Source organism: Gopherus evgoodei, chromosome 7 (genome assembly GCF_007399415.2).
Source record: "Gopherus evgoodei ecotype Sinaloan lineage chromosome 7, rGopEvg1_v1.p, whole genome shotgun sequence".
Classification (NCBI taxonomy): domain Eukaryota; kingdom Metazoa; phylum Chordata; order Testudines; family Testudinidae; genus Gopherus; species Gopherus evgoodei.
The window spans coordinates 121735860-122024217 of record NC_044328.1 but is presented as its reverse complement, the minus strand read 5'-3'; the positions used below and the strand labels follow the sequence as shown (position 1 = coordinate 122024217).

Genomic DNA, 288358 nt, shown 5'->3' with positions numbered 1-288358 from the left:
AGGTTGGTCTGGGAATATAGGAAGGCAGTTTTAGAGATGTACCTCTTGAGCACAAGTATTCAATACCTAGCACGATGGAAGAAACACGTAAGGAGGATTTCAATTAGTAGATTTAAATGTATAAAGCAAATGAATAAACTCTAATCTGGTAGTAGCTTTCCACAGCCAAGAAAACAGAAGGCAACACATCCACAAGGACATTGCAATCACAACTCAGAGGAACACCATGAGGAGAGGAAGACGTACTTCTCACTCACGGTGATAGCTTCTAGTATAATTTAGCAAGGACACTGATCTATATATTTTTCCCTCCATCACCATTATTTTTGGTACAATTATTCTACCATGCAAAGCTTCCAATAAAGAGATAAAGCAGCATCAAAAGAATTTGTAAACTAGCCCGGGATGAACAGACTTCACAGGAAATACATGCAAGGCTTTCCACCCAGTCTCCCCAGTACAATTGATTATAGGATTTGCAGTAATTTTTACAATATTCCTTTTATTGCTCTTTTGAAGTAACAAAAATGATTATATTTTCATATTTTAACATACACCTAAGAACAACAGGTGATGAAGCAGCAAAAAAAAGAAAAAGAAATGGGTCTGAACTAAAATCCACATGTCAAGGAGTTCTGAATTTTGAGGAAGTTCAGATGTGGAGCCACATCTGATCTTAGCAGCCGGCCCCTATTTCTATGAAGGACCAAACCCAAACCCAGGATCTAAGCATCTCTGAAGTTTGGCTCTGAATTCAGATGGAAAAATGTGTGGCTCTGACCCATCTCTGTTAATGACAGCCCCCAACATTCACATCGTTTTCATGTAAAACCATAAATGGGCTAACTTTCAAGTTTGATCCGAACCTCCAAAGCATGATAGTTTGGAATGGTTTCAGATTGGACTACCTAGCTCTGGTGAAGTTTATCCTTCTGTAACCAGGCTACGGTTCCTGAAAAAAAAAAGTAGCATGAATCTTTAAGGGGTTAACACGACTTGGCATTTAAAGCCTGATTTTCAGAACTGTGGTCATGCAAACGTGTGTCCCCAAATGCACACTTGACATATACAATTACCATAACTGCATAAGCAAATCTAGTATTTGCATGCAGCCAGACACATTCCTGGATACACGTATGGGCAAATTCAGGGATTTGCAAATGCAACCATGTAGTTCTGCATACAAATTAGGCATGCAATTGCACATGTAAATGTGTAATCCACTGCTGAGTGTGCATATTACATGTCCCCAGCTAGGAAAACACGATACAACTGCAACCAGCAAGGGTATGTTCTTCCTTTAGCTCAAGCAGCAGACAATATTTTTAGCGCAGGTGGTCTGGGGTTCAGTTCTGGTTGATGACCTATGATGGAGGTCTTTATATATGCAAGTGTATCTGTATGCGCACACTTGAAAGCCTGGGCGGTAAAATCTGTCATTTCAGACAGTTTATTTTGCCTTCCATATACAGTGGGACTATTTGAGTGTAACAAGTGATTTTGGTTCTTCATTTCTCCGCCCACACATCCTAAGAAATAATACGACTACAGAGATTACAACGTAAATACTTGCATGTAGATTGAACATCAAAGGGGGAATACCACCTTCTTTTCCTCCTCTGCAATCTGCATTCAGAAGGAGCAGCACCGATAATAAAAACTTTCTGTGTCTCTGCCTTCAGAGTCACAAAGCTACATCAGAATAAGGGAACTGCCATTCTGCCTATGGTCACGTAACAGCATTACCAACTAAAGTACTGGGGACAACAGCATTAACATCTGCTAGTGAAAGCAAGTCATTGCTTCTCTGCCACAATTCTTTCCCCTCAGGGCGATTAGAGTTAAGGATCATTTGCTGCCCCTCCTATGGGCACCTTTCCTCCAGGATTTATAAAGCCACTGGTTTAATTAGCAGCAAGCAGAAGAGTGCCACACAAGGGGTGAGCTCAAACACAATGTACTTTTAAAATCATGCCTGTTATCAGCTGAATCTGCTCTCAGAGGAAGAGCTGTCACAAAACGAGTGGGGGAGAGGAGCCTTTTTGGGTGTGGGGGGGTGTGTGAGAAAGAAAAAGTCTATTGATTAGCTAAAGCCAATTATATTTTCTTCTTTAAATGAATTTTAACAGGTATTTCTGCTTTACCAGGTACTGACGCATCTATATTTGTTTTTTAAATTACCATACAGTAATTTAAAGCTGATCCCACCAAATTACAAATATTTGACAGCCTGAGGTGCCTCCATTTCAATGACATTCCCAGAATTACAGCTTTTCCAATAGCAGTCTGCAAAACCCTTGCGGAGCCGAATTTACTGGAGTGACATCCTGAACATGCTCTCTCTTATCCCTACTGTATAGACAGAAGAGCTCTTCCTACTCAGTTGCCCCAACTGACATTTCCACCGTGTAAACATACATTGTTCACCTAGGGTGACCAGATGTCCCCATTTTATAGGGACAGTCCCAATTTCAGGGACTTTTTCCCTTATATAGGCACCTATTACCCTGCACCCCGTTTCCTGATTTTTTACACTTGCTATCTGGTCACTCTATGTTCACCATCATTGGACAACAGTTACCACATCATCATCTGCAATATACTGGTTTTCTTCTATACCAGTGGTTCCAAAACTTGTTCTGCCACTTGTACAGGGAAAGCCCTTGGCGGCCCAGGCTGGTTTGTTTACCTGTCACGTCCGCAGGTCCGGCCGATCGTGGCTCCCACTGGCCATGGTTCGCTGCTGCAGGCCAATAGGAGCTGCTGGAAGCAACGGCCAGTACATCCCTCGGCCGGCGCCGCTTGCAGCAGCTCCCATTGGCCTGCAGCAGTGAACTGCGGCCACTGGGAGCCATGACTGGCTGAACCTGCAGACGCGGCAGGTAAACAAACTGGCCCGACCTGCCAGGGGCTTTCCCTGCACAAGCAGCGACCCCAGTTTGGGAAGCACTGTCCTATGCCATACACAGAATACAAACTAGCTGTGGTAATATGAGTGGTATGCAGCAGCAAATGGTGACCACTGGATACATTTTCATGAACACTGCAGAATAGTTTAGAAAAGTGATTCCCAAACTTTTTACTAGGGGTGACCCACCAACAAACTGCATTTTGGGGATTTTTCTGCAACTCACCAAAGTCCAAATCCATTGGGGGGGGAAGAGGGCAAAAATCACAGGCCAGTATTCTCTTCCTGCTTACCACCTCCTCATCCTGACCACCCTATGCCCTGGCACACCAGCCCAAGGTGAAGGGGCAGGGGATGAAAAGGAAGCCTGCCCTGCCCTCAGCAGGGCTGATGGGCCAGCTTTGAGTGAGTGGCACTACCACGCTGTGCAGCAGCTGGGATCCACTGCTTGAAACAATACTGGTCTGGAAAGGGAAGGAGGTTTGTGACTAAAGCATAAGATTGGGAGCCTACAGAACAGGATCTGTACACAGCACATCCAAAGATGTCCCGTGTGATGTGGGCAAGTCATTTCAGGGGTCCCATGACTTAGCTTAATCATCTCTGAAATGGAATCAAGACTTCTCTTACAGCAGCTTTGCCCAGGGATGGGTGGTGACGACACAAAGCATTTGAATGATGGCTGATCAGAAAGAAAGTCATTTACAACAACGTTTCTTATCATTATCAGTCGTTTGAAGCCAGGCATCTGTGTGTGGCCTACCAACCTCAAACCAAATCCAGGAGCTTTCATGCCCCTGGCGCACTCACAAAAGGCCAGAGTAAGAACAAGGATTAAAGTAAAGGCAAGAGTTTTAGAAGGTATCTAAACCCTCACACTTCTGGGGCAGGAGTCAGCTTCTCACTAATGGAGATTAGAAAGGAACTTTCCCTGGGGGTAAATGAAATCCTAATGCAGGATTGCTTGAGCCTTTTTCCAAAGCAGCCTTTAGTAGTTATTGTTGTTAGCGTTGTTGCAGCTGTGCTGGTCCCAAAATATTAGCAAGACAAGGTGAGGAAGTGATGATACCTTTTATTGGGCCATCTTCTGCTGGTGAGAGAGAAATGCTTGTGATTATACACAGAGCTCTGCTTCAGGCTATCGTCAGTGACAGATTACTAAGCTAAATGGACTACTGATCTGATCAAGCATGGCAAATCCTACAATATTCACTGGACTTTAGCTTTGCAGATCGTTTGATCACATACCCTGTCAAGCCAAATGGGTTTTATTTAATATTTAAGGCATACTGAAATATTTCAAGGTACTGAATAAAACCCGTAAGGTTTGCCTGTTCATTAAGGCTCCCATGCACTACATACACAGGTAATATACTTGCTGCCATACATTTTAATGATCCCCTGCAATTTTTATTAACTAGGAAATAGGATTACATTGCTTTTGGATAATCATTTCTTCAGAAACTCTCTCAGTAGTTCTATCCCAGTGGTATAATCACGTCAATCTTCCCACTACAGGTCTCTCTCCCTTTTACAGCCTCACCACTGCCTAGGAATATCCAGGTACTATGTTTTAAAATATCAAGTCCAGGGCCACCCAGAGGATTCAGGGAGCCTGGGGTCTTCAGCGGCGGGTCCCAGGGTGGAAGGAGCCCCCGCTGCCGAATTGCTGCTGAAGACCCAGAGCAGAAGCAGCTCTGGGGGCCCAGGCCCCGCGAGAGTTTTCCGGGGCCCCCAGAGCAAGTGAAGGGCCCCGCTCCACAGGCCCCAAAAAACTCTCGTGGGGGCCCCTGCGGGACCTGGGGCAAATTGCCCCACTTGTCTCCCCTCCCCTCCAGCTCCGGGCAGCCCTGATCAAGTCTCCTGTCCCTTTTTCATATCTGAGCATTAGGATCATAATAATGAACACCAACATGCTACACTGGCATTGAATTTATACTGCCTTGATGTGGCAACCTTACTCAGTTCTCCATAACCGACTGATTACTTCCATCCTGTACAGAGAACATGCTGTCATTTATTTTTTTCCTTTAACTCTGATTGTTTGAGAAGACTAAAGAGAGATGAAGCTAAACCAATGCTTGATCCCCAGGTGAAGCACAATGCAATCTCTATTACTCCACCAACTCTTAGGATGGTCGGAAGAGACCATTCTTTTTGGAAGCAAAGTTAAAAACTGGGGTCAGTACTACCAGCCATTTCTTAACACTCTATCTCCTGCCTCTATTTCTTAATAAGGACTCTTAAGATATCTTAAATTGCAAGTCTAGTTTACCAACACTTTGGCCAAGCACTATTTCCAGAAGAAATATGGTCATGCTGCAAGAGATTAGGAAGAAAACTTTCTGCACTGTATCCACAATGCCATATAAATAAGATTATGAGCTTAGCACGCTGCTTCCTTCAACTGTTCTTTGAAAGCCAGAACCTAAAAAGCCATGTATTTAGGAAAGCCTATTTCTGTTTACTAGGGCTGTGGCTACACTCCCACTTTACAGCGCTGCAACTGGGGTGTGGAAAAAACACCCCCCTGAGCGCTGCAAGATACAGCGCTGTAAAGCGTCAGTGTAATCAGGGCAGCAGCGCTGGGAGCGCAGCTCCCAGCACTGCACGCTACACCCGTAAGGGATGTGGTTTACATGCAGCGCTGGGAGAGCTCTCTCCCAGCGCTGCCGCTCTGACTACACTCACACTTCAAAGCACTGCCGCGGCAGCGCTTTGAAATTCCAAATGTAGCCATACCCTAGGTGTTCTCATACAGATGAAATGAACATACAAAGCCATAAGGAACGTAGTGGTATGAGGAAGAAGGCATTACTTAGGCCCAGTTCTGGTCTCGGATACACCAGCATAAACGCAGAAATCAATACTAAGGCAGTACTGAAGTCATGAAATAAAACGTGGCTAAGTTAAAAGTTTCGATGGCGCTGATCCTGCAATGGTATCTGCCAACATGGAGTTCACTGCAGGATTGGGACCTAATATAGCAACTCAGCTGTCTTGATATATGGGTGAAATCCTGGCTCATTGAATTTCACCCGAAGCATTTTCTACTGATGTTTTCTTTGTTGAGGGTGAACTTTAAGATAGGGCTCTAAGTATATATCCACTGACTTAAATGAGAGCAAATTGGGCTCCAGCTTTTTGGAAGTGGTAAACGAAGAGCATCAATGCTTCACATTTGTGCCATAATATTTTCCCCTCCACTAATGCCAATAAGTCCAGATTTATTTTCTATACTAATATAGAAAATACTGACGGAATAACTGGCCTGGAACATTTAGTTGAATTTCATTAGTACACAGGATAGTCGCACATACATTACACACATACGGTAGGGATGGTGTGAGGATTTTATAGTAGTTTCAACTACTACAAACATGGTAGAAAAATGAGACACTGCATCTGAATCACACACACACACACACACACACACACACACACACACACACGAAATGCACCAACATTTATTTTCTTGTTATTGGTTTGTTTGATTTGCTTTTGGCTTAGAAAATAAAACTCCTCTGTGTATTTTTTTTCCCTCCATAAAAAAAGGTTGAGACAACATAATCAATGAAATATTCATACACCTGCCGTCATAAAAAAATCCCATCAAACAGGCCTGCCTGCTGGCACCACTGATTTCAGTAACTACTTCTCTCTTCTAGCCCTAGTATACAAATCCTCCCTCCATCTCCAGACACATGTTGAAATGTGATATTTACTTCAAACTTGTTGGACTGGAATGGGATGGGAGCCACAGCATGCATAAGGCCAAGATTTGAATGAATAAAAGCAGAACCAATTGCTGCTCTTCCTAACATTTTCAGACTATTCATGGCCATAAAGCTTCTCAGAGTCTCCAGAACTTCACACAAAGTTTACTTCGTATGCAAGGTTTTCTAATTGAATGTTGCATATGAATTTCTCCAAAATTCAGGCAAATACTAAAACTTGTATGATCCAAGCAGGAGCGTAATTAGGATTCTACTCCTACAAATTGAGTTACATGAAAGCTAGCTGACCCTATTGCTCAGTAGCCTCCTATTCATTTCTGCACCAATCCCAAAACTGGCTCTTTTTTATAGAGCCAACTTCTGTGGGTGAGGAAGACAAGTTCTTGAGCTTCCACAGAGCTCCTGACATGAAGAGGTGGTCTGGATAAGCTTGTCTCTCTCATCCAATAGAAGATATTACCTCACCCATCTTGTTTCTCCAATATCCTGGGACCAATGCAGTTACAACAACATGGCATATCTTAGGCTGTCTACATTAGAAAGTTGTGCCCCTTTTAACTATACCAGTACATACAGAAGGGGGGGTGGGAGGCATAGCTCAGGGTTCTGAGCATTGGCCTGCTAAACCCAAGGTTGTGAGTTCAATGCTTGGGGGGGTCCATCTGGGGATTGGTCCTGCTTTGAGCAGGGAGTTGGACTACCTGACCTCCTGAGGTCCCTTCCAACCCTGGTATTCTATGATTCTACAGTTCAAGTGATACAACTCCCTTAGCATGGGCTTTATATTGGTATAAAGCAACTTTATGCTGGTATAGCTTCGTCCTGTATCAGAAGGGGGAAAAGCTATACTTCATTTCTTAAGTTCTGAGCATTCGATTCCAAAACCTTAATGCTCTGATGGCAGTTCTTCTGCATAGAATTCATGATACCACATAATGTCATAGCTATATATTTATAACACACAGTCAAAAATGTGCTTCTAATATCCTTCCATATAATCTTGCTATCTCAAGACTATAATGTACAATAACCCATGAGCGTGAAGCAGGAGGGAAACATTAGGTGATGTGACGAAGAGGTCATTGCATGAAACAGTCTGTCCTTTCCCTCCAAAACGCTCTGTTCAATACTACATCCTCTCTCACACCACATGCTAACATGACTTCCTTTAGGACATCCCACCAGTTCATCTTGGCTGGCCTGTCATTTTCTTTCAGTCATGATCTGTAGAACTCTTTTACCCAGGTCTGTGCCAGAGGTGACCAAACCATCTCTCATTTACAGATGTTACCCTGAGCATGTTTCTAATCTAAAAACACACACATTCCTCACGTGGTCTTTTATGTTTACATCACTCACTCATATCAAGTCACATTTATGTGGGACAAATCATTTGCTCATGTTTCTTCTTTGTTGTCCACTCAATGTCATACATTATAAATGGACGGACCACCATTTTACAGGCTCTCTCTTTTGATCTTACTATGTTCCCGTCATATTACACACCATTGCTCTCTCTCCATTTGAACCAGACATTCACCGTCCTAGCTCTAATTCTGTCCTGCATTTCCCCAGATTCTGGAACCCAAATATGTGAAACTTTGCATTTTCAGTACGTGTGCCCATCTAGTTTCAAGGATCATCCTTCAGTGTTCACTCTACTGAAATGGCATATCTTATCCAGCGGTTCTCAAACTGTGGGTCAGGATCCCAGTGGGTCGTGCCCCCCCTTTTGAATAGGGTCACCAGGGCTGGCTTAGACTTGCTGGGGCACAGGGCTAAAGCCTGCACCCCACTGTCCAGGGCCGAAGCCAAAGCCCGAGAAGGCAGGGCTCAGGTTTCAGGCCCCCTGCCTGGGGCTGGAGCCCTTGAGCTTCAGCTTTGGTGCCCCCTGTCCAGAGCAGTGAGGCTTAAGCTTTGCCCTCCTGGGCAGAAGGGCTTGGGCTGTCTCAGGCTTCGGTCCCCCCTCCTAGGTTGAGAAGTAATTTTTGTTGTTAGAAGGGGGGTGTGTTGCAATGAAGTTTGAGATCCCCTGCCTTACACTCTGTTTTTCCTCTGCTTATTTTGAGCCGGTCTCTCCAAATCTCTCCCCATTTATCAAGATCCTCTCCTAGCCCTGGCCTCAGACCAGGAACCTATCATTGAAAGGCTCTGTATCCCCTTACAAACCCCACAGTCAATTCAGTCCCCCCAGGATTTCAGGATTTATCATCCACCCAGTGCACAAGACTGCCTTGCAGCGTCCTGCTGATTCAACTGCTCATTTAAACAGGTTTCCGCTATTTTCCTTCTAATCTGGCATCCTCAGAGTATTATTCAATGCTCCCTCCACCGGTGTCTAGCGATTCTTACAAGAGAATTCTAAGTCATGTTCATTGTAAGATGATGGGAGTGCAGAACTCTGAAACCATGAAACACACACAGAAAATTACATGTTTACTGACAGCAATAGAAGAAATGCCAAGTGAAGCAAGACACCTAGCCCAATACTAGAATGTAGTTAGATAAAAAGAAAAATACTAGGTGTCAAAATTAAACCTAACAAAAAGGCCCTATTCGCTTGTCACTCAAAATGCCACACAACTCTATTTAAGGCACTACTCAAGCAAATAAATACCCGTAAGTGTGCCTGGTACAAAACATGCCTCATCTGAAAGTTCTTGTGCAGCGAAGGCTCCATTTGAGTTATACTGGGGTATGTGAAAAGCAAGTAACGGGATTTCTTTCACTGGCATGGGCAAACAGGTGTAACTTGTCTGAATGGGCACTGTGACAAGGTGTAACTCCTGGGAGATGAGGAGTTAACACCTTGCTAAAGATGGACTTTGCCTACGTGAAGAAGAGGTGGAGGGGATTAGGTTAAGGATACAGAGATTCAGGCTGAGGGCCTCTGCTTTAAACAACTCTATTAAAAAGCCAGTCCCTAATCTATGAAGGGGTGGGAATGAGGTTAGAGAAGTGAAATTGGTAATTAAGAGCTCCGATGAGGCTGGACTCCACAACAGGATTAAAGCCTGGTTTTATTTTAGCCTGAATGAGCTACTTTGATTCAGGCTTTTATAAAACCCTTTGGTCTCGAATCCCATTTACTTAAAAAAAAATGTTGATGTGCCAAATTGTTCTACAGACCGTGGCAGGATAATTTTTTAAGTGAAGAGATGCTGTTCTTCTCTTCAAAACCAGTTACTTCGGCCTCACTTCACTCTCATCCTGCCCCTTTGCCAATGAGGTGAGCAGTTCAGTAGATCTCCTCTCTCCCTATTTATTAATAGATCTGTCAACCGGTGTTGATATACTTCATGACAACCCCTCCTAGTTGCAGTTACGGAATGAGGGCACTTTGAACGTTTGGAGGCCAAAAGAGCACTTAGTTTACACTAAACTCTGGTAAACACTTACCACATACTACAGTTGCCAGAGATTTGAGTGGCTCAGGGAATTGGGACCCATTTACCACCTGAGAAGTCTCTGGTTCAAACCTACCTTAAGTTAGTGACTGAAAATTGCTACTAGACAATGACTTGTTTCAATCAGTTTCTAGGAGAAAGGGATACCCACAACAACCCCAATTGGCTGTCTCTGTAGAGAAAGCAAGGACTAATAGATATGGTAAGTGAATTATCCTTGTACCCAAAGAAGTGGTCTCACATGGTTAGCGTTAAGGCATATTGACAGGCGACTGTAGTTTAATCCATGCTCTGTTGACAAACAAGACTTCATTTTCCAAGGCTGTCAAAAACACAATTGCATTATAGCTTCAGAATACGGTCTTGATGCAATAATCATCAGGAAAGCTAACATGGACCAAACATTCCTTGGCAAAGGCAGCTTTCCCCTGCTTGATAACTTAGCACAGGAGCGGCCAATCTGTGGCTCTGGAGCAAAATGTGGCTCTTGAGAGGTTAATATGCAGCTCCTTGCATAGATGCTGATTCTGGGGCTAGAACTATGAGGTGTGGGCGGGGGGGGGGCGTTGCTCACTGCTCAAGCCCTGGCTCTGCCCCAGGCCCTGCCCCACTCCACTCCTTCCCCGAACATGCTGTGCCCTCCCTGCCTACCCTCCCCAGAGCATCCTGAGCATGCAAAACAGCTGATCATCGGAGGCATGGGGGGAGGCGCTGGGGCTGGATGTAGGAGAGCTGATGGGGGGCTGCTGACATATTACTGTGGCTCTTCGGCAATGTACATTGATACATTCTGGCTCCTTCTCAGGCTCAGATTGGCCACTGCTGACTTAGCACTTCATCATGCTGGACAGAAATACATCCTACTTTCCAGAAGTATGTGGCAATAGACAAGCTAGGGAAGTTTCCATTAGTTATCTGGCTCAATTTTTTTTGTTTGTTTTTTTTTTTGCAGCAGAAGGAGGGGGAAATTTGAGTCTATGCTTTCTAAAAGTTCTCTCACATTTGCTGTGTTAAAAGCCTCTCTTTTCAGTAAGTTGCCTCTAATAGCGAAGATAAAACCATTTTAAAGAACTTGCCTCAGAAAAGGAAATGTGGTGGAAAATTGACTCTAAAGTACTTTGATTGTCAAAACCTGAGGTTTTATTTTACTTTATTTATATACTTGATTATAAATAATCTACACAAGCTAGTGATGCAGCACTTCCATTTGAAGCTCCAATTTTCATACCTCTGCTCAATGTGAAACGTATATGCAGTAAATTGGTTTTACTGAAAAGTGTCGTTAAACTTTTAGTTAAGTTAAATTTGCTTTGGAACCTGAATCTGTTTAGGTCTTGATCCTGAAAATAATTATATATGTGCTTAATATCACGCACAGGAATATAGCCATGGAAGTCAATGGGATTGTTCAGGTGTGTAGCATTAAGTCTTTTTAGGATTGGGTCCTCATACTGCTGTGTAATCAGAGTCCCAGTTTGCATCCGCTTCACTAGTAAACTGAAGTAACTGCTTCCCTGCTTGGGGTTCTTCTTGGGACAATGCACAAGTGGAATGTTAACAGACTGGGAAACACAATCCTCTGATGAATTTTTTTAAATTAAGACAAATTTACATTAAACAAAAACATTTTCAAGTGACCTCCTTCCTTTGGGGTCCCCAGTGAGGCATGTCTTGCCTGTATCTGTCTTGAAGTTTATAAATTCTTTGGGGCACGGTCCATTTTCATTTTTGTCTTGTGCAGCTCCAGTCATATTGCTGTATTGCACAAGCACCAATGATCATGATTGTGGCAGGCCTGTCAACACAGCGCCCCCTTCTGGCAGGGGTAGGATGGGGTGTCCACGCCTCATCATTCTCCCATTCTTGTAGCCGCCCCTCTGCCTCTCGGCCTCCTTCTCTACTGTCTCCCTGCCTGGAGCAGTAGCACGGCCTGGCAGCCAGAGTCCATACAAACCCCCTTACAAGCAGGATAGCACGGCCTAGCGGCCACGGTTCATATAAACCCCCTTTTTCGAGCAGGGTAGTGTGACCTAGCGACCAGAGTCCATATAAACCCTCATGGTTTGGGGGTGAGGGGGTAGGGGGACTTGAGCCCGCCCTCTCCACTGAGCCCCGACGCAGGGCCTTGGTAGCGGCAAGCTTTCCTTGCCACTCGCTCGGCGGGGACCCGCCCGCAACATGCCGAGCATCAATATAGCTTTAACATCGTTTATCTCTATAGTTCCCCTGGGTCACTTCCTACCGTGAATACTAGTTCCTCTGTGGCAGGGGGTCCTCCGGTCTGTTCCTCCCCTGTGACGCTCTCCGTCAGGGTCTCAGGTCGTGCCTTGGCTTGGCTGCCTCCCGGATCCTGGTTCGCATGCGTCCTTCTCCTCCAGCGGTCATCCCAGACTGAGCTGATCTGCAGGCCTTTATAGCTGATCTCCAGTTGGAGCATGCCCAGCAGAGCTTCTGGGCGTGGCTTCCTCTGCCAGGAGAGTAGGATTAACCCCTGCTGTACCGGTGCGGGGCCACTCTGCACTGTCACAATGATGCAGGTTTGGAAAACATTTTCAGCTCTGTCCAGCCTGTTCTGATCTAGTCACACTTCATCTTCTGCAATGGTCACAGCAGAGAGAAACCCTTGCTATACAGTCAGATCTAGCTGAGTAGTTTCATCTGGCAATGCTCAATTGGATTGTTTCTTTGCCAGCTGAAGACAAGAGCAAGGGGGAACATGGGAAAAAAAGTAGTAGTAGAGAGATGTCAGGATGTTTTGGAGTAGGAAGAAAATCCAGGTCCAGACTAACTCATTATTTAAACAATAGTTGGAAGAGCCAGGGAATACAGGAGAAGGAAAGCAGTGGTAGGACTCCAGTTTTGCCATCAGAAACCAATGATAATTAAGATGCACTTGAAATGACATCATTAAAGCTCCCATGCCATAAGTAGTCAAGCCACAGCATGAGAATCATAGCACAATGGTGCCCTTGTACACTTCTGACATAATAGCTGCAGAGGGCATTACAACATCAACTAAGGTTAGCATATGCTAGAAAGCAGTCTTCTGAATTTCCAGATATATCTGCGAAAGGTTAGTCCCCAGCTCAGAGAAATATCCAGGGTCGCATAAAGTATTTTAAATTCTCCCTCCAATACTGCTTGCATATGTCAACAGTAATCCATTTCATCCTCACTATCACTAGTAAAATATTACTGTATTATTAATATATCACTTATTTTAATAAAACCAATACAATTAATAAAGTAAAGTAAAATAAATGTACAGTGAAATCTTGGCTGTAAAGTCAAATGGCAAGACTTCCATTAAATTTCAGTGGAACCAGGATTTCACCCTTGATCTTGCATCTTTTTGTCAATGGCTTGGCAATAAAATGTAATTTCAGGACATTAAATCCTAGCGGGGGAAGGAGACCCACCAAAAAAAAAAAAAAAATCTACACTTAGGTTAAGATATTGATTTGGTGGGGAAAGGGAGAGAATCACCTAAATATCTTTTATTTTGCTGCTTTTCAACAACAAACAAAAAACTGACTGCAGAGTGCTAGCCTAGAAGTTAACATGCAGCTTTTTTTTGGTTAAGAACGCCACACAATTGTTAAACGCAGACAGTAAACAATCGCTGCTACATACTGAACTAAAAAGGGAATGGATTCATTATATAGGAGAGATTTATAATGTGGAAGATTAATTCAGCCTGTGGAACTCTGTCTCAAAGAAATTGAGCGCAGTTTAAAATTAGTTCAGACAAAACTCTAGGGCTGAATAGTCAAAAGAATCGCAAAGGATTTAGGTACCTAAATTTCCTTGTAAGCGCTAATTAGCTCCTTTGAAAATCCCAGTCTAGAACTGGACTGTACAATATGGATCGTTCTTGCATTGGTAGGGAGATGGAAGATGATGATTTAAAATGTCAATCATCTCAACATTTTATGCTTCTAGGATAGTGCTGTGTACATTTTTAGACCCAACAGTTTGCACAGTGGCCCTTGAATTATTTTATCACCATAGGCGCCATCGTCATGGATCAGGACCCCACTTCTAAGACAACAAATCATATGTTTCTTATCTATTTCCAGCAGTTGGCTATAGTTAGAGCTGGTAAAAGATAAAATTCAAAATTTGTTTCCTTTCTTTGCATTCAAGTTTTGACAGTAAATCAAGACCTGGAAAATTTTTAGCAGTCCTAGATATCATCCACCCATCAAAGAACAGGATGCAGTCTACCAGCAGAGGCTCTCTCACAATAAAATTAACACATATACGTGACCCTATTCTGAAAAATCAAGATGGGATGACTAAGCTATAAATTAAAATCACACGAAAGGCTAATTGAAGCAGGAGTGTGTAAACATTCAATGTCCATTACGCGTTCTCCAGAAATTCCTGTAACTTCAAGGTAGTTCATTTGACAGCGTTGAAAGCTTTTTTCATCTGCTCTTCATAACTCATCCCATTTAACCATAGCATTGTTAACGGTTGCTGAAAGCATTGATGCAACGTGTTTGGAGAGGAGGCTGCAGAAGGTTAATCTTGGATCCAGCCAATTCAAAACAATAAGAGCCTCTCTGTAGCACTTAAGCAAAGTGTTGACCCCATTTAAAAAAAAAAAAAAAAAAACCACACACACAACCAACCACCCCCCAGCTGCATATATTCTAAGCTGTCTAGAACACTGCTATTGTAGATAAGCAATGTCTTTATGAAATGTTGATGTGTTTTTGGAATGTTACAAAGAGACATTCACAGAGCTCATCTAATACCCGCTGACCTAGTTACCATACAGTATGCTTGATTTAATCATATGTCTGGTTATCCAAAAGGTTTCAAGTGTTGACCAGTCTTGCACCATATGGCTTGCACTGGTTCATCTGAACCATTACAAAACCAACGTGTTCAATCTCCACCTCTCTTCGATCAGCCCATTCTCTAGTGACCTGGCTATCTACATCTTGAGCAGTCATGCGACTATGGATGTTCTACAGTTGTCCCTAGCTGATCAGGATCCCAAATCCTTAAGCAAAATGTAGGTGTTTAATTAAAATTTGCTGTGCAACATGCAAATCTTTACATTCAAGACTGTAATAGGAATTTCTATACAAAGAAGCCCATTTTACTGTGACATTGCAATAAAATACTAACATTACCTACTCCAGAAATAAATTCCCACGCATATGCATATATATAGATATAGCCAGCAACCGTTTAGATTAATTGAAAGCACACTCAGACACAGTGATGGACACAGCACTATTCCACAGAGATTTGAAATCTGGCAAGCAAGGTTTTCATTTTGCAAGCTTCAGCTCTCAGAACTCTTCCATCCACACATATCTGGTTCACTCAGATTCTTTGCACTGACCGAGTTTATCTGATTGGTTCAGTCAGGTGCAACAAAGAGACAGCAGCTGATATTACTAGTCAACCCTTGTCTGGTCCCGTGCTGAAGCCGTCAGTAGAAATCAGCATGGAGCAGAAGAAGCAATGAAAGACAGTGGCATTTTCAGTGAATAGTTTGAGTTGGAAGGGCTCTCTGGTAAGTCATCTCATCCTTCCCTTGCATTGCAGTGTCTGGCATCATTATTTCTAATGAATTCCCAATAGGCAAGGCTAAACTAGACACGCCTATCTCCAATTATGGACATTCCACTGCCTCTCATGCACAGCTGGATGCTAGGGTCAAATATATCTATAATCCTTTCAAAGAATGCCATTTAGAACAAGGTGGAATTCTTTAGCTAAGAGGTACAGTACAAAGAATGTGTGGCTTTATTATCTTCTCACTGATAGTGCTGTACATCAGGTGTAACTCATTTAAATCAACGACGTCATGTCAGTGTACATCAGGGCAATACAAGTTAAACCTCCTCTCACTTAAATTTAACCATTTAAAAGTTAAAACCTATATGACATCTTTACAAATGATACCACACCACTTTGAGGGTCCGTAAACTTTGCTACTTGATATCAAAATGGAAATGTTAGTATTTCTTCAGTTATTGGCCTTCCTACCTAGCATACACCACATCCTATCTCCACAGAGTTTCAATTAACGTGCATTGCCTACCACTTTGAATGGACAGTGGAATATGACCCTAAATGCTAGTCATTACACATAGCTGCGTTTTGTAACTCACTAATGGGCTATACATAGTTGTGATCCAGAAGGCTTAGAGGACAAAGGGCCCCATTTCTGATCTCACCTACCCTGACAAATCAAGCATCACCTCACCCTAAGAGCCAAGATCACAACTTTTCTAAGCCACGTGCACCCAACACCACACGCTAACAAACTGTGATTATAAATGGAGTGGAACTACCACTCCACTATAAGATGGGCCCAAGTTTTCTGAAGCGGAAGCCAGCCTCTGACTCGTTTTTTTTCCAGGTTCTGAGTACAGCTGAAATATCAACATCCAGAGAAAAATTAACCTAATTGTTTGCCATAAAAATACAGCTGTAAACTTGGAAGTTTTGTAAACTTAAAACACACCTTTGATTCTCCCATCCTCACACCTTTTGATGGAGGATTTTGATCTTGTAAGCACTCCGATGAGACTCTGTTCATCTTCGATTTACAGCATCAGTGACACATGGCTGATAGAAAGGGTCTGAAAATGGTAAGACAGTGTAACTTGTCCCACCCTCTAATTCATTTATACGCCACTTGAACTGACACCACCATTTAGTGGATTTGCCCAATTCATCTAGGGGAGTTGCATCTGTGTACACATGGATGAATTTGGCCCTGGAAGTCTTATCTAAAGATATTGCAGGATTCTCTATATCAGCCCACCCCTTGTTCCCTCCCCTATTCATGTCTCAGTCCACCCATCCACTGTCCCTCAAAGGACCATCTTTTGAGACAGATGTGTGCACAGTGTACAGGAACTGGGTGGCATCCCCTTAAATAGTTTGTGAGCCAGCTAGTAGAGGATGGGGAGACATACTGCAGAAGCCACCTTAACTCAATCCAGCAGCAGTGTATAGGTGTAATTATTCCTTATGCTTGTATGTTTGTATATAGTTAACAAACACAGTTGTTTGGCACCCAATGAGGTCTGGGTGGTTTTTGTCCACAAACTATTTAAAGGGATATTACCAAACTCCTATACACTGCAGAGGTGGACAAAGCAATTCATTCTCCATGCCTCCTTCCCAGTCCATAGTTTCTTTGTTAAGACTCCTAGAAAGGCTGATAATGATGGTGCTGATGTTTACCTGTATGACTTGCATTAGCAAAGTTCACAACTGACAAATCTAGTAACTCTTAAGCATCTACAGAACAAAACAAAAAAAGCCCAACATTTTTTTTTCAAAGAAGCTTTAAAAGTTTTTTTTTTTTTAATTCTAGCAAAAAACTGTATAACATCCCTGACTTCCACTGCTAATACACGTTCTAGGGAATCAGTAGTTTCTAGGGAATCTGTGGCCATAAAACATTCCAGCTTTCATGAAAGTAAAAGGAGCCTACTCGCAGAAAGCCACAGAAAAAGAGACACCTGCAAGTTAAACCTCAGGAATTCATTTGCTCCACTAATGTTTCCAAATTAAAGGAGTTGGGGGTTGTTTAAGGAAAGGAAAATATCTGGACATTGTTGCCTTTTGATTAAGATAACCTATATTTTCAATTAACTGAATTGTACAATCTTAGTGACATTCACTTTTGGAGCTTTAAGTATATCAAAATTAAACTGAAGATTAAAGACCAATCTGGCATCAGCTGCATCCACAGAAGCCCAATGAAACCGGCAAAGTGAATATCTATATAGCATAGACGAAACCTTGAAAATCCACTCACCTCAAAGGAATACAGATCATTCTGAGGCATGTATTGCTGACTTCTACAGAATGAGCTCACTTTAAGAAAAAGCAACAAACCAAAAAAAAACCCCAAGCTTTAAGTAGGTCAGAAAATAAAATAATTTTTTTTTTTTTTTGCAAAGAACTTCAACCATTCTCTTTCTCCATTTTGAGATTTTCCAAGTTTTCTGGCTAGCTCTGGATTCTTGACCTTCTGGGTGTGAAAAATCCTAGCCATACAGATCAAGGATAAAACCACACTATTACAGACTTCCTAAGTCTGCAGATAAAGCAGGTGCTCAGAGCTTTCCCAAGCCACCTCTGAGACAAGACCAATTAAAGACCTAACAGGTTTTCACTGCTGTTATTAGGAACTCAGCAACCAGCAGTAAAATAGACAAAACTCAGGTCGACTTTTCTCAGCTTCCTCCTGTAAGAGCTCTGAGTAGAGCCTGGATTCGAGAAAAAACACCCAAAGGCAGAGCCCACCACCCCTCATACAGCAGTTCTTGATTGAAGGAAAAACAGTGGGGGAAGGGGCAAGAAAGAGAATCAGAGAGAAAGCTCCTGCTCCAATCCAGCAGGACAAGAGGAGCTTCAAGTTGATCATATTCCTACTGGTGAGAAAATATAAAAAATGGAAACATTGAGCAAATCACAGGAACAATATTCTAGTAGGGATCCCAGCAGATGGGGCTTGGGTTTGTATTGGGACCTATCATTTTACTTAAATCCTCTGGCTACAAAGACCCAGCTCCACAAAGGTATAAAGGCTCCTAACTTCCACTGATATCTGAGCCCAGGTGTCTAATAACTCTGTCCTCAGGTGTTGCAAATTGCATAGCTTTACTGAATTGAATGAAGATATGTTGATTTACAGCAGCTGAAGAGCTGGTACCTTGTATATAAAGAAGTGGGTGAGCCTAGAGGAAAAACTGACTATTTATTTTACATACTGTACAGACAAAACAGGTATATGTCCTACCAAGTTTATAATTTAGATGAGGCTTTGTAGCTGCATTGGTTTAAACTTAAATATTGTTTTGAAACGGATGTAATAAAATGGTTGAAAGCTTTGGTGTAGATATTCTTTTCTGGTTTAAGGGTAGCTTATTTTGCTTTAGTTTAAGCCTATTCCTAATTTAATTAACCTACCCTGAAATATCAGTGTCCATGTAGCCTTGAGCAGTTTGACTCAACTGGTTTAAAATCACATTTTTAGCTAAACTGGGGCAACTTTCTTGCACAAGGAAGCCTGAAGTTAGAAAAGAAGTGGGGGAGGATAGGAGAGAGAGAGAGAATGACTAGTGTTGGCAGAACTGGGAGAAAGAAAACATGTGGTGAAGAACACAATCTAGGGGAAAAAACTGAAGCGATATAATGGGTGGAGAGAAAGAAAAGGACAAGAGGAAACAAACACTGAAAACAATACTGGGAAAGAAGCTATTCTAGGAAAGTAAAGAGGAAGTAGGATGAGGCCAGCAAGGAAAAGCAAGTGTAACAAAAGCAAGGGAAATCTATATACATTAAGTTACACTTCCCTGATCCTACAAACATGTACTAGTGTGTGCAAAGATAAGGGTAGGTATGCATATGTATAAGTGTTTGTAGGGATGTGTACAGACAGCAGATGGTTTATTCTGCAAATGAATAAAATGATTTCTTTAAAATGAAGGGAAATGTGGCCTTAAGGTAGTGTGGTGACAGCACTGGGTATATCTCACACTGGTTAGCATAGCAGATTTACTCTTTAGGTTGTGTCTGATAATTTTTTGGGGCTCTTGGACTTTCTATGTATAGGAAATGAACATTTATTATTGACAACAACGTAAAATGAAAGTAATGTAAAACATTCATCCTGCTAGAGGTAAGATTTAAACAACTCTGTCCTTTCAGGTTTTACATGATTTTCCAACATACCCAGATAAAAATGCTATGCTGCAAATAATACTGAACTTAAACAAATAGATAAATACATACAGACAAATATAAGTAATAAGCTTCTTCTGACCAGGGAATTCAAAACACTGCTTGAATTCTTTTGTAACCCCTAGTAAGACTTAAGTATTATATTTTGTATAAATGGTACAACTGTATTTTTAAGTACCATTTGCTCACTGCATTGTTCCCCTCCATGTGGAAGCACTCTGTCCTAGCTGACATTAATCCCCTGTGGAAAGAGGGTTGTAGATTATAGATTATTCTATTGCCTTGAGTATTACTAAGAAAAGTAACCGGTGAGGGATAACACCATCAGCTTCCTCTCAGTATTGATACCACCAACAGCTGTCTGGGCAGTTTCCACTGATGGAAAACTTCAGTGCACCTGATAAGGTGATTCTTCATCTATAGTGAGAGGACCTATAGAGCTGAAAAACGATTTTCCCCTACAAGTGCTAACAGATCCGAGGAATGTTTGGCATCACCCCACCCAGGAATAAATCTGACACCCGGGCTGGCGCAAGACAAAAGAGATCTCCTAGTATTCCGCTCCTGCAGCCTGAGGAGGGGTCTGGGGACACAACCAGACAGAACGGGTCGTATTAAAGCAGCACCATTGTCAGAACGCTGAGCCCCCACCTCTTTAAGTGCCTGTCCAGCCAAACCTTAGGGGCCCGATTCTCTTGCACTGTAACTTCCTTCCTTCCCTCCGTGCTCCTTACGCGTCCCCTTGCAAATGCACCAGCTCCTTCCACACGCACACACCCCTGACAACAAAGCACATGGTCCCTGGCTGTGCATGGCAGGCAGGCAAACAAAAAAAAACCACCCCAGCCTCACACAACGCCTTGCAACCCGCAAAACTTCCCGTGCCGGACCCAGGGGCGCCCGCGCCCTGCCATTGTTCCTGGCAACACCCAGGCGGGGGAGGGCGGATTTCCACCCGGTGCCTGCCGCCCCCGGGGGCGGCTGGGGCTGGGCGCGAGCCGAGGGGACGCCTGGCTGCTGGGGAAGCTGACAATAGCTCACTGCGGGGGGCTCCCCGCTTCCCCTCAGACAACAATGCGGCCACCTACCTTCTCCTTCTGCCTCGGCTGGGCTCTGCCCAGGGCCAGCCAGCTCGGGGCTCCCCGCCACAGCTCCGGCAGCTGCTTCTCCGCCCCCCACACCGCCTCCTCCTCCTCCTCCTCCCCCCGGAGATCTGCCGGTGCAGCGCAGTGTCAGGCAGCCCCTCTGCACAGCCCGGGCTCAGCTGGCATCACGCCTCTGGCGGCAGCTGCTGCTCTCCAGGCTCGGTCCTTTCATCCATTAGTGCCCACCCCTCCCGGGCAGCTGCCATGCACGGGTCCCGTCCCCCACCCCCCGGTCTGGGCATTACACGGAAAGCCCGAGCGCCCAGCGAGCAGCATCCCCCTCCCTTGCACTGCGCTGCATGCAGCCAGAGCTGTTCGGCTCCAGGGAGCCTGTGCAACCCCTGAGTGCAAGGATAACGGAGTTCAACCAGCCCGGCTTGCAGCTGCACTGGAGGCTGGGGGGCAGCAGGCTGCGGCGTGGCAGGCCAGCCCCATCAGCGCAGGATCCTGCTGGAGAAGGGGGATTTTTCCGCAGCGGGTCGACACGCTTAGTTAGATCGTGAATGATTTGCTCTGGAGACACCTAGCACCGAAGCTGTGCCTCGAGCCTGCCAGCTGGCTACAGGACAAGGGAATCCCTCTCCCGCTGCAGTCAATGCAGTGAAGGGGAGCTCTGCCCTCCCCATTGTCTGGCTGACTCCTTTCCGGAGATCTGCTGTGTGCAATTCGACAAATCTGTGCCACGAAGAATGTGAGTAACTAACTCCTCAGGTTCAGCGTGCCCACAGCAATTTAGTACCGTGTCCCTCCTCTTGGGAGTTACTGTCACCCTGACTTGTAAGGGTATGGCTACACTTACATTTGTGCAGCGCTGGGAGTTACAGCTGTGTTCGTACAGCTGTGTAGGGACAGCACTGCAGTGTGGCCACACTGACAGCTACCAGCGCTGCAGTGTGGCCACATTTGCAGCGCTGTTGGGAGTGGTGCATTGTGGGCAGCCATACCACAGAGCACCTCGTCTCATTTTGGCGCCGTGAGTTGTGGGAAGGGGACGGAAGGGTGCCAGACCTTCCGCTTCCTGTCCTAACGCCCCGTGGTGCATCGCTAGACATCCCAGCAGTTTGGCGCCTGCAGCGCGATTTCTGTTAGAAATGGAGCCCGAGCTGCTGAGGACCTTGCTGATGAATGTTGCCAGCACATCACGTTTGGCAGTTGAGCTATTCCTTCAGCTCCGAAGTGACAGTGAAGAGTCAGACGGTATTGATTCACCTGACGCGCAAGTCACTAAATTGCATGTGGCAGTAACGGACGTGCTCAGCACTGTGGAACGCCGCCTTTGGGCTCGGGAAACAAGCACTGAGTGGTGGGATCACGTCGTCCTGCAAGTCTGGGATGACGAGCAGTGGCTGCAGAACTTTTGGATGAGAAATGCCACTTTCATGGGACTGTGTGAGGAGCTCGCCCCCACCCTGCGGTGCAAGGACACTAGATTGAGAGCTGCCCTGCCGGTGGAGAAGCGGGTGGCTATTGCAGTCTGGAAGCTGGCAACTCCAGACAGCTACCGATCGGTCGCGAACCAGTTTGGAGTGGGAAAGTCGACCGTTGGAATAGTGTTGATGCAAGTTTGCAGGGCCATTAATCGCACCCTGCTAAGAAGAACCGTGACTCTGGGGACCGTGCAGGACATTATAATGGCTTTGCACAAATGGGTTTCCCTAACTGTGGAGGGGTGATAGATGGGACACATATTCCTATTCTGGCACCACCCCACCTGGCATCCGAGTACATTAATCGCAAGGGGTATTTCTCAGTGGTTCTCCAAGCGCTTGTGGATCACCATGGGCGTTTCACTGACATTTACTCAGGATGGCCTGGAAAGGTGCATGATGCACGCATCTTTTGGAACACTGGCCTTTTCAGGAAGCTTCAGGCCGGGACTCTTTTCCCAGACTGCAAGATCACAGTAGGGGACGTTGAAATGCCCATTGTGATCCTTGGAGACCCCGCTTACGCCTTAATGCCATGGCTCATGAAACCGTATACAGGGAAGCTTGACAGGAGCAAGGACCGGTTCAACTACAGGCTGAGCTGGTGCAGAATGACTGTGGAGGGTGCTTTCGGCCGTTCAAAAGGACGCTGGAGGTGTCTTTATGGGAAGCTAGACTTGGGGGAAAGCAGCATCCCCGCTGTTATATCCGCGTGCTGTACCCTCCATAATATTTGTGAAGGGAAGGGTGAAACATTCAGTGATGAATGGACCTCTGAGGTTTGACGCCTAGAGGCTGAATTTGCACAGCCAGAGAGCAGGGCTACTAGAGAGGCCCAGCACAGGGCTTCAAGGATTAGGGATGCCTTAAGGGAGCAATTTGAGGCCGAAAGCCTACAGTAATGTTTGGTGCCTTGCACGGGTGTGAAGTGCGGTGGTTACAATGATTTGCTGTGCCTGTTTTTCCCTTGGGGTACAGTATTTCTCACTTTCTGCAATAATAAAAAATGTTTTAAAAGCCAAGAAATCCTTTATTCAAAATACAGTACATAAAAGGGCAGGGGGGTAGAGTGCTGAACTGTACATTCAGAGGTTTGAATATGTCCTGCCTGGATTGCTGTGCAATGCCTGCTGCTCTTCAGGATTCATATGCTGCATGGTGATGGGGGTTGAGTGCATAGGGTAAGTGTCGTAGTTCTCAGGGCTGGTAGGTGAACGTACAGGTGTTGGGGGCAGCTGGTGGTGGTAAGAACCAGGCTGCTGGAGAAAGGTGTTTTGAGCAAACACTGAGGCACAAGGGAGAGAGCTTGGGGGGGCGGGGGTTAGCACGGTACTTATCTGCCTGCATGGCTACGAGTGACAGCATACAGTCCGTCTGGCGCGCCAGGAGGCTTATCAGCTGCTTTGTGCTTTTCTTGGTAGCCAATTCCTTTCTCCTGCTTTGTGTTTCCCTCCACTCATGCATTTTCTCTCTCCAGTCCTGCAGCCTCTTACTCTCTCTGGCATACTGATTCATAACTGCTTTCACCAAATCATCTTTGCTTTTCCTTGGTTTACGCCTCAAGTTCTGTAATTTTTCAGCAGGCTGTGATAAGGCTGGAGGATTTAAGGACACTTAAAAAAAACAGAAATAGAAACATTTAAAACAGAGGCTGCATTGTTTATTATCACAGTGAAGGAGTTTGTAGACTATTTGTAGCATCATATACACATAGCAAACAGCACAGAGAGGCCACAGCAGCGAAGACATGGTGAGTAATGGGGTGAGTGTTTCTGCCGTGACTCACCTGGGAAGGGGAGCTGCTTGAGTCAGGGCTCACTGGGGTTTCTGTGCATTGGGGAAAGCAGAGAGCAGCTGGAGGGGACCTGCACTGAACAGTATCCCTACATTTTCAACAGGATTTTCTACTGCCAGATATATCACTGCTGCGTGTTACCTGGGAAGAGCGGGAGGGTCTTCTACAGCAATGTGGATTCCACCCTGGTCCCTATGCAGCTTGCCTGTGTGCAGCCATGGTCCCCCCACCCCTCGCTGCACAGTGGATCAGACGAGTTAGCCTGACCAGGACAAGGACAACGATGGCTCTCCCTATAAACTTGTGCATTGCCCATGCTCTGGCTGAAACTTTTGAAGAGATTACTGAGGCCGATTATCGAGACGTGATAGACAAAATCAATGGGCTATTCCGCATCTAGCCATGCATGCAGCCATAACTCCCCCCTCCTCTCCCAAAACATTTCCATCCTTAAAATAAAAGCTGCTTACCAGGAACCCGCTCCTCTGCTTCTTCTTCACCAACAAGTTCCAGCTGCTGCGACTGGCTAAGCTTCCTCCTGGCTTGAGAAGAGCTCCTGGCTGCATGCCTCCTGGGATTCCGGGGTGTCTCCCTCCACCCCAGTAGCCTCACTCTCGGCTTCCTCTACACCCTCCCCCACTTTTCCCTGCTCTGAACTCTCCATCGTGCTCCTCGGATTGGCAGGGGGGTCACACCCAACTATGGCATCCAGCTCCTTGTAAAAACGGCAGGTCGTGGGGGCAGCTCCTGAGCAGCAGTTTCCCTCATGGGCTTTGCAATAGGCGCTCCGCAGCTCCTTTACTTTTACCCTGCACTGCAACGTGTCCTGTTCATGGCCCCTTTGCAGCAAGGACTTTGATATCTGCCCATAGGTATCATAATTTCTACGGCTGGAGCGCAGCTGTGACTGCACAGCTTCCCCACCCCAAACACTGATGAGGTCCTGCAGCTCGCAAGTGTTCCATGCTGGGGCTCGTTTGGGGCGTGGAGGCATGGTCAGTGATTGATTGCACTCCACACCTGGCTGAGCAAACAGGAAGGGGATTTTTAAAATTCCTGGGGCATTTAAAGGGCGGGTCACCTGAGCCCAGGGCAGTGGAGTGCGAAACGATGAGCACAGTGGCTGAAAAGGTATGCTGGGATACCTCCTAATACACTGGAGGCCAATAAAAGCGCTTTTGGTGGCCACACTTGCTGACCAGCGCTGGAATCGTTACACCCCAAGCAGACCAGGTGTACAGCCAGCGCTGCAGCCAGGGAGTTGCAGCGCTGGCTGTGCTTTGCAAGTGTGGACACAGAGTGAGATGCAGCACTGTAACCCCATCACCAGCGCTGCAACTCTCCAGTGTAGCCAAGCCCTAACATAGCCAGTTTCTGTCTTCTTTCATTGCATTACGGTGGAGCTGTATATTGGACAACAGGTTTTATTCACAAAGATCTTTAGTATATAAAGGCTGAATTTTGTACTGTGATGTGAAACGCCAGAGCCATAAGACATGCACAAGAATACACATGTACTGTTGTGTTATGGATACAGACTTCTCACTTTCTTTCATAGGGTAATACGTTGTCTAATGGACAGTAATGAATAGACAACATAGGCTTTGGCAATGGTTTTGTGGTTGTCAGACCAACTATAGGCTGGTGCAGATGATCTTGGAAATCTGACTTCATTTCCACTAAGCAGCAAAATGGTAAGTCCTGTACATTCTCAGAACAAGGATTGTGGGTAAGCAGACCGTGTGGAAAGTCATAGTGACATTCAGTTGTGAAAGAATTAAGAATATGTCTCCATTTCTCCAGAAATTTAGTATATCCTGTCGATATAGCTAAAAAAAAAACCCCATGTACCATCCTGATTAATTATTGGGTTTTTCTGTAAAATACTGTCTTTTTTAGAGATAATAGCTACTAGCCCCACAATTGCTAAGTCTGTCTCCATATTCCCTATGGCTGTAGGTTACAATACAGATATACTACCTTATATTGTATATAACCTATGTAGTGCTTTTCCTTTAGGCAAAAGTACAAATATAGCCAGACCTGCCTATGCATTCTGTGCAGGCTTGCCCCCAGCCAAATTGCAGTTTCCATCTTGCCAATGATTCGGTGTATTAAAGTTCCCTTAATGCTCATTGCACAACCGGCCATGGCTACACTGGCGCTTTACAGCGCTGCAACTTTTGCGCTCAGGGGTGTGAAAAAACACCCGCCTGAGCGCTGCAAAATACAGCGCTGTAAAGCGTCAGTGTAATCAGGGCAGCAGTGCTGGGAGCGCGGCTCCCATGGCTGCAAGCTACACCCGTAAGGGATGTGGTTTACATGCAGCGCTGGGAGAGCTCTCTCCCAGCGCTGCCGCTCTGACTGCACTCACACTTCAAAGCGCTGCTGCGGCAGCACTTTGAAATTTCAAGTGTAGCCATACCCTCAGCTAATGCTCTTCATACAACCCCCATTCTCTCGTCTCTCCATCCACAGTGACCCCACACGCCTCAGGGCTCTCTTGCCTTATTTTACTGTCTTCAGAGTGACTTGGTTTTTTCCCCCTCCCTCTTGCTATTCTTCTAGGGCTCCAGCTTTGGGATTTGGGGGTGCCCCTAAAATGCCCAGCAGGTTCTAGTGCAATATGGTGATGTTTCCATATTCATATCAAGCTGCCACAAGTCCCAGGATGATGCAATGTCACAATACTATGTCACCGACCTCTGCTCACTATCTGACTCCTCCCAAATCTCTCTCCTGTCCCTAAAGGACCTCACTTGTGTCTCACCCCAACCCACACTTCGTTGCCAGTCCCTATGGATGCAGCGCTGCAGATTATGAACAGCGCTAGCATGATTATCCATAGAAATGTTCATCTGATACACCCAGCAACTTCAAACACGGCTTATCATCTGCTCTGCAAAAACACACCTTGTGCACTGTCTTAGTTCCATTGCTTCATTAGGGGAAATTACATTGACAAGTATTTTGATTTAATAGATCAGGGGTTGGCAACCTTTCAGAAGTGGTGTGCCGAGTCTTCATTTATTTACTCTAATTTAAGGTTTCACGTGCCAGTTTTGCCTTTTGCAAATCATCTTAAATCAAAGTCTAGAGGCAGAGAAGAGACTAAATTCTAAAGGTCAGTTAAACTGTACAGCAGTTGAGATAAATGCTCTTTATCTATTTTATAACTGTAGCATTATCAAATCAAAGAGATTATGGGGGAAAATGTGTCATTACTCCAGTACTGAAAAAGCAGTATATGGAACTTAAACGTGATTGCAGGGTTGTGCCTCGTAGAAGGCACTTTTTACAAGATACACAGAACCAAATCCTACTCCCAAGTAGTCTTATGAGCCAGGTCCTCAAAGGTATTTAGGAGCCTAATTTCCATTGATTTCAAAGGGAGTTAGGCACTTCCTTTGCGGCTCTAGACCATTGGCTTCACATGAGCAAAGTGACTATGATTTAATCCATAGAGAAAGCATATACGCAATGAGACACAATTATTTCTGTGACAATAGTGCCTACCGGCCCAACCATGAGCAGAGCTTCATTGTGTTAGGTGCTGTACAAACAGGTTCTGCCCTGAAGAATTTACAGGCCAAAGAGACAAACTAGACAGAGGGTTGGAGGGGAAACAGGGCCCCAGAAAAGTGACTTGCCCAATGTCCCACAGCAAGCCAATGACAAAGCCAGGAGTAAGAAGCCAGATCTCCTTACTTCCAGTCCAGTGCCCTATCCACTGAGCCATGTTGCCTCCATGCTGAATTACAAAATAATCGATATAAACAAACTAAACTAAATTAGAGACAGGTCTGAGTCATAGCCTTTGGATCTGCTAGAACATTTCAGTGGTGTTCTGAACCATGGAAATGGGTTCAGATCCTTCTCTAAATCACAATGGCCTGAAGAGCTCCATCAGCATTCAAATCTTTGGGCGTCGTATTTTATGTGGCCTAAGACTCAGCTTCTCTGCCAAGCTTATCCTTCCCTTCTGTACCGTCTGGCCCAAAGCAGCCTCTTTGAGAGGCACCATTTCAGAACCTTGTTTGGTTCACGGCACAATATCTACCGTAACCATCCGTTAGTAGTTCCTCTTCCTCGTGCTTGATGTACCACTGAGGAGACAAGAAATCAGCTAGCTGTCTGGACGGTGTTTGTGATCACTCAGGCACTATAGACAGCCTTTCCATGTCGAGTCCCTGCTAGCTGCTACCTACCTAAACTTGTTCCCTGTGCTGATTAGTCAGTGTCATTCAGCTCTACTAGAATTTCTTCTTTACTGCATGGTCGCTCCATTTCTATTTGATTATTTCCAGTGCTGCAATATCACCCCTAGAAGCAGCATCTTCTGGTTACAGACGGTGCGGTTGGATCATGATGGTTTGTCTTCCTCGTGGAAATATTTCAATTATCTGCCTAATCTGTGACATATCTTAATTTGACCATAGCCTTTATCAATACAGTATAGCTCTCGATTTTTCTCTTTTTTGCTCAACAAGCTCTTGGTTAACTAAAATGAGTCACAGTTCCTAAGAATAGTGAACACAAAGCACTGTGCCCACACTGAACAGAAACTCCCTTTTCCCGAAAGTGTGGAGACACCTGAAACGCTGCTGAAAGACCAGGCCATCTGTTCTATAATAAGTTTGTTTGTATTTTTTAATTCATTGTTTTTAGCTAAGTAAAGGAACCGAAGACCACAGACATTCAAGTGGGATGGAGATAATAATCTCTTGGGATCCATTGTTTTAATTAGCTCTGCTTTCCCCATAATGAAAGTTGGATTCTAATGCTGATCAAATAACTATGCAATCTTCCTTCATTGCAAAAGAGGAAGAGTAACTCAAACGACGTAGCTTAGATCGACTTTTCCCTGTAGTTTAGACCTTCCGTAAGGCACTAATTCAACAAACATATTCACACCTGCTTAACTTTACTCATGTGAGAAGTCCCATTGGCTTCAGGGGGAATACTCAGGCAGCGTTGAGACATCAATGAGCTCCTGATGTGTAGAATGCCTTTGTCATACTGTTATACAGTGCTGAAGTCACTTCTCTTTGTTTTGCCACCTCTGTATTACAAATTTGTTATATTTTGTATTCCAGTTTTTGGAATTTCCAACATAATCAACTATGATTTCCTCTCTCATTAGCTCATTTCAGCCTGGCTAAAGAGGATAGTAAATTTCAAGCGAAAAGAATGGATGTGAAATGAACTCAATAGTTTTGGTTTCATGTAACAGAAAAACAGAAATCTTCTAATATCAGCACTGCTTCTCTTAGTGTCCTTTGGAAAGTATTGTTTTCTCTTCCATCTTCTTACCAGATGACATAAGACCGATGAGACATGAAAATTCTCCAGTGTGGTTGGTTGGTTGTTTTTTTGAGGTGTCAAGCTGTTTTGCCAGTCAGTTATATTCTTTTTTGCAGCAATGCAACTCTTTGTTCCTCTCATTATCTTCAGTAATCCATGCTGTTATTGCTTTTGGCCAGAAGATATGCCTAAGCAATATTTAGAAGATTAAAAACATTACATGAAAAGTCTACTGCCATGGCAAGACATGGCATACCTAGACTTTGGAAGCTAGCTTGCTGGTACTTGTGCTTTAGCAATGATCTCATGGACTGAAAATGTAGATTTATTTTTTTTAAGGCAAAACAGCTTTGCTTCAAAAAAAAAAAAAATTTAGCTCCAGTGATACCATTCCACTGCATGAAGCTAATTGGTAAATAAGTTCAATGTCACTCTAATATGGAGAAAAATAGCCTCACTAATTTTATCTCATCAAAAATAATCTCTTAGGTAACATTGCTGAACAATGTTCTTTTTTCCCCATTTAAATGTGGCCTTGTCAATTGCTAGAATATTAATGCTAATGGAGTTAATAATGATTGTAAACTCCATTAGTGTTGATAATCTTTCCTTTTCCCCCACCTATAGATGGGTGAATTTAATGCTTATGAAAGGTGCCAGATTGTCAGTTCTGGACACTGAGGTCCTCTGTTTAGTCACAGAACAGCAGCAGTGGCAGAACAAGCGGTACTGAAAAGTCCCATTCCAGATCAGGGACCCACCATGTTAGGCTCTACACACACACATAAGAGATATCCTAGTCCTCAGGAGACTTTTGATTAAGGCAAAAGACTGGGTTCCGTTTCCACTCTGTTATAGATTCCCTGAGTGACGTCTATCTGTGCCTCGCCATGACCATAGTTTCTGAGCGCCTCACAATCTTTAATGTATTTATTGTCACAAGAGCCCCAGAGGCAGAGAAATGGCATTATCTCCAGTTTATAGATGGGGACCTGAGGTACAGCAAGATGAAGTAATGTGCCCAAGGTAGTACAGAAAGCATGTGGCAAACAGGAGACTGAATCTGGGTCTCCTGAGTCCCACGCAAATGCCCCAGCCACTGAGCCATCTTTCCCTTCTACGCTATCAATTAAGTTGCTCAGTCCCTCACTTTCCAAATCTGTAAAATGGAGCTAACAATCCTTCCTTTCCCCCATTTAGATTTTAAGTGCTGCCAGGCACAGGACTATCTCTTACTATGTGTACAGACAGTGCCTAGTGCAATAGGCCCCAACCTTAGATATAAATAATAATAGTCACCACCTACTAACTGCAACAGCTTGGGCAAACAGGTGGGAGAGCTGAGTGACCCCGGGGGCCAAACTGAGCAGGAGCTGAAGAAAGGATCAGGAGGACCTAACTAAGGGCCCAATCCTGCATTCCTAGTACACCCTAAAATCAGCGAGAGTTTTATAGGATAATTAATAGGAATGCAAGAAATGCAGTTCCAGGCCTTAAATGCATCCTCGGAGAATGTTCCCCTTGTAGATGTCCACCAATAACAACAGGGAACCAGCTGAAGGTACAGACTTTATTTCTTGAGACTTTAAACTCTCTGAAGTCTCCTGGAAATGGAGGCTATTCAGAGGGTTGATAGTACAATATACTGTGCTTCATTGTAGTTAATGTTCTTGTTCAATGTGCTCTCATTCCCATAGGCTTAAAACCAATGAAAAATCATAGATTCACAGAAATGTAAGTTCAGAATGGGCCATTATGATAATCTAGACTGATCTCAAGTATATACAGGCCAAAGAATTTCATCCTGTGATCACTGCTTCAAGAGTAACTTCTTGTTCAGCAAGACCCATCTTCTAGAAAGACCCCTAGTCTTAAAATAGTCTTTCCTGTTGAGATTTGGAGGGAACCCCACTTTTCCTAATATGTATTTACAGGCTTTGAAAAGTGGAATTTTTCAAGGGTTATTTTAGTTAGCTTGTGTTGCCTTGAAAGTTTAGCTTGTGCATCACAGGAATTATTTGAAACATTCACATCTTTTGCAGTTAGAAAACAACCATTTAATCCATTACCCCTGTTTGTTTCCGAAGGCCTGTTTGTCCCTAGTGATTCAAGGGAGATGTTTGCATGGCGTTTTTCACAGTTTCTCCTTCTTGCCTTCCAAAGCTGTTAGGGCCTTACCATATTGTAATAATAGCACCTACAACTTTTCACCTGTAGATCTCAAAGAGCATTACAACGGAGGTCAGTATCATTTGTTTTTACTGGTGGAGAAATGGAGGTACAGAGAGATGAAGTGACTTACCTACGGTGGCCCAGTGGGCCAGTAACAGGTCTAGAACTAAAACCCCAGTCTTCGTCCACTAGGCCACACTCATGCTCATTGAGCATTATATATATTGCCAACATTCTGGGGATAGGCAAGTTTATATAAAATAGAATTTTAAACAACTTCTTATTTCTGAAAAAGATGTTGCTAAAACACATCCACTCACAAACATCAACCACAAGCGATATCACTATGAATTGCCCTGGGGCATGAAACGTACAAATTTGGAAGCATAGAGAAGCCTTGTGTTATCTCTGGCTGAAATGCTTCCAGTAGCATGAGAGCTGTAAATGGTCCTCAGGAGCAGGGGAAGGTAGCTGCCGAGGAACAGTGGGACTCAACCCATTCTGCACACCGGGGCTCTGCTCCGGCTATGCATAGCCCAACATGAGGTAGGGACGTAGACCAGATAAGGGGCAGGGAAAATGTATGCATGATTTCATGGGACCAGTGACCATAAATTCAGGGGATGGGGTCACAGGGAGGCATAGAAAGTATAGCTCCTGTTACAAGCTGCACACTGCCAGCTATTTGGGCCCTGATGCTTCCAAACAAGTCAACAGAAATGTTGCCATTTACTCAACTGGAGAATGATCAAGTGCTTGCAGCAAACAAGAACCTATCAATCCTAGAAAACGTGTATGCTACTTTTTGTTGAGTGCCATCTACTGGCCCCTTATCTATTAACAATCCCCGCATATCCAGACATCTCTTTTGCAGAGTACTCTCCTAACTCTGTGCCTCAGATTGAAATACAGCCATGCAGGGGGCTGTAGGGCTGTCCTGAACCCTTGTCTGGGTACTGGGAGTGAGTCTGTCCCCCAGCCTGCATATAGTTCACTGCAAAGTTCTTGAGCAAGGGCTGTGAAATTACCCTCTACTTACAGCAAGGAACAGGCAGCTTTACCATTGCACCTATTTTTACCCTCTCTTCCCCGGCCATAGCCAAAGCTTGAGGATGCTTCGCTACCATCTCCATGAACTTCTGACAGCGGTGAAATAGAGGTACAGCTATCCCTGCTAACTGTCAGACATATCTCAGTGCCTGCAACTGGGTTAGCACTGTGAGGGCTTTTGTTTAGCCTTGCCTGAGGCCAGGCTATGGAAACACATTAAAAAAGGTGAGACATTTAGCTGGTTAAGCATACTAAAAGAGGGTCAACAAGCTTATTTTTGATACATGGCTCCTGTTTGTTGAATCATAAGAGCTGAAGTTACTGGAATGGCCAAATTCTGATTTTGCCACACTGGTGTAAATCAGGAGTAATCTCATTTACTTTCACCAGAATTACTCTGTATCTTTACTGATGTGGCCCTGAAAGGTCTAAGATGAACTTGTTGAATCAACATTAGTGCTCTCAGCCTTCAGAATACTCCTGGTGTGTAATGTATTCTGGTGATTGAGTGAACTATACAATTACATTTATGGAGAGCCTTAGCCTGTGTATCAGGAAGCAGAACCTACAAGAGCATCCATAGTCATAGTCATCTGTGGTTCAAAGAACAAGGTCATTTATACACATGAAGTCTTATATGATAATGCTTTCATAAACCCAGTGAAAATGTACAATACAGGTTTCATCTTTTAAACTGCATTTCAGTTCTGTCCTATAATTCTGAGCCTGTGTGCATAATACCTAAATAGCCCCCTAAATAAAAATACATGAGTGCAAAACTCATTAAAGCTATCAACCTCCATTCACAAGCCTCCACATTCAAATATCATGCTCAGCACCAAACTAAACCATGTTCAAATTCCTTATTTCCATAATATAACACCAATCAGAATGGACATATCAAATTCCTCTGCATTACAGGCAGATGTACATCTTCCAGCTCTGACCATGGCTGGATTAAGATCAATCCTCTGTGGCTTAGTGTGTGTAGTATAAAATGTATAAATGGATGTGCGCACAAAAAGCAGAGGCTAATATTCAGGCTGTTGCATGTGGATGCTAAGTAGAGTGATATAGGCAGCAGGAAAATAAATCAAATATGGCTAATTTTAAAACACCTCCTCTGCCAAACTTTATAAATATCTGATCAACGAGATTGGTGCCAACAGGCAAAGGGTTCACTTTTCTTCACTAGCAATTCCTGTCTCAGGCCTATCAAACTCACGACACTGAATACTTACATAGTCTTACACTTACATAGTAGTCACCCACAAAGGGTAGCATGTGAGTTCTCTGCTGCAATATTGATAATCATTGTGTAATGCATGTATGGGTAGTATTTAAGGAATAACGCAACTATATTGAAAATTATGCCTTATGTTTGTGGGGTAAAAGTTAGTCACAAGGAATCATATGTCTCAGTGATGGGCCACTGCAGTGGGAGGGAGTTGTCACTGCTCCCTGGTCAGCCAGTGATGTAATGTAAAGTTCAATTGTCTGCCCTTGTTCCATCCCAAAACAGTCTGGAAAACCAAAGACAACTGCAAACAGTCAAAACCACTTTGAGAGGCAAAAAAGAAACACATTATAGCAAACCGGGGATTTCCCTGCCTGTGGAGAAAGACAAAAGACTGATTCAGTATATCACAGGGTGGAGAAACACACCCTGCATCAATCCACTGGGAAAACATCCTGTGGTGTTTCATGAAAGCTTGGCTCCTGGTCCTCGTGAAGCCAGCCAGCTCTGCAAACTGACTGAACTGTGGGGAAAACCAATTTTATTAGATAAGAAAGGTAACTAATAATAAGTGTGGGCCCTAGTTTGCATTTTATGATTTTGTTTTATATTGTAACCATCTGTTTCTCTCTCTCGTGTTTCTAATGGAACCTCCACTCCCTCCCAAATAAAATGTTGTTTGTTTTGTTATAAGTGCTCATCAATGCTGTGCTTTATACAGGAGTGGTGAACTAAGGTAAAACTGGTAAACAGGGGCACGCTGCTCCTTCGGGGACAGAGGAGCTGGGTTTCTGTGAGTAGCCAGTGTCAGTCAGGGACTTGATATCACAGGGGAAGGCTTCAAGGGATTAAGGAACAGGGGCACATCTCTTGTTAACCCACAAGACAAAGCCAGGGCTAGCATAGTCCACAGGGGAGTACTTGAGTGTCTGGAAAGCTGGTAATGTGAAGGTGTTAGCACTCATCCGCCATTGGCAAGACTTTCTCTCACTAGAGGCAGGGGTGATAAAATGACTCTCAGTTCTGGGTGTCCTGAGAACTGTCACAGAGATATTATGGAAAACTCAGTTGGCCCATGAAAAGCAAGTATGTTAAAACTAGAATGCTTTAATTTAAATAGAGCTGATTCTCCACTTTCTCACACTATTGTAAATCAGGTGTAATTCCACCAAAGCCAATAGTTACAGTATTGTAAAAACAGGCTAAGTGAGAGGCTATTCAGGCCCATCATAGTACATAAGAAAATAAGAACAGCTATACTGGGTCAGACCAAAGGTGCATCTAGCCCAGTATCCTGTCTTCCAATAGTGGCCAATGCCAGATGCCCAAGAGGGAATGAACAGAACAGGTAATCATCAAGTGATCCATTCCCTGTCGCCCATTCCCAGCTTCTGGCAAACAGAGGCTAGGGACACCATCCCTGCCCATCCTGGCTAATACCTATTGATGGACCTACCCTCCATGAACTTATCTAGCTCTTTTTTGAACCCTGTTATGGGCTTGGGCTTTACCACATCCACTGGCAAGGAGTTCCACAGGTTGACTGTGCGTTGTGTGAAGAAATACTTCCTTTTATTTGCTGCTGCCTATTAATTTCATTTGGTGACCACCTAATAGTTCTTGTGTTATGAGAAGGAGTAAAAAACACTTCCTCATCTACTTTCTCCACACTATCCATGATTTTATGGACCTCTATCATATCCCCCCTTAGTTGTCTCTTTTCCAAACTGAAAAGTCCCAATCTTATTAATCTCTCCTCATACGGAAGCTGTTCCATATCACTAATCTTTTTTTCTCCCCCTTTCTGAATCTTTTCCAAAACAACTCTTTTGAGATGGGGCGACCACATCGGCACGCAGTATTCAAGATCTAGGCATTTTATATAGAGGCAATATGATATTTTCTGTCTTAATGATTCCCAACATTCTGTTAGCTTTTTTGTCTGCCATTGAACACTGAGTGGATGTTTTCAGAGAACTATCCACAATGACTCCAGGATCTATTTCTTGAATGGTAACAGCTAATTTAGACTCCATGATTGTATATGTATAGTAGGGATTATGTTTTCCAATGTGCATTACTTTGCATTAATCAACATTGAATTCCATCTGCCATTTTGTTTCCCAGTCACCCAGAGCAGAGGGACTTGCAGTCTGGACCCCTGAGTTCTATTCCCAGCTTGGGGAAACATGTTGACTATAACTGTTTATACTAAGTGCATAAACAAGTTTTGCAGAATCCTGATTAAACAAAGGGTAGGATATTCAAAGAGGCCCATGGAAAGTCAAGGGAGTTTGTGCTTCTAAATCATCTAGGTGCTTTTGAAAATCCCACCCAAATCATATACTAAGGACAATCATTCTCCACTCTTCATTGAGGCCTGATCCTGCAAAAGCACTGAGGGTTCACAGTCCTTCACAGGATCAGGTCTCATGTTTCCATGTGGCAGCAAATTATCCAAATGTCATTAGATAATGAGCTTTTATGTCTCTGACTCTCTACATATAACCCTCATAAGCTCATTATCAGGCTGTTAGAGGAAAAGTGGGATAATTAATTGCCCTCCGTCATGCTTTCTTGCTACAGAAATTTACTTATTTTACCTATCAGATTATTAGTATTCAGTTTAATAAAGGTATTAACTCCATCCATCTGAGCAGATAATCCAAAAACGTCTGTGCAAGGGTATGTGTTAATGTCTCTGTCACTCTACACAGCAATGATTATGTGTGGAAGTGTCATCCACTGGTGTAACTGGATGGATGCAGAATGCCCATATTTTCACATTAGTCTATGTGCTGCATGAACATAGGAGAGGCCAAAAAAAATGGCCTGCCAGAAGATTAGTTAGAGTATGAATGTTTAGTAGTTGGGATCCTATTTAAATAAACAGAATCTCTCTTTCTTTATGTAGTCAGACATTAAACAAATAGGAAGTGACTAAACTTTGTGATAGATTTGTTCCTGTGATGCATGATATGTCATACTCTAACAATGAGTAGTGAATTCCTTTAGTCAATGTATTCAGACAGACCAAGCTATGAACCAACATGATATTACAGAAGGCAAGTCCACTACTTTTCCGCAGTTTTGATGGTTCTTTTGCACTAAGCTAAGAGGACAAAGGTGTAAGTAAAAAAGAGAAGTTTAAAAATGACATGAAGGGGTTTGGCTTTCAGAATCTATGAATAATTCCATAGGAGAGAGGATCACGTCCTTTGGCTCTTTATGGGAAAGGCGAGTACTGCAAACCTCACCCCAACTGGGTCTCATTCACCATTTTTCATCACTGGGAAACCATTCTCTTGCAGAACCTGCAATTTCACCTCCTTCTGCTTCCATGATGGCTAGCAGAGCTCCATGCACAAAACTGTGAGAGCATTCCAGCTGCATCATATTTTATGTGGTTGATTTATCTATTCATTCTCACAGACTTATTGAACTTAAATTGGCTTGCATGGTTGTGATTCCCCCAGCCACATACTAGATTCTCCAGCAGGTAATTTTTCACCTTGCGGTCTCTTGTCACACAAACATAGTTCTCCACTTGCATTTTTCTGGCTTAACTCCTTGAGTTCCATTGGATGCCCAGTCATCACTCAGCAAAGTACTGCTCATACAAACCGCCTCTATGCACTGTTCCTAAAATATATCCCCCCTTAAAGGCATAGATTTGGGTCATGCAGTTGCCAAGGCTTTAACATATGCCATATAAATTCTTGTTTTTTTTCCTCTGGAACTAAGACGCACTGACCCCATGGTATAAATCTTGTAAAGGTTATGCCCTTTGTTGTGACTGGTTCATGGAGCAGGATTTTATCATTTCACAAGAGACCCTTGATTTTTGTTGCTGTTTGTAACTGAGGGCTGGAGAGCTGGGCAGCCATGTGGTTGGAGTGCTTGACTTCCAGCCCTCTGTTTGGTCGAGGTGCCTCAGTTTTTAAGGCAGCGGGCAGGGGAGAAACCCAGACCCTCTCACTCCACTGGGTCACAGCCTGCAGCTTGTGTAAGTCAACCCCTGAGTAGGGGACCTCCCAGCATAGAGTCTACTGCTCTGGGCTACTTCCTATCGCTGTCCCTCCAGTTTGGGGCATGGCCCTTATCGTCCAAGTCACTGGAGTGGCTTGTCTCTAGGAACACCCCCTCGTGAACCTTGGTCCAGAGGCACTGGAACAGGGGAGGGCAGAGGTCCATGGCTCCCCTCCCACTTTTGACTGTCCATGAGGGTGAGCGATGGGGGGAGGGGCAGAAAGGAGTGAGCAGGGGGCAGGGCCTCAGGAGAAGGGGCAGTGCGGGGGTAGTGTGGACAGGGCCATGGTTTGGGCTTTGTCCACTTTTAGGGTGCTTCCCACACTCCTGCTTTGGGCAGCATCCTGCTGCAATCCCAGGTTCCTCTGGGCAGGGCGGCCATACGTTTGGTGGGATCAGAACTCCACAAGGTCTCCGTGCTTCAGTCACCTCGTTATCTCTTAGGGCAGGTGCTCCTAACTCTCTTCGTCAGTCTCCTTTAGCCAGGAGATGGTCCTTATTTCCTGGTGGCCACCTTGGCTAGCAGGCTAGTGACGCTTCCCCTCAGGTACAGAGGCAGCTAGCTCCTGCCTCTTCACCAGTCAGCACTGAACTGAGCCGGGTTCTTTTCTCCTTTTCTCCTCTACTCCAGGCCTGGCATTGGCTGCAGGTAGCACAGTGTGGGGCTAGCTGGGCCCAAAGACTCTCTTTAACCCCTTCTGTGCCAGGGGGTGGTTTCTCTGCTTCATCACACTGTTGCCGACTTTAATGGCAGTTTTATTTGCAACAGCAAATCATAGGCGCTGATTCTGTAGGTGCTCCAGCCCTGGAGCACCCACAGAAAAAAATTAGTGGGTGCTTAGCACCCACGAGCTGCCAGCTCCCCTCTGCCCCTCCAGTGCCTCTTACCTGCTGGCCACCCTGCCAATCAACCCCTTCCCATCCCTTTCAGCATCTCCCGCCAGCCGTGGATCAGCTGTTCCACGATGTGCAGGAGGCCCCAGGGTGGAGGAACAGGACATTGTCGGGGGAAGGGGCAGAACTGGCAGGAAAGAGGCATGTCAGGGGTGGAGTGGGGGTTGGAAGAGGCAGGGGACGGTGAGGAGCTTGGAGGAAAGGGTTGGGTGGGGCTAGGGGCTGGGATGGAGCTGGGGGGTTGAGGACCTCCGGGGCCCAGAGGAAGCCAGGGCCAGTGGCTACACTGTCTGAGTAAGATACTTCTCTGTTGACCATGGCTAATGGTCCAAAAAGGCAATAAAGATCTTAAGTATGGAAGACAACTCAATAAAACCCACTGCAAGACTCCTAAATGGTTTGCTAATCACTGAGACTGAACAGGATTTCTAAAACTTTTCAGGGAATATTAGTTCAAACCACTACCTGCTGCAAACAGAGGCCTTTCCTTTCACTGTTTTTCCTCTTGAATTATATCAACAGTGATAACTAGATGCACTGAAAACACCCTAGCTTGTTCTGTGCCAGAAAATCTATGCCACAATTCAGTGATCCTTCATTGGGAAGGGTTTTCCAAGAACTGGGGGCAGTTCATTACTTTCATGCCACTCTAATAAATACTTTGCTGGGATAAACATATCCGCCATGGAATCCGTCCACTACTAACCATCCCTCTAACACCACTTAGCCCCAAAGGCTTTAGCGACAATGGGCCAGATCCTCAACTGGTGTAAAGTGGAAGAGTCAATGGAGCGACACTGATTTACAACAGCAGAGAATCTGGCCTGGGATGTATGCACTGGCTGTCTGTGTTATCTAGTATCTGCTTAGTAAAATATCCCTCTAGGAATTCATGATAGAGCTCTAGCTGTCACGCCTGCTTTCCTCTCATTCATCCATACAGTACTTTTTTCAAGGTGATTTAGGAGCTCTGTTATCTCCTTTGCTTTAGCTTTCTTATTCATTCTTATCTGCCCTAGCACCAGCTGTCTCACTTCCCTCACTGTCCCTCAAGCTTTTGTTAATATAATTTAAACACTCCTCCACCCCAGTCTGTTTTCTTTCTTCAATTGCTGCCTTCCATCTTATCTCCAAAGCCTTTCAATCCCATCCTTATTTCCTTGCTCTCTGCTTCTATAATTCATTTAGCTCAAAGCCTCGGTGTGACTGCTATTCTCAGTTCGTTCCATAAACAGTACCAATATTTTTATTCCTGCACATGTAGTGCCAGGCAATAGCTATTCTTCCTCACTGCCCAACTTTATCCAGGACTTGTCATCATGTCCTATTTGATACCTTCTTTATTTCTCTTTCCCCTCCCCCTCACAACCACCTTTTCTCTGGTAAATGCAGTTGAATGACTTCACGAAGGCACAGAACACTCCAGTTTCTTTCCAAGCAAAAATCTTTGTTGTGATTTGCAGCACTTTCCAGATTAAGTGCTTGGATCAAAAGTGGCCTGAATGCCTTTTACCAGTGAAACTCAAACACTTGAGTGTGTAAACATGCAGCTACAAAGTTTCATCCCCTTCTGGGTGTTGCTGCTAAAAATACTGCAGTTGGTTCTAGGCTTTAGGGACTAGCAAACAGAATTCCAAGAATGAGTCAAAAAAGATACAAAGGAGGAATTAGTATGCCCAACAGCAAATTACACAATTCAAACCAGGTTTGTTTAATGTATGGATCTGAGGCAACGTATAAGTCTGATGCTGTACCCCGATTTCCTACAGAACTCTGATTGGCACTTCCCATTATTTTACAGATTAAAGTGTCTTTACAAGGACACAGACTATAGCCACACGTCAAACATTAGGGGGTTTTCATTCAAAACAAAGTTCAAAATCTTCCTTTGTAACTGTCATTTTACATTTTTCCCCCTCCAAATTTAATTCCCTAGCTACAAAGAACACTCTGATGTAGGGCTAGGGGGCTCCGTGGAGGTAGGACATAGAGCTGAAGTAATTCTGATGGAAGTTCTGTATAATGCCAATCTGCTTTCCTTTTCAATAATGCATTAACAACAACTGTTTGCTAGTTTGTTAGGCAAAAGGATCGGAACATCTGGTGGTGGGATGATGAATGCTTAAATAGCAATGTGTTACGCTCACTGGCTTTTTGAAAACTGTGTATATGACAGGAGAGCTTGGTGAATACTGCGAGAGATACAGCCGTGAATAAAGAACAGGAGTACTCGTGGCACCTTAGAGACTAACAAATTTATTTCAGCATAAACTTTCGTGGGCTACAGTAGCTTATGTAGCTTACAGTAGCCACAAAAGCTTATGCTGAAATAAATTTGTCCGTCTCTAAGGTGCCACAAGTACTCCTGTTCTTTTTGCAGATACAGACTAACACGGCTGCTACTCTGAAGCCGTGAATAGTCATTTGAATTTTTAAAACAATTTTTCTTCGATTGTGTTTGCATCCCTTTTGGGTTTGCTTTTGAGTGAATGCTCTAGTAAATGAGTTTCCTGGCAGGAATGTTTTCTTTAACAGTGAATATTATTGCAGAATATTGAGAGAAAGTGAACTTCAGGTTCATAACTGTGAACATTTGCACCAGAAACCAAATTCTAAGAGTTATGCTCATCCAATTTGGAAACAAGAACATAACATGATCTCTGTCCAGTGAAAATAGCACATAATTTTGTTAGGTAATAAAGCAAGTCCTCACTCACCTCTCCAACACCCAAGTTCGTGTGGAGTTGGTATTTGGGCACACAATTCTGTCAGAGACCAGACACCAATGCGTTGATCAACGGGCTCACACTAACCCAAAAGCTTTAGAATAAGTGTGGCCCCTTTATTAGGGGTGAGCATCAATATTTATACACAGAAGTAAACAAAGTGATTAATAAAAGATAATGGTCATGTATAATCAATCAAGATTTTACAGGAAAAGCAAGTTTAACAAGTAAATGCATAGAGATAAAGGCTAATGGCTACTTAATAAAGGGGGTGTCATGAGTAGTTTGCAGGTCAGTGCTTTGTTCGATAAAGGGTTCAGAAAGGATTATGCAGAGACGGCCAGTCTGGGTGTGTTTTGGCTCCAAAGTTCACCAAAAGTTTAGACCCAACAATTTGAATGTCAAATAGGATGACCAGACAGCAAATGTGAAAAATTGGGACTGGGGAGGAGGGTAATAAGAGCTTGTATAAGAAAAAGACCCCAAAATTGGGACTGTCCACATAAAATCGGGACATCTGATCACCCTAATATCAAATATCAAATACTTGCAACTGTTCAGAAGAAATCCAGAGACAAGAAATATTTGCACGTATATTTTGGCATGAATGGTCATTAAATTTGAGATCGGAAGAAAAGCTCTGTATAAACTTGAAAGCTTGTCTCTCTCACCAACAGAAGTTGGCCCAATAAAAGATATTATCTCCCACACCTTGTCTCTAATATCCTGGAGCAACACAGCTACAACAACACTGCAAACAGTAAATTTGAGTAAAAAAATCAATCTATTCCTGGGCAATATGCAAATGGAAAGATAAAATGTGAATAAATTACTCGTGAATTCAAAGAGGTATCCTTGTGGCACCTTAGAGACTAACAAATTTATTTGGGCATAAGCTTTCGTAGGCTATAATCCACTTCATCAGATGCATAGAGTAGAAAATACAGTAGAGAGGTATAAATACACAGCCTATGAAAAGATGGGAATTGCCTTACCAAGTGGGGGGTCAGTGGTAACGAGCCAATTCAATTAAGGTGGAAGTGGGTATTCATAACAAGTGACAAGAAGGGAGGAAAAATCACTTTTGTAGTGCTAATGAGTTCAGTGAATTAAGGTGGCCAATTTCAAACTGTTGACAAGAAGGTGTGAGTATCAGCAGGGGGAAAATTAGTTTTTGTTGTGACCTATCCACTCCCAGTCTTTATTCAGGCCTAATTTGATGGTGTCCAGTTTGCAAATTAATTCCAGTTCTGCAGTTTCTCTTTGGGGTCTGTTTTTGAAGTTTTTTTGTTGAAAAAAAAAAGTCTGTTATTGAGTGTCCAGGGAGGTTAAAGTGTTCTCCTACCAGTTTTTGAATGTTATAATTCTTGATGTCAGATTTTTGTCCATTTATTCTTTTGCGTAGAGATTGTCCAGTTTGGCCAATGTATGTGGCGGAGGGGCATTGTTGGCACATGATGGCATATATCACATTAGAATTATTTCTTTGGCCCTAGCAGATAGCTATTTAGGGCTAGTCTACATTGGCAACGCTGATTAAGAAATTTGCAGCACTGTAAATTGCCAGTGTAGACAAGCCCTTAGCTGAATTCTTAAACCCTTTATTTTTAACATCCTACACACGCACAAAAACCCCTGAGTCAGCATTGATGTAACTCCGATATATGCTATATGATCTGCCCTTTTACTGAAAAGAGTGTGACTTGCCTTCAGTGCATGGTTTTAGACATGCTGAGCAGTGCTGCTTACAAACTAAAACTACTGCACCCCCCTATAGACATAAACAGCGGTTTCCTAATTATAAGAAGCTTGAGAAAGAATTTGGCTTGAATGGTTTATTTGTGAAGTTAGCAAATTGGTGATTGGTTTTCTTATCTGCACCAAACCCTTTCCTTCCATAAAACGCCAGTTATTTAGAAGGTCTTGAAGGCAGCAATTGTTTAATACAGTAACAAAGAGCAGAACGCCAATGACTGAAGTAGTGGACATTTCCATCAAAGGGAAGAACTAGTCAGGATTTCATGGACACCACAGAAGACGGTAACATGAGGATGTGATTTGTGGCCAGCTGAATAAATTCACAAAGAGGCATCACTAAAGCTTTTAGCTTGCATGCTCCTGCAGCTGAAACTCCCTCTGTACATTGTAAGTGTTTAATTTTAAAGGTCCTCAAGGGGTCTGGCCTCTGGCAGCATGACTAAAATGAAATGTTCTGGTTCAGGATTAAACAGAACAGAGAGGGGAAGGGACAATAAACAAAGCACCTTAAAATTCCCTTAGGGGAGATCCACCCCATCTTTCTGACACTATTCCAGCCTGAATAACTCAGGCAACTAATTAAGAGTCAACTCAAATAATTAACAACTGTGAAAACACACAGCTTTGCCGTAGGACCATTGAGACACAGATTCAAAGCTGAATGGTACAGTTTATAAGCTCTTGACAAATGCTCATTATCAAATGATTAAGATCAGTTATTACACATGCGGGTATTTATTTCATCTTTGGATGCCAGTATGATTTTTTTTTTAATATTGTCATCAGATAAAATCTGGGGAGTTATACAGAGGATGCTAATAAGTATTTTGGACCACTAATCAATTATAGAAAGAAATGAACATTACTCCACATTGGTTTCTGCTGTCTAAACAGAACTGGATTCTGATGATCGTGTGGAAAAACAACATGCAGCAGGAGTGACCCGCAGAAAGCAAGCAAACATTGTACATAAATATTTATGTAGGAAGGTTATATAAAAGACTCCTCACTGGAGCACCTGGGACTTCACAGTGATTAATCAACAGTAATCAATATGACCCTCTTCAGAATCCAGGAGACCCACTGCTGCATTGGATGAATGCCTGAACCCACATGCTCAATATCCTGGCCGGCTCTTTTTGGACCCAATCCTGAACTCGGACAAAACTCACTCTGGGACTAGGCCTTTCATTAAGAAAAGCCTGAAAAGAAACATACATAGCTTACGCTGTGCCAGAAGTTTGTCAAAAATGGACTTTAGTGAATGCAGGGATAGATGGTATTTAACTCTCTTTAGTCAACCTTGCCAAGTTACAGTGACGAGAGCCCACATACTATGCTGATGGGTGATTTAGATGTGCATCTCAATCAGAATTGGGAGTTAGATCATTTCCTCTCATAGTAAAATCCCTGGAAGGGGACGAAGCAGAAAGGAAGTCCCAGGAGTCCTCCCACCATTCTGAATCATTCTGTCAGGGGTGAAGTTTGTCTCTCCACAAAATGAGTCCATCCCATTCCCAAACCTTGCAGATCATGAGGACTGTGCGGCTGATGGCCTAGTAACTCCATGACAATCCTGAGACCCCAGTGCCGCCTTTCACTTCCTGGCACTGTGACTCCACTGCAGGGGTGGTTCCAGGCACCAGCGCAGCAAGCATGTGCCTGGGGCGGCAAGCCGGGGGAGGGGGGGGCGCCTGGCCAGTCGCTCTGAGGGCGGCAGTCGGGCAGCCTTTGATGGCTTTTGTGCGGGAGGTCCGCTGGTCCCGCGGTTTCAGCAGCAATTCGGAGGCAAGTACGCCAAAGGCGCAGGACCGGCAGATCACCTGCAGAACCGCCGGCCGAATCTGTGTTCCCAGCAGACCTCCCGCAAAACACATCTGAAGGCTCCCTGACTGCCATGCTTGGGGCAGCAAAAAACATGAAGCTGCCCCTGTCCACTGGAGGTGTGGCCCTGGTGATCTTCACAATTCCCCACTTGAAGAGGCTGAGGGGCACCACGGAAATGGTTAGCTTTCCTGGGAACACCCCGTGGGGTGGTGGGAAGGTGAGGTGCACCCCCCTCCCACACAAAGCACGGCTATGCTCCCTTCCCCCCTCTGCTGCACAGATCCCAAGCATGACAAGAGCACAAGGGATGTGCACGTGGGCTTGAAACAGCGCCACAGAGCCAGCAGCCTCCTTGCTCGAAAGGTGGAATGCACACCTCAAGGGCCACACAGGGATCTCAGAGGCATGATCTCAGCCTGGGTGTCCAAAGACAGGCAGCTAAACGAGTGGCTTGTTTTTCAGTGAGTCTGAGCACCTGTAACTCACAATGACTTGAGTGGGACTTGGACCTACTTAGCACTTCTGGAGATTAGGCCATTTATTTAGGTGCCTAAATTAGGCTTTAAGCGGAAGGAGAGTCTTGAGGCTGAGACACTGGAAGGGATTCTGGAGCGATCTGGGTTCGATTCCTCGTTCTCTTAGGCAACTCACTTAGTCTCTCTGGGTATGCCCACACAGCATGGGACAGCTCCTGCTCTACAGCTCTGCGGGCGGATGGGCTTCAGAGCCCAAACTGCAACGTCAAAGTGCTGTCTATTTCACTCTTTGTAGAGCACTAGCACAAGCCCTGCCAGCTCAAGTCTGTCATCCCAGGTGGAGAGGCTTGCTCCTTCTAGATCCAAAATATCTCACAACCATACCCTCTGTGCCTCAGTGTCACCATCTGTAGAACAGTGATAATTCTCTCTCAACTTACCAGAGTTTGGAAAGGATACATTGATTCATCTTTTTGAGGTGCTTTGACACTATGGTGGCTGCTAGGCACCTTAGAGAGCCAGGTGTAGCAAGGTCTCTCCTAACCAAGTGTCAGATCCTGCCTCTGCCTTGGTTTTCCCTTAGAATTAGCCACTCACTGGCTCCCAGCTCTGTTACCTCACTGCAGTGACCTGGTCCTTCTGCTAAGTCCAAAACTCCAGCCATTCTGGGATTTAAATCAAAGTCCATCGCAAGCCTTCTGCCCCAGACTCTTCCAGTGAATGCAGCCCTCCTTCTGAAGGTCTATCTTTTTTCACATTGTCATCAGCCCTTCCTCTGGGGCTCATCTCCTTTCTGGGCTATAATGAGCCCCTTCTTCAGTTTGTCTACAGTAGTCACTGCATCTCCTTGCAGGGTGGCAGTATGGGGAGAACCCACAACCACTCCCTAATGAGGGTTCCCAGCCCTTCTGTTCCCAGGGCCTCTTTATACACCCCCAGTTTGGCCTCCTCATTGTCTCTTTCCTGGCTAGGCCTCCTGCTCTTAATAGAACATGATCTCCTCGGTCTGGGCTCCCTGGAGTCTCCCTTTGACCACAGCAGACCTGAGTTTTTAATCACATGCTCTCCATCATGTGATCCTTGCACTCATTCTCTCCTTCTGCAGAGCTGGGCAAACCCTGGAGCAGGATGCCACTGAGCCCCAACCCCCTGAAAGGTGTCACCTTGTAACACCAGGTCATTAATATAGACTCAGAGACTTTAAGGCCAGAAGAGATCATCTAATCTGACCTCCTGCACATACCAGGCCAGAGAATCTCACCCCCTGCTCCTATCTAACTTCAAAACATCCAGCTTTGAAAAGCAGGGCCATAATGTTTGTATGGCATTAGAACAATAGAAAAGACTATGAGTACTAGAGTCACAATTCAGACATAGTGGAGAGGGCTCCCTGATTGTAGGACATCAGACCCTGGGGCACGTTAGAGCAGAAGGACCTTTATACTAGTGGAGGACTGGACGTAGCTTCATTATGTTCTATCTCATCATGATACATTCCCAGTCCACTCTGACACATCCCTTCTCACTGGCATGAGGGGTTCTGGCTAGAGAAATAAGTGATTACTGTACCTCTGCCAGTTCTACATTAATAGAGGTTTCCCCTCCACCTGGAAGATTCTCCACTGAGAATTTCCAGGTGGTTTAAGTCACTGTGTGCAGAGTAGTGGAATGGAAAATCTAGCCTAAGTGTTAATGTTGCTAAAATACATGGCAGTCTACAGCCAACTGGGAATGTCAGTTCTAATGTTCTGAAGTGTTAAGGTTACATTCTGGGCTCAGTAGAAAGATAGCCCGGTGGATTTTGCTCAAGTTGACTAGTAACCGAGAGTACATCTATGATTGCTTTCACAGTACTATGCAAGGGTTAATGGCGGCAATTTCAGCAGGTTGTTGACCTTTCCCTTCTACACACCTGAATGACTTGGCATATGGGACCTCAAGTGTTAATGGTTTAATGCTTCATTGGCAAATTTAAATGAAATTATAGCCTGGTAAAAGAGAGCGTTTAGACGGGTTGTCAGATCACGTGGAGTTATACCATTAAGGCTTTATTAATCAACACGGATACACAGCCTTCCATGCCGTAGCAGACCTGAAAGGTCAGAGATGTGGATTTAGCACTCTGCCAATCTGTTCATCACTGTAAACACAGGGCCTCCTCCCGGGCACTGTCTTGTGGTCTCAGGGCAACCCTACAGTTGGTCCTTTTTCTCAGTTTCCTTCTTCAGATCAACTCAGGACAGCCTTTGGAGAATATAAATAGTCCTTTTTATGGGGTTAATTTATTACCAAGAGTCCCACTACCATGAACCAGAATCCCCCCAGCACAGTCCAAAAAGTACATTTGTCCCAACAGTCCAACACCAAGTACAGTTCTGGCATCTCTCACCATGCCTCACCCCAGCTGCCAGGTAAGGCTCCCACATCTCTCACCATGCCTCACTCCAGCCCCTCTAGCTAGGGTGTTTTTCCACCCTGTTTCCTTCCCAGGTAATGTTCCAGCTCTTGCCTGGAAACATCAGCGGGCTCAGCCCTCCATCATTCCCTAGATTTCAGCCCTCTGTGGTTTTCCAGCTCCAGCTGGGCTATTGTCAGCCATCTTTGGCTCTCTGGCCAGGGGAAATTTGCAGGTGACCGCCTGACTGCCTTCTGCTTTCTCTTTCTTTTCTTAATTCTGGGTTCTAAAGCTCTCTCTCTAAGTGCTCTCTTAATTTTTCTGGATTCTGAATTCTCCTCTCAGGCTTCTGAACTCATTTATAACTCTTAGGACAGCCCCACCCTCCTCAGTACACCAAACTAGGGTACACCTGGACACGAAACTAGGGCATACCTGGACTGGAACAGCAGAATTGAGCTCCATTTCTTTTCAGAAGCCAGTTAACCTCTTACAAGCACCAAATTGTCTGGGGTGTGGGTTGTTTTTTTGGTTGGTTTTTTTTTGGCTCTCACTCTTCACTGCGGTAGACAAGCCAACGCCACTATTCTACTGTTTATTTAGGCTCTGAGGAAACTCCCACTGAAGTCAATAAGAGTCTTCCTGTTGACTTCAATGAGAACTGGATTGGACTCAGAGAGAACTCAGTTCTTCAATCTGCAAATAGATTGGGGAACATCAGAGAACTTTACATTACCTTTTGATTTTCAGATCTCCTCCTATTCCAGAAGGTGCTCAAGAATGTAAGCAACTAAAATTCTTGTGTTCAGTCCTCCTGCCTGAAGCTATACATCCCTTCTGCAACTTACTGAGTCTTTGTTTAGCCTTGACAGAGAGGCTAGCAATGATATTTTTTTGCTGAATGATACGGTTTTTAACATATCAAATAATCCACTGTAAGTAAGTTTAGCAATACTTCTAGCATGTGATGTACATGTAAGATCCAGGTTTGATAGAACGTACTATATTGGCCTCATTGTCTGCTTTGATATAGAATGTATGTCAGGATGCTACATCTCCTAGAATAAGCTGACATTACTATAATATTATAAAATCTTATGTGAAAACTACATAGCTCCAGTGTTTCTTCTGTTTGTATGTTGGTGTTATTTTACTTTTGACAGGAAACTGCTGTCAAAAGTAAAATATTCCTTACCTTATCAAGTGAACACAGATCTGTGTAGCATAGAGGGAGTACATTAAGCTATTGCCTTAGGGTCTTTGCTGCAAATGAATATCATTCATGCAGCATCATATGGCACCGAGACTGCATTTATAGTGAAGAAAAAGCATATAGTGTTTTGGTCTGAAAAAATTTGTCTCAGAATGTTTTGAGGAAGTTCAAAGGCAGAACTCAAAGCTAGGGCTGGTCAAATATTTGCCATCAAAACTACTGTTCAATAAAAGAATTGAGTTTTCAACTAAACAGTTGGGGGAAGGGGGAAGTGTCTCCTTTTTGCAGAGAATTTAAATTTTTCTTTGAAAAGAGGAACACCCAAAACCCTAAACATTTCAACTGAAAACCAAACTATTTTGATTCTGAAATGCACCTGCAGTGCCTTGTGGGTTGTAGTTTGGGGATGCCTTATGCTCCCATTTTCCTCTGCAGGCCAGGCTCCCCCACCAGACTTCCCCACAGCTGCATTTCAGAATCAAAATATTTCTGGTTTGGGCTAAAATATTTCAGTTTTCAATTTTTGGCTCAACGTTTTCCATTGGCAGGGTTAGGTGGGGAGGAATTTTTTCCATCTGGTTCTGCAGAAAACCTCTGAACGTCTCACCATCCACAAAAAGTTGCCCTTCACAGTGGGATGCCATTGTTACACTTATTAATATGTTACATCATTATCTTGCTTCAGCTTCCTTTAGAACTACATTTTACATTCTGCTATGCAAGGTCTGCTCCCATTGGCCTCACAGGTAGCAGCTCGTACATAGCAGGTTGCACAATTTGATTCATAAAGCCCTGCAAAATGCAGGAATGGACCAGGTCAAAATGCCTTGATAAAGGATGTGCTGGCAGCTCTGTATCAACAAAAGAAATCTGGTTGTGAATCTTGCATCCGGCATAGCTTTTCACTGAATTGAAATTGTCAGCTTGTTGTGTTCCCTTGAGAAACAGACAGTGGTTCAAATGTGTTAATCAGTAAACTCAGCAATTGTAATTTAAGCCAGTGGCACCACACAACATCCACTAAAATCAATGTTGTAACTGATGGGTAGTGAAAGGCCTTTTTGGTTGACAACATTATTTTAAATCCTGTCAAATGGAGCCAATGAAATGTAAAGGATTGTGGAGATGTGTCATAAGGCTGAGATTTGCAACCTATCCCATTGTATATGACCTATCCATTTTGGTTATATATTATTCATTACTTCTAGATTATTCTAGCTTGGGCAAATTGTATATTTAAACCGTTGGTGCAGGAGGGTGTATTTTACCCTTGTACTTTGTAAGCTTTGACGTATGAAGAGAAAATTGTATCATTTTAAGGGCTCTTGCATAATGAGACAACCAAGATGAAAAATGAGCAAGCTTGTCACGACATAGTCAGCGCATTTGTTTTTGCTATGAAAACCAATTGAGCAGCTAATTTTAAAGTAAATTGCCCTTGCTTCTGAAGAGATGTTTTGACATTTACACTGGCAGTTACCTACTTAGATGGGACTATTTTGGTGGTATTGGAGGGTAATTTCAATGGGCTTCTAAATCTAATTTCTACTAATATGGTAGATGCCCTTTGGGCATCGAACCAGAGGTAACTCATTATTTTTGATGTCGAGTAAGCTTCCAATACAAACATGAGCTTGTGGAGTTGCCAGAGGCAGAATGTAATGTGCATCATAAAAAAATTAGGTACCATAAGCAAAAGGGTTTTCTGCGTTGACTATAATCTTTTTTTTGTTATTGACAAAAGCAGATCCTTAAACACTTCAAAAGCTCATCACTGACATAAATCTGCTCCCACTGAGGTCAGTGGGGGCTTTGCCCTTGACTTAACTGAGAGCACAGTTAGTGCTTTAGATATTCCAATCCTTCTGCTTTTATATGGCAACCCATGGTATTGGGTGGAGACCTGAGTTCAAATGAGCTTTGACTTCTAAGTATAGAAGCTAGCATGCAGACTGACAAATAATCAAATAAAACCTTGGTGATGGCAATCGGAATGTCATCTTCTTAGACCAAGACTGAATTTGTCCCTTAAATTGTAAGATTCATAGTGTAACTCTGCACTCAAGAGATAGATAACTGGTTATATTAGAGGAAGGAGGGGTCTTCAGATTTTGCACTTGATTCTGCCTCATTGTCCTCTGAGGCTGTTGCTTCTGTTTTTAAAAAAGAAGTTCTTAGGTTTGTGTGGGAAATGTGTGCACACAAACACCATTAACAAATGCGGTCTCCTGTGAAAGTACTGTGAAAATGTATCTCGGGATATTATCTTATAACTTAGCCTGGCATCTCATTCTCTGTGAGTATGGTCTCACTTTTTGACTCTGAAATTTAACAATGGAGGGAATGTTAAAGATGTTTACGTGAGCTACAACTGCCAGAAAAAATCTGGTTAATATTAGATTTCTACTTCAAACAACAAGATATGTATGCTAGACTCAATGAAAGTAAAATTAATAGCATTCTTCACTATCATGAGGGAGGCTATTGGTCCACTATTGTCTTGAAGGTGATATTCAAGGCACGTTGATCACTGGAGGTCTGTGTCATGCTTGGTACACGTTTGTGGGATCAGGTGTGAGGCAAATCCGAAGCCGGACCAGGTCTACTCACCAGGGCCGGCTCTAGCCATTTCGCTGTCCCACGCACGGCGGCATGCCGCGGGGGGGGGGGGCGCTCTGCCGCTCACTGGTCCCGGGGCTCTGGTGGCTCTCCCGCAGACATGGCTGCGGATGCTCCACCAGAGCCTTGGGACCAGCGGACCCTCTGCAGGCACGCCTGCGGGAGGTCCATCAGAGCCGCCTGCCGCCCTCCCAGCAACTGGCAGAGTGCACCCCGTGGCATGCCGCCCCAAGCACGCGCTTGGCGTGCTGGGGCCTGGAGCCGGTCCTGTACTCACTCAGATACAATGACCCACTCTTCAAGCAGAGCCTGCAGTAACTCATCCCTCAGGCATGCTGCAGCAGCCTATCTCTGTGCAGGACCCAGGTCAGGTGACCCTAGACACAGGTATTTCACTCTCAGCACCAGAGCCAAGAGTTAGTCTGTGCAACAGTACCACTTGGCTAGGAACCTTCCTGCAGCCTAGCGGTGTTACAGACTCCCGAGACTTCCTGCCCTTGATCCTGTTCCTGCACCAGTGTTTCCTGAACCTTGTTCCAGTCCAGTTCAGCCTTGTCTATACCCTATTCTGACCTCACTCCAGCCCTATTCCTTACACACTCCAGCCTTGAACTCACCTCCTGACTTCAGACCCTTCAGCCTGCACCTAGGCTCCAGTTATGATGCTGATTTGGCTTGGCTACAGACTTTGATCCTGGTTCTGATTTACAACCCTTACCCCAGTTTCAGCACTGCCCTTGACCCAGTCGCTCAGCTATGTCCAGCTTCGACCCTTTGTACCTATTCTTGACCACTGCTCCGACCACCAGGCCTGATCGCCTAGGTCCCAGAGCCTAACATCAAAGCCTTAGTATGCAGGACCTTTCATACTGTCCAGCTGTTAACTACTGTACAGTCCATGTACATTGGCCAAACCAGACAGTCTCTACACAAAAGAATAAATGGACACAAATTAGACATCAAGAATTATAACATTAAAAAACCAGTCGGAGAACACTTCAACCTCCCTGGTCACTCAATTACAGACCTAAAAGTCACAATTCTCCAACAAAAAAACTTCAGAAACAGACTCCAACGAGAGACTCCTGAATTGGAATTAATTTGCAATCTGGACACCATTAAATTAGGCTTGAATAAAGACTGGGAGTGAATGGGTCATTTCACAAAGTAAAAGCTATTTCCCCATGCTAATTTTTTCCCTACTGTTACTCACACCTTCTTGTCAACTGTTGGAAATGGGCCATCCTGATTATCACTACAAAAGTTTTTTTCTCCTGCTGATAATAGCCCACCTTAATTGATGTCTCATTACAGTTAGTATGGACACACCCATTTTTTCATGTTCTCTGTCTAGATATATCTTCCTACTCTATTTTCCATTGCATGCATCTGATGAAGTGGATTTTAACCCACAAAAGCTTATGCTCAAATAAATTTGTTAGTCTCTAAGGTGCCACAAGGACGCCTCGTTCTTTTTGCTGATACAGACTAACACGGCTATCACTCTGAAACCATTCATAAAACTGTTTGTGAACAAGTTGCCAAACAAGAAATATTTTTTTGAAGAAATTCATACGTCAGATAATATATTATTAGTATTATTTGTATTATGATAGCACCTGGCAGCCCCATTGTGCAAATAGATGAGAGTGTCTGCTCCAGAGCTTGCATTCTAAATAGAAATGGCTGATAAAGATGGGAGAAAGGAAACGCCGGCCTTTTTTACAGCTAGGGGACCTAGTCACAGAGAGATCAAGAGCTTTGCCCATGGAAGAGAACTGAACCCAGGAGTCCTGAGTCCTGCTCCAGTGCCTTAACCACAACATCCATCACCTCACTAAGGTTTGCAATCCCTTCGTGAATAATTCACAAACAAAGCCAAAATTCCTCAAGTGACGGTGATTCACTTGCCATGCTCTACTATAGGAGTTTTCAATATTGTCTCCTTTCTGTGCTTTTTGGTTTGTCAAGGACACCTTTCTTATGAGAGCTGCATAGGGAGCTTGACCTTCCAGAGACAGATTTGGGCTGAAAGTATCTCCTGATGCAGATATGAGCACTTTGTTTCTAATTTAGTGAAGACTCATTACAACTTTGGATGAAACACATCATGTTTTCCCTTTGGCTTCATCTGCTAGCATTAATTAGGCAACAGTTAAAGGCTTGCTGCTGTGTCCATTGGGAATATGTGGTAACGTAAAGACTCAATTTCCCTGTTGAACTGATGCATTGTGGATGCTGTGAGTCTGTCCTGGTCAGTTAAACTATTAACATTAAATCTGTGAAATACTGGAGTGGAAGGGAAAGTAGCACAAAATACAGAGCTTTAGATTAAGATGTTTTCTGCTGCTCTGTTTTGCTGGAGAACTGCTCCCATCAATTAGGGCCAAATTCTCTCACCCCTGCGTAAAGGCTGAGTAAACAGGCTTAGCACGGAAGAGCTACAATCTACACAGAAGCTGGTAGAGATGAAATTGCCTGTCCCAGTCTGGAGATATGGTGCACAGCAGCCTTTGGGCTGTAGTGGCCATGGTATGCGGCACCACTGGCACTGCAGTTTGGCCAGTGGAGCCATATCGTTTATGGACCTCTGCCTCGCTGTGATAGAAAGCTATCCCAGAGCAGTGCTGTGTGGTATGCAGAGATATGGAACACACACACATTAGTCCTACCCTGAATTGCCTGTCTTTGCTCTCTCAGTGAAAATGCAACAGAAATGCATCTAAGTGTAGATGAAAGCACAGGCCTGGGAGTCAGGCTTTTTGAGTTCTATTGCTTGCTCTACCACTAACTTCCTGGGTAACTTTAGGCAAGATGTCTCTCTGTGCACCTGTTTCCTGTTCTGTAAAATTGGGGCATTAACGCTTCCCTATCTCAGGGAGGACTTGATTGGTGTTACCAGGGTTTCTGATTCTGCCCTGCATATTTTTACCTGCTTTTGGAAATTTCCATTACATGCATCTGACAGAGTAGGTATTCACCCATGAAAGCTTAATGCTCCAATACATCTGTTAGTCTATAAGGTGCCACAGGACTCTGTTGCTTTTTTGAGATCCTTGAGTGGAAGGTGCTATACAAATGCAAGTACCTGAAGAAGAGCTTTCTGCGAGCTCAAAAGCTTGTCTCTCTCACCAACAGAAGTTGGTCCAATAAAAGATATTAACTCACCACCTTGTCTCATACAACTATGAGACATTTTTGTGGAGGAGGAAGGGAAGGAGCATGTATATATGTGCAAGGGGAGGCAAAACTTGTGCCTTAATTTTAAATTCCCTTTATACACCCTGATCACTCTTTTACCTCCTGAAGAATTTGCGGAGAAAGCCCAAAGACTGTTAAATTATACACTGTTGGATGGCAAGCATGGCACTGAACATTGTGAGGCTTTCACCCCGACCATTTGGTTAAAATTTTACTGATATTAAATCTACAATACTGTGAGCCTTTCACATTCAGGTATTAATTTTAAACACTTTTCTATAAACAAGAGACATTCCTGGATGGACTTGGTGTCCGCCCATCTCTCTAGTCACTTCTTGGAGCTTTTCCAAATTGCTTTTTGACATTAATGTCACCCAGAGTAAGTAGCATCACCCACAGAAGTATAAAGGGAAGGGTGAACAAATGATTCATGGTTTAAAACAGGAGAGAGAAGTTTTGCTTTTCCGTGACATGTTAAAACAGTCAGATCCTTTAAGGATTCTATCAGTCCACCTGTCTTAATCAAAAACCTCTTTGTATATATAATGAAAGTCCTTGTAACCCCAAAGAGCTGAGATGGTTTTATACATAAGGAACTAAGATCCAGATCCTTAAGGATTTTATGTGCCTAGCTCCCACTGAGTTTTGCAGATGAACAGTGCTGTATAACAACAAGGTACTAGTGTGAGTAATGGTTGCTCAGTCTGACCCCTAAACTTTGGGCCCAAATTGGCTTAACAAGGTACCTTCACCAGAGTGATAATTGGGAGGTGACGTACAAAGATTCAGTCACAGTTGTGCTAGAGGAGGCAAAGGTGTACGGAAACTCTAGGAGGGGCCAGATCTATTCTAGCTGAAGAGGACAGAGTCAGGCACCAGGCCTCCAGGGGCCTGTGTCAGGAGAGCCTGAGGGAGAAACCCCTAGATGGGCCAAGAGGAAACACTGACCAATCAGGAGCCCGCAGGTTGGTTAAAAAGGCTTGCCTGCTTCTTCTTAGTGGCAGAGCTGGGGAAGACTGGGATAGACCAGGACCTCCAGCTCAAGTGCCTCAGAGCTAGGCCAGAACCTGGTGAGGGCCTTGCCTTCAAGCTGCCTTTGTAGTTTTGTTCTGTTTTTATTTTATGGTGCAGACAGCCAAGTTCTGAGTTTGTTATTTTGTGAGCTCTCTGGTTAGAGACTGACTCTGAGCTTACAGCTCAGCCCACCCTATTTCAAGCAGGCAGCCCCAAACCTACAGACTAAGGCAGGGAATGCCTGCAGTGCCAAGCTCAGTCCGAAGGGGTCACTACAGAGCAGACCCACCTGCCCCATGAGATCGAAAGGTGTGTTGCCAGAGTAAGAGACATACGATCAGATCAGTCCTGGCAAGTAACTTAACGTGCCAAAACTTGTCCATTTTGAAATTTTAAATCAGCTACTAAGCTACTACAACAGGCAAGAATGGAAAAGCAGGAAGAGAAAGAAAAGGGGAGAAATTTACTACAAAACACCAAGTGACCAAATGGCTGACAAAATTATACTGTAAACAGCAACATCTGGCAAAGGCAAATTAATAGCTTTAGATATTGTTTTCATTTCTATAGAAGCCTTCCTTGATTTATCTTACTGGATCAAATATTTTCCAAGCTATTCTGTCTTATCAATGCTGCCCAAGGTAATCAGAATTCTTCTGGCAGAAGTACAGTGTCATGAAATGGCAAATATTGCATTACGAACCCCTGTAATGGAAGTAAACATCTTTCTCTTGTGCAAGCAGAAAGCAATATAGCACAGAATTTCCCCCTGGGAATAGCTCACCCTCTTGCAATGCAAAGTGTTTTGAAAGCATTCAGTTGATCTCAAGGGTTTTTTTGTTGCACAATATATATAAATCAGACACTTAGCCGAGTTTGTATATCTGTTTAATACTGGTTATTTTAATTCATTCATAATTAAGAAAAAATGATTCTCACCATTTTGAAGAATAAACCTTATTGTGTTTTTGAAAAGTAAACAGATTTGCAGCACGTTCACAAAATACATAATATGGCATCTGATCCAGCTCCCCTTGAATTTGGTGGAAAACGTTGAATTCACTTCAATTGGAGATGGATTAGGGTAATTTTTTTGGAAGACTTTAATTGCCTAAATCACTTTTGAAAAGGGGATTTAGGGTCCTTTTGAAAACTATACTGGGTCCTTTAGTTTCATGATTACCATTGGCTGCCATATGGTCAAGGGAGCTTTTTTCTGTAGCCACATGTGAAATCTTTGTACCAGTCAATTAATCATCATTTTGCCTTTGGAGGTAGGTGACATTGATTTAGTTGGGGATTGGTCCTGCTTTGAGCAGGGGCTTGGACTAGATGACCCCCTAAGGTCTCTTCCAACTCTGATATTCTATGATTCTATGAACATAGCAGGGATATTCCCAGTGTTACCTACACTTAGTATAGGGGATCCCATCAGCACCACTGTAACATTTATCCCTTGTCACAACTTTACTGATGACCATTGTACAGAATTACCGGGACAATCTGCCCATAAGGGGGGGTCACATAGGCATGTTACAAACACTTACAGTAATAACTATTTCAGGCAACATCACCATGAAGTTTAATGTAAAAGTGGATGGATGGAGTCCTCATGGTTACAAAACTGAGGAAATGGCATTTTTATATGTCATATTCCAATGCTACTGTCCTTAGGAGAAATGTAAATAAAATGCAATGTGACAACGCATGTCAGATAAAAAGGGTCTCTTCTGCACAAAATCTTTGCTAAACTCATGTGCATTTCTTTGTTTATCACTTACTTATGTTGCTATCTAACATTAATATTAATAAAACTAGTATTTAAAAAAGGAGGTCAGAACTTTTGCAATATGCTACGCCAATCATATTTTAATTATTTTTGTGGTCACTAATGCCCTATGCTATTGGTTGCCCCATTCTCATAACGATAAAGGAAATCATCTAGCTATTAGTTACATTTAGGGCCTGGATGCTCAGTGTCCTGAGCACATCTGTGGCCCAGTGCACCTGTTCCTACTGGAGCCCTTTACAGAAATTGCTGTGAAGTGAAGGAAACAGGAGTCATTTAACCAGCCAAAGTATATAAGTAGAGCAAGTAGCTCAGTTAAGAGAGAGACTCTGAGCGAGTGTGAGGTTTGCCCTAGTTTCCATGTACACGGTCTGGGGAAGGAGATGAGCAGGAGCTCCTGCTGAGACCCTGGATAGAGGGTTTATCTACTGGGGAAGCTGGAGGAAGGCTTGTAGAGCAGTGGTCTCCAACCTTTTTAAGCACAAGATCACTTTTTGATTTTAAGATCAGCCCAGGATCTACCCCGCCCCTTCCCCAAGGCCCCGCCCCGCTCACTCCATTCCCCCCTCCCTCCTTCACTCACTCTCCCCCACCTGCACTCACTTTCACTGGGCTGGGGCAGGGGGTTGCGATGTGGGAGGGAGTGTAGGCTCTAGGCTGGGGCCGAGGGGTTCAGCGTGTGGGAGGGGGCTCCAGCCTGAGCCTGGGGCAGGGGATTGGGGTGCAGGAGTGAGGGGTGCAAGCTCTGGGAGGGAGTTTGGGTGCAGGGGTCATATGGTCACACTGCACCTAATCTCACAGAATCCACTGGACAGTTCACGAGTTTTACTTTTTATTAGTGTCATTTGTGGTTTATAGATCCAAAATCCTTCAGGGATTGTCACAAATCAGTGTCACATTCTCAACTGTGGGGTGTGCATTGGCTGAGCTTGGGGCAGGGGATTGGGGTGCAGGAGTGAAGGGTGCAAGCTCTGGGAGGGAGTTTTGGTGCAGGAGGGGGCTCCAGGCTGGGGCAGAGTGCTGGGGTGCAGGAGAGGGTAAGGCATGGGGGCTCTGGGAGAGAGTTTGGGTACAGAAGGGGGCTCCAGGCTGGGGAAGAGTGCTTGGGGATAGGAGAGAGTGAGGTGTGAGGGTTCTGGGAGTGAGTTTGGGTACAGGAGGGGGATCTGGACTAGGGAAGGGGGTTGGGGTGCAGGAGGGGTGCGAGGTGCAGGTTCAGGTCGGGAGCTGGTTACCACAGGCAGCTCCTGGTCTACGGCACAGCTGGGCTCAGACAGGCTGCCTGCCTGCCCTGGCCCCATGCTGCTCCTGGAAGCAGCTGGCTGCTGGCATGTCTCTGCAGCCCCTGGGTGGGAGGCAGGCAGCAGCTTTTTGTGCACTGCCCACCCCACAAGTGCCACCCCCGCAGTTCCCATTGGCTGGTTCCCGGCCAATGGAAGCTGTGGGGAAGGTGCTGGGGATGAGGGCACCGCATGGAGCCGCTCCCCCTCCATCTCCCATTAGGGGCCGAAGAAACATGCCAGCAGCCAGCCGCTTCCGGGAGCGGCGCGGGGCTACAGTAGACAGGCTCCAGGATCAACCAGTCAATCACAATTGATGGATTGATGACCACTGTTGGTTCCTCTTTTTTTGCTCCCATGTGGGAATTAGAACAGCTGTCCTGTTGACTAGGGGATGTGGAGGGTGACTGGAGCCCAGGAGGCTGGGAGGCTGAGCCCACTGGAAGGGAAGAAGGTGCTGTGGAAGAGCCTAAAGTGAAAGATGATTTACTTGTATCTTTTGATCTATGCACAACACTTGTGTTACCATTATTGTTATTATTTTTTACTCCTGAAGAACTGGTCTCTGTGGGCTAGCTGGAGAGCTAAGTCACTTCAGTGATGTAGCATGCTGCAGGCTCCTGCCTAGGCGCACCAGGGGCCTATCAGCCTGGAATCAAAAGGGAAACTGAGGCAACAATAGGTTTGCTACCCGTTGAGGTAAGTCCCAGCTGCACTCCACATGATCGGCAGAAAATCTTCTTATGCTGTCTCCACTGGGAATTCACTGTTTCCATGTTTGTAACTATAAAGCATATTAATAAATGATGATGTAGCTGAGTGATCACATTTTTAAATGCTGCTCTTGCAGCTACTGTGCTGGCACTCACCAGGCCTGGGGTTGGTTCCTGGCTCGGTCAGACTCCCTTTGTGATCTTAGGATTTTCAAAGGAGTCTAAGGGAGTTTTGCTGGCAGCTCCCACTGAATTTCAATGGGAGTTGGGTCCTAACTCCCTTTAAAGTCCCTGCTTTAATCTTTCTGGTCCCAACTCAAGAAAGCAGATAAGCATGTATTTAAACCAATCCCTGTTCAACACAGCACATGAGCACATGTCTCACTTTCATGGAATATGAGCATGTGCTTAAATGCTGACCTGGATAGTGACATGCCCCTGAATCAGAGCCTAAGCACCTCAATTTCTAATATGTAAAATCGGGATGATAGTAATTTCCTACTTCACTGCGGAATCGTGAAGATATAGTCATACATGATTTTGTGAGATGCTCAGATCTGGCAGAACTGGGGACCCTTGCAAGTACCTAGGATAACCCAGTTTTCTTCCTGAGGACTGATCATAGATCAGACATCTGTAGAACACTTAGAACTGGAGATCTGCCTGAATAGAAAAAGCAGAATCAGGACACTAATGTTTTGCTTTTTCCTTTACGGGCATGATTGTTGAGAGGGATATTTCATAACAAACGGTGGAGTGGTGATCACCTGTATCAGATCACAATATGCCAGGCATGGGAAGTCATAGAGGTTATGAATGATTACTGACAAGACTCCTGAACTCACGTGAGGCTTTTCAAAAACTCACAAAGACCTACCAGTTTGAAGACATCATCTCCTTGCCAAAATACCCACTGACTAAGGGGACGGCAATAAGAGCAAGTAAGACAATGACTAATCTCCTAAAGACAGCACAACGTGATAAATATTAATATCCAGACCTATTGGATATTAGAAATATACTAACAGAAGAATTGCTAATGGACCGACAGACATGAACTTTCTTTCCCAACACCTTAGAAACTCTAACCTAAGCAAATACTAGACTTAAACATCACTGGAAGAAAGGCAAAATCATAATAATATTACTAAGACAGACATAAAACTACCACCCACACTTATAGTGTGGTAGCTAGAATCCCAGAGACTAGACACCCAGCTGGAAGCCAGCAAGAGTTGTTACCACTCTAGCAGAGCCTGGATTTAGAGTATGGAAATAGTCAGAGATACCAGAGAAATGACTGAGATTTAATTGAACACTTGATTCCTTTTGCTACAGGTGCGAGAGGTGAAAACTCCATTAATGAAGAAGCAGACGGGGGAACAAAAGCCTTGGGATCAGTGCCAGCAGAATCATCACAGGTAATGGTGATGACCAGCACTCACGATGTGCATAGATGGACAGAACTAATAAAACTCAGGTTGCCCAAATGCAAGCCACAACACAATCACTGTCTTGGGTGGGATGGACAGACATAAGGATCTAGCATCTAATTTCCAGTGGAGATAGTGCTTCCTTTGAGTAGAGAAACTGGGACCTGAGGACAAAATATCTTTGGGGTCCAAAAAGGTCTGCACTACCTGCAAAGCTAGTTATTGTGTCTGTGATGTTAATTCTCAGACAGCACATGCTTATAACCCAGAAATAAAGAAGCTACAGAGGGAAATTGCAAGGATAGGGCTCCTGTTGCTAGTTGTGCATGACTTTGCTAATGCATGTTTTGTGCCTCTGAGTGTCTTCATTATGAACAAGAGATCTAACTTGTTGCATCCCAGCCCAGAATCCCCATAATATCAAGCACTCCACCTCTCATACGCTCTATTCTGGGTCCTGCACTGGGAGGCAGTATAGGGCTGTTTATGCAGCTCCATGCTGTGTCTGCACAGGAGAAGTTCTCTTCTGGCCAGGGGTGGTGTACTAATGGCTCCTATAAGCTGCTGGAGCAAGTGCCATAATCTATCCATCAGTGATTTGGAAGCCTGGAGAGACTTCTATCTGGCTGAGTGATCATATGGTTAATTAGAAAGTGCCATGCCTTCTCTCCTGATAAAACTGATGTCCAGTTGCTTATTAAATTTCCCAGAGAGAAGCAAGGCAGACAGTCAGCAGGCTGCATAGCAATATGTAAAATGTTTTAGGCTAAGACCCAGAGCACAGAGCAGATTTTCTTAAATTACAGCAAAACTGCATGGAACTCACTAATGGAAGGATGAAGTGAATACGAAAGATGAGCCGAGTAGATCCAGCTGGCATTCTAATCCATGTTTCCAGGGAGGAGAAGTGTCTCAAACACAGCACTCATGCTTCTGAGCCAGCCCTTGAGGTAGTAGCATGACTACATTAATAGTGTTGACTTAACTGTAAAAAGGAGATTGTGAACAATATGGTTAAGATTCTAGTTCTTTAACTCTTTGGGCCCTGGCCATCGTATGAGCCTTACAAATGTTACCAGGAGGCAAAGGACACTTTACCAAATCATAACCATGATTTAAAATATTACAGCTTCCTCAATTCTGAGAAATCCTAACCCAGGAACCTTGCTATCTGGCATCGTCAAACATGAGGTGTGACATGAGGATAATTTTCTTGTCCTATTGTTAACCGTTTATTTCTCAATCCCCTTCTCCTGGGGTCAAAGCCTGTTCAAATCAATGAGAACCTGTCCACTGACTCCGAAGGGCTTTGGATCAGGTCTTTAGTCTATGATATGCTTGAGTCACGAATTGTGCCATCTACTCTTCAGAGAGAGTCCATCTCACTGTGGATGTTTCTGGAAATAATTAGTAACCTACACAGCATACATCAGTGCCACACTTTCTCAGTGTAGTGCTAGATAGTGTAGTGCTGTGTAGTGTAGTGCTGCCTTTGTAAATTTTAACATGGCATTTCCAAATAAATACCATCAGGATCACATATTTAACAATCAAAAATGTCTGCCACATTTTTGTCAGGTAGCTTTAGAAACTCCACAACATTCACATCTTCCCTCAGAGCACCATCCTTGTCTCCATGGATGTCACCTTCCCTTACATCAACATCCCTCACCATGACAGCATCACTGCCTGCCTCAAATACCTACAAGATAATGAACCATGCTTGGAAATCTATCCTAAACTCATCCATTTTCTTCTCACTCAAAACAGCTTCACAAGTAACAACAAACACTTTGGCCAAACCATGGGAATAGCCAGGGGCACTAGGATGGCTCCCTAATATGCAGACCTCTTCCTGGCCACCTCAAGGAAGAATTTCTGGCAGAATGTGGCACAAAACCAAGGATATACCTGAGATACATCAATGATATTTTATTCCTTTGGACAGATGAGCTAAACTTCCTCATAGATTTCCACCACAACTTCATCCCCATTCATCAAACTCTCTCTAGAACACTCCCACAGAACCATCAACTTCTTGGACATCACAATTAGCTTCAACAATGCAACCCTACAGATGACTATATACAAGAAATCCACAAATCATCTGTGATGGGGTTCCTGTCCCACACTGGATTCTCAGGTGTTTATTGAGCCCTAGGGAGGCTACGCAGGAGGCAGCCAATCACAGAAGGGCTTAGGGAGCAGCCAATCAGGGCCAGACAGGCCCATATAAGAAGAGCTGTAGTACAGAGCAGGGGAAATCACTCTCTGGAACTTGAGGAGGGAAGAAGACTGACTGCCTTGCAGCAAGCATCCTGGACAGAGCAGTGCTGCAGGCAGAGACCCAGGGAGCTAAAGGCAGCTACTGGTGTGCTACAGGAATCTGCAGGCTGAGGCCCTGAGGCAAGGGCAAAGAGGGTTCTGGGCTACGGGGAACTGGCCCAGGGAGGTCTACAGAGGAGTCAGAGAGGACACAGTAAGTGGCAGCCATCTACAGGATCCCTGGACCAGGACCCAAAGTAGTGGGTGGGCCTGGGTCTCTCCTGCCCCAACTCGCTACTGAGGAAATGGCTGGACTGAGGGGCTGCGATACTATGTCATGAAGGGGACGCCGCGGTCATGGGAGTGACAGGGGTCCCTGGAGCAGAAGTGATGGTGGTTAGACATAACCAGAAAAGGGCACACTAGCACACAGAGCTAATCCCCAGGACAGCCGGCAAAAGGCACTGCAGTGGTGAGTCAAACCTCATCACATTGCCATACTGACCTCCACAGATCCAGAAACTACCCAGATGCACCAAGAAGTCTGTTACCTACAGCTAGGAACTCAGATATCACAGAATTTACTCTGAAGAGAAGGTCTGGGATACACACATAAACACTCTTAAAACCACCTTCACTAAACAAGGACACTCCACCAGAAAAGTAGGATCAGTTGAGCATTGGCCTGCTAAACCCAGGGTTATGAGTTCAATCCTTGAAGGGGCCACTTAGGGATCTGGGTCAAAAATCAGTACTTGGTCCTGCTAGTGAAGGCAGGGGGCTGGACTAAATGACCTTTCAAGGTCCCTTCCAGTTCTAGGAGATGGGTATATCTTCAATTATTATTATCACTTAATAGAATGGTCACTCAAATAATCTGAGAGAACCGTCTTCAATACAGAAAAAAATCCACTGACTGCACACACGCCCAGTTGTCACCTCCTGTCCCACACTAGGACCCCTATGAGGTATCATCAAATAATTATAACCCATATTTGATGGGGGAGTGCATCCTGAAAGAAACCTTCCGGCCCTCTTCTGGCCTTCAAACAACCCCCTAACCTCACCCAGCTCATCAATAGAAGCAAGCTCCACACAGACCAGGACATACCAACTCAAAGCAGCATCCAGCCCTGTCAGAACAAGAGATGCAAATCCTGAAGACATATCTCTACTGTCATGACAATTAACACCTCCCAACAACAAACCCTCAAAATCCCTGGGTCCTATACATGCCTGTTACAACATGTGATATACCTCATCCAGTGCATCAAGTGTCCCAACAACAACTCTGTAAATTAAACTAGACAGTCACTATGCTCTTGAATGAACTCACACAGAAAAATGACAAAAGGCAACCTATCACCCGTGGGCAAACACTTTTCACAAAGTGATCACACCATATCTGACCTCTCATCCTCAAAGGAAACCTGTACAATGCTTTCAAAAGATGATCCTGGAAACTTAAATCCACAACTCTACTTGATACTGAAAACAATGAACTTTACAGAGACACTGGTTTATGGTTCATTACAACAATTTGTAACACACCCTACTGTATGCTAACCCTTAATTGCCCACTTCATTTTAACTGGGCTCCTCCAGCATATGTCTTCTTCTTATCGTTAACCATCTGTTCCACCTTGTATTTAGCTTGGACACTCTGGTACCTTCTCCAGAACTGAGAAAAACCTCTGTAAAACTCAAATGCTTGTCCCTTCCACCAACAGAAGTTTGTTCTGTAAAATATATTTCTTTACCTACCTTGTCTCTCTCATATGTGTCAGTTTATTTCAGTAACACTGCCTAAGATAATTGCAGATGTCTGCATGTGTACTATGTCTTATCTTTCTTGGCAATAATCACTGTCTTCTGGTTATTTAATATTTTCCAGGATGAATGGCAGGAAGTTAGGACTCTAGAAGTGGCATCCATAGTGGTATTGTAAACATTAATAGGTTTGTACTATGCTCGTCACAGCTGACTGCCAGAGGGTTTCATCTTGCCGAGTGCTGAGCCCCTTATCTTCCATCATACTCAGGGAATTCTCCCATTGATCTAAGTGAACTGTGGGCAATAAAGCTCTGTGGATGATCTCTTCTCCCTGACAAAGCAGAAATCCTTCCTCCGTCATAAGTACTGAAGGCATCTTTGTTAAATATAAGATGTAACATTAACACTGTCTACTGCTTTTCGTAATATAGTTCAGTACGATTTTACAAACAATAGTTTTGCAGACTTAAACTTGGTGTCAACATCACAAAACTAATCAATTATATACACACACACAGCCAGACATCTTGATATTATTGGGACCATGACCGTCCCAATATTAGGGGCTTTATCTTATATACGACTCTATTCTTTCCCACCCCTACCCCTACTCCCAATTTTTCACACTTGCTATCTGGTCCCCCTAACACACCCCTACCTCCTGCAACTCGGAATGGAATAACGCATACCAGCTGTATTTAGAATCTATGTGGATTTAGACTATTAAGATATAAGCCAAACTCAGGAAATTACCTTGCTAACAGCTCATTGACTATTTCCATATATGGTATTTATCACTGTTGCTACAAACGAATTCATGGGAAATTTAATTAATTTCTCAAGAAGAAACAAATGGCTTTTTATCTATTAAGCACATTGGCCAAGTTTATTTCTGGAATATTTCCTTGTCTCATAAAGGTTTTCGGTACATTATTTGCCCCTGAGTAATCCTGTTACTAAATTAAGCCTGAGGTCTACATTAGCTCATTGTGTACCATAGAAAATGTTGATAACTTCAATGCACTGCACCTGCAACACGCGATGCTTTAAATATTTAAAAGTCCTGGTTCTCAAATAACACTTGCGGAGAAATATTTATTTATTTATTTCCCTCCTATGGATCTTCTACATCCTGAAACAGATGTATCCAATGAGCATTGGCCTGCCAAAACCAGGGTTGTGAGTTCAATCCTTGAGGGGGCCACTTAGGAATCTGGGTCAAAAATCAGTACTTGGTCCCGCTAGTGAAGGCAGGGGGCTGGACTCAATGACCTTTCAAGGTCCCTTCCAGTTCTAGGAGATTGGTATATCTCCTATTATTATATTATTATCTGGGCAGCTTCTCCTGCCCAGGATGTATACAAACATTCTTGAAAAGAAATTTCTGAAATAAAGAATGGAACAAATAATAATAACTACCAATAAGACAGGGCAAGATGAGACAATCAGTTGGCAGTAGAATGCACATTTTCCCCTTATCCAACACAGTGTTGTGTCAAAAGGCATCATACAAGATGCAGGATAGGATGGACCTATTTTGACAAAATATTGGCTTCTCTCTGTTGCTTGTTTAGGCAGGGAGAGAATACAGCTATGGATCTAGAAGAGTTTATTTCTATGGGAAAGACAAGCAATAGTGATATCTAATGCATTTTAATATATCTTTATGCATATGCATACACTATATAATCTGACTGGAACAGATAAGAGGTAAATTTAGTTTAGTAATATATATCGAGATGGCACTGAATGCACAGGAAATATTACTGCCCAGGGCCAGCAACTTCCTGTTCCTTTGATTATACAAACTAAGCCCTAATATTGCCAGCTGTTCCACATGGGGAAAGGGCCTCTACTGATTTCACTGGAGTTCCACCTGGGCCATAGGTTTCAGAGTGGTAGCCGTGTTAGTCTGTATCAGCAAAAACAACGAGGAGTCCTTGTGGCACCTTAGAAACTAACACATTTATTTGGGCATAAGCTTTCGTGGGTGAAAACCCACTTCATCAGATGCATGGAGTGGAAAATACAGTAGGAAGACATATATACATAGTACATGAAAAGATGGTGGTTCCCTTACCAATTCTAATGAGACAATTCAATGAAAGTGGGCTATTGCTAACAGGAGGAAAAATCATTTTTGTAGTGGTAATCAGAGTGGCCCTTTTCAAACAGTTGACAAGAAGGTGTGAGTAACAGTAGGGTGAAAAATTAGCATGGGGAAATAGTTTTTAGTTTGTGTAATGACACATCCACTCCCAGCCTTTATTCAGGCCTAATTTGACGTCCAGTTTGCAAATTAATTCCAGTTCTGCAGTTTCTCATTGGAATCTGTTTTTGAAGTTTTTTTGTTGAAGAATGGCCACTTTTAAGTCTGTAATTGAGTGTTCAGGGAGACTGAAGTGCTCTCCAGCTGGTTTTTTAATGTTATAATTCTTGACATCTGATTTGTGTCCATTTATTCTTTTGTGTAGAGACTGTCCAGTCTGGCCAATATACATGGGAGAGGGGCATTGCTGGCACATGATGGCAGATATCATATTGGTAGATGTGCAGGTGAACGAGCCCCTGATGCTGTGACTGATGTTACTAGTTCCTATGATGATGTCCCTTGAATAGATATGTGGACAGAGTTGGCAATGGGCTTTGTTCCAAGGATAGGTGTACACTGCAACTGACACCTTTGGAACTACCCAGAAACTGAAGACATGATGACTGGACAGAGTCAGATACCTGTCCCTCACAGGCATTCTTCCCTGTAACATGAAAATAGCAGCCTGCTTGGTAAGTGGAGTACCTTGCTGTGAGTATATTACACCAGCGTCCTGTGACCTGTATTGGTTGCTGCTGAGTTTCCAAGTGCAGTTTAAGGTGCTAGATTTGACTGATAAAGCCCTAAATGACTTAGGTCCTTACTACCTGAGACCCTGTGTGAAACTGCCAGAGCTGAGACTGGCAGAAGTGCTTGAGTTGAAGCCCTATTACTAGTAATAGAGGAGTTACTGGGTGGTATTTTTTTATTGTTATTTTTAGAGCCTTGCTGAATTGGAATTCAGTCCCTACTCTGCACCCTTTTTGTCTAAAATAGCCCGAATCTGATGACCTTTCAGAGACTTTGCATATCTCATCCTTCTCCCCAGGCAGTTCAAAATGAGAGATGAAGGGGATGTGCTGCTGGACAAATGCACCAGGTCACATCATAATGTGATTATGTGTCAGGGGTCTTAAAATATATTTCCAAACACCTAATGTTCTGCAAGTCCCTTACTGAATTTTGGACAGCCCTATTAGATTGAGAACTATCCTATAGAATCTGAGACATGTTGTTTACTGAAAGCTAAGATTCCTTTTACAAATTCAGTAGCTCTTGTTAATTCCCGGTAGATGTTCAATTGTTTTACTTCCTTGGTCTTCCTAACACAGATATGTGTTTCTGACCAATCTATTATTCATAATGAAACTGTTGCTTGGTGTGGTGAGGACTTCATGCTGAAGGATATTGACTTGGCGTAAATTTCATGGACATTTTAATTATTTCAGTTTGAGCTTGGCTAAATGAGCCAAAAATCAGCTGTACAGCCTGTACTACAGTAGCTGCTTCATTCAGAACAAGGCCTTAAAATGAAGATAATGACACAACCAAAAAGATCAGGGCATAAAAAGGTTAATCCCTTGCAGAGAGGGAGCCCCTCTCATATTTCTGGACCATTTAAGTCCTTGCTTTTTTAGGGCAAAATAATCACCGATTTAAATGAGAAAGCGAACACATGGTAAAATCTCAGATTGTATCCTATGATTTGGAAAGTGCCATCCAACCCTGATTGTTAGGATAGCTCCCAGAATATTCAGTCATATGGAAGAAAATCCAACTTTGTGCTGCCCACGATCTGTCATACTTAATTACATTTATAATTACTTAGTCTGAAAATATTTCATTTGATGCGCCCTTCTAATCATCACACTCTCCTGGTTATTTTACAGTTTGGTCGATATTTGCAAAACCATTTATTTTGAGCTGGAAAATCTTTTGGAAAGTGATTTAAATGTCAGGCTTTTTTGTTTGTTTATTTGCTTGCTTGGTTTATTTTTCTGTTTTTTTAACATGAAACCACTTTTAGATAGATTTTTTTGAGCTATATCGGGGTCGGCAACCTTTCAGGAGTGGTGCGCCGAGTCTTCATTTATTCACTCTGATTTAAGGTTTCGCGTGCCCGTAACACATTTTAAAATTTTTAGAAGATCTCTTTCTATGAATAAATCATATATAACTAAACGATTGTTGTATGTAAAGTAAATAAGGTTTTTAAAATGTTTAAGAAGCGTCATTTAAAATTAAATTAAAATGCAGAGCCCCCCAGATCGCTGGCCAGGACCTGGGCAGTGTGAATGCCACTGAAAATCAGCTCACGTCCTGCCTTCGGCACGCGTGCCATAGGTTGCCTACTCCTGAGCTATATCCTAAACTGCCAGGGTAGCCAACTGAACTAATCTTTAGTCTGTACTGCCCTCTGCTGCTAAGATCACCAAATAGCAATTATTTCCATGTACGTCATCTAGGAGATGAACTGTTTCTCACCTTTATATTTAGAACAGTGGTTCCTAAACTGTGGGGTGCAGCACACTTGCTGGCTGGCTATGTTGTGATGGCTATTTCTCCTTTTTTGCATTAAAAGACAGCTAAAACTATATTAAATACTTTCCCACTATCTGTTCCCAAGTAAACAAAGGCTGTAGCTGACATATGGATGTCATTCAGTGACCCAAGTAGTCCAAGCAATCACAAATGAGAGGAAGGAGAGGTGTCTGCAGGACAACCACTCTCTTAAGTGACTGAACTATGAAAAGCTTGGAAGCCCTGGCATGGAACATATGTGGTGTTAGAAGTTAGGGGATCAGTCTTCTCTAATTTAAGGCAGTTGAAAGCTAGAGTCAAAGGCCAAATCTGGCCTTTCCCATTCTGAACTGCCAGGGAGGGAGTCTGGACTAACTAAGGACTGCAGGATTTGGATCCTGACATGCAAACTAAGTCCCAAATCCTGCAAACATTTAGGGTACGTCTACACAGCACATGAAACCCCCGCGGCTGTGAGTCTCAGCGATTGGGTCAACTGAGTCAGGCTTGTGGGGCTTGCGCTATGAGGCTAAAAATAGCCATGTAGCAGTTTTGGCTTGGACTGGAACTCATGCTCTGAAACCTGGTGAGGGGGGAAGATCTCAGAACCCTGGATCCAGCCCCAGCGGGAACATCTTCATGACTATTTTTAGCCTTGTAGTGTAAGTCCTGAATACAAATCAGTTGGCCTGGGCTCTGAGACTCAATCACTGTATAGATGTAGCCTTAGACAAACTGAGCTAAGTTGAACTACTTGCCTGCTTAAAGATGAGCTTCGTTGAATGGAAATAGGCTTATTTGCATGCTCAAAGCGTATGTGCACTTGGTGTATCTTGTAGAATTGAGGCTTATCTCCCTCTGTATACTCTCTATGGCACTTTTAGGGTGTGGATGGGGTGGGATTGGGTCTGGGGGGTAATGGCATCTGCTACATCTAAAGCGAGAACTCAAAATCTCAGCATTGAGCATCCTAGAAAGTAGTGAAGTTCAGACATGAACCTCTGTATTTGTTAAGCAGCGGGCCTACTACAACTGAAGCCTCTAATGGCTCTGGAAATCCTTCTAAATTAGAAGAATGGCATTTTTGTATTTGAGTTGAAAGTCATTTTGAAGCCTCTTCACAACCCTGCTCTGTCCCATAACTGGCTGTTTTCATCCAGAAGAATAGAAAATTGAGCATTTCAATGAGGGCCAGACCCAAAGCCTATTGACTTCAAAAGCCTGATTTGACATCACTAGGCTTCAGCTCAGACCCTGTCCAGAGTAATCTGCACTTGAATGACTGTACCCAAACCCGTCTTTCAGTAAACATAACGGGATGCCACAGGAGTGAGATACCAATCATCCTACTATACACAGGAAATTTGGGAATGGATCCTGCGTCTAATACCAACAAAAGCAAATGTGATGTGGAGATGTTGCTTTGGGAAAGAAATAGGGCCATTTACATGAATGAGAGCTTCAAGAGCATCGCAAATCTTAAAAACTGCAGAGAGCTTTCCCGCTAAAGACCGTAAGGAGGAGAAATGTTAAAAAGGGGATGGGACGTGACAGAGATCCAAGTCCCACCTCTCCAAGAATAAACAGCAATAAATATCTGATGATGAATTGGACATGAATAGAGAGATGCTTTCTGTAAGGTTGCCAAGATTCTCCTGCTCTCTTGCACACATTCTCTTTGATATGGATAACTCAGCTATTTTCTATGGGAGCAGAGTGAGCGCTGTGTTTGGGTTACTCTGCTGCTACCGAACAGAGGAAGTGCTTGTAGTAAACCATCTCCCCCACTCCTGAATTGACAGGTTGGCAGCCCCAAAGCTGAAGGCACTCAAATGCATTTGGCCCAAATCCATCTTGCACGTTGCCTGACATTGATAGTGGAGCAGATGAACATGAGTAAAGTCTCCACAAAACCCAGTTGTTTCAAGTGTTTTCCCCCAAAGTTTGCTCGGCAAATACACCTGTCAGCCTGGTTATTGTTCGGTGTTGCTCTTCCCCTTGGAATGTCCAGGAACAGTCTTTCCACTGAGTCTCCTCCATGAGATGAGGGGCTAGTCTGAAAAGTCAGCCATATTAGGGGCTTGTTTCCTCATCTCTCTGCAATAACTCTCATTCTAGGATTTTCTTCAGAAGCCACTATTAGGCAGAAATGTTAGGTATATAGAGAATATTGGGAAGTTACGATATCATGGGGCATGATTTCATCAGATTCTAGAAGACAGGGTAGGTAAAGTCTACTAAGTACCAGAAGAGGAAAGTTTGGGGCTCCCTCTCACCAGCACCCTAAGGAAAACAAGAAAGGAGTCTTTAAATGAGCTGTTCTTTTAACATTTAGAAAGATGTAGGAAATGAATGGCTGTGATAAAAGGATATGAGATTAAGTGTAGAATTCTGCCCAAACTTACCCTTCATGCAACCTCACTGATTTCAGGGCACAATTGTAACCCATCATGTCCCCACACCACCTCCTTCTTGATCAGTCCCAGCAGGTCGGCTAGACACTCTAGCATGGGTACTCTGCCTTTCATATTTGGAAAGCTCCTAGCACTTTGGGGGTGCTATCAAAAAACTCCTAATGTACACAATCCTAATGTTTACATGCATCTGAGGAAGTGGGTATTCACCCACGAAAGCTCATGCTCCAAAACGTCTGTTAGTCTATAAGGTGCCACAGGATTCTTTGCTGCTTTTACAGATCTAGACTAACACGGCTACCCTCTGATACTTGAATCCTAATGTTTAGTTTTGTGGGCACTATAAGGAAGAGGAGCTAGTATGCTGACCTACTGTTACATCATCTTATTTAGTTTCAGCACCCAAAGCATGTGATTATTAGTAATCTGGTGAAAAAATGTAACAAAGTTTGCTTAAAAATTAAAAAGGAAGTTACAATAAATAAACTGCCTGGGAAGAAGGCAATAAAATTTCTCTGGTTGAAATCAGGGCTCAGTTTGAAAACAAGTGGGTCTAAACCAGGAGATATTTAATGTTTTCCTTAATAGGTTGTGCCATTAAAGTTTCACCAGTTGGAGGAAAGCAAAATGATCCCAATAAAAGAGCACATCATAAGACAAGACGTCTCGACGCGTAGTGTCACCTCACTGCTTCTGCCCACACAACTTCCCTTTCTCAAGTCACAATGTTAAGAGAGATTTTTTTTCCTTTGACTTTCTCAATAGGACATGGTGAGCTCATAAACAGGAGATTTTGCTCTGACTGATTTTGAAAGTTTGAACACAATCAAGACTTGGTTTCCATCTTCATTTGTGCTTTCTTCAACGTATTCCATTAAGTGAACCCCTTTGCTAAGCTAATCATTACTAGCTTTCACATCTACTTACTGGAAAAGTTGTTACGCTGGGGGGCTGATCATGAAAAACACTGACCCCAAGAGTAATCCTTACTCATACAAGTAATCACACTGGCTTCACTGAATCCAAGGGAGATCAGCAGCTCACAGGATCAGGCTGAAAATTCTGAAATATTTTGTTTTGTATCGAAAATTGTGTGAAATAAGAGAAGATAATGCTAACAGCCCAGAAGGATGTTTATAGCAACAACCATATCTATACCTGCCTAGAATCTCCTCCATTCAAATAGAATAGCCTAAGCAGAACTTTCTACATCCAGTGAAAAAATGTGAGTCAGAGACTCTATGAAGTCCACTACGAACATTGCAATGGCTGATCTATTACTGGGAGGAAGCCCAGAGGCAGTTAAGTACAAACCCCTAAGAAAGAATTTGACAATGACAGATTATTTTAGGACAAAAATTCAAATAATTCCCCATAGAGCATGCATCACACCTAATTATTCTGACATTCTTGCACCAATAGCAACCAAGTTCTTATGAAAACAAGCCACAGTTTCATAATCTATAATATCCTACACATGCTGACTCTGCACTATGGATTGATGTGATAAACAATGGTGCCTCCGTACCAGAGGGAGGGGGCACATTAGAAATGGCAGGATGGATAGGATATGAGTAAGGCTATGATTATGTCATGGAGGTCATGGAAGTCACAGAATCTGTGACATTCTTTGCTTCAGTCCCAGGTGACAGACTCCTAAGGGGGCCCTCCTCAGGGTTCCAGCAACGGGCGACAGCCTTGCGGGGGGCAGGAGGGGGGCGGGGAGAGGAGATGCCTCGGGTGGGCAGCTGGGAGTGTCCCATTTTCTCTTTGGGAAATATGGTCACCCTGCAGCTCCCAGCTGCTGTGGCTGGAGGGGGGCCTGTCATAACCTTAGTCCCAGATTTGGACCTTAGCGTCCAAAATATGGGGGTTAGCATGAAAACCTCCAAGCTTAGCTACCAGCTTGGACCTGGTACTTGCTGCCACCACCCAAAAAATTAGAGTGTTTTGGGGCACTCTGGTCCCCCTGAAAAACCTTCCCTGGGGACCCCAAGACCCAAATCCCTTGAGTCTCACAACAAAGGGAAATAATCCTTTTTCCCTTCCCCCCCCTCCAGGTGCTCCTGGAGAGATACACAGACACAAGCTCTGTGAAACTACACAGAGTGACTCCCCCTCTCTGTTCCCAATCCTGGAAACAAAAAGAACTTTCCTATTCCCCCAGAGGGAATGCAAAATCAGGCTAGCAAATCCAACACACACACAGATCTCCCCGATCTCTTCCTCCCACCAATTCCCTGGTGAGTACAGATTCAATTTCCCTGAAGTAAAGAAAAACTCCAACAGGTCTTAAAAGAAAGCTTTATATAAAAAGAAAGAAAAATACATACAAATGGTCTCTCTGTATTAAGATGACACAACACAGGGCAATTGCTTAAAAGAATATTGAATAAACAGCCTTATTCAAAAAGAATACAAATCAAAGCACTCCAGCACTTATATTCATGCAAATACCAAAGAAAAGAAACCATATAACTTACTATCTGATCTCTTTGTCCTTACACTTAGAAACAGAAGATTAGAAAACAGAACTACTTCTCCAAAGCTCAGAGAAAGCAGGCAGGCAGAAAACAAAGACCTCAGACACAAAATTCCCTCCACCCAAAGTTGAAAAAATCCGGTTTCCTGATTGGTCCTCTGCTCAGGTGCTTCAGGTGAAAGAGACATTAACCCTTAGCTATCTGTTTATGACAGGGCCCCCTTGCAGCTTCCAGGTGCCAAGGCAGGGGGGAACCTCACAGCTCCCAGGCACCACTGTGGCAGGGAAAACCCAGAGCCGCAGCAGCAAAAGTCACAGACAGGTCATGGTTTCTTAGGGTGACCAGATGTCCCGATTTTATAGAGACAGTCCCAATTTTTGGGTCTCTTTCTTATATAGGCTCCTATTACTATCCCCCACCCCCACCCCGTTCTGATTTTTCACACTTGCTGTCTGGTCACCCTACGGTTTCTGAAAATGTTTGTGTATTGCCCATGATCTGTCTGTGACTTTTACTAAAAAGAACTATGATAAAATCTTAGCCTTAGATATGAAGTATCACATCACTGATGTCTCAAAGTGAAAAATGAGGGTACTTCAGTCCAAAATATGACTACAGAGGGGGCCAGAATAAACTTGACTCTGAAAAGAAATTCCCTAAAAGAATCTCAAAAACACTGGAAAAAAAACAGAAATATAGAACTTCAACACAAATCAGAACACTAAAATCAGGACAATAAAACTGAACTAAGACTACCCTAAAAGAAAATGTATATTAAATGGAAGAAAATGAAAGTCAAATTAGCTAAACCACTAAGAAAGCCAACACACAACTCATAAAACCAGAAAAAACTAACAGAGAAATATCCAAATAAAACAAGTTTCACCACCTTCGGGCTCATTCCAACGTGTACATTCATGGCTTCCCAACCCACACACAATGGTAGAAGGTTCTGAATACTAGCTTCATGATAGGCTGACCCCATTCAATAGAAAAGTCTGCTTGCCACAGAAGACAAAGAGCTGTTTTTTTCAAAAGCTCCAGTGGGGAGATGTAGGGTTGCCAAAAGACAGATATTTATTGAATGGAGTGCCCCTGCAAGTCTTGATTCTTGGCTTCTCCATATATGGCCGCACCCACCCTCCTGACGCCATGCAGTCTCTAGGTATTACACCAGCTGTACAGCTGTGGGGAGAGGGTGGACTAAATGCTCTGAAACTAATATTAAAAGCCCTTACGGAGCTTGAGAGCTCAGAAACAAGGTGGAAATTTGGGAAAAGGAAAACTTAAGCTGTGATGGTAGGAAATCTTGTTCTCTATCCGTCGTCCAGCAGCATCTGGAGGTGGGGAAGGTTGTGCCCTGCATTATTGTGGTGTTCTTGGAGGTTGCCAATCCCACATTACTCATGTTTGGAGGTTCTCCAGTGTTAAAATCCATAGGGACATCTCTCCACCCTCAATGCCCTTATTTTGGTGAGGTAAGTAACCTTTCAGAAACATGGTGTTCTAATTCCCTCTGCCTGGTCTTGAAATAGCGCTATGAGCCGTACCTTTAGTTTGGGGCCCATTTAAAAATTCTTCCCAGGTTCACTGATTGTTCATCCTGCCCTTGGTGGAAGCTTCTATAGTGAGCCCCGAGAAATCACACTTGGGAGCCCCACTGCTGCAGGTATACAGAGATTGGTTATGACTCCACCCCTGGGAAGTCCATTGATGCTAAAGGGAAACATCTCCCCCACCCTCTAAGAATATAAAGCAGTCTCATGCAAGCCTTTAGGGACCAGAAGCTACGAGCATGATAGAATCATAGAAATGTAGGATTGGAAGGGACTTTGAAAAGTCATCAAATCCAGCCCTCTGTGCTGTGGCAGGAATAAGTAAACCTAGACCATCCCTGACAGGTGTGTGTCCAACTTGTTTTTAGAAGCTGTCAATGATGGGGACACCATGACCACCCTGGGAAGCCTATTCCAGAGCTTAACTAACCTTATAGTTAGAAAGTTTTTCCCAGGGTCGGTGCAACCATTTAGGCGACCTAGGCAGTCGCCTAGGATGCTGGGATTTGGGGGGCGCCATTTTCTCCGGCAGCTACTGCGGTGGCCTGATCTTTGGCCGCCCCAGTCGCCGCCGGCATTTAGGCGGAGGGAGTTGGGGCAGGGGAGCGCAGGCAGGGCTGCCTGCAGAAAGTAAGGGGGAACGGCACGCAGGGGAACTCCCCACCCCAGCTCACCCCTGCCCCGCTTCCTCCCTGAGCATGCCGTGGCTGCTTTACTTCTCCTGCATGGCAGGCTTGTGGCACCTAAGCTGATTGGCACCGCAAGCCTGGGAGGTGGGAGAAGTGAAGCAGCCACGGCGTGCTCGGGGAGGAGGCGTGGCAGGAGTCAGCTGCTTCACTTCTCCTGCCTCCCAGGCTTGCGGCACCAATCAGTTTAGGCGCTGCAAGCCTGGGAGGTGGGAGAAGTGCAGCAGCGACGGTGTACTCAGGGTGCTCGTGCTTGTGCGCAGAGCAGGGGTGAGCTGGGGTGGGCGCGGGGAGTGGGAAGCTGCCAGCTTGTGCTCGTGCAAGGCGGAGGGGGGGAGCTGCCACAGAGGGAGTGTGTGGGGGAGCACAAGGTGGAAGTTTCACCTAGGGCACGAAACATCCTTGCACCAGCCCTGGATTTTCCTAATGTCTAATCTAAATCGCCCTTACAGCAAATTAAGCCCATCACTTCTTGTCCTGCCTTTAGTGGTCATGAAGAACAACTGATCATAGGTTTCTTTATAACAGCCCTTAACATACTGGAAGGCTATCAGGTCACCCCTCAGTCTTCTTTTCTCAAACTTAAACATGCTCAGTTTTTTCAACCTTTCCTCACAGGTCAGGTTTTCTAAACCTTTGATCATTTTTGTTGCTCTTCTTGGGACTCTTTCCAATTTGTCCACATCCTTCCTAAATTGTGGTGCCCCGAATTGGACACAGTGTTCCAGCTGGGACCTCACCAGTGCTGACTAGAGTGGGACAGTTATCTCCTGTGTCTTACATACAACACTCCTGTGTCTTAAATTTCACCCTCCCTTTTCCAGTTGAGGTGAATTGGCCTCATCTCCCTGCCTGACCTCGGAATGCACTCAGATCTTCAATGAGGCATCGCGAACAGCTGTTGGTGGGCCAGCAGGCTTGGCCCATTTACAGCGTACGTCAGAATGTTCTTTAGCTTCACTAGTGAAAATTCCTATTGACCCTCTCAGAATTCTTCACTTGGTCTGTTCTATGTTGCATTAGAAGTGGAGAGACAGTTGGCTTCAGAAACAGTAGCCCCAGGAACTGGTAGATTGATAGACCCATCCTAAAACTTAGTAGCCAACTGGATCCAATTGGAAACACTTGTTGGAATATTTTTCAAGTGGAATTTTAAGTTATCTTTGTTATTTATGTAAAGTAAAGGACAGGAAGAAAGCAAACAGCAATATCTTCATAGTCTTCAGGACTCTATAATATGGACAAGACATTACAGGTTCAACCTAACATAACATGCTCCCCTTCTCTCCCCATGCTTTGTCCAGAGACGTCTTTGAATAGCATGTGATCTTACATACCATATAGGCTGCAATCCCAGCAAATAAAATTGACTGTGAATTTCCTTGCTTCTGTGTTCTTGTACCACAGCTATATGGGGATTTGAGGAAGTCAATGCACAGTGAAATGGGTACAGTATTCTATTGTCTATGGAAGAGACTAATGTGTCTTAAATGACTGCATGTAGGATAGGCTGTAAATAACACATCCAAGCACTTACATTTAACCTATGTTTGTTTACTATTATAATGCAATTGCATATAAAAATCCACTTCAGATTTTAAATGAAGAAAATTGTAGTTGTCTTTTTTCAACTGTTTGGTTATTACTAAGAAGCACTTTAATTTATCCAAATAATGCCATAGCAAGAATGATGCATCAATGTAAGGGATACGTGGTGGAGGTGGTGAGGTGATATCTACAGTGATCTGATACTTCTGCTGAAACAGTTTAATGTTTGGTAATTTAAAGTGCTCTGCAAGGGATGAGACATTTAAAATAAAGCTGAAATAATGTCTCTAAAGTTCAAGTTCTAGGGCAGAGGTAGTCAATTATTTTTTGTCAAGCTCCAAATTTCTTGGTCATGGTCCAGTCAAGGTCCAGACTACAGAGAAAAACATTAAAAAATTAACAATAAAATAATAATAGTAATAATAATTAGTAAGGAAATAAAACAATTTCTGGGTCCATTCAAAAGCATCTGGTGGTCTGGATTTGACCTGTGGTCCACCTATTGACTACCCTTGGTCGAGGGGGTGTATTTGATCCTATACAATTTGCTCTGATTAACTGCAGATGGAAGCATTCCAGTTCACCTTCCTACAGAGTGACATTGCAGAACAAGCTGCTGGCGTCACATGAATTATATTTAAACAGGGTAATATCTGGCAATGAAGACTGCAAGCCTCCTGATCTAAAATTCAGCATAAAGAGGAAATGCAGTGGTTTTGTTGTGTCCCGACTGTCTTTTAAAAAAACCCAGAGACTAAGACTCAAGAACAAACTATTTCTTTAATAAGAGCTGCACAAGCTTTCCAGGGTTCGCACTTTGCAATGATCTCAGAAAGAATCTCCCCTGGGTTCTTTAGTGGGGTTTAAAGTGAATTTATAGTTAACATAGGACTATAAGCTTAATTCTGGCAAAAACCTCACTGACTTAAAAGGGAGCAGGACTGGCCCTATGGTTCCCATTCAGTAAAGCATTTAAACAAGTGTTTAACTGTAAAGTTCATTGAAACCACTGAAACCATATGCTTAATGTTTGGCTGAATAGGGATGGGCTGCTCATTTGAGGCCGATAAGATTAATATTGTGGGCTTCCATGATTGTTTTCATTTAGTGATTTCCATGTCACATGTATTGAGAGATTTATTTTTTTCTGTCAGCTTCACTAAGGTGTCCTAGGAACTGAAGTCCACCAATGCAGTGCCACGTTATGCCATGGTTATTAATGGAAAATTGGTAATCAGCTTTGTTGATGATTTTTGTTGCCAACACTTTTCCTCTGTGAACGGCCCATGGAGGAATAGAGTGAAAAGTTCTGATTATTTGCTGCATGTCTTCTGATGAATTTTTGCTACAAGTCAATGAAAATATTGAGAACACAGATGTGATACCCACATTGTTTTCTGAATACTAAGAAGTGCTAGCTACAGCAGATTTTCCTAAGTATGGATCATGCATAGAATTTATTTTATTTTCTACTTGTCTAAAGTTTGACATAATCTCTCCAGGGCCTCTTCAACAGCCTCATAAAGGAGTAACCACTAAGCCTGTTACATACAGTGTGCACACTGGGGGAAGCCTAGACAATGAATCTGCAGTCCTGTTTCACACTGTAAGTAGCTGGTAAAAGGAAAACACGAGGGTGGGAAGAGGGAGAGAAAAGGTTGCACCTGGATGCAATGTCTTATTATGGAAATGGCTTTTGTATATGTTCTATGGTCTCCAGCACTCATACACAGGGTACTCTTTTATCTTCTCCTGCCATGTTAATGGTGCTAACATCTTGGAGAGCAAACAGCATAAATTCCAACACTTTCTTCACTCCTGTAGCTCCTCAAAGAGGAAGATAATTCATGTTATCCAACATACCCAAACAAGCTCCCAAATCAAACAATCCAGGCCATTCCAGGCCTTTTGACTGTCTCATTTTCACATGCTGTCACATCAAAAGGGGTGTGGAATGTTAAGTCATATCTGCACTTATTTATTTTATTCATTCAGCGGTTTAAAATCTTGTCTGTGCTGAGCTATCCTTTAGCATGCAAAAAGAAGCCTTCATATCAGGGCTTATTATAATACTGCCAAAGAAAATCTGATAGTCTAAGCAAGCAGTACTGTAGATAGTTGCTGACCTGAGAATAATTGGTCATCAGGCCACCTGTTACACTTCAAGTTCATATTGACAATCGTCAAAGGTTTGTAGAGACCTTACATAATAGCGGTTGGTACGATAACAGGATAGAAAGCAGTAGCCTCATTCTCAGTACACTCAAGGGCTCTGTAGCAAAGACTGTGAAAATTAGGGTTCAACCACAAAATTCAAACTCAGAGTTTATACATCGCAAAGCTCAGAGGGTTCAGACCAGGGAATTGGGTTCAGAGAATTGTAAGGATAGACAGGCCATTTATTAAATTTGGACCCAGGGTTGGATTTTGAATACAGCTCCAGCATTCAGGTCTGTTGAAGTCCAGGCTTTAGGTTCAGTCCAACATCTAACTAAGATACAACTGAGCACTGTTATTATTTTTTATTTATTATTTGTTTTGCAGTAGCCAAGTCATGGTCCAAGACCCTGTTGTGCTAGGCACTGTACAAATACAGAGCATAAAGACTGTAAGCTCCTCAGGGCAGGGACTATCCAAGTATAAGACACAAGACAGAAAATGAATACAGACAGACAGGGGAGTTCAAGGAAACAATGGGATAATACCAGTGATAGGCTGTGGTCCAGGTGCAAGAGCTGCCTGGCTCTTGGCAGGTGTTTGGTAGGCACATTTTTATACTGAACATTCAAACTCCATCACTGGTGTTTACATTGGGAAAAGGAGTGTTCATTATTCATGGCAGTGTGAATTCTCCCCCTTGTATTCCAACTGACCTAACCAGGACTGCACAACTGGATCTTAAAATGTATCCCTGGTTTGTAAAACTGGTGGCCTCCTTCACAAATCGCTGTGAGGCTGACACAAACCCACCTCTGGTATTTCAAGTAGCCTATAAGACTCTCATTGGTTTTGTTTTGTTTTTTTTCTTCCTGTCAAATCCGCTTGTCTCAAAAACAAAACTCTTGTAAATATTTCATTCCAGGTAGATAGAGGGAATTGCCACAGGCTTCACTCACCTCTTGTCAGATCAAACAGCAGCCTGCTGCGAGAAGAGTAAAAATGTGTTAAAAGTGGAAATTTTCCTGACCTAGAAATGTATTCTGAGTAAAACCACTCCCTGACCCCTTGTGAAGAATTTTGAAAATAATTCTTTGTATAGACAATTCCACTTAGAAATCTTGGGCCTGTTGTAGCTTAGGATTTCTGTGGCCCTGGCTGCTTCTCTCTCATCTCAAGGCAAACTCCCTGGGTTGTGACATCACAATGAGTTGCTGTGGAGATGCTGAAAAGGGAACAATAAACAGGATTATGATTTCAGGTGGGCAATGAGGATCTTGATCCTTAAAGCTATTTGGGCACCTAACTCCCATTGATTTCACCTTTGAGGATCTGAGCCTTAGACTTTTGGGAAGGGTCCATCTTCAATCTGTGCATGTAAAAGACATTGCACAATGCTCAGTGGGTCCCTGATCCCTGGCTGAGCACTGTAGGGCTGCAATCCAAATAATATAGTTTATTATTTTGAACTTTTAAATAAACAAAGATGCTGGTTTTCTATGACTATCACCAGTAATGAAACACAAGGGATGGCGCACAAGACATACAATCGATCCAAAGAACTGCTCCTAAGTAGAAGTCTTTTTAAAGATTTCACTGAAAACATCTTTGGTTCTTCATCCAAAACTGTTCTGGAGCAGGTCTCACCTCACTCAAACAGATTTTCAGGTACAGATTTAGACCTAAGTGTTGTTGGTGTTAAAATGACACGGTTTATCATGAAAGCTAAGAATAAATCATTTGAGAAAAGAACTCCATAGGGTGATTGGGATAAACCTGATTCAGCTGGCTTCTGTTGGCATGTGGCTATCAGGCAGCAGACCAGCCAGCTCTGTCATTGGAAACACTGAATCAAGTCTTCATTCCTCTGTGCACATTGCTCCTTGAGCTTGTTACTTGGAGTTCTTGCAGCTTATGAAGGTCTCTCACCTATTCTACTTGTACCAGTTTAACAAAATGAATTAAAAATGGGCAAGATTGTGGCTATCTACATAAACTGGTGCAAACACAGTGTAGACACACTTAACTCTGTTTATCCCTTGCTTAACTTGGTCTAGGTGGCACTTCAATTTACCAATTTAAGCTAAACCAATTTAACGGTTAAACCAGTTTTAGTGGGTCTATGCTAGACATTTGCACCAGTTGAATTAGACTGGTTTGAAATCAAGTGATAGCAATGAATAGGATAAAAATTGTGATGGCAGAGTTGTATGGCTATCTGTGTTTTATAGCCTGCAGAAGTCTCTTCTCCTCGGATAATGGCCTACAGGCAGGGGCTCTCAATATTTTCCATATCAGGATCCTCTTTTTATACTGGGAACCCTGTCCCCAAAACCCTCACCAAGATCTGGCTGGGATCCTCTTCCTTTAGTCTAATGGGAAGGGCAGGGAAACAAACTTAAAGCTTCTCTCTCTTTTCTGTTGTTGTTATAGTCAGAATATAGCGGTTTGTATTACTCTGGTTCTTACAGTAGAACCTCAGAGCTACAAACCCCAGAATTATGAACTGATAGTCAACTACACACCTCATTTGGAACCGGAAGTAGGTAATCATCATCAGCAGAGACAAATCAAAAAAGCAGACATAGTACAATACACTGCTAATGTAAACTACTAAAAAAAAGGGAAAGTTTACATTTTTTTTGACAAGGTAAAGAAACTATTTCTGTGCTTGTTTCATTTAAATTAAAATGGTTAAAAGCAGCATTTTTCTTCTGCGTAATAAAGTTTCAAAGTTCTTATGAGGACAATATTGAGTTGTAAACGTTTGAAACCATAATGTTTTGTTCAGCGTTACAAACATTTCAGAGTTAACAAACAACCTCCATTCCTGAGGTGTTCATAACTCGGAGGTTCTACTGTACTTGTTTTAAATCAATAGTGCATGAGGCAAAGCAAACAATTGGCTCACTCATGTCCATGAATCTGCTCAGGGAGATATATGAATAAATAAATAAAGAAAGAAATAAATAAAGAATTAATCCTGGCTTCAGCTAGCCTGTAGCCTTTCTGTGCAACATGGCTGCAGGAGCAGCTGCAAAGATCTATATTTTCACATATGACATTCCCTGTATATTATGCAGGATTAATATAATTCCTACAAAATACTGGACAACGGTATGTTGATACCAATATCTATCATGCTGAGCAATGTTGTCTCATCATTTCTTTGTGCTTCCCAATCAAACTGTCTCTTTCCACTTCCCTCTTGTCTAATTGATTAGTAAGATTGTTGGGGCAGAGACTTTCTTTTTGTTTGTACGACACCTAGCACAATGGGTCCTCATCCATGAATTGGGGTCTTAGGCACTGCTGCATTTCAGATAATACCCTAATGCTATAACGGCCTCAAAGATGCTTATATTTATTCATGCAGCAGTTGGTCCCACCTTCCCTGGACCACTGGAGAATGACATGGTCTAGTGGGTTGACCATTGAACTAGAGCCAAGAATGCCACAGTTCTTTATGCTGCCTCTGACACTGACTCTTTTTAATGGCTTTTGCCAATTCAATGCACTTCTGTCTCAGTTTCCCTATCAGGAAACTGCTTCACAGATCATTGTGATAATTAATCTTTGTAATATACTTTAGCCCTGTAACCGTGCAGACTCACTCCTGCGGCACCTCCTGCTGGTACTGTCTGGGAATTAGCTCTCCAGCCATCGGAGCATCCTCTGCAGGCCAGTGTCCTGCTTTTTCTGGCCCCTCAAGTCCCTCCCAGACCCAGTGCCCCTTGCATACCAGGGTACTGCCCCCTGGCCATACACCCCTCAGTCTCAGGGTTTCCCCTCTCCAGGCAACCCCCACCCACTATTGCCACCTCGCCTCAGTCTTTGGCTACTGCCCAGTCTCCATCTAGCCCTGGTTCACTGGGGCAGACTGCAGTATAAGCCACTCATCACAGGCAAGGGGGTTTGGACCTGCTGTCTCTGCCTACCCCTTTTGGGCTGCCCCTGCAACCCCAGTACCTATTTGGCCTTCCACCAGGCTGCAGTCTGGGGGTTTTCAGGCCGGAGCTCCCCAGCTCCCTGGGCCTTCCCCCAGCCCTACTCCAGCTCAGGTACCTTGGTACACTCCCAGCAGCCAGGTCCCACTCTCTCAACAGGCGAAAGAGAGAGAGTCTGTCTGTGCTCCTGGCCCACTGCCCTCTTATAAGGGCTAGCTGAGCCCTGACGGGGGTGTGGCCACAGCTGAGCTTACTTCCCCACTCAGTCTGGGAACTGCTTGCTCTCAGCCACCGCCCTCTTCTGGGCTGTTTTAAGCCCTTTAAGGCCAGAGTGGTGACCACCCCGCTACAAGCCCAAACCTGCAAACAGTTAAGCATGTTAGTCATGTGGAAGCATGCCCATTGGCTTCATGTCATTAAAATGGCACACACGTTTACAGGATCAGGCCCATAGTGCAAACTCTGCATTAAGCATCAAGAAATCAGTGTTTTATTCCCAGCTCTGTCTCTGATTTACTGCTTGACCTTGGGCAAATCAAGTATACCCCTTGTTCGTCTATCTGTCCAGTGGGGGGCAATAATTCTTAGTTATCTTCCTAAAACATTTTGAGATCTATGGCTGATAAGCACTAAGCATTAGATTGCTATAAATAAATCCAAATAATATGTCGATAGAGAATTTTTTGCATCTGTATTGCCACCTACTATTGTTAAAAATAATTCTTTGTATTTTATGGTGATCTAACTGCAGTGTTTTCATAGTATAACTCACCTCCGGGAATCTTGTTTGTTCAGTGGTATGCTCAAGTGTAATTATGCTGCTCGGACACAGTAGAAGTATTGTGCCTTCCCCCTGAAAAGCTAACTACCAGGGAACTATAAAACAAATAACATCTGCTATACAAAGGGAACACGACTCAGCAAAACAGCCCACAGATTCCTGATTATCAAGGTGCAATGAAAAATTGCCACGCATTTGAAGGTAAAATCGAAACCATGTATTATAAGTGGCAGAGGAGAACACCCTGTTTGTGCATCTGAAAATACAAGTATACGCTTCCTCTGGCAGTGATCGGCAGAAAATTTGCCCTGATGCTTGCTCTAGAGGAACACAGAGAAACAACGACCAACAATTTCAACACTGTAATGAATGAGGCAGCAATGGACATCCTTTGGAAACCCCCTAAGAAGACAAAACCTTGGGTCACAAATGAAATACTACAAATGTGTGACATTAGAAGAGAACTCAAGAGAGACAAAAACAGCACTGAGGGACTGATAAATACAGAGTGACTGGCAGAAAGGTCAAGAAAGGAATGAAGGTGGCCAAGGAGATATGGATCAAAAACCAATGCTCTAAAATTGAAGTGTATCAATAATAAAAATAGCAAACAAGCCTCCCGGATTGTAAAAGATCTGATGAAGGAAAGACGGACCAAACCTAAGGCAATTCAAGACAAAGAAGGGAGCTGTCTTACAGAAGAAAGGGACATCATCAACAGGTGGACAAACTACTGCTCTGATTTATACAATCACCAGACAAATCGAGGTCCTAGACAGTGTCTAGTGTCCTAGACAGCCTAGATTCAACAAAAGAGTATGACTTTCCAATACTGCGTGAAAAAGTGGAGACTGCGGTGAAATCACTCAAGAACGAAAAGGCTACAGGTATTGACAACATTGCGGCCGAACTGATGAAATTCAGAGGAGAAACAGTAATAGATGTACTCACCAAGATCTGCAACAAGATCTGGCAAACTAGTGAGTGGCCCTGCACGTGGACACGGTCATTAATCATCACTTTGCCAAAGAAAGGCAACCTGCAATTGTGTTAAAATTAGCGGACCATAAGCTTAAATAGCCATTCCAGCAAAGTGATGTTGAACGTCATATTGAACAGATTGAAGCCACAAGTGAAAAATATCATTGCTGAAGGACTGGCTGGCTTTCGTGCTGGAAGAAGTACCGCAGAACAGATTTTCAGCCTTCGTGTTCTATGTGAGAAGTACTTACAACACCAGCAACACGTCTTTGTTGACCTCAAGAAGGTGTTTGACAGAGTATGACACGAAGCTCTCTGGGAAACCATGAAGAAGTACAATGTTGGTCGTAAGTTTATTCTTACAATTAAACAACCATATGCCAAGGCCAGCAGTGCAGTTCTCGTCAATGTCACAATAGGTGAGTGGTTTCACACTACTGTTGGCAGTCCGGCATGGCTGCCTTCTTTCGCCCACACTGTTCACCATCTACTTGGGGCGCATAATGACTGATGCCCTAGAAGATCATACATGCACAGTCAGCATTAGGGGGCGAACAATCTTAAATCTTCGGTTCATTGATGACATTGATAGCCTGCCAGGCAGTGAAGATGAACTTGCCAACCTTATGAAATGACTGGATGAAACCTCTGCAAAATATGGCAAGGAAATCAGTGCAGAGAAAACCAGGCTGATGACAAATAAACATGATGGGATCAGCTCACATATCGCTTCAGTGGACAAGGGCTGGAGACAGTGAAACAGTTCAAGTATTTGGGGGCAATCATCATTGATGAAGGATCAAAGGCAGAAAGTCTGGCAAGAACTGTGTAAACAACAGCAACAGTGGCAAAGCTAAAGCCAATTTGGAGGAAGAAGAACATCTCCCTGGAATCCAAATGGAAATTGCTGCACGTACCGGTCATCTCCATTTTTCTATATGCGTGCAAGACATGGATCTTTATGGCAGAACTTGAATGGAAAATACAGGTAGTAGAGATGAGATGCTTCTGTAAAATCCTGGGCATCTCCTACTTTGACCACATCACTAAAGAAGAGGTCCACAACTTCATCACCCAATGCAAACGGTCATACGAAGACCTGCTGATGACCATGAAGAAGCGCACACTGAAGTGATATGGCCTATCCAAGATCATCCTCCAAGGGACAGTACAGGGGAAGAGAAGATGAAGGTGACAGAAGAAGAGATGGATTGACCACATAAAAGAGTGGAAGGAATAGACTTCACGGAGACTCAAGCACTGACACACAGTCATCGGGGTGGAGACATTTGGTTAACTGCTCATCAGTGATGATGCCCCAATGACCAATGCGGTTATGGGAGTGATGATGATGATGATGTATAGAATGCCTTCTATTCCAGGAACTCAAAATACTGTCCAAAAATTAAAGAGTTAAGCTTTACAACACGCTGTGAAGTAGGTAAGTGCCATAAGCCCTTTGTTATATAGGAGGAAAACATGAAGAACAGAGAAGTGAGGTTACTTATCCACCCAAGGTTTCACAGTGAACCCAGATCCTGACTACATCTTGTGCTTTAACTACTCAGCCATGCTTCCCAGAGATCTGAATCAGCCTTAATCTTCACCCAGGTGTCAAATTGAACCTGACCCACTTGTGAGATTAGGAAAAAGTTATGTATACCCTAAAATTCATTTCACTTCCCTCCCTCTTCAGAAACAGACCCGCTAAGCTCGGTGATAGGAAGTTTTTATTGGGCCTTGCTACTTCAGCATATTTCGGTCTCAGCAGAAGCACTCCCAAGTAGCTTCAGAGTGCTGCTATGATTGATGAAAGAGTTGCAGTAGCAGGGTCTGCTGGAAATGAGACAAGTTTTCCCCATCCAGAGAGAGGAGTGAATTTTGTGGCCTTACCTTACCTCTCCAGATAGAACCTGCCACCAGAAGTGAGTGAATCTCTCAGCCTCCCCAAAAAAGACCTACTACTGTGGGATGGGAGAATGCAGATCACGGGGATCTTCTGCTGGAGTGATGGATCATTAATGGTTGGAAGAGCCAGGGATTGTGGGAAGGAGAAAATCCTAATGTTTATTATTATTATTAGTTATTTTATTATTATTGTATTTACTGTAGTGTGTAGGAGTCCAGCTTGTGGACCAGGACCCCAATTGCACTAGGCCCTATACAGACATAGAACAAAAAGACCTTGCCCCAGAGAGCTTACAATCTAATGGCCATGGGTAGGTACCACTTTGATAGTCAGTGAGTTAGCTGGCATTTTAATGGAAGCACCTTGTGGAGTTAACTCTGTGAGGTAGTAAAAATCCAGGTGCCTATAGCATGGTTATAAGGAGAAAGACCCCTACACTGGTAAAGGGAAGCCAGGTTAGAACCTTGAGAGCAACAGATTGTGGCCAGACAATTTTAGCCAGGGTGTGGTAAGACCTTTAGTAAATAATTTCCCCTCTCTACCAATTTGTGTGACTTTGGAAAATTGTGTACCCTGCCGTTTCCAATCCTCCAGGAGCCAACCTGCTGCATTCTCAGCACTGATCTGTGTGTGAGCCATTACTGATTACATCAACAGGAAGCTCTGAGACTACCTCTACGCAGCACTTCTATGATCTTGCGGGGGGTCTCAGAGAAGGCATTCTGTTAAACATGCTTCAGAATAAGATAGAGAAAGGGAACCCAATCCTCTTTATTTTTAGCCGCAGGATGATTTAAAAACAAAATTAAAAGAGATATTTGGAAGATGACCCCCACAATGGCAGCACGATTTGAAGGTGGCTCAAATGTGAGTCTCCTCAAAGTTCTTTTTCTGGCCAGCTTTCCACTCCTAAACACGCTCTCCTCCTCTTATTTTAAATTCACACATTTTAAGGTCAGAATGACCACTATGATCAACCAGTCTGACCTCCTGCATAGCAGGTTCTAGAGTTACTTCAAGTGGTTCATACAGCAAGCCCATCACTTTTGACTGAGCTAAAGCATATCTTTCAGAAAGACATCACATCTTGATTTAAAGACTTCAAGTGATGGAGAATCCATCACATCCTTAGGTAAGTTTTCCCAATGGTTAATTACATTCACTGTAAAAAAAATTGCTCCTTAATTTCTAGTCTATTTAGATTGTAAACTCTTTGGGTCAGTGACCTTGTCTATAGCATGGCCACCACCAATAGTGTTATATAAAACAAATCAATCATTATGCTGGGTCTCAATAGGTTGACAGTGTAACAATACGTGGCATGAAAAAATCCACTATAAATAATTAAAACCTAGTAGTTTCCTAAATGCTTATGTAATTTTATAGCACTGCTTTTAAAACAATGGCAAGCTTTGGTTTAAATCTGAACATATGTGATATGTAATACTGGTTTTTATGAGGAATCTCTTAACTCTTTAAACTCTACCAGAGGTGCCAGCTTCCTCCGGGCCCTGGAGGGGGGAGCTCAACACCTTCCCACCGCTCCACCCTAGGCCCTGCCTCCACCCCTGCCCTGCCTCTTCCCACCCAGTTCTGTCCCCTCCCAAGTGTGCCCTGTCTCTGCTCCTCCCCCTCTTTCCCAGCACCTCCTGCATGCTGCAGAACAGCTGATCGGTGGTGGATGGGAGGCACTGGGAGGGAGGGGGAGGAGTTGATTGACAGAGCTGCTGGTGGATGGGAGATGCTGTGGGGGAGCAGGGCAGCTGGCTGCTGGTGGGTGCTAAGCACCCACTCATTTTTTTCTGTGGGTGCATGAGCCCTGGAGCACCCACGGAGTCAGTGCCTATGAATTCTACTGTTGAGGCCTATCCTGCCAATCACACACATGCTGGGAAGGGATCCCCTACACCTTGTTCTCAACCAGGGGTCTGGAGAACCCTGTGGGGCCACAAGCAGATTTCAGGGGATCCACCAAAATAAAGCAGAGAGCAGGGCCAGAGTTAGACTCACTGAGGCCCAGGGCAGAAAGCTGAAGTCTGGGCTGACAGCCAAATCCTCGGCAAATTAGCTTCCTGGGGTCCTGTGGTGTGGGGCCCTGGGAAACTGCCCTGCTTCCTACCTCCTAATGGAGGCTCTGCAGAAAAACAGTTGTTGTGGCACAGGTGGGCTGTGGAATATTTATAGCATGAGAACCACAAAAGAGCCTTCAAACTACCTTTGCCCCCGGTCTCCATTTCTTCCCTGAATGCACTTCAGTCGGAGGGCAGAACCATGCAGCTAGCCATCACATGCTGGAATGGCCTTTTTTCCTTCGTCATTTACAATTGTTGACACTTGTGCTAGGGTGGCATTGCATGTAATGAAAGCCACTGGAAGAACTTTTGTGAGCCTAAATAAGCATTTCATTTCATTTAGCTTAACTGAACATTAACCACGTTGTACTGCAATACAATGCTTTATTTGGGGTCAAGAACCCTTGCTAAACTATCTAACTAGGTATGCACCTGACAGGGATTTTGCCTTTATTCATTATCTCAGTGCGATCTGCTGTACTTCCTTGCCTAAAAATCCAGATAAAATATTTGAAAAAACACTAATGAGTTTAAAAGCCAAGAAGTTTGCAAATTAGCCTGGCTGTAGCACACAGGGCCTGGAAGCCAGAATTAACGATGGCACTTGAGAAAGGTTTTAACTACACTTTTTTCCAAGATGACATAGGTAACCTCATTTGTGGTTTCACTCCTCATGACTAAAGGAGGACCCCTGAAATTCACAAGGATGTGACCTTTACGCAACGCCAGAAGGTGCAGTCAACGGGCTGGATGCCGGCCCCACAACACTGGCCACTTGAAACTCAAGTTGCATCCTCATCATCATGGTTTGGCTCTGCTGCATCCTCGCGTCCTGCGTCACAAAATCGTTGCCTGGTGGTGTGATGAGAACCCCCGCTGGCTCTTTTGTGGGGGGGCCCTGAAAGTAGGGTGACCAGATGTCCCGATTTTATAGGGACAGTCCTGATTTTTGGGTCTTTTTCTTATATAGGCTCCTATTTCCCCCCACCCCCATCCTGATTTTTCACACTTGCTGTCTGGTCACCCTACCCGAAAGCAACTGGGGGGACCCCCAAACCAAACGCAGGCAACCCCCAGGGTTCTGGAACAGGTGAATCTGGGGCCTGATGAGAGAACTTGGGGGCCCAGCCCATCGTGTTGTCTGGGGCCCTCCCATTGCAGCGGATTTACACAGCCCTCACCGGCGTTTTGGGGCGCTCCGGGGGTGGGGCCGGTACAATTGTCCCCCCCGCCCCTGCCGGGGGTGGGATCCCGGCGGGGTGGCTGGCACACTGCAGCCGGGGTTGGGGCGCGGCTCGGCGCTGGCCAGCAGCTCCCCGCGCCCGGCCCAACACGTGCAGGGCTCCCGGGGGCGGGCTGCTGCAGGGGGCAGCCCCAGGGCAGGGGCTCCGCTGCGGGCAGACCTGGCGCTCTGGCTCCGCACCCCGGCAGCCGCCCGCCGCTTCCTCCTGCCGGGCCTGGCGGGAGTTGTAGTGCGCAGGGCCCCGAGCCGGCCGGGCGGAGGCGGCAGCCCGGCCCCCTGGCGGACTACAAGTCCCAGGCAGGGCGGGTGGGCGTGTGCCGGGGGAGGCGGCGGCAGGGGCAGGCCGCGCACTGGCACACGCCGCCGGGCAGCGCCGGGGGAACGCTGCCCTCTCCCTCCCTCGCTCGCTCGCTGCCGGAGCCGGGGACGATGCAGGCGGAGTCGGGGATCGTGGCGGACTTCGAGGTCGGTGAGGAGTTTCACGAGGAGCCCAAGACCTACTATGAGCTGAAGAGCCAGCCCCTGAAAAGCAGGTGGGTGAGGGCGGCGGGCACTGCCAGGGCAGCGCGGTGCCGCTTCCTCTGCCCGTGTGCACCGCCTGCCCCCTTTCTGTTCCTCCTCTGCCCCCTTCCATTCCCCCTTCTCTGACCCCTGTCCGTGTTCACCGCCTGCCCCCTTTCCATTCCTCCTCTGCCCCCTTCCATTCCCCCTTCCTCTGCCCCCTGTCCGTGTTCACCGCCTGCCCCCTTTCTATTCCTCCTCTGCCCCCTTCCATTCCCCCTTCTCTGACCCCTGTCCGTGTTCACCGCCTGCCCCCTTTCCATTCCTCCTCTGCCCCCTTCCATTCCCCCTTCTCTGCCCCCTGCCTGTGTTCACCGCCTGCCCCCTTTCTATTCCTCCTCTGCCCCCTTCCATTCCCCCTGTCCGTGTTCACCGCCTGCCCCCTTTCTATTCCTCCTCTGCCCCCTTCCATTCCCCCTGTCCGTGTTCACTGCCTGCCCCCTTTCCTTTCGTTCTCTCTCTGCCCCCTGCCCGTGTGCACCGCCTGCCCCCTTTCTATTCCTCCTCTGCCCCCTTCCATTCCCCCTTCCTCTGCCCCATGTCCGTGTTCACCGCCTGCCCCCTTTCCATTTCCCCTCTGCCCCCCTTCCATTCCCCCTGCCCGTGTTCACTCTCTGCCCCCTTTCCTTTCGTTCTCTCTCTGCCCCCTGCCCGTGTTCACCACCTGCCCCCTTTCCATTCCTCCTCTGCCCCCTTTCCATTCCCGCTCCATCTGCCCCATGTCCCTGTTCACCGCCTGTCCCCTTTCCTTTCGTCCTCTGCCCCCTTTCCATTCCCCCTCTCTCTGCCTCCTGCCCATGTTCACTGCCTGTCCTCTTTCCATTCCACCCCTGCCCCCTTTCCATTCCCCCTCTCTCTGCCCCATGTCTGTGTTCCATCCCCCTGTCCCATTTCCATTCCTCCCCTGCCCGTGTTCATCCCCCCGCCCCATTCCCCCCTCTGCTCATTGCCTGTGTTCATCCCTCTGCCCCCTTTCCATTCCTCCTCTGCCCCCTTTCCATTCCTCCTCTCTCTGCCCCATGTCCGTGTTCATCCCCCTCTCCCCCCTTTCCATTCCCCCTCTCCCCCCTTTCCATTCCCCCTTCCTCTGCCCTCTGCCTGTGTTCACCGCCTGCCCCCTTTCCATTCCTCCTTTGCCCCCTGCCCGTGTTGATCCCCCTGCCCCCTTTGCATTCCCCTTTCCATTTCTCCCTTACCCCCTTTCCATTTCCCCTCTCTTTGCCCTAGCCCGTGTTCATCCCCTTGCCCCCTTTCTATTCCTCCTCTGCCCCCTTTCCATTCCCCCTTCCACTGCCCCCTCTCAACCTGCCCCATTCCCTCTCTCTGCCCCCTTTCCATTCCCCCTTTCCCTCTGTCCTTTCTCTGCCCCTTCTCTTCTACCTTTTCGTCCGCCCTCTTATTCTTCCTCCTCCTTAATCTGCCCTTTTCTCTCCCTCTTTCTGTCTCCTATATCTCTAGGAGATATTCCCCCCCCCGCCCCCTTGGCCCAGATAGGAATGGGGAAAGGCTGCCCCTCCCCTGGCAGTGGCACTGTGGTGCTGCTTGTGCCCTGAAGCTGCAGGGCCTGTCCGTGTTTGGGCACACTGGAGCTGGGTGCATGAATGCATAGGCTGTCACTGACACACAGCGTGGGACACTGTCAAAGCAGTTGCAAACAGCAGCCTGCTAATTTAGAGGCGAGGCAGGTTAGTGAAGCCAGGGGTGTCACAATCTGAGAAGGCTGTTTGTTAGGGGATGATGATGATGGTGGTTTGCTGGTGTTTAAACCATGTCCCTGATTGAAAAATGTTACCGAGGGAGTACTCTGGCTGCCATGTGTCTGCTGTTTGTATTCTGTGCTGCTGAATCAGCCCATTTGTAAACGTTAAACAAAATATATTGAAAGGAAACATCCTATGCTGCTGGGACCATAAAAGCAGCTATTTAGTTCATGTTTCCTGTAATAATAGCAGTTTTGTTTGTCGTGTGTTTGGGGGAGAGGGAGGGCCTAAGTTCTGGTGTGCTTTTATGTAAAGGGTATTATTGTTGGACATTATCCAGCTTTGGTCAAAGGATATCACTGTCATTCTTGGAGAGGCCCAGACTGTCACTAAAGCTTGACTGTACATAAAGGGTATAGAAGACAAAAAGCGAGAGAGAAATCGGCACCTTTTCTCTCAGGGCGTGCAGTGCTCTAAACAAGGGAATACGTTGGATTGTTTGAGTGTTCTGATGAGATCATCTACGTAACATTGCATTAGTTTGTGGAAGAGTGAGGGGAAAACTCCATCAGGTAAAATACATGCTCACGTACAGCACTGAGGGAGAATAGCTGTTTGTGCTGTTTCAGAACCTGCAACATCTATTTCTATGCCATCATGCTAGCTTGATAAATGCTAGCTAGTCAGAACAAACTGGATATGCGGGAATACACTGTTTCACACTTTTACACTAGAAATAGGTGCAGGACAGAATTTGGGATCCAGTCAATGCTAAATTAAAACAGGTGTTGCAAGGCTTGCAGTTTTTTGTTTGTTTGTTTGTTTTGGAGCAGGCCCATGCTACTTGAAATCAGTGAATGACATATTTAATTATTTAATTCAAGTTCTTGCAATGGTGTTTACCACAGTTATTGTCATCTCAATCTGTTGTGTTATTTAGACAGGGGCTCCTGCTTATTCAGCATATTTCTACTCCTCTTACACTGTATTGGAGCATTTGCTCCTTCTAGGGAACTGCTGGAAAAAGAAAACAAATGCATCTAGCACTTCAAGTCATCTGTGCCTTGTGGGCCCTGCATGTTTTACTCTGTCAGCAATGTCTTTTTTTTTTTTTTTCTCTTCTTCTCTGGACTGTCTTCCAAAGTGCTTTGTCAACAACAAACTTTCCATCCTCATCACAATGCTTGCTGAAACATAGATGGCAAAAACAGTTTATCTAATTTATAGCCAAGCTTGTTGATAGCATATCTTGTTCTAATTATTTTCAGTTTTGAAGTATGCTCCCTATGCACTGTCTCTGAGCACATGTATGTAGTTAAAATAGTGCATGGTGCATGCGGCAAATATTGAATAGTCATCCCATCTTTAGTAAGTCTATAAATAAGATCCTCAGCTCTCAAACAAAAGTCTTAAGTATATAGATAGCTATTGTACTGTGCCCTGCCGGCTTAAGAAAAATTCAAGCTATTTTGGGCCTGTGAAGGCCCTGTAAAAACCCCTGGCACTAACACCCAGGCTTTCAAATCTGGGGATGCTTGGGGCTTCTCTTCATTGCAGTTAACTTGAATTATAACTCAAGTGTTTCCCTGTCCACATGCAAAACCACTTAGCTCAGTGTGGTGATGCTTTTAACTCAAGTTATCTTTCCCTCAGAAGTACATGCTAAAGCTGGCATTAGCCTAACACCCTCAGCTGCCAATTCGGCCACTGTGTGCAGCTGTTATTTTCCAGCATGGCTGCTTTTGCAGAGCTAAGCTAACTTGTGAAGAGTTAGGGTGACCAGATGTCCTGATTTGATAGGGACAGTCCTGATTTTTGGATTGCAACTGCTTTGGAGGACAGGGTCAAAATTCAAAATGATCTGGACAAATTGGAAAAATGGTTTGAGGTAAACAGGATGAAGTTCAATAAAGACAAATGCAAAGTGCTCCACTTAGGAAGGAACAATCAGTTTCACACATACAGAATGGGAAGAGACTGTCTAGGAAGGAGTATGGCAGAAAGAGATCTAGGGGTCATAGTGGACCACAAGCTTAATATGAGTCAACAGTGTGATACTGTTGCAAAAAAAGCAAACGTGATTCTGGGATGCATTAACAGGTGTGTTGTAAACAAGACACGAGAAGTCATTCTTCCGCTTTACTCTGCGCTGGTTAGGCCTCAACTGGAGTATTGTGTCCAGTTCTGGGCACTGCATTTCAAGAAAGATGTGGAGAAATTGGAGAGGGTCCAGAGAAGAGCAACAAGAATGATTGAAGGTCTTGAGAACATGACCTATGAAGGAAGGCTGAAGGAATTGGGTTTGTTTAGTTTGGAAAAGAGAAGACTGAGAGGGGACATGATAGCAGTTTTCAGGTATCTAAAAGGGTGTCATCAGGAGGAGGGAGAAAACTTGTTCAGCTTAGCCTCCAATGATAGAACAAGAAGCAATGGGCTTAAACTGCAGCAAGGGAAATTTAGGTTGGACATTAGGAAAAAGTTCCTAACTGTCAGGGTAGTTAAACACTGGAATAGATTGCCTAGGGAAGTTGTGGAATCTCCATCTCTGGAGATATTTAAGAGTAGGTTAGATAAATGTCTATTAGGGATGGTCTAGACAGTATTTGGTCCTGCCATGAGGGCAGGGGACTGGACTTGATGACCTCTTGAGGTCCCTTCCTGTCCTAGAGTCTATGTGTCTGAGTCTTTTTCTTATATAGGCTCCTATTACCCCCTCCACCCTCACCCCAATTTTTCACACTTGTCTGGTCACCCTACGAAGTGTTCACTGTGCAGTAAAGTCAGACCTGTAGTGCGAGCACTTCTAGACCGACTGCAATGGTGGCACCTGGGGAGAGAAGTGTTTCTCATGTAGCTAGGACCCAAACAATATAGGGCTTCAAAGTTCAGTGTCCACACCTTAAATTGCACCTGGAAGCTAGTGCAACCTAGAGGGTACTGGTGTTTCTTATGATTAGGGCTCTGTGTCTGTCATGGATGTCTTGGAAATCATGGATTGCATGACTTTCTGCAACCTCTGTGATGTCTGCAGCGTCCGGTGTGACTGACCCCAGGGTTTCCCGAGCAGTGGCCGATGCAGCTGGCCCTGGGGACCACCTGAGCACTGATCCCGGGGTGGCGAGAGCAGTGGCACGTGGGTGGCCCTGGGGTGGCCGGTGCTGCTGGCTGGCCTTGGTGGGCCCCCCAGGGCAGTGCCCCACCCTTCCCCAGAGCAGCACTCTCCTTGGCCCCCAGCTACAATTTAGTCATGAGTATTTTCAGTAAAAGTCATAGACTGAATTTTTGTGTATTGCTCATGACTTTTACTGAAAATACCCATGATTAAAATCATAGCCTTACTTATGATCAGTCTCCTTGAGCAATTATGTGGCCAGTAATCCAGTCTGTTAGGCCATCAGAGCAAGGAACTCCTAAATCAAGCTCCTAAATCAAGATGAATGGTTATCACCACCCCGTTTTGCTCCCCCAGGCACAGATAAACAAAGTGTTTTAGGCCTCTGGGATCTAGATGCATCCTATATTGTGAACTTCTGTGGGGGTTAAGTGGGCAAACCCACTCAGGAATGATGACCATATACTCAGTGGCTTCCTGAAACCAACCAGGATTATTTCCAGTGCACCTGGATTTAGCCTCAGTTTGCTGTCACATGAGCACAGGTACTTACCTCATCTGAGCCGCACACCTGGAATGCAAACACTGGGCCCTGTCTGTGTTCAAAGAAACAGAGATCGAGTCATTAAATCATAATGGTGGTTCTGCAGTCAGGACCACATTGCCGTGTTCCCCAGCAGCCTCACGTACACATTGAGCAGCAAGGGTGGCAGAATAGAAACTTGTTGGAGGGATGTAGGGTGTGTGAGAGACACGACAAGAGAGTGCTGTCAGGTGCACTAATAATTATCTAAACTGCAGTGACATGGGGAGAGTGGACATTGTTGACATTGACACAACTAGCCCAGCTTGTGCACACCATTGTATCACCAGTGTGCAGCCCTGGACTCTTGCAGCGCTCAGAGCAGGCTGGGCTGAGGCAGGGAGCCCAGTCTCTGGTGGGCTTCAAGTCCATCCCAGCTAGGGTCCACAGCCAGGTTAATAAAACATGGTGGATGATAGCAACAAAGGATGCTGCTAGAACTAGTTAACCTGACCTGTTTCCATCAATAGGGGAAGATCAGCCAGTGAGACCCTCTGCTGTTTCTCTGCTCTGCCCATGCCTGAAGCCTGATTGGTGACTGTCAAGGACAGCTGAGAACATCAAGAGTCTGATTCTCTTTTCTTGGTCATATTAGTGTAAATCAGGAGTAACTGCCCTGAAGTTCATGGAATTACATTCTCTTCTCAACAGCCTTACCCCAAAAGTCACTTAAGGAATCGAGTGATAGTGAGATGATAATGAACATCAGCGGATGGTTTGTTGAACAAGAGCCTATATGGCCACTTGGTTGAGCAGTGCCAGCACTCTGCCTTTCCTTGCTAATCCCCATTAACAGGACTCAATTTCTTCTTGTGTTTTTTACTAGCTATGAGGGGCACAGAATACTTTCAACTTGTAAGCAATCGGAAGCTCCCCTTGCACACCTAGAGCCTCAGTCAGGGGTACATGGCATTTGTGCCCTCCAGCTCCAGACATAAATGCAATAATAATACAGTGCTTTTCATCGGTAGATTTCAAAGCTCCTTCCAAAGAGGTTATCATTATGCCCATCTTACAGATGGGGAAAGCAAGGCACAGAGGAAGAGGATGTCATTTGCTCACTCTCACCCAGCAGGCCAGGAGCAGAACCCAGGTCTCTGGAGTCCCACTCTGGTGCTCTGTCCACTAAGCAATACTGCCTGTCTTTATTCACATAGACAAAATCAATCCCGCCCAAAGATGGGGAAATCCTCTGTGGAACCAACCAGTAGGCCTCTCATTTCTGCCCAAAAGGGGAAATACTTCTTCTCTATAGTCTCATTGGAGTGATGAAGCAGAACCTCCATTATTGACCCTCACCTCACATGGGAAATCCACCCAGCATGATATATATATTAAAAAAAAAAATCCAGCTGCCTCCTACCCCAAAAGGCTCACCCATAACTTCATTTCCGAATTTAACTCAGCACTTGCAGTATTGATCTCTCTCCTTCAAATTCTGTTATACTGCATCTTCCACCCAATTCACCAGTCTCCGATTTTCTTCTATGCACACTCCTGTTGGATAATTCAAGATTTCAATCCAAAGCTGCAGGGGATCCTCTAATAAAATCTCTTTGCTCTAAATGCTGTCCTAGGCCATGCCACAACAGAATGCTAGAGGCCAGTGAAAAATGTAAGTCCAGCAAAAAGGCCCAGTAACAAGAACTGAAAATACTATGCTGGGCTAAGATACAGTGATTCCTAAGGGACCTATGAGAATTTAGCCTTTCTGACTGGGAAGTGGTAGACATGTTTAAGGGTTCTCTGGAATTTGTTGTGGTTGAGCTTAAGCCTTTGGAAACTAAACAGTTCTTACGTGCACCCTCGTTTCTGCATAGTCATTTTTAGATGTGAGAGAGAACTGGGATATGTGAATAAATCAATATGACAAGGATTTTTAATACCTTTATTTTATTTATTACTAGACTGCAGAATGTAAGATGAAATCTTGCCCTCCCTAGCTCATATGCAAACCCTTTAAGTGAGCATTACATATGCAATACTGAAGGCGTATTTGACCCTTTGCTGTCACTGGGAGGCTCTGCATTTAAGTTAGCTAACTTTGTGTGATGGTCTAAGCTTACTGTTAATACAGATGTGCTAAGAACAGTGAAAACTGGTTGGTTTGGTTTATTTGCTTCTCCTTTTTCCTCCCAGTAATATAAACTCATTTGGGTTATATGCTTGATATAGTGAAGGCCTACAGAATGTCAATTTATTGTAGCTGACAGTTTCAATTTTACAGAATCTGCATTTCACCAAGAATTACAAGCTAATTATTTTACTATTTCTGCCACTGCACTGCTGATCTTTTTCAGCTTAAATTTAATATCCTAAGAATGATCCTGCTATGAAATTTGTATTTTAAGTGGAAAAAGTTGAGAGAAACTCTGTTTGCATGGTAATTTTTTAAAAAGAAGCTTATGCATATTTTATCAGTAATAACTTTGAGATTTAATTTATTGAATTACTGAAGTTTATATCAAATTATCATAACTCTAGATATTCAGATATATTCAACTACAGATATGTATCAGCTACATGTATTTCACTAAAGTAAATCATACCTCAGATCTAGCCAGCATGCAGGTCTTCACTTATTTTATGCCATCTTGTGCTGCTCTCAGAGCTGGAGATTGACTGACTGGTTAAATTAATTTTCCTTCTCTTAGGCCACGTCTACACTACAGCATAAAATCGAAATTATTAAAACCGGTTTTATAAAACTGGTTTTATAAAATCGATTTTACGCGTCCACACTAGGGCACATTAATTCGGTGGTGTGCGTCCATGGTCCTAGGCTACCATCGATTTCCGGAGCTGGGTAGCTCAGTAAAAGAATGAGACCAATTACTTCGATTTCCATCCACACTAACCCTAAATCGATATAGTAATATCGATTTTAAGGTTACTCCTCTCATTGGGGAGGAGTACAGAAATCGATTTTAAGAGCCCTTAAAATCGATTTAAAGTGCCTTGTAGTGTGGACGGGTACAGCGTTAAATCGATTTAACGCTGTAGTGTGGACCAGGCCTTAGAAGACTGTATATTAGCAAGGGTAGTATCTAAGGGGGGTGGGGGGGACGGGGGGGGACCCTCGGTGCACATATTTTTGCAGAGAATCCTAACTCTGAAACTAAACCGGCCTGTTCTAAAGTTCTTTACTACGCATATGATCAAATCTAATTTTGTAGATTAATTTTGCAGTGTGATTTTAGATTTTAAACTCGATTATGTTAGGATTTTCAATCTTGTGTGTGTTCTTTTTTCAGATTACTGCTATTTATGGATCTTATTCAAGGGTTTTATATTCTCGTTGAGTTCTGCAGTGCAGTTTGTTCAGACTGTTTATATCTGTTCCAGTTGTGCAAGAAGTGGAAAATATCCTTTATTTAGAACAGGTCACATGTGCTTACATCAAGGAACAGAGTCTCAATGTTTTAAAAAAATGTATCTTAGAGGAGCAAATTTAAAACAGTTTCTGAAAGGTTTTTCCCTCCCTAGATCAACATTAGCATATTTTTTAAGTAACAACAAGAAAGTATAGCAATGGAGTGTAAGTAAAGTAAAACATGTAGGGTGAAATTTTCAAAAACACTCAGCACTGGAGTGTGGTCTCATTGATTTCAATGGGAGAAGAGTTAGGCCAGTGCAGTGTATCTTTGAAGATACCTCCCTTAACATTTTTGTGAGGGAATAAATTACCTGATGTTTATTCTACACCTCAAATTCACATTACTACAGAGAGAAACCTAGCCACAGATGATTACAGTACCTGAAATATCACTTTATTATTATTATTTTATTTTTGGAAACACAACAGAAATGTACCCATATAATATAGTAACTAGCTTTATACAGTGCTTTTCATCAGTAGATCTCAAAATGATTTACAAAGGTGAGTGATTGTAACTGGGATGATTCTTATATGAAAATGTGGGGAAAGCTAAACCATCCAAAATATTTCTTATACAGGGAGCTGGTGGTGACACTTCTATTTAGGTAACATTTTCCATTGTAAAAGATTATTGTGCCCTTCTCTCTGCGAAGCTCTGATACCTCCATTGTTTGCTGCAGCCCTTTGATAATTGGCATGGGGGACAACCTTGGGATACAGAAATGCCTTTTCTTTGTCCCATGATTTTCAGCTAAGCTTTTAGTGCGAAGTAACTCTTAAAGATCACCATTTCATTTCTCTCGTCTGCATTTCTCAAGCAGCCTGCCAAATTAATGACAAAACATTCTCAGACCAAGCTGACACCCCTGCCACACCTGAGAGCCGCCAGAGGAGCTAGTGGGGAAGAGCAACAGGCAGGGTGTATGTATTACGTAAGACATAGTCTTTAATTAATGCTTACATACTGTTTTTCTGCAGATCCTTGCATCACTTAGTGTCCAAGATCAATGCACAAGTGGGCAGAATTAAGGTAGCGGAGACAGCTGTAAACCTGACATTTCCTAATTTTTAAGTGTCTGACTATGCAACCTAAATAACATAGGTTGCTAACAACTTGTACAGAATCTAAGTTTTCATTTAAAAAAAAACAACAAAAACAGTTCCCTTTGGGTTGTGAACATAGCCTTCTAAATGTGACTGACAATAAACTCATGTGCTGTGCAGTATGCAGACAGACCACTCTAGTGCTGCTGCTTTGCTTAAAGCTTCCTCAGCAGGGTTAGAGGTACATTGAGGAATCCCTGAGCAGAAGCCCTGTTGGGTGCTGTGAAACTGGCAAAAATCTAGTCAATTTCATGTTGTTGCTGGGTGATTGGAATCCAAATAGAGGCTGGGAAGGTGAAGAGTAATAGAGACTTTCAGGTATGTTGTTTGACATATAAATATCGCTTCTTATCATACACTCCTGTAATGAAAACTTTAATAGGAAAAGTTAGAGATTTGCAGAGCACTTTTGTTCAAAATATACTTGCTTTCTGGTTATGAATAATATAGAGAGAAACCTATAGGTTTTGAATAGGACAGTTTGAATATAAATTTGTTTGGAAAATGTTATATTTGTCCCTGCATTTCAAAGCAAATCCCCCTTTGCATTTAAAACAAACAAAAAAAATGAGCCAGTAAGTTTCAGGTTTTTTGTTTTAATTCCAAAACAGTGACTTTGCATGTTGACTCAGGACAATCTTTAATTACCATTTTGACATTTCAATGCTAGCAGGAAAATTAGGGAGCTGCGGACAAGTTCTATCAACACTTTGTCCATAGGTGGTGGTTTTCCTATTTTAGATTCTCAGATGTTTTAATGTGCAATGTAATGGCCTGATTCTATTATCTTTGTTTACCAAAACTCATGCTGACTGAAGTAGTTTTGCCAGAATAAGGCTGCATGATTACATGCTGTAACAGTGTTAATTTTACATGGAAATCTGTCACCTTGCATTATATTATTGTTATACTTGATTCATGACTTTTCTTACTGGTCCATGCAGTAAAACTGGAACAGTTACAGGGTAATGAATAGCATGCATATTGTTACGGCTTCCATTTTATATTTGCAGTATAGGAGCAATGTAAGTAAACTGAAAACAGTTTGTTCTGCATTAATATGTATTAGTAGCATACTCTTGCTTGGTTTGCATATATCCAGAGAAGGTCATGGGTTACTGATATAAGGATTTGGTTTGAAATATGTAGACTCCCTGGAATCAAAGACAGGGATCCTGGCAGGGTCAGCTCAGCCTGTCATCCTTTGAGGTAGATAAAATGAGTTCTATGCAGACAACTCCCTAGAGTCCAATGGCCTGTTTGCTCTGTGAAGGCATTAAAGATTCCAAGGTGTCTTTGGAAGAGCAGGGCTTTGTCTACATGTCCATGGCCAGAATTTCACCTTTTGACCCACCCCAGTGTTGTGACGTGATCTCTACCCAGAAATGTCTTCATTCAGTGGTAAAGTGATTTCTTTTAGGTGTGTGGACCCCAACCCTGCAAAGGGGTCCCAACGACAACCTATTGGTGTCCCTGGGACTCCATGAGAGAGTCAGATTCTGAGCTTATAAATCACTCTTGTTTGCAGAATACTTCAGAATCTTTCAGGATGACAGGCACTATATCTTCTAAGGAGATATATGTATCATCAATATGAACCTTGTTCCTTTCAGTGTAATACAGTGGTCGGCAACCTCTGGTATGCGGCTCGACAGCGTAAGCACCTTGGCGAGCCGGGCCAGTTTGTTTACCTGCCGCGTTCACAGGTTCGGCCGACTGCAGCTCCTACTGGCTGTGGTTCGCCGTCCCAGGCCAATGGGAGTGGCGGGAAGTGGCACGGGCGAGGGATGTGCTGGCTGCAGCTTAGCGCCACCCTCATTGGCCTGGGATGGCGAACGGTGGCCAGTGAGAGCCACGGTTGGCCAAACCTGCTGACGTGGCAGGTAAACAAACTGGCCCGACCTGCCAATGTGTTTACCCTGGCGAGCCGTGTGCCAGAGGTTGCTAACCTCTGCTGTACTGCTAGGTGTAGGAACTAATAGAACATTCTCATGTTTATTGCTAGATGCCCACAGGAGTTCAACTGCCCTTTAATATTATCACTAACTGTCTTTAATAGCTTAAGTGTTACCTCTAGTTCATATTTTATTGAACAAATGACACCTATACTGTAACTTGTTCTATCGTATTTGCATCTTTCTAACCATCTTTCTGCCAAAGAGTCAACCCAAAGTCCAGTAATTTGTATCTGTCTTCATTGATTATACAGAAATCCTCTATAAGATTCGCCCTCCCCCCACATCACTAGCAGCCACTCTATAGATTGAGCTGGCAGGATAAGGGAGAAATGTGTTGCTGCCATATAGACTTACTACTTCAAACACGAACCAACAGAAATTTGTGAGGTGATAACTGTTATATTTAATGCTGTGTAAAGGAGAATAGAAGTTTATCATAGGAGTTCACGTTAGTATTTTAATACTGCAATTAACAGCCTTTAACAGTAAGAATTTTTTTTTTAAATTCAATCCCTATGAAGATTTTGCCTGTACAGTATAACTAGACAATAGAGGACAAAGACGAGTTCATGTAAGTGCATTCTGTAATACATTATGCTGGGAAAATAACACTGAGAAAAAACAAACAACTCTTTCAGGGGGGGAAAAAAGAGTATCAAAGACAGTGTGGTACTATAAGATACAATTTAAAGGGTTGAGCCTGCAAAACATATTCCACGTAAATAGTCCTTGCTCACACGAGCAGTCACATTCAAGTCAATGAGGCTGCTCCTTGAGTAGGGATTGCAGGATCTCGTCCCGGTTTTGTAAAGCCTATCATAATATCCATAGGCCAAGTTTACCAGTATGCTCTGGTGACACAAAGCAACTGCAAATCTGGCTTAACCAGCTGTTTAGGTTGTCTTTATGGCTCCTTTGCACAGCTCTGATAATGCACATCAGCCAGAGCATGCTTGGGAATTTGGCCCTGTATCCCCAATTAGTCCACAGAATTAGAATTAATTGCAGGGTTAATAAGTAGAACTGGAAGAGAGAAATGGAGATCTATGGGTCAGGAAGAAGGATCGCATTGGGCCAAACGTTCAAAGGCACCTGTAGCATCTCTTAACTGGTATGTATTGCAAAGGTGTATGTACATTTTTGGTTTTGTTTTTGTTTTTGGCACACACTCACTTTCACACACAAATGATAGTTTATACACACACAAACCCTATTTGTGCAGATTTAGAGAAACGGGCTTTATATGTTTGCAAATGCAGGATTTTTGTGTGCAGGAAAACCTTGCTGACAAAACACTGTCAGGCTTCTGTTTGGCTTGATGTCATTCAAGGACAGGTCTGTTTTAGGCTTTACTCGCTAGGTGCCATTCATATCTCTAGGGATTAGTCAAAAATTCCTGTTTTGTTCAGGTATCAGTCGATCAAAGCTCGCCGATGAGACTTGGGATGCTGAGGCAGCTTTTATCTGGTAGCGCCTATAACAATACACATTGCTGTACAAGTAGTTGAAATCCAGTGAATAGAATAGGGTTCTGGCAGGGACAGTGGGGAGTTCTGGATCTGAGAGGGTAGGCAGAAATGAGAGCCACTCGAGTGGAGAAATACAGCTGGAATAAAGAAATTGGACCCATTGGAGTGTTCTGGATTAAGGAGGCAATAGAGTAGGAAAGGAATTATTATTTACTGCTTGATATATTATAGTAGGAGCTAAAGGACTACCCAAGACCTGGGACCCTGTTGTGCTTGCTATTGTAAAATCATATAGGAATTGGAACTGTTGATTCCCTCTTGGGGGGGGGTGGGGAAGCACCCAGTGGGAGTTGAGGTGGAACCAAAGTAAGCAGGGAGTTGTTTCGGGGCAGGAAGATTGAGGTAGGAGCTGAGACCATTCAGGTTCATGGGGTCAGGAGGATAGGAAAAGGGGGCATAGGAATTGCTGGTGTTTCCAGCTAGGGAGGGAAAGCAATAGTGCTAGTCAGGAGATTGAGGTGTCTTAAATGGGAAGGCAATGGCTGAAGCAGCAGAGCCTGGCTAAACCTGTCTTGTGTATCTTTTATGTATTTTATTGTCTTGACTTTCCTTTCAAGACTTTTTTTTAAGTGAGGGAGGAGCATTTTTACAAGGAAAATTTCCAAAGCAAATAACCTTGAAGCGTAGTTTAATGCAATATACAGTAGAAATTCAGAACAGAAAACAATACCACCCCCACTCGTCTGTTTGAAAAGTTCAGCCTGCCCTAATCACACAGAGATATAACCTGTGAGAGAAGCAGGATGATGCTGAGATGTGGAATTCCAGCAAGAGTGAGAAGAGTAAAAAAGCTTTCTTGTTGGGCTGCTCATTTGCAGCCTTCAACTCACAGGAGATCAGTGAGAACACAGTAGCCCAGTAATGTGATTCCCTGGAGATGTCACAGTTTTTTATTTGGATTTCTGCTCACTCTAGAGGGCATACTTGCATTCTTTATTCATTCAGACTAGAGGATTTGTCTTTCCCAAAACCTCAGCCATACTGGGGGCATGCCCCTTCTGTCAGTTTATCTGATGAAGACATTGACATTGTTAGGAACAGTTGCTCAGTGTTTTTTTGTTTGTGAAGTGGAGGCTGCTGTTTGATTTTTATTGCAGCTCTGAAAAAGACAAGGTATTCATCCACTAAGCTGCTGCCTCTGTTTGTTAAACTTGTGCACAGTGGCTTTGGAATTCAGGCTAAGCAGTGTGGTGTGTAACTGTTCATTTTGTTCCCTCATCTTCCCACCTGTCCGTTTTATTCAGCTGTCCAACACCTAGACTGTAAGCAAGGAGAGTCGTCTTTGTTGTTTATCTGTACAGCTAGCTCATGGCACAAAAAGGCCCTGATCCTAGGTGCTACCAGAATGCATGTAAATAATACCAAGAAAAAATATTGTAATTGTCACTGAGACCTCTTATACACAATAAGAGTTTTTTAAGAATGAAGCAGTGCTTCCATCTCTGAATTAACCGATGAGTCAAAAGGATATTACTTCCCAATAAGATCCCTTTGCAGTACAGTTTTTCCCCAGTTCAGACTGGCTGGGACCTTGGGATTTTTTCACCTTCTGTATAGCATGGAGTGCTGGTCACCTGCCAGAATTACCTGAGTATATCACACGTAATCTATTGCCTTGGGCGTTGATGCACCTTGTCCCTCCTGTTCTCTGCCTGTGGCACGTAATAGTTTAGTCTCCAGTGAGCTATAATATTTTGGTTGTTGGGTTTAGTGGGCTGGGTTGGCAGTGGTCAGACTAGATAATCTGGGGTCTCTTCTGATCTTAAACTCTGACTGTCCGTTACAAAAAGAAAATTGTCCAAAACTTTGAGGATGCCATCTAGAAGGTGCTGTGAATTCTGGGTTCCCTCTTCAAATAAGAATTCAAATATTTGAGTGTCAAGTTTGCCCAAGAATATGAGAGCCAAGATGCCTGAATTGCTACAGAGAGGGAAAGTAAGTTGCTTTAGAGGAGGTGTGGTTTTGATATACCCAATATTGGGCAATCAAAGGGTCTTTCTAGCATAGTGCACATAAATTCAGGAAGCCATCAAGAGAGGCAAGAAGATCTAGAAGCTGGTGAAGGGTGTGAATCTCTTCTTTGAGAGGACTTCATTTTAAGTGATGTGGAATGCCAGAGAGTTTGATAGAATCAGAGAGGCCGAGAATGCCCATATGTGAGTGGATTATTTCTGCTGAGTTGCAGCCATTACATTACAAAGATGGGGTTGAAGCACAGGAAGGTCTTAAAATAAGATTTCTATAATTTATACAAGTTCATGCTTGATGTGTGGGTGTAAAGAGCACTGGTTGCTATAGAACATCACGTTGAAATTTGTATAATGATTCGTTTGATTCTGGTTGTTGAACAAGTTACAATTTCAATTCAATTGTAAAGCAATTCTGCCAGTGATAAGCTGGTGTCTGGATAGTGTGGTGGAACCTAGATAGTGTGGCAGTGAATGCATTAGCTTTGTATATAGAGCCTGATCTGTAGATCATTGCAGTCGATGAAAGGGCTCCCATTGACTTTAGTGGGCTTTGGGTCATGGCTATAGAGAGGCAGTTTATTTTACATTAGAAGCTGTACTGTCAGAGCCCTCCATTCTGAATGACTAAAGATACATAGTGTACGCTGCTGGCACAGAGCAATTACCGCCATTTTTCATGTACATCAAACAATATGGAGGTGATGAAACAAATCTACCTGTTGCAAAGATCTTGGGTGTGCTGAAGTGAGGCTAGTAAGGACGCTATTGTAGCTAGGCTTTTGTTATTAATAAGCTTTAACAATCTAAAGTTTGGATTCTGTTCACTAATCATAATGGATGCAAGTCACTCCACTGCAGAGGGCCAACATAATATTGGCCCCATGCTCCACTTAAGTCCCATGTTAAAAACAAGATTGTCATTTGTGCGTAGGTCTGTATTTGAAAGCATAGGGGAAAACTGCTCTTTGCCACCCCTTGTGTACCTATGCAAGAGTCAGGCACAGTGAAACAAGGAGGCAACCTACCCTGTATATGACTGTAGCTATTCATGTTCCCCACTTTCTGGTAGAGTTCCCTGTCATTCTAAGGAGTCAGCAATTACCACTTGCTAAAGGAGACCTGTCTTGTGGAGGATCCTTTTAATTATCACAGTGTCTACTATTTACCTTCCGCTTATGAAAGTTGTTCTAGAGCAGCAGTGATCTTTCAGTCCCTTCGACAGAAATGCTTTTTCCGAGATGTTTCAGTCTGGCTTTGCCGCAAGCCACATCAACTCTGCATGGGTGGTGTGACCTCCTCTGTTGCACTGAGTCTGGCATGGTGTATGTTCTAATCTCCAGTGACTTGGGTTTGATACTGGTGATCAAATGATCTTTAGCCTCACTTGAACCTTCCAGGTGCGGTGTTAACTGAGTCTATCAATAGACCAACCAAGAAACAGATCCAGCCATCTTGTGTTTCTAAACGTTGTTGTGGTCGGCTCAACCTTGGAGATTGGTTTTGTGCCCCATTCACTTCAGCACCTTCAGCTTCAGAAACTCTCACACTTTGTTTTGGAAACTGTTTGGTAGATCTGGGTCAAAAACAAGGCTGTTTTGAAATCCAGATTTGTATTTTGTCCTTCCTTCCATTTTGTGCCATTTTACTTAACAAGATACTTTGTTTTGCTGTTTCCCGTGTGTGGCATTGTAGACTAGTCTCAATGAAGGGAGGTTGGTGCAAGAAGATAGCTCTTGCATTGTGCCCTAACTCTGGAAGACTGTGGTCCGAGAGGCTTCCACTGAAGAATGCCTGCCATGTGTCTTCTCCCCCCTCCTGCAAGAGTTGCACCCTTGCATACCTGTTGCATTGCCATTGTCATGGTGAAGTGTGGAGCAAGAGTCATTCTTCAAGATCCTATGTTTGATTCCTGCTGGCAGTACCACATAAATTTATGGTCTTCTATGAGATAATCTGCGTGACATAGCCTTGGCTCTGTCCCTCTGGCTAGCTGAAATGCAAAGTTAAATCTGAAGCTGAAATGAACATAACTGCCTCCGTGACTTCCTAAATTCTCCTCTCTGTTTACGAACTGTTTTGATAATCAGTTTCTCTTCTGTTACCACTAAGATGGTAAGCTTTATGCCTGGGGAGGGGGAGAGAGGTGTGCCGGTTTAGACTGAAGGTACTAATACTATTGTTCTTTCCCTTTTCTAATTGGGTTTTTGGGTATCTGTCAATGGGAATTGAATGCTCTGCTGATGTACATGCATTTAGGTCATTATCTGATCAGTACTCCCCGGTAAGGCTCTTCATGAAGGCTCATACTTCCTTGGCTTTCTGTTGAGGAATAAGATGTTTATGAAATAGCTCAGTTTATACAATTGCACTGCCTTTCTTTGTTCTCCTTTTCTCAATGGCTTTATTTTCTCACTGTGTACCTTTTTTTAGCTCTTTTGAAATCCCAGTTCTGTAGTCTGTACTTGATCAAGGAGAATTTTGTTTTTACATAGAAGCTTTGCTTGAGTAAAGGTTATCAAACCCACAGCCTGATCCTGTAAGTACTGGGTTTACAAACTCATCTGAAGTCCATAGAATATTTATTTCCCATGCTGTATGGTTTTGCTTGATGCAGTAAGACATGCTTGGACTTTTGGGACTTTGAAATGGAAAATTAATTGGTAGTTGCTCTCTCTCTAATTTTTTTAAAGTGATCCTTTTAGGAACTGTGTGCGCTTCAGCATTCAGTGGGACTCAGAACTGCAGAGCGCCCTGAGTGGTAGAAGGAAGGTACTAAGAAATAAAATCAATACAGTCTTGCATTGCAATTCTGTTGGAACAAAAATATAATGTGCTCAGCATTTACACTTGTGTATTGTTTTCTCCTTTATTTTGCATGTTTACAAAATGCCATGCTCTCCAAACCGCTGACTCTGTATTTTCTGTGGAATGAAAACCATCTGGACAACTTGACTGAATTTTATCTAAGTTCGTAGTAACAGGCTCTGTTTTGTTTTCTGGTTAGATAAGGACAAGAATTTCAACTTAAATGTATGGAGATGACTACAAATTAAACATTGCCCAGTCTCTGGAGTTTTAATAGCAACTTGAATGTTTGAGGGTGTGGTTTTTTTTTTCCCAAATAGACATTAAAATAGCAATATTGATTTTTCCCCATAAGCATTTGTCTTTTGGATAGCATTTATAATTTGCTATTCTAATAAAATTGGTCTGAATTGCCCCAGGTCAGCAAAGTATTTAACACATGCTTAAGTCTCATTGAAATTAATGGGATTTTAACACCTGCTTAAAATTAAGCAAACACTTAAAGCCTTTTCTGGGTCAGACCCCACAGATGGATTAGATTCCGGTTCATCAAAAAACTTAAACGTGCTTAACTTTAAGTGCGTGAGTAGTACATTGCCTTAGCGAGAATACTCACAGGTTTAAAGTTACATTTGTGCTTACATATTTTGCTGGATCATGGCCTTAGGGCCAGATTCTGCAATGTGCTGAGCAGTCTTTCCCTGATCCAGCAAAGTACTTAAGCATATCCGAAACTCTTAAGCACATGAGATGTCTTCCTCGTGTGCTTAAAGTTAAGCATGTGCTGCAGTGCTTTGCTAATTTGGGACAGGTGTGTTCAGCACTTCGCACAACAGCACAAGAAGAACTCCACATGGACTCCTCTTGAAGGTCGAAATGACAGTCTGGACCTCTACATTGAATGCTTCCGCCGACGTGCACAGGCAGAAATTGTGGAAAAACAACATCGCTTGCCTCACAACCTAAGTCGTGCAGAACGCAATGCCATCCACAGTCTCGGAAACCACCCAGACATTATCATCAAAGAGGCTGATAAAGGAGGTGCTGTTGTCATCATGAACAGGTCTGACTACCAAAAGGAGGCTGCCAGACAACTCTCTAACACCAAATTCTACAGGCCACTTCCCTCAGATCCCACTGAGGAATACACTAAGAAACTGCAACATCTACTCAGGACACTCCCTACACTAACACCGGAACAAATCAACATACCCTTAGAGCCCCGACCAGGGTTATTCTGTCTACTACCCAAGATCCACAAACCTGGAAATTCTGGACGCCCCATCATCTCGGGCATTGGCACTCTCACTGAAGGACTGTCTGGATATGTGGACTCTCTACTCAGACCCTATGCCACCAGCATCTATCTCCGTGACACCATTGATTTCCTGAGGAAACTACAATGCATCGGTGACCTTCCAGAAAACACCATCCTAGCCACCATGGATGTAGAGGCTCTCTACATGAACATCCCACACACAGATGGAATACAAGCTGTCAGGAACAGTATCCCTGATGATGCCACAGCACAAGTGGCAGCTGAGCTCTATGCCTTTATCCTCACACACAACGATTTCAAATTTGATGACAATATATATCTCCAGATCAATGGCACCGCTATGGGCACCCGCATGGCCCCACAATATGCCAATATCTTTATGACCGACCTGGAACAACGCTTCCTCAGCTCTCGTCCACTCGCGCCCCTTCTCTACCTACGCTACATTGATGACATCTTCATCATCTGGACCCATGGGAAGGAGACTCTGGAAAAATTCCACCACAACTTCAACAGCTTCCACCCCACCATCAGCCTCAGCCTGGACCAATCTACACGGGAGGTCCACTTCCTAGACACCACGGTGCAAATAAGTGATGGTCACATTACCACCACCCTATACCGAAAACCTACCGACCGCTATGCCTACCTTCATGCCTCCAGCTTCCATCCTGGGCACATCACACGATCCATTGTCTACAGCCAAGCACTGAGGTACAACCGCATCTGCTCTAACCCCTGAGACAGAGACCAACACCTACAAAATCTCCACCAAGCATTCTCAAAACTACAATACCCGCACGAGGAAATAAGGAAACAAGTCAGCAGAGCCAGACGTGTACCCAGAAGCCCCCTACTGCAAGACAAACCCAAGAAAGAAACCAACAGGACTCCACTGGCCATCACATACAGCCCCCAGCTAAAACCTCTCCAACACGTCATCAGGGATCTACAACCCATCCTGGACAATGATCCCACACTTTCACAGGTCTTGGGTGGCATGGCAGTCCTCGCCCACAGGCAACCTGCCAACCTGAAACATATTCTCACCAGTAACTGCACACTGCACCATAGAAACTCTAGCTCAGGAACCAATCCATGCAACAAACCTCGATGCCAACTCTGCCCACATATCTACACCAGCGACACCATCACAGGACCTAACCAGATCAGCCACACCATCACCGGTTCATTCACCTGCACGTCCACCAATGTAATATATGCCATCATATGCCAGCAATGCCCCTCTGCTATGTACATCGGCCAAACTGGACAGGCGCTATGGAAAAGGATAAACGGACACAAATCAGATATTAGAAATGACAATATACAAAAACCTGTAGGAGAACACTTCAACCTCCCTGGCCACACTATAGCAGACCTTAAGGTGGCCATCCTGCAGCAAAAAAACTTCAGGACCAGACTTCAAAGAGCAACTGCTGAGCTTCAGTTCATCTGCAAATTTAACACCATCGGCTCAGGATTAAACAAAGACTGTAAATGGCTTGCCAATTACAATTTCTCCTCCCTTGGTTTTCACACCTCAACTGCTAGAAGAGGGCCTCATCCTCCCTGATTGAACTACCTCATTATCTCTAGCTTGCCTGCATATATATACCTACCCCTGGAAATTTCCACTACATGCATCTGACAAAGTGGGTATTCACCCACGAAAACTCTTGCTCCAAAACGTCTGTTAGTCTATAAGGTGCCACAGGATTCTTTGCTGCTTTTACAGATCCAGACTAACACTGCTACCCCTCTGATACTTGGCAGGATAGCGCCCTCGGTGAAGAATGCTTTAGAAGTTGATATTTCCGACCTTAGAACATTTCATTTTCAGTGATGAATTCTAATTAAAAACAATACTATTTTTGAAAAACTATGAGATTAAAAAAAAAAAAATCCTTCCAAAACCCACAAGGTGTGATCTGTTTCTAACACGGGATACAAATATAGCAGAATTTCAGTACGGACTGTTTTAAGACAGCAAGTGTGCTATAAACCAACTGTTCAGAAGCACCTTTTTGAGCTTCAGTAGTCTTGAATGAGGAAAGTATCTTCTGCTTTGATGTAGGGGGACGGGAGGAGAGAAAGTGGTTGAGAAAGTGCCTTCTCAATATTGGAAAGTTTCCTATGTTCTGGAGAAGTGTAATTAGATTTGTGCATGCTTAAATTGGTAAATAATGATTCTCTGACATGTTAATGTGTGTATAAAATGGACAGTGAATTCATTCTCTATAGCCTTATGCTGAGAGGAGAGGCTATTCATCACACACAACTTCTAACTGAAAAAAAAACCATGTTCTTTTCAAAGTCAGAAGCTACATTATTGATAGAACATTAGGCTTGATGTTATAACTGCACAAAGATCAGGAAAATTCAATATCAGGTTTCGTGACTCTGTCCCACTTTGAATATGTATTGCTATAATCTCATACAATAGAAGATTTTATAACACAGAATGATTCAGGACATGCTATTTGGCTATAGAAGTACAACAGAACAGAAAGGTGTTGCTCAGTTTTCATTATTGCTATTCCAACAAGACTACATAAATAAGTTGAGCTTTGTACTGTTTCTTGTCAAAACTGCTGTCGTTGGTCAAAAAAATTTGATTTTAGCAAGATATTACTCTGGCTGTTATAGGGCTGGGTTTGGGTCTTGATTTACAGACCTAGCCATAAGTTAGGCAGGAGATTTTGCTCCAAGTCTGTGTTGTCTTTTCTTTCTGCGTGCAGAGATTCCCTTATATTCTCTTGGGTTTTGACGTTTACATATGGCTTCAAATCTCTCTGCTCCAGATGGTAGTTCAGGACTTGCCAAACTGATTAGTTGGTTGCTATAGTGTCTCCCATTGTGATAAAAAGTGTGACACCGTATATGCTATACGACACTTTTACCACATTATGGAGGACATGCCCAGTGCAGAAAAGCTGTTTTTAATTAGCAGTGCTTCAGGGCTTTGTTCAACCTCTTTGCCAAACCTCATTTTCATGATGTTATCTTACTGCTTCGTATGTATAATAACTCAACGTTGTTGATTAAAATATTCCAGTTCTCTGATGCACCAGTGCTAACTTGTCTTGTTTACATCCATACAGGAAAGCAAAAATTACTTTTAAAATGGCAAACATGAACTTTGGCCATTTGTGTGCTACTGTTGTAGAACAGTGATACTCGGACCTCAGTGGTTCAGGAGCCAAATTAGCGATAAACATTACCCAAAAGATCCACAGTGTTGTCAGTTCATTGTTTCATTTACTATTTTTATATTTTTCTCATAGAAAAATGACTGACCAGGTATTATTATTTTATCAACTGCAATTGGTTATTAACATAGTAAAGGCATCCTGATTTGGTTAATAACTTAGATTGGTTAATAATTAGATCACTCGAGCTACAGGAGATGCATTAAAGAGCTACTTGCGGCTCGTGAGTCTCAGTCCGAGGATCATTGGTCTAGACTCAATTGCAGTGTACTGTCACCAGGACATGCCTCTTTGTAACCTGGGCAACAATTTCTAAGTCAAATGGGACAGTGTTTGACAAAGCTCCTTCAAGTTAAGCAAAATCCATTACCATCGTGCTGCAGTAGGACTGATCTTATGCGTTCTTTTCCAGGTGCAGGCTTCTACAGGACTTCACGGTGACTTTCTTCAGACTGAGGGTAAATTTCTAGTTTTCAGCTGTCTCAATGGGTTATGGACTAGAGCCTGTCCAGCCTGTATTCAAAAAGAGACCACTAAAGAAGTTTGCTCAGTTCCTTCTGGGGAGGCTTTCAGTCTTTCCAGATAAAATAACTTGCCAGATGTTAGAAATTCAGTACAGATTTCTGGTGGTTCCTCAGTTATCACCTCAAAGAAAAGTCCAGAGAGATTCCATGCCAAAGCACAATCTTGTTTGATTCCATTTGATGTTAGAAATGGATATGTAAGTGGTGCCTCCAGAGGCTCTGCCTGGCATTCTATTATACAACTCATTGATGAGCATGAACTTCTCTATATCCTCAAGTTCTGACATGTTTTTGGTAGTCCTGGTCAGCTGACCGCGTCAGAATGTCTGGTATGGGAAACAAATGTCGTGTTCAGATCAAAGGTTTTGTTCCCTACAGTTTGCCAGTAACTGTTGAGAAACAAACAGAAAGCTAACCATATTTATTTTCTTCTCTAAAGCAGTATTGTTTTGGAGAAGGACTTGACTAGCTGTCGAAGCTCCCAGCAAGAATTGAGGACAGGGAAATTCTACAGTCTCTCTTCACTTCTTGTTTTTAGATGGTATCAGTTTTGGCATCCTTGAGCTCCTGCTGACTGTTTTTCTCCTTCTGTATGGTTTCTAAGCAGGAGCATAGCTGTGGATGGTAAGCATGAAGCCACAATATCTTACTGCCTATTCACAGGGGTGCTGAGCCTTAGTTGTAAGGTGCTTTGGAGATGTAAAGTACTGCTATAGAAATGCTAAATATTAGTAACACAGTGCACTAATTGATGGCCACAGGGCTTCTCTTGTATCCTTCCTGCACATGATTAGATTTAACGAGGATCTTGTTTCCCCTGAGCCATGCTCACAGTCTCTCTCTATCTTTAGCCCATGGCTCAGCAATATGTATAAAGGAGATCGTGGATAAATGTTAAAATACTCTGCAAGGCCCTCAGTGGGTACCACCCAGGAGCACTTCACCATAAACAAACGGTTTTGGGACTCAGGAATTCATGGGACTGTCTGGACTCAAATGTTCTCCTCTATCTAAAAGAAGTCATGAATCTGTGCCATAACTGGAGGTCTGAGGGAACATCCATCCACGTAATGTAGAGGCTCTGCATTGCGTGTGTATCTCGGGTCCAGTGTTCCTCTGAGATTCCCTACACTTTACCCTAATCCTTTGAGAGATCTTGCTCACTTTGCAAGCCATGACTGGGCACTATCGGCACCTCCCTGACCACTGAAAAAGGCTGCAGGCCAAACTGGAAGCAGCCAATCTTTCTGTTGGGGGATTATGAGCACCTGGATGGTAATCACTGGGCTAACGATGTAATTGGGAGGCTATAAGAAGAAGCAGGAAGCAAGGGGACCTCAGAAGGAGAGCCCAGGGGTGAGTTTGGGCTGGGGAGTGAAGACCACAGGGAAGCCTCCCCTTGCTGTAAGCCTGCATTGCAAGGAAAGAATAAATACACGCTTTGGTGAAAGATGATAACCTGGTGTGTGTGACTGAGGCCACACGAACTGGTAAGGTGCCCTGTGACATTAACCTTAAAGCTGTCGTGGGCACTTTAACTCTGCAGTGCTTGACTTGTGGAATTAAGATCTTAACCTTTGCATTGCTGTAGGCTTCTAATAGAGTTTTGCACTCACTTAAAAATCTGATGTAGTAATTAATCTCTCTTTTATTCTGGAGTTCATAAAGTGCTAGTTTGGAGCAGCAAATCTAATGCCATGAGAATTAAAACATGAAAGAGATGTTCAGTAATGGGTGATATTGAAATAGGATAGTGCAGGAATTAGATTATGTGTAATGAACATTGCACAGTGCCTGGATAAGGAATGTTCTGAATTAGAATGGGAATTAATAATACAGATGAGATTGTCACTTAGGAAATTGGCTTGTCATTGCATTTCGGTTTAGTACAAATGTGTTTATGGCAGCTGGAGGTTTAGATGTGTGTGTGGGGGGGGTGTTGTTCATAATGACCCAAAGATGAAGGAATCTGTCTGATAAATCTGTATGATATCTACCATGAATTGAGACGCCTGGATTTAATTTAGGGCCACATGTGACTCCAGCCCAAGCAACTGAGCTGAGTGCTGGGGAGATGTACTGAAGTTTTGGGTGGGGGAAAAAGAATGTTCCTTGTGGGCTGTGCAGCTACTCCGTGGAGGCTGAAGTAGCTGGTCCAGGACACGTATTGACCCTTCTTACTGAGCGTATGGGAGATCCATGCAGAGGTGGAGCTGCTGCTCTTCTCTGATTGCACCATTACTTAACTTTCTAGCTCTAAGAGCTCCATGCTGCATAAGGCTACAGATCTCTTGAACAGCCTGCCTCTCATCCAGTCTTCCTCTTTGTGGATTAACCACACCATTCCCATTGCTCAGGGGTTCTAGGTGAGCGTGGAGATGGGTTTGCACCTTCCTGTGGACATTGCCCATGAATCACACAGGAGATACAAAGGAGATCCCTGCCTTTACATATGCATTAGTCACTCAAACAGAGGAACCAGATCTAGTAACAGGAACGTAAACTTGACAGAACAAGGAGTAATGGTCTCAAGTTGCAGTGGGGGAGGTTTAGGTTGGATATTAGGAAAAACTTTTCCACTAGAAGGGTGGTGAAGCACTGGAATGGGTTACCGTGAGGTGGTGGAATCTCCTTCCTTGGAGGTTTTTAAGGTCAGGCTTGACAAAGCCATGGCTGGGATGATTTAGTTGGTGTTGGTCCTGCTTTGAGCAGGGGGTTGGACTAGATGACCTCCTGAGGTCCCTTCCAACCATGATATTCTATGAACTCAAAGGCATTTACAGAAACTCGTTACCTGGTATGTTATAGAACAGGGACACAAGCTGTCTGGTTAAAATGCTCCCTTGCTAATGGTGTTGCATTCTATTAGACTTCACAGAGGACAAGGGTGCATTTTTGTTAGTCCACTACAGCAGATATGGCTCCGTTTCACCAGTCACTGGATGTACAGCAATACGTGTGCAGAACCAGCCCTTCTGACTTTATAGTCATTTGATTTATTTTAGAATAATTTGCACTTTACTTTGTGCCTTAAAAACTTAAGATATTTTCATTCTTAGGCCGTAATGCAGGGTGAAAATCTGCCTTGTGCAGAAGGCCAGCATAAAGCCTATATGTAATTCCGTGAAATAAGGCTGAACTGGGACTTAAATTGTGCACGAGCCTTGTGCTGGCCCTCAGTATGTGGGTGAATTTCATTCACAGTATAGAAACAAAGAACATATTCGTAGACAGTTGGAGTCCGAGTTAGCAGCCTTTACATCTATCGAGCTTACATTCAAAGATGACTTTTTCAGGGAGTTAGATTTGTAAAGGAAATTCTAGACAATTCTTCTTTTCTTTTTTTTTTAACACCGGACCTTTTTGTAATTAATGAGCAGTAGCTAAGCAGTCAAATAGGAATCCCTTTTGCTAGCTAGTTTCTCTATATCAACCACTTCCCAAACTTTTTAAATCCGGCGGTTCTCTGATCTAATAATCTAACTAATGGTTCCAAGTATAAATGGCAGCATATTGGTCTCCAGCAGCTACTGTGTTTAAGTCTTCCAATTTATCAGTCCGTTCTCCAAGCAAGATATGAAATGTAGGAGACGGGTCAAACAGGATTAAATTCCTTGAGCATGTAGCCATGGCTGATAATGGCCAGCTGTTGTGTCAGAGTTCTTTTTTGCATTCAGTACTTTTAGAAAGCATTTATGAAACTGTTATGCAGTTACTTACCCACTCCAGGATCTCCACATCAATTAGGAGAGGCTGCTTATTCATGCTTTTCTGAGGGTGTGCCAGAATAGCTGGTATATTATATCAGAGCCCATAGTCTCATCCAGAACAGTTCATCTGAATGTAAAACTTATTTCTTTCCAGTGGTTTTGTATTTGCGCCATGGTTCTCGGTATTAGGTAGTTGGAAGTTGTGCTGGTTCAGGAAGACTCCTGCATGTTTGCAGGGGAATCCTCATGAAACAGGAGGTTTTTTCCCCCAACACGTATCAAACAACAAAGTGCTTTCATTCTGCATGCTAAAGTGCTGCTCTAAAAAAGCTTGATATACTCTCCTGTCTGATCTAAATTAAATGAGCAAAGTGTCTTTATACAGTATAGTCTATTCAGTTCTTCAGCTACTGCTGCCCTGAGCATATCCTTACATCCTCATCCTTTCTCTGGCTTCCTCAGGTTGTCTGTGATGAAGTCACTGTCCAACTTATTCTTTGGATTCTTCTTAAGCCTACTTATCTAGCACCTCTCTTTCTCTTTCTCTCACTCTCTGCTTCACGTCCTCTCACCTGCACCATGCTGCCCTTTGTGCTTGGATAGCCTCTCAATCCATTTGAGTTAAGCACCCTCCCTCTCCTTCAAACTCCTCTGTTTGTGATCTCTGTCAGTGTGGCTATCTGTGCAGAAGGCCTGATGTGGTGTGACAAACTGGGAAACGAGTAAGGTGTATGCCTTGCCTCTGCGTGCTTTCTATGGCTTTGGATCAAAAGGGGCTGTTAAAGGAACCGAGCAGGAGAGGTAAAACAAGGACACAAATAAGCAATGAGGAACCTGTTTCTTGGTGCATACCCTCTACCTGGCACCAGGCAGGCTGGGATCCATTGACTCTTCCCAAGGCCTAGGATGTGTCTGCAATAGCTGGCAGGGAGACACACCAGAGACAGAGGGAACATGCTGTGAGCAGGGCAGTCTGCTTCTCCTAGTCACAGATGGGGGTTAGCCAGGCTAGATGAAATGTACCTAAGCTTGCAAGGAAAGGTGTGTGTGTTTTTTTTTTTTTTTTTTTTTTCCTTTTCAGTTTCCAAATGGCATTTTATCAGATTTTGTTTGAACATTGTAGGTAAGGGGGTATATGCATGTAGACACTTTTTTTTTTTTTTTTAAAAACTCTTTGCTGTACCTGCTTTGTACCTGGGGGGAGTGAATCAATATTGCTTTGTTTGGAAGGTGGTGGATTTGAGTTGCTATAAGCAGTGTGCTGCTCGCTGGCCCACAGAGCAAAAGGGCGGACAGGTGTCTAATAAAGTTGGGCCTATTGTGTTAACAGCATGGGGAGCTAGAGGGGCTGCAGCCCAGAAATCTAGTCTAAGAGGGTTGGACCATGAGGTTCCACCCAGACTGACTTGCAGGAAGCCAAGCCTATTATCTGAGAGACTAAAACGGGTCTGAAGTGCAGTTCACCCTGTACCTGTGACACAGCAACTTGTGCTAGCACATTTGTGTGGTGTTTTCCTGTAGCTGGCTGTAAGCTTTTTAGTTTTTCTTTCCCCTGTTTGTATAATAGTTCATAGATAGAGGTCTGCAAATTTGACTAGTGCTTTACAGACCAATTAAAGACCTTGGGTGAAATCCTGGCTCCACTGGAGGGAATTCTGCCATTGATTCTGACTTCAACTTCCAAGGATTTCACTCCATATCCTAAGAGCTTTAATTTTCCTGATCCTACAACATGGCAGGCCAATGACAGTGCATGTAGGTATAGAGATCCATGCTAGCAGATCCTAATGCAGGAATGGGGCCTACATTAAGATGCAACATGACAAGAGATTAGTGTCCTTCGTGGTAGAGAAGAGACAAGAGTCTATTGTAATGAAGATAAAGGAGAATTTTTATGGAAACTGCTGGACATAGACAGGGCCTTTGAGCTTTCTCTGGCTCCCAAGCTATGTAAACACAACTGTCTAGTGTTGCCTCACAGGGTCTCCCTGAGTCCAAAGAGAGCACAAGGCTTACAGAAATATGATCACGTTGTTTGCTCTCATTAGCGATGCACATGATTGAGGATTTTATAGTGGGTGGGGGGAGATACTGTTACTATGATAGGAAGACTAAGGTTGATGGTTTGTTTTACATGTTTTGTTCTTGCATCAGATGTTACATGATTTTTCCTCCATCATGATAAAACAAAAAGTGATGAAAATAAAATCATTTGTTCAAACCATTCTATATGTTAAGAGTTGGATTTTCAAGCACTGACCTCCATTTGAGTGTGTCTGTGGTCCAAATGCTTGCCCATGATGGAATCCGATTTTTCCATCTGTAGTCCATTTGGGATGGACAGAAAGCTGGATGAAGTCAATGAGAGCTGCAGGTGTTCATCAGCTCTCAGGATCAGATCCCAAGAGTATAATTGAGAGAGAGGAACTATATAGAAAGTCAGTTCTCGTACCCACACATCAGATATCATATGACACCAGCACAACAAATTTTATGAACTTTCCCCACCCACTTATTCTTTCCCAACTAGGAAATTCACAGCAATAGCATGGCGAGAAATTTTTTTTTTGAGGGTGGGGCAGGGAGGGAGAATCCAACAGAAAACAGCAAGGAAAATAGAAAACACATTGGATTTGTTAAATACAAAAAAGAGAGATAAATGATGGCAAGATTTTTAGTAATTAAAAAATTAGGCTAGGATTGGACGTATGTTAAAATATACAAAAACCCCTATAACTGACAAGATACCTGGTTTTAAAATCTACTGATGAAAATCACTATATAAGGGGTAGGTATTATCATCATTTTCTTGTCAACTCAGTTATTTTGTATTCTCCCAAGGTCTTTTCTATATATAAAGTGTGTATGAAGATTGGGGCAAGGTACTTAGACAGTCCATCTCTTTGTATGGTACCTAGCACAAAGGAGCTTCTTGTTAAAAGGGGCATTTTGGTGCTAGCTTAATACAAATAACAAGGAAGATGGGGCAGATTTGACACCTCATTCTCATTATGCTTGTTTCAAAGCCAGATCTTAAATAGCTTTTATTAGACCTTTGAACAGCTCCTCAAGGCTGGGGTAACGAATCATAGCAAACGCTCAGTGTGTTGGCAGCAACAGGCCAACCTGTTTCACATTCTGTTTTGCCATAAATTTACAAAACGATTGGAACAGTGCCTGCAAAATCTTTCCAGATTTTGGGAACTGATATAGAACCATGCCTCCATTTACTTTGTATTAGGCTATTTGGATGGTCCTATCTACTCATTGTAGCTGCAAAGCAGGTTATCTTTGGGAAATCCAAGACTCCATGCACTTATGCTGGTTGGGTAAATGCGCCATGTAATGCAAAGCTGATGGAAAAACTGACATTAGCTGGGACTTCTCGTTCAAAGAAATATAACTCTATTTTGAGGTCATATGAAAACTACATGATGTCTTGCTTTAGATCTGGCATTAGTTATCTTCTCTGTCATAACTGCTGGCTTTGATTTGGCATTTATTTAGGTGTGTCTCATGCCAAAATTGCCATTAATATTGGCAACAGGAGGTGTATTATTATTTAATACTTTGTGTGTTGAGTTGTTTTAATTTTAATTTTTTTTAAAGCCAATTTGTATCTTCATCCAAGATTCATTCTTTTTATTTATTTGGCTCCTGAAGGTGTTTTGTTTTTGGATTAGATGTGTTGTGTTTTTTTTTTTTTTTTTTTGACCCATATAGTAACAGAACATTTATAAAGTGTTTTTTATTCCTTTTGGGCAGGAGGAGGGGGGAATGCTGTGCTTTACAAGCACTGTTTGATCTTCTGAGTGCTCCTCTGTGGCAGAGAATGGGAGATGATATTGCTGTTTTATGGGGGGAAAATGAGGCAGTCAGGATAGGTGACTTGGTTGATTCCACGAAGGGAATCAGTGTCGGAGCTGTGATTACAACTGTGTAGTTCCTGGCTCCCAGTATTGGCACAGATGACTAGAACATGTCTTTCTCTAGCCTTCAGTAAAAATTTGTTAATCTGATGTCTGGATTAAATCAAAGGAAAGTTAGAGAATAAACAGAACACTTCTTAAGACATTCTGAAAATGTTCCTTTGTGTCCACAATAATGTAAAAACATTCTGTGAAACAGAACATGAGGATACATTCAGCACAGATACATAAATGCTGTTCTGATTCTTTCTGTGAATACAGTACTCCTTTGCCTTTTTATGCAGCAGTATTACCCAAGACTCTCAGCCCTTTACTAACATAACCAAGTTAAAGCTCCCAGCCATGTGACCTTGGTATGTAACTGCATTTACACGGAGTAAAGCACAGAACAGCGTGATTTAGCACAGAATCCTAAAGCAAGACCTTCGTCTCGGTACCAGGATGCACTCCCATCTTCCAAGAACATAACCTTTTCCATTGTTTCATTTTTGACAGGCTCCCTGATGGTCTGTGGTAATACTGCTTTTTTTAGTTTGTGCTGTGTCAGAAAGAAAAAGGTAAATTTGTAATCCAAATAACACTCTAAATTTAGAAGTGTTAAGTTTCAAATGTGAAAGATTTCTGATAGCTCTAAAGTTGGTTTTGTAATCAAAGGAAATGTATATGAGATTGCCAGGATTTGCAGTCCCGCCAGAGGCTTGTGAAATAACTGTTATACCAAACATTCTGGGCTGAAATGAAGCTTGCTGACACATGCGGGTTACTGAAGGGTATTTTTCACTGTTGTCATGAGGACGGGTTAGCAGGAAAAAATATTTTCTGTTTCCCCTAATATAGAAGGATATTGGTGCCATCAGCTTTTAAACAGAACTGGTTGTAGTGGGGATTATGTTTAAAAACTGATGCTGTGGTATGGCTCACAAGATGCAGAGAAGGATATTAACATTTTCTGTTATATAAACTAATATTGCAATAGACTGTTTAATTGACTGGAAAAGTGTTTCCTCAGTTCCCTGTGACATGCAGGCTGCTATAAGGTCGGGGGTGGGGGGAGATCCCCTGCGTCCAAATGAGTAGGAGCTGGCCAGTTATGAGGGCCTGATCCAAAAGTCAATGAGAATCATTAAAGCCAGGGACAGGTTTCTCATCACACTGGTGATTCTCCTCCAAACCACTCCATTTTAAAGAATTAATTACAGTGTTAGGGCAAGTTTTAAAACATTAATTGGTGACGGTGAAAGATGCTGGGTTGCCAGAACAGTAAGTTCTGCCTCTGTTCACAGAACTCCTGTAGCTTGGAGGCAGTAGCAGTGTCTCAGGCTTGAGCTGGAGGAACCACCTGTAGGGATGAGAGTAGTTAACACTCAGTGCCCACCCACTCCTTGACCTCTCTGATGCTGTGACTGCCAGGAACAGTTCCAGTGCCAGGTGTGCTGATGGCTTTCTGATGTGGATACCTGTCTGCTAGGAATTAGATTGTTTAGTCGGTGTAATCTAGGTTTGAACCAGTGATCTAAATGTGACAGTCTCCTTCTTCGCTACCGTGAGCTAGTTTTCATTAGGATCTTATAATGCATTGCAGATTGCCGTGTGCTGCAGGCAGTGTTCTTATTCAGTTTGGCACGACTGCTTGTACTAAATAGTTATATTATGGTAGTACTCAAAGGTCGCAGTCAGGATTGGGGGCCCAGTGTGCTTAGTGCTGTACAAACATAGCCCTGAAGAGTTTATAATCTAAAGAATGTGCTTTTCCTATGATGGCTGAGTCTCTAGTCCAGCCAGTGCTGCTTTATGTCACTGAAGATGCACCAGAGTGTCCTGAAGCACCCTTGGAGCACACAGCTGATAGCAGAAAAAAATTCATGCGTTTTTCCTTCTTTTTTCTTTCAAAACATCTTATTCTTCTTTCTTTCCACTCTTTTTTCTATTTGGGGTCAGAGACTTCTTTCAAAACTCATGACTCTACACCTGGCTGTCATGCAAATTGATCTCTCTCTAAGGCCCGCTAATGTCTGATTTATGTACCGAGTCTTTGGCCTCCCATGTGGTTATCTTCCATCCATAATCCTTGCAAGGGTCATCCTACCAATGTAGCTCTCGGGTCTCCGCTGGGCATGTCCATACCAGTGTAGCCTTATCTTCCTCATCTTGTCTTCAGTTGGGGCAACCTACATTAGGCCCCTTTCAACTTCATTTCACTTCCTATCATGGCGTGTCCAACCGTTTGACCATCACAACATCTTGATTTCTGTAGTGGAGAGCTTACTGATTTATGTTCCTGTGACAGGTCTAGTTTGTGTTCCATGCATTATGATGGGTCAAATTACAATTTTATATACTCTATCTTTAACTTGATTGGCATCTTTTTATCACAGAGAACTGGGGTCAGTGTCCTCCATTTGCACTAGCAGCTTTGGTATGATCGCTCGGGAGGGCAGCATTGTTAGCAACCACTGATTCTAGATATTTAAATTCTTTCACTCTTCTAATCTCTCTGCCTATAATATCCTTGATTGTAAGTACTCCTCCCTCATCTTTCAAAGCCTCAAACTTACCGATGTTCACTCTAAGTCCTGCCTGCTCAAAATTGAGTTGCCACTGTTCAAAGTTGGTTGGCAGGGTCTCAGTGTCTTCCATACCTATCACTAAGTCGTCAGTGCTCAGCAATCCAAGGCAGCTCCCTTCGTATGTCGTGTCCATGAGGACCACAAACACAAAAGGGCTCACTGCTGACCAATCATTCAGGCCAAAGTTTAGTGGAAATTCTCTGCTGTAGCCCCGTAAGGTGGGCACTCCCTTATTCATATCTTGGTTAAGACCAGGGGTGGGCAAACTTTTCGGCCCGAGGGCCACACCTGGGTGAAACTTTTCGGCCCGAGGGCCACACCTGGGTGGTGAAATTGCATGCAGGGCCATGAATGTAGGGCTGTGGCTGGGGTTGGGGTGTGGGAGGGAGTGTAGGATGTGAGAGGGGATCTGGTGTGCAGGAAGGGGATAGGGGCACAAGGTTGGGATGCAGGAGGAATAACTCAGTGTTTTGAGCATTGGCCTGCTAAACCCAGGGTTGTGAGCTCAATACTTGAGTGGACCACTTAGGGATCTGGAGCAAAAATCAGTACTTGGTCCTGCTAGTGAAGACAGGGGTCTGGACTTGAAGATCTTTTGGCGTTCCTTCCAGTTCTATGAGATAGGTATATCTCCATATATTATTTTTAGGAGGGAGTGTGGGAGGGGCTTAGGGCAGGGGGTGCAGAGTGTGTGGGGGCTCAGGGCAGGGAGTTGGGGTACAGGAGGGGTGTGGGGTGCAGGGTGCAGAAGGGATTCAGGGTGCGGGCTGTGGCCAAGCGTTGCTTGGCTTGAGCATCTCTGGGGTGGCAGCGGCGCAGCAGGGCTAAGACAGGCTCCCTGCCCTGGCCCTGTGCTGCTCCCGAAAATGGCTGGTACCATGTCCCTGCAGCCCCTGGGGTAGTGTGCTGCCCTCGCCTGCGGGTACCTCCCCTGAAGCTCCCATTGGCTGCGGTTCCCTGTTCCCGGCCAGTGGGAGCTGTTGGGGGCGGTGCCTGCAGGCGAGGGCAGTGCACAGAGCTCTCTGCCTCCCCCTCCTTCAGAGGTTATAGGGAGGTGGTGCTGGCTGCTTCCAGGAGTGGCGCATAGTCATGGCCTGGGCAGGCAGGGAGCCTATCTTAGCCCTGCTGTACTAGGGCGCTGGCAATACTGTGGGCTGGATCCAGTGCGCAGGCCGTAGTTTGCCCACCCCTGATTAAGATGGATATATCCTTCTGACATACCTGACTGTCACAAGTGCCACAAACTAATTATCTTGTTACATCATTGTATGCCTTCTTCAGGTCCTCAAAGACCATACAAGTTGTCATCTCTTTCTCTGACCTTTTCTTTGAGGATCCATAGAGCAAATATGGTATCAGTTGTACTTCTTCCCAGCATAAATCCATACTGACCCTTCCAAATTTCAGCAGTCCCATGCAGATACTCTTCAGTAATCGTCTGTCATCTGCTTTGTTGGGCCATAATTAGCACACAGTGTAATCTCCTTTATGTTTAAAAATGGGCACCACAAAGCTTTTACACCAATAAAATTCCTGAAAAATTTCCTTTCAAAAACTGCCTTCCTCAAAATATTTTATACAACAGTTGAAAGAAACTACAGCAATGAAGCATTAACAGCATGCATTAAAATTACTTTACATCTAGAATGACTGAACTCAGGCAGCCGCTCCGCTGTTTCACTCCATTGTGTCGAAGGAAACTTCTTATCTTGTACACCAAAACATACTTAGACACAGCTGTGCTGTGTGCTATACTTTTCAGCTAAAGATGGCTAAGTAGTTTCCTGTTCTTTAATGAGTTTCACGTTGCCTATATTGAAGTAGTAGTATTATGCACATTTACACATGGAGAAATGGAGACACAGTGCAGTTGTGTGTCTCACCCAAAGGTATTCAGGTTCCAGTTTGGTAAAGCACTCGAGCACAATCTTAACTTTAACCAAATCTTAAATTCCCATGAAACCTAATCCCTGAAATTTTAAGCATGTGCATAAGTGCTTTGCTGACTAGAGATATAACCCTGAATCAGGGTCTCAGTGATTTAGTAACGCAGCCAGCAAAGAAATTGTTGACCCCTGATTCTCACTTCTGTGCCCTAACCCCTCTAGACCATGTTCCTTTCCTGCTATTGGAATGGAAAGCTGTCTAAACTCAGAATTTCCTTGGTTTGGCTGTCAGTTTTCCTCTTGAATTGTATTGTTGTTTTAATCTGAAAGAAAACCAAAAGGTATAAATCTTGAGAGAAATGCTTTGGTGATGTAAAACACGACTCAAAATAGTATTCTTTCACAGCCTTTAAAGCACATATGAGTTAAGGTACGTTTTAAGTGCAGTGCCAGGGGAGTTAAACAACCAGAAACTGTTGCTAAGAGTAGTTTTTGTGCCGTTATCTCCCCACATAAATTTTCTCCACAAGCATTTGCTGTATGCTTATCTACCCTGCAAAAGATCACATGTCTCTTCAGTTCTTCAGGAAACAATATACAACCCTTGTGTGTTCAAGACATTTATCAAAAAACACTTAAAAAAGCTACACAGTGAGTTTAAATGGATGAACCAAACTGTTCTTCTGGAGGAGAGGCCTGAAGATATGGAACAGAGCAGTGAAACTGAACAGTGTTCCTTTTATTCTTCTTCGTTTTTAGCTATTCCACTGGTAAACAGCAACCCTTGCTGGCAAGAATGAGAACAACAGAATATCCATTTATTCTCTGTATTAGCTATTGTTGAACTCTAATGATGCTTTTTTGACAACTCTTTCCTTTTATGGTTAACTGCTTTCCAGCGTTGCATTGTTTGGGGGGAAAACAGTTGACATTTTCAGCTGGAACCTTGGAGCCGAGCATAAAAGAGAGAACTCCTCAGGAGCAAGCTTCCCTGGCATGGTGAGCATTGAGCTACAGAAAAATTTAGCGCCAGAGCTTGTTTGCTTTAACCGAGTTGTCTTGTTCGATTGAAGCCCCAGAGTGTAGTGTTAACATGAGTGAAGGAAGCAGGATTTGGGCATCAGTAATACCTCTAAAGTGCTTACAGAGCTTTTAAAAAACAACAAATTGACTGAATGGAGCATTTGAAAGTCACTGCCTATTCCATACATGTTCGGGAGCAGTAGTTCTACAATCAGTTAAATACTATTAAATATACCGTATATACTTGTTCATTAGCCACTTCATATAACTCCCATTGGTTGGGAACGGTGAACCGTGGCCACAGGAAGTTGAGGGGCTCCATGCCTGCAGACGCTCCAGGTAAACAAAACGACAATGTATTAGATATTCAATTGAGTGATTCCAGAGAGTTTTTAAAATCATCAAATTTTGGTGTAGAGCTGTTTATAAGCTGACCTCCTGCTCTTTGATGTGTTACGTTTTTACCAAAAATATTTGGCTTATGAACGAGTACATATGGTACTTTAATAATAGTTGTCTCATTGCTTCGTTACCCTACACACTTATTGCTCTGTTTACCATCCCTTATTTGGGCAAAACGCCCATTGACTCTCTAATGGTGGGAATTCTGCCTGAGTAAAGAATGATGAACAGAGCTCTGAGTATTGTTAATCAAATAATAAAATATGAACTAAAAAAAGTACTATATGAACAGCGTGCTAAAAAGTGTCTTAAGGTGAACAGTGACAGAGGATGGATGAGTCACTTGAACAAGCCAAGGAAATTCAAAGGCGGGGTGCTCACCAGGACAACGAGTGTTTTGGTTTGCTATACTGAGCTGGGAAGAAGAGTCTCACTGAAAAGCGGAAATAAGGGTGAGAAACAGCCACAATAAAATATTTTTTTTTTAAGGCACGTTCAGAACTTTTGTGGATCTAGACTCTGGCTTGCTTTGACCCATCCCTGAGTTAATGCTAGTTTCCTAGCACTCGTGATAGACCCACCACTTCCAGATGCAAACAGAAGCTAGAACACAGGTGTGGCCTTCACACTTTCTTACTCTGTCAATCTCAATAAAAGAATATGGGAGGGACTCTCACCACACTTAGGTAGATCTTAGTTTTAGCAGTAGTAGTTACAGCACAGTCTGAATCACCTGCTTTCAGTTAGGCCCTGGGAATTTCTTCAGAGGAAGTTCTGCTTCTGGTAAGTACAAGACACATTATTTAGACCTGTATGTAATACAAAAAGATCTTTGGCTACCTATTTTTAAGTAGCTAAGTCTTAAACCCTAAGGTTAAAGCTCAGGAGATCCTCCATGTAACAGTCAGCCTAAAGTACCCCTTAGTTACGAAGGGCTGGAAAAATTCTACTGATTGAGGGGTGGGATTGCCATATTCTCCAGTGAGCCCATATTTCCACAGACCACAGCCTCCTTTCAGATGTCTGAAGATCTCCCACAGATAGGATGCACAAGATATTCTAGTATGATGGCCTTTAGCAGGCAAAGTGCTCTGTATGTTATGCTTGAAAAGTGCTCCTGTTCTTCACGTTGCAAATGCTGCTTAGAACAGCAGTGATTTGCTCTGTGGTATGTGTACTTTGTGGAAGTGTAATGTATGAATCCGTAGTTTTAAGAAGCACGTGGATAAACAACATGCGTTGTGGCTCCAAAGACAGCAAAAAGCTAGAACTCTGGATGGTGCACTTCAGTGCAGTTCAGTCTGGCTGGTAGCTATCACACATGCTGAATGACCGTGCAACATATAAATACCACAGAACATCTGAGCATTTGGGGTTTTGGTCATTGCTTTTTGGCCAGCTCTGCTGTGGTTTTCAATCATGTGGATGATCAATGGATGTTATGGCATATCTCTCTGTGTTGTGGATTGCATTTTTGTCCCTCGGCAGTTTTGTTTCTTCCATGCTATTATACAGAAGAGGATGTTGTAGCCCCATAAACCCAATTAGTCAAAGTGTATAAAATGTCTAAATACAGAAATATGAGTTAGTTTTTGGAGGCCACACTTCCCAGCCTTCATAGCTGTTTATCTTTTGCTTAAATGACTTCAGCATCTAGTAATTTTCCTATTAGTGTCTATGTTATAAGGATCATTCTGGGCATGTATGTATGGTTTTTGATGACTCTGATGTACACAGAAGTTCAATTTAATTGCTCAGATGAGATTCTCCCCAAAAGATCTTCAAAATACTGCAGGAATACGGAATGTTGTCTGCTGTAAGACAACTTTGAGGCAGAGACTGTCTGTTACATATATATCTGATGCTTGAGGCAATGGGGCCCTGATCCTTGCTATGCAAATAATTCATAATAAATGTGTGCTTGTACTTCTGGAATCTGGATTTTATTTAATTTAATTTTTTAAATTTATTTATTTTTAGGGCAGCAAATTAAACAACGTACATGCATTTCTTGTAATTGAAGAGAAGATCTGTTGCTTAGGCAACAGAATGCTACAAAAACTTCTAATGTCACAAACTTTCAGTTTGAGTGGGTTGTTTTGAGTGCAAAAATACTTATTTGTATTCTTTTCTAAACAGATCGTGATTTAGAAAGATGAATAAGAGAGACCATAATAAGATGTGCATAAAATAGTGAATGTTGCTTCTCTTGTCCTTTGTATTAGAACAAAACATAAAATAGGACACTGCATGATATTTAAAGGCAAATTTAAAATTGATTAATCATGCCATATGTGAAAGTATTTTTTTTTTGATGTGTGGAACTCACTGCTATTAGATATTGTGACCAAGAGACTAATAGGATTACACATTTAAATAATGACAATGCCCACAGCTTCATGAGCTAAAATAGAATATCTGTTGTAGAAAGTATGCAAACCTCACACTTGAGATACCAGTCTAACCCATATGCAATTGTGGTGCAGGGAAGGCTTCCCCTATAATAGTTTACCCTATAATAGTTTATAGTACTATCGCGTTTCTGGAAATTTTTTTTTTTTTTTTTTTTTTTGAAGCGTTTGGTACTGGCTGCTGTCAGAGAGAGGATACTCTGTTGCTGTAGCAATTCCTATGTTCCTGTTCTAGATGTTCCATTTCCTTGGTATCAAGAAGTGCGACCGGGTTTATTCATAATGGTATTTCTAGAGATCATATTTACGAATTGATTTAAACTTTAAAAAAAAAAAAGTATAATTGCAAAGACCTCAAACAGCACTTTGGGTGCCTTCCTGGCCCCAGTGAAGTCAGTGACAATTTTACTACTGACTTCCCTGAAACCAGAATTTTACCCTTTATCTTGTATTCCTGACCCCGCAATCACTTGGAATCCCCTTAGACTGTGGATCCTCCCCTTAGGCTGGGGGGAAGGTCCTTTAGCAGTGAGTGGGCTTCTGCTCACCTACTTCCTGGATCCCAACAGGATCTTGCATTCCTGACAGTTCTTTATATTCAAATGAGAGACCCTTTTCTGCCCAACTATTGTTCCATGCCATGAAATCATTTGCAGTACAGTTAAAATGTCAGATAACATACGATTTTAAAAAGGAGTCTTCATTCTAGTTACTCAAAACTAACCATAGCATGTTCAGGGGTGGGAGAGACTCCCAAAAATTGGGACCCAAATTCAATCCAGCGCTGAACATTTCCCCCAAATACGGAGTGTCAAATATTTAGATCTGCTCTTCTAGTTCATGTCCATCTCTTAATAGATTTCACAAAGTGGTGTTTAGGAAAGTACTACTGGCTAAAGGGATAAAATCTCAACTAATGTCCCCTCATAGACTTACATCAGTAGATTTAAATAGAATTTCACATGTGTAACTGGGAGCAAAATTTGTCCCTAAAATTCTGTGGGATCTCCCCATTTGAAAGGCTGGAAGATATTGAGAGACATAGAAAAGCCCAAGATTTTCTATGTTTTTGTGCCTAATTTAAACCTCCAATTCAGAAAGGCTAGATCAGAGAAGTTGTGTGAGACAAGGTTGATGAGGTAATATCTTTTAGAGTTTAGTGTCAGTCTACTGATTGAATTACAATATAGGCATTTTCTTTTCTTGTGCCAAATATTTTTTAGAAGTAAAGAGATGGGAGGGCATAACGCTGCACTCTTGGAAATCTGCAAACAATCTTACTTATTTTATAAACTCCTGTAATTCTTAGGACTGCTTGCAAGACTGTATGAATGCCTTTAATTGTGCACTATATGGATTATAAGTATGGAGAGTACAGAAACAATAGTTTGCCAATAACTGCATTATAGTTTAAGGTTAGCTTCTCTTTTTATAACACAGTGCTTGGATGGCATCCAGCTCTCTAAGTAACTTGATATTTTCTATCTCCAACAGAAGGCTGTTTATCTGTTTTGTTCTGTCAGTAACTGTGGTGACATATAGTGATATTGATCTTTTGGCCTGCATGCTGTAGGTCCAAGATAATTGTTTAAAATCTTAACATTATTTCTGAAAAATGACACAAATTTAATAATTTATGAAGAGCAGTCGTAGATTAGCAATTCCTTGGTGAGTCATAAATTCCTCTTGCAGCTTTTTTTTTTTTTTAACGTGTCATAAATATTGAGAGAGCTCATTCCTACCATGTAGTTTGATTTCATGGATATGGTACATAGGGAAGCAATTTATGAAGTGGAAACAGAAAAGGCAGCTTCGTGGAACGCCTGCTGCTCTGCTCTTATCGAAAGCCTAGGGCGTGGGAGGAGGAGGGAGAAAAGTCTGTTCTGCCATAGATTCTGGCTGAAAGAGTCTTTGAAAATTATAAATTTATTTGCGTACAACATGCATTAGTTACACGTGGCCAAAAGAGCTAGGAATGGCAGTTCTGTTGTCTGGGTAGAAAGAAGATCCAGAGGCTGAAGGACACAGGGATGTGAGGTGTCCAGTGGGAGGTTTGTTGGCACAGGTGAGCTCCTGGTGCTGCTTCATGCTAGAACTGGAGGAGGGGAGGGGTTGGCTTTGCAGAAGTGGAGGCTAGGCAAATAATAATGTTGTCTATGGCAGGAGAGGAGTGGGAGGTGATTGAGAAGCAACATGAAGGAGAGTTGTCCCTTCCTTCCCTTCTTTCTTTTGTTTCCTTCCATCAGCAACCCCCTCCCCCCCCGCCTCATAGACTCCTTTTTCTGGGATCACTCCTTTGGTCCCTGTACTCCAGGGATAGATAAATGGTATGAGAGACCCTCTCTCTCTCTTTGGCTAAAAGTCAGAGGTCATGGCATGAGCTTCCCCTATTGTCCTAACTGTTAACCACTGCCTGTTTTTCTGTCTGGAAACAAACCTCGTTACTTTCAGCCTTGAGCACCTGCCTTGCCCTCTCCATTTCCCTCCACAGTACCCTCTCTTCCTTCTTTCTCTTCGGAATCTAGCACTCTCCTCAGTTCACAATCCTCTCCATCTGTCTCGTTGTCTGTCCTTCCTTCAGCAGTACCTTCCTTTATTTGTTCTCGCCTTCAGTAAAGCTCGTCTCACTATCACGACTTCCCTCTTTCCCACCCTTTTAGGCCACTCCTAGGACACCGATTCAGATCTTTATGGTTGCTGTTATGACAACCCCCCCTCTTTTCCCATCTAAAGCTGTTACAGGGTGCCTGTCTGCATCTTGTTCATATCAAATAAAGAACCATTTCAGGAGAAAAGGTCTCCTTTCATAAGAACATAAGGGCTTTATTCATGCTCTGCTTGACAAATCAGGGAATCAGTTGGGAATCTGAGGCCAGATCTTCAACCCCTAGTCTGGCCTTTTTGTGCTATTCCAGTGGCACAAAGGAGTGGGAATGCTGCCCGACGTGGGCACCTGGCAATTCTCCTTGTGCAGAGGAGTTCCTGTTGGTGCTCAACCAGCTCTGTGCTGTCTTCCTCATGTGGGAGCAGATGGGGGCTGGCATCTCGCACCCTTGCAATCCAGGGTTGGTGGAACAGTCTTTAGGAGCGTGGTGGTGGAGTGTCATTGCAGCCTACATAATTCAGAGCAGTCCTGAGGCTCTTCTAACTTACACCAGCAGCCATACTGTTCTCTTACTGCTCCCAGGATTGAGGGTGGAGGAGGGAAATATAGTGCCAAGCCACCTTTATTCCTTCACCAAAGACATACTCCCCTCAGGTCCTGTGCTGAGCATAGGTCTCAGCCAGACCAAATGACCTGGCCATTAGACTTCATTACCTTAACTGAGCATTTTGTACTAGTCTCTCGCTTCTTCTGTTTACCATTTCACGCTCTATTGCCTGTTTTCCTTCGCTGTTGTTTCTTCACTCTTCATTTGTCGTTGTCTTCATCATTTTTAACTTTCTGTGCCCTCTTCTATGAATATTTGTCTCTTTCCATCACTCCCCTCGTATCCCATTCATTCTCTCCATCTACCTTCATGTCTCCTCTATTTCTTCTACAAAGTTCATATTTCCAGCAGATGAATTGGATGACAATGATCTCAATCAAGATAGTATTTCACAATGTAGCTTGTTCTTCGGTCAGCGTTACCTATCGATTGCCTCAAGGCGAAAGTCCTTCTGAGGAAGAGAACTTGTCTCAGTGTAACTTGTCCTTTTAGATGCAAACACTTTTTTTCTATGAAAGCCCCAGATGAATGTGTCCCGTAGTCTTTATCATGAGAAACAAGAGGCAGCTGACTGCACAGTTATTTAATAACTCCTGCCTTTTGAAGGTTGAAAGCTCCAAATTTCAAAATTAGTCAGTGGTAAATTTGCTATCTGCAATCTGGTATTTCTCATGACAGCGCGCTTCACCAAGGGAAGGCGACGGACATAATAGCAATAGCAGGCCACTTGGGCTTTTGTCTACGTTACCACTTTTGTTGGCAGAATTTTTGTCAGTCAGCGGTGTGGAAAAAACACTCTCCTGCTGACTTAGCTAACACTGCTTGTTGGAGGTGGTTTAATTATGCCGGCAGGAGAACTGACTCCTGCCAGCAAAGAGCAGCGACACGAGAGATCTTACAGTGACACAACTGTAGCAGTATAGCTGTGCCGCTGAAAGGTTCATACTGTAAGCATAGCCTTAGTTTGTTGAATAAAAATATTAGTAACACAATATTAGTAATACTACTACTACCTAGCACAAACTAGCATCTTAAACAGGCCACTTAATTTGTGCATATATGCTATGTAAGCAACAATGCCACATACAACTTTTTAAGTAATTATGATCTCTCCTGATATACAACAAAATGTTGTGGTCCATTGACATGCCCTGTCGATTGATTGATGGTTACGTTTTTTGTTCTTTGACAATCAAAATATTTTTAAAATGATTTTTCTTTTCAGAGTGCTTTACCAACAATAAACTTCACAGCATCCATCTGGGTCAAGTACATATTGTAATCCATATGGTACAGCTGGGAAGAAACAAGATAAGGGGATGTTAAATGACTTGCCAAGGACACTATGGGAACAAGTATCCATGCAAGGAAAGGAAGTTGAGAAGTTTTCAGCTTTCAGTCCCAGGATCTGACTACTAGATCATGCCTCCTTTTGGGCAGCTTTGTCTTGTGGAGCAAGAAATAAGGCATGTATAAATACTGACTGGCTCCAAAGCTGCCAACAGCTTATGTAATACTTATGTAAACAAAGCTATACAGAAGTGTGTGCTTGCTTCTGCATTTGTGCAAGTGTAACATATATGGCCAGACCGATCCACTCTACAACCAATTGTCGTTCTACTATATACACTACAGGAATATATGCTACTGGTGCTGAAAGAGAAAGCAATCTGTATGTATTGGGCAAAATACGCACCGATGTAAGAGAATCTAAAATAAGTTCACTTCTTTCAGCAGAACTACTCCAATTTCTCTCTGGTGTAATTGAGAGCAGAATCTTTCTTGTATTTAACTTTAAGTGCACTTATGCATATACGATATTTAGTTACTTGCTTCAGCATTGTTTTATTACTGTGTCCATTTTAAAAAGGGTATAAAAGGTCTGAGCTGCATACAAGCTGGCAGTGGTATGTGACTTTATCACATATAAATAATCTATTTTCAGTTTAGTGTTGTTTTTGAGCAGGAACATTATAGTAGAGATTATCTGTCAGTGACAGGTAGCAAAATACTAATGGATACTTGAATGTACTTCATCAGTCCTAGTTTGCTGGCATCAATTTTAAAAACCAAAAGCAACTGGTAATCACATATTTCTTAAACTTTTCTCACTTTCAACACCACAAGATGGTTGTCATCACACATTTAAACACTCACATGCACTTCTCTCCCATATCTGTAATAAATGGTTTGGTTTTTTTTTACTTTTTGTTGACAAAGCCTAAAAGCAAAATTTAGTAAAATATACTCCAGCAATAAGACCCAAATCATGGCTTCCACCATGTTACTTAGCTGTTGCATCTCTGTGGGGGGAAAAAATGTATAACTTCACTTTACACCATAAATAGGAGCAGCTATGTCAGGAAAACATATAAAGTTTCCTTGGTGGTTTTCTAATAACATCTCAACTGCCTCAGCATGTTTCTAACTGAAGCTACTTAGTGATTGATGAGAAAAATGAAGGTACTACAATCCATGTTTATTTTTATCATAGGTGAGTAATTGTTAGAAAGGGTGAGTGTAGTTTTCTTGGGAAGTACCTCATTAGAAACTCTGTATCGTTAAGGGTGAACTGTTTTGACGTAACTAATTTCCGTTTGAATCTGGACGAGCAATAGAAGAAATGCTGCAAAGACAAATAGAACTTGCACTATAAATAAGGAGGCAAATGTCTCAGCATCTTAGACAGAGGTTTTTTTTATAATGGTCTGTCACTAGTGGTCTGAAATGTAAACCTCAACTAATAATGATTAACTCTTCACTCTGCAAGCCATGAATTGCATGGCAATTTTTGTGTTCCAAACAGCGCAAAGCAAAAACTATTTCTTCGCTTCCGTATTTTCCAATCTGTTAATGCCATTGGAGTGTATAGCGGTCTTTGCTCCAGTCCACTTCAGATGTTGGGTGAAATTTTCTATTGGTGTAGCTCCATTGTGGTAAATCAATCAATGCCAGCTTACACCATGTGAAAACTTGTCTTCTTATTTTAGACTGAAAGCTCTACGTCATACGGATCATCTTTGTCTGTAGAGCACTGACCACAGTGCAGCCCTGAACCATCACTAGGTTTCCTAGGTGATATAGCTGTACAAATATATAATGATGATAGTGGGAAAATGTTGACATGTAAAGTAGAACTTCAGATTTTAAGGTCATTGAAAACAGAAATCCTGTCCCCCAACATTAATTCTACCAGGTACAGAGAATATTTAGCCAGTGGGCAAATTAAATGTCTAGGTAATAATTGGAGATATACCAATCTCCTAGAACTGGAAGGGACCTTGAAAGGTCATTGAGTCCAGCCCCCTGCCTTCACTAGCAGGACCAATTTTTGCCCCAGATCCCTAAGTGGCCCCCCAAGGATTGAGCTCACAACCCTGGGTTTAGCAGGCCAATGCTCAAACCACTGAGCCATCCCTCCACCCAATACTAGTAGATACTAGTCTATACTAATACTAGTAAATATACCCCAAAGCTGTAGGGCTCCAAATGTCATTGCCAACTCTCAGGTGAGCATGTGCACGTGTCTTAATGGCTAAAGATCCAGATCCGGTGTTGTGGGGGCAGGAGGAGAGAGGCAACAAAAACAAACAACCCCCAAAGAGAGGGACTCCTTCTGCAGTGCACTGGAATGGGAGTCTCATCTCTTCCCTCCACAGTCCCATCTGCTGAACCTGAGAGAAAAAAACTCAAGCTCATTTTTTTTAATGCAATCCCTATGCAAGCAACAAAGCACAGTGTTTACTTTGCACCCAGGCGAGCATCAGGAGTGGGCCTGGCTCCTGTACTGGTTGCTGTTCCTCAGCCCCAAGTGGGGGTGTGATCTTTTAGCAAGCAGGCAATGGGTATGGTGAAGCCTCAAGCCAGCTAATGCATGCACTGCACTTAGCAGCACACCCTAAGCAAAGGTGGGCCCCACTGTATTTACCTTGAGCCCATCTGGAATCATTCAGTTGGTGACTTGCCCCAAATGTGCAGCCAACCCCACTATACACCTTTGCTTTTGCTGCTACCCACTGTGTGCCTCCATCAGGGGAGGGGAAGGACTCCAACCATACTGACTCGCTTTAACCATGTTGCCATGATACAATAAAGGAAAATTTGCCAACCGAATTAGAAGCGGCAGCTTAACTACATGGAATTTTTCTTTCTTGTTAATAAAGGCTTCATTATTTTCCCTCTGAAGCAATAAGCATAACTAAGCAGAGTCTGTGTGGCTTCTAAGAGCTGAACCTTTGTAATATGTACCGAAAAACAGACTATTAATGTTTCCATGGTTAAAATAACTGTTTAGATGAAAGCTTAATTGCTCTATAACAGGAAGGAGTTTCTTGATTATACAGCCAGTGTAAAAATCTTATCCCTTGCACTGCTGACACTGCCTCATCTCTTGATGTGCTACTGGAGCATGCATTTGAACGTTACTCTAGATGTGGCCTACAGAAAAACTATTGCCAGTGCCACATTGGCTCTCTTTATGGTACTTACTTTTTAATTTAATTAAAAGAAAACATCAAGCTTAGTAGGCCTAGAATGTGACCTGACTGTATTTTATGTCTTTGTAAAGCTCGTAATTGTTGAGTGCCGTGTGTGTGTGTGTGTGTGTGTGTCTGTGTCTCTCTCTCTCTCTCTCTCTCTCTAAGCCAAACAGTAAAGCAACAAGCCACCGTACACGTGGAAATGGAAAGAAATGTCAGGAAGGAAAAAGATTGCACTTTAGAGCTTTCAAAGGATAAATAAGTGATAAGGTTGCTAGGGGAAATGATCCAATGTATGGGGAAAATACCTTGCCACCATGCCCTGTTAAAGCTGAAGAGTAGTGAGTGTGGATGTACAGTGGTCATGAAATCGGTTACTGCGACAGTAGAAATAGGAAAATCTAATAAGGTAGCATTAGTCTGTAACTTAAACTCAGGTTGGTAGCATCTGATATACTGAAGAAGCTGCTGAACTGCAGTAATGCTTAATGCAAGAGTAACAATTCTGACCTTGAGTTGAATGGTTTTTGTTCTAGCGTTTTCCATGTTTGTGACACCCTTAGCTGGTGCTTTGTGAATGCATGCTGCAATCTTTTGTTCTGTTCTCACCTTGCTGGTGAGAAGTATGTCTGTCTGTAGGCTAGACCTACGCTGTACATGTCTACAGCGGGGTGATGATGCTTTGAGGTTGGCTGAGGTTTTCTTCCCCTTGTGGCACCCTCTGCCTATGCAGGCATACGAGACTCTTTCCTGTAACCCATATTCATTGACGTAATAACTTGACACCGTGAATCGTGTCGGATTTGCTCTACAAAGTTTGTAATGTATTAACATGGTACAATTAGAAGAAACACAAATTAGGTCACTTGGAGTTATCATTAGCAAAATAGTCAGCCATTATTCCTGTTGTACTTTAAACATGCTGCACTTCAACAACTTTTTTTATTTTAATGCTCATGAATGTCACAGACAATCGCTCTTGCAATCCCTTATTTAGCAGTTGTTGGAGGCACCTACAGTGCGCTACTTGGCTCCATATGAACAGAATTTCTTTTGGCCATGTCTGCATTACAAGCTTTGTTCAACACAAGTGGCATTGGTGGGTATATGCCTGCCAAAGTTTGTATATCACTCAACAGTGTGTATGGTTGGCTGCTTGCATTGGTGCTGCATGTATTCACCAGGAGTGCTTGTGTTGATGTAAAGTGTGGTGCACCAGTGTGCCAAACATCCTCATCTGGAGCCTGCAGAACTCTGCACTGCTCTCATGAACATTGCAAATATAAGATGCACGATTTTCCTGTATCTGCAGATGCAGATCAAGTAACCCTCTAGTGCTGCTTACCAGTAAAGAGACTGGTTAAGAAATTACTTTGCTAAGCCTGTGTTTCCAACTTTCCTGCCATGTTGTCCCTGAAGGGATTAGATTAAAATTGTTAGATGTAGATCTCTGGAGGAGTGTATGTGTAAGCAGTTGGGGAGGTCTGAGGTTGTGGTTCCAGGGGCTGGGTGGCTGGATTGCAGAGTCCCACATTCCAAGGAAGGGCTCAGAGAGAAGGTTGTAACCTGGAAGTGTGCCTTACATACCAGCTCTGAGAATGGTGCTCAGACTCTCCCCAGACCCAGTTGACTTGGAAGCATGTGGATCCACTTGCAACAGACTTGAGACCCTCCAGGTAGGGACTGGGCCTAGTTGTGACAGAGACCGCTAAGAAATTCGAGTCTCTGTAATTCTGTTGCGGTCTCTAGTGATGGACCTATTAAAAGTCCACCATTATGTGGTATCTAAAGAAGGTAGTTCATACTTGAAGTCTCTCTCTCTTGTGTTTGAATTTATGGGATCTTCCAGAGAGACAAAAGAAAATGGAGTGGTTATTGTGCTGGGTATAGAATGGGTGGAGTGAGGGTGTAGCGGGACTTGATGGCTGCTGTCTGTAACTTTTTTTGCTTGCTGATCTCTTCATTAACAAGTACAGCGAGAAATATCCAGTAGCAATTTTATGTGGCTCATATTATGAATGGAACTTTTCTCAAATTCCTGAATGTCAATTTTATTCTAGCAAGAGTGAAACTCATTCTTCAAAGACAGTTTCCTGAGCCATTAGCTAGGCTCATTTTAAGAATGCTTTGAAATGTCACTCAGAATTTGATTATTTACGCTCTAAAAGACTGTGGTACCTCCCTTTTAGTATTTCTTATTGATGGAAAGGACCATGCAACCAGCCAGGCTATTTTATTATTATCTTTCTGATGATGTGCTTATATTTTCTGGTAAGACTTAAAAATTAATCAAAATAATTGAACATTGTGTCATCACCTGCTAACCAGGTTTTGGTGCATCAGAGTGACTAAAAAAAATTGAACGCTGCTGCAGTCACTCATAACTTGTATACAACTTGTAAATTTAGGGGCAGAAATTTTCAGTGCTTGGTCTCTGCTTGAAGATGAGTTCTTTTGGAACGGCTGAGCCATTTGAATGAAAGGACCATGTTTTGAACAGTTTTACAGGCAAAACTGCTTCATCTTGAAAGGTGTCTTTTGGCATGGAAATAGTCATCCTCAAGGAGCAATCCTTTCCTCTTTCTGGAGGGAATTTACCATATATACTTGATTATAAGTCAGCCCGCTCCAAGATGGAAATGGAAAATTTTTGTAACCCATTCATAAGCCAACCCTATAATTCTGGGGTCAGCGAACTTTGGCTCCCAGGCCATCAGGATAAGTTGCTGGTGGGCTGAGATGGTTTGTTTACCTCGAGTGTCCGCAGGCATGGAGGTAAACCTCAGTAAACAAAGCGTGCCAGCTGCTTACTCTGATAGGCCGGAACAGCAACTAGTACGGAAATTTTGTGGGGGGGAGAAGCTGGGAGTCAGGGGAGCAACCTCTGTGACCACCCCCCACATGACCCCACCCCTAGCCTGGGGCCCTCATACTCTCCCCATCCCATCCCTTCCCACCTTATCTGGGGAGGGCCAGGGGACGATGTCTCTGGCCTGGCTGGAGCTGCTCGGGCAGGCTGGACAAAGCAGCTGCAGCCTGCTCCAGCAGGCCTAGGGTGACTAGATGTCCTGATTTTATAGGGACAGTCCTGATATTTGGGGCTTTGTCTTATATAGGGACCTATAACCCCCACCCCCATCTCGATTTTTCACACTTGCTGTCTGGTCACCCTAGGTGGGACAGACCGGGTGGCATGGCAGCATGTTCCAGCAGGCTGGACCAGGTGGCACGGCCGCAGTGTGCTCCGGCGGGCCGGGTGGCGTGGCCTCAGCCTGCTCTGGGGGGTGGCGCCAAGCAGCATGCCTGCAGCCTGCCAGCCCTGGAGCTGCAGCTGCTTTGGAGACTGGGGGGAGAGCAGCGTGGCCAGAAGCGGAGAGACTCTGGCCCCATGTCTTCCCTTCTGGCTGTGCTGCCTGTCCTTGCTCCCTCTGTTTGAGGGAGGGGCTGTGTCCCACCTTTCCCTCTCTATACCTGTTCATAAGCCGACCCCCGCCTCTGGTGTTTCCGTTTTTTACTGAAAAAATTCGCCTTTTGAACAAGTATATACGGATAGCTTTGTTTGGCCTGAGATCTGAACCTTTAAAGATGGTGCAGTGAGCATGTAGAAGAATTACAATGGCCTGTGCAGTCTTCAATTACATGATTACATACTATTTTTTCCACAGGCCCTCTGCCTCATTCAGTGTTAAGGATTGTCCTGCCTTGGGGTGAATTAGGGTTGTGCAGTGAAGGAAACTTTTGTCTGTAAGGATCCCTGCCTCATTTGTTGCAGCAGTTGAAAGGGGCATAGTGAGAAAGGCAGGGGATTGCAGGAAGAGAGGATGGTTTCATGGTTATGTTAGCTGAATGAAATGGATTCCCTCCCCGCCTCTGCCACAGAGTTCCTTTGTGATGCTAGCCAAGTCACTCAAGGCAGACTTTTCACACTGGGTGGTGGTCACTAATTGAGTGTTCCTCACTTTCTAGGGGCCTGATTTGGTTCTCTAGGGTCTAATTTGCAGCAGTGCTGAGTGTTAGCAATTGTAGCTGAAATTGGTGGGAACTGTGTTCTTTGAACATATAATGTGCTATAAACTACGTACTCTGAAAAATCGTAGACTCATAGAATTTAAGGTCAGAAGGAACCATTAGAATCATCTAGTCTGACCTCCTGCATGTTGCAGGCCACAGAATCTCATGCAACCACTCCTGTAACAAACCTGTGTCTGAGCCATTGGAGTCCTCAAATCATGGTTTAAAGACTTCAAGGCGCAGAGAATCTTCCAGCAGGTGACCCCGTACCCTGTGCTGCAGAGGAAGGCGAAAAAATCCCCAGGGCCTCTGCCATCTGCCCTGGAGGAAAATTCCTTCCCGACCCCAAATATGGCGATCAGCTAAACCCTGAGCATATGGGCAAGACACACCAGCGAGACACCCAGGAAAGAATTCTCTGTAGTATGTCAGATCCCACCCCATCTAACATCCCATCACAAGCCGTTGGGCATATTTACCGCTAGTAGTCAAAGACGAATTAATTGCCAACTCAGGTCGTAGATGGCTCAAAATCGTCACCCAAAATTAGTGAATACTTTTGACTTTAATTTTTCTTTTGCCTAAAATCCCATCTGTAAGATGGAGATACTACCACTCACTCATCTCACAGGAGTATTGTGAGACTAGGCTCATTAATGTTTGTAAAGCACTCAGATACCATAGAGATGAGCACTATAGAAAATTCTGTGAGGAAATTAATAATTCTGTCTTCAGAGCCCGGTTTGAATAGAGTGCAGTAAGTGAGGCCTGGGGTAACTCACTGAGCAGTGAGAAGACAAAAATACTAAATAGATGTTAATTCAGTGAGTGGTGTCCATTCTGTGCACATAATGAGACAGGCGCCCTGTGGGAAAAAATATATGATCATTTAATTAAAGATTGTATTATACTACATATGTGCAGTGGGGATAAATTGTCATTTTTGCATTTCATAATGTTTGCAAGCTTAAGTTTGCAACTGTAATTTTCATTTAATGTACTTTTTTGAGTAATTTCCTAACTTTTTAAAAAAAACACCCTGTCATAAACAGATAGCTAAGGGTTAATGTTCTTTTATCTGTAAAGGGTTAACACAGGGAACCAAACACCTGACCAGAGGACCAATCAGGAAACAAGACTTTTTCAAATCTGGGTGGAGGGAAGTTTTGGGTGTGAGTTCTTTGTTTTTGTCTTGGGTCTGACCCTCTCGGCTCTGAGAGTGATTTTTCTGTCTCCAGGCTTTCTAATCTTCTGTTTCCAAGTTGTAAGTACAAGGATAGTAAGACAATAGGTTTATATTGTTTTTTGTATTTACATGTGTGTAGTTGCTGGAATGTTTTAAATTGTATTCTTTTTGAATAAGGCTGTTTATTCATTTTTTTTCTTAAGCAATTGACCCTGTATATTGTCACCTTGATACAGAGACTATTTTTATGTCCTTTTTTCATTCTTTTTATATATAGCTTTCTTTTAAAGACCTGTTGGAGTTTTTCTTTAGTGGGGACTCCAGAGAATTGAGTCTGCAGCTCACCAGGGAATTGGTGGGAGGAAGAAGTCAGGGGGAAAATCTTTTTGTGTTAGATTTACTAAGCCTGACTTTGCATACCCTCTGGGTGAGGGGGGAGAGAGGTTAGCTCTCTCGGTGCTTGTGTTTCAAGGAATTGAAACAGGGAGGGTGGAATCCCTCTGTTTAGATTCACGGAGCTTGCTTCTGTATATCTCTCCAGGAACCCAGGGAGGGAACACCTGGAGGGGAGGAGGGGGAAGGGAAATGGTTTATTCCCCTTTGTTGTGAGACTCAAGGAATCTGAGTCTTGGGGTCCCCCAGGGAAGGTTTTGGGGAGACCAAAGTGAGCTAGGCACTGTATAATTCCTGGCTGGTGGCAGCAATTACCAGGTCCAAGCTGGTAACTAAGCTTGGAGGTTTTCATGCTAATACCCATATTTTGGACGCTAAGGTCCAGATCTGGGAAGAAATGTTATGACACACCCTGAAAAAACAGATAACATCATCTGGCATCTTATGACATCCTTAGTAGGCTGGACCCTGTAGATCCAAAACTGAGACTTCTGCTGCTTGAGCTAATGAAGTAACTGATAGAGGATGACAAGCTACTATTGCTATGTGGACTAGCACTAGAGGGGAATGAGATACTTTGCCTGTGCTCTGATAGGCACAGATTCTTCTGTCACAAGTCTGTGCTCTACTGCACCACAGTCTCCTTGTCCCAGTCCCATTGTCTTCACCTAATTAATCTCAGTCTCTACTCATCAGTCTACTTGTCCAGTGAGTCCTGATCTCATCCCACCAGGTTCCCAGTCTCCCTCCCTCACTCTACTCTGTCCTGTGGCCTCTTATCTCCAGTCTACTTGCCCAGCCAGTCTCAGTCCTCTCCTCAATTCTTTGTCTCTCTTTCCCCCACCCTCACCTGTGTTCCTTGTTACCATTGGCTCGGTCCTAGTCTCCTTCCCTGGGCTTCTCATCCCATCTTGATGACCTCATCTCCCCCAGTTCCTTGTCTTCAGTCTCTTTTCCCAGCCAGCTTCAGTTCTACATCACACTCGAGTTCTTTGCCAGATGTTTCCTCTCTTCCACACTTCCTTTCCCCTGCTCCTCTGGTTCACAGTCCCTCTATTCACCTCCCTGCCAGCTGCCAGTCTCTGACTCTGTGACACCCCCTCCCCCACCCTACCTTGTTCCATTCCAATCCCCTAATCCTCCTCTGCAATGCTGTAGGTCTAGCTCTTGTCCCCTCTGCATCTGAATCAGGCTGCCGCCTCCTCCATGCAACCTGTTTGCCAGCAAGAAGGACACTGAAAGCACAGGAGAGGTGGACTCTCTGCTCTCAGTTCCAGCGCCGGGCCTGGAGCAGCCATTAGAGAAAGTCCAGCTTTACCCTGGAGCTCTGGGCTAGAGGGGACATGCTCAGTTTTTCTATGGAGATGGCACATGCACCGTTTGGTCAATCTCAGGAGCTGTACGAGGCTCAGGCATGGTTAGTGAGGATGGAATCTTGGGAGATTTTAGTTGTTAAGATCTAGCAAGTCTCTACTGAGCAAGTGCAAACTGCACATTTTTCATAGGCTTATAACTTGCGTGGATTTTCACAGGGATGCCAAAAGGCACAGCCCTGACACAAAGGCCACCTCTGCCCATTTGCCAGTCCCTCCTCCACAGCATAGGGGTGCTAAAGGCTTCCAAAGAAAAGGTGACTAGAGAATGGAAAGAGACGTTGTTTTTCACTAATCTTGTTCTCAGAAATGGCTGAAATGTTTAGACTGAAATTTTCCAAAAAAAATTCAGCCAGAGGCAGATCCACGGCATGGAAGAAATTCAGCTCACCTGGTTAACATCTGGCAGAAGTATAAGCAACTGAAAGCAGGGTCTTACAGTGGAAAGCGTTAGCCAGGCCTGGTAAGGCTGCCCATCTAAAGGATAACTGAAGACTGTAGCATACAAGCAGTCAAAGTGAATGTTGCCAAGGGTTAAACATGTATTTCCAAACTTTGGAAAGCTTAACTGTGCAATGTCTAGTCAATTAATTTTGTTAATGGGTCTCTAGGTTGCTGTTGTATACATGCAATAACGCTAAAACAGCAGGAGATCAATAGTTATCTTTTTCTTTGGCTCACGCTTTATTTGACGTGGTGAGCAGTGTCCAATGAGATGGTGAGTGCTCTTTTCAGATGTGTTGTAGAGACTTGCTGTCAAGATGGATGTATTGTAGTAGTTGATCTTTTGAGTGACATTGCCACATGGACTGTACACTCAAGTGACTGTGACTACTGGCTGGGTAATCGCATAACTAAAGACTGAGTCACCTTTGGGTTTAAGTGTGTGTGGTTGGGAGTTCATTTTTTCTTCTTTTTAGTTTCCAGATAAGACCCACTGAACTACTATTAAAATATTGCTTGTTCTTTTAATGGAATAAAACAGTTCAATGACGCTTGTCAGATGAAAACATATTGAGACATGCTCACCTTGTGTTGTCCTCAGATTGTTTATTCATTCTTCTGCTGGCACATACTAATCAAGCCTCCTCTTCAACCTACATATGTAATTTAATACACACATTAAAGGAGCATGCTGGAGAGTGAAATGGTTTGTTTTTTTGTTTCAGAATGCTAAAGGATACACAAGGCAAGAATATCCAAGTTAAAGTCATCAACAAAAATAAACGTGACATGACATTAGACATGCTTGCAGTTCTGACTCTTGTGCCTCAGATCTTGTAAGCCTAATGATTGAAGCATAGACTTGCTAAGGGTATCAATAGATCACTTTAATGTTACTAAGGAAGTTGAAGACCTCAGCTTTATGCTGCTTCACTAGTTAAGTCTAGTCTTATTCATAGCCCAGTCATTTCTCTTTGCTGCAGACCTTTGCATCTTTTCTTCTCCACCCCTAAAGCTTCCACAGAACAGGAAGACACTCCAGTGCTTATGTTCGTGTGTGTATTTGGTTTTCCACATGTGATCTGTTAGCACAAGTACACTCAGTTAGCACCCTAAGTAGCAATATCAGAATTGTGGGGGGAGCAGGTAGTGACACTTGTAGTTAGGTCACCTAACAGTTTCCACTGTAAAAGATTTTTTGAGAAGTCCTAGCGCCTCCACTGTCTGCAGCAGGCCTTTGAAATGCAGCAGGGTCAAAGCCCTGGGGCTAGAGATGCCTTTAATTGGTCCCAGGAAATTCCAATCAGGTTTTGCTGAGTTATAAACTGTTGAAAATAGCCATTTCCCTTCTCCTGCTTGCATTCTTCAGGAAAGTGCTGGCAACTTGCCAAAACATTAACTGTCCAGAGGCAATGTGGAGAGTGGGGGGCACGTAGGGTCACATGCTGCTGGTCAGAGTTGCTGCTTGGCTTCTAGTGAGCATGCTCACATGAACAGCTTGCTGTCCTAGTAGGGTTGCCAACCCTCCAGAATTGTCCTGGCGTCTCCAGGAATTCAAGATTCATATTCAATTAAATATTGTGTCATGTGATGAAACCTCTAGGAATACATCCAGCCAAAATAGGGAACCCTATTCCTAGTACAGTCTGGTTGTTACTGGAGCAGCTATGTCAGAGATTGGTGAGTGAGGGGAGGAGCAGGTAAATCTAGGCTGCTGGACTGGAGCCCCCAGAAAAGGAAAATGTAAAAACCCACGTTTTATGATGTGCAACAGTCACTTATACAGGTTTTCTGTGTATGGACATAAACTACATAGAAAGAACGTTTAGGCTGGAAAGTTAAATACTTGGAAAAAAAATTAGGAAATTCCCAATTTAAGGTTACCCATGAAACCTTAATTCTGACTCCTTGTACATTATAATACAGGCTTTAATTACGTGATGACATTCTCTCTTCCTCCCCCGCCCTCCCGGCACTCTTGCCTCATTTATTGCACTGTGTGGATGCAGGAGGGGTCAGACTTAAGGTTATATAGGCACCTGTGTATCTGGCATATCCTAACTGGAGTTCTTGACTTTGCAAACTAAATAATGTGCTTTTAACAGATTTTTGTGTGTATTAGGAAAAAATCTTATTACATACAAACTTCTAAAAAGAATTTTGTATACATAGGATCTGTCTTGGATGGGAGACTTGTTCCTGGACCTACGCCTACTAGGATGCTTCAATTTATTTTTATTTTACTGAAATAAACGGTTCAGATTTATTGGTGAGCATGATCTTCCTTTCTAAAACTGGGCATTCTTTTTCTACTTTCTTGAGAATAGGCCCAAGTTTGGATCTGTATTTTGCTGCAAGTACCTGTTGTTGTGAAATAAATATCTTCACAAGTTATCAGAGGCTGAAAATGACATAGTAGGCGTGCATGGTATTTAATTTAATTCTAACTTCTGCATTTGAATATGTACTGAATATATATCTCTAGATATACTGAAACATGGAGCCAGATGTGCAAATTTGCATCTCTATTTCTAGTTTGTGATCAGTTTCTAGAAGAAACGTTTGAGAATGTACTTGAGGAAATATGAGGATTGATCGCATTCTCTCTAGTCCCACGTTTCTTAACTAAGAAAAGTAACTTTATACAAGTCCGTCTCCTGAATTGCTTCTGGGATTTGTTTTGCAGAAATGGCTATTGCTAGCCATCTCTCTTTCATGTTTACTCCTAACTATATATGAAGAAACATCTGGCATATCTGGTCATGTGTCTAGAGGAGTTCTGGAAAAGCCTCTGCAGCACTCGGAGCATATTCTTAGATTACTGAAAATACTCATCCAGTATCACATTTTTGTTTCCTTATTTCTTTCTGCACACAGGATAGCAAGCAACTGTGGATAGTCATGAAAGGTGGCAGACTGATAATTGAGAAGACCATACCCCCCCCCCCTTTGACCCTAGAATAGGTACAGAATGGATAGCAACAATATAAGACTATCTTGAATACCCTGCCGGTGCTGATGGGATGCTATTTCCAGGGAAACCTTGTAATAACTAGCTGCGAGGCAGATGGGGATGGAAAAGTCATTAATGTTGTTCTTGGGACGAAGTAAGTAAGAATACACGTCACCAGCTTTTCTTTGTTCTTCAGTTGACTTCAGTGCACTTGCATATAGGTAATTCATAATAAAAGGAACGGGACCATCTCCTTACCTGATATGGCTGTGTGATACCTCTTCATCAGGAAGCTCTGTCACCTCATGTGTACGTTCCAAACCTCATTGCTAGTTGGTGGGGTAGAGGTGAGGAAACTAAGAGTCCTAACTGAACTATTGAGCCTTGGGTGCTGTTTTAGGAAGTGGGCATATCTTAATGGATTACAGTTATTGTACTGTAGGAGCAAGATGGGTGAAGTCAGGTGTAGTTTGCTGAGGCTCTTCAGAAAAAAAATCCTGCAACAAGCGATTATTTGAGGGATGAATGGTCTTTGAGAGCTTCTGTGCTAAGGAAAAAACTTCCAGCAAGGACCTCAGGAACGTGCAGAGTTTGGGGGGGGGGCGGTTTCTGATGATGGCCACTCTGGTCGTGGCTTTACCTTCCCAGATTGCAGGCCACCCCATCTCTGGTGGAAGATCTGCTTTACGTTTGCTAGGTTTCTGTAGGTTTTCTGGATCCTCAAATGCACTCTTGAGGAAACGAAAGATGCCCCTTGTCAAATGAGGCCTACCTGAGTAATTCAACATGGGAGAGGCCTAATTTCTTATAAAATGGGATTAGGGAGGTAACTAGATCTGCGGGCTGAAAACGGAATGTCTGTGCTAAGAGAAGTAATTGGGTCAGTAAGTTAAAGACAGACTGTCTGAGCTAGCGAAGATAAGAGGGGAAACACCCAAACACCATTTACTAAGAACAAAATAACAGTGGACAAGAGAAGTCGGAAGTGTAAACATGAGGTAAAGTGTAAAGTCAGACACGGAGAGTGCATGGACAGAGCGTGCTGTACAGGGACTGGTTCCTGCAAAATAACGAAGCCAATCCCCAAACATGTAATCCAATATATAGTGAACGTAACATATGTAGGTTTATATAAAGGAAGGGGATTTCTCTGTAACTTTGATCTGTGATGTACACTGCATCCACCTCATATGTTTGAGTCTGATGAACTCAGCATAGCGTTACTGTATGCCAAGTAAAGATCTCTGAGCGACAGTCTGGAGTTGAACTGAGTTCTTGGGAAGCCGAGTGGAAAGAGGTCTTGAAGGGAATGCTGACACACCTGACAGAAGGTGTACAGAACTCCGGATGTACACCTTAGTTTCTGTGAGGCAGGTCTTCAGTTACCTGTGGTTGCAGACTGTGCTATGGGGGTTTTTGTTTGTTGTATGAAAGAGAAATTAACTCCTCTTTGTTAGCGATGCAGACTTGCACAAAGAAGTTCGGAACCAATATATTTTAGTAGCGAAGAATCCTGTGGCACCTTATAGACTGACGAGGTCAGTTCAATCAGGGAGGATGAGGCCCTGTTCTAGCAGTTGAGGTGTGAAAACCAAGAGAGGAGAAACTGGTTCTGTAGTTGGCAAGCCATTCACAGTCTTTGTTCAATCCTGAGCTGATGGTGTCAAATTTGCAGATGAACTGAAGGTCAGCAGTTTCTCTTTGAAGTCTGGTCCTGAAGTTTTTTTGCTGCAGGTAGAGAAGGGGCATGAGTGGACGAGAGCTGAGGAAGCGTTGTTCCAGGTTGGCCATAAAGATATTGGCATATTGTGGGGCATGCGGGTGCCCATAGCAGTGCCACTGATCTGGAGATATATATTGTCATCAAATTCTCTACCTACGCTACATTGATGACATCTTCATCATCTGGACCCATGGGAAGGAGACTCTCTGGAAAAATTCCACCACGATTTCAACAGCTACCACCCCACCATCAACCTCAACCTGGACCAGTCTACACGGGAGATCCACTTTCTTGACACCACGGTGCAAATAAGTGATGGTCACATTAACACCACCCTATATCGAAAACCTACCGACCGCTATGCCTACCTTCATGCCTCCAGCTTCCATCCCGGACACATCACACGATCCATTGTCTACAGCCAAGCACTGAGGTACAACCGCATCTGCTCTAACCCCTCAGACAGAGACCAACACCTACAAAATCTCCAAGCATTCTCAAAACTACAATACCCGCACGAGGAAATAAGGAAACAGATCAACAGAGCCAGACGTGTACCCAGAAGCCTCCTACTGCAAGACAAACCCGAGAAAGAAACCAACAGGACTCCACTGGCCATCACATACAGCCCCCAGCTAAAACCCCTCCAACGCATCATCAAGGATCTACAACTCATCCTGGACAATGATCCCACACTTTCACAGGCCTTGGGTGGCAGGCCAGTCCTTGCCCACAGACAACCTGCCAACCTGAAACATATTCTCACCAGTAACTGCATACCGCACCATAATAACTCTAGCTCAGGAACCAATCCATGCAACAAACCTCGATGCCAACTCTGCCCACATATCTACACCAGCGACACCATCACAGGACCTAACCAGATCAGCCACACCATCACTGGTTCATTCACCTGCACATCCACCAATGTAATATACGCCATCATATGCCAGCAATGCCCCTCTGCTATGTACATCGGCCAAACTGGACAGTCTTTACGGAAAAGGATAAATGGACACAAATCAGACATTAGGAATGGCAATATACAAAAACCTGTAGGAGAGCACTTCAACCTCCCTGACCACACTATAGCAGACCTTAAGGTGGCCATCCTGCAGCAAAAAAACTTCAGGACCAGACTTCAAAGAGAAACTGCTGACCTTCAGTTCATCTGCAAATTTGACACCATCAGCTCAGGATTGAACAAAGACTGTGAATGGCTTGCCAACTACAGAACCAGTTTCTCCTCTCTTGGTTTTCACACCTCAACTGCTAGAACAGGGCCTCATCCTCCCTGATTGAACTGACCTCGTTATCTCTAGCTTGCTTGCTAGCATATATATACCTGCCCCTGGAAATTTCCATTACATGCATCTGAGGAAGTGGGTATTCACCCATGAAAGCTCATGCTCCAATACGTCTGTTAGTCTATAAGGTGCCACAGGATTCTTTGCAGCTTTTACAGATCCAGACTAACACGGCTACCCCTCTGATACTTGAATATATTTTAGTGTTTTGTTTAATGATAAATAACCACAAATATGCTGTGCAATGCAGGGTGTTCTTAAATTGGAATTACTTGTCACCAGCAGAATCTTCTTGCAAAAGAGGTGTCCCACTCTGCTTTTTCCACCTACTTCATTTCTTTGAAACTAATAAATAATTTTGTGGTTGAGCACTGTTCCAACATATCAGGTGGACACAATTCCCTCTTTTAATTAGTATGCTACATAACTAGTGTATTTGAGAAGGAAAGGCTGGATTCCTGTCCAAGTGCTTTGGAAACTCACTTTTGCTTAAAAGAACTTTTCAGTTACTTACCAGACCGCTAGAGCTAGGTTGGGTTTGATAATTTGTGTATAAAATGTTTATAATGAAAGTTTCTCTCTTGAGCAGCGTTCTGCACTAGGTATGCTTGGGACTTGGACAAAATGTGCCTATAGGCCAACCATTTTTTTCTGGCTGCCTTGACAAAATACAGGTTTTGATTGTTTTTTAGGTGCATAGAGATTTGTTAAAAGGCTTTAACGTAGTTGACTGAGTTCCGCTAATAGGTTTTGAGTGATGGTAAAGAAGGCCAGACCCATGAGTCTAAAAATGATTAATACTTCTACAGACAAGCTTAATTACTGAGAGTAAATAAGAATATTTAGCATGATGCCTGAAGGTTGGGCCATGTGAGTGACTGACTGTCATGTGCATATAAAATTTGGTATCTGTGTGGCTCTAAGTACACATACTCTCATTGCTCATCTCTTTTATGAGTAACTGAAACCTTTTACATTTGGATTTATGAAATTTTCCTCTCCTGTGGTTTAGGTAAATGTATAAATAATTCAACTCAATACAGAATCATATAAATTAGACTGAGCAGACAGCCCAAACCAAACTTTCTCCAGTAGCCTGACCCATTGTACCCAAAGACTTCCCCTCTTACCCCATTCTCATCTTTGCAAAAACATCCAGTGAAGTGGGCGGTAGCCCACGAAAGCTTATGCCCAAATAAATTTGTTAGTTTGTAAGGCAGAGGTGGGCAAACTTTTTGGGCCGAGGGCCACATCTGGGTGGGGAAATTGTATGCGGGGTGGGGGTTGGGGCGCATGAGTGAGTGCGGTGTGTGGGGGCGGGTGCAGTGTGCAGGAAGGGGCTCAGGGCAAGGGATTGGGGCAGAGAAGGGTGCAGGGTGTATGAGGGGGCTCAGGGAAGGGGGTTGGGGTGCAGGAGGGGTGTGGGATGCATAAGGGGGCTCAGGGCAGGGATGCTGGAAGGGTGCGGACTGCGGGAGGAGGCTCAGGGCAGGGAGTTGAGGCGTGGGAGCAGTGTGGGTGTGGCAGGGGGCTCGGTGAGGAGGTTGGGGTGCACGAGGGTGCAGGGTGCAGCAGGAGGATCAGGGCAAGGGGTTGGGGTGCAGGGTGTATGAGGGGACTCAGGGCAGGGAGTTGGGGTACAGGAGGGGTGTGAGGTTCGGGCAGGGAGTTGGTGGGGCGGGTGCAGGAGAGGTTCAGGCTCTGGCCTGGCACCGCTTACCTCAAGGCCCGAGGGGCCGGATCTGGCCCGCGGGCCATAGTTTGCACACCCCTGCTCTAAGGTGCCACAAGGACTCCTTGTTGTTATTGCTGATACAGACTAACACGGCTACCACTCTGGAACATGAGAGGACTATGTAGTCCTTGCAGTATGGCCTGACGATCAACAATCTTTTGGGATCTGACAGGCAAAGTGGAGAATCAAGATCCAGAGCAGAGGACCATTAGTTTCTGATTTTATCAGAGCACTTTTCTAGTTTCCCCAGGTGGTATTCTTATAACTAGGGAAAACTTGGTTGCAATCTCAGCAAATTTGATAAATCTTGGCACAGAAGAAAAATTATTTTGGCTTGTTCCCAGGAGCTGAGTTTAGGTAATATGGTTATGCTTGAGAGTCATTAGTAATCAATCACTGCAGTGTGTTTGCTTCACTTCCAAGCTCTAGTGTATTGTCTGGTAACTCTGGATGAGGTGAAAAATGGGGCCACTGCTGTATAGCCTGGAAAATAGAGGGCACGTGCAACCGAGACCATACTTGGCTATGTACATGTGCAGTAGGGTTGTGTAGATTGTGTCCTTTTTAACAACTTACATGCTATGCAGTTTTCCACATTCTTGCTTCTGGAGTTTTGTCACTGAATATTTTCCAAGAACAATTTTTTCCAGTAATACTTTTGGTTGAAAACATTTCGTGTTTTTTTTTTTTAATTGAAGCGGAGTCAAAAATAGGAGCAGTTTATTCTCTAAAGAGGAAACAGATTTCCACAAGCTATGAAAATTGAAAATTAGTTTTTCAACCCCACAGGTAGCACTTAAAGGCCTAATAAACCACACTTACGTATTTGTTTGTTTAATACAGTGGATGTCCTAGCTATATGCTGTATTTGGATTTTGGATGCATCACAATAAACTAGCTATAAATAATGGTGACAGTGTTGGAATTTTCTTTAGATCTTGGAAACACTGCAGTGTGTTTTTTGTCAGGCTTGAATCATAAAGTCTGAAGAAGAGCTAATGAGATTTTTTTCTTAACCTTAAAATCAAATTGGGGGAATCAGTGTACTACAGATTGCAGATCACAGTCTGAGCCTTTGCAAAGAAGACTACAAACTCTGCAACTAACTCATTTTGTAATATCTCTTTGTTGGGTCTTTTCCCGTGACGTTTTCTGCATTGGTTGAAGTTAATTACTTTAAAAATTAAATGCTCCAAACTGTGTAGCTGTAACAGTTGTTGGCATAATCTTTCCTTTTTTTTTTTTTTTTTTCCAAACTGCAAAAAGTTTTTCCAGTGTGTAAATATTATCCACCAATGCATGGTTCTTGGTTATTTCATCTAAATATCTGTTTGTGGCTGACTGTTTAATGGAGGAGTGTGTTTGTGGATAAGCAGATAGCTATTGCAATAAAACCTACTTGTTCAGTATTACCCTCCACTGGATGAAATTTTGGTTCCAATGAGGTCAGATATAAAACTCCCATTGATTTCACTGGGGCTAAGATTTCACACTGGTTTTGAAAAAGCTCCATGGAGTTGCTGCTCCTAAACTCCTCTCTGACCTTCTGCCACCTACTCACCCTTATAGACACTTCCTCCCAGTTTGTCTCCTGTCCATTTACTCTGTATGGGCTGCTCTTGTACTTATGCTGCTCCATCTATGAAATTACCTCTGAGTCACTACATTTCTTTAAAAATCTTGCTCTGTCATCCGCCTACAGCTGAATCTGGAGACCAATCCCTTGATTGTAACTAGTCTCTGAGCATATTTACCAGCCTTTTGACTCTTGAATATGTTTCAGGTTTCTCTTTTTAATTCACTTTTTATCTTCATCTGTTGTGTTTTTTTTAATTTTTTTTTCCGTTCTGCCTCCAACAGTCTCTATAGTCAGCCTTGTAAAGGTTCCCTCTCTGCTTTACATTGCCACTTTGTAAAATGTTTTCAGTAGAGCGGGTCAAAAAAATGTTCAACAGAACGGTCTCAATGCGGGTTAGTAAATATCCACAATGTTTCATGGGAGCATGTTGATTTTGACTGCTTTTGACTGAAAAGGCAAAATATTTTGGTTAGATTTTATATAAAACTGTTTGTAATATATTTAGTATAAAAGCCCATTTCAAATCAATTTGAAACAAAACATTGTTAGTCCTGAATGAAAACATTTTGGAATTTTCACTTTGCAGGAAATTTCTACATTTCAGCTTTTCGTTCTGATTGGCAAAACAAAAACGGGAAATGTTGGAATTTCCTTCCAGTTCCTGACCAGTTCTAACTTTCACAAGCTTTATATGGAAGGCTGCAGCTTGCTTTCTTTCTCTCTCCCTCTCCTGCCCCCCGCCCCAATTTTCAGTGAGGAAGCATATAGACAAAAGAAGACTCTGAATGTCAATTCAGATCTCCTGATGTCTTGTTTTTCTAAAGCATTGCACAAAACATTGAGGAAATACTGAAAGGCAGTAGATACCTTAAGAGAATGACGGAATGCGGAAACCATCACCTATGGACCAAGATGTTCACATTTAGCCTAGTGATCAACAGCCGTTACAATCAGACAGGTGTCTAGCCTTTGTGGAATGAGTTCAGTACATAGTGAGCAAACTGACTTGTTGAATCTCTGAGAACAACATCCTTAGGAAAAGGAATGTGTGTAATTTTATTCTGAATACTGTCATTATTCTTTGTGGTGCTTTCTGTCCATTATTGTGTTCATTTAACAAGTTTTTAGATTAAGTCTGACTGGTCGATGGCAGTATGTTCCTCTTTCCTTTTTTACATTTTATGTTGAGTTGTGATGAGTCTGTTCCCTTTTTTTTCATTTGCAGATGTAAATCTTTCCCAGACTAGTTCTGTTTCCAGAGTGAATAATGTAAGCGTCTCTCTTGTTAGTGATTCACGTTTAGATTCTTGCACTGTCATAGCTCTGTTTTTGTTGATCTTATTTTGGTCACTATTATTAAACATAACACCTAAATCAGATTTTTCACAGCAGGGAGAGTTATGTGCTAGCCAATTTTTAAAAAAAAATATTGTAATTACTACACTGCTGGTGCTCCTGCATTTTCCATCTATTGTCAGCAGTCCATTCACAACTAATAGTACACCTTCTTCGGTTTTCTATAATTACTCCCATTCTGTGCTGCTTTTTACACTTGCACAGATTCCCTCTGAAACTGGAATCAAGATCAAAATGTTGGTAAAATTAGTTTTTACAGTAACTACACTTTGATTGTATACCCAATATATGCTTTAAGAATCTCAGCTCAGGATCTAGGTATGATATTTTGCCACTTCTGCACTCCAGTTACAAGTATCAGATAATTTGGGTCCATTTTGGAACGGATTTCCCTTTTAATACTCTTATCAGGTTTTAAAAATCAGTTCAGAGCTTTCTCACTGGTTTTAAGCTCTTCGTGCAGTAATTTTTTGGCCTGCATGTTTGGTTTTTTGTACATTGCAAAGCATAATGGGTCTCATGTTTGGTGCTATGTATGTTAATAAACAGTGAGCTAAATCATCCCTTATGGAACTCATTCGGTTCCAGTGGAGTTACATAGGAATGAATTTGGCCCAATAATTCAGCTTCCTATTGTGCAACAGTGTTGCTATATTATTGCATTGTACTGTTAAACAATAAAAAGTACATTTACAAATGAATAAAGAACCTTTTAATCAGGACTTTGGAGCAGAGCCCAGAGCTGGAGCGCAGAGCCGCTCCGGAGCAGTGGAGCTGCAGGTTTTTGCCTGGAGCTGGAGCTCCAAAGCCCTTCTATTTATGCCTCAGCAGAAGTTATCTTCTATAAAGACATGTATTTGAGCAAAATGTCATGGAGTAGAAAATGGAAATATCAATACACTAGTGTGATGAACTGGAGCTGTACCTGCACAGCTTATGCATTCTGATTGATATTGTGATGTATTGTGGAAAAAAGCTACTGTATCCTCTGTGCCTACAGGTATGTGGATATCCCATTGCTAACAGGCCCTGTAGCAGATACATACCAGGGCAGGGACAATGGGATATGCTTAATATTATTAATAATGGTACTTAAACGTCATGAAAGGTTATGTTAAAACAGCTGCATCCTTAGATTTTTTTTTTGGCTGTTTCCTCTGAAGGGAGGGTGTAGGTAAGAGCAGTGGAAAGTTACCAGGAGGAGAACAAAAGAGGCCAGGTGACCAGGAGAGATTTAAATGAAAAGCCATACAGGAGCTGAAGAGACCAGACATGAAGAGGAAGCATGGGGTGAGGGAGAGCAAAGTCACAGAAGCTGAGGAAGGTGACTCCAGGAGGGAGAGGCCACATAGCAAGTAGCAGCCGCATGGGGAAGGGAGACCTGCCCGCTTTTCTGAGTTCAGATGGGAACCAAAAGATGGCAACCTCAGCCCAGAGAATGCCCTGGAGTGGTAAGATTGAGGCAGGGACATGTGGTTTTAGTGTTTATTCTTCGGTATGATTTGTACTCTCCTGTGCTTGCTTTACATGATTAAGTGTAAAAGGGCATAAAGGTGTTAGTGCAAATCATTGCTCTGTATTTAACTGCTTGACAACTACTGCTTTCCCTTGTCAGTTAAATTGTAAACCAGAAGCTTTGCACCTTTCAGGTGAAGTTCTGGAAGAGGGGTAGGTGTAAGTAAGTTGGGGTATCTTGGGTGTTAGCATTGAGAAGCCTCATTTCTGAGAGTCAGTGCCCAAGGAATGTGCCAGAGAAGCTAAGGGAGGAACCCAGAGGATCCAGAAAACAGGCTTGGATTCTATTTACAGCAGTCCTAGAGGGAGGCTAGGAGAGGGTGCTTGCTAGCATCTACGACAACTAGTGAAAACTTAATTAACCTGTTATGAAAGATAAAGGCCAGGATGATCAATAATGTCACATGAGTTTGAGTGCCTCCATTTTCAGGTGCCCAGTTTGAGACACTTTAAAGTGGCCTGATTTTTCAGAAAGTAGTGAGCCATGGGTCCTCTCAAAATCAGTCCCTTTGTAAAGTGTCACTTTGAGTACCCAAAATGAGTAGTTGCTCTTAATTCATCTTGCCAAGGGACCTGAGGCAAAGCCCACTGGTGTCAGTGGAAGTCTTTCTGCTGACTTCAGGGAGCTTAGAACTGGGCCCTAAAACCTTATTGCAGTTTTATTTAAATACAGGGCTGTACTAAAAGTAGGAACTTTATGAATAAAGTTTGATGATTGGTTAGCATGACTTGGCTGCTCAGGAAATAGCTATGCATCCATTCCAATTCAAGAGAAATGAGTTGTGTACAGACCTGGAGGCATCTAAGTATACCCAAAGCTTTATCTGAGTAGGTAGCCACACACCATGTTCTGTCTTTGTTTGAAAATATAGTGCAATATGTATGAAAATATCTTTAATATGGACGTCTATGTCATTAATTGCATCCTAGTAAGAAAGAATTGTTGTTCATTTTTAACTCCACTATTAAAGAACTGAATAGCAGAACACAGCAGTTCCAAGTGTGCCGTGTGAGGCGCTCCCAATTCTATAAAGGGTTTACAGTAACATGCTAGAAAGACCACTTGAACTTACTAAACTGGGAAGATCTCCAAAACCTGGATGAATCAGCTAGGTCAGTCAGGATGCAGACCTGTCAGGAAAAAGGATCACTTTTTAAGGCACATCTCTTTATTGTGGCCAGGCGTTCCTGTAACTACTTGGGGATAATCTGTATGGGTTTAACGAAAGGTTTGTTACAATTGATGAATCATACCCATGTTTGTGCAAGAGAGACTTTTGACATGGTTTTCCCCAGTATCATCTCACAGCTTCTCTTCTCCCTTTCCACCCCCGCGTTCCCTCCCTCACCCCCTGACAGCTTGCTTGCTCACACAGGGTAATGGTTGGAGGGTGGGTTTAGTCACTTCAGTCTCCATTATTGTATAGTTGGACAAGGTGGATGAAGTAACATCTTTCATTGGACCAACTGATATATTCTGGGGTGCAATCCAGACTGGTAAAAAGTTGTCCCCTCTTATAACCCTTAAGTGCCTTAAAGCTTTGTTACTGTAGTGCTCTGCCTGAAATGCTCCCATAAGTAACAAGCATGCACTTTATGTATTGGGCAGCCCTGGTCCAACTCTTTAGATCTCAGGAGCCTGCCTGTAATGCCACCTACTTCCATTGGTCTTCACTAGCATTAGTTAACGTCTGGTAAGGTGATATTAGCTCACCCACCTCGTCTGATGTTTTGGGACCAACACAGTTACAAAAATGCTGCATAATTTGGTTAGCTGGAGAGTAAAGTATGAGTAGACTGGTTGAGTCACTTACAGTAATGCCTCTACTTTCCTTTTAAAATTCATTATTACCATTTGTTTGTATTATCCAAGCACCTACGAGTCCCAGACATGGTCCAGGATCCCATTGCGGTAGGCGCTATATAATCTTTTTGGGATTCCAAATACCAGAGGTGCCTGAGCTGGAAAGCTGAGATCTGGGTTTGGATTCAGACTTTTCCTCCCACAAAGTTCAGGGATCACTAATGGATGAAACAGAGGTTAGGCACAGTCTTTTTTTCTCATGTTGTCCCTTTATGTGAGGAGCAACTCCTAGTCAGTGATCCAATGAATATATGAAGTTAAGCATACACATAACTGTTCGATGGGTCAGGGCCTAGTATGGTACAGGAAAACATTACTGGCTCTGTGCAAGCAAATGTGTTTCATGCAGCATTTCAACCTCTAAACATTCTGAGTAGCAAAAGGAACAGAGCTATTATTAGTGATGATGAGTGTGGGACTTTCATAAAGCAGCAATTGTTACTCATCTATTTTCATTTGCAGAAGTTTTCTAACAAAAGGCAGGCACAAATGTAATAGCAGAGGCTAGGAGATGGATAGTAGGAGGGAAAAAGTGCTATCAGTTTCTGAAAGCTAGTGCTTAGTAAGACCTTTCTGTGTAGTTCTGGTTTTATGGCCATCAGAAACACAGTTGACTGGGATCTTTTGCCTCGCTGGATCAAAAAGTAAAAAATGAATTCAGAGGGTAAGTTTTGGGTTTTTTTGTTTTTGTTTGTTTGTTTAAAATGTGGTGCTTTGTATCAAACAGCTTCTGTTTTGGGGGAAGCCATTCCAGCATGGGATGTTGTTCACATGTTCCTAACTCCTTGCAGTTGGTTTGCATGAAGTGCATTAAGTACCAGAGACTGGCTTGTACTGTGTATGGAGTTCAGCTAAGGAAGTTGGTATATGAACTTACTCAAAAGTGGTCTCTGAATGGATAAGGGTAATAAAACTCTTGGAGGTACTTACTGAATTGCTGGCTATCTCTTAAGGAGTTTTATTAAATTGTAAATCTTTCCTCCCTCACCCTTTTCTAAAATGGAAAAGTCCAACAAGTTTGCACAAGACCTTTATGTGATCTTTAATGATCAGCTGTTTCACTTCCATGTTTGACTAAATGTCCATTATTACTGCCTTCACTATTTAACTGTGCATATTTGGAGTGATGCTGTCATGAGTTCATTTCAGGGTAGACTTTCCATTGTATTAACTGAAAATTTGCATGCTGTGCTTTTCAATGTTTTTGTGTGCAGTGAAGAGCACTGGTCCACGTTAAGAAAAAGAAGAAATACTCCCATTGACTTCAGTGTATCTGGGCTTGAATCTTGAGTTATTTAGGTTTATTGCTGCTCAACATACTGAAAGTTAGTCTTCAACTTTCCATGGAGTTTCCAGTATACCTTGTGCAAACCCAATAAAATCAAGGAACAACATTTTCTCTTTTCCCAGTTGTAAGATTAAGATTTACCTTGCAAATTAGATTAATCCATAGGGTTATTATGCTTCTCTTAGTAAGAAATTTACTCACTTTTCATGGGCAACTTCAGTTGGGCGAACTACTCCTTACATATTGCTTATTGCTAGTGTAAATATTGTTTATATTCAAAATATCTGTTTAAATTTTTACAGTGTGGTAGGGAAACGAGCAGAGAAGTCTTAAATTAGAAAAAAAACAAATGGAACAGAAAAACTCTAATAGAAGAAACTAAGAACAATTGAACAGCCTAACAGGTTGCAGTTACTAAGCTTAAAGTCTGCGTTGATGCCAGAAGAGCATTTTTTTTTTTCTGATAAAGGATGAGACAGAAGAAGACACATCAACATGTAAATCAGTGGGACCATGCACATGAATTAGGAAGTCAGAATTTGGTCCATAATTGTTGTACTAAGGCCTCTTCCTGCTCCTATTGAAATCAGTAACAAAACTTCTCTTGACTTTTTAATGGTGCTGGTTAAAATGCTAACTAGTTACATTTCACTTTATTGCCACTTTCTTACATTTCTAAATCTTAAATTTGCTTTGTTTTAAATAAATACATATCTAAAACTCAAGTAAACCAGAAACTTTCTCTTTAATAGCAAGCTCTTAGCATTTCAGAGTCTTGCTGTCTCCCTGCTTGCAAAGCTGCAGGGAGGAGAATGACTGAGTGGTACAAACGTAACACTTTGTGATTTGTCTACATACATTTGTATTTAACAACTAAAATAACCATTTTTTTTCTGTATTCACAGCATTGGCTTTATTGCACATAAAGATTTTAGTAAGTCCAGGTCAGCATAAAAAGTTCAAAATGACCTGGCACCAGAATGAACAAACAAATCTCCACCCTCTGGAAACAGGAGTCTACAGTGGAGAATTTTAATTTGCTTGTTTTTCTCTATGGCAAACATTTAATTTCTTTAGTGTTAACTCAGATAGCTTGTGTGGCAGGATATCAAATGAGGAGGGAGGGAGATTCCCAAGTAATATACCGTCAATTCAGTATTCCTTGGCATCACTTAAGTTTCAGGGCAACAGTGTTAATCTATTTTTCTAGATGAATTCTTCTAATTGTGGTGGTAAATAGTTAAAATTCAACTTTCTAATGGTTTGGACTGAGAAGATTTGACTAATACTGTATCTGACATAGGAATGGTGGCTGTTAAAATTTGAAGAATTCAGCTGATACTTTGAGTATATTGTTTCTTTATTACTACATGCATAAAAATATTCGTGTGCCTCCACGTTTGCAGGATCGAGCCCTTATTTTCTATCTTGCATTTACATTTTTGATTCATTAGTCTCAATGAAATAAATGGCATTTAGGATTTTTTTCTGACTTTTTTCAATTTAACTCAGTTTCTTTGCTTTTAATCCTTCATTCCCAAATGCTTTCAATGTGCAAAAGTTTACTGCCAATACTAATTTCCGCTCTGCTGTTAGGTAGAAAAAAGCATTACAGTATTACAGAAGAGCTCTCCAAGCCACAACTCCTTCACAGGGGAGTGTGTTTTGACTGGTATGCTATTGATCAGAGGATTCATTATTACAGTATTAATGAAGAACCCAAAACCAAAAGATATTTGAGAAAAGTCATGATGTTTTAAAAAAAAAAAAACACAAAAAATCCCTATTTTTTTATTATTTAAAGGTGCCTTCTGGGCTTTTAGTCTTTAGGGGATGCACTTGGTTGTGGGGAGAAAACTTGAAAATGTGACTCCTGATGACTAGAAACTTTTTTTAGTCAAAACTGAGAATTCTTGCGTATCACTTGTCTCCAGGAGCTGATGATTTAAGTAAACCCAGATATCACAAGTTGGTAACATTGCTAATATCTGCCCGTGTGTTTCAAATGCATTCCCGGAACAGCTTTTTAATTTTTTTTTTTTCTGTGCACATTACTCGTTCAGGCTAAGTGTATGCTTAGCTTTAAGGAAATGGGGCCTGATTTTACTCCCATTTAACTTTCTAGAAAGGCTCCCATTGACTACAGTAGTAGTTGAATCAGACACAATGAGTAGTATCTCTGAACTCTGGGGGCTTGTCTACATCAGAAAGTTGCAGCGCTGGTGAGGGAGTTACAGCGCTGCAACTTTGAAGGTGTACACATCTGCAGGGCATCACCAGCGCTGCAACTCCCTGTTTGCAGCGCTGGCCGTACTCCCGTTTTGTCTCGGGTGTAGAGGATCCAGCGCTGGTGATCCAGCGCTGGTAATCCAATGTAAACACTTACCAGCGCTTTTCTTGACCTCCGTGGAAGGAGGAAGCCTCTGGTAATCAAGCTGCTCTCCTTCCCCAGCTTGCTCTCGCGTTCCCGGAACCCCGAGCAAGCAGGTCTCCTTCCCTGCGGTTTGCAGGGGGTTCGGGAACGCGAGAGCAAACCGCGGCGAAGCTGGTCTCCTTTCCCGGTTTGCTCTCTCGTTCCCAGAACCCCGAACAAGCAGGTCTCCTTCCCTGCGGTTTGCAGAGGGGTTCGGGAACGCGAGAGCAAACCGCGGCGAAGCTGATCTCCTTCCCCGGTTTGCTCTCGCGTTCCCCGAACCCCGAGCAAGCAGGTCTCCTTCCCTGCGGTTTACAGAGGGGTTCGGGGAATGCGAGAGCAAACCGCGGCGAAGCTGGTCTCCTTTCCCGGTTTGCTCTCGCGTTCCCCGAACCCCGAGCAAGCAGGTCTCCTTCCCTGCGGTTTGCAGGGGGGTTCGGGAATGCGAGAGCAAACCGCGGTGAAGCTGGTCTCCTTTCCCGGTTTGCTCTCTCGTTCCCCGAACCCCGAGCAAGCTGGTCTCCTTCCCTGCGGTTTGCAGAGGGGTTCGGGGAACGCGAGAGCAAACCGCGGCGAAGCTGGTCTCCTTTCCCGGTTTGCTCTCGCGTTCCCCGAACCCCCCCTTGAAGCCGCCCAACAGCGCTGCAGTGTGGCCACATCTAACACCACTTGCAGCGCTGGTTGGTGTAAGTGTGGCCACTCTGCAGCGCTGGCCCTATACAGCTGTACTAATACAGCTGTAACAACCAGCGCTGCAAAATTTTAGATGTAGACATGGCCTGGGAGTCTGCTCACATACATAAAGGTGTGTGCCAAAGTGCTTTCTGGCCCCAAAAGATTACATGTTCCTTATTGTAGAATGACCTTTTGTCACTTCTGTTTTACTTCTTCTGTTTCACTTAGCGTATAGGTGGAGAAGAATATAAATTTCCTAACAAATTAAGATAAGATTAATGAGATGTAATCTTATTTCTAATATCAAAGATTTTTAAAGAACTGCCGTGCAATTCATAGTGCTATCATAGTTTTGTATGTCTCTGTTGCTAGTACTTGCTAATGCTTCCCATGAAATTCTTTTCAAGGCCATTACCTCACCATAGACTTTGGCCCATAAAAAACGCTTTGGTATGTGAACTGTATTTTTCTGGCTGCTGCTGATGTTGCAATATCTATTTACATAGAGCTGCTGTTGCTGCCGTTTTACCTAGAGCTTTTTGCTCTTTTCTTTGTTCTGGGGAAAATTTTGCTTTCGCTCTTTCAGCCTTTCCAGACATTTTGCATTCAGTACACAGGTTATAGCTGTAGGAAATATTTTCAGTTTTGTGTTTTTTAACCATCTACACATTTATGGTTTTGAGTAAACATTCGGTATGCAAAATAAGGAACTAGAACATAGTTCCTGTAAGCAATTGGTTTACTTTATTTTATATTTTAAAAGCTTACGATCCATACTAGTGGATATTGTGATTGCTCTAAGTGTAGTATTCTCATTAAATTCCTTTTTAAAAGGTGAATGTTATTTTTTCATGTGAAAATGATTTCAATAGAATAATCAAAATGTCTTTACGAAGCTCTGACTCCAGTAGGCAGGATTTTACAGTACGTTTTGAGAGGGGGGGAAAAATGCAGGTTCCGGTTTTACACTGTAGATGCGTGTTCATTCAATAACTTTTAAGCCCTCACCTAAAGGTGCTGGAGACTAAATCCCTGTCTGTGGATTGGGTATTGCATGGGCAACGAAGGCTTCCCCTTTCTGCCCTACCAGTGTGTCAAAATGTGCTTTGGAGGAGCTGAAAGGTGAGAGGAGAGAAGAGCTCTGTGACTGCTCAGGATAGAAGGGTGCGGATCTCGTCAATTGTTGTAGTGGTGTGACGGGCTGGAAGGTCTCTTCCGCTGACCCACCCTGTTAACAGGTGTTGATGGCTTCACCCACTGTTCCAAAGTTCTGCTGTGTCTTTTTGCAAGTGTGCTCTGTTAACTCCACCTGTGATAGCAAAAGAAATGTGGGTTTGCTTCATGGCTACAGAGGAAGGATGACCTTGTAGTTAAGGCCCAGGGCTGGCACTTGGAAGTTGGGTTAAATTCTTGTCTCTACCACACATTCCATCTGACCTGAGCCAAGTCACTTGGAGGACACTTTCAAAAGCACAAACAAGAGAGCTGGCTTGATGGAGGAGCATAGGACAAAAAACATATGGCAGCAGTAATTGAGGTGGAAAGCAAGGCTATTTTGACAAGGGTTTTGGTGATGACATAGTGAAAAGGGTTAGCTGCTTTCTTTATTTTCCAAAAAGCAGGACTTGGAGGCGTGGAGAGAAAGATGCATGGAAACTAATCCAAAGATGCAAATTACAGTGACAGAATGGGTAGTGTTGATGCCAGCTACCGGGAAGCATTTTTAGAGCATCAAATCCAGTGTCTTACTGCCAAAAATATTATTGTATATGGAAATATTCAGGCATTGAACAGACCTAGAAAGTGTTGTTTGGTTATTTCTAGGAGAAATTACAGAAAATATAAGAAGTTTAAAGGTGCATTTAAAAAACGTAATTATCTCATTGTCTAATGCTGCTCTATAGACTCTCCTTGCAGTGATAAGACCCCTAGGTCACTTAATGGAACTTGGGAAGCTTGGTGCAATGGATAATCTTTGTGATTTGTTTCATTCAGTGTTCATTATTTTGCAACTTGTGTAAATGTTTAACACTTCTAGATGTTTGATTTTGAACTAATATATGCACAGATAGAGCACCCTAAAGACTAACAGACCCACCATCATCAAATATTATTAGAGCAAATAAATATTGGTATGGTTAAAAGTGAATGATAAACATTGTACATGGACTCATCATATGATGTATACTTAATAAGCTGTCATCAATATATATTGACCTTTACACACTTAACTGTGTTATCTGATGTTGGACATATGCATGCATTGGTGAGAAAATGTGATGCTTCCTTATGTTCCTGTTGAGCTGACCTTACATGATTGAAATTTTGCTTCAGTATCAATTTTCCAGTAAAATTAAGTTGCTCAATGTGAATAAGATTATCTGACCAATTTAACCTCTCATGCCTCAGTAGTAATCCGGAATAGATCACAGCTTCAGAATGCCTGTGTTGAGATTATTTGCCGTTTTTTAAAAAACTTGATCTGCGGATATCCCCAGAGGATTGTCGGTGAGCGATCCACAGTTATGCGGCTTGGTTGGAGAAGTCACATGGTATTGCTTCTGTTCCCTGATTGGAACAGGATGGAAGCATTTCTACTGTGAATACTTGTGACAGAACTTAAAATTTGGCTTCTGCAAATATTCACCAAGGTGATTGACATTTGCTTTCCAGTAAAACTGAGTAACATGAGAGTTTGTGGAAAGGAAATAAAAGGAAGGAATTATTTAGTAAGTAAATATTTTAAAATGTGTGTGAACATTAGCCTTGAAATATTTTTCTAACTCTGTTTTTCTGTCCATTCGTATTCTGGCATGTCCAATGTCAACCATAAATCACTTTAATCATATGAAACTCCCATTAAATATACTCTCAAAAATGCCAAATAGAGCCCGTGTTTTAGTTCTTTGTATGGAAAACAGTGTCAGTGCTCTTGTGTGGTTTAGTTGCAGATTTAATTTTTCTAGTCTTCTGACTTTATTACTCACAGTCTGAGTTTGCAGCTGCGTAATACTAAAGAGACATGGAGTCTCTTGACCTAGGCAAATTTGAACACTCTAGAAAGAACAAAAAGGTCCCACTGATAATGAGAGTGGGGAGGAGGTGAAATCTAAAAATCTTAATCTGAGTGGTTTATATGAACTGAACAAGAGACAGCAATGGAATTGTGGACATCTTTAGGCATGGAAAACACAGGAAGATAAAGCAACATGTGTGCATTGCCCCCATGTGCACTAGCTTGATTTTTTGTGTGCCTAAATGAGAGCTGAACGCTCTTGAAAATCTTACCCCAAATAGTTGTCAGCAAGAAATGATCTCTCTGAAACGCTGTTGCCAATGAATACAGTGACTGTTCTCGTCTAGATTTTTTCCCCCGCCCCAAACCCACATACTCAGTTCTGCATATTGTTCTCAGTATAAACTCCAGAAATCTTTAGGTGTACTCTTGACACAGTAAGTCAAAGAAAAGGCAGAATCGGCCAAAACCCAATAATTATTTATGAAGCAATAACTAATGGATTTACAGAAATCTAGGCACTCAAGTTATTTATAAAATGGGAAAGAACAAGAGGTCAGATTGGATGTATTTTCGTCTTTGCTGTTTCAGTTCAATGCTTTTGAACTTTGGTTCACTCAGCTGGACTAATACACAGAAGTACACAGGGCAAGAAGAAAGTTGCCACAGAAAGAGAGTTCCAAGAAATTGCAATACAGTACATGTTGACATTTATTTTCCCGGCAATGTAGTGTACCAAATTCTATATAAAATGTGTTTTCTTAGAATCTTTTGATATTAATATTTCTACAAGTAAATCCACATTTTATTGTGCAGGAGCTTAGAGCAAAAGGCTATTCAAGTGTTTCTCAGTTTTGCTCACTTTCCAACGGGTGGAGTTTCACTGTAGTAACTCCTCACTTAACGTTGTAGTTATGTTCCTGAAAAATGCAACTTTAAGTGAAATGCTGTTAAACTAATCCAGTTTTCCCATAAGATTTAATGTAAATGCGGAGGGTTAGGTTCCAAGGACCTTTTTTGGGGTTAGGCATTATATACTGTACAGTACTGTACAGTACTGCGGTTGGAAAGTGCCCCTGGCTTACTCCACGCAGGCACAGCCCGCTGCAGGCAAGGACGCTAGGAAGCACCTTTGCAGCAGCAGCGGCAGCTTTCCTGAAGAAGAACAGGCACTGACTTTCCCGGGGGATGCTCCAGGCCCGCCTCTTCCCGTTCCCGCTCCACTCCAGGCCCACCTCTTCCCACCCCCACTTCACCTCCTCTCCGGGGCACACCACGTCCCCACTCCTCCTTCCCTCCCAAAGTCCTAAGCAGGGGGAGGGCTGGGAGGGAGAGGGAGGAGGTGGAGAAGAGGAACTTGTGCAATTCTCCCTTGTAAAGTTTCTGCTCTTCCACAGAATCTTACAAGCAGTGGCCAGAGCAGGCAGCCAAACGACATTATAAGGAAGCATGGCACAACTTTAAATGAGCATGTTCTCTAATTGAGCACTGACATAACTTTGAAACAATGTTAAGCGGGAGGATGTTAAGTGAGGAGTTGCTGCATTGATAGAGTTAATAGATTCTAGTTTCATGTGATTTTCTATGTTAAAGTGTTGTGTTTTCTGAGGGCCTAATCCAAAGCTCACTCAAATCAATGGAAATCCTTTAAAATTTCAGATAACTTTTCCTGTACCTGAATGAGAGAATATGGACCGAGTACATCATTAAATTGGAATGGGATTTTTTTACACACTGAATTTTCATGTGCAGCTTGGAGGTAGCATTTTGCCTGTGGTATCAGTTGGTGACTTCAAATGACTTTGAGCCCTCAAAGGGTAACAACCTGTCTGTCTGACTTAGGGTACATCTGCATTCCAGCTGAACTGTGAATTGGGCTTATGTAGATGTACCCATGCTCTCTGTCTAAAAATACAAAGTGAGGATGCCGCAGTGCAAGCTTCAGCTCAGGCTGCACAGCGAGAATGCATTCGCAGGGATCTGATGGGATTGTGCAGCTTGCACTGATGTGCCCTGCAGTGTGCTCCCATCTATTTTCAGCAAGCAAGCTAGACTGCAGCTAGCACAGGTGTGTCTACACAAGCTGCATATCATAACCCACACTGCAACATGAATGTACCCTTAAAGTTTTGAGTAGGTTGCTAGAAAGATCTCATTAACAAAGAAATTAACCCTTGGTGAATAATCTGCCTCAGTACCGTAACTTCTTGAGGCATCATCCAGATTTCATGAGCCAATGTTTTCAAGTGTTGCCAGCTCTCGAACTGTTCTCAAATGTTTAATTTGTGAAACAAATCAGCTTGCTCCTTTTAGGCAGTCTTCTCCTCTGCTGTGCTTATTTCGCCTTATCGCCACACCCACTCACAGGCAGAGTATCCTGCTGCACACTGAAAAATCCTAGTGGGAGAGTGCCAACTTGCCAGAAGTTAGGTTGGCTTTGTTCTGTCACCTTGCCATTAAAATTGAGACTCTCTCTAGTTTGCATAGAGTGAACTGTTTGTTTTGAACATAGCACATTTTTTTCCCCCTCCAAACATGACTAAGGGAAGATTGATGAGATATTGTTTTCTCGGTCAAATTCTTCATTCTTCACTTGAGCAAAATTCCCACTGACTTCAACCATAGCATTTGGCCTAGGGGCAGATCTAGACATTTTGCCGCCCCAAGCACGGCAGCATGCCACGGGGGGCGCTCTGCCAGTCGCCGGTCCCGTGGCTCCGGTGGACCTCCTGCAGGTGTGCCTGCGGTCTGCTGGTCCCATGGCTCCACTGAAGCTGCGGGATCAGCGGACCCTCCGCAGGCATGCCACCCAAGGCTGCCTGCCTGCTGTCCTCCCAGCGACCGGCAGAGCACCCCGCAGCATGCCGCTCCAAGCACGCGCTTGGCGTGCTAGGGCCTGGAGCCGCCCCTGATTTGGCCATAAATTATTTGGCTCTAGGTATGTAAATCAGCAGAGTCAAAAGAATCTCAAGTGACAAACTGAAGTATCATCAATCTATTCATGATGATTCTTTTTAATTGACTAGACAAGAGCAGAGGTAGCCGTGTTTGAAGGAAACCTTGGTATTAGCACTATTGAAAAACGAGACCCAGGAAATTACTAAGCAATTTAACTTATTATTGAATGGAAGATTAGAGAAAAAGTAGAAGAATTAAGATTTCTAATGTACTTAAACAAATAGAAGAGATGCAAACATAAATTAATAAAACACAAGCTAACTGTAGTTCTCCAATATGTATTCAAACTATGATGGATTGTACGTGCAGTAAAGGCTAGATGAATAGGCTTCAGTGTGGTCTGGAGATCTTAGAGCACTCAGTAACTTTAAATGGGATCTGATGTTTGATGCTATAAAGCCTACAGAACAATGTTTCATTAAAAGTAATTTTCTGAGTAATTTTAAAAAAAATTGCAATGTGTGTGTGTTTTTTTAAAAAAAAAAAAAAAAGACCCACCCCAGTTGAAATCCTGGCCCTGACCGTGTCTATTGGCGTTTACCCAAACAACTGTCTTCATTGGGGCCAGGATTTTACCCTTCACCGCCAGCGTGGTCGAGGGCGAAGTTGGGTACACTGCGTTTACCCACTTCTCATTTGGAGAATACAGAGTTTAGGTTAAGAGTTTACCCACTCTTTTTTTTTTTTTTCTTTTAACCACTACACCAATGCCCCTCACCTCTTTTACCCTTGAAATCTAATTCCTTGTGCAAAGGAAGCTGAGAATAGCTAAATGAAGTTTGACAGGCTAAGTGAAATAAGACACAAGGCTTCATCTAGTGAATGAGAGTATGCAGTTAGACTTTGTTTTTAGTTCTTTTAGCAAAGTACAGAAAAATTCAAAACTGGCAGGGCCGCCTCTGTTTGTCAAACAGGATTAACTCTGGACATCTGTATGAAGCATCAGCAAGTATGTGCACAAGCATATATTAACAGAGTGGCTTTGGCTCGTGGTGCTTGCTCAATAAGCATGATTTGTATACCATAGCACATTTCATGTTCATTTTACATCAGTTCCACCTGTAAATAGTTCATAATAGCTTCCTTAATAAAACAAGCAAGCTCTAGTAAGAGAGTTGGCACCAGGGTACCAAAGATACTAACTATGGGAACAAATAGAAAGCGGAATGAAGAATAGCAAAGTCTGAACAGTAGGCAGAGTAAAGTCTAAAAAATGTAGACATATAGACCTTTTTCTGAAGGGTGTGTATGTGTAATCTACACTAGAGTAAAATATGGTGGAATGGGATTCCTCCATTTTACTTGCATCAATGTCATGGTGTGTGTTTTTTATATTTTGCTATGGTAGGGGATGCTTGGTATTCAGGAGGAAGGTATACAAGGGTTGGGGAAGGGGTATACAAGGGGAGGAAATTGTGGATGGTACACATACCAGAATGAGAGAGAAACAGCCATCTCTCACTGTAAATGCGTTCTCGGGCAGCCAGGTGCATACATTATAAGCACCTCCTTGAGTAGTTATAATCAATAACACCAGCTGATGACGACTGTGGTGGAAGTATAGGAGCAGTTTCTCTATAAAGATGAACAATTTCTCTGATGTATTAGGCACGGACAGGCTGTTGCACTTCAGGCATACGTGAATTTTTGTGCCAACTCACATTTCTTTTTTTCTTGAACAAATATTCATAAATTGTAAGGCCAAAAGGTACCACTGCTGCTATGATCTCTCCTGGCCTCCAGCATTTTTGTAGACAATTCAAGGAAATGTAATCTAATTAGGTTTAAATTCTTTGTCCCACCCACAGTATCCCATCCCAGTCATATAATACAGGATACTGTTATGCAAACATGACTTTTCAGAAGCTCAGTGCCAAAGAGCAACTGGTGGTATTTGGTGACTGACATTCTCCAGGGTACAATCTGTGCTGTTGAACAGCTGTCCTCTCAATTCTCCAACCTGGGGTACCTTGTACTCTGCTTCACTGTGACAGCAACCACTGCTGGTCTGCTCACAGACAACCTTCAGCATGTAAATTATTGCGAGCTATACTGTGTGAGTGCTATGGCCAGCCATTCATGAATTACACCGCAGAGCAGAACCAGCAAATTTCCCGTCCCAGACTTTCACCAAGAAACATACATACCGTACTGCCCAGCCTTCTCCTGGACAACACAAGCGCATACAAAGTCTGTCATTTTATTAATGGAAAATGATATGTGCCAATCCAGTTATCTCAAATGAAGTTTCCCAAACACTTCAATCCAAGCATGCCGTTTAGATAAAACAACTTGAATTACAGAAAGATTTTTTTAAGCGATTCCAAGTAATGAGGCATAAATGTCAGAACTGGTTACAAAAGAATCCAAAGGTAAAATGCAACTAATACCTAACTTAACAAGCGAAGTGCATTCAAAGCAAAAGTCTCACATGCTTCAGCAGTCTGGCTGAACTCCTTTCAGACAGGATCCCTCCCTCAGTCCAAAGCTGTTTCTTTGCTCACCACGTGTTGTGGCTGCTGTGGTAGAAAGAACAGGAGGAATAATTTGGGGCATCTGTTCCCCATTCTTTTATACTTTTTTCCTCTTCTTTGAGAGTCCTCTCCAACTGAAGTTCAGGAGACAAAGTCTGTGGGGACTTTTCCAAGATGTAAACTTCTCGTTCATACCCTTTTTCCTGCCAAAGAATGGCCACTCAACCAAGTGATGGTCCAAGATTTCATTGACACCTGGCTGTGGCATCGGTTTGCCTTTTGTTTCTGGTTTGCAGCTGGCTGCTTTTCTAAACTTGGAACATGTCTCAGTAATGTCACACATTAGAATGTTATAACTTTACATACAGCGTTACCACACACCTTTAACCAGGACAATAATAATCAGCAAATTGTAAGTTTTCAGATGATATCTCAAGGCATAGTTTGTACAAAATGATAGCCTTGAGAAAAGGATAGACATAGGGCTACAGACTGTCACAGTGACTATTTGCAGCATTAGTCCCATATTTATGTTCACTGAGAGAAGATGAGGGGATCCCAATTCTATCCCTTCCAGCTCTTCTTTGTAAAGAATAAGGGATGAGTGAAGATGAGATCAGGGTCTTGGATACCACAGTGATGGGCACAGGTGACGTTCATCTTTCCTCTCAGAAGGAGAGGAGGTGATGGAGAAGCCATGAGGCCTTTCTGATCTCTTCATGGTAAAACTGGTGCCTGTGTTTGCACAGAAATGGAGGTGTTCCAAACCCCAGTTTGAGAGCCCCTGCAGTTGTGTGACTGCTTCTGCAGGTAATGTGCCATAGTCCTGAGTGCTAAATAAACAAGATCTAAATATTTTAACCCAGTTAATCCTGATCTCTCACACCAAGGTTTTGTGATCAAATCCTTGCAGGATTTATAGGTTATAAACTAAATCCCTGCCTCTGCCTTTTGTCACAGTAACTAAAGCAGATGTGAACTTCAGCGTCCAATGAAATCTTTTCTGGCTTTCATTTCTGTTTATATGATTCAGGAGTTGGCAATCTTTCCTCAGCAAATATACCCGTAACTCTGAATAGAAATAGTCCTTCAAGGGTGATACTGTCAGCAACCAGAAAGGATTAAGTGTCTAGTAAATGCTTTTGGTTAATTTGGCTGCTTTTTAAAAATGTCAGTAGGTGCATGCACTTTGAAGAAGGTTAAGGAGAGATGTTCCTGCTCCATATCTGCTTCACCCTGTCTAGGCCTGAGCAGGATGTTAAGAAAAGACTGAAATCTGAGGTCTTTACATTTTGCTAAAACTCGATGAAACTGAATCAGTACTATGACAAAACTGTTAAGCGCAGTATTTTTTTGCTTGAAATCAAGCCAGTTTTTGAGCTGAAACAGGAATATTTTTAAAATGTATTTTTTGTAATGATCAGTTTTTGCTCTTCACTGTGTTCTAAAGATCAGGCGTTCTAATATGTAAACTCACATTTCGCACATTCTCTGAAACTGATCCGTTTGTTTTGTTCTGCAGGAGTCCCAGAATGAAACCGGGCAATTATTTACATGCAACCTTATTTCTGCTGTATCGATGAGTGAGTGAGTGTTGATTGTATTGACTCCAGGGTATCAATTCATAAACCATTTATCTTTTGGTGTTTACTAGAAACATAATGCAGAAACCTTGCTTTCATACATTTATTTAAAATGTGATGTGGCTTAATTAATTAAATGAAATATCTGGCTTAAAAGATAATTTAGAACATAAGAATGGCCACGCTGGGTTGGACCAAAGGTTAATCTAGCCCAGTATCCTTTCTTCTGACAGTGGCCAATGCCAGCTGCTTAAGAGGGAATGAACAGAACAAGTAATCAGGTGATCCATCCCATGTTGCCCATTCCTAGCATCTGGCAAGTAGAGGCTAGGGACACCATCCTTGTCAAACCTGGCTAATAGTCCTTGATGCACCTTATCCTCCATGAACTTACCTAGTTCTTTTTTTGAACCCTGTGGTACTGGTAGTCTTGGCCTTAATAACATCCTCTGGCATTTTTTTTAATTGGATGTAGTAGTCTGCAGAGTTAATTTAATACCTTTTTTTTTCCTTATGTGCATGTGGCTAGACAAATTCAGATGAAGTAAAGAGCAGAGTTTTAAATTAGGATAATTAAATATCTAGGGTTGTGGTGGGTTCTCTGTTACTAGTAGCCTTTAAATCAAGACAAGATGGCTTTCTAAAATATATGCCATAGTTCAAACAAACTATGGACTTGATGCAGAAATTATTGGGTGAGGGTTTTTTGAGTTGTATTTATGCAAGAAGTCATCTCATCATCAGGGTAGATAATCATAATGGTCCCTTCTGGCCTTGAGAGAGATGATTTATATGTTAGCATGGTGTTAGGCAACATGGCTACTTGTATACTTTTACATGTATTTCTCTAAATGCACAGAGTCTTCTGCTAACACAAGAGATCCAATCAAACTTCCACTGAAGTATATGCGAGCCTCTCCACTGATCTCAATGGTTAAAGCTAATTTTCAAAATCTGCTTGTTTTTGCTTGCTGTCTGCCAATGCCCGCTGCTCTAGGGCAGTTTCCTCCTTTTTCACTTCCTTATTGCCTCCGTAGAAGAAGAATCAGAATTTCCAATTTCAGACTTCTTAGGTTTATTGCTTAAGTTGTCTTCCTTTCATTGCTCTTTTCCCCTATAAAGCACCATGTAAGTTTATGGCATGGTCTAAATAAATAATAGGCATTAAAATGATGTTTCCGGCCCTATGCCTGCCCCCAAGACCCCTTAGCTAACTTTTGGGGTTTTACAATCACATTTCTGAATTTTTTTAAAAATGTGTTTTCTCTTCCTTGTTGCTGCGTGAAAGACGTGCACACATGGGATACAAATTGACTGTAGGAGAAACAGTAAAGCTGATTAAACAAATTGCTGCTAAATACTTAAAGCAAGTGAAAAGCGTCATGAAGGTGTTCCTTCATTCTCCTCCAGTTTATAGCAATCTAACCTGCAGGAAAAATAAGTTAAAGGGAAAAAATTGCACCCTCAAGTTACATTTAAGTTGATAGTGTCCTTTTTACTGACACCTGGAGACGAGTAGACACTCCAGAGACCTTGACGTAATTGTGTGTTACCACTGGGATCTCTTTTTTTTTTTTTTTTCTTTTTCTAATCTCATAAAGTAATGGCTAAAGGAAGGAGATCTCCCCAAAGAAGTACTCCCCAGCTGGCATAGAGCTGGCCGAACAATATACTCAACACTCTCATGGTCCCCTTACAACCTTGACCTGTTGTACAAGGGGAAGGAGGGGGTGTGTGGCCAGCTACCATTTCATGGCTGCCCACAGGTGCAAGCAGACTATCGGCAGTCCAAGGTAAATTAGAGTAGTGTGTAGCTGCTGTAATCTCCATGGGGCGCTGACGTATGCCCACAACGGCATCATGGCTAACCACGTTTGCTGCGCATTCCCCTCCGCTGCACTCTTTGCAATGGGCATAGGAATGGAAGGACTCAGATACAGGGCTTCAGAATTAGCTGAATGGCCAACCCCAAGCGTTCAGAAGCAATGAGTCAGGCCCCCAGAATCATGAGTGGCTTAAAAATATTTAAAAAAAATAATCTGAGGTTACTTTTGTTTGCTTTCTGATTTTAGGTTTTAATCTTGTTATTAAGCTTTTCTTGGCAGCCAAGAGGGCTAGAAACTTCTTGTTCTTCCCTCCCCACCCGCTTTTTTCTTCGTGACCTGTTTGCATAATCGCTTGCCTGCAGGAAGTGGGACTTTAAGATACATACCAAATATCATAGCTAGATTTGGCAATGCTAAATTTGTATGTTGTATAATAAGGATCACTTTGATCTTAGAATTGTCTCTACAACATGCAAGGGCTTGTTTTCTCCATGTGTGTAACATGTACTACTGTTAATAAGGTGCACACATTGATGGGAAAGTAGATCTAAAAGTACCGGAGCACAGAATTTGCATTGTGATTTTTCATTATTGTGGTTGTTTGTGGTTCTTTAATCAAGTTTTACATAAGTATTTCCTTTTCTAACTTTTAAAAGTCCTGTTTGTTCAACACAACTGAACCAGGATGTCATGTGTGTAAAGAGATGATGAGATTTAGGGAACCTTTGAATTCTTTAGAAATTATCAAACACAGTTTTAACAAGTTAAGTCAGTAAACACAGAATCCAGGATGAACAGAGGAATTTAGTTCCTGAATTACTACACCACTGTAACAGGTTTCAGAGTGGCAGCCGTGTTTAGTCTGTATCCGCAAAAAGAACAGGTGTACTTGTGGCACCTTTAGAGACTAATAAATTTATTTGAGCATAAACTTTCGTGGGCTACAGTCCACTTCTTCGGATGCATGGAATGGGACATATATTGAGGAGATGTATATACGCGTACAGAGAGCATGAAAAGGTAGGAGTTGTCTTACCAACTCTGACAGGCCAATTAAGTAGGGGAAAAAAACTTTTGAAGTGATAATCACACTTCTTATCAAACTGTCTGTACAGTTTGATAAGAAGTGTGATTATCACTTCAAAAGTTTTTTCTTTACTTAACTGACCTCTCAGAGTTGGTAAGACAACTCCCACCTTTTCATGCTCTCTGTACGCGTATATACATCTCCTCAATATATGTCCCATTCCATGCATCCGAAGAAGTGGGCTGTAGCCCACGAAAGCTTATGCTCAAATAAATTTGTTCGTCTCTAAGACCTTGGCTACACTGGAGAGTTGCAGTGTTGTAAACCCACCACCAGCGCTGCAACTCACTCACCGTCCACACTTGCAGGGCACATACAGCGCTGCATCTCCCTGATTGCAGCGCTGGCTGTACTCCTGCTCTGCTTGTGGTATAAGGATTCCAGCGCTGGTGATGCAGCACTGCTCCGCAAGTGTGGCCACCAAAAGTGCTGTAATTGGCCTCCAGGGTATTAGGAGGTATCCCAGAATGCCTGTTCAGCCACTCTGCTCATCAGTTCGCACTCTACTGCCCTGGGCTTAGGTGACCCACCCTTTAAATGCCCCGGGAATTTTAAAAATCCCCTTTCTGTTTGCTCAGCCAGGTGTGGAGTGCAATCAATCAGTGAATCTTTCCAGGTGACCATGCCTCCACGCGGTAAAGGAGCCCCAGCATGGAGCAATGTTGAGTTGCTGGACCTCATCAGTGTTTTTGGTGAGGATGCTGTGCAGTCACAGCTGTGCTCCAGCAGTAGGAATTATACCTATGGGCAGATCTCAAGGGCCATGCTGGAAAGGGGCCATGGCCGGGACACGGTGCAGTGCAGGGTTAAAGTAAAGGAGCTGCGGAGTGCCTATTGCAAAGCTCGCGAGGGAAACCGCCACTCAGATGCTGCCCCCACGACCTGCCGTTTTTACAAGGAGCTGGACGCGATACTTGGGGATAACCCCACTGCCAATCCGACGACCATGATGGACACTTCAGAGCGGGGGGGGGCGGCAGGGGGGTTGGAGGGGTAAGGAGAGGAGGAGGGGTTAGGGGAGGGGGTTGAGGAAACGGAGAGTGAGGGTACTGGGGTGGGGGGAGACACCCCGGAGTCCCAGGAGGCATGCAGCCAGGAGCTCTTCTCAAGCCAGGAGGAAGGTAGCCAGTCGCAGCAGCTGGAACTAGTTGGAGAAGGACAAGCAGAGGAGCGGGTTCCCGGTAAGCAGCTTTTAGTTTCAGGATGGAAATGTTTCGGGAGAGAAGGGGGGGTTATGGCTGCATGCATGCCTAGATGTGGAATAGCCCATGGATGTGATCTATCACGTTGCGGTAATCGGCCTCGGTAATCTCTTCAAAAGTTTCTGCCAGAGCGTGGGCAATGCACTTGCGCAAGTTTATAGGGAGAGCCACTGCGGTCCTTGTCGCAGTCAGGCTAACGCGTCCATGCCACTGTGCCGCGAGGGGTGGAGGGACCATTGCTACACACAGGCAAGCTGCATAGAGGTCAGGGCAGAATCTGCATTGCTGTAGAAGACCCTCCCACTCTTCCCAGGTTACCCGCAGCAGTGAGATCTTCCAGGATTAACACCTGTGGAAAATGGTTGGAGAGTGTTCAGTGTAGGTGCCCCCTGCAGCATTTTGCTCTCCCCAACGCACAGAAACCCCTGCACATCCCAGAAGCAATCATTCCCCCTTCCCAGGTTACCCGCAGCAGTGAGATCTTCCAGGATTAATTCCTGTGGAAAGTGTTGGGAGAGTGTTCAGTGTAGGTGCCCCCTGCAGCATTTTGCTCTCCCCAAGGCACAGAAACCCCTGCACATCCCTGAAGCTATCATTACTCACCATTTCCTGCCTCCTGTGGGTTAGGTGCGCTCTGTTTGGTATGGGAAAAGTATGCTAAAGTGAAGACTGTTAACTCCTTCACTGTGTGGGAATAACTGTCTGGGTGAGATTATAAACAATGCAGCCTGTGTCCTGTTTTAACTGTTCCCATTTTTGTCTTTTGAACAGTGTCCCTGACTACTGGACTGCCCATATCATCCACTGGGCAGAGGCTACAAAACCTCGGGAAAAAGCTGCAAAAAATCAAAGAGGACATGCTTAAAGCAGTTATGGATCACTCTGCCAGAGAGAGTAAAAAACTGCAGGGCTGGAGACAAAGGGAAAGCATGCTCCACCAGAGAAACGCAGCAGCTAAGAAGAAAAGCAAAAAGCAGCTGATAAGCATCCTGGCATGCCAAACGGACTGTATCCAGTCACTCGTAGCCATGCAGGCAGAGCACTACCGTGCCGACCCCCCTCTCACCCCCCCATCCCAGAGCTCTTTCCCTTGTGCCCCAATGACAGCTCCAAACCCCCTTTCCCAGCATCCAGGTTCTTACCACCACCAGCTGCCCCCAACACCTGTACGTTCACCAACCAGCCCTGAGAACTACGACCCTTACCCTCTGCACTCAACCCCCATCGCCATGCAGTATTTTCATCCTGAAGTGCAGCAGTCATTGCACAGGACTCCGGACAGGACATATTCAAACCTGTGACTGTACAGTTCACCACCCTACCCCCCTACCCTTTTAGGTTCCCAAAATGTTGTGTGTCTCTAAGAAAGTTATTTTCTTTTCAATAAATGAATTCTTGTCTTTGAAAGCAGTCTTTATTATTGCAGAAAGTGAAAGATACCATAGCCCAGGAAAGAAGCATGCACTGCAAATCATTTTAGGAAAAACAGATTCCTACTATTGTAACCACTGCACTTCACTCCCGTGCAAGGCACCAAACATTATTGTTGGTTTTCAGCCTCAAATTCCTCCCTCAAGGCTTCGCTAATCCTTGTAACCCTGTGCTGGGCCTCTCTAGTAGCCCTGCTCTCTGGCTGTGCAAATTCAGCCTCCAGGCGTTGAACCTCAGAGGTCCATGCCTGACTGAATGTTTCACCCTTCCCTTCACAAATATTATGGAAGGTGCAGCACGTGGATATAACCGCAGGGATGCTGCTTTCCCCCAAGTCTAGCTTCCCGTACAGAGATCGCCAGCGCCCTTTTAAACAGCCAAAAGCCCACTCCACAGTCATTCGGCACCGGCTCAGCCTGTAGTTGAACTGGTCCTTGCTCCTGTCAAGCTTCCCTGTATACGGTTTCATGAGCCAAGGCGTTAACGAGTAAGCGGGGTCTCCAAGGATCACAATGGGCATTTCGACGTCCCCTACTGTGATCTTGCGGTCTGGGAAAAAAGTCCCGGTCTGCAACTTCCTGAACAGGCCACTGTTCCGAAAGATGCGTGCATCATGCACCTTTCCAGGCCAGCCTGTGTTAATGTCAATGAAATGCCCGCGGTGATCCACAAGCGCCTGGAGAACCATAGAGAAATACCCCTTGCGATTAATGTACTCGGATGCCAGGTGGGGTGGTGCCAGAAAAGGAATATGTGTCCCATCTATCGCGCCTCCACAGTTAGGGAAACTCATTTGTGCAAAGCCATGCAGAATGTCCTGCACATTCCCCAGAGTCATGGTTTTTCTTAGCAGGATGCGATTAATGGCCCTGCAAACTTGCATCAACACGATTACAACGGTCGACTTTCCCACTCCAAACTGGTTCCTGACCGATCGGTAGCTGTCTGGAGTTGCCAGCTTCCAGATTGCAATAGCCACCCACTTCTCCACTAGCAGGGCAGCTCTCAATCTCGTGTCCTTGCGCCGTAGGGTGGGGGCGAGCTCAGCACACAGTCCTATGAAAGTGGCTTTTCTCAGCCAAAAGTTCTGCAGCCACTGCTCGTCATCCCAGACTTGCAGGACGATGTGATCCCACCACTCAGTGCTTGTTTCCCAAGCCCAAAAGAGGTGTTCCATGGCGCTGAGCATTTCCGTGAATGCCACAAGCAATTTAGTGTCACACGCATCAGGCGACTCGATATCATCGTCTGACTCCTCACTGTCACTTTGGAGCTGAAGGAATAGCTCAACTGCCAAACGTGATGTGCTGGCGACAGTCATCAGCAAAGTCTTCAGCAGCTTGGGCTCCATTTCCCACAGAAATCGCGCTGCACAGAGACTCACGATGGCGCCAAATGTGGACGGAAAAACTGTCACTGCTGGGATGTGAAGTGATGCACCACGGGGTGTTGGGACAGGAAGCGGAATGACCCACACCCTTCCGTCCCCTTCCCATAACCCATGGCGCCAAAATGGGACGAGGTGCTATGTGGGATAGCTGTCCACAATGCACCACTCCCAACAGCGCTGCAAATGCTGCAAATGTGGCCACACTGCAGCGCTTTACCTACATAGCTGTACGAAGACAGCTATAACTCCCAGTGCTGTACAGCTGTAAGTGTAGCCATGGCCTAAGGTGCCACAAGTACTCCTGTTCTTTTTACACCACTGTGAACTTCTTTCCCCCTTGGAGAGGTTCTGATAAATGACAATTAAGTGCAGAAACTGAGAACACTCAACTTGAGTTATTCCTGTTTTTTGTTCAGTGGGGCTGCTCACAGGAGTGAGTTTACAGGTCCCAAGAGTCAAGTGATAATTAACATAACTCATTTATTCTTTTAACTAAATGACATGAGGTCAGATTTTTAAGGCCAACCAGTTGTAAAGCTGTAGTGTAGTGAAATTAACAAACGTTTTGTCTACCTCATTGGCGACAGGATTATCTTTCTATTTGTTTACCTAGATAAAGAAGGTAAATTTTACATTACAAAGCTCCTAAACTGTAGAGATTATCAGGGCAGTGTTATCTGCTGGCTGCTCCATTTTACCACCTTTGGCTTTTATTGTAGCGTGTAGTCTGTTTATTGCAAACATGTTTTTTATCAGTACCTACTGATAACAGGAAAGTAGTGTCTGAATTGCTTGGAAAAGTCTTTAACAAGGTGACTAATAAGACTTTCAAGTGAAAGGCAAATCTTTAAAGCTAACTTATAGCAGATACCTGTGAAAGAAAAGCGTAAGTTTGTTCTCATGGTGCATGGCTTTGAAAGTTTATTGGAGAATATCAACTAAAGTCAGCTACATTTTTAAAATTATTTTTTGACACCTTGCAATTGCTGGAAAGCTGGAAGTCAACCTTACCTAACAGTTTTTCTCTATTCTGTTTTGGGGATTCTGCCTCTGTGGGCTTGTCTACATCAGAAAGTTGCAGCGCTGGTGAGGGAGTTACAGCGCTGCAACTTTGAAGGTGTACACATCTGCAGGGCACCACCAGCGCTGCAACTCCCTGTTTGCAGCGCTGGCCGTACTCCCGTTTTGTCTCGGGTGTAGAGGATCCAGCGCTGGTGATCCAGCGCTGGTAATCCAATGTAGACACTTACCAGCGCTTTTCTTGACCTCCGTGGAAGGAGGAAGCCTCTGGTAATCAAGCTGGTCTCCTTTCCCGGTTTTCTCTCTCGTTCCCGGAACCCCGAGCAAGCAGGTCTCCTTCCCTGCGGTTTGCAGGGTGACTCCGGGAACGCGAGAGCAAACCGCGGCGAAGCTGGTCTCCTTTCCCGGTTTGCTCTCGCGTTCCCGGAACCCCGAGCAAGCAGGTCTCCTTCCCTGCGGTTTGCTGGGTGGCTCCGGGAACGCGAGAGCAAACTGCGCCGAAGCTGGTCTCCTTTCCCGGTTTGCTCTCGCGTTCCCGGAACCCCGAGCAAGCAGGTCTCCTTCCCTGTGGTTTGCTGGGTGGCTCCGGGAACGCGAGAGCAAACCGCGGCGAAGCTGGTCTCCTTTCCCGGTTTGCTCTCGCGTTCCCGGAACCCCGAGCAAGCAGGTCTCCTTCCCTGCGGTTTGCTGGGTGGCTCCGGGAACGCGAGAGCAAACCGCGGCGAAGCTGGTCTCCTTTCCCGGTTTGCTCTCGCGTTCCCGGAACCCCCCTTGAAGCCGCCCAACAGCGCTGCAGTGTGGCCACATCTAACACCACTTGCAGCGCTGGTTGCTGTAAGTGTGGCCACTCTGCAGCGCTGGCCCTATACAGCTGTACTAATACAGCTGTAACAACCAGCGCTGCAAAATTTTAGATGTAGACATGGCCTGTGTCTTTCAAACACAGCTAAAATAGGTTCTGTAACAGTACTAATGGAGTCAACTAATGACATCCGTATAGCTTTGACTACAGTGTTTGTTACAGCTAATATCCTTATCACCTGGTTTCCTTTTCTTAAACTTGGAAGGTGGAAATGGTTTACACTTTAAAGAAAATATATATTTAAAGGCCATGTCTTCCCACACACAGGCTGCATTTGCCTAAGGAGCAGTAAATTCCAAGCTTTCACACACAATGTTTCAATAAGTTGTTCTAACGGATAACAGAGTTTATCCCATGGTGGAAGCAAGAAGGGGTTCATCTCCCAGAAGCCAGCAGAAATAGAGATCACTTACCGTTGCTGTCCCGCCTGGGCCTATCTGCTTCTCCGGGCCCCTTTGGTCTCCTGAGGAGCTCAATTCCTATGAAAGTCCTGGTTGCTAGGGGATCCTTTGCCAGCTGGTGCTCTCCAACTGCAGAGTGAGTGAGCATTAGTGCTTGTGTGGCCAGGCCATTAATTTGTGAAAGGGATAGCTGCTTTCGGTACCATCTCTTATCTCTCTCTCCCCTCCTCCCCCCAATATCTGGCTAAAGTTTCATTAAGTCAGTGGACCTACGAGCAGTATAGTGACTTTTGTGTATAGGTGTTTGTGGGATTGGACCCTAATGCTACAAACCAAGCTTTATTTCTTCAAATCATGGCACAGCATGTGTATCTACTGTTCTGGGATGATCTGATCAAATACTTCGTGTGCAGTAGTTTAACATGTTGTTGGTAAGAAATAAGTATATCACACCTTGTGGAACCCTGATTCTGAATTTCTTCCCATTCACTTTTAAATGAGGCTTTTCATTTTACTGTGACAAGCAGCTCTTTCCCCCAGGTAGGTGCTGGATTAAACAGGTCTGTTGATGCACACAGACGCTAGGGCACCATTCTGGCACAGAACTCTGCTTGGATTGGAGTTGCCAGGGTCTTATCTGGAGCCACCCCTAGTGACATATCCACTGCCAGAACTTAGTTTGACTTTCACTCTTCTCCAAGGGCTTGCAGAACACCTTAAAGAGGTGGAGAGGGGGGGAAGATGGATGCTCTTAGAGTTCAGATGTTCATGCCATGCTCCTTTGAAAGCTTCTATCTGTAAGTGAGACTTTATTTCAGAAACAGCACTCTGAACAACTGTCTGATTGATTGTGATGGAGGTTTTGTTCTGAGAGTTAAAAATACTGTGCTTGTTAACATGTCCTTGTCACCTCGCTTGAAGCTACAACAGCTGTGTCTGACTGGCTAAGACAGCGTTGGCAGCTTTCGGTAGGGGGAACCTAGAAATGCTTTAATTTGTTTTTAATGACTTTTGAAATTGTTAAACAAAACTTGGTGGTTGGGCTAAAGCAGGGTTCGATATAGGATATAAATGTAATATGTGGGTTGGGATAACATGATTAATTGTGTTTCTGATTTATTATACTGATTTTATTATACTAACACTCATTTCTTAATGCATCTGAACAGAGATATACATGTATGGCAAATCTTCCTTTCCTGAAAATCTTGGTTGTTTTTTTTGTTTTGTTTTGTTTACTGACATCTCCTGGTTAAACTGAAGTATATAACAGATATCAATATTACATGATTTTATAGTGATTATTTTTACCCAGTATATTTGAAAGTCTCTTTTATGTATTTTGAACTTATAATTATCCTCTGAGCTTTTAACATACAAACTGAAAAATCCTTTATTACTGTGACCTTTGCAACTTCTAGATATTGCCTCTTTACATTTACCCTGCTTAGAGATATGGTGATAAAGCTTTCTAAACAATACTGAAAGCTGTGTCCCCAAGTGAATAGGCATTCAAGCAAATCAACTTATGGCATTTTATTAAGTCAAGACTCATGCAAAAGCTACTGCCAAAGCTTAATAATTATTTACTGAATGCTCTCAGGTCATGAGAGAGGTTTTCATTAAGATGGAAACGCATTATGTTCAGCAGCTTGTGAAGGTGTGTTTTAAAGACTGGCAGAAAAAAATGGAAAAATACTTAGTACACAACTATTTACTAGAATTTTTAATTAAAAAAATCAATACTTTACTGGATAAGTCCATCTGTTGTTTCAACAGTTAATTGCTTATTTGTGAGACTCTTTTTTTGTCTCTTTATAAAAACTCATTTTGATTCACCTGCAGATTTTTTTTCCCCTCCCCAAACTGGCTTTTTGAAAGATTCTTTAATCCTGCACCTGCTGACAAAACACCCAGGTGCATCCACTGTAGAACACACCAGTTTTGCTGCATACTGTACTGAGAGTACGTCCAACTGTTTGATGGACTTTAAATGGTGTAGTTGGAGGAGAGCAGCTCAGAGCAAATGTAGTTTAAGATGAACACAGAAAACATTGGGGGGGGGGGCAAAGGGGAGGGAGGAGGATGTGTTCCTATCAGCAGCGAAGCAAGGGCAATAGCAGGCAGCCTATCTCATGAACATGTCATTTTCAAATGTGGAAAATGTCGGTTTCCTGCATCAAAGCAGCAGGAAATGTATGGTGTGGGGACCTATATCAGCCATTATAAGAGTAATTTTATCAGTTTTACTGCCCTGTCCTTGGCAGGAAAGGACATAGCAGCGTGCCAAGACTCCCCCCCCCCCATTGGTACTTTAAGCCATGGCAGCCAATAGAATTGCGGAGTGAAGTGTCACTATAACCCACAATCAATTATTAAGTTTTAGGAATGAAGTACAAAGTGCTACAGGGAACCCTGTAGTAATTTGTTATGTACAAAATCACTCTCCTAACAATCTTTTCTCCCTTATTATAACTTTTATAATGTGCTTCGTTATCTTTTTTCCATGGGATAGCCTTCAGCCTTCAAAATCCACTGGCATTTAAGATGCAATCAGAAGCTTCACTGTTATCAATCGAGTAGGGAAGTGTGTGTGTGTGTGTGTGTGTGTGTGTGTGAGAGAGAGAGAGGGCGTTGATGTGAGTATAGGTTATGTCATGCAAAGTCAGTCTGAAATCTTCATTCTGGATTTTTTTTCCTCTGTATAGAGAGACTGAAACCTGAATCAATACAAATTAATTTGTGGTGCTGAAGTTTTTAATTAATCAAAAACAGAATATCAGAGCCACATGAATGGGAAAGGTTTTATCAGTTCTCTTCTGATAACACCTCTGGCTCAAACAAAATAAAACAAAAATTTCCAGTTTAAAATGAATGTTTTAAATTGAGATCAAGGTAGAAATAACAATGTGAATATCCACTTGTGTTCCTAGTCAGTACAGAACATAAGGCACTCTCTGTATAAGGCTATGGCTACACTTGAAATTTCAAAGCACTGCCGCGGCAGTGCTTTGAAGTGTGAGTGTAGTCAGAGCGGCAGCGCTGGGAGAGAGCTCTCCCAGCGCTGCATGTAAACCACATCCCTTACGGGTGTAGCTTGCAGCCATGGGAGCCGCGCTCCCAGCGCTGCGGCACTGATTACACTGATGCTTTACAGCGCTGTATCTTGCAGCGCTCGGGGGGTGTTTTTCACACCCCTGAGTGCAAAAGTTGCAGCACTGTAAAGTGCTAGTGTAGCCATGGCCTAAGTCAGTGTGGACCGGCTAAATGGAAGACCTTAAATGCAAGTTTTTCTAACTGTGCATTCTCTCTTACCTCTCGGCCTCATAAGGACACAGATCTCAGTAGATTTCTTGGAATGTTTAATCTTTGTGCTTAACCATCTCTGTTGCTTCTGTTGGCTTGATATTTTTGTACACTAAAAGTTTTGGCTAGGCTAATTTCTTACCTAAACCTTTAAGGCTGGACTGCTTTTAAGTCATCACAGGAGCATAGGGTGGCAAGTGGCCTCGCTTTTTTGTGTGTGCTCTCACTCCAACTTAAATAGTTGAGCTTTAGTAAGATTTTTCTCAGATACTTGGGGCTCTTGAAAGCCCTATCATCGTTGTTCAGGGTTATAAAGGAGTAACAACTTCCTGGTAAGCAAGTTTTATCGGATCTTTGTCCCCGAATGGCCTAATGGTAAGTCTAGTAACCTATGCTTATTTTCTGAACTTTTGCCCTCTGCAGTCGTCTTCTCCTTTGGTAGAGTAATGTGGCAGGGCTCACGTTTTAGCATTTTTAATACCTTCATTGAAAGTTCTACCCCTTCTTTTACCCAGAAGAGTGTGGAGTAACATTTCAGGATGGAAATATACTAATCTGCTCATTTTGTGGCCTTGTCATTGCCTCTTTTCTACTAGATCTCTTAAGGTTCATATGTCTTTGTTTCTATCAATCAGTTGCTTATTTGAAGTACTGTGGACTTCTGGAAGCTCAAGAGCTAGCCCCAAATTAGCTAGCCAGTCTGGAGCTATTTACAAAACAGAGTATTGTGCAGAACAATGATTTTATTATCTGCATTTCAAACACATCCATTTCTTGGACCCTATAGCAAGAATAAGTTGTTTTCTAATTCCTTGGCTTAAAACATCTTAAGCCATGTTGGTCTGAACTTTAAATAGGAAGGGATATTGTAAATTTAATCCTTGCAGGGACTAGGGGGAGCCCTTCCAATACTTATTCACTCTAGCTCTTTTGACACAAAACCCTCTGCTTGCCTGGCTTTGAGTTCAATTACAAACTCAAAACTCTATACCTGTTTGCCTAGTGCAGGAGTCGGCAACCTTTCAGAAGTGGTGTGCCGAGTCTTCATTTATTCGCTCTAATTTAAGGTTTCACGTGCCAGTAATACATTTTAACGTTTTTAGGTCTCTTTCTATAAGTCTATATTATATAACTAAACTACTGTTGCTTGTAAAGTAAATAAGGTTTTTAAAATGTTTAAGAAGCTTCATTTAAAATTTAAATTAAATTAAAATGCAGAGCCCCCTGGACCAGTGGCCAGGACCCACTGAAAATCAGCTTGGGTGCGGCCTTCGGCACGTGTGCCATAGATTGCCTACCCCTGGCCTAGCGGTTCAAGAAAACTAGTGGACCTGTTTTTGAACTCTGAACCGTCCTAGATTGATATTGTGTGGGTGAGTTCCACCCAAACAACCTACCATTTCAACCTGGAAAAGGGGAAGAACTTGGTGCTGTGTAGGGGGAGGGCAAATCCAGAGCTAAATATAAGTATTAGTGTGTGAAACAAGTATGAAGGGACAAATTACAGCGTTCCTGTGAATTTAAACCACTGCGTTTCATACAGCTCTGCTTCAGATAGTTCAAAGGCTCAGCAAAACAAATGAAAAAAGGAACAGTGAAGAAAGGGTTTGGGCGTGTCACTTTTCTCACTACTCAAAAATTGTGGGACAAACTGGAAAACAAAGGCGTGTTACCTTAATTTATCACTTTTACCACATTCACTGGATAAAAATAAAGATTGTTTAGGGACTTTAGTTGATTGCTCCCATTTTCCACAAGTCATCCAGAGGTGATGGCTGCAGCTTGGATTTCCTATACTGTCAAAATTGTTGAATGGCTGTTACATCTGTGAAGGACGTCCTTACGTTTCTTGACTGTGTCTTGGGGAGTTATATTAAATGTTTGGATTGCCATGTAGATGCTTTGGGTTATCGGTTGTGTGCCACTCTAGGCAAAAGACATACGAGGTTTTATTTCCCATAAACACGGAATACTGACTGAAAATGAGGACCTTTATTTTTCAAGAGCTTAGATTGAGTTGTTTGTTTATATTTCTGTAGCGCTGAGGATGCCTAGTCATGGACCAGGACCCTATTGTGCTAAGTGCTGTACAAATGCAAAACAATAAGAATGTCAATCCATATTTCTTTGAAACATTATTACTGTGTGTCTTCTTCAGAAAAAGCTTTTAGATAGAGACATGGTTGAGTAAAACTTAGCCCATAATTTAGGTTTGTAACAATAGTTTTTTAAATCTAAGGTCGACAGGAATATTTCATAACTCTTTATTAGAAATTTCTTTGGAAATGTTTTAAACAAAAGAATCCAACCTAAATTAGTCTTTGCAACCAAGACCGTTCAAAATTCTGTTGACACTTAAGAAGCTGCAAGCCAAATTGACTGACTAGAAACTGTCTAGTCTATTTTTTGTTTGTTTGTTTGAGCTGAGACACATATAAAGACCTAAACCAACTGCATAAATAGTGAAAGGTAAATTAGGTTCTGAAAATGTTTGGTTTTAATAATCTGATGTTAGTAACATAGTAAAGGAATTTGGGTTTTTAGAATAATGTAATTTAAAAAAAAAAAAGTCAGTGTCCTTTTTTTATATAATATTGACCATCTACATTATGGGTAACATGTATAGTCATTCAGATCTTCCAGCCATCCATAGAGACAGAAAACACAATTTGGACTGTATTCATTAAACTGTAATCAGTAATTTCTCTGGGGCTCAAAATAGCAAATAAGAGTCAGGCAGTTTATGGTTCATCAAAGTAGCTTGTGGTGATCATAAATGTATTTGTTGTACAAACCCAACTACTTGTGTTCCATGCTGAAGTACACTTGTTAGAATATTGATAACCAATTTAATGATTTGTCAGTTTAAAAGATGGGTCTGTTGGTCAGTTTCAGTAGGTGGAATTTAATAACATCACCTCCTGCATTTGTAGAAAGATCCTGAATCTTATGGTTTATCAAAATAGCATTTACTTTGGGTACGTCTACACTACGGGATTATTCCGATTTTACATAAACCAGTTTTGTAAAACAGATTGTATAAAGTCGAGTGCATGCAGCCACACTAGGCACATTAATTAGGCGGTGTGCGTCCATGGTCCGAGGCTAGCGTCGATTTTCTGGAGCGTTGCAATGTGGGTAGCTATCCCGTAGCTATCCCATAGTTCCCACAGTCTCCCCCACCCCTTGGAATTCTGGGTTGAGATCCCAGTGCCTGATGGGGCAAAAATCATTGTCGCGGGTGATTCTAGGTACAGCCTCACCCCTCCCTCCGTGAAAGCAGCAGACAACTGTTTCGCACCTTTTTTCCTGGGTGAACTGTGCAGACACCATAGCACGGCAAGCATGGACCCTGCTCAGATCAATACTGCAATCGTGGACATTGTAAATACCTCGCGCATTCTCGTGCAGTCTATGCTGAACCGGGACCTGCAAAGCCAGGCGAGCAGGAGGAGGCGGCTACAGCAGCACGGCAACGAGAGTGATGAGGACATGGACACAGAATTCTCTCAAACCGTGGGCCCCTGCGCTTTGGAGATCCTGGTGGTAATGGGGTAGATTCTAGCCATTGAACGCCGATTTGGGGCCCGGGAAACAACCACAAACTGGTGGGACCGCATAGTTTTGCAGGTGTGGGATGATTCGCCGTGGCTGCGAAACTTTCGCATATGTAAGAGCACTTTCATGGAACTTTGTGACTTGCTTTCCCCTGCCCTGAAACGCCAGAATACCAAGATGAGAGCAGCCCTCACAGTGGAGAAGTGAGTGACAATAGCCCTCTGGAAGCTTGCAACGCCAGACAGCTACCAGTCAGTCAGGAATCAATTTGGAGTGGGCAAATCTACTGTGGGGGCTGCTATGATGCAAGTAGCCAAAGCAATCATTAAGCTGCTGCTGATGCGAAAGGTTGTGACTCTGGGAAGCCTGCAGGTCACAGTGGATGGCTTTGCTGCAATGGGATTCCCTAAGTGTGGGGGGGCGATAGATGGAACCCATATCCCTATCTTGGCACCGGAGCACCAGGGCACCCAGTACGTAAACCGCAAGGGGTACTTTTCAATGGTGCTGCAAGCACTAGTGGATCACAAGGGATATTTCACCAACATCCACGTGGAATGGCCAGGAAGGGTTCATGACACTCGCGTCTTCAGGAACACAACTCTATTTAAACGGCTGCAGCAAGGGAATTACTTCCCAGACCAGAAAATAACAGTTGGGGATGTTGAAATGCCTGTAGTTATCCTGGGTGACCTAGCCTACCCCTTGATGCCATGGCTCATGAAGCCATACACAGGCAGCCTGGACAGTAGTCAGGAGCTGTTCAACTACAGGCTGAGCAAGTGCAGAATGGTGGTAGAATGTGCATTTGGCCGTTTAAAGGCGCGTTGGCGCACATTACTGACTTGCTCAGACTTCAGCCAAACCAATGTCCCCTTCGTTATTGCTGCTTGCTGTGTGCTCCACAATCTCTGTGAGAGTAAGGGGGAGACCTTTATGGCGGGGTGGGAGGCTGAGGCAAATCACCTGGCCGCTGATTATGCGCAGCCAGACACCAGGGCGATTAAAAGAGCACACCAGGAAGTGGTGCGCATCAGAGAAGCTTTGAAAACGAGTTTCATCATGGGCCAGGGTACGGTGTAACTGTTTTGTGTTTTTTTTTCCCCTTCATGAACCCCCCCTTGATTGACTCATTCCCTGTAAACAATCCACCTTCCCCCTTCAATTACAGCTTGCTTAAGGAAATAAAGTCACTATCGTTTAAAAATCATGTATTCTTTATTAAAAAGTCATTATAAAAAGAGGGAGAGAACTGACAAGTTATCCCAGGGGTGGTTTGGGAGGAGGATAGGAGGGAAGGAAAAGGCCACTAAAAACATTTCAATGTAATGACAGCCTTTTGGTTGGGCTATCCACGGGGGTGGAGTGGGCAGGTGCACGAAGCCTTCCCCCACGTGTTCTTACACGTCTGGGCGAGGAAGACATGGAACATGGTGAGTGGTAAGGGTGGTTACACAGGGGCTGCAGCAGCACTCTGTGATCCCGCTGCTCTTCCTGAAGCTCCACCAGACGTCGGAGGATATCAATTTGATCACGCAGCAGCCCCAGCGTTGCATCCCGCCACCGCTGACCTTCCTGCCTACACCTCTGATCTTCCTGCCGCCACCTCTCATCTCAAGCTTCTCTCCTATCCTCACGTTGGTCCCTCCTATCCTCACGTTCATTGACATCTTTCCTGTAATTTGATACCACGTCCTTCCACTCATTCAGATGAGCTCTTTCATTGCGGGTCACTTCCATGATTTCTGAGAACATTTCGTCTCGCGTCTTCTTTTTCCTCTGCCTTATTTGAGATAGCCTTTGGGATGAAGTAGGGAGGCTTGAAAAATTTGCAGCTGCATGAAGGAGGGAAAAAAGAGAGAGAAGTATTTAAAAAGATACATTTACAGAACAGTGGTTATACTCTTTCACAGTGAACAACACTATTCACCTTACATAGCACGTGTGATTTCACTACAAGGTCGCATTTTGCATCTTAATATTGAGTGCTCGCAGCTCTGGTGTTAGAGATCTCACAGACGCAGGCCCGGGCATCAGAATTCAGCTTGCATACAGCCATGGTAAGCCATTGTCTTTCGGCTTCTGCAGCCTTCATATACACAGTGCCCTCCTTTCCCAAATACCAAGAAATCCCGTTCAGTGATGCTTCTTTCCTGTTAACATGCAGCAGCAGAAGCCACCCCCCCTCCAATTCTGTGGGATGATCGCTTTACCCCTCCCCCACCGCATGGCTGGTATCATGGAAGATCACTGCTAATCACCCCCCTTCCTCTCCCCCACCGCGTGGCTGGTAGCAGGGAAGATCCCTGATAGCCAAACGCAAAAAACTCAGCGCTATTCCCCTCCCCTCCCCCCGCTTGGCTACGTGCAAGGAAGGATTTCTTTTAAGCAACAGGTAAACAGCCCACTAGGAATGGCCATCTCTGTCCCCTTACTTAAATTCCTAAATTTCAACCAGGTTACCATGAACGATATCGCTCTCCTGAGGATGACACAGCGAGATAAAGAACGGATGTTTCTTGAATGCCAGAAATCACTGGGACCATACGCAGCTATGCTTTGTCATGCAATGATACTCGATTACTTGCTACATGCATGGCGTGGTCAAGTGTCCTACCGTGGTGGACGGAATAAGGCTGCCTTGCCCAGAAACCTTCTGCAAAGGATCTTGGAGTACCTCCAGGAGCACTTCATGGAGATGTCCCTGGAGGATTTCCGCTCCATCCCCAGACATGTTAACAAACTTTTCCAATAACTGTACTGGCTGCGAATGCATCCCAAGTCCTCAGGGCAAATCAATCATTAAAAAACACTTGCTTTTAAACCATGTTTTATATTTACAAAGGTACACTCACCAGAGGTCGCTTCCATGGCTTCACTGTCTGGGCTAGTGGCTTGGGAGGGCTGGGAGGGTAATTCCGCCTGGGTGAGAAAAAGCTCCTGGCTGTTGGGGCTGACGGAGTGCTGTGTGCTCTCCGAAAGCTTTTCCTCCTCGTCATCTTCCCCATCCACAGAATCCTCAGCGATGGCTGAGATTACAACCCCCGCCTCCAAATCCATGGACAGGGGTGGGGTACTGGTGGCGCACTCCCCTAGAATTGCATGCAGCTCAGCGTAGAAGCGGCATGTTTCCGGCCCTGCCCCGGACCTTCCATTTGCTTCTTTGGTTTTCTGGTAGGGCTTGTCTGAGCTCCTTAACTTTCACTCTGCACTGCACTGAGTCCCTGCTGTGGCCTTTCTCCGTCATAGCCTTGGAAATTTTTTCAAATGTTTTTTCATTTCGTCTTTTGGAACGGAGTTCTGTTAGCACTGAATCCTCTTCTTATATAGCGATCAGATCCAGTACCTCCCGTGCGGTCCATGCTGGAGCTCTTTTTCAATTCTCAGGAGACTGCATTGTTACCTGTGCTGATCGTGGTCACCTGTGCTGATGAGAGCTCCACGCTGGCCAAACAGGAAATGCAATTCAAAAGTTCGCGGGGCTTTTCCTGTATACCTGGCCAGTGCATCTGAGTTCAGATTGCTTTCCAGAGCGGTCACAGTGGTGCACTGTGGGATACTGCCTGGAGGCCAATACCGTCGATTTGCGGACACACTAACCCTAATCCGATATGGTAATACCGATTTTAGTGCTACTCCTCTCGTTGGGGAGGAGTACAGAAACCAATTTAAAGAGCCCTTTATATCGATATAAAGGGCCTCGTGTGGATGGGTACAGCGTTAAATCGGTTTAACGCTGCTAAAATCGGTTTAAACGCGTAGTGTAGACTAGGCCTTTGTTACAGAGCTTTCCTGCTACAGAGTTAAACAATTCATTAGTTACACAGGAGTGTACAAGGGGTTAGTCCTCACGCTGTTGGATGGGCAGCATAGAGGCCACTAAATGCATTATGCACCTCCTGGATGTTCTGTCCTGATCCAAATCTGGTATACTACTGGGAAGGATGTCTGTGAGGGACCGGTGTCTGATGACATCCACTTATTATGTCTTGGTGTGTGTGTGTGTGTGTGTGTGTGTAAGGGGGCGGGGCAGGGGGTGTTGGGGTCTGGGTTGTTGTCCATCCTGCTTTTACTGAGTCAGAGTCAAAGATGATTCTCATAAGAAGCTGGTGGGCATTCAGAGCAGGTGACCATACCACCTATTATAATAATTAAATTGTGAGCTCAGTTGTATAAAAAAATGTGTGACAGTTCATAAAATCTTCTAATAACCTATAATTACAAATATTAGTTGGGAAAAGGTAGACCACTTGAATTAGTGTGAATCATGCCTGGGCATGGTGTTAGGGGCTCTGCTGTCAGAAATGCAGTCTGGGTGAGATTTAAAACTGAGATTCCAAACCTTGTGTGGTTAACAATCGCATTTCCCCTCCGCCCCCCCAAATGAGGAGTCCTTGTGGCACCTTAGAGACTAACAAATTTATTTGGGCATAAGCTAGTCTGTAAGGCCTGGGCTACACTAATGGGGGGCGGTTTCAAACTAAGATACACAACCTCAGCTATGCTATTCACTGTTCGCGTAGCTGAAGTTGAAGTATCTTAGTTCGACTTACCTGGCCGTCCTCACACGGCGGCAAGTCGACTGCTGCAGTTCCCCTGTTGACTCCACTTACTCCTCCTGCGGAGGTGGAGTCCAGGCATCAATTTGCGGATCAGTTTATCGCATCCAGATGAGATGCGATAAATCGATCCCCAATACATCGAATGCTGCCTGCCGATCCGGCAGGTAGTGTAGATGTACCCTAAGGTGCCACAGGGACTCCTTATTTTTTGGTTAAAACAGACTAACATGGCTGCCACTGAAACCCATCTCATTACACACACTCTTCACAAAATAAGGGGGTTTCCCCAGTGTCTTGGCTAGCTGACCTTCTGGGGTAGACCCAGTTGCAGGGGTGGCAGAGTGGCAGATAATCACAATTGGAAGTGGCAGTTGTGGCTCATTGTGGTGAAGTGTATCAAGAAGAGAAGGTTGGAATGTTTCTGGTCAGTGGCAGTGGCCATTCCTGCCACCTGAGATTTCCAAAGAGGCCCTCGATTGTGAATTTCCTTGAGGGGGGATTATCAAGTTTCCGTCTCCATTCTGAACTCTAGGATACAGATATGAGGACCCACATGAAAGTCCCTCAGCTTATTTCTACCATCTTAGGTTAAAATCTGGCACTCTGCCACCACCAAGTGCTTTAAAAAGCAACAGGGAAAGGACCACTTGGAGTTCCTTTTCCCCCAAAATATCCCTCCAATCCCTTACACCCCTTTTCCTGGGTAGGCTTGAGAAATATCGCCCCAAGCCCCTATATCTCTTTCCTTGGGAAGGCTTCGTAATCCCCTCACCAATTAGTCCTGGTGAACACAGATCCAAAACCCTTGGTTCTTAAAAGAAGAATTTTATTAAAAGAGAAGGTAAACTTCATCTCTGTAAAATCAGAATGGAAAATAACTTTACAGGGTAATCAGATTCAGAGAGCCCAGAGGAACCCCCCAAGCCTTAGGTTCAAAATTACAGCGAACAGAGGTAAACCTCTAGCAAAAGGAATATTCACAAGTTGAGAAAAACAAGATAAAACTAACCCGCCTTGCCTGGCTGTTATTCACAAGTTTCAAATAGGAGAGACTTGTGCAGAAAGATTTGGAGAACATGGGTTGATGTCCGGTCCCTCTTATTCCCAAGAGCGAACACCCTGGAAACAGAGCACACAAACAAAAGGCCCTCCCCACCCCCCCAAGTTTTGAAAGTATCTTGTCCCCTTATTGGTTCTTTGGGTCAGGTGTCAGCCAGGTTACCTAAGCTTCTCAATCCTTTATTGGTAAAAGGATGTTGGTGCCTCTGGCCAGGAGGGATTTTATAGTATTGTCTACAGGAAGGTTGTTACCCTTCCCTTTCTAGTTATGACACAAGGATGCTGACCCTTTGGCAGGGAACGTACAACCTTTGAATTCGGTCCACATTGAGTTTCACTCAATCCAGTCTTGTCCAGGTCTCTAGTTTGGGCAGCTGGGTCTGATGGAAGAAGACCTAGGACTGGACAGTCCATCCCACAGAAGGCACAGCAGCCCAGACGATCTTGTAACGGCCATGGGTGGCCTCATGCATCATATTGTACAAAAAAAAGTGACTGAACCTAACCCACTAAGGGAAGGGTTAGCAGGAGGATCCAATGCATCTATTAAAAATCATTTGCCACTTGCCTGACAGCCTTCCCACTCATGTAGGGGAACTCCCTATTGGAGAAGGAGCAGCAGCACTTTAGGAAAGAGCCAACTTTGCCTCTTTGTGCTGATTAAGAAAAGGGGGCAAATGAGAGTGTCAACTGTCGCTTTTTTAAAAGCACCTCTTCCCCTCCTTCCTTGCACATGACCAGCTAGAGGTGCCAAGGTCACCCCTGTGCCATAAAGACAAGAGGCAGCTGTGCTTAGTGTCTGGACAGATGGAGCAGTCCCTACCAGCTGTGTCTATCACTGACCCCTCCTCCTTGCAGAAGATATAGTCTTTTCCCTTCACGGGCTCCACATCACCGATATGATAGCAGAAAATCAATTAAGTTCTTCTTGACCCCGGAGCCCTGAAGGCTGAGGAGGTAATTGTAATGCAAGTACTTTGCTCTTTTGCAGGACAGAGGCTGCTGTCTGAAGACTCTAGGGTTGACCAGTTTTAGTACCTTTATGTGAGCATGTAGGTGTCAGTAGAACAAGTGTGAGGAGGGTAAGTTTGTGCACTGCCCCTCCACCCCCAAAGTGTAACTTGTTTTACTAAAGAAGGTAGTAGATGCAATATGGAATATTGCACCCATATAAGTTTCATTTGGGCCAAGTTACTCAACTGGAAAAGGGGTCAGAGCAGAAAGTTCCTCAACTTCAGAGCTTCCATTCCAGTGTGAGCGCTATGGTGTGTGCCACTAACAGAATCCTGTCAGTTTTAGGAATAACTGAACTATATTGGCTACTTCCCTTATGTAACCAGTTTGTGCATGAATAAAAACTGAGCTACACATCTGCTTAGCTCACTAAATTCTTTTGCTGCTAAATAATTTGTTTCTAGCTTCTTCTGAGTATTAAAGATGAACAGAACATTCTGTAATCTCAGGAGCTTGTTCTTCTCCTCTCATCTGGCCCCCCCCGGATCTGATGTTTTGGATGTGAAAAAGATCAGGCTCCTTTTGTCTTGCCTTTATGGCGTTTGTGTTAGGAGTATACTCTCAGATCTTCTATTGCCAAGTCAGTCACACCCAAAACAATGTCTTTCCAGTAGCCCAAAACTTTGAAGAGACCTATAAGATCAATAGACTTAAAGTCAGAGATCAGATGAGTTTGTTGCCAGGTTATCTAAGTCATTTCTGAAGGACTGACCTTTTTTTTTTTTTTAAGAACTTAAAATCGTAGGATCATAAATCGTAGGATTTGAAGGGACCGCCAGAGGTCATCTAGTCCAGTCTTCTGCACTCATGGCAGGAGAATGTTGAAGAGTTTTATAAGATGAATTTCCATTAAAGACAGTGGGCCTGCTCCTGTACCCATAGAAATAAATGACAAAACCGAGACAGTCTCTCGCCTCATGGCATGCTGCCATAGCTGAGAGCAGCAGAGGTCCTTGAGCTGTGGCCTCATCGGTGTAAGTGAGGCGGGGTTGCTGGCAGGCCGTTCTTTGAAAAAGCCCTACAGCTTCGAAATTCACTTCCCCCTTGTTTGGTTCAAAATAGCTCTGATTTGAACTTCAAGGTGCCTTGCAAGGCTCATCTATCCCCCTGCCCCATTTTCAACTGTCATGAGGGTGGGGGGAAGAATGGAGGGGTAAATTGTTTTGAGGAGGGACTGGAGTGGGATATCTATTAGCTAAATTTGTCATGTATTTGTAATCTCTGCCAACGACGCCTAGAGCATGTGGATGGGCACCCTCTTCAGCATGTCTATAAACCTAAATAAAATATCCATTGACTTGAATAGGAGTGGGATTGATCCTTGTTATTTTGCAGCTGAAATGGTATTTCAGCTCTAACCTGTAGCTATTTTAGTAAGCAGCTATTTAAATAGAACCTCTCCGCAGTTTGGAAATGTGTGAATGTCTTTTTAAAAGCTCTTCCAAACTTGAACAAAGATAAAGAAAACTGTGATGGGTTTAGGATGTGAGAATACTTTTTGTATTCTCTTTGTATTCACAGGCTCTTTTTGTGAGTATCACAGTCAATGACTTGTCTTGAGCAGCTAATTAGTACGATTATTCCACAGCTGCATTAGTTTCACCACAAAGGTTTTCTCTTGTTTTATCAAAAGGATCAGTCTCTCTGGGAATGTTTCAACCTGACAGGCCTTAAATAGCAGCACAGCCTCTTCTCTTCCCCCCCCGCCTCTTTTTTTTTTTTTTTAAAGGAAAATTAGATTGTGCGCTCTGGAAAATCTGGATTTAATGTTATTTAAACAAAATAACCCATTTCCCTTTTTAATCCTAATGTGAACAATTTAATTTTAACATACTGGTTCTAAACATCGCTTGCCAGATTTGCTGGGGAGCTCAGCTCCCACTGAGAGCAATGGGAACTATTGGGTGTTGAGCACCTGAGGATCAGATTTCTCAATGGGAGGTGCTGGGTGCTGAGCACTTCTGAAAATCTGGCCCTTTACTTATGCAATGGTGTCACTTGACTGGAATGGCTGCACTTTAACATGTTAATGTCGTTTCTGTCATTTGAAAGCCTCATACATTTTAAATGTAATGGGCCTAATACAGGGAAGCCCTGCAATAACGCAGATTTGGCTATAACGTGATTGTAAGGTGGCTCTGACAGCCCCAGGCCAAAAAACAAAAAGTATCTGGAATGTCGCCAAAGCGCAAAAAAGGAAAAAAGAGGCTGGAGCGCCCCTGAAGGAAAAAAAAAAAATGGAATGTGCCTTCCCCACTGCCTCTTCCTGCCTACGCCCACTTACCGTTTTGGTGAGAAGAGCTGTTCTCCTCCCCAGGTGCTCCTCGCTCTTCCTCTGCCCCTTGCACGTCTCCCCTACTCTCCCCAAGTGTTTCCCTCTCCTGCTGCATGGCTGAGAGCCCCCACTACTGGAGCTGCACCCTTTCAGTTACTGTTATGGGCAGTTCGCAAATGAAAGTAGTTTTCTGCCCAAGAGAAATCGACTGGCTTGAAACTGACAAGCTTGAAATGGTAAATCCTGCTATACCGTGACCCCGCATTTAGCGCGATCAAATTTTTTGGACCCCAATCATCGTGTTATAGCAGGGTTTCACTGTACCATTTAATTTTTGTGTGATTAATGCTGTTAAATTAACATTTAATCTAATCAGAAAAAGTGTTTTGCAGCTGAGATTTCTTTTGGGAGGTGTTGGGATCTGGATCTTAATAAGTCAGACATAGCAGGTGTTAGTGCTCTTTGTTTCTGACTTCAATAGATGTTAACGGCTTTTGAAAATCCCAGTCCTACTGTATGAACTTGGCATATGCTGTGGGTTTGATCCTACAGGTTCAAGCAACAAATTCATGTCTGTACTTGGGCGGGAGGGGTGTATACATACCTAAAAGAGACTTTTGTGTGGATGCGTTATTTCTGTAATATTATCTGTTCTTAACTGCTGAGTAGCTTTAACCATCTAAAATGCACTTGCCTACCTTCCATAGATGTGCTGCTCAGTGGTTTTAAATTATTTTGGGTTCTTCTTGGATGAAAGACACCATAGAAATAATGGTTATTTTTTATTAAGATTCCATTTTTAAAGGGGTTTAATGAGTGATTAATTGGCTATTGTAGATTGCTATAGCATGCGAGAGGTAAATCGGTGGCTTATAATCACTTAAAATACCTTCTACTGATGTACTTGTAATCATCTATATACCACATACTACTTTATATACCACTGTAAAACACAAAATCTGTTACTCATTTATTAACTCTTTGTAAACTACTTGTAAATAGAATCTCAATATGAAGTGACTGTAATAATTATAGCAAATCTAAATATAATACATGCCATTATACAGCATAGTAATTGGAAAAAATCAGCTCAAATAAAAATATTTTACAATATGGGGTGGGTGTGTGTGTGTGTGTGTGTGTGTGTGTGTGTGTGTTTTAAAAAGTGGCATATGTGAAATGGATCAGAATGGGAATGAACCAGAAACTTTCCTAACCTCCCAAAGTTGCCCTTGGTCAAGTATTTGTTTGATTACAGCAGTCCCTGGTAGATGGGATATAAAATGAACAGGTTGAATAATGTGAACCGGCACGGAGTCTTCCTTTTACGCTTCAGATTGTGTCACGTGTTCAGGAAAAAACAAATATCGTGTCCTCTTCAAATATCTTGTCTTCAACCTTTCCCGTTTCTTTTATTCTCTTTCTCTGTCTGCTTTTCCTGTGTCGTTTTTATATATGTAAAATATGGGACTTGTATTGATCATTGTGTTGTGAACAAAGTACGGGCCAGATCATTCCATCTGTGGAAAAACCACATTGCAAAGGGCCTCTTTCAGCTACTCCCATATGCCCTTCATACCCTTCACTTCCCCTCCTAGCATGGATCCATTACGAGCTATTGCTTTGGTTTCCCTACCTACGCCCACATTCCACTCCTCACTTCAGGCCTACTAGTGCCCTCAAAGTGAGTTGATACTGTCACAAGTGGTGGTCGCCCCTGAAGAGAGTGCTACTAGCAAATCTACTAGAACTCCAATGTAGTGCAAGGAGCTGCTGCCCCAACCCACCCTTGAACACCAAGTTAGTATGGAGGGGTTTCCAGATGCTCTCAAGGAGGCAGGAACACGTGGTGGAACTTTCGCCCCAGGCCTCAGTAATTCTGGGAATTCTCCCCTACCCCTAGTGCCTACGTAAAGGGTTGCATAAAGTCCTCTTAAACTTAAGATGCTAAATACAGTCTTTTGATTTTTAATTAATAAAAATATTGCCACTATAAATGGGAGTATGAAAGAATTATAGTCATGCTACAACAGGACTCAACGGGATGCTGTATTTCTATTAGATGTTAATGAGCATTAGACTTCTAAAACTTAAGTTTCATCTTTGCTGCTAGAGATCGACACTTGAAAATAATGGTTAGACGTAATCAGGTTAATTTAGCTTAATTTGGCTTCTAAGGACCTAAAATAGATCAGCTCCAAATTCCAATTTACCGTGAGCAGCGTATTATTACTCATTCTCGTATGTGTGAGAGCCACTTTGTTTCACACTTAACGTAACTGTGCAATCACAAAAAATAATTATTCTAGATGGGGAAACTGAGATGTCTGTGGCTTTGGTCTTCCCACAGCAGTTCCGAGCATCCTGGAGCTTCCAAGCCTCCCTTAAGCTCCTCCACTATGACATCAAGGATTTTGTTACGACAGCAGCTCATGCGTGAGCAGATGCAGGAGCAAGAGCGTCGAGAGCAGCAACAGAAGCAGCAAGCAGCCCAGTTCATGCAGCAGAGAGTACCACTCAGTCAGACACCAGCCATCAACGTCAGCGTCCCCTCTAACCTGCCCCCTCCAACCCAGGTGCCAATGGAAGTCCTCAAGGTAAGTGAGCGTGACTTTTGTTCAGTTCACTGGCTCTCATACTTGTCTAAACATAGTCTATGTAATAGTGACATGGTTACTGATGTTCATGGCAACTAAACTTCACAAATAGGCTGTAGGGTCTGGTTTCATTTTTAGTTTTAACTCAGTGTCCCAGTACCAGAGAAGAATGAGAAGTTTTTAACTTGATCTCAGATGCAATGCTAGTTGCAAAACTAACACACTTTTTGTTTGAAAATGTCTGTCTTTCACATATTTAAAGATTCCCTCTTAAAATAATTGATATTTCAAACCAGCCTTCCATTTAAAACAAATTAATTTCTGATCAATAATTGTTTTAAATACTGAATCAAAACCCATTACAAAAGATCTTCTCAGAAAGACTTAATCTGGAATACGGGTGAGTTTCCAGCCTTTTGCAACTAGCCATTGTAATCCTTTTTGCTCAAATGTTTTGACTGCTATTGGTAGCTTTGAGTTCCTTGTTAGACTAGAAACTGTAGGAGCTTGTTAGTATCTTGCTGCCGGAGACTATGTAGTTTGCTAATTACTGAGGAAAAACTGTAACAAGAACAGACTTCCTTTCACACATGTTGGGGAAGTTGAGATAGAGTAGTGTAGCGTGAAATGCCTTGTTAAAAGAACATATAAAATGATAGAAAAGATAAATGAAATAATGCGACATCAAAGTAAAGCGCGGGAAGTATGCAAATACTGAATTTTATCTACCACGTGCAACTCCTTCTTTGTTTACTTTTTATTACAATATGAAGGTTTAGTAACTCTTTCTGGCCAGTAAGCAAACTGTAAACCAGTAAATCCAATTGAAGTTGGTTACAATAGAATATTTTCAGAGTATGGTGTAGTGCTGGCATTTCTGTGTGTCAACTCCATTTTAAGATTCGTTTTAAGAATAGTGTGGTAGATTTAAAATAAATGTATCTTAAAGCAAACTATGTACACTTGCGTTATCCCACAAGTTTTGTACAGGTATTTTTAGTTATCGTTAATACATTATCACTTATAGCGGAGTTAGTATTGTCATATTAAATAAAAAGAATGGTAAAAGTGCCGTTATTGGAGTTCTGCAAAAAATAAATAGGATCAGATTTGAGTACAGCATTTATATGTGTTGGCCATGAGGAGGAAGGACATTAAAGAAGGTATCTGAATTTTGATTCGGGCTCTAATTTTCTGACTCTTCCCTCTAATACAGAAGCTATTAAAATGAACAAAGAATGTTTGACTGGAAAATAAATTATTTGTGCTGAAGAAATGTACTGAGTTTCTTGCGTAAATGCTGTCGTGTAGTTTGAATGCACACCTAGCTGGTAGGTGTAGCCTGTTATGTGAAATAGTCTCCTATTCAGAATACACTTGAATTAACAAGGGAGCGATGATGCATTCAGAGTCTCAGTGAAAGAGCTTTATTTCCGAATCTCCCACTGGGTATGTGGAATGTTTTATGCCGCCTTTTGGCATTTAATTATAGCAACGTTTTTGGCTTGTTTCTGCTAAATTTGATCTCTACTGGAAATATTTAATGTCCTGTTTGTTATGTGACTGCCAGAATCACAGCAGTAGTATTAGTAAGATGCTATAGATTTATTATTTTGTAGCCGCCTTTTTACATGAGAGAAGGGGCACTCTCTTATTTTTCGATGGTGCCTGAAGTAATAGCAGAGGCTCCAATAGAAAGAAGCTGGCAGGAGGTACCTGAGGGTCAGTTATTTAATAACATAAAATTTTAAGGGGTCAGAGTCTGCTTGGCCCCACACACGCGCAATTGCGAGAGGCATGAAGTTTGCTAGGCATGATGCCTGGGGATCAGGAAGAAGTGAGATCCTTGTGCTCAGAAAAGCCACCTCACTACTTCCCTAGGGAAGACCGTGCCCCAGAATTGGTGGGAGAAGGGGGCTCCACCCTATAAAGGGGAATAGTAGTAAGTGTGCCCCCAGTGTGCAGAAGGAGGTATTTTGCCTCCCACTGCTTCCTGTTTTTCCACGTGATGCAGGGCATTCTGTAGCTCCCTTACTCTGGGCTGTGCCTTGAAAGCACAGTCTACCCCCAAATCCATGTAGGCAATGCAGGAGGAAAACTATCTACCAGAGACACTGATCGCAGGTATCTTATGTGCCACTCCATGATGACTTACTGATTTATATCTTAGAGTAAAATAAATATCTGTGCTAGCACCATCTGCATCAGCAAGTGCAACCATTATGCAAACCCATGTACTCTGAGCACCATAGTTAGTGAAATGTCTGACACTCCGTGGAAGGGGAGAATCCATAAAACTTTTTATTTTTCATTTATTTCTGGAAGTTGCTAGAATTTGATCATTTTCTGTTACTTTTAATGTGGATGAGGTTCTATATAAAAATCATAACACACAAAAATTCCAGGCATGACATTGATTCTACAGAAGTCTATGGCAAAATTCCCAAGGATAACAGTGTGACAAGAACTTCACCACAGAAGTACACGTATGTTTTAGAGAAGCAGTCAGATTTAATTGTGGAATTGATACCAGGGTATCTTTATATAAGAGAAACTGACAGCCAGCTGTATATTGAGGAACTCTTCATTTGCTGCATATCAGTTCATCAGAGTTGATATTTTATACGTCATCTGTTTTGAACTATGGACCAGCTTCCATAAAGTCTGGACGTAAGCTTTAATTATGAGTAGGTCATTATGATAGAAGGTTTATTATCCTGATAGTCTGGGTTTAATGACTGAACAAAATGCTAGACTAAACTAGGACTTCTGTGCTTTCATAAACGTTAATGTGCCAAGTGACTTTTTAAAAGCAGAGTTGCTGAAGGTTATAGTGTAAACAAATGGGATTTTGGATAGAAACTTACTTTTCAAAAATCAGATTTTTGGAAAAGAAATTGGGTATCACAAAATACATAAAAACGTGAAAATTGGCCTAGGAACATGTGTTAAATAAATTATTTACCTTTCTGTTTTACAGTGAAGTGTTTCATTGTCCAACTCATTTAACTCCTGTGCCACATTCACCCAGTGTAAATGGATAGTGATATTTATTAGCTGTGTGCTAATAAAACAGTAATTAATACAAACATACACTGTCTGTTATGAAGGTACTTAATACAGCAAAAGAAGAGTAACTCATGTTAGCCCATTTTATATAACTATAGCACTCTCAAAATTGCATAATAAAATGTAATATGTTTTTTATGGCTCCCATGAATGAATATGATTTAATGTGCCTAACTATGGGCTCCTAATTGAAGGTTTCATCTCTGAAGTGGGGTAACTTAGTGTAGTAAGAAAACACCTGTCAGAATGAAAATTTCTATTGCTTGGTGAAGGGTAATTAATTGATCTTCTCTGGGAGAAGGTCTCATGCAGCTGCAGCAATATCTGTTAGGATCCTGTGTTGTAATAGGATTTGTTGTGGCATTCCATTATGCTCCTGCAAAGCTGAAACTGGCTGTACAGAATAGATGCAGGCTGCTTTAAATTTTCATGAGGAATGCATCCGATTAACCACATCCTGTTATCGATTTCCCATTGGCCTGAATTAACACTGAGAGCTAAACTGCAGAGACGTCACAGAGTGACTTGAGACTGATGCAAACTGACTTAGACGTACTGTGCATCAAAAATAGGGCAAAATAATTTAAAATGTGTTAATTAAATACCTTGTTTACTGGAGGATTTCCAAGGCCCTGAATTCCATACTATGTTAATGTCAGATCTGAATCCATTTTTAAAGTGTGAAACACAAACTATTTTTATCTATATGGAGGAATTTAGCATTTTTGTAAGTAAGTCTAACTTCTTAAAATGGTTCCACGTATTTTGGCTAAGTGATATGGACTTTTTTTAATTTTTAAACGCAGTAACTTCTTTCATCCCAGTGTTCTTTAGTTTTATATACTTTTTGAAAACAAATTTTTTTGGTGGGACGGAAGGGTTGTTTAATGTTTTGTCCAACCTGAATGTTTGTTTGGTCCTTGAGTTGTTCTCCAGAGGACAAAGTTCTGAACTGGGGAACATGTGAGTTTAAGGCTTTCATTTGTATGGAATATATTTTTATTAATTGGTACCGGCACAGTTCTGTCCTGAGGCCCTTTCACTGAAGAAATTGCATCAGTTGTGCTTCACAAGGGTTCTCTTGAAAGTGTTTTTCTCTATTTATGTTCTATATGTAGTGAGAGTGTGCAGACTCCTGGGTACCTTACAAACCAGTTAGAGAAGTAAATCTTTAAATTGTGTTGGATACTAGATACTAACCTGGGTAAAGTGTCACCTTTTTTCTATTGCCTTGTCTTGAAGACTACTTGCTGCAGTCTTCCATAAAGCAAATCCAATTATATCTCAACTCTTTGTGTATCTTTGATTCCAGTCAATTTGGATTTAGGCCTTTACATGGTATAGAAACTACTTTGGTTGTGTTGGTGGCTGATCTCCTCCTAGTCGTGAAGGAAGGAAGATCTGAAAGACTGCCTCTGAGCTGCCTTTGATGTGGCTCAACTTCTTGGTGAGAAATCCAGGAAGGTGGTACTGGAGAGTCTACACAGCATTCCACATGGTACAATTCATTTTGTGTTCAAGTCCAAGTATTTGAGACTGCTAAGGGATTAGCAAAGAGGTTTGGAGTATAGCGTCTTCAGTGTGCTGATGACACACGGACATTTGTTTCCATCTCTTCCAGCCATACTGGTGGACAGACTTACGTGGGAGACTTGGGAAGAATCATGGCTTGGATGAGATTTAGAACCTAGATTGTATTAAGACTGAGATTACGCTGATTGGGAAAACCACTGGCAGAAATCACTCTGGTTATAGCGATTGTTTGCTTCTAACTTCCAAGGTTCACAATTTAGGTTGCTGCTTGATTCCCCAGCTGCTTCTGTGTGCTCAGATACCAGCAACTGCCAAGAATGTATCTTACGATCTGTGCTTGGCAAGATTTCAGTTTTTTCTTTAGGATGCAAACACATGTGGGTCCTTCAGGTTGGATTTACCATATTGTGAGTGTGACATGGGGCTGCATCTTCACACTGTTCAGAAATTGCAGCAGCTGTAGAACGAGGCTGTTTGATTGTTAAATGGTGCTTCACCGAATGAAATCTCACCTGTGTTCTATGGTCTGAACTGGCTATCTGACTTCTGGGCAAAATTTAAGGTATTCATTTTGACTTAAGAACAGCCAGACTGAGTCAGATCAGTGGTTTATCTAGCCCAGTATCCTGTCTTCTGGCATTGGCCACTGTCAGAACTTCAAAGGCAATGAACTGAACAGGGCAATTATCAAGTGATCCATCCCCTGTTGCCCAGTTCCAGCTTCTGCCTATAACATCTTAAATGGCGTGTGATCTGAGTGGCTGTCTCTCTTTCCCCAGTGACATCACAGAGATTGATTGAGTTACTCAAGCTAATGTGGCGAGCTGGCCCTTGCCCTGGGTGTTCTCAATTAGGAATCACTGGCTTCAGACCTTGCTTCCTTCCTTCCTTACCTCACAAGCATCTGAATCTGGGCTCTTTGAGGTCTCCTCTGGTTGTTGTAGGATTTTCTTTGATTGGTGGGTGTTATTGGGATGATAGAGAGCAGTAGGATGGAGGCCAAGCAGATGGCTGCAAGTGTGTGTGAAATGAAGATTGTGTACTTATGGCCTGAGATGGGTCAGAAATGACAATGTGAGGCAAGTGAATATAATTGTATAACATTTGTGAACAGTATTTATTTATCAGGTGAAGCATATGGGGGAGATACTTGGGCCTTGGCTACACTGGCGCTTTACAGCGCTGCAACTTTCTCGCTTGGGGGGTGAAAAAAACACCCCTCTGAGCACTGCAAGATACAGCGCTGCAAAGTGCCAGTGTAAACAGCACTGCAAGCTAATCCCCGCGAGGAAGTGGAGTACGTGCAGCACTGGGAGAGCTCTCTCCCAGTGCTGGCGCTGCGACCACACTCAAAACTTCAAAGCACTGCCATGGCAGCACTCCCGCAGCAGCGCTTTGAAGTTTTGAGTGTAACCAAGCCCTTACTTTAACTTCAAACACATTATCCTAGTTTTTATTTGTAATTCACACATTGCATGTCCAGCAGACTATGGTTTGAACAAGGACACTAGATGCCAAAGCAGAGCACAGACTTCCTGGCAGATAAAATACTGAGGATATCATCTCATCTTCCTCCTCCTCTCACTTAAACTAATTTTACCCTGATGTAAATTCCATTTAATGAATTAAATTCCATTGCTTTACATGAGTTGGATCCTTTAACTCTCCTTTGCTGTGAGTCCTCTAAACAAACAAACAAACAAACAAAAAACCAACAAACAAACTTGACATTGGTTAGGCTGCTGCTGTACTCAAACCACTGCCTATTGTGTTGACCAATATTGTTCCCCATTTGTCCAGCTATATCCATCTCTTGTCTCTTGCTTATACTTAGATTATAAGCCCTTCAGAGTAGGGGCTGTCTTTCTGTTCTGTGTTTGTACAGCATCTAGCAGAATGGGATCCTGGTCCATGACTTAGGCTCTTAGGCACTATGGTAACACAAACTATTGCTAATAATAATATCTGGCAGAAATACTCTGGACCAAATTCAGGCCTAGTATCAGAGAGTACAATTCTCAATTCAGTCAGTGAGAACTGCTACTGCTTATGTTGGGGCCAAATTTTGTTTTTGTGCTGACCTCACTGTCTAACTCCCTGGCAGTCTTAATGCATCAATTCTAGTTACGTTACCCAGATACTGATCAAAACCAGCCCCTAAAGTGAATCCAGTGGGTCTTCTGTGTCAGGTGGAGCAGTGTAGTAGCTGTTCCCTGAATTACTCACTTAGACAACTGCTAATGCTACTGCTGTGGCTGGCACCAGCTGTTGCTCCTTTCCAATGCAAGATTTCTGTTCAGTTTCATCTGTAGCATAGCAGTAAATCTGTGGTCTTCCTACTGCATGTTTGTCTCAATATTTATGCTCGCTGTCAGAGAGTTGAGAAGGAAGCTTCCCCACTGTACAGCTGCATATATGTCTCCTGGGCATCACTGGATTCAAACTCCACATCCCAAGAAACTGGGTCCCATGCAGTTTTGACGGTTAATGGACTTTCTTTGCTACTTGAAGTCTCTCTGCCAAGAGTTCCAATGTTTGTTATTGATTTGTTTATACAAGGGCGACCAGATCGGCACACTAAAATATTGGGATACATTGGGGTGCCATCAGCCCTGCCCACAGTCCACTGCCGCTCCTCCCGGGCTCCACCCCCACTCTTCCCCAGTTTCCACCACCTTCCCGCTTGGCCCTCCCACCGCGCCCTTCCTCATCCCCCAGCCAGCCACTGGCTTGCTGCATCCCTCCTCAGTCCCCTACTCGCTGACCATCCACTCGCTCACTCGCCGCTCACCTCTTCATCACCCCGCTCGCCACTCACCCCTACGGTGTCGACTTCCCCTCTGCTAGGTGGGTGCTCGCCCGCCCCCTGCCTCTTCCTGCCCCTGCACCGCCCCACTTGCTTTCCACCCCTTTTCCCCCAAGTCCCCACCCCTTCCCTGCCTCTTCTCCACCTCCTCCCCTGAGTGCACCGCATCCCTGCTTCTCCCCCCTCCCTCCTGGAAAGTGCTAAGCGCCACCAAACAGCTGTTAGGCAGTGGGAAGCGCTGGAGGGGAGGAGGAGCGAGGTGTGGGGTAGGGGGGTGGAAGAGAAGGAGGCGAGGAGCGGGGAGCTTGGCTGCAATTTTTCTCCGTCGGTGCTCCAGCCCCAGAGCCCCCATGGGTTCAGCACTTCCCGCCCGCTTGCCTCCTTACCTGAATATTGGGAGAAATGGCATCCCGATCATACATTGATTGGGACGCGGGACAAAGGGATAAATATCAGGACAGTCCTGATTTTATCGAGACATCTGGTCACCCTAGTTTTTACGGTGGCCTAGATCGATTTCAGGGCATTGCACAAACAGAATCCTGGTAACAAAACATAAACCTCTCCAACATCTCCTTCATTCAGGTTGTTAAAATTGCCCTTTGTCCTTTTTCTGCCTGTTCCTAGAGAATATGAACAAACCATTCCTTTCGTTTTAGAGCATATCAACAAAGCAGTTCGGCAACGTGCAAAATAAAATCACTCTCTTTATGGCAGGTTGGAGAATATCCACTCCTGCTTTGTGCTTCAGGATAGCACATGCTCTTCCTCCCCAAAGATAGCTACCCTCGAAGTGCCCCATCATTCATACCTGCCACTAAGAGTATGTAAGGGCTAGCCTATGCTGCTGCAGCTTCACCGGTATTGTCACTCAAGCTAGCTGTATCTGAGCTAGCTTGGCTACATTGGCTGCAGTCGCACCTTCAGTTTCAGCATGGAGGTATCCTGAATGAACCTCACTTGAAGGGCCCTCCCTTTTATGCTTGTTGGTTTAAGCAATTACTCCAAGGTAAGGCAGTAGCTTTTTTCTCTTTATGGTTCCAGTCCCTGCAGCATTAAATGTGAAAGGAAACTCCTTCATGCAAGGGGGGAGGGATAGCTCAGTGGTTTGAGCATTGGCCTGCCAAGCCCAGGCTTGTGAGGCTTGTGTGTTCAGTCCTTGAAGGGGCCATTTAGGGATTTGGGGCAAAAATCAGTACTTGGTCCTGCTAGTGAAGGCAGGGGGCTGGACTCAATAACCTTTCTAGGTCCCTTCCAGTTCTAGGAGATAGGTATATCTCCAGTTATAAAAGCTATTAGATGAAGAGTGTGTACCTCACATCCACCTTGTATGATGTCCTTTTCCTTTTAGAAAGGGACCTAAATCAACACTTCCAGATTCCTAACACATTGAAATTTGTGCTCTTCAGAGCCCAGAGCCAAAATTTGTGGCTTGGGGCTCCTTCCCCAGCCCCTTTTTGCCGGCCTTGGAAGCATTCACTGTTGGTCTCTGCTGATGCTGCAATAGATTAATCTGTTGCCGATCCAAGTAGAACACATGCTGTGTCCTAATACGAACAGTTGAACAGAAAATCTCAAATAGCTGTGAAGGCTCACTGAATGCCCAACTGCTCAGTTAATCTCATTCCTGATGCACTGCCTACAATAAATTATTACGTATCTTATAGATTTATTTTCTCTGTTTTAGTTACTTAGTAATTATCGGATCCCAGCAGGACCGGTGCTAGGGTTTTGAGCGCCCTAGGCGCACAGCAATTTCGCCGCCCTGCGCGCCGGTCCCGCTGCTCCGGTGGAGCTGCCGCAGTGGTGCCTGCAGGCAGTCCGGTGCTCCGTTGCTCCTGTGGAGCTGCCGCAGTGGTGTCTGCGGGAGGTCCACCGGAGCCGCGCGAACAGCCGACCGTCTGCCCGCAGGCACGACTGCGGCAGCTCCACTCAAGCCTCGGAGCACCGGACCTCCCGCAGGTACCATTGCGGCAGCTCCATGGGAGCTGCCTGCCGCCCCCTCCGGCGGCGCCCTGACCCGGGGGACACCCTGGGCTGCCGGCTGCCGCGGCGGCGCCCTGACCCGGGGGACACCCTGGGCTGCCGGCTGCCGCCGCGGCGCCCTGACCCGGGGGACACCTTGGGCTGCTGGCTGCCGCCGGCAGCTCAGACTCCCTCTCTATCCCAGCAGCAGCGGCTGCTCAACCATTTTAAAAAAAAATTGGGGGGCGCTTTTTGCCGCCCTCAAATCTCGGCGCCCTAGGCAACTGCCTAGTCCGCCTAAATGGCTGCACACGCACTGAATCCCAGGTCACATAGTCAAATAGTTGTCCTTCCTTCTCATCTCTCAGCTGCCCTGGTGTCTGCATGCTGATGCATTGTGTTGCATTTAAAAAAAAAATTGGACCAGACACCATGTCTGTATTTGCTATCTGTAAAATGCCAGAAGGCCTTTTGGGTGGTACGAATTAACTGCTATATGCAGCTGTCCAGAAATAGTCTGGTTCTCTTACTGCTCCTGCAATAATATGCCCTGTTCCCAAGAAATACTGTGTGCTCTTTACTTACAGCAGAACTTTGTGTCTCCAGCTGGAAACAGAATTGAAACTACATGATCTGTTTCCTTATGGGAGATGTATTTCCCTGCTACCAAGAAATACTGTGTGCGTAGAACTTTGTGTCTCCAGCTGGAAACAGAATTGAAACTACATGATCTGTTTCCTTAAGGGAGATGTATTTTGCAGCCCAGAAGAACAGGAACAGTGAAATTTTAGCACCTACCACAGTACTGGTGCACTTGATTTGTGTTTCATGACTTTCTTTTCTTATTGCAGGTTGATTTAAAAGGTGTATGATAGCAAGTTGATTTTGCGTGTTTGAGCTCCAGTTTTTAGTAGGTTAGTTAAGCAGTTGGGGGCAGTAAACATAATGGACAATCTTGACATGAAAGTGATATTTTTGGAGGTGGGGGGTCAGACCAGTTAGTACTGAGAGACCAGTTTCTCTTCATACTCTTCGTGAATTCTAGGAAGCTTCATTACAGTAGGTTTGGGGGGATGGCGGGAGGTAGTCTTCCTGAAGATTTCTGAGATAAACATAAACATCTGTGCATAAAGAGTCTGCTGCAGGAACTCTAAGTTTTTATTTAAATAAAAGTACCTGTCTGACTAACTGTGGCCTGATATACTTGGGTTCTTGTGTCTTGGGTCAGAGGTCATTTAAAAATGTTCACCCAAGATTTAGAATCAGAACCTGAGGATAATCTGTAGCTTTGCTTTGGAGACTGCTTGTACTGGGAGTCCTCGGTCAAGTGGCAGAGAGAAAATATAGAAATTCAGTGTGGCAAAGTGGTCGCTAGTGATCAAAAATACATACTACAGTACTTGAACTTAAAGGTAAAATAATACATACAAGTTGCTCATTGCTCAAGCCCTAACAGTTTATATAATACGCTTGACCTGGGTCTTGTCACTAATTCCATGGATGCTAACAGTAGGTGATAGCCGAACCATCTGCAATAAAGACTCTTTGATTAGCTGCAGTTTTAAGAAAAAGCTGGTGCTTACCCAAGACTTAATCTCCCCATTCCAGAGTGTCAGTAGGAATTACTTGGCAGGAAAACTTCACTTTTGAGGGATACTAAAGGAAGGAGAAAGGAGTGGGGGGAAATCGTTGGCAGGCTGTTTAGTGGCTGCTTGCTTCTGCTGAAGGGGTTAGTGTGTTAGAATAAACCTGAGGAGAAATGGTTTAGTGGGCAGAGAGCAGATGAGAAGATTTAAAGGTGATCTGATGCTAAATGTTAGCATGTCCATGCTGAGGATTAGCTGGATCTTTGCAGTACAACCTTGCAGTTCCAAATTTACCTGTGATCCCGCAATAACATCCAGCAGTGAAAAGAGAGATTTCATGTTCTCACAAAGAATTTCAGTCATCTAGAAGGCAAGAGCTCATGCTGCTCAAATGCCACCATTCCAAAATTCTTGGGTTGTGCAGCCACATGGGTTAGTGATCACTCAGCCTGTTGCAGGTAATCCAATTCTAAGCGTGATCTCAGTCAGTCCAATCACCTGTTAAATCCTTCAGGGAGAGACCAATAATTTTGGCTAACCAGTTCTTTAAACGGTTTCTCTGGCTGTGTGAACCTCTGAGCGTGCTCCATGGAGTCTGAAGCATTAGACCTTGTGGAAGGGGTGTTGCAGTTTGTCTCTGTAGCTGTGGATCTTAGAAGCATTGCAGAGCTTCCATGGCCCACCAGCTAAAGACATTAACTATGGCTGCAACAAGCCCTTCCTCCAGTCAGCATTGATGCATAAACAGCCCACTGCAGTGCCCTGACTGAGCAGAGAATGGATGCCGTGTGTTAATGTGCATCATGGCTAATGCATTGATTTGCTTGCATCAAACATGCACTTCCAGAAGAATCTGATCACAGCAGAATGCATGGATGAGGTCGCAGGAGCAACAGGAGAAGGAGCACTAAGAAGAGTGGTGTTATGTGAGCAGGAGGGACCAGAGGAGGGAAGAGAATGTGAGGAGAATATGAAGGTGCTGGAATCTTCAAAGTAATAGAAAATGCCTATGGAACAAGCAGAAGAGCAGCAGGGAGGGTGTCACTGAAATGCATTGAAGCAGAGCAAAACTACAAGAAAGGGTTTTTAGGTTTAAACAGTGGGGAAAATACAATGCCATCCAATGAAAACAAACGTAGGCTTGAGCCATGCATCCTGCAAGTGTGTCTTTGCAAATTAATCTAACTTGCTAGACCCTACGAACACCTCAATGTCCCCTTGAATTGTACATTCTCAGGCTTAGTCCATTGATAAACTCCAGTAAGTGTTGCTCATTGCTTTAGAAAGGCCTTATTAGATAGTTGGATTAAATGTTCCATGGGCTGGAACCAATTCATTTGTATTCGTGCTCAGTAAAATGAGAATGATCTTAACAGAGCAGTGTCTACAAATAGTTTCAAGCCACAGCTTGGCAAAGTAGAGCATTTTGGGAGCAGAGCTCAATGCCAGAGTTTGAACTGAAAAAAGGAAAGATTAAAATTGTAGGCTGGACTGGCAGTGACTGGTGCATATAAATACAGTCGGCATTATCTATGTGCACATAATATTAAAAAAACTGTATTCTATAGAAAAATAGGCTAACCAGCTGAATTTTACATGCTTCTATGTTTTAAGACTAAAGTGACTGAGCTGGTGATCATTTAGTTGGTAGAATTTTCTGTGCAGTGATACTGAACAGTGTGTATTCATGGCTTTGCCGTAGACCACCTCCTTGTGTCCTAGGGCAAAATCCTGCCTTGTTTTATGCTGGTGAAGTGTGCGAAATGGAGTATAAGGAGCCTTTCCGCTCTGCTCCTGCCACCCATGCAGTAGCCAAGGAAGTATTAGGCTGGAATCTTGCTTAAGCACTAGTATAGAGAAGCAGCTAAGCAGCCTGAAGTGATGGCTGGACATTTGGTTGGGCCTGCCGGTTCCTTGCTCCTTCACGGAGCAGTGATCAGACGGTCAACACAGCACTTTCCGCTAGCCATTTTACTGTATATTCATTGTTGCCCACAGCTGGCAGCATGGTGTAACCACTACCCTAGTGCCAGCACTGTTCCTCTCTGGTGTGAGTTAGACCCACGAGCAAGATTTTGCCCGAGGTCTGCTGCTTATGATGAATGATGTCTTTTAAATCACTACTTGATTTTTTTTAACCTTCTGTATTTAAATAAATCAACTCTCAAATTTTGGTGCTTAAAATAGGCACCTAAATATAGATTTGGGTACCTGAAAGAAAATGGGTACCTAACTTTCAGAAACTCTGAGCACTGACAAATGCAGTCAGTCAGTGGATGTGGCTGCTCAGCACCTCTGAAAAATCTGGCCCAAAATGAGAAGCTACTTGGTAAAATTAGGTCCCAGACTCTTCACTACCCGCCTTTTCCTTTTCTTGTTCTTGTTGACAAACATCAGTACCTTGACTCATCGCAAATGAAGATGAAATGCACATCTGTGGCGTGCTCCATTGTGCACTGTGCCAGGTTTTGGAACCAAACTTTGCCCCGGGATCTGCTCGTGAGACTATTGCTTACTTCAGAGTTCAATCTGGAGACTAGTGTTTGTCATCAGTTAACTGCTGCAAATGGAGACAAAGAGCATGGAAAAATAGAGCTTGGCTCACTTTTTAATTCCTTGGCAATGAGGCAGTAGCTTTTAAAAGGTAACAACTTTACCATAAGATATATTTTAAAATGTGAAAGTTAGGCCTTACTTAAGTACCTTTAGGACTTATGCAGCCTCACAAATGTGATTCTTTGCTTCAGTTACATAGCTGGTTTGGAAGCATTAATTTCTTAAACCTGACCCTGTAGAGTGAATAAATTGAAACTGACAAGCTGAAGACATTCCTGCCATTCAAGAGAGGCTTAGAGAATTTCTTACTGGCTAAATTTCAAATATGTAGCTTTTTGCCCAGCACTGCATGGCAATTTCAACCTGCCTGACCGTGACAAGATTAGTTCTTTTCTTCCCCCTTCCTAGCAGTAGTATTAAAAAAATTAGATTAAGAAGTACCAGGCAGAGATGCAAAAGCCTAAAAGTAAAAACAAAAAACCCAAAAAACAGTCTTACCTTGAATAATTCTATCTGTCATTTGATTGGTGCCTTAATTAGCCTCATGTCCTTTAACCTCTTGAGAAATAAGTAAGGGATAAATTTGGGGATAAAGACAGACGCACAGAGATTTACCACACACCACTAGGTAATTCATCAAGGAATGTTGTTAATTAGCCCTGCCTCTTTCATTTCTGGCTCATTTATTAAAACTGGTTGATTTAAAATAATGCCTGCTGGTTCATTATCAACGAGTTTCAAGTCCATAACTTGGCTCTTAAACAAAAACAATATTGTGTGGTGTCTGTAACGGGGCCTGCTGTTTTGATTGTGCTTTTTCCATTTCTGAAGAACAGTTTCCAGTTTTGTCTTTAGTGGCTAATTATTGCATTTTAATTTTATTTTATGTGGTTTTTTTTTTTTATGATCATCTGGCTCTTTTTTTTTTTTTTTTTTTTTAATTTTTTTTTTTTTTTTTTTTAATTTCTGTTTTCTTGTGCCTCCCACTAAAGAGGGTAAGGGACAGAGGAGAGAAAAAACAAAACTGTTCGACTTACTTGTAGAGTACCTGTCAGGTTTTATTAATTAAGCATGGTTTGACGGAATTTAATTGACTACTTCAGTGTAGTAATAGGCAGGTTGAGGTAATGTTTAGTCTCTTTTCTTTTAACCCTTTATTATTTGGAAATTGGGTAGCAGCTACATGTGTGACTTGCAATTGTAATCTCTCACTCTGTAATGATATGGTATATGCTGTTCTTCAAGTGATTGCTCATATTGATTCCAATTAGGTCTGTGCGTGCAGTGCACAGTCGTCGGAAAGTTTTCTCCCAGCGGCACCTGTCGGGTCAGCTGTGGAGCCCCCCTGGAGTGGCACCTTCATGGCGCTCAATATATAACCCCGCCTACCTGACGCCTCTTCAGTTCCTTCTTATCACCAGTGACGGTCGTTGCAACTGTTGTCTTGCTTTGCAAGCTCTGTGTTTCCCTAGCGTCTATTCAGACTGTTTATATTTTGTGGTTGTTTAGTTCTTTCTTACTTATTGTAGTTACTTAGTTAGCTGTTGGGCTGGGAGGTTTACCCTTCACCCTGGCTGCGTTCTCTTTGGGGGACTTACATGCCTCCCAGGCTTTGGCCATGTCTACATCTACAATTTTGCAGCGCTGGTTGTTACAGCTGTATTAGTACAGCTGTATAGGGCCAGCGCTGCAGAGTGGCCACACTTACAGCAACCAGCGCTGCAAGTGGTGTTAGATGTGGCCACACTGCAGCGCTGTTGGCGCTGCTTCAAGGGGGGTTCGGGGAACGAGAGAGCAAACCGGGAAAGGAGACCAGCTTCGCCGCGGTTTGCTCTCGCGTTCCCCGAACCCCCCTGCAAAGCGCAGGGAAGGAGACCTGCTTGCTCGGGGGTTCGGGGAACGAGAGAGCAAACCGGGAAAGGAGACCAGCTTCGCTGCGGTTTGCTCTCGCGTTCCCGGAACCACCCAGCAAACCTCAGGGAAGGAGACCTGCTTGCTCGGGGTTCGGGGAACGAGAGAGCAAACCGGGAAAGGAGACCAGCTTCGCCGCAGTTTGCTCCCGCGTTCCCCGAACCCCCCTGCAAACCGCAGGGAAGGAGACCTGCTTGCTCGGGGTTCGGGGAACGAGAGAGCAAACCGGGAAAGGAGACCAGCTTCGCCGCGGTTTGCTCTCGCGTTCCCCGAACCCCCCTGCAAAACGCAGGGAAGGAGACCTGCTTGCTCGGGGGTTCGGGGAACGAGAGAGCAAACCGGGAAAGGAGACCAGCTTCGCTGCGGTTTGCTCTCGCGTTCCCGGAACCACCCAGCAAACCGCAGGGAAGGAGACCTGCTTGCTCGGGGGTTCGGGGAACGAGAGAGCAAACCGGGAAAGGAGACCAGCTTCGCCGCGGTTTGCTCTCGCGTTCCCCGAACCACCCTGCAAACCTCAGGGAAGGAGACCTGCTTGCTCGGGGTTCGGGGAACGCGAGAGCAAGCCGGGGAAGGAGACCAGCTTGATTACCAGAGGCTTCCTCAGGTATGCTGGGATACCTGCTTATTCCACAGAGGTCAAGAAAAGCGCTGGTAAGTGTCTATACTTGATTACCAGCGCTGGATCCTCTACACCCGAGACAAAACGGGAGTACGGCCAGCGCTGCAAACAGAGAGTTGCAGCGCTGGTGGTGCCCTGCAGATGTGTACACCTCCTAAGTTGCAGCGCTGTAACTCCCTCACCAGCGCTGCAACTTTCTGATGTAGACAAGCAGGTTCTGTCACACTTCCACACTAGTCAGGACATTTTCCTGCCGGATTTTTATCCTAAGCCTCATGCAAGTAGCCGTGAGCAGAAGCTGCATTTCCTGGATGTTCGGTGAGCACTCGGTTTTTATATCGAGCATACTGAGCCATTCAGGAAGTCAGTCCAGTTGTTCAAAGCCATGGCAGACCAGATGAAAGGACTCCCAGTCCCCTCTCAAAGAATATCTTCCTGGATCACGTCCTACATCCGCACATGCTATGAGCTGGCCGAAATACCAGCCCCGGCTCTTACAGCATACTCCATGAGGCCTCAGGCCTCAGCAGCGTTCCTGGCCCATGTCCCGATATAAGAAATCTGCAGGGCAGCATCTTGGTCCTTGGTACATACATTCACCTCTCATTACACCATCGTCCGGTATGCCAGAGATGCTGCTGCTTTCAGCAGAGGGATGCTCCAATCTGCGATTCCATAACTCTGACCGCACTGCCTAGGTAAGGCTTGGGAGTCACCTAATTGAAATCGATATGAGCAATCCCTCGAAGAAGAATAAATGGTTACTCACCTTCTCATCAGTGTTGTTCTTAAAGATGTGTTGCTCGTATCCCTTTTAAACTCACCTGCCCTCCCCTCTGTCGGAGTAACTGGCAAGAAGGAAATGAGGAGGTGCCAGGTTGGCAGGGTTGTCTATTGAGCGCCATGAAGGCACTACTCCAGAGGGCTCCACAGCCGACCCAATGGGTGCTGCTAGGAGAAAAAATTTCTGATGACTATGCACGCAGTGCGCACACCTAATTGGTATGGATATGAGCAACACAGTTATGAGAAGGTGAGTAACTGTATTTTACTGAGTCATCTGAGTCACTTAATGGAAGTTATGCTCATGCAGTCAAGAAGGAATACTCCATTTCATGTTCTGATAATACCTTGCATTCACATAGCACTCTTCATCTGAAGATCTCATCGTTCTTCTTGGAGATGGGCAAGTTTCCCCATCTTTATCTTGCAGATGGATAAACTGAAACTCAGCTGTTAAATAATTAGGTCAAGGTCAGGGGCAGAGTTGGGATTAGAACCCAGGTGTTCTGATTCCCACTCCCCCTCCACTTTTGGGGTGGGGTGAGGGTCTGTGTAGTGGAGCATCAGGCCCCAAGTAGCTATGTGTAATTGTACTGCTACAGTGAGTGTAATTACTGCTCCATTTTGGGATTGCTAGAGATCTGTTAGAACCACTCCTTTCAGAGGTATGTAACACTTTGAAAAATTCTCCCGTTTGTGATGGCTCTTTTTTTGATGGGTCTTAGCCCAGTTAGGGGCTCTGCAGCATTGCTTGTAGCTCTGCTGCTTGAGATATCTGCATTGTAGATCATGGCTAACTCCTTGCTCAGTTACTGAGGGACAGTCTACACTCATTCCTATATTTGCTCTCTACAACCAACTCTCTGTATAACTTTCCATGAGTGATGTACCCAAGTATTTGGATTCTAATGTCTAAACTGTATCTTAAGATTTATTATTCTAAATGTGGGTTATTGCAAATTATGTATTACATGAATTTTAAACAAACTTTTGTACTTTTGGATAATCTAAGCACTATACTCAGATGTACAGACACTCTTTCCTTAACCTGTGTATTATATAATTTTAACATTAGCTTTTAATAAAATTAATTAGAATGCACATGCTAAGTGGGGCTGGACAGCAGTTGTTTTTGGATGAGTGACCTTCAAGGAATCCCCATCCCTGGAAGAACTTGTGGTCTGGTTCACTTGTTTAGCATCTACCTCTCTGAATCAGTCCTGAACTTCAGTGTTGAGGAAGACACAAATGCAGCAGGTTAATCTATCAGATGAGATGTAAAAACTGAAGTTGTGTAATGAATGTAACAACTTGTGGTTATTTGGAATTTAGCCAGGAAGAGATTTGTCTTGGGTGATTAAGTACTTTCTATCTACCTAAATTTCCCACACTGTTTTAATTGATACTTTGTATGTCTAGGCTTGTCATAGTGTTGTGTAGTATTACTCTATATGGTTACTCTGTGCTTCACCACAGACATAACTACTTTTCAATAATACATCATAACAATTGAGTGTGAAGCGCTCCCTGTGTACAAGGTTGTGTACCATTTTGTGAAGTGCTTTGGAATCCTTTAGCCTGAAAGGCAAATTTTATTTATTTTTAAGGCCAGATGAGACCATCATGTTCATCTTATTTGGCTTCCTGTAGAGCACAGACCATAGAATGTCACTAAGTGATTCCAGCAATCACACCCATAATTTCTGATTGACCTGGAACACGTCTTTTAGAAAGACATTTAATATTGACTTGAAGACTTCAAGTGATGAAGAATTCACCACTTCTTGAGCAATCTTCTTCCAGTGGTTAATTACCCTCACAGTTAAAAACTTGCTCCTTATTTTTAGTCTGTTTGTCATAACTTCAGCGTCCAGCCATTGGATCTTGTGACCTGGTTATCTGCTAGATTTAAGAATCCTCTTTATCAAAAATCTTTCTTCCTAAGTAGGTTTTATAGATCACATCGCTCCTTAACCTTCTGTTAGATAAAAACAAAATCTCTTCTTTAGTCTGGGTCTCTCTCTCTCACTGTAAGGCAGATTTTTTTTCCAGTCCCTTAAATTGTTCTTTGCTCATTTTCTGAATCATTTCCAGTTTGTCAACATCCTTTTGAAGTGTGCATGGCAGAACTGGAGGTAGTGTTCCAGTAATGGTCTGTCTAATGCTGCATACATTAGTAATAGCACCTCTTTACCTCTACTTGATATTTCCCTGCTTAAATATCAAAGAAACACATTTATTCTTAATCACTGCATCACATTGGGAGCTCATGTCCGGTTGGTTATCCACCATGACCCTTCAAATTCTTTTACGTCATTACTTTCAAAATAGTTGGCCACAACTGTTATCTACGTTCTTGGTTCCTACATGACCTTGGGTTTTATTTGTATTAGAATGCATGTAGTACAAGTGAAGTCTGATAGTCAGTAGAATAGACCAGTTCTTTATATTTATCACTTTACCAATTTGTGTCATTTACAAACTTTTTCCAGATCATTGATTAAAGATATTGACTAGCATATGGCCAAGAATTGATCGATTTGGGACCCTGCTAGAAATGTCCCCCTCGGATGATGGTTCCCTATTTGCTATTTCTTTAAAACTAAAGCTACAATTAACTAGTAGCTTATAATTTAATACGTGCCACATGGATTTTTATTTTTATATCACTCAACATTTTTAACTGGATTGTTGTGGAGTACAGTGTCAGGTGTCTTATAGAAATCTAAATATATTATTGTCAACACAGCTGCCTTTGCCAGCCAAACTTGTAATATCAAAATGATATCAAGTTTGACAACACCTATTTTCCTTAAAACCAGATTGGTTTGCATTAATTATACTAATATCCCTTAATTCATTACTGATTGCATCCCATGCCAGCCTTTACATGAATTTGCCCAAAATTGATGTCAACTTAACTGGACTGTAGTTACCCAGGTCATCCCATTTACCTTATTAAATATTGACACACACTTATCTTTTTCCAGTTCTCTGGGACTTTCAGCACTGCAAGAAATTGTTTAATATCAACATCAATGGCTGTGAGTTGCTAAGCCAATTTTTCTTAAACTCTTAGGTGAAAGTTATTTGGACCTGCAGATTTTAAAACTTCCAAATAAAGCATTTAAAAACAGGCTGATGTTAATTCAACACTTCTGTTAAATCATGCAATATATTCTTGTTGCATGTGGGATGAATACATCAGAACACATATTGATGCAAATATAGCATTGTATTTTCCTAAGATGTCACCAGATGGCACTAGAGTTTCCAAAAGTTCTAATATATCTGCTTAATCAAGCCTTCATTTGTTGGTGCAAAGGGTATTGGGGGCTCTTCCTTTCTCCTTCACACACAGAAATTAGAATAGTGTACCATAAGTGTTGAATGGCAATTTAGAAACTGCAGTATAAGTGTATCTCAATCAACTAAGGTCCCAAAGACATTAATGCTGCTTGTTGCATGCTTGATACCAGTGAAATCAGCAGTTACTCTTGTAAACACCAATTACATTAAGAAAGCTGTGAAAGGCAGGTATACAGAAACACACACAACATGCAAAGGTTCTGGAGCTTGGTTTGGTGTGTGTGTTTTCCTCACCCTCCCACATTTTTGAGTGGGAGGCATACGAAAGAAATGGCAGTGACTTTGAGTCTAGAGTCTGGGCATCTTCAGACAGAGGGAAGCCAGAAGGGACTGGTGCATGGAAGCATGAAGAAGCAGTAGCCATCTTGCTGTGTCTGTGGCTCCCTGTGTGGTGTAGTTCCGACTTGGACATGGCGTCTGAGTGAATGAATGGTTACTACAGCTGGGTGGTGGTTTCCAGGGTTCTGTACTAGGGAACAGTTTCTGAATAAACAAGTTCTGCAGTCCTTCCTGCACATAATGGTCTGAGTGTGGTGTGTCACTGAACAAGCTGTAGCTCAATCAGAAGTGATAGGTTTGATTTCAGGAATGCCTGGGTGAAATTCTCTGGCCTGTCTTATCCAAGAGGTTGGACTAGATGATCATAATAGCCCCTTCTGCCCTTAAAATCTGACATGGGAATAAAGAGATTAAGGGTCCCTAAAATTCCTCAGGGCTAATGCCATGTAACAGTGTTATGGCTCACTGGATTCATGATCTGGCAAACTTGTTGTACAGAGAATGACTGAAGAAGTGAATCTACATAGTTTTTATCCAATAGAAGGTTAAGAGGTGATGGATCTTGCTGTAGAAGTAGCTGTATGGAGAGAAGATGTATAGTAATTGAGGGCTCTTTAGTCTAGCAAACAAAGGCATAACAAGAGCTAATGTCTGGAAGCTGAAGCTATGACAAATTGAGACTAATAATACGGTGTAGATGTTTACTGTGAGTGTAGTTAACCGTGGGAATAAGTTGCTTAGAGGGATGGAGAATTCTTCATCACTTGAAGTCTCCAAATCAATATTGGATGTTGTGACACATAGCCAGAAATGGTTAAGCATCCTGCAGGATGAATGACTTAAATTCAACCCTTAAAGACACATGGGGAGATAATGTTTGTGTATTTACATATTTATGGGTAGTGGTCAACAATGTAATCAGTGGTCCCTGTCTATGCTGTATTCAGTTAATTCAGAGATCAGAAGAACATCCTAGCATTGAAATGAACTGTAAACACAGGATATCAGTGTATTTGTCTCTTTGAAATGTATAGCCAATCATCAGCGAATGGTCAAAAACAGGCAATTGCCTTATGTTAATTTGTGCTGCTAAGTAGCGGTGATGAATCTGCTTCAAAGTTGCTTTGATTGCCTATTGTAAGCCAAGGGACTCCGATCTGTCAAAGAGAGCTTGAAACTGTATAAAAGATCATTGGGTCCTGATCCTGACATCTCAGATCTGCTTAAGCTTCATCAGGGGAAGTTTGTCTCCCCAGATTGAGCTAGTTAAGCTAGTACATCCTGAATGTGGTATTGGACATTGGACTATAACTTATGGACTTAATTCCAAAAGAACTCTTTGCAGCTATAAAAGCTCGCCATCTCTACTATGATTCTTAACTTCAAGAATTGAATTCATGTCTATATGTATATTGATCTTTTAACCATACTTTCTCTTTTCTTTTGAAATAAAATTGTAGTTTAGTTAATAAGAATTGTCAGTAAGCATGTATTTAGGTAAGATCTGGAATATTCATTAACCTGGGAGGTAAAGTGACTGATCCTTTGGGGTTGGTAGAATCGTTTCTTTTATATGATGAAAAAGATTTTCAGTAATCTTCATCATTCTTGATTTGGGTGTCTGGGTGGAGGCCTGAGGCTGGGTTACTTTAAGGGAACTGTGTTTTTGGCTACTGGGCAACCAGTGAGGTAGTAAAGAAGCTGTTTTGTGCTGGCTTGGTAAATCTAAGTATTGAAAATATCCACTAGCTTTGGGGATTGTTTGCCCCATTCTTTGCAGTTCACCCTAAATGAGTGATCTCAGCTGCCCCCCCCCCCCCCCCCCGGACTCTGGTCACAGATATCATTCTAAAATGTATGCTCTAGCTCAATCAGAAGTCATGGGCATGACGCCAAAACTACTTGGTGAAATTCTATGGTCTTTTCAGGAGTTCAGACTGAAAGCTTGAGACTGAAACATGATGGTACCTTTTGGCTTTAAAATATGTGAATTTGCCTTTTGGCCAAAAGGATCCTAAAGCACTTGATAAATTGTTACCCGACCTTGTATCCCGGGATCACTTCACCCCCAACTGAAATATATCTGTACTTGGGGTGAAACGCTGAATGCTGTTGAACAGCTGCTGCAATACTACAACACTATGACCAGTACAGAAATCTAGAACGTCAAACAGAAACAACGGGGGGAATTTAGGCAAGCTCCATTAGATTTTTACTTCAAGAATCCTTGCACAGAATGACGTTTGGTATAGAGAGACAGCACTAAGCCCAAAGCACTTGAAATAACACAAAGAAAGGTGTAGCTTCTTTGCAATACTATATCCACCAGACTGATGTGTTGTGGGAGGAAAGGTTAAGTTGTTGTCAACCCATAGTTAGCTACATTATTTTTATATAAATCCTAATAAAGAAGTTAGTTTATCAGGTGCATCTTTACTCTCACTTTTCTCCTTATGCTCTGTCAATATGAAATACAATCTTCTGGAAGAAAGGGTGGAGCTGCCTTAAGAGGAAACATTATTATTATTATTATTATTATTATTATTATTCCAGTCTTATGTGGGTTTAGGATCTTACACAACCTTAAAGTCATTTACTGCTGTCAGGAAACTCACCGCTTGAAGCTTTGGCTTTTGACAGCAGAGTTTTTGTTATTGACTTGTTTGGAATCTGTGCCATGTCTTTAAAATGACTGCACTGACATCAGCAGAAGTGGGTTGTGTGTTTTTTGAACAAACCAGCGTTTCAGAGAAATGCTTTTCTCCCTTGGGGCAATGTACCCAATACATATGGCTAACCTTTCCCCTTTGAATGGAGAGGGTGAAATGGCTTGTCTGCTGATGCTTCCAGGCACCTTGATGATTCTGTGACTCTCTAAAGTATTTAAATGCTTAAACTAAAGCAGACTTTAGTAGATCCTTGTCACGTTCATATTTCCTGTCCTTGTGGTGGCAGTGATTTTGTTTTTTACTTGACTTTGGGACTAGGTGATTTTTAAAGGATGTTCTGTAAACTTCTTGCAAAGGTGAATTTCTCTGGTTCTATATACTAAATCCTGTGACCCAAATCCTGCAAAGAAATTGATGCAGCATTACCCTGACACTGTTGGCACTCTGCACAGCAATAAGACCCCTCCCCCCCAATCTGTGCATCTCTTTGCATGATCAAGGCCTTATTTTGTAGTTACACATGCAAAAACATGTCGAAATATTCTGGTGTGAGGGGTGATAAGTTCTGATATCAGTGCATTACATAATCGATGGTACCTTCCCTTTATCTGCTTTTTAGCCCATTCTGAGCTGCAACTATCTACCTATATTTGTGCAGTACATAGTGCAATGGGATCCTGATTGAAGTCTTTTGATTTTGCTAAGGTGTAAACAGCATTATTGGCTGCTAATTGTTTTACACCAGAGCAAAGAATGAACAGGAAGGGCTGACCCACCATAAATATGTTTTGAGGGGAATGATTCAGCCTTTTCTCTACAGATAAGCTATCATCCTTGTCTTCTGGGTACCTTATTATGGAACATACAGAAGAAGCCTTCCCCTTTCTAAATGGCTCCCTGTTCTGCATGATTCAGTCTGTCTACCTCAGCTGCGTTCTGCTGTTTCCAGAACATCTTTTCTTAACAAAGTCTGGATCGTGTAATGCTCTATATTCTGTATGTTAGTGGCTGCTCCTTGTCTGACTATTAATAAAACATTCTGCTGCTGAAACTGTAGGTCACAGCTTTGTTTCTCTGCATTGTGTAGTGCTTATATTGTAGAAACTGGAAGACTCAGGTCATTTCTTTGCTATTTTAATCTGTTCAGAGTTTAAAAGTGAACTCTTGTCAAAGAGTTTTGAGAGGCACTACCACAATTTTTTTTTTAAGCATCCCATTGCTCTAGAATTAGTCTTCATTGCCTATGATTGGTACAAGTAATGAGGTTATCAGGTTGAATTTTGTGGAGGAGGGGCCCTAGATTTATAGGGGAAGAGGCTGTTAAATCTAAGGGATCCTGTGGAGGTGTGTGTATGTGTGTGTGTGTTGTTTTATTTTTTACTTAGCTCAGTGACTTCAGTCTAGGGAATGTTAGGGGAAACCACTTACTCTCTTGCAATCGTGTTTGTTGTGGGCCAGTTCTCTAATGTGTTTTTAGGTGATGGGTATGATATGGAGATGAGATGGCATCCATGACTGGCAGGAGACTACAAGAAGACAGTTTCTGGCAGCAGGAGCTGTGGAGAAGGCTTTTGGAAGAAGTGGCAAGCCTGTTGGAAGGGACAGAAGATGGAGGAGGGAGTAAAGATGCAGAATATTTGAATTAGTTTGGAGCAAGTCCATGGATGGCTGTAGAGAATAAGGAGGGTAACTTCGAATTGGATGCTAAAAGAAATTTGGGAGCTAATGGCATTGTCCGAGACTGAGGGATGTGGTCACTCAAATTTATGCTGTACGGAACGTGTAAGACGGTGGAGGGAGGCAGTCTACGTGCTGGAGAGCTATCTACTTGTTTTCTTAAATTGCACTCTTCACGGTAATAAATGAGTGTCTGAACGAGAGAGGGAGACCATGGAGAAAGGAGATAAGAGACATGGATGAGGTTTTCAGTTGGTGGGGAAGGAGTAGATGTACATGGGCAGTGTTAGGTACGCAGACTTGTGAACAGAGGAGATGTCTGAGGGGAAGGGATGAGTTCAGAACAGAAGTTGGCACCATAGTTACAGAAGCTGCTTGCAAACCAGATGTTTGAGAAGAGGAGGTAATGAGGATAGACTACATTTTTGAAAGATGCTCCCAAGAGAGGTACTTTTGTTTGTGTGTTGAGCTGAACGTAACCGACATGTCACACCTTTACTTATGTACAGCAGAGAGGGAGAAAGGACTTATAAAAGGGATCCACAAATGTGCTTTCTAAAAGCAAAAGCTATGCTTAAAGGTAGAGAGAAATTGGTCAAGATGAAGATAAACCAAAAAGGAGCAGAGGCTAAGGATGTGAGATTTCCTCGTGCAGGGTCTGGTTCGGAGAAAGAAACTTCGATAGAAAGGTATGTGAGCAGAGAGCGGAGCCTTTACAGTTCCTGGGCAAATTCTCTGCTGGTGTAACTCCACTAAAGTCAGTAGTTGCACCACTTCAGAATTTGGCCCCTTGTCTTCTGCTTTCAAATATTTCCTAGAGGAAAGGTTCACTTTTATATCTAGTTGTGTGTAACTTCCTGGACTGGGCTGTTGTCCTCTGGGCTGTGAACTTTAAGGCAGTAAAAAATTCATGAAATGCCACTTACACAATGATGACGGGTCTAATCCCATTGCAGAATGATGCTGATGTTTTTGATGTGGTATTTAATTAAGTTTCCAGGATGTAATGACATGACTTATTTTCACCACAAAATGTGATCACCATTAAAATTAACAGAGGCAGGTTCTGGTTTTAATGTTTGATAGCGTTATTTAGGCCTGTTGGATAACTTTAGCCTTTGGAGCATAATTCACTTTTTTTGCGTGATATACAAATTTTTTCAGTGTTGGTTTTGGCTTTTTTAGTTTACCAGCAGTAGGATTTAATAGAGCAGTTTAGGTACCGGATAGCTGAGTTTTCATGAAGGTGACTTGGATAATCTTACTTTTAAAATGCTTGATTGTCATGTTCCGTGGTATCAAAACTGTTTTATTATAACTCAGTAGGTTTAACGTAGATATAAATAATCTCATAGCTCATTGAGCAGAAGGATAAAATCAAGCAATTCAGTTGGAAGCCAGCTTAGGTCTCCTTCATGTGAACTAAGAGTATGTCTACACAGCTGATGTTAAATTGTAGTCATGGCTTTAGCGCTGTAATAAAACCACCTCTGCGAGGGGAATAGCTACCAGCGCTGGGAGCACTGTCTACACTGCTACAGTGCTGAAACTTGCATCACTCAGGGGGCGGGGGGCTGTTTTCACACCTCCAAGTGAAGAAAGTTTCAGCGCAGTAAGTAGCAGTGTAGATAAGGCCTTAGTCAGAGACTTGTTTTTTTTTTTAAGGCTGTTTCTAATGATCATGTTAATAGCGTGATAAAATGAACGCCTTTAAATTGTTTTTATGCTGCAGCTTGTTCAACCTTTCCATATTCAGGCTGACATAAAAGCCATTATAGACTGTAGGCAAAGTAGTATAGATTCTGGCTTAATAAAAAAAAGTAACTATGACGTCTAATAGCTCCGGGCACTTAAACTGCACAGAAATATTTTGAATTAACAAAATCTTCATTCTTTGCTAAATTGTTCCCGTGGCACTTAGTATTCATTGCAAAGTACATAGCCTGAAAACAGACATATTTTAAAACAAGTGTTCTTTGTGCTGTGACCAGTGTTGGTGAAAGAGTTTTGTTAAAGTAAAATAAATGGTACTTCTAAAATAAAATACATTAATTTTTTTTATTATATGTCAACATTCCTTTAACGTGGCCCCTTATCGAGGCTTTTTTAATAAATATTGCAAAACATTCCAAAGCATGTTGGGGGGTTTTTTGTAGCCCTCGGGACTTATGATTTCTGTGTTCTGTTCTGACTGTGTGCGTGACCTTGGGGAAAGTCTTCCAACGTGTCTGTTCCTTAGTTTATCTGTGTGTATGGTGGATATAATAATACTTCACTGGGTCTTAAGTCATTGTAAAATGTTTTCAGATCTTCAGAAAAAAAGTTGCAATGTAATCACAAAAAATAGCTTAATTTACTGATAATTTCAAAGTATTGCTTTTTTGTTCACAAAAACTCTGGTTTTTTGCCCGCAACTTGGTGTGCTTCTGTCTCATGTGCATTTGGGCCCAGATTCTCCCTCCCCCCGCCCCCCGGGGCTGAGCAGCACTCGCAGCCCATGTTGACTTTGGCATTTTCAGTGCTCAGCGCTTCTGACAGGCTTGGGTGGGTTACATGCAGTAATATGGGCCTAGTCATTGAGTTGCAAAAGATTCAGAACTTAAGGACTGAGGTAGTTCTGACTGAATATTTCTGTGGGAATTGGACCAACATCTAAAGGAGAGAGAATAAACCAGAACTTGTCTTGGGTTGGTGGGGTTTGTTTGCTTGTTACTCTGCCATAATATATTTCGTCCATAGATCATGTGGAAGTACTTGCATGTCTGGCCTTGCTTGTAGTGCAGGCTCTACAGAAAAAGTAAATGAAAATGCTTCTTAAATAATTTTAAGGGCTTGTCTACACCACTGAGGCGGCACAACTGTAGCACTTCGGTGAGGACGCTACCTACACTGATAGGAGGGGTTCTCCAGTTACCATAGGTACTCCATCTCCCCGAGAGGTAGCTCGCCTGTCTACATCGGGGCTTAGGTTAGTCCAACTGTGGTGCTCTGGGGTATGGATTTTTCACACCCCTGAGCAATGTAGTTATTCTAACCTAGTTTTCTAGTGTAGACCAGGTAGGGTTGTCAACTCTGACAGAAGCTATTCTGGGAGATTTTTTTTTCCCCAACATGACATGATGTCATTTTCTTAAAATATGCTATTAAAATCTCCCAGTTTGCTTTCAGTAGTCACCGGGAGATTGATGCCGATTCTGGGAGACTCCAGGCCAATCCTGGAGGATTGGTAACCCTAAAACCAGACCTAAGAAAATAGCCAATATCAACAGACTATGGGACTGATCTAAAGCCCATGGATGTCTGAGGAGATTTCCTATTGATTTCCATCGTGGTTGTTAGGACCCTGTATATGAAACTGCAAATTTACAAATAAACACATTTTAAATTTTATATATGTATTAGGGCTGTCATGCAATTAAAAAAATTAATCACAATTAATGTTTTTGAGTGCAGTTACATAACAAAAATAAATCTGCATTTATGAGTTTCACTTTCATGGCAGAGATTGCACTACAGTGCTTTTTATGAGGTGAATTGAAAAATACTATTTCTTTTGTTTATAAATATTTGCACTGTAAACATGATAATCAAAATAATATATACTCTGATTTTAATTACAACACAGAATACAATATATATGAAAATGTAGAAAAACATCCAAAATATTTAATACATTTCAGTTGGTATTCTGTTGTTTAACAGTGCGGTTAAAATTGTGATTAATTGAGATTAATTTTTGAATGATTAATTTTTTTGAGATAATCGTGATTAATCAACAGCCCAAATAAATATATATATATGACACACACTCTCTCTCTCTCTTCTTAGGACTCAAGGGTATTGTGTGTGTGTGTGTGTGTGTGAGAGAGAGAGACAGACAGACATATTTCTTAGGACTTTTTCCTTTCTCTGTGCCAAGGTCTAGGATTTCAAAAACTTAGAGCAAACCAGCAAGCTTAATCCCTACCCAGCTTTGAATATTGAGGAAGTTAAAATATATACACCCACACATCTTTCACCTTTGCTGCTGCTTGGCCATCTTGATTCAAAATGGGATCTGTTTTTGTCAGAAAAATGAGTAAATGTTCACAAACTCCTTGGTGACAATGAATGAGCAAATCATTGCCAAGTCCTCTGTGACTGAATCCATTTTGGTGTTCAGTCACAACTGTGATAAAAATGATCCATTTACCCTGAAACTTTGCATGCTTCAGTGTAATTTTGGGGTTTCTTTTTTACCCAAACCTGTTTCTGTTACCCGATGTTACATAACCAAACACATACCTTCTTATAACGGTTTGTATGAAAGGGGCACAGTTGCTGACTGAACCTTTATTTTGTGGGTTTAAAATGTGAGCCTCAACTTTGTAAAGAAACCGCTTTGGGGGGGAAAAATTCTAAATCAAACCCAAACCTCTTTTTATATATGCTGTAACAATGATTTTATGTAGCCTCATGCCTCTGGGAGATTGGCATGGAACATTGTATTTCTAGAGGCCAGCATCCTCAGACCTGGCCGAGATTGGTTGGCAGTAAAATATCATCTTATCCAAAGTTGTATAGGTTTCTATTAAATGAGTTGATCTCATCATTTCTGAGTGAGTAGATGGCCACCCCACACAAACCACTTTGAATTGGCCAGCTTGACAGAAAGAGGATGGCGAATGAAATAGCTTCCAACCCTTAGGCTACGTCCAGACTACCTGCCGTATCGGCGGGTTAAAATCGATTGCTCGAGGAGCGATATATCGCGTCTCATCTAGACGCGATATATCGATCCCCGAGCGCGCTTATATTGATTCCGGAACTCCATCAACCCCAACGGAGTTGCGGAATCGACAAGGAGAGCCGCGAACATGGATCCTGCGCGGTGAGGACGGGTGAGTAATCCGATCTTAGATATTCGACTTCAGCTACGTTATTCACGTAGCTGAAGTTGCGTATCTAAGATCGATTTCCCCCCGTAGTGTGGACCAGCCCTTAGAGGTGATCCCTCCAGGTCAGGCATGAGGCACGCAGCTTGTCAGCAGCATTTTGGCAGATGCTTATCCGCCAGCCAGTACGCGGGTGCACTTAGGCGCCCCAGCAGGTGCGAAGGTGCCTGCGGGTACCATGTTGGGGACCCTTGCTATAGGCTTTGCATAAAATTTAACTGTTGGTCTTAATCCTTTCCCTAATGAACAGGTGTACAAATCACAACTGGCACTTAATGGTCTTTTGCAGCCTTAGCAGAGAAGTGAAGAACTTAATGGACTTGAAGGCTTTACTTTTTCACATCTTAAAAATGGCTCCTCCAGGTCAAGGTTGGGATACACGTGTAGAGTGCCACGGAGAATCTTGTGTTGCCACTGCCATGCTGTAGTTGCTCTGGATATCAAAACCTCAGTATCTGGGGCTGTCAATCCCAGTACTGGTCACAAACAGCACATTGCTGAAAAGAAAGATATCTAAATAAAACACTGCATGTGCTTCCACTGTGAATGGCATTAGCGGAAAATCAAATATATCCTATCCACGCACTTGGTGAGATCCTGTCCAGCACTTTTAATTTGTTTAGTACAGAAGTCTTAACCCACATCAGGTGAGGACTAAGATGGCTGCAAGTCACCTTTGCAATCTTGCACTCCTGTGCTGCTCTTCCCTTTGGGCCACAGTGCTGGCTGGAACCTCCCTAATGCTGTGGTCTTGCTCCAGCATACCCTCCTGCGCACCCCTCCATATGTGACATGCCCTCTATGCCAGAGCTTGCATAGAGGTCCTTGATATGCAGCCTTATGGCTGTCTTACACAGTGCCTGCAATGGGGCAATTCTCCCACTGCCTGATAGGAGGCTTTTAGGGCGCCTTTTACAAAGTGCAAAGGGGCTTGAAGCCAAGATGGGGATCTTGTCCACAGAGTACAGCCCATCTTTCTTATGGGAAGCCAGATGAGGGATGGGAGACTTTTGACGCAGACTTGAACTGCTCACAGCACTTAAGGACTGGCCTTTAGCACCAACAGTTCCATGAGGTCGAACTTTTTTGTGAGTCATTGAGTGTCCCATTGTCTCTGCTTCTTTTCAGATATAAGAGAATGGCTAATATTGTAACCAGTTGGACATAAATATTTATTCGAATGCAGTTTGGATGTGTAGCCTTGACAGAATAGGAAGAAACACAACAAGGGCTAGTCCAGAATATTGCATGTGGCCAAACACTCTGACTTTCCTACCAAACTACTTAAACATTTTGAAACTCTTCTTAGAAGTTCTGCATAAAACAGAGTTTTATTTCAGTCGTTCACTTCCTGATGTGTATAGTCTCTTAACAGAAGATAGTTCAGAGGGTCCTGATTTCTATTCAAGAACTATAGTACCCCAAGCTACCCCAAATCATAACTTGCTTCTGTAATGCCACTAGCTTAAAGTTTGTTTACAGTTAAAATATCCATTACTTACAGAAATCCAGCCAACATGTTTTATCGTAATTCCTTTTGATCCTATCTTTCTGTCCTTGTTTAGCTGAAGCGTAGATTTATTAGGAATTGCAAAAGTGCTATGCTCTTCTTAAATCTCTTTACTGTACATCTGACATAGTCTTTTCATGAGGCCGGGGGGGAACGTGGAGGCAATCCTTGATAATGGACAAAATAATTTGCAGAACAATTGTTCATTTTACACAGTGTGCCTTTTCTTTCTCATATCCATAATGGTCATGTTTGCATGGTACCAAGTTGCATCAAATGTCGATTTTTCAGGCTGATTCCTAAGCAACAAATATTAGCATAGCACTGCTAACCATAAGGGTACAAAATGCAAAGTGCGCATTACTCCATTTGAGGTGGCATCTGAAGGTAGCCACTGGACTTGCATAGTCTGCAATGGTGTTGCTGAAATTTTAATAGCTCATTTGTATCTGCCCTAGCCCCTCTATTTGGGGAATCTTTGGATGGTGATTTATTAGCTGAAGAATTAAGTAACTGAATAGCTCCTATTTAAAATGTTAACTGATGGGTTTTCCTTGCCCTGGCTGTATTGATGTGGTTGATTTTAAACTGTCCTAAAACGCTAACTGTTGAGGTTTTCTTGATTTTGTCTGGTTGTTCACCAGCCAGTCCATAGACATTCTTGTTCCCACGACTTTCTGACTCTCTTAACTCAGTGGTCTCTGTTAATTAACTAAATGAATTGAAAGCACATATACCCTAGAAATATGAGAAAGCAGCAAGAGACGCAAACTATATTGGATAAGTATCAGAGGGGTAGCTGTTAGTCTGGATCTATAAAAGCAGCAAAGAGTCCTGTGGCACTTACAGAACATGCTCCAATATGTCTGTTAGTCTATAAGGTGCCACAGGACACTTTGCTGCTATATTGGATAAATTTTGTCTGGTACTGACCATGGGATGGTTCTGGAAGGAGCAAGATTAATCAAATCCTCATGTACTTTATTGTGCTTAACTCTGAGGTTAGGCAGGCAGGTGGTTAATTCAGACCTTGGAGCTCTAGAAGGGGCTTCCCTACTAAAGAACATTGAACAGCTAAAGAAAATGTTACCTCAGGCTATTAAAGTTCTAGGAAAACAATGCGATACTATTGCACAATGTTTGAATATTACACGTGAGAATTTCCTGGAGGGTAGGTGAAGTCATCGTCCCAACATCATTTGAGTTACTTAAGCTGAGTTTGATGGTGTGAAGATTCTTCTTCTTGTCCTGAAAGAAGAGCTCAACTTTTCTATGCAATAAGAACATGAAGGTTTAGATAACATTTAATAGACCTAGCAGATGGAACTGCAATGAATCACACGTGGAGAATTTTGTATTAGTGTTTGAAACAATGTTAGATTTGAAATCTGACGCACCCTTACGTAATGTGTACATTTCTAAATTTTCCAGTTTCAGAGCATTTTAGTCAATTTTAGTCAATTTTAGCGACTCCTGTTATTACATTTTGGTTATTTCTTTTAGATCCACTGGGAAAGAGTTCAAGTCATAGCAAACAGCAGGTCAAGAAATGACTATTAAAGTCCACTAATTAAAAAACATTACTAGAAAAATCCCTTAGTGGACAGTTTCTGAAGTTTTAAAGCTAATCTGTGTTTGCCACCTGTCTGAGACTGAATTAACTATATAAACTTGCCTGTGATACAAATGTAATTTCTTTTAACATAAGAAGCAATAGACACCAATAATTGACAATCAAGCTTGGATGCCATTTTCTCATCTATTAATTAGTTTATACATCTTTATAATACCCCAGGCCTGAATAGTCTTTCATTAGTAGCAACAGGTGTCGGTTTTTAATCTAGGGCACAGAAACATGTTGGGTATGGGTGGTGGGTTTTCTCCCTGTTTCCCCCCTATTTCTTGTGTTGGCAATGGAAAAAGGCTCTTGGTAGGAAGCTGTTGCAGTTCTTACATTCACTTTATTTCTGATTTTCTCAGCTTTGCAAATGCAACAACATAGTGGGCTTTTTTAGAAGATTATAGAAGTGGGATCAATTATGGCAAAAAGTTAATATGTATTAAAATACACTAATTGTCTGGTTACGCCCCCCACCCCCACCATCGCACGCCCCCCACCCCAATGGTAAAACCTTTAGAGTGGCTAAAATCTGTCTTTGAAATCCTGTTTCCAGAATATATTGCTTCTCTGAACCTGTTTTCCAGTGAAGCCGACATTGGTTATGTCTACAGCTCTTTCAGTTGATGTGGCTTATATTTTGGTATCGTTAATTGTTAAATGATACAGTGTTTTAACCTTTCTTTAAAATCCCATGACATTTAGCTATTTGAGCAACAAAAAGCGCTATTGAGCTGGGAAAATGAACTCAAAAGTATTTTATCCGTAATTATAATCTGCAACTCCTAGGGCAATTTAAATGGAACAAATGCTCATTTTTGTTTGATTTATTTATTTATTTTACTTCCTTCTCTTGGATAATAAATGTCCTCTGAATCTCTGGTATGTTCCTGTGCCCAATCTTGCCTCTGCTATGCAGAGAGATTTGGTTCAGCTTTATTAGCAAGGTTCGATGACATTTTGGAAGAGGAGATGCTTTTTTCTGTGTAATGCGTGGAACTCAGGTTTCTCCTTTCCTTGCTGATGCAGGCCACAGATGTAACCCAAGACGTCTATGTTGACTTGAGGCAGAAAATCACATGGCTCCTGTAACATTGTCAGTTGTCAAGGCCCACATGAGAATCAGGGCACTCTTGTGCTAGATGCTGCACAGATGGCGGTAGACATAGTCCATACTCTGAAGAGCTTACAGTCTTCAGATGGTAGGTAAGACAGTTAAATGCCTACGAATGAGCTATCATCACAGCAGGTCAGGGTTAAAATGGGAATGGGAAACAGAAAGATGCCATATGGGCTGGAGGTTTTGAATCCCCCAGTCCCCGTCTTATATAATTGCACTTCAACATGGAACTTCAGGGCATGTCCTGCCCTCCACTCTGTTATGCTGCCACTTGATTAGTTGTGGTGTTGGAATATAGGGACAGTGGGGGAGAAGGAAGAGTGCAGCCAGACAGAGAGCTTCTCTTTTAGTTTTCTATTCATGAATTGCCATTGGTGAAGTTTACCACTTGCTTGAATATTTGTAGAATGTTTTCTTGTTTTAATCTATTTTGCGCCTTGGCTTATGGATTTTTTTATCCAAAATTGTAGCGCCATTGGTTAGTTTTGATTGGACACATAAGTCACATGGTATTGTGCTAGTCTCTGAATGGACAAGTGTAACTCGAAGAACTAGGTGTCTGGGTGAATATTTGAATTCAGAATTTGCTTTGTGGGAACAAAATTTGCTTAACTTCCTGTTTCCCTGAATATTCTTTCTGGTCAAATTTGTTTGCAAGAATATGCATGGACAGTGAGCAAAGAAATAGTGGAAATGGATCCAAATTCAGTGATTCCCTCCCTTCACCCCTCCTGAAGTTTCCATTCATCTACAAACTCAGCAAGTTTTGGGGTTTTTAATAAAGGGATCATTCATAGCCATACTGCAGAAATCTCTTATGTTCAGGAAATTGGAAACATCTACAAAAAGAGTCTCTTAGTAGTAGCCCTACTATACACTGGCAGCAATTCTATCAGTGGTATTGAATGTAATGTAACTTTCAAACCGTTGCAGAAAAACAGCCAGTCAGTAAAACAACTCTAAATGACCGAAGAGTAGAATTGTGCAAATAACAGAATTTGGGTCAGAAGCTGAACCAAAAAATGGGGGCAGAAGGGGGAAATAGTTCAGAACAAGTTTTTCAAACTTTTCAGAGAACCAAAAAAGTTAAAGCAAACCAACAAAAACCAAAACAAAAAAACTTGATTTCAGGGCAAACAAAATGTTTTGGTTTTGAGGTTTTTTTTTAACCTTTATTTTTTTATTAAAATTGAAGTAAAAGTCCAAACAAAAATTCATTTTGAATTGAAAAGTCTAAAATATTTAATTTGAGAACTATCATAAGAAAGCGCTGATTATTTTTGGAGGGAGCCGGGCGGGAGGGGTAAGTAGAAGGGGTGGGTGATTTTGGCTAACTTTTTTTGGCAATTCAGCACTAATTAGCAAAATGTTTTGGTTGACTCGAATCTGAATTATTTTTGGCAAAAATGGTTTTGGTCTGAAAAATGTCACCCAGCTCTGCTTAAGAAATGTATAGAAATAGTTTGCAGAATTTAATTTTGGAAAGTAAAATTGGACATCGAAGGATCGTTATATGGCAGGTGCTATATTATGTTTATCTTCAGTCCTATTTTGCATCATACTACATCATAAATTCAGCTATTTAATAATTCCCTATGAACAGAACATTCTGCCAAAGGAAACAAGCTACAACAAATACATAAACTAAAATAATGATGATTAATAATACAAGCTATACTAGATTTATCCCTGTAGTCTTAAAACTCTGTCCCAAACATACCGAACCCATTTACGCTTTTGGCTTTTTGTAGACACCAATACCACAGTCTAACTAGTTTATAAATAAGACACACTCTCTCAGCATTCTCTCCAAAATTAGACATTGATGCACACTAGAGTATTAATTGCAATAGACTTGAAGTGTTCCCAGTGGCCTCTAAGCCAATAAAAACCACAACTAATGGATGATTTAATTAACTCCATCTTAACTCCCAGTAACTTGTAGCCATTTAGTTGCTGGATTAAATTATTGTGCAAAACATATCTAACAAACCAGCATTTTGTCTTTCAAATGCTGGATGCTATTTTATGAACAACTTGAATTTTGGTGAGGAAGGAATGAAGAGTGACATTCAGAAGCTATGGGGATGTTGCTTTCCTTGTTCTCTCTAGCAGATGCTCCTAGTAGCAGAAAAAATAGAATGTCAAACCAGAATACTTTTACTCAGAACCCTTATCCAGTCTGTATGTGGGCATTTCATTTAATCCAGATCTTCATCCTGGCACTTTTCAGGCTATTACTTACATCCATGATGTCCACCAGTCTTCATGCTGTAATTCCAGCATCGTCCCCAGCACCCACACCCATTTATCCATGTTCCAAATTCTTCTTTAATCTCTTGTAATTATTCAACTTCATTATTCTAGTAACTTTTTCTTACTTTGAGGTTACTACATGAAATCACCCTTAGACCTGGGATGAGAGTGTTTCCTCTGTCCCTATGAAAATCCATTTAGATTTGGCTGAGTTACCAGCCGATCAAAATGACTATTACTCAGTATAGGATCTTGATGCTAAAATCTTTTGTGATCCTTCTGCAATGACCATGCATCTCAGCATCTTGCTGTACTGTGGGGAATAGAACTGAAACCTCCAGTCATGACACACAATTATCTTTCTCTCAACAATGTAGCCTAGAGAACTGTGCACTGAATTGGGAACCAGGAGATTATAAGTTCCAGACTAATTTCTTCTAACTAGTGTTAATAATTCTGTGTCCTTCATAAACCTTATTGAACAATCAAGGCCTCAGATGCCATTGAGAGGTGTCCCAGATTGGGATGAGCAATATGGATTCTGTTATGGCAGATTCAAGTTCCATCCATTTTGCCACACTGCCTCCTAGAAGAAATTGTCCAAATGTGCTTGATTATGCAGTCTGTAAAATGAGGTTAGTCATTAAAACATAACTCAGTACGATGTCCATCCTGCATGGAAAATACCAGCCTACTCCTGCAGCCAGCTCTAGTACTTAATCCTTTATTCGGGTCTGTGCTGCAGAGCTGAAGGTCAAACCCAACACTTCTCCCCCCAGGGGCTGCTGTTGTAGCACTGATAGTGACTGTTATCATTGCCTGTGCAGCCTGAGTTGGTTGCTCTGTGAAGCCGGGAAATGCAATGAATGTTCAGAAATTTTTAGCACAAGGTCTCTGACAAACCTTATTGAGCATGTTAAAATGGCAAGTAAATACAGGGTTCCCATAACTATATTTTAAAAAGAAAAACTGTTATCAATAATATTTGCATATCCTAAAACATGCCCACAAAGAGGTATGTCCGAAGGCACATGCACTTATGTATTCACACGCATACACACACAATCACCAAAGGTAGTGAAGTTTACCTAAGCTTTTCCATTATAAGCCCCTGTTTTCCGCTGCTTATAAAAAGCGTTTTCACTTTAGCTGAAGTTTTCTATGCTTGTGCTCCCCTACAGGCAGAAGTATTTTGGACAATTTCAGCAAACATATAGTTCAGCCACCTCAGAGAATGAGATTAGAGGAAACGTAGATAGTTTTGATAGCTAGAAACCTTTTTCAACTATTTCTCTGAGGAGCTCTAGTGTGCCCATATCTAAGAGCAGGGAATTGAGATATGATAAGGGAGTGGCTTTACAGTTAGGAAGCTGCCTTTTTGCTTTGCCCAAGAAAGTCTTCCCAAATTTGGTGGTTCACTTTCCATTGCCACTTTCACCTAATCCTGTATTCTCTATCCAAAGGTAGACGTTATCCATCTCCATCTGATAGCTCAAAATACTCTAACTCATATTTTTATACCTTATGTGTAATAAAAATAATGCCAGGTAAGGCAGACATCTATCTTCCTGTAAAACTAAGGTCCCTTGTTTACATTGAAATGAAAAACATCTGTCTTGAAATCCTTTACAAATATAATATGCTTCAGTTAGTTAGCTAGGACTCTAAGATGTGTTTGTGTCTTTATGGAATCATGAATTAGTCTCTTATTATACTCCGTGTGATATGTAAGCCACTTGCAAGTAAATGGTGTTGATTCACAGACCTTGTTTTGCTTCACACTAAGATTTGGTGAGGTGTTAGAAAGTATCCAGATAAACATATCAAGCAATTTATAAGCATTGTGAAACAGGTACCTGCTAGAGGATTGTAACTGGTGACCCTGTAGGAGTGGGAGGTGAGCAGATGAGCCTCTCCCAGGTGTGGGGGTTGGAAATAGGATTGTAAATAACCAGGCTAGGAGCAAAAATAAAGAGTCTTGATAGAGAAAAGAATGTATTTATAAAATATTTTGGGGTGGAGACTTAATAGCATGAACATATATATAAGGAATGAACAGGATTTACCTACAAATTCCTAAAGAGAAAACAGATGATTGCATGCAAAGGGACATCTTGTAGATTGTAGAAAAATGAGCAGTTCAAAGCTTTTTGAAGTATATAGAACACAATGCACAACCATTACACCATGGATAGTTTTAGCAGTATGCCCCTCTAATGGGTTGGGAGGGTCCTTTCACATAACTGGTAATAGGGTCTTGCTCCATCCTTTAATTATGGGACCATTAACAAGCGGTCTAAATATCCAGAGACTTTTTTTTAAACCTGCATGGGATACTAATGAAGTACAGAGTAATTTTTGCTAGATAGTGTATTTCTAGGAGGAAAAATCCAGAGGAAAGGTGCAGTGTATATAGAATGACCTGGTCTCTGGCTGTTGCTCAGTTCACCATTACTGAAAATAAAACAGTGTTTCAGTGCCAACAAGCTTCTTCTATTTCTGAACTCCATATAATACTTCCGCTAATGCACAGACACTCGAAATTCCCCCAAACATTCCATGTGACTGCACTCTACTTCCATATGAGGCTCACTTTCCCCTACAGAATCATTCACAAGACATTTCTTGGCTTAAACCATCTGCTGCCACTTATTTCCAAAGAGGGGACATACAACAGGAAAAGGGGCAGGCAATCCATACTTGTACATCTTGCTATTACAAGAAAACCCTCTTTATCAAAAGTTAATGGCTTTGTTTCAAACCTTCCTCTCATCCAGTTTTTGGTGTTATTTCCCAAGGTACATCACCTTTCTTACCTTTATATTTTTTCTCTCACAAGCTGTATGTACATTTTTAGGCAGAAAGTGTCTTTTCCTATATGGTTTGTATAGGACGTCACAAAGCAGTGTCCTGGTCCCCTACTGCGGCCTGCCATACTGTAATTTAACGTGTGCTAATAATGTTTACAAGTGGACAAGGAACATTATGGATTTTTGTTATTAGATTTCTGATCAGGGTCATAATTTTTATCTGGAAAGCTAGGAAATTTGTCATGATATACTTACCCAGCTCAGAATAAGTTTAGGAGCCTACCTAACCCTTTGGAAAGGAAGATAATGCATAAACTGCGTTCATAGATTTCCTATTCATTGATGAAACAAATAAATTTGTGTGGAAAGGGTGTTCCTTCAAATAAGCAGCTATTTTTTCCACCCATAAAAATCCTGTTTTGCTTGGGCCATGGTTGTAAAGAAAGTTAGTTGTAAAGTTAATTTGACTTGCACACAGAAGCTAATTGCACATGCTACGATGTTAGTGTTTACGGAAACAGGAAAAATGTTCAGCCCCAATGTTTTTTTGATGAAAAATGTAGAAACGTCAATTTTCCAGTTCAAAATGGCATTTTGTTTTCAAAATTTCTTTCTATTTTATTTTTTTAATAGTTCAAAAAGGTTTAACTGCTCAAAACCAAAATGAAACTTTCATGAGACCAAAACAATATTTTTTTTTTCAGAATTGCTAGCAAATTGGAAAAAATATTATGTGCACAACTCTTTTTGCAAACCTTGCATGCCTTTTGGTTACAGATAGGTGTATTTCTGTTCTTTAAAACTGTGTACAGAATCACAGGGGACACACGTTAAAATGGAAAACCTAGAGCTATTACTGCCACCACAGATCTGAATTATTCAAGCGCAGCAAAGTATCAGGCTGGTTAATAAATTGTGTTAAAATCCCACTTTCAGTGGTGAGTGAACAGAAACAGTTTGACATGTGTTCATACTGTTAAGGAAACAAACAAACTCATTGCCCCTTTTAGTTTCCAATGAGTTTTGGATAAAGCCTTTTTTTAATTACAGATCATAAAATTATGTTAGGACTTTTCTGGTAATCCATATTCTGCATGCCAGAAGCTAGATACTTACAATGCCAGATCAATGTTTAGGTCCTAATGCACATCCAAGTCTGATAAACTTATTATGGTCTTCCCTAGGAGTTGGTGAGGAAGGATAAAGATGACACCGTGGAGAGTGGGTGTTTTGCCCTAGCCCATGTCCTCCCAGTTCAGATAGGGTTAGGTAAGACTGGAAGAGACAATATACAATAAACATGGAAGCTCAGCATAGGACTAGACAACCACATATATTTGTTCAGTGTACACCACTGCCAGTGAATACTGCATCAGACTTGTAGCATTTTCTTGCAGCTTCTGCTTCTTACTCGGGACAGACAACTCTTAACCTTACTGCTAAAGAAAACTACCATTGTCTGTTAGTATGACTGGAACTAAAGATGAATAGTGAATTGGCCTTGAGCTAACTGTCAATCTGACTTTGATAGTCCATCACTTAAAAGGTCCTTTTATGTTTATGAAAAAGCATGACGTCAAAGCTATGGAAAAAAATAATACCAATATTTAGGACTAAACTTGCATGGCTTCCAAGAAAAGCCCCTTGTGTGAACTGTTTATTTCTCAATGCGCGTAACTAATTAGCTTGGCTTATTATAAGCCTGAGCTGTTGTGGTAAAAGTTTCTTCTGCCATTTCAGAATAGCTTGTTTATGATGCATCTGTACATGAGCCTTTGATCTGGAATAACAGAAAATAAAGGATAAATGCTAAGCCATTTCCCTGGTTAAGCCAGGAACATATAAACATGCTGGAAATGCTTGAATATAATCATTATCAGGTGAGTTATCTTATGCTCACTTTACCTGTTAAAAATGATTTGCTGCAGAAGTTGTCCAGAGGTGGACCGTGGGCCAAATCCAGACAGTCAGATGCTTTTGAATGGACCCCGAAATCTTTTTATTTTATTATTAATTATTTTCTCTAGAGGCTGAACCTTGACTGTACCTTGACAAAGAAATTTGGACCTTGACAAAAATAATTGGCTACCTGTGTGTGTGTGTATGTGAAATCCTTTTAATCTGTATATCTGGTATGTTTTATTTGTTTCGTTCCACAAAAAGTAATTAGGGAGTTATGATACCTTTTTTGTAGCCATTCAGCAACTGAAAATAATTTTATCATAATTAACATTTGAAAATAATGAGCTTTTTAGTATGATGTTGTGTTTCAATTTATCCATTATTTTGTGCTGATAAAAGCAATACTGTTCAGTGTCTGATAAATACAAAATTGATCAAACAGTGGTGACAATTTTGCTTGGAAGGCTGTTGCCTTTCTTTTATTGTCTACATGGTAGCATAGGCTCATTTCAGCATGAGTGACTTTATTTAAAAATATTCTCCGTGTTAAAAGGCAGCTCTAATATAAAAGTTACTATTAATGAAAATGTCTGAGGATACTGAATAGAAAACTAATTTAACTTAGATTTTTAACATTGAAATATTTCTGTTCTGTCATCTGTTATTTCCAGCGCATGTTTTAAAGAGGCTATCCTAGTCTCGCTCAAGTTATGTAATTAAGTATATATAAGCATTAAGTGTTCTGTTTGCAAAGGAAAATGTAATTATTAATTTTGCTTAATTTTGTTTACATTTGTCATTAGGACTAAAAAAATATTTTACTGTTTTTTCAAAAAACTTGTCAGCTATTTCAAAAAACAGGACTCACTTGACCACTGATCACAGGAGACCAACCTAATAACTTAATTTTATCACTTAAAATTAACAGACTAGTGGGAAAAACAATCCAGTCTGGAATCCTGAATTAAGTTTCTGAACTGCAATTACTGGTACATTAGGAGGCAAATAGACATTTCTTCAGCTATTATAATTTGCTGAAATGCAATTTACTTCAGTGGCCCTAACACAGAGATGCAGTAGCTGAGGATCTGGCCCATGAAGTATATCTGGGATAAACATGCATCTAGACTAATGTTATAACGACTCCACAAAACAATAACGCATTCCTTTTACCTGTTCTTGCAGGTGCAGACTCACCTTGAAAATCCAACCAAGTACCACATTCAGCAAGCCCAACGGCAGCAGGTAAAGCAGTACCTTTCTACCACTCTAGCAAATAAACATACCAACCAAGCTCTGAGCTTGCCCTGTCCAAACCAGCCTGGTGATCATGTCATGCCACCTGGAACTGGAAGCAGCGCACCGAACAGTCCAATGGCCATGCTTACACTTAACTCCAACTGTGAAAAAGAGGTAAATAACCGTGCATCTGCCCCTGCACTGTACTGTGTTATTGTCTTATGCTTAATATAATTCTAACTTGTCTTCTGTGAATAATGTTAAGCCAGAGTCACTCATGATAAAGATCTTAAATTTATCTTCTCTTGTGAAGTGTTGACTTGAAAAATATAGTTGTCATTTCTATATAAAATATGTATATAGTAAGATAAAATACTTGGGGTGAAAAATCTCTGGCCCAGTTCAAATATATTTTTTTAAGCTTTGCGCTGCTGTACTCAGCTTGCACATCTTAGTAAAGCCTCTTTTGTGCCTGTCAGTGCACAGAACAGTGAGTAACTGGCCTTTGACGAATGCAAAGCCATTTTTGTTGGTTGTAATTTTCTGGAATAATGCTTTTGTGGCTCATTCAGAGTATAAAGCTTAAAAGACACTTTCTTTAAAAAAAAAAAAAAAAAAAAAAAAAAAAAAAAAAAGAAAAGAAAACCACAAGCCATTGTGAGCAGAGAATTTTTGAAGTAAAATAAAATTGAAATAACTTTTCACAAAAGCGATCGATCTATATCTGAATTCTCACTTCTCAAAGGAAACTTGCACAGTAATTTCAAAAGATAAGCCTGGGAGATTAAATTCTTATCTTTAGTAAGACTGTGATTTTTTTAATGTCTAGCAAAGTCGCTGGATTTATGTCTTATTATAACAACCTATAACCCACTTAACCCCCCTTTCTGTCCTATGACTACAGGAGTATTATCAGGCAACTTCACCTTATATAGCCCTTGAAGTATGTGTTAATTGCTTACGCTAAACAATCTGTTTCACCTGATATAGATCTCCATTTATTTATTTATTATTTATTTAATACATTTCCCAGACTGGAGGAAGAGCTGTGTGTAAGCTCAAAAGCTTGTCTCTCTCACTAACAGAAGATGGTCCAATAAAAGATCTTAGCTCACCTACATTGTCTCTTGTTCGAGTTATGAGTTAGTTAGTTAGCTTCCCAAAATATCACTGTGTTTATACCCTTTAAAATATTACTGCTTGGGATTTCAGTCTCAGCCCTCCATTGTGCACATGCAAAATTTCACTTGCATGATGCCTAGAATTTTTTTGCAGCAGCATTTGCAGCAACAACCTCACTGGTGCTGACAAATGTGTGCCAATGCTAATGCTTATGTACATCTGTAAGTGTAAGACGATCCAGTGCATGTAAGTCAGTGTGTATTTGTGTGCCTGCATAAGTCCAGTGAAGAAGACTCTCTAAAAACAAATTTATCCAGTGGTCCTACTTTGATAGTATGTGATAATGCAGTGTGCATGTCTTCTCAGATTTACTTTTTGCAGTGATCACTTTGCACATGCCAAGAGAGCAGGGCTTTCCTGGTCTTTTATTCCATTGTTTACATGCTTTAAAACAAATGAAAATAAAATTGCTCCATCCCATAATCATGATCACACTCCCATTTTGCTTTTTCTCTAGGGAGTTAAAGCTTCACATTGCTAGGTCATCAGGCACATGCGTGCATGACACTGGCTCAACTATGCCCTTCTAGAGGAGAGACTATGCCATAAATTCAGGTCCATGCTTTGCTTTTTCCCTCCTTTTTTATATTCACAGGGATTTTATAAATTTGAAGAGCAAAGCAGGGTGGAGAGTGAATGCCCAGCTCTGAACACACACACGCGAGCATCCTGCATGCAGGTACTGGATGACACAGGAGCTGGGAGAACAGAACCTTTTATAAAGAGAACCTGTGTTTCTCCATGATCACCAATATGGATAATTACCACCTAATTTGTAGGGTTTTTTTTAAGGATAAGAGTGGCAGAATTACTATATAGAAACCAAATCTGTGGTGTCCTTTTCTGAGTTTATTTCAAAAGTGCATTAGAAGTATATCTGAAAAGGGTTGACTCTTCTTCCACACATCAATCTTAGCCTATGAAAAACCTCTGCATTCTCAATAAGTCTTGGGAAGATTGTTGGAAAGAATGCTCCTGTATGTTGCTCTCTTAATAGGATTTCAGTGGAAAGGAGAAATGCATTCTAATTCTATCCTTTTATTGTATTTAGGATGCTCTAGTATGTTGATTGACCTTCTTTCTATGGAGATTACATTCAGATTTGATAATGTGAGATGAAGTAGTTTAATATTTCCTTATTAGCATAGGGATAATATGGGTCAAAGATATGAATTCTCACTCCTCTGCAAAAATGGTGTCTAGTATATAGCCTGTAATTGCTACAGTGTCTCTTTGTTACTATATTTTCCTCTCTAGACTCCCTGGTCTGTTGAGTTGGTTTGGAGCTGCATCTCCTATGAGTCACTCATGGAAATAGATGCCAATAGAGAAATATCAGGGAGGTGAACCAGTTGGATTCCACCAGAGGTGGAGGCCACCATTTCAAGGACAAACTTTTGAAATCCTTGGCAGTGGTGATAGGCAAGAGAGTGAAATACAAGGGTGAGGAGAGGGGAGAAGGAAAGGTGAGGAGAGGAGGTTAGAAAGAAGAGACAGACGAGGACCAGGAAGGAAGGTTCATAGAAGTTCCACAACTCTTTTTCATAAAGTTATATGCCAGTTTTAAAAAACGCACAGAAGCTAGTCTCAAATCATGTATGTGTTTTGCTGATAGTGTTTGAATAGACTTCTGTTTCCATCCTCTCCAATGCACATGCCGTCACGGTTTACTGCTATCTCTGTTGTTTATGGTCCTTCAGAAAAAGAAGAAAAAAGCCTCACAAGTTCTGTCAGTTACAAAGCTGTAATTCAAACCTCACTCTGATCAAAGTCCCTAGGAATACAAATGCAGGCCATTATACAAGAACGGACTCTCTGAAGTTGCCACAAGAACATTCTGAAATGTGTAGAATTACCACGCTGGTTGGTGGCACTGGAGACCTTTTCTTTGCTCTGTGCCTCCCAAACCCACCTGTTTGTGGCACATTTGGTCTTGACTTGCTTGGCAACTCAATGTTGATTCCTCCTGCTGATTAAAGAGCGTCATTGATGATATCTGAAGGCAGCTTTCCTGCTCCTGGGATGGGAGAGTAGTGATTATCACTGGGAGACAGAATTGGAGTATGGCAAAAATGTATAGGCTTCAGGGTCCAACAGAGACAGAACTAATGAGGTGGGGGGCTGTGTGCACTGCTGGGTCTCTTTTTAATTTTTGAATATTACTATCGTGTACAACCCTGTTACAAGCTCAGTTTCAAGTCATTTGCATTTTTCCCCATTTACCTCTCTGTTGCAGATGGATGATGTAATTGACGACATAATTAGCTTGGAATCAAGTTATAATGAAGAAATCCTTGGCCTGATGGATCCTGCCCTGCAAATGGCAAATACGGTACAGTGGTCCTTTCTTTTCCACTATAGTGACTGCTAGACCTCCTGTCTAGCTACATCTAAATCCCCTCCGCTTTAGTATAGCTTTTAGTGTGAAATCAGATGCTAGCCGCTGTCTCTAGTGGTTAGGTAGATGATAGAATGATTATTAAGAATTTACACTGGAAAGCAGCAGAGTGGAACTTGGTTTAAAAAAATTAGCTATTGCTGTGTGACAGCAGTTACAAGGGATTGGATTTTGGTATAGCCATAACCATCTGCGTTGGAGTCATATTTAGGGGGCTCCTGTGCTAGTTGCAAGGGGAGGAGTTTTTTCCCTCACCCCTAGTGGGAGGTGGTCATGGTACCTGGCCCAGTCTCCCAATTAGCAAAGGGTAAGCTCATTTCACCTGGTTTTGTCCTTACACTGTGAGATGGAGCTAGCCCAGGGAAGTTAAATTCAGCCTGGGGAATCAGCAGCCCAGATGTAAAGATCCCTGTGCCCCGAGATTCATACATCCATACATAGCTTTACATCAGGTGCAAGGTAAGCAGATAGACATACACCAGGTTTAAACCTATTTGTATCCACGTGCAAAACTGCACGGGTTTAACCAAATGAGTTTAACATCACACCTTTAGTTTAAACCAATGTAACTTCTATGTGTAGACAAGAGACAAGACATCTCTTTCTAGATGAGGGAGAGGTCAGTACGAGGGCAGAAAAGTAACATAAGGGAGTAAAGAAAATGACAGCTTAAGAAAGAGAGGTACTTGGAAATCCTGCAGAATGCAGTGGCACTTTAACTCGATGATTTGAGACACTCTGGCCCATATAATGCAAAAAGGTGTGGAAACCTCCCCCATCCCCTGTGTGTTTTTCATGTTAGAGTAGGAAAATCCCAAATCAAGCTAGGTCTATACTATGCAGGCAGCTCTCAGATTAACTAAATACAGTTGGCTTAAACAAGTCCATGTTATGTGAATTACATGAATGTGTAGTTCATTACTGTTAGGCAATGTCACTCTTTAACATTTATGGGAGAGTTTGGGCTCCCTCTTATGGTTACATTTTAAACTTCCAAGGCTTTTTTCCCTTTCTCCTCCCCCCGCCCCACTCCACCCTCCCCCCCTCCCCCCGATTGCAAGTATAGTCAGTTTTTTTTAAACTAACTCTACTGCAACAATATCATAACATACGAAAAAGCGAGTTACTTCTCATGCAGAGGTCCTCCGTATCCTGGAGAGTGAAGTTCCTTGGCATCCGGATGGCATTGTTTATATATTCTGTATCATCCTTTGCTTTCTGTGTCTCCTGGGATCTCGCCTTTGAGAAAGTATTGCAGAGTAGTTATTTTTCACATCCAGGCACGTTTTCGCTAGCGATGTTGAGCTCACTGTTTTCACATGGAGCCGAGAACAGATTTCTTAGCAAATGTTTGCTTTGTTCAAGTGTTTCAGCTGAGACACAGCAAGTCACCCTTCTCCTTTTTTTATTTTTTCCAGTTACCTGTATCTGGCAATTTGATTGACCTTTATGGCAACCAAGGCATGCCTCCTTCAGGGCTGAACATCAGCAACTCGTGTCCAGCTAATCTTCCCAATATAAAAAGGGAGCTCACAGGTAAATGATCTTAAAATGTTATTGCTTGGAATGATCTGACATGAAGATTTATTTTTTTAAGAGATGTTTTTGAAAATTCAGTTACGCAAAGGGAAATTTGGAGGTGCTCGATTCTCCAGTTTGCTGTAAATTTCCTAGCAGGCCTGTTAGCTTCCACTACACAGGACATGAGGGGTTAGTTTCCTTTACAAAGATATGTAATCAGTTTGCTTTGTAACAAACAAGGACAGTACCATAATGCACATGGGGGATGGGATAGCTCAGTGGTTTGAGCATTGGCCTGCTAAACCCAGGGTTATGAGCTCAATCCTTGAGGGCGCCATTTAGTGATTGGGGCAAAAATCTGCGGATTGGTCCTTCTTTGAGCAGAGGGTTGGACTAGATGACTTCCTGAGGTCCCTTCCAACCCTGAGATTCTATGATTCATGGAAATCCAAGGGTTTTCACAATCAACCTGCAGAGTAGGTAAAACTCTGCAGCATTTAAAAGCTAGAAAGCTCTTTGCATCTCTTACATAGCTACTCTCTATTAGCTGCTGCTCCGGCTATAGGTGTAATAGTGACTTGAATTAACATGATGCTTCTCAGGAGACGTCACTGAGAAGAATACTGTATGCAGCGACTCTGCCAGTGGGGGTGATTATTAATGATAAGAAAATAATTTATAATACCGTCAGGCAACAAATGTGGGATCGTATAACAAATGTCAAATTACTCCTTGCTGCTGCATTTAGGTGGTCAGGTATTGTGGAATGAGTGGATATTTACTCATTTACATCATAATAAAGGCTAAGAACCTTCCTAGGCTCTCATCACCTAAATCCTAAAACAGTCTTTCCTTACTTATGAACAGCACTCTGATCCCAAACGTTTAGATGCATTAAAAAGTAACAGATGGATAAAATCACTTTCCATTGCAGCTCCAAAGGAAAGAACATGTATTCAAAAAAGATACGAGTTTAAGAAAGCAATAACCCAAAAACCTATTCCACTGTTTAAAATACAAATGTATGCAGAAGCAAACTAGAGTGAAGCTTTAAGACCGCGGGTTGTTTTAGAGAAGGGAAAGCTGGCATTCTTTGAGGCACCTCTCGCTGTCTTAGTTTCACTTTCATTTTGGGAATGAGGCAAAATAGAAGCTAACCACATTTAGGGGATAGGTCAGCCCACTTTTTAAGTGCATGTCCATGTAAAACTGGCTTTAAGCACATGACCAATTCCTCTTAACAAGAGACATACTCTAAGGACAATCAGGTATTTGTGGACACAACCTTCAGCGGACATGCCAGAGGCATAGTTTCTTGGCTGCCTACATTCTTACCTATTTGCTAGGTTGGCATCCTGCAAACTCACAAGCTCACGGAACTAAACCACAGATGTTGGGCAGCAGTGAGCTCCAATGTACTCCTTGATCAGTTCTGCACGTGCTGACTCTTCTGGTGGGAGTCCTACCTCTGTGCCAGTGCCAAGCCATTGACACCATTTGCTTTCTGACATATGGTCATGCCACATAAACAAAGGCTGTTGTGGCTGATAAAATGGTCGCTTGCCTTGGAAGGCCATTAGGATTGCGGTAGAGGAGTAGAGATGCTTTAAAAAGGTGTGCTACTCAAAAGCCCTGTGTGAAGGTAGTCGGATTGCAGACCATAGCAACCAGGTGCAGGACGTTCCACAATGGCGGAAAGTTACCAGAGCCTCTGGATGCAAGCTAAGCACACAGCCTGAGGGAATATATAGGAAAGCAGCCAGACTGGCAGATGCACATTACAAGGTTGTGTAAGACTTGGGACATAGGCACCAACTTTTCTCGGTGCAGGTGGGTGCTCAACCTTCCCTTGGCACTGCCCCGACTCCACCCCTGCCCTGCCCTCTCCTGCCCTCACCCCCATTCCAACGTCTTCCCTAATGTCCTTGCCCCAGTCCCGCCTCTTCCCTGAACATGCTGCTTTCCCCCTTCTTCCCCCTCCATCCCAGCACTTGCTGCCACAAAATAACTCAGGGGAGGAGGTGGAGCGGAGGCGGAGGTTCAGATCAGAGTGTAGTATTTTCCTTGAGGAGATCTGTTGCTGTAAATGAGGATTTTGTTGTCCCCAGTGTGGACACAGACACAGAATTCTGATCTCTGCATCCTCAGGGTAGAAAAGCCTTTTGCTGTCCCATAACTGAGGTCTGGAAGTACCGTGATATTGAGAACATCATAGTCACTTTTCTGTGTTCAGGAAAACACATCATGATCTGCAGTAGAGCTGCTTCTTCCTTGTTTTGTATTGTGTTCCCATGTGATGAGTAAAATTATTTGTACTGCAACAGGAGTATGTGTAATTGCAGATTTAGAGTATTTTAAAGCATATTTTTCACACCTTTCCTTGTGGGATTTAAACCCTTTGCTTGTCTGCACAGGAGGGCTGAGAGGTTCAAATCCAGTGGAAGAATCTTACCCTGTTTCTAGGTGGCTATGCAGATGCCTCCTTAGAACTTTTGGGTTAATTTCTTCCCTGTTGTAACTCCAATCCGGTGAATGTATTTTACTCAAGGATTATATCTAAAACTTCTGAAGAAGTGAATTCCTCCCTCCCACCCCCCATAATGCTTGGATAATTCTTGCACTGCTGTTAGCACGTTGTTGTATCTTAGCATTGTGCTTAAGTACCCTGCTGAAATAGGTCCCTTCTCTTTTCTTAGGCTTGGTCTACACTTAAAGTTAGGTTGGCCTAGCAATGTCAGTCAGGGGTGTGGAAACCCCCCCCCCCCCCCCTGACACAGTTATGTTGACCTAACTCCCAATATAGGCACAGCTGTGTCAATAGAATAGTGCTTGTATCGGCGTAGTTATCATCATTTGGAGAGGTGGTGTTTCCACATGGATGGAAAAACCGTTTGTCTCTGTAGGCCTCCTCTACGCCAGGGGTTCTCAAACTTTTTTTGCTGAGCCCTTCTTTGAAAATATTTCAGGCTCTGACAATCCTCCTTCCGCACCCCGCACCCCAATTACTGTACATGCTCATAGAAGCTCTAAATGAAGTATGTAATTGCTATCCCTGTGGTCAAAGGCACTGACGCCTCTCAAAAACTGTAAAGTAACAGTATGGTATTGCCACCCTTACTTCTGGCAGCAGAACTGTCTTTAGAGCTGGGAGACTGGCAGCTGCTATACCCACCCCCCTTCCAGCTCCCCTCCCTCAGCAGTGCCCTCTATTTGGGAATTGAAGTATTGTAACCCAACAAAGGATCTAAAGCTCATCCCAATATTTTTTGTGATCTGATGACCCCCGTGCAATTGCTTTGTGATCCTCTTTTGGGTCGGGACCACTAGTTTGAGAAACGCTGGATGGGGTTATGTCAGCAAAGCTACGACGATGTAGCTGTGTCAGTATGGTCTCCATAGTGAGGCATATCCCTAGTGATCAGATAAATGACATCAGAAATATGGATGTGCTTTATAAATTGCTATGTTGTACTCCCTGAATTTCCAAAATTCTAATGACTTCATTCACGTGCACAGCGTGTATTTTTCCTACAGAGTCAGAAGCAAGGGCACTGGCTAAAGAGAGGCAGAAGAAAGACAATCACAACTTAAGTAAGTTTGATTATGCTCAGTATACAGTATTTCCGTAATATTTTAGTTGGTGACCCACAGTGATGAAAAAGTTACACAGATGATTATTAAGGATTTAATTATTTTTAAAAAGGCATTGGAATGCAGGCTGCTTAAAGCTTTGGGTGGTTTACTGTGCAGTTCTTACTCCACTTTGTTATTGGTTATAGCCACAGATCAAATATCCCAAAATCTCTCTCATTGATTGCTGAAACTTGCTATTGAATTGAAAACAATATTTTTTAAAACAATTATTTGAGAACAATTTTTTAAACTTATGAAAATATGATCCAAATTCTGAATTCAAAGGGGTTTCACTTGCACTGGTATAACTGAGAGAAGAATGTGGCCAGTTGCCTTTGACAAATAAACCATGCAAAATTTTACCAAAATTTGTAGTTTAAACGAAAACTTAATGTATGCAATCAATTCATGTATCTCTTTTTTAAACTTGCGTGCATAAGTTTATCTATTTCTTCTTCTTCATTATTATTATTATTATTATTTATTATTATTATTTTAAGGAGCATTCTTTTATATTTGCCAACCATGAATACACTTGTTTTACTAACTTTAAAATTCTAAAAGGACCCTTTAGGATCCTTTATTTCTTGTTTTTAGAAATGATATAATGTCATGCCTCTCTTTAGAAAGCAGAACTCTCCAGTGGTTTCAATAGCAACGTCTCCTTGCTGGCACAGTATGGTTTAAGATTTTTAAATTGGATCATGTAGTGTTTTGAGGAAGTATGGCAAAGACTTAAAGAATGAGACTGGGACTCAGAACCTTAGGTCTTTTTCTGCCTTTCCACTGACAAACTGGATGTCCCTGGACAAATCACTCAGTTTCTGTGTCTTAATTTATCCAGTTGAAAAGTGGGTATAAGACGTACATCTGTTACGCTTTGTAACATACTTGTGATACAGGTATCAGTATACATGTATATAAGTATAAAGCATAAAGTGTTTTTGAAATCTTTAAGTTAAAGAGGTTTCATTCTGTAAGCAGAAAGCATTATTTTTACTAATGTATATTTCTTTGTTATTTTCCTAAAGTTGAACGAAGGAGAAGATTTAATATTAACGATCGTATTAAAGAATTAGGCACGTTGATACCAAAATCAAATGACCCGTAAGTATAGTACTGTCTCTTCGGTAATGATATGTGTGAATTTTTGTTAAAATGTCTTAAGAGTGCCTTTGTGCTCAATAGCTAACTATACTTTGGGAGTACATTAAGCTAAACCGCTGAAGGGCACTCTGGGCACCAGGGCCGGTGCAAACATTTAGGCAAACTAGGCAGCTGCCTAGGGTGCCTAGTGGTTGGGGGCGCCTAAAAGCCCCCTCAGGTGAGGAGGTGGAGGTGAGCTGGGTGGGGGGGGCGTGCGGAGAGGGTTGCCCGCAATAACGAGGGGGGTGTGCACAGGGGAACAGCTCCCCGCCCCAGCTCACCTCCGCCCTGCCTCCTCCGCTGAGCACACAGCCCAGCTCTAAGTCTCCTCCAGTCAGCGCCGCAAGCCTGGGCGGGGAGGAGAATTAGAGCAGTGCTGAGTGCTCAGTGGAGGAGGCAGAACCGAGGTGAGCTGGGGCGAGCTACTCAGGCTAGCTTCCGCTGGGGGAGGTCTCCCCAGGCAGGGTTAGCTTCCGCAGGAGGTCTTCCCAGGCAGGGTTAGCTGCCGGGCGGGGACAAGGGGAGGGGGAAGTCTCCCCGGGGAGGGGGGAAGTCTCCCCAGGCAGGGTTAGCTGCTGGTGGGAGGGGGGGAGTCTCCCCAGGCAGAGTTAGCTGCTGGGGGAGGGGGGAAGGGGGGAAGTCTCCCCAGGCAGGGTTAGTTGCCATGGGGTGGACAGGAGGAGAGGGGTTATCTGTCGCGGTGGGGGGGGGGTAGGGGCTTCGGGGGGGGATCCCCGGGTGGGGGGCTGAGTTAGCTGCCATGGGGGGGGGGATAACTTCTAGGGCTTGAAACTTCCTTGCACCGGCCCTGCTGGGCACCCAGTAAGAGTGTCCAATGGACAATTAGCGTGGAGTAGCTAGAGTGCTTGAAATTCACACCCTAGTTTGTTGTGCACTAATTTCCCTGTGTAGACAAACCCCTGAAAGGCTACAGCACCCACACCACTGAATCTGTCTTCACAACAACTGAAATCTTAAAAGATTTTGAATATTTTTTGTTTTATCCTCCTGGAAGATTGTGTAGATGGTGTCTCTTAATGAACCGTATCAGGCAATGAATTCTCCTTTGCAGAAGCACTAGTCTGGCCCTCAGGAACTTGACAGCAGTTGTGTCAGTGAGCACCCAGTGTACAGCCCTGCCCTTTCAGAAAATGGAAAAAACCAAAACGTTGCTGCTTCCCGGTTCTCCACATCATTGACTACGAACTTGCCACAAGCACCTCCCGGCTGGCACATCCGTGCAGAAGTAGCTTTTTAAAGTAATTTACTGTAGTTAATTTACCATAGCTAGGATAAAAATATATAAGGGATATGAAACCTTCGTGTTCCAGGACGAAAGCCAATCACTAAAGGCCTGAATCAGTGCCCATGGAAGTCAATGGGAGTATTACCATTGATTCAGTGAATGTCTGATCATGTGCTTCACACTAACTGCCTTGAGTAGGAGGAGACTTTCCTACTGGCATGTTGGCACATAACTGTTCCCCATGGAGGTTTTATATCTTCCTCTGATACTGGCCATTATGGGATAAGATACTGGACCAAGTGGACCATTGGTCTGGTAATTCAAATGGAAAATAATAACACTCCCAAGCGGATAGTCCTCTCAAGTAAAAAAAAAGTGAAACAAGGCTAATGCTTACCTCCTGTTGTAGTACATGAATTGGGAGTTCCTGGTCCATGATGCAGAACCCAGAACAGGATTCCTGCTGGCTACTGAGCTGAGCCAGATGCTTTCCATGTTCCAGTGGACCTAAATCTTATCTTGACATGCTGATTTTCCCACCATCCACAGAAGGGGAAACCCACATAAGTACCATCATGATGGGTTTGGACAGGGTGGTTAAAATATCTGCACATTCCAGTACAATGCCTTCAAACAATCCATATATCCTAACCCTCTTGCGAGGACCTGGCATCAGAAGCATTAATTAGGCCTTGTCTACATGGGGGAAAACTGACTGGCATAGCTGTTCTGCAAGAACTCCTCCATGTGGATATTACTCCCAAATAAGTGATTTAATTCCAGGATATTTACTCCACTTAAGAAGAATAACAATTCCAGATTATAAGCATCTCTATTCTGAATGGGTGTCCACACAGGGAGCTATTCTGGAATAGCTATCACAGAATAGCTTTTTCAGCAGTAACTGTGCTGGTCAATTTCTCCATGTAAAGAATCCCTTATACATTTTCTCTTGAAATTTTTAGAAGAGTATTGTGAGGTACACCCCTTACAGAAAGGACTTAATTGTGAACCCTTGCAGTGTATTCCCCTAGATCGAAGCCCTGTTGAGCAAATGGAGGTGAACCTGAAGAGTAGGCACTTGCCTCAATTTCTGGTCAGCCCATTTAGAAAGAGGTCCTTGGGGGGTTGCCATTCCTGAAATAGGCTTGTCCTTGCATTGAGATTGCTTGAAAGATCTACCAGCTGTACGTAAAGCAGAGATCTGACACCTTGGGCTCATTAATGATCTCAGAGCATTTTTCATAAGGGTGAAGGTGTTAATCCTAGGTCTTGACCAAACTCCAGTTTGGGTGTTTGAAGTGAACAGGCACTTTATCCAAGGAGCACAGGATTTGGGCCATTTGTACTTTGAGATATCTTCTGCTCTCCACTAGCAATGAAGCGTTATCAGTATATGCTAGTATCAAAACTGGAAAGTTATTGTTCCCTCCAGAGGAAAATTGGTGGAGTAACTTGATTAACCCATATCTCTTGAGATGATGACCTACATCCATTTTACATTACCATAGAAACTCATTATACACAAGGGTTCTTGATTCTTCATGAATGATCACCAAGAAGGAATCTGCCGGTTCACCTTTCACTCTGTTTACAATTTTGCTTCAGAGATGGGATAATCTAGAGATCCCTCATTTGCTTTTGCTATCCTGAAATTGAAAATAATGTTCTATATTTTTTTCTTCGTAAGTTTCTCAGTGCCATGGAGTAAATAAATAAAGCAGGTGCTAGGTCTGGGCATTAGCTACATAAGTATTTATCAAGTGGTTTGATATATTGCTTGAGACCAAGTGATTGCAATGTTAATCAGAAGAGCAAAGATCAGTACACTGAAGTTCGTAAAGGATGCGCTGAATAGCAGGAAAATACACTTGTCTGTCTCTTCAACAGCTTAAAAAAACCACATTTCCTTCCAGCACTATTAATTGGTCTTTGTCGCCCACATTACACAAAATGTCTCTTCCTCCTTCCCTACTAAGGAATCCCTGGAAAATGCACTCTCAGTTGCGTCATCAATGCGTTTTGTGTTTGATTCTGTGCCAATATGTTAGATCTAAGCCTTGCTACTGTGTATACATTTTAGTAGCTTGATGGTGTGATAAGACCCTACCAGGAAGAACTGGACCCTAATCAGTGTAAATGGGAACAGATACTTCCCATTGAAACCTTTTAATTCTAGTGTCTTGCCAGCCAAGGTGGGACTCCATAGGGGAGGCTGTTTGAGCGTGCACTCTCCCACGACCAAAGGAGTAACATGCACTCCTATCTAACACACACATTCTGTGTTCTGGCTGGCTGGAGTGTTCACCACACCCCCATACCGGCTGCACACTCACCTAGCATGGGCATAAACAGCCACGCAGATGGTGTGGCTTAAGTAAGCAGAGTAGAATGTCCTGTACTCCTGAACCTCCAACGTTTATACCCTACATGGCTTTCTACACATCCAAGCAATGCCTCTCACCTCCGTACTGCTGTTTTCGACAGTGCAGTGTCCCGCTGCCTCGTTGCGGGAGCCTTTCCTCGCCACGATGAAAGGCTTTTGCAGTGGGGAAAGAGCCTAACGTCAGGAAGGCAGTAGTGAAAGACTCTGGCCAGAGGGAATGCTGTGCCCTGCCAGAGCCTTTCCCTGCTTTGTGTAGCTAGACTCTGCAGTGATAAGTGTGGATGCAGCCTGCCTTCCCCTGCTGTGCGTAGCTACATGTGTAGGGCCTGTATTTTACATGGTGCTGTAAATGTAGACATAGCCACTGCTTGGGTGTGTTAGTGGCTCAGGAGGGCCTAGGACTGCATAGGAGGGTGTCCAACGCTCCCATGCCATTTTCTTCCACTCAATAACTCCTCTTTGCAGTCCAGGACTAGAGCTGGCCGTTAGCGAATGGGCGTTTAACTATGTTGTTCAAAGATCAAAGTTGAAATCCAGAATTGCTCGTTCAGAGGAGGGTACGACGAGGGGTTAATTGAAAGCTGAGTGAGTCCTTTCATCTTTAGCCATTCTGTCCCTTGGCACTAATGCACTAGTATGAGTTCTGTGTGAAACACGACTCCTTGAGTACTGTAATTTCCCATCCCTGCAGTTTCATTCCCATGAGAAAGCAACGGTGAGGATGTCTCCCCTTCAGTAATTACCTGAATCCAAGTCCCATATAGTAGGCTGCCTGCTAATAAGCTGCCCTCTAGCTCCCCCTAGTGTATTACACACAGCTCTTTTCAAAGTCAGTAGTTGGTAAAACTGTAATTCTGATCAGGTGTGGTGTAACTTGTGCTGTTAAACCTTGCTCCGGCTCTGCTCTACGCTTTGGCTTGACCGATGTGCTTGGGTAAGAGAGTGATTTTATTTTTTTTCCCCAACACTACTTTTATAGGGACATGCGCTGGAATAAGGGCACTATTTTAAAAGCATCAGTGGACTATATCCGCAAACTGCAGAGAGAACAACAACGCACAAAAGAACTTGAGAACAGGCAGAAGAAACTAGAACATGCCAACAGACATCTATTGCTCAGAATACAGGTTTGCTGATACATACATTATGAATGAATGTAACCGCTGTATGTATGTGTATCATTCACATCTATTTGCTACAAGGAAACGCCTGCTTACTGTGTAACTTAGAGGGAGCCATTGTGCTGGTCCTGCAATGCCTATGATTAATGCTGAGTCGAATGTAGAGTTCTTGGTCCTCCAGTTACCAGAGGAGACAAGCTATGTTGTAAGAGGAACTTTAAAAAGTGAGATGCTTCTGGATAGCAGGTAATTCCCTAGCCTTTTTGTAAAGCAGTTGTAGTTTAGTGTGTCTCTGCTCCCACTACTGTGTCTCTGCTCCCACCACACAACTCTAAGCATTGCAAACTACACTGGGCATTATTAGGTTGTAGATGCAGATAAGGAGTCCAGTCCTGCTATCACTGAAGGCAGAGAAAGATTTGCCATTGACTCCAGTAAGCGCAGGATGAGATCCAAGGTGCCATATTCTATATGGAGCAATTGTCAATCTGGTCAAGTTCAAATGCTTTTTGACTCAAGACTGCTAATGGTTTTCCGCTCACATGACACTGCTTCCTAAACAGAGCAGTTGAGTGGAATGATGTTCTACAAATTCACATGGAGTGCCAACGCTAGGCACTGGCTGTTCCAGAGATCTGCAGATTGCGGGAGTCCTCCATTCAAGGTTGTCTCTCTGTCCTCTGTGAGGGAAAAGGGAATGATGCTACATTAACAGCTTCCTCCTTGCTAGTCTGCAGGAGCCTCACAGCTGCTGCTCTGCACAGAGTGAACTCATTGGGGCTTGGAGTCAGTGCTGAGGGTGGGAAACGGGGGAACAGGATACCAACCTTGTTCTGCAGCACCATCCCTTGAAAGCCACCAAACTGGGAGCTCTGCTTCCCTTTTTTCTGCATCCCCTTAGTGTCTAGTGCTGAGCTGCTGCAGGGAGAGCCAGCCAGTGGCTGCATGTCTGTTAAAAAATACATTGAACAGTAAATTAAGCAATGCACTGATGAAAGCTAGGGGGATTTTCAGCAGAGGAAGTAATATGCAGGGAAACCCTGCTATAATGCGCCCCGCAATAACACAAAGTGGGCTATAATGCGATTGTAACGTGGCTTCGGCTGCCCCAGGCAAAAAAAAAAAAAAAAAAAGCAGTGGCCAGAGCGCCACAGAAGCGAAAAAAAAAAAAACCCGCCAGAGTGCTGCCGAAGTGCCAAAAAAATAAATAAATAAAGTGGCCAGAGCCTCTTCCCGCCTACGCCCGCTTACCCTTTTGGTGAGAAGAGCTGTTCTCCTCCCCAGGTGCTCCTCGCTCTTCCTCTGCCCCTTGCACATCTCCCCTACTCTCCCCAAGTGTTTCCCTCTCCCGCTGCATGGCTGAGAGCCCCCGCTGCTGGAGCTGCACCCTTTCAGTTACTGTTATGGGCAGTTCGCAAATGGAAGTAGTTTTCTGCCCAAGAGAAATCGACCAGCTTGAAACTGACCAGCTTGAAATGGTAAACCCCGCTATACCACGACTCCGCATTTAGTACGATCCAATTTTTTGGACCCTGATCATCGTGTTATAGCGGAGTTTCACTGTATTATGATGTCTTTTTTCCTGGAGAGCTCCTCAGCTTCCCCTAGGAATAGCAGGACTTGGCAGTTATTACCAGTTTCTTTTGGTGGCTCTATTTATGGTAGTTACGGATTTAATCATAGAATATCAGGGTTGGAAGGGACCTCAGGAGGTCATCTAGTCCAACCCCCTGCTCAAGGCAGGACCAATCCCCAGATAGATCTTTGCCCCTGATCTCTAAATGGTCCCCTCATGGATTGAACTCACAACCATGGGTTTAGCAGGCCAATGCTCATTCAGAAAGATGTGGTGTAACTGTAAGGCTTTGCTGTGGTTGTTGTCAGTGCTGCTGATCTGGATATCCATTGAGAACTTAAGTTGCTGGTTTGTTTGAAGACATCTTGATCGTATTGCCTGTGAAATTTTGTTTTTTTGGCAATGAGATGGTTCTCCAGGAAAAGTCCTCAGTGGTCTTCCACCACTGACTTTCTGCAGACTTTTACCTGAGAGAACATTATTTAAGTAGTGATTTCAGGTGGAGGAAGTTCAGAGTGGGGTATGACAGCTATATCAAGTCCAGTTCTCGCAGCAGTTGTTGTTCTCGTAGGGAGATGGGAGCTGCTGAGAGGGTGACGCAGTTTATACGTGTCCATCAGAAATTGTACATCAAAGATGTATCAAGAGCATTACACTTTATCTTTGATTTCAGGTTTTATTTGTGTCTGTTGCCTTCTTTACAGGAACTTGAGATGCAGGCTCGAGCACATGGACTTTCCCTTATCCCATCTACAGGCCTTTGCTCACCAGATATGGTAAACCGGGTCATCAAGCAAGAACCTGTCATTGACAACTGCAACCAAGATGTATTGCAGCGCCACTCAGATTTATCTTGCACGACTACCCTCGATCTTACTGATGGTACCATAACTTTCAGTGATAACCTAGGAACCTACAGTGTCCCCACAAAAGTGGGATCCAAACTGGAAGATATTTTGATGGATGATACTCTCTCCCCTGTAGGAGTCACTGACCCACTCCTTTCCTCAGTGTCTCCTGGAGCTTCAAAAACAAGTAGCAGAAGAAGTAGCATGAGCATGGAAGATACTGATCATGCTTGTTAGCAGATAATTGGCATGGCCTCTCATAAACTGCTTCATTTCTTAATCAGTAGATTAAATAATTTACATTTTTAGGTTTTTTTGATTTTCTTTTAATATTAATCTACTTGTGCTTCATCAATAGCCCAGTATATATATTATATATATATTTTTGAATTTTGTGAAAAGACTTGTATATTCTATTTTAAAAGAACCAAGGCCTCCAAAATATTGTACAACCTGTGTACAGTATTTGTGAACTGGATTCACCAAGAACTTTGAACTGGTCAAATCTACTCAAAGCAATAGAATTACAAATCAGAACAGTCTGTTTCTATTCAGGGGAAACTCACAAGTTATTTACTTGGAAACTAAATGTAAAGCTAAAAAAAAAAAAAGAGAGAGAATGTGAAGAAACCAAAAATATCCACGTTGTAACCATGTTGTGTTGATTTAATAGTGCTGCCTTAAAAATACAGTATCCTTCAAACTTAGTTTAGTCTTTATATCACAAGATGTTTAAAATAAATCACTATTCTACTTTAATAATAATAAAACTAGCATTAACACATAGTGATTGTGTTGATTCCAATATGAAATGTTCCTGATGATGATGCTAGAAATGAAGGAGTGTGTGTAGGGAGGCATGAATCTGTTTCAGTTTCTTGGAGTGTTGTTTTGTTGTCGACTGAAAGGGTTTCCCTTCTTCTCCTACTTCAAGCTTTTCTTTAAAGGCTTTTATTTTGGAAAGGACCCTTAGAATTGTTTATCAACAGTAAAACAGACAGGAGCACTGTTAAGCTGGTATAAATTTTCATACAAAATTCAATACATTTTATCAACTGGGCACATTTTGTTGTATATTTCTAACTGGCCTTACATTTTATTTTTTTTAAGTGTTGTACAGGTTTTTCATTTGCATGGATTCTTTAGTTATCCTCATGTTTTTGTTTTGTTTTTAAATATAGCTGTATTTCATTTATAAGAATATGCCTCTTAATATTGCAACAATTTTTTGACATGTTTAAAACTCACTGGAGACTTTCTGCATTCTTTGTAAACACTTGAAAGAAAGCTTTTATGCAGGATCCTGTCTATTGAGAGATTTTGAGAATATTTTGTATATTACAGTCTCACTTTGGAAATATTTTTAAACACAATTTAAGGTGTAATACAAATTTAGACTAGGTAACAAAACAAAGCTCTGTAGAGAAAATGAACGTACATATTTATTTTTAGTGATACAGAAAGAATAGTAATATGTGTGAAGCCTAATAACTATATAGTTAATATGCTCCTTATAGTAATTAATTTGGTGTTTTATTTCAGCAATATGGCTGGTTTAAAAAGAGTAAATTTACTGTATCTTCAAATAACTGTTACTTTATAACCATCATATTAATTTAACTTGCAACAATGCTGTAAAAGTAGTTTTGGTGCATTATCTACGCAAGTGTAGTCCTATGCAATAACAGTAGTTATAACTGTATTATATCAAACCTAGATGTTTTACGAAGATGACAGATGGTGTTATGAGCCAGATCGACTGGATTTCTCAGTAGCAGCCTACAGCTGAAATGTATCAGAAAAGCATCTCGTTCAGAATGAAGTGCCTTAAATTGTAGTATTAGTCTTGTTGGACTAGCACTGACTGAAGTGTGGCATAGAAGGAAGTTTGGGGGTGATATTTATAGGAAATCTGAGTGCAGCCTGGTGCCCTATGTAGAAAACAAGAGCGTTCCATTCTCTTTGTGCTACACTGGAAAGATATGTATAATACATAAATATTTAAATCTTGTTAATGATTGAATGCCAACATGGCAGACTTGATCAAGAAAACTTGGTCATGCTGGTCTAATAGTGTTCCGAAATCAAATGTGAATATAGTGATGATGAAAGACAATGGACAGAACATCAGGAGTTTTAGTGGAAGGTTCATACTGATGGATGCTGCATCTTTCACGTATGCATTCGGTTATGAAAAATCCTTGAAACCACTGGTATCCCAGTCCTGCTCTCATGGAAGCCAATAGGAGTTATTGTTTGACAATGGGAATGCATGACTGGGCCTGTTATCAGCTCTGCTGCTTTCTAGTCTGGTACTTGGGGTGGATTGGGGCTTAGAGGGAACTCTCCTATGTGGCCGATATGGAGGAATGGTCTAGTTTACTATGTAGTCCTGCCTTGAGTGCAGGGCACTGGACCATGACCCCTCGAGGTTCATTCCAGTCCTACGCTTCTTAGATATTCTTGACATTCTTTCTTATTTGTATAGCTCTTTCACTGGTTAGTTATGCAGTTCTTTGTTTCTGCTTGAATAGCTAACTGTATATTCACTTTGATAATCACCAGATTTGTCACTTTTGGGGAGGGGCAAGAGTCAGCTCTGTGTTACAACAAATGCCTGTTCTTCCTAGCCCGTTTTTTGGAGGGTTTTTTTGTATCAGTTAGCCAGTGGTTTCCAAACTGTGGCCCAGAGGCACTGCACATATGTCTCCAGCATTGCTTATTGCAGCCTATCACCATACTCAGCAATGCAATTAAGATGCTTATATATCCTGGGCGGCTCTTTGCACAGCAGCTGCGCTACAGTTTAGCAACTATGCATGCAGTCACTTGCTTCTGTTGTTGCAATACATTAATGGTGACAGATGAAGGAAATAACAGCAAAAGAGTGGCTATAACTCTAATGCAAGGGCTTATATTCCCCTTCAGAGTAAAAGGGTGAGCAAAGGCCAGAGAGCTGCAGCAATTGGACAAAAGTGGGATGCATGAGGTCATTTGGGTGTTATAACCAGAAAAATCCATTCAAGGTAACCCCAAACTGGATACCGTGTTGGGTGCCATGTAGAAGTGGGGCCTGGATGTAGGGTAAGCAAATACGCATCATGCTTATTTGATCCCTCTGTGGACTAAAATGAAACCCTGATCCCCCTGCCTTCATGCTATTTGTAGATGGTCCCCGTGTGCTTAGAGATCGACAAAAATATGATTCCTTGCCATGATCTGGATTTCTCTGGTTAGACGTTACTATGGCCCCCAGCAGCCATAGCATGCTGTCCGTAGTGCAGCTCCAAGATAGCACACTGTATGTAACACTCAAAGTTGGCCTTTTCTTCAACTCCTCTTATGTTTCCTTGGGTCACACCCCATTTGAGGATATTGCAGTTCTTCTGCCTGAAAGCACGAGTGTTCTAATTTGGTACGCCAGTAGGAGGCATGGGCTTTTCAGGCAGTTAGGTTTTGATGCTCTTATTCTCTCTTCGGTACATGCACCATGGGGCATATGGCCCTTAATGTGGAGTCAGCGGCTTGAGACAAGACATTGCATCAGCAAGATGGAGCAAACATCCCTAGGAGAGTTACTGCCCAAAACTTCAATCTGTAATGACTATATGGCCCACATGCCAGCAATGTGAGCCAGGCCTGGCTTACCTGGCCAGGTAAATGGATTACCAAACAATTCTCACTTTGCCAAAACCATGCAACAAATAGGAACGTATAGAATATAATGAAGTTCTTTATTGTTTTTAGACTATAAAGCAATATTAACTCTGCAGCCTATAAAAGCAAATAGGAAGTATACGGGGGGGGGCAAAGCACAAAATAATGCACTTACGTTGATATTTTTTTTTTACATAAAATGCACTGGGGAGAAGCAGATGTTGATATAAAATACCTATATTTCTTGAAAAGGTGACATTAATTACTGCCTCTTGCTATGATGCTTGGTACTGTAATGTTGTTGATATTCACCTGCTGTTGACTGCAGCAATAATTTGTGTATGGTCCATAGCACTGTAAATTATGGATCGATAGTAATGTATCCCATGAAATACTTTGAACTGTTGTTCTTGACAGATGGATTAAAGCATTTGGTTTTTCACATCCTCTGTGTAAGCCACTTGTGTTCAGTGTAAGTGAATCTTGGTTTTAAATGTCTTTAAGACTCCCAACAGTACGTGTCATATTCGGGACTTAGTCACTGACGGATTGTGCCAAAGTTTTTAAAGCTACAGTAAGAAGTGATTTTAGTTCTTGATGTGTTGTTGCAACCTTTGTTCTGTACTATTTATTGTATTGCGATAGTGCCTACGTGTCCGAGTCGTGGAGCAGGACCCCATTGTGCTAGGCAATGTCCAAACACAGTACAAAGACCCTTCCTCCCCAGAAGAATTTACAATCGAAGCATAAAACAAAAAACAGCTGGTCACTACAGACAAACATCCTCCTCTTGGAATCTGACGACAGCTGTCCTTTGCCCCTCAACTCCATTCAAACTACAGCTGCTAAGATCGTCTTCCTGGCTCATTGTTTTGACTACTTCACCTACAATGGGCTCCCCCTCATCTGTAGCGTAAAGCACAATGTCTTTGTCCTAACATCCCATCCCTCCTTGCACTGCTCAGCTGCATCCTATGTATGTCTCTGTGTGGGGTTGACTGCTCTAACAGTGTCAGCCTTGAGCATCCATCGTTCCCACAAGCCCCTTAGCTTGAGGGAAAGATCCCACTTGATATCTGCATCCTCTAATCATTGAAATCACTTAAAGCCACCTCAGGCTGCAGAGAGATGTCATTGTCTGTGCCTAAATTTGTGAAAATTCTTAGGCTTTAGGAATAGATCGCATTGGTTTATCTAGGTATGTCATTAAAAAAACAACAACCTCTTTCTTATATATCACCCTATTTAAAGAGCAAAAGTAAGGTTCCTTTATATCTTCTGTTACCTATACTAGCATTCGTTAGTCTAATACAGTACTTGAATTGGACGGTGTTAGAAGCAGCCTGTCTACAATCCTTAGCCTGCCCTAAACTTCTGACCTCTGCTTAGAAGGGGTTTTACTGAATACCATGGAGTGCATTAGCTTACAACTGAAATGTGTGATTGTCTTGAAGATTATGGGCCACTTTTTTTTTGCTGGCCTACCTCCACTGACTCCCAAGGCTTTTGCCAGCAGCAAATGTGGCCCCTTATTTTTAAGAGCAGCAGAAAGCAAGTATTCTCTCTTGCACAGAAGGGCAAGTGAAGCACAGAGATGAAGTAATAGGCCTAAAGTTACAAAGAGCCTGTGGCAGAAGTGGATCCAGCTCTTCCAAGTCCCACGCCAATGCTTTAACCGCAGGACTAGAATTCCTATCAAATGTGAGTTCATCTGTGCAACTGAAGCCTATATAAGCATTTATAGCATTCTGTGATGCTTTTGTGTATAATGGGCAGAAAAGCACTACCGAAGCAAGACAAAGGCTGTTAGTACGCGTGTGGCTTAGAGAGGATTTCAGAGTGAGCACTGTGAGCTTTGGGGAAGCTTTAATCCTGAACTGAAGGGCAATGATTTGGCCTATCTAATACGGAGGAGTAGCAGGGACAATATCAGTGGTTTGCATCTCAACACACGTGCGTATGACTATGTGATGACCTGAATTCCTGTTGCCTTCATTAGGAGATTAGCATAAGACTGCACAGTGTTGTAATTGTCTTCTATAAAACTGGAGACCAGGGTCCAGTTCTTAAGGTGAAAACTGGTGAAAGAGGAGTGACTACATGACCCTTGGGGTTAGTGTGTTGTCTGTAGATGGCAGAGATGCAACCCCGTGCTCTGGGTGTCCGTAAACCTCTGACTTCCAGAAGCTGGGATTGGGTCATGGGATGGATCATGCAATAGTTGCCCTATTTGTTCATTCCCTCTGAAGCATCTGGCATTGGCCACTAAGAAGGCAGGACACTGGGCTAGATGGATCATTGGTCTGCCCCAGTATGACCGTTCTTATGTTTTAATTTAGTGGTTTGTTTATTTCAGTGGTTAGTATTGAGCTTTATTAATTTCTGCAGTGAGCAGCCCCCTGTAGCAGGATGGACCCCTGCTCCTGCCCAGAAGGGGTTAAAAACAGCCCTGAAAGGGGGCTGTGGCTGGGGAAAGCTTTGATTGGGGAAGTGGCTGCAGCTGGAGCCACGCCCCAAACTGAGCAACAGGGCCTTATAGGAGGGCCAGGGAAGCCAGAAGAAAACAGTGTCTCTCTGACTGGAGAGGGAGACAGGCCTGGCTGCTTGGGAACTCACCCAGGGGACCTAGAGGAAGGCAGGGCTGGGGAAAGGCCTTAGGAGTGGGGAAGCCCTAGGCCAGCAACTCCCCAGGCTATAGGGCCTAGTTCTAGGCCTCCTAGGTACTAGGCTTGCAGAGGGGCAGCCGGAGGCTGGGTAAAGGCAGCCAGTCCAAACCCCATTGCCTGTGATGAGTGGCTGATACTGCAGTTTGCCCCAGCGAACGGGGGCTAGATGGAGACTGGGCAGTAGTCATCTACTGAAGCAAAGTGAGGATAGAGGATGGGGGTCCCTCAGGAAGGGGAAGCCCTCAGAGAAAGGGGTGACTGCTTGGGGGCAGCACTCCATGTAAAAGGGCACTGGGTCCAGGGAGGGACACGGGGCCAGAGAACAGGCGGATCACCGGCCTGCAGAGGGCGCTCCAGGCTGGAAACTGAGCTAATTGCCCAAAGACCCCTGCAGGGTCCCCGGCTGGTGTGTGAGTGGCCATTTACACCCCCCGTAATCCATACTAATGGTTCCTTGTCTTTTGACAAGCAAACGTCCAGCAAGCTGATGAATTGGGAGGAGCTGATGCTGACTTCCAGTTCTTAGAAGCCTTTTTCCTTCCTAGGCAAAAATTTGGCAGGGGTACACTTAAGAAAAAACAAGACTTCTTAGGACCTCTCATGCTGTGCTGACCAGTTAACAGAAGGTGCTGTGAGCTGCCAGGCTTAGCAATGTTACCTGTCTGGGCTGGTGTGAAGGCACAGATCTGAGGGAGACTACCCACTGGAGGCGCCAGGCCAGGGGCGGGCAAACTCTTTGGCCTGAGGACTCATCGGGTCCATAAATTGTATGGAGGGCCAGTTGGGAGGGGGTTGTGGCCTGGTCCCCATCTCCTATATGCCCCCTCCCCGGGACTCCTGCCCCGTCCAACCCCCCCATTCCCTGACCGCTCCTCTGGGTCCCCTGCCCCACTCACACACCCCCACTTCCTGTCCCCTGAACCCCCACTGGCCCATCCAACCCCTCCTCTCATTCCTAATGACCTCCCTGCCCCCCGGACTCTTGCCACCATTCAACCCCCTGTTTTCCCCCTGACCTCCATCCACACCCCTGCCCCCTGACCACCACCTCGAACTCCCCTGCCCTCTATCCAACCCCATCCCTCCCCCCTCACTCCCTGCCCCCTTACTGTGCTGCCTGGAGCACCAGTGGCTGGCGGCACTACAGCCGCGCTGCCCGACTGGAGCTGGGTCACGCCGACACCACCAGCACACAGCACAGAGACTGGGTCAGGCCGGGCTCTGCAGCCGCGCTGCCCCAGGAGCTCAAAGCCCTGCCGTCCAGAGCATTGCACCAGCGGCAGGTGAGGGCAAACAGTAGGGGCGGGGCCAGGGGCAAGCCTCCTGGGCCAGGAGCTCCAGGGCTGGGCAGGACAGTCCCACGGGCCGGAAGTGGCCCACAGGCCGTAGTTTGCCCACCTCTGCTCTAGGCAGATGTTGTAGCAGAGCACTCCTGCTGGGTGGGGGTGGGAGGAGTGGTTGCTGGCTCAGCACATCTGGACACAGATCTCTGACTCACCACCACTGGGCAGAGCAGAAGGCAGAGGCCATGTGTGATCACTGAGCTGAACGTTTCCAAACTTAGGTGACTAGGGGCCACTCTCCCACATGCTCCCTCATTGCTATAACATCTGATTGCAGTGCTGAGTCTAAAAACACGGAATACTAGTTTTCAAACAGTTTTGAAGTTCACTGTCTTTGCAATACCCCAGAAACTCACAGGCATGGTTTGAAAAAGACCTGACTTATTAAAAGCAATGTAGAGGTGTATACGCTCTGCTTCCCAAATTCATTAGTCATGGAGAGAGGGATAGTGGCAGTGCAGTGGTTTGAGCATTGGCCTGTTAAACCTAGGGTTGTGAGTTCAATTCTTGAGAGAGCCATTTAGGGGTTTGGGGCAAAAATCTGTCTAGGGATTGGTCCTGCTTTGAGCAGGGGGTTGGACTAGATGACCTCCTGAGGTCCCTTCCAACCCTGGTATTCTAAAAAGGTGAGCCGGATGTTTATGTTCCTTTTCATTTGCCCTCTGGTGGATTTATGCTATTACTGCAGCCACAATCTTAAATTACCTCATAGCTGGATATTGTGCACTGTTGTGATTTATGATGGCCTGATCCAGGGCTCTGGATTGGGAATCAGGAGACCTGGGCCCTATTCCCAACTCTGCATCTCACTGGCTGGGAGACTTTAGGCAAACCCTTCCCTTCCCTGTGCCTCTATTCCCTTTCCAGTCTTTAGAATGTAACCTGTTCAGGTCCAGGACTGTCTTACGTATGTCACTTAGTGCAATGTTGCCCTGATATCTGTGGGGTCCCTAGGTGCTACTGTAGTGCAAATAATTATTGTGATTTGTACACATTTTTCCCTTACACCATGGAGTGAAAAACCCTATGGTAAATACCGGATGATGGCGTCAACACACTGTGTGGATGTTCTTTTACAGGAGTCGGCAACCTTTCAGAAGTGGTGTGCCGAGTCTTCGTTTATTCACTCTGATTTAAGGTTTCAGGTGCCAGTGATACATTTTAACATTTTTAGAAGGTCTCTTTCTATATAAGTCTATAATATATAACTAATCTATTGTTGTATGTAAACAAGGTTTTTCAAATGTTTGAGAAGCTTCGTTTAAAATTAAATTAAAATGCAGAGCTCCCTAGACCAGTGGCCAGGATCTGGGCAGTGAGAGTGCCACTGAAAATCAGCTCACATGCCGCCTTTGGCACACGTGCCATAGGTTGCCTACCCCTGTTCTATTCTGAGTTCAGCTGGAGACAGGCCAAATCAGAGCCATTTATCTCCTCCCCCTTACACTCAAATGGTTGTTTGGGTCGCACTAATTCCCGGAGGCTCCAGTCAGGGTTCAGGACACCCTTGTGCTAGGCACTGTACAAGTAAATAAGGAAAAGATGATCCCTGCACCAAAGCGTGCTCTTAGATATGTGGTAAGAAACAAGTGGATACAACAAACAGATTAGAGAAGCACAAGGTAAGAATAAGTCAGTTGATTAGTGTAACAAGCAATGGTCACAGCACACAAACTGCCTAGTCATTGTTACAGGAGTGGATTGGAGAAATAAGACCTGGATCTGAATTATCCTGTGTGTTGCTTTTGCAAAATTTCAAAACTAATCCTGATCAGGGTGGGAGATGAACCTATTTCCAGTGTGGATACTTGATAAACTCTGAGCCCTATAAACCTTAGTTTACCCTAGAGATTGGTTTGAACAAAAATCCTGGATGAGAACACCTGCAGACTTGGAGGATCACCTGTTAGACTGAAAACTTTATCCAGCTTCTGCTTTAAGGTTTGGTGAACATTCAGATATCCAAAGATTAACAATTGATATGAGAACAGTCTTAATGGACAGAGCTATTGGTTTGTTCTTGTAAGCAAATCCCAAAGACATCTAGCTGCCAATGGGAAAGTAATAGCTATTGCTTCTCCACTGGTCAGTTTTCATGGCAATGCATAACCATGAAATCTGACTCCGCAAATCAGAACATTGTTTCAAGTGAAATTCAAATGATATAGACAACTGACTAGTCATGGAGGAAAGGTTGTTGTGGGTTCGGAGGTATCGTTTTATTTTAATTCAAATATTACCTGAGAAATCTCTTGATAAATAATATTGTGTTTCCAATGACATTGTATGTTCTCTTACCTAGATCCCTTATCACAGTTTGGCCCCCCATCTTACTGATCACTCTGCATGCCATGAACAGATGGTCGCCATTTCAAAGTGCTTGCAGCTTAAGGGTACATCTACACTACAGCTGGGAGGTGTGATTGCCAGCTCGGGGAAACATGCTGGCTACTCACGAGTTAGTTCATTAACAATAGTAGGGTGGCCTTGTTGGCAGGGGTGATGGCTCAGGATAGGATTGTACTCTGGTAGGTGGCTACCCTGAGCCACCACCCATGTGGCCATGACCACACTGCCATTTTTAGCATGCAAGCTCAGGCAGAGCTATCGCAGGTATGTCAACCAAAGCTGGGAATTACGTCTCCTGGCTGCTGTGTAGACATAGTCCATTGCTTTGTCTTCTGGTTGCTTTTTTTATTCCATGGTAAAAACGCACTTAACCCTCATTAGCTATAAAATAGAGTGGAGGAGAGGCTTTTTAGTTCTGTTGCGAGGTAAACGAGGCCAGGTCAACCCCAGGCAGGGTGTTGAATGCTGACCTTGCCTTGCCATATCATAGTAAACCAAGAGCCTTGTCTCCTCTTACTCAGCAAGATAACTATGGTGTGTTTATCTTTCTTTTAAAATAAAGCACCTTTTCACGCAGTGAAGACAAAGTATGCAATGACTCTCCTCCCCTGTAAGGAACTATCCAGTACCAAAGATTTTCCAATTCACTTCAGCTTGATGGCAATGACTGTCACCAGACAAATCATTAAGAAGAGAGAAAAAACAAAACTTTATGGAGCTGTAGCCTTCATTTCTGTGTGAAGCTTAATGAAGGTAAATTTCCCTTTACAGGCTGAGACCTGTATGTCACACTGCCATGTTTGATTTCGATTATATTCTGGCACTTGCAGAATTCCTATAACAAATGCATAACTAATGTGACATCCACACACAACATTACATTAGTTCCATACGATCAGTTCTATTCCAATGAAGACCGAGGAAATTCATGTTGCTCTAATGTGAGTCATGATTTAATACCCTAATTTGTAACTAGTTTCATCTGAATGTAGCATGTAATTTACATCCACAGTAGCAGTTTAAGACAGACACCAAACAAACATTGAGCAGTCTGTTACACAATACATAGGAGAGTCCACATGTTCCCTACTAAAATTCCGTTGTGTTTGGTGATCTTTTACTCTCCACTTAAATATTTTAAAGAAATATCTTCTAGCAGCTGCCACTTTTAAAGAAATCTGGCCAGATTCTCATTTACCCCAAGATACTTTTAACATTATATGAAGTGGATGTAACGACACCCAGTTTAAGGCCACCTTATGCTGCCTGAATTCTGTAAAGGGACCTTGATGTAAATAAGAATTAGAGCCTAGAATTTGTCCTCCTCATTTTAGAAGAATTTCCTCTGGTGTAGTTGCTGTTTGTAGACCAGACAGTTGGAAAAGGAGTAATTGTTTAACTCCAGCACATATACATTTCAAAACAATCTCGCTCTCTTTACAGAAATAATCTAGTACAAACAAATATGTGAAGAATTTACAGCTGATTAACACCTTGATGGAGCCTACACTTCATTACATTTTCTCTTTGGCCTAATATTTCATTGAAGGTAATCAGGAAGTGAGCTGAGATTTTAGGTCTAGTGATAATAGCTAATAGCAGGAATTAAAGCAAAGCTTAATAAATGGAAAAGAATTAAATTGGGGGTAGATTTAAAAAAACACATTGTAAACAATGAAGAGTATTGTAAAGTAGGTGTTTTATTAATACTTTCCACCTTCTTTCCTTGATTTTTTTGATGACAAGTCTGGCTGACACTAAAGCAATTGAGTTGCTGTCATGTGCCTTTCTTGATATGCACGTGTTAGTCACAGAGCAGTTCCATGTTCTTTAGCATATTTTAGTATATAATTAAAAATGTCTGCTACTAAGCAACAAAGCATAGCAGAGGTTGATCGCATTCTGTCACTAAGGTAGACAGAAGGGGGAAAATAATAATCACATGTTCACCTTCTAATCTTAATTGTACTCTAACTACTTTGATATGTTGTGATACACTTTATTTCATAAAGACAGAGGTGTAAAGGGAGGGCAAGCAATGTCTGGTGGATCGCTACAGGTGACCGCACCAATGGAGCTGAGATATGGTATCAGTGTCTTAAAATGTCATGCATTTGGGGGCCTGATCCAAAGCCCATTGAAGTCTGTGCGACTTTCCAATGGCTTCAATGAGCACTGGACCAGATTTTATAAGCAGGCTTTTCATTCCTGTGTTTCTGGCATACTTTCTTTATTTATTTGGTAGTTTAATTTCTGAGATATGAAGCACAATTAAGTACCCGACTCCCATTTGGCTTTCAATAGGAGTTGGGTCCCTCAATGTCCGTTATGCCTCTGAAAATCTCCCCCTTCATGTTTAACCCTCACATATTTACTCACTTTGCATCTGCTGTCTAATGTCTCCTGGATCACCAACCAGCACAGGTTTTACAGTAGCTTTTTTACCAGACAGCATGAAACACATGGCATACTTTAAAGCTCAGCAATACATTTTATGGTATATAGATATGATTTTATGTGATGACATGAGATTTTTTTTTATCAACATGTGTTTAGGATGTTCACGTTACTCATAAATGAATTATGCTGGTAATCCCAGAAGCTCAGTATCATAGTTGATGTCCAATCCCTCTTTGAAGCCAATCATTTAGCAAGATTCTATGACATCCTGTGGCAATCAGCTCCACAGTCTAACAAAACAAGTATTTTCTAATCTGTCAGTCACAGGTTCCAGAAAAAAATATTTTACAGATTTTCAGTGCCAACTTTGGTACTCAGTGCGAACACGGAGACCATGAAACAGAAACGTTTTCAGTATTCAACATGCAAACAACCTTGACTCTGCCCCTGGATGTGTTAGTATTTCGGGGCTCAGTCCAAACTCCCAGCAAAATCACTGCTATTCGTTCTTCTAGTTTAAATGGAAGTGGGCTTACTACCTCTCAGCCATTATGAATGTGGACATTCGAGCACAGACATCTATTTATTCCGCAGCCTGAAGTCTGAAGATTCATTGCTACACCATTAGTTCCTGTGTTTATGTAACCGACATACATTTTTTTGTGATCTAGTCTAAGAATTGTGTTTAATCAGTGTTCACATGATACCTTTGTCTCTCACAATATTTGTCTGATTAGAGGTATAGAGAACTCCTTTCCTGTGGGAAAAGGTTGCTGTTTGGATGTGTTTCTCAAATGGTTTCTATTGAGGAACCAGAGAGAGATCTGATTGTTAAAGTATCTTTGATTTTGTGCACTGTATGTGGTTTATGAGCGGCTTTGTGCTATCCAAATGAATTAGCAACTTGAAATAATGCAGGCAGCTGACTTGCTGCTAGATCACAAGCAGGCTGGGGAGGACTGCAGCAACATGTATGGAAAAGGTCAGCCACCACGTTCATCCACACTGCCTGTGGAGAGGCTTTCTCTGACCACAGAACATCTCGTGCTGTACATGCCATAGTTCCATATACACAGTGTTGCACGGAGAGGCAGAATGAACTCTCCATTATAGGGACAAGTTGAAAGTCCTTGACATGGCAGGTCCCTGGGAAGGTCAGATCCTCTGCAAAAATTCAGCCCTGCCAGTTTGACAGGAGGGGCTGCTCCTGGAGCACAGAAAACACCACGTTTCTTTCTCTGAATGTTCCCAATAATGGGGACATTCTGGATCATTTGGGCCCTTTAGTGGTTACAGGGAACATTTCCTGCTTTTCTAAATGTCTCAGAGGAACAACTAATACCATTGGTAGCGTTAAGAGATGAGTGAGTCCTTGGTATGGGGTGAGTTAAATCTTCATTCAAATCTTTGTATGTACATTCCCTTCATTTAACATCATGGTAAGAGACAGCTAAGGGCCTGTACCTAAAACAAAGCCAGAGTCTGTCCATAAACCAGCACCATGTGGGCATGGTATAGGGGTATGCATTAAGTAGTGAGACTTGGCATGTGGGAGAACACACAAACAGAGAACAGAGAAGGGGTTAGGGGGAGGCAAAAAGCAAGAAAGCCAGGCAGTAGCCTGTGAGCACAGTGTGACCCTGGGTAAGCTAGAGACACAGCTTTGGGGTCTGTTGGCTAAAGCAGCTTGGGGCTGTAAACTTAAAAACAAAAACCCAACTTCTTTTGTTCTTGGTTCCTCCTGTGTTCAGGGAAGCAGGACTTTGTATGTTCCCTGTAAATCAACAAGATTGTGTCCCAGAGAATACCAGCTTGCATCAATTTTTACTTCCACCTGGAACCCCTTTAGGACCCTGAAATTTGACTTGCTGCTCGGGTCAAAAAGGGGCAACTGTAGATTTCCCCCGTTCTATCTTAACAGGGTGGCCCCAGATAGACTAACTTCCTGATTATCCACAATTCTGGTGTGTCCTGGGGGGACCTGCTGATTGCTCACTTGACATAGTTATTAAGAAAAGCGTGGCAGCTCTGAGTACCAGTGTCCTCCAGTGCCTTCTGTATCTTGACCAGGGTGCAGCAATAGCATACAGACAGAGAGACTGTAAAAATGCAGGAATCTTAGCCCTCTTTTTTTCAGTGTTTGTATAGTGCCTAGCACAAAGTGGTCCTATTCTTTAAGTGGGGCTCCTAGGTGCTACTACAATACAAATAAATTAAGACAAGGAGAGGCCAGGCGACACTTTTGGGTTCCTATCTCATTCAAGTGAAACACAAACTGCTAACCAAGGGAGCCTTGTTGACTTGGTTTCTCTGCTATGTGCAGAATCAGCAGAGGTGGAATGGAGTGAATATCAAACATGGTAGGGCAAAAATTGTGTCATGAAATAGAAGAGCCTGGGCAATAACTGGAGTATTGTTTTGTCTTGTTAATGCTGGCATCCTTTGTGAGAAGCACCTTCCCGTGGCTCGAAGATTGCTTCTTTCCAGAGCAACCTCAGGTCAGAAGCCAGAGGAGAAACTGGTGGACTTGGCTTTCAATAGAGGGCAGTGTTGTTTTAAGTATCAACGCTTCAAGTGTCAAGGGTCTGAGGGAACTCTGCTGGGTCAGACCTCTCCACATCCCTCCCACAAACAAAAACCAAGGAGCAGAAAAGCAAAAGCTGAAGTAAGACTAGGCAGGGGAAGAAGGTAATGCAAAGGAGGCATTTCAAAGGGTGATGTTAGAGTGGCTAAAGACTTCTCCGGGTAGAATGGAAGTATTGGAGAGGTATCATTTGTTGATTCCATCTCTCTCATACACACTCTCACTCACTCACTCACTCACACACACACACTCACACACACACACACACACACACACACACACACACACACACACACACACACACACACACACACACACACAGAGTTTTTCTTTACAAACTGTATTGTTTAATAGCTTTTATTACTTCAGTAAACAGTGAGAAACCAACACACCAGCAAACACTAGTAGAGCATCTAAACTGATTGATTCAAACCTCGGTAAATAAAAGAGGATGTTGACTGCATTTCCCTTGCATCCACCTCCAACCAAAAGGCCCATAGCCCTTTACATTTTTCACATTCTTCATGTGATACATAACATTTTCTGTGACTGAGATATGACCATGCTAATTGGGGATATTAAATCTTGTTTGTTTTTCCTGTTTCTAGTCGTTATTCTTCAGTGATTGTAGTTGCCCTGAACGTGAACATTTTATGAACTCGAATGAGCCAAATTCATCCCTGGGGTAAGTAAGCATAAAGTAGCTCCCCTTGATTTCCGTGGGAGCTGCTTCTGCATATACCACACAGACTTGTCTCTACACAATATGAAGGTGAAACAAATTGCACTTATTTGGTACACCCAAGGAATTCTGGACTTGTACAGGTTACACAGGTAAACCACCAACACCCATTTTTTTTGGGCCAACTGAAACCCAATGTGTAACTTACATCACTATCTACTTCACAGTGGAATTTGACCATGTATGTTTTACTGATATATAATTTTAAGTACATACTTCTAGCTAGTTAAGGTAAATGTAATTCATCAGAATCATAGAAGTAAGAAGTGACGATGGATCATTTTTTTAGGCCAGACTGCTGCCAGTTCAGGCTTGCTCACTACTATACATTTTCTAACCTTTTGTTCGGTGTAGTTTCAAAAGTCCAAGTCACAAGACTTCCACAGCTACTTAGACTATAATGTTGCCTGTTACTTATTGAAACAAAGAGATTTTGTAACCTGACACTATATAATGGTTACTGTGTTCAAAATATATGGCTCTGTACATGATTAGAGTAAAAGCCAATATGTATTTTTGCCTCAAACATTTAAAATGGAAAGTAGCTTAAAAATGCTACCAGTGCTGCATGATGTATCATAAGCATTTTACTTTGCTTTAGCTATTTTACATAGCACATTGTTTTCTGATAAAAGAAATTTACAATACAATACAAAAGTTATTTTTCTTTTTTGCAAAAGTAACTAGTGCAATCTTATACTATAAAGACTGTGTTATAAATAGTGTTATACCAATTATATTAGACCAGTAAAAACCAGCAGGATCTTATTAAAGGGGACAAGACAAAGATGCCACATTTATTATGATAACAATTTGATTTATGACTAATAACAAATATCTTAATTCTTACACACACACACACACACACACACACACACACACACACACACACACACACACACACTATACCTAATACCTATACACACACACACATATTCACACACACACCCACGTTCATCAGGTGTTCTGCAGCTGCTGCATAGTTACCAGTCCTGAAGATAGCTTAAGTTCATGGCTTGATTTTGCAGCTTGGGTTCATAGCCTGTGGCTGCTAACTGGCCAGGAAAGCCGGGCAGAAGGCCGAGCTGGATCTCTGTTGGGTAGGTACCAATGTTCTTCCATGTTGGCAGCAGAATGTTACCCAGAGTCTCTCATCTCACCCTTCTTTTTTATAGGCTTTTAGTTTGGATTCAAAGTCTATGGGTCTTGCTGTGTCACGCTGCCTCTGGGTTTAGATTGATTGCCCATCAATTGCAGGCGTGACTTTCAGCCTTGAACCTGGCTTTGATCTTCCTTCTGTTGTTCTGTTGTCCTTTTTCTTTTTAGGGTGGATGCTTCTTACTTTGTTTAGGGCTGTTGTCTAGGTCTTCAGCCGTTGGTATTTGAACTTTATCTCATCAGGACAGGCTGGGGCTGGAGGTTGATTCCATCATTCATACATACTTCATTCACACATCTAAACTAAACTCATAAGATTACAGCAGGGTTTGCAAAAATGAAGGTTGGAGGATGCTCTTACAAAATGGAGTGAGTGTTTTAAAATGGGGTTTGAATTACAATATGGAACAGAAGTTACAGTGTAGGCAAGTGTAGTGAATGGTGAACAGAAGTTACATTAATAAAGTGAACAATTAAAAACAATTTCATTTATCAGTTCTACAATAGGAAATGTGTTTAGTTGCTATATCATCAAACCCAACTCCTTTTATATCCCTTAAAGATCTAATACTGCCATCTTAACTCGGGAAACACTTCTATTGACTCCAGATCCATTGGCAGACAATGGAGAGTGATCCCTCTGCATGCTCTATTTTAGAACACCCCACAATCTGTACTAGTGTATGGAATAAAGGAAAGGGAATGGAAGATCTGCCATCTGCTTCAATGAGAGCAGCGTTGTGCTCAGAATATACTATGGTACATGCATGAGATAATTCCAGGGACTGATGTTAATTATTTCTTTTGGGCTATCCAGGCGCTGGGAGCTGTATGATCCAAATGTGGCCCCTAGAGCTTCTGTTACAAATTGTACAAATGTAATAGGCATAACAGATCAGATGCCTAAAAAAACCCAAACCCAAACTTTTGTGCTGATTTCATAAGGTCATCTGAAATCCAGCCCTCATCACTACACTACAGCTTTGCACGATGCCATCCAAGGGGCAGTTTTGCTTCTATCTGATTCTACAGCCTTCAGTGAATTGGAAAGTCATCTTCCATTGCTGTCTTACATTCGCTGGCCCATAGTTTGTACGCTCTTTCCAGGGTGTCTTCGCTGATATCACTGAATAGTTCTGCAAAATAAGATTTTTAGTTAGTAGAAGAAGCTTCTCTGGATGTCAAATTCACTCACAGAAAGTGAGGCAAACTCTCCTGAGTAGCTTTACAAAGACTTATTCACAGGGCTAGATTCACAAACGGACTTAATCTCCTAAAGATAGTTGGGCACCTACGTCTAACATTTTAGGCACCACTGATATTCACAAAATCACTGGTTAGGGGCTGCCTAACTCCTTCCTTCTAGCTCCCTGAGTTTCCACTGGTAGGCACGCACAGCACAAATCTGCCTAAATCCTGACACAGCCCCCCCCCCAGCTAAGGAACTGCTCTGAGGATTCACTCATGCCTAACCCCTGTGGGATTGTCATACAAGATGTTTCTCTGCCTAACTCCCCAGCAGGTTCTGATCCTGCGAATGTGCTTTAAGCATGTTTAATCCTTACAAGAGCCAGCTAGGGGGCCAACAGGGTGGGGATTTTGCAGGCTGCCTGTGTCAATCCATCTCAGAATAGCCAGGAGCCCACTTGGGATGGGGGAGACCCAGACTTGAACCCCTGATCTGGAGCAGGGTCTTGAACCTAGGTCTCCTTCCATGCCAGGTGAGTTCCCTGACCACCAGGCTATTGTGAGGTAGGCCTCACTCTCCATCTCTTCTTTAGAAGCTGTTCTACGTTGTATAAATAGTTAAACATTCATTGAAGCAGGGACATGAACCTGGCTCTTCCAATTTCCTGACAGTACCAGGGTTATTGGCTATAGTGGGATTGTTGGGGTAGATTGGGGGGCTCTTTCTCTGTGGCTTTTCACGAGAAAGGGCTGACCTGACACAGACACCTACTCCAGGGGAGTGTTCATAGCTGAGAATCCGAGGTAAAAATAGGTGCCTCCCTCCAGCCTCAGCCAGGTGTCCTAAGCCACCACCGTCCCTGCACTCGTCCACACTGCTGTTTTTAGCGGTGTAGCATTCCACTTCCTCCCATCTGCCTGAGTCTTTCTCTGCAGCAAGGAGAGGCTCTGCTGGAGCCTTTCCTTGCTGCAGGGACCAGCCAGCGCCTTTCCCCACTGTGAGAACTTTTCACCGACACATGGAACCACACCCTGCAGTGTGGATGCAGCCTCCCTGTGGTGTATAGCTACACATACCCAACATGCTGCCCCTAGAGTAGGAATGGTGCCTAAATCTCCTTTGTGAATGTAGTCCACAGAGATTCAACCAGATGGAATTATTACACACTAGCCGTAGATTGATGTATCACAAGCTGATCCTCGGTGCTGCTTTTTATTCTGAATTTTCGTTCTATTTATAAGTGTATCGTCACCCTGGGCAGACATTAGTATCACCGAGGATTATGCTGTTTAGTTCTATGTATATTAATTGCATCATCCAGCTGCCTTTTTCCAAGAGTTACTTCAAAATGTTTTCAAGCACGACAAAAGAACGTATACTGTTACTACTTTTGTTGTTTGTTTGTTGTTGTTGTTTAAATAAATTATAGCGCGGTATTTGGATTGGCCTGACATAATACCCAGTATGGTTTATAATATGTTTGCAAAGTAAATTGGCCAGCCCTAAGGCAATTTATTAGAGCTCAGTCTTTAATTAAGTTCTTGTGGTCAAATGCAGGAGCTGAATTCCCTCTCCGTCCAGGTATAATAAGATGAAAAGGTCAATTAAAGGCAGTTATATAGAACTGCAAACTGCAGGGCAGGCACTTGGCATGTTATACTGTGTTCCTTAGTGGTGGTGTAAAAAGGATTTTTTTTCTTTGAATGTTGCCAGGATAAGTAAAAACAAAAAAGTTGACAAAGTTCCAAGAGAAAAGTAATTAATATCACCAAAGACTTTACTGTAATAACCTGATCCAAAGCTCCTTGAAGTCAATGGAAAAACACCCATTGAATTCAACAGGTATTTGATCCTGCTCTCAGGGCCAGATTTTAAACAGTGATATGGCGCCTAAAGATATAGATGACTGCCTAGTGGAATTTCCAAAAGTGCCTGGGCACAATGTGTGTTAGGCGCCTAGGCATTTTTGAAAATCACACTAAGCAGCCATCTACATTCAAACATCTTTAAAAATCTGCCCATTAGCGAGTGTGTCTGGGAGTTGCTCTTGTATATGTGAATGGGTGTGAAAATCCCACCTCTCCCTTGGTTAATGTCTGTCCCTTTAGAAGCTATGTTGCAGTACCTGCCATTCCAAGTCCAGTTGGGAGAGGCATTCTCATCTGGCCTCCACAGTGTTTCAACCTTTCCACCAAGGCCTTCTTTATTAGATACCAGCTGCAGTCTTCGTGCCACACCGGGAGCTCCAAACTCTTCATGCACTGAATAATGTCAGTTTTTTCCTCTATAGTTAAAAGCCCCCTTTCATAGGACACGTAAGTCATGAATGCCATGTCTATGTTTACTGCTTCTCCATGCATCAGTGAAGGCAAAACTTTCTGAAATGAAAGTAAAATTAGCTTTTTCCCCCCTTATAGTAACTAGTCTGGGTTTTCTTAATTAATCTGACTTTGTAGATGAAAATTAGTATGTGGCTCTCAGTAGTAGAACCAAAGATTTGCTGAATCTCAGCATCCTTTCTATTTCTGGGGAGTCGGGAAAATATTTTCCACATGATTAATGGTACATAAAATCCCCCACAGAGAGTTTGATTTTGCTCCTATTGAAGGCAAGGGCTGAACTTTGAATGAGAGGGAGGGAAGATTACCGAGTGGCAAACATCTCACTTTAACCTTTTCATAGGGACTGAGTCTGTTCATCCCCAGGCCCCACTTCTGAACGGTAGTTTACCGCAGCAGTAGGATCTGGAATCTTAAAACCCTGCAATATTTGGATTGTTATAGCTGAGATTATTGCTGCTATTTATATTACACGACTGCCTAGATGTGCGCACTCTGTGCCTCTGTACAAATGAGGCAATCATTGGCTCCAAATTTCTAACAATCAAAATACAAAACATAGACAAAGTGGGGAGGGGAAACTGAGGCACACACAGACCGGACATGACTTGCCCACTGTTATACATCAGATAGAGCTTGGCTAGACCTCAAATTTCCTGCATCCCAGGCCAGTGCACTATCAACTGGCAATGCTGCCTCAAAGTATAATACAAAACAAAACCTTTCAAGAACATTTTTACTATGATTAAATACGTGTTGCTTTTTTCGAACAGGACATTGCAAAATAAAATTTGTGACTTACCATTTCAAGTTCTGGGCTTATGAGGTGACCAAAATCAACCAATCTGTCCAGGTCATCCTCCCAGAGGTTGGGTGCAAGCTCTTCCAGCATTGTTTCTATGGCAAGTCTGGTTGTCTTCAGTGCAGCATCATGATTGACCAAGCTGTTCTGAGACTGGAACTTTGTGTCCAGCATGTATTTTCCATGGCTCTTGAGTAGATCAAAGAGCCCTTTGTGTTTCATGAGTGCCATCTTGAATAAAGAATGGAAAGAAGTACTTTGAAAAGGTGAATTTTTATATTAGCTAATAATACACTGTAGGAAAAGTACATATTGAAATACATACGAGTACTATATTATCCTAGTGCATGCATTCCAATAAATGTTGGATTACTGGTTGCTCCTGGCTCTCCAGGTACAGATAGTTTGTAAAGGGCTTTTGCATCTGTGCCTGGCAAGCAGGTGAAGGCCATTTTAATGAGGTGCTGGACCTCACCAGGATAATCCAGGCTTCTGCTCTCACCCGCCCGCGCCCCCCCCGGATTGTTTTTAAAGAGAATTGAGTGAATGGGAGTGTGGGGTGATATTGTGGACCTGGGGGGTTTGGAAGAATTTTTAGTTTTGTGGGCAGCCGTTCAAATTGCTTAGGTTTTACTAATATTGCATGCATGGCTTCAGGATGGATGCATTTTAAATACATTTAAATCCTTCTTAAATTGACACACTAATCCTACTTTGCACCACATGACGTCGATAGATCTCAAAGCTGTTTGCATATGTAAATTTAAGGGAATAACTATAGATTTACAATGAGATCAAAATTTGGCCCAGAAAGATTGGCAATACCATTGGTCAACCAAACTCAACATACACTTAGAACATTTGAGGTATGTATAAATGGCCTTGTAGAACACGTCTTCAGCTACAAATTTAACTACCCTAACTTTCCTGTTCTTCCCCCACTCTGAAAAAACTAAAGTTCATCTTTACTCTTATTGGATGGAGAACATAGAAATAAATAGACTCCCATAGATTTGAATACGTTTTGGATCAGGTCCATTATGAAAGAGTTTTCTTCCATCTGTTTGCTCTACAGTTGACATCTGGCTTTTTTATATGTTGTGTATATCTTAAAAAATTACCTGGGGTCCCTAGAAGCTGGGCTAGGCACACTCTTAGATTCTTAGAAACCAAACAACTATAAACTATATGGGTGGGCATGATTAATAAATAATGAGATTTGGTTGTCCAGCTTCTCTAGGTGGCCTTGAAAAGCCCACCATGTGGATGTATAAAACATCTTGCACAAAGCTTTAAGCTCACACATAGTTTCAACTTTGTATTAATAATTAATATAGCAAAAGTACATCTGTATTCCAAAAAATGGTACCTTCAAAATTTCACCAAGACCGTTGGAGATGTGTCGACGGGGAATAGTTTGGATGAAGGATCTGTCCAGAAAAGTAGCTACAGGCGGAGTGTAGCCTCCAAGCTTGTTCTTGCACTGAAGGAAATTTACACCGTTCTTTGCTCCCACACTGGCATCAACGTATGCCAAGAGGGTTGTTGGGACACGAATATAAGGGGTGCGTCTTCTATAAAGTGACGCCGCAAGGCCTACAATATCAAGGCAAACCCCTCCTCCAATTGCTATAATGGGCTCTTTGCGCCTGTCGATGCCGAAGTTGTGAACTTCTTGCAAGATGCTGAGGACCAGATCCATGGATTTGGTTTCTTCAGTGGTGGGCAGGGAGAGGATTTTATAGTGAACATTATTGGCTTCAAAGTACTTTCTCACTTTTGAGCCGTAATATTCATCGACAATCTGATCCATTACAATAAAACGCCTCTGTTCTCTTTCTCTGTTAATGGCTATCTCTAATTGCTGAGGATCTATGATGTGCCCAAAAAGGAGTGTACTGTTGGCAGGATCCAGAAGACTGCATGTTTCCACCACTTTGTAGCAGAACGAGATAGGAGCTTCAATTGTCCAGGAAATCCCAATATCTGACACACTTTTGCCTCTGTCAGGGATCACAAAACATGGTGTGAGATCAATACTCTAGGTACCTTCTATGTCAAAAAGAATTTAAAAATGAAACCACTAGCTTGCTGCTTGAAATACGCAATTCCTCATTAGAGTCTACAACTACCCCAGAAAACAGTAGGGTTTCAAATATTGTACTGATCTTTAAAATAGGCAATGGGGGGATTCTGGGAATTATAGAGTAGTTGGCCTTGCTTCAGCACCAGGAAAATTGGCTGATGTGATAATTAAAAATCAAATGAGTAAACACATAGGTGGATAATGATATAACAAAGACTAATTAGTATGGCTTCTGTAAAGGCAAATTGCTCCTCTGAAATTCACTAATTTGTCTATAAGATAGTGGAGATGAGTGCTCTACTTTATTTAGACTTTCAAGAAAACCTATTCTATGTGGCTATGAAAGAGAGACCAACGTCCAACAGGGCAAAATTTTAACAATGAGTTACCCAAGGTTCTGTATTAAGATTGATGTTTCATATACATTTTTTAATAAACTTGGAAGGGTGGGGAGTGAGAAGTGCTGAGACAAAACTTACAGATGATACAATTATTGATGTTAGTCAAAACTAGGGAAGATTGTGAGATGTTTCTTCAGAGGGACCTAGCAAAGCTGTCCAGTGAGCTGGCGGGAAAGTGGGGAGGCAGGGACAATGCGTCATGATTAGGAGCTCTAGCCCACCCAGGGTTGCCAGCTTTCTAACTGCAAAAAACTGAACACCCTGGCCCTTCCCTGAGGCCCTGTCCAGAGGCACCACCCCTTCCCTGCCCCTTCCCCAAGGATCTGCCTCCCACTCATGACATTTCCCCCTCCCTCAGTGGCTCACTCTATCCCACCCTCACTCACTTGCACTGGTCTGGGGAGGGGGTTGGGGTGCAGGATGGGTGAGGGCTCTTACTTGGGGTGCAAGCTCTGGGGTGTGGCCAGAAATGAAGAGTTCAGGGTGCAGGAGAGGGCTCCAAACTGGGGCAAGGAGTTGGGGTGCAGGAGGGGGTGAGGGCTCCTGCTGGGGGTGTGGACTCTGGAGTGGGGCTAAGGATGAGGGGTTTGGGATGCAGGAGGGGGGCTCCAGGCTGGGGGTGGGGGCTATGGGTTGAGGCAGGGGGTTCGGGTGCAGGATGAGTGAGTGCTCTGGGCTGAGGATGCTGGCTCTGGGGTGGAGCTGATGATGAAGGGTTCAGGGTGTGGGAGGGGGCTCTGGGCTGGGGATGAAGGGTTTGGGGTGCAGAAAGGGGATCCAGCTGTGGAGGGGGCTCAGGGCTGGAATAGGGGGTTGGGGCATGAGCTTATCTTGGGCAGCTCCTGGTCAGTGGCTCAGCAGTGGCATTAAGTCAGGCTGCCTGCCTCTCCTGGCATCCAGTGGCGCTGGAACATTTTTAGTAGTGGGTGTGTGAAAGCCAGTCCCCTCCCCCATCCACCCCCTTCCCAGAGCCTGGGAGCAGGGCTGTGTCTCTGGGAGTGGGGGACCCAGATGGGGTAAGGGGGGAAAGGCCACAGCTGGTGATGCTGACCAGAGCCGTCAGCACCGCCTCAGGGTCCCTTTTCGACCGGGTGTTCCTGGTCACTGTAAGGCCCCATATAGTAGCCACGGGAGATGCTGAAGAAACTGAGACCAGGACCTGCCACTTAAAGCATGAGCAGGTATGGGAGGGGCCCTGCCTTGGTGGTGAGATTGGGGTGAAACTGGAATCCATCCCCCAACTGGAACAGGGGCTCCTTCCCTCCACCCCACTCCCCTCCTGCTCCAAGCAGTGGATGCTGGTCTCTGCTCCTGCTGTGTCCTGGCCCAGGCTCCTAAATGCCACTCGTTGTCAGCCCTGCCCCCTTCTCCTCACTAGCCCACCAGACCGGAAGCAGCATAGTAGCCCAGCCTGGAGCTGAACCAGATGGCCAGTGCCATATGGTGAGACACATACCCCTCCCCCCCGCCTGCCCACCCGCTGTGAGCAGCTGGATGAGCTCAATACCATGATTTTTCCAATGACTGGGATGCAGAGGTAGGCATGCCCACTTCCGCCTCCCCACTGTTGGAAGGATCGTGATATTGGGCTAATTTCATGATTTCAATACAGTCCATGAAATCGCAATCTACACCAGGCCTTCTTTCTAATGTTTGTGAAGGAATCCTCTTAGAGGCAACACACAGTTGTGCTGGGCTTTCTCAGAGCCTGTGGTAACTCCAAAACTGAATAGTCTGTCTTTAATCCAGTCAAGTCCTTCTATGTTTAAGCAATTCTGCAGCTGAAATAGCGTTCTTACTTCTGCATCTCAGGTCCATATTCTGGCCCTAAGCCCAGTCCTGTATTCTGTAATAGTAGTTTAGATCTACCGTGGAGCTTCTTCTTTTCCCTTTTGAGATAGAACTTGCCTTTCTGGGATGAAATAGCAGAGCTTTCCCAGTAGAGGTCAGTCTGCCATAGCCTATACTTGGTAATTTCAGGACAGAGGTCAAAGCTTTTTTGGCTTAATCAAGCCTTTAGGGATGGAAAAATTGAATTCAGGTCAAATTCAGTGACCAATCTCAGGTAGAAAAAGGACATTTTCATTTTCAAATAAGTCAGAATAGTTTTGACCATTTCAAAATGAAATGATTTGACTTTTTGTTTCATAGTGACATTGGGTTTAGAAACTTAGCTCGATGCATTTCTTAAAAATTTCATTTTGGGTTGGAAAAAAACCTGGAAATGGAATGAAATGAAAATCTGAAAAAAAACTTTTTTAGGCTTTTATATTTAGTTTAATTTCAGGTGTTTTTATCAGAAACAGTTTCGTTCCCCCTCCCCCATCATCTTGTCATTTCAGCAAGAAAACCAAAAAAACCCGAGGTTTGGTTTGAAACGAACCACATTTTTTGATTTGGCACCTGAAGAGAAAAATCAGTGAGTTGTATTATTCAGAGACCTATGGAAGCAAACAGATGCCTGGTGGGATTTTCGAAGAGTACGTCTACACAGCAAAAAAAACCCTGCAGCAGCAAGTCTGAGCCCAGGTCAACTGACCTGGTCTGGTCTCATGCTAGGGGGCTAAGGCTGGAGCCCAGGCTTTAAAACCTGGGGTGTGTGTGTGTGTGTTGGGGGGGTGACAGGTAGGTCTCTGAGCCCCGTGAGCCTGAGTCAACTGACCTGAGCTCTGACACTCGCTCCCGAAGGTTTTGTTTTTTTTCCTGTGTAGATGTACCCAAAATACCTAAACCCAGATCATCATCATGTATTTAGGCACTTGCCTCCAAATGCAGTCAATGGGAGGTAGGTGCCTAAATACCTTTGGCAATCTGCCCAGCTTCCACTGAAATCAATGGATGCTGGGTACCTACCTGCTTTTCCTGCTAGGTACCGATCTGTCTCTTTAGGGACATA

At 43.1% G+C, this 288358-nt stretch overlaps 2 protein-coding genes across 20 annotated transcripts in view; one reads left to right on the top strand and one right to left on the bottom strand.

Moving 5' to 3' along the window:
• Positions 1-92047: 92047 nt before the first annotated feature.
• MITF (melanocyte inducing transcription factor) lies at positions 92048-265847 on the top strand. 19 transcript variants are annotated; one of them, XM_030568156.1, is made up of 12 exons: positions 92048-92241; positions 115313-115358; positions 174828-174892; positions 202232-202478; positions 244636-244863; positions 246467-246550; positions 248108-248203; positions 249688-249805; positions 253307-253381; positions 254455-254530; positions 259181-259328; positions 261603-265847. In XM_030568156.1, exons 1-12 carry the CDS (start codon positions 92138-92140, stop codon positions 261981-261983), a joined length of 1668 nt encoding a protein of 555 aa, XP_030424016.1. In that variant the 5' UTR covers positions 92048-92137; the 3' UTR covers positions 261984-265847. The 19 variants fall into 19 exon arrangements, with proteins under 19 accessions (XP_030424016.1, XP_030424026.1, XP_030424023.1 ...); XM_030568166.1 differs by lacking the exon at positions 115313-115358 and adding an exon at positions 102022-102073 and having other exon boundaries at positions 244636-244695; positions 253325-253381; XM_030568163.1 differs by lacking the exon at positions 115313-115358 and adding an exon at positions 102022-102073 and having other exon boundaries at positions 244636-244695.
• Positions 265848-279680: 13833 nt separating this feature from the next.
• LOC115655251 (2-epi-5-epi-valiolone synthase-like) overlaps positions 279681-288358 on the bottom strand; it is a 10283-nt gene continuing 1605 nt past the window's right edge. The window contains exons 2-5 of the mRNA XM_030570495.1: positions 284345-284978; positions 282976-283206; positions 281960-282212; positions 279681-279781 (exon numbers count right to left, since the gene is read on the bottom strand). Of these exons, the coding sequence (XP_030426355.1) occupies positions 279681-279781; positions 281960-282212; positions 282976-283206; positions 284345-284978 (1219 nt within the window). The remainder of the gene's footprint in view (positions 279782-281959; positions 282213-282975; positions 283207-284344; positions 284979-288358) is intronic.

Excerpts from the sequence above, each read along its gene's own strand:
- MITF (XM_030568155.1), top strand. The coding sequence starts at position 92,138 with ATGCAGGCGGAGTCGGGGATCGTGGCGGACTTCGAGGTCGGTGAGGAG. Across the intron at positions 202,479-244,635 it reads TGCCAATGGAAGTCCTCAAG|GTGCAGACTCACCTTGAAAA; the intron begins GTAAGTGAGCGT and ends CTGTTCTTGCAG. Across the intron at positions 249,806-253,306 it reads TATAAAAAGGGAGCTCACAG|CGTGTATTTTTCCTACAGAG; the intron begins GTAAATGATCTT and ends TCACGTGCACAG.